This window comes from Myxine glutinosa, chromosome 8, assembly GCF_964187855.1.
Source record: "Myxine glutinosa chromosome 8, kmMyxGlut1.1, whole genome shotgun sequence".
NCBI lineage: Eukaryota > Metazoa > Chordata > Myxini > Myxiniformes > Myxinidae > Myxine > Myxine glutinosa.
In genome coordinates, this window is record NC_136268.1 from 161,565,236 (window position 1) to 161,853,593 (window position 288,358).

General features: G+C 45.4%; 2 protein-coding genes across 5 annotated transcripts; both read left to right on the forward strand.

Moving 5' to 3' along the window:
* The first annotated feature begins 15,924 nt into the window (after window positions 1-15,924).
* LOC137433060 (uncharacterized) lies at window positions 15,925-229,938 on the forward strand. 4 transcript variants are annotated; one of them, XM_078783908.1, is made up of 12 exons: window positions 15,951-16,065; window positions 55,147-56,694; window positions 59,200-59,342; window positions 123,799-123,916; window positions 133,065-133,148; window positions 133,257-133,308; window positions 142,378-142,609; window positions 150,415-150,480; window positions 200,473-200,556; window positions 201,152-201,235; window positions 202,714-202,783; window positions 225,113-225,348. In XM_078783908.1, the coding sequence occupies exons 2-12, from the start codon at window positions 55,221-55,223 to the stop codon at window positions 225,208-225,210; spliced, it is 2,505 nt and encodes an 834-aa protein (XP_078640034.1). In that variant the 5' UTR covers window positions 15,951-16,065; window positions 55,147-55,220; the 3' UTR covers window positions 225,211-225,348. The 4 variants fall into 4 exon arrangements, with proteins under 4 accessions (XP_067981590.2, XP_067981587.2, XP_078640034.1 ...); XM_068125489.2 differs by lacking the exon at window positions 202,714-202,783 and having other exon boundaries at window positions 15,925-16,176; window positions 142,402-142,609; window positions 225,113-229,938; XM_068125486.2 differs by lacking the exon at window positions 202,714-202,783 and having other exon boundaries at window positions 15,927-16,176; window positions 225,113-229,938.
* Window positions 30,131-32,083, forward strand: LOC137433229 (uncharacterized). Its single transcript, XM_068125676.2, has one exon. The coding sequence runs from the start codon at window positions 30,131-30,133 to the stop codon at window positions 32,081-32,083; it is 1,953 nt and encodes a 650-aa protein (XP_067981777.2).
* Window positions 229,939-288,358: the final 58,420 nt, after the last annotated feature.

Consider the following 288,358-nt stretch of genomic DNA (forward strand, 5'->3'; position numbering starts at 1 on the left):
TCAGTTCTTATACGTTTATTTGTCGTTCTTATTTGTTCGTTCGTTCTTCCTTCACGTTGTTCATGATCACGCGATCACGTGGTTAGAAATGTTTAATCTCTCCCCTGAACAACTGTTTTCTGTCATATATTATAACACCTTTTTCTTCTTCTCCTACAAAAGGATGCTTTCGTCTTGCTCACCAAATCTATTCATTCCAAAAAAAATAAATAATACCATGTCTTACAGTTCCTCTTTTCTACCGTTCACTCCTTCATTCCTCTTTTCTCCCGCCTCTGGAACAAACTCCCTCACTCTCTTCAATCCCACTCCACGCTGCAGGTCTTTAAAACAGCTGTTCACCACCATCTCTTATCTTCCCCCATCCAAAACCTTGATCTTTTCTACCCCCGCTAATTTCGGTCCCCTTAGGCTATGAGCCAGATACCCCAAATTGACCGGTCGGTACCATACAGATGGAGTAAGGCTCATTGTGATTTTTAGCAAGATATATGTCCCTAGATATGAAAAAAAAGTGATAGCAGTGTATAACTCTCGGCCATCTCTGTGTTATCACCCGAAATATTATTATACGCCCGCTTTGCTTCGCCAAAAAATGTGATATTTGCTAAAATTGGAATAAATATGTTTTTAAGGACCACAGAGTGCCGAGATCGAGATCGAGATCGTATTTGTTCGAGAGATCATGATAAACCTAGAGTGTGGAGCAAGTTTGCATGCATTGTGAAATATAATGTAGCTGATGTTACAAACCTACTTTAGGATACCAGCTAATACCAAAAATTACACTGAGATACTAAAAGTAGTAGACGAATAAACCTAAAATGTTCAAAAGCTATGTTTCGTTCCACAATATCAAAATTAGGGGGTATGGTTGAACATATTTTGAACTTTGCCAAAATATGTGCCCCAAACAACCACCATATTACAAAGTAATGATATATTCCAATGCAGTGGTTCCTTGCGAAGATTTTGAGGGGTCAAATGTTACTCTGGGAGTTTTCATTTTTGAAATATTGACAAAAATGTACAATGTGAATTCTGAACTCGAAGCGATTTCGACCACTTTTTCACTAAATTTAACATATTTTTTGTCATTATATCAATATTTTGATAAATATCTCCCACAAATGTTCTATATTTCTATTACTATATTAGTTGGCATCCAGTATGCAAATTATTGGCACTCTGTGGTCCTTAAAAACATATTTATTCCAATTTTATCAAATATCACATTTTTTGGCGAAGCGAAGCAGGCGTATAATAATATTTCGGGTGATAACACAGAGATGGCCGAGAGTTATACACTGCTATCACTTTTTTTTCATATCTAGGGACATATATCTTGCTAAAAATCACAATGAGCCTTACTCCATCTATATGGTACCGACCAACCCCCTTGGCTCACAGCCTACCTTGTGTTTTATACCTCTCCCCCCCCCCCCCCCCTTCCCACGCCTCCTCCCCCGAAGCCCTCTCCCTCCCACACTTCTCCCTGCTCTCAAATGTTGTGTTTGTGTGCTTCCCCTTCTCTCCCCATCTTGTCTTCCGCTCCCTCTTTTTATATATTTTGTTTGTCTGGTTGATTTGTTTGTGAAATAAATGTTAGCTCTTTCACGAGCCTCTATTCAGTATACAAAAAAAAAAAAAAATCAAAAAAAAATCAAAAAAACACATTCTTGGCATTCTTTCTACAATGGAAATCAAATATTGTTGGGGAAGTTCTTCCCAACACTGTTGCAGAAGTTCCCACAAATGTGTTGCACTTGTAGGTTGTTTTGCTTTCACCCTTCTGTCCAGTTCATCCCAAACCAGCTCGATGGGGTTTAAGTCTGGAGACTGTGCTGGCCATTCCATGACTTGAAGCCTACCGTCTTGTTCTTTTCTTCGAAGGTAGTTTTGACATGGCCTGGAGGAGTGTTTAGGGTCATTATCTTGATGTAGGATGAACCCCTGACCAACTAGGCGTATACCAGAGGGTATTGCATGGCGCTGCAAAATGCTGTGGTAGCCGTTTTCGTTCAGGGTGCCAGTCACTCTGTGCAAGTCACCGACTCTGGATCCAGCAAAAGAGCCCTCGACCATCACGCTTCCTCCTCCATGCTTGACAGTTGGTGTCACACACTGAGGAACCATCCTTTCACCGACTCGACGGCGTACAAAAACCCTGCGTGATGAACCAAAGATTTCAAATTTTGATTCATCGGTCCATAAGACCTTCTTCCAGTCTTCAGTAGTCCACTGGCGGTGCTTCATGGTCCAGGCAAGCCTCTTTTTCTCATTTTGCCATCTTAGCAATGGCTTTCTTACTGCCACTAGACCTGTCAAACCTGCAGCTCGAAGTCTTCTCTTCACAGTTGAAACTGAGACTTGCTTACTTCGACCAGTGTTAAGCTGTGCTTGAAGCTGTTGTCCTGTGAGCCGTCTATCACGCAAGCTGTTGACTCTCAGAAACTTGTCTTCTGATTCTGTTGTGGCTTTGGGTCTGCCAGACCTCTTCCTGTCAGAGTTTCCTCCAGTTTCCAATGTACTACTTCCTGCAGTGCAATATTCTCCAAATAATGCTTCAGAGGGTGTAATAACAGTCTGTTCCAATACTGCTTTTATACAGACAGGGGGTTTGTAATCAAGTAATCAGCAGAGGTTGGGACACCTGTAGGAATTGTTTGCATAAACTTTCAAGGCTTAATTTACTTACATTGCTGCAGAACAGCTGTAAGTTGTTAACCCATTACTTGTTCCCTGAAGAAGGCCTTTTTTACAATATAACTGTGCAATTTACATTATTTTCCCGTTTTAGCTAACCTAAACTTTTTTTTAACCTCGAGCAGTTTATGCTTACCTTTGTACCATTTCAGGTTATTCACTGTACTTGAATTGCTTAAATTTCAATAAAAACTGGAAAAATTGAGGTGTTCTTAAACTTTTGACCGGTAGTGTACATGATACATACATACATGATACATACATACATGACACATACATACATGATACATGCATACACTATACATACATACATACATGATACATACATACATACATGATATATACATACATACATGATACATACATACATGACATACATACATGACACATACATACATACATGATACATACTGTTGCGGATCCGGGGGTCGGCGCTCCCCTTACCAAGGGGGGGGGGGGGGTTAATCCCCTCGTCTTTCAAACTCGCCGATCCCCCAGCCCTGGAAATTATAACGCTCCTCTGCGGTCGAGATTGGCCAGGGTGATTGGTCAAGATGGATTCCCAAATACCTGCGTGCCAATCTCTCCGCAAAGCAGGGAGATAATTTCCGCTCGAAACACGGACAGGTGGAAATTGCCGAGCGGTTTCGCAATCCGCGATTCGAGCCGTTAGCAAAAAGACTAACCCGATTCTGAGCGGTTCTGAAATCGTGCCACCGGTACTCAATTGAGGAAAAGACGAAAGCGATCGAATGAGAGGAAATCAGAGGGTAAGGAAGAACAAATATGGTTTATTAATTACACTAATAAAAGAGGAAACGAAAGAAGGGCATGTACAAGAAGAAGAGCAAAAGGACACAGGGCAATCCTTAACTATACAATCTTACTTAACCCTACAATCTTCGAGATCTCGCGAGATCACGGTGAGGTCACGTCTTTTCGAAGCTGTTCCATGCGCTCACGCTTTCGAAGCTGTGATATTTCTCAATTGTGTTTTTGTCGAGACTGTATCTATCTTTCTGTACCTATAGCGTATCTTTTTGGAAAATTTTCGGTGCTAATTTTTCGTACATGTATACACAATCGTCGGTTAATGCATATCGAGTATTCTGCGGCCTAGTACTCGTAGGCTTCGGCTACCGTACCGTCTCCGACCTTGTGGTTTTGTTTTTCTCTCAACGATTCGTCGAATGCGCTGAAATTATTTTCGTTCACTGTTTCGTCCCAGTCGTTCACCCCATACCTCCTTGTTTAATATCTCTACTCACAAAAAAAAAAAAAAAAACCCAAAAAATTTTTTCCTTCCCAGGTCTTATTCGTTTATTTGTTGTTCTTTTTGTTCGTTCGTTCTTCGTTCGCGATCACGCGATCACGTGGTTAGAAATGTATAATCTCTCCCCTGAACAACTATTTTCTCTCACATATTATAACACCCTTTTCTTCTTTTCCTACAAAAGGATGCTTTCGTCTTGCTCACCAAATCTATTCATTCCAAAAAATATATATAATACCATCTCTTACAGTTCCTCCTTTCTACATTCCCTAAACTATCCAGAACTCCACCCCTCCTCCAGTGTCCTCAAACGTATTTTTGACTCGAAGGTCTCAAACTCATTTTGCAAAAAATGTTCATTTCCCATGAATCGTACACTTTTCAAAATCCAATCTCACCCCTCCCCTCCAAATCCTCCCCATCACCCATCCCTTTCAAATCTCCCCCCTTGCCCCTTCCCTCCCCTCCCTCCTAAACACCCCCCACACCCCTCCCCTCCGAGACTCTCCCTCGCTCCTCCCCTCCTAGACTCCCCTCTCACCCCTCCACCTCAAAGCATCCTCCCTGCTTCTTCCCCCTTCCAACTTTCACCTTCATCTCCCCAAACCTTCTGCCTCGCTCTTCCCCCTCCTCAAATAACACCTCACTGTGCCTCACCCAATCTCCATCAAACCTTTTGTCCGCCTCATTCTTCCCTTTCTCCAAGCTATTCTGAAATCTCTGAAATCTCTGACACACCTTCAACAGCTCTCCCTACCTCTTCCTCCTCTTCCACATCTTACCCTACCCCTCCCCCCCCTGTTCTGGACCCGATGCTCCCCCTTCCTCTTCATTAACGGTATGGACCTCAAACATCCGGGGCCTTCGCTCAAACTTGACTGACCTCTCCATACAGGTTGCTTCTGACAAACCAGATGTGATCTGCTTAACAGAAACTTTCCTCCTTCATGATGTCTCTGATGCCTTGGTATCTCTCCCAGGTTACTCCCTCCTCCGGTATGATAGACCTGAGCCTCGTCCTGGAGGTGGGGTTGCTATCTTTATAAAAAACTCTTCCTCACTCGCCCTCCACTGCCTTCTCTCCACCTCACCCCCAGGAATACCTTTGGCTATGGCTTCCCCTTCGCTCCCACCTTTTGTTCATATGTGTGTTGTACCGTCCACCAAACAGCGATGACTCCATCTACATCTCACTGTCTGATAATATGGACCAACTTCTATCGACCCATCCCAACTCTCTCTTCCTCATATGTGGTGATTTAAATTGTCACCATGCCAGTTGGCTGGGTGTGGGTACCTCTCTCACCAGCCATGGCTCTTCAGCAAAGGACTTCTGCGACTCACTGGGACTGACACAATCTGTCAATTTCCCGACCCGGATCTCAGTCAACGGAGCATCTTCTCTTCTGGATTTGGTTATGACAAACTTCCCTGAAAATGTCTGCTGCTCTTCTTCTGCTCCAATCGGCTCATCTGATCATGTGCTTGTCAAAGTGGACATCTCTCTGACCATTCTCAAAGAGCCTCCTCAGCGTCGACGAGTCTGGCATTTCACTCAGGCCAACTGGCACGGTCTTCAAGCAGCCATCAATCATCTGGACTGGTCTCCCATCTCTACCGCCTCTGACATCAACTCATCCTGGGAATTCTTTCAAAGTAAATTGCTCTCTCTCATGCACAGATTTATCCCATCTCGTCTTCAGTTGTCATACCCTTCCTCCCGTCCATGGTACACGGAATCTTGTGGTGAGGCTGTTGCCCTGAAACAACTTGCTTTCGTCTCCTGGAAAGCAAATCCAACAGAAGGAAATCTCATTTCCTTTCACAAAGCCCGAAACAAGTATGTGTCCACCCTCAGGAGAGCCAGGAAACAATATCTCACCGTTCTCAAGACCGAACTCTCTTATCTGTCTCCCTCTTCCAAATCCTGGTGGCATCTGGTCAAATCTGTTTCTGGTGTTTGTTCCTCCTCCATCCCCTCCCTCACCTCAAACGGCTTAACGGCCGACTCCGCACGTGAAAAAGCTGAATGCCTCAACTCTGTGTTTGCCTCTAAATCTTGTGTCCCAAACCTATCCCTCTCTGTACCCACCGTACCCAGTCGTACCCAGCTGCTCCTGGACTCTGTGTCCTTTCCTCCTGACAAGGTGGAAAAGTTTCTGTCAACCCTCGACTCTGATTCTGCAACTGGTCCTGACGGCATCAGCCCACGGGTCCTAAAATCATGTTCTTCTGCTCTTTCACTCCCTCTTTCTGTTCTCTTCACCCTCTCTTTTGCTCAAGGTCATCTGCCATCTGCTTGGAAATCAGCCAACATCACCGCTTTGCACAAAAAAGGTGCAAAAACAGATCCCAGCAACTACAGACCAATCAGCCTTCTCCCAATTATCAGCAAAGTCATGGAATCCATCATTGCTTCAGATATGAAATCTTTCCTCTTCTCCAATGGCTTGATCTCTGATCATCAATTTGGTTTCAGACCTGGTCACTCTACTCTGGACATGCTGCTTCTGCTTTCTCAACAATGGATGGAGGTCCTCAACGCCAAACAGGAAATTAGAGCTGTCTCCCTTGACATTTCACGTGCCTTCGATACGGTCTGGCACCCTGCTCTGCTCACCAAACTCTCCTCCTTCGGTATCCATGGACATCTCCACGCATGGCTGGCGGACCTCCTCTCTGGTCGTAGTCAACGTGTGGCCCTGAATGGGTTTCTCTCATCTCCTCTTCCTGTTCAGGCTGGAGTTCCCCAAGGTAGTGTTCTGGGCCCTGTGCTTTTTCTGGTCTTCATCAATGATCTCTCTGACTCTCTTGAAAATCCTCTCTATCTCTTTGCTGACGACTCTACTCTCTGTCGCTCCATTCCTCATCCCTCAGATCGGCAGTCTGCAGCCTCCTCACTCTCTGCAGACCTGGACAAAATCACAGACTGGGCAAACAAATGGAACATGTCTTTCAATCCTGATAAATCTCACACTCTTACGATGTCTCTCCGAAAAGACCGACTGGAAAACCCTCCCATCCACTTTCTGAATTATCCTCTCCAAGAAGTTCTGTCACTCAAGCTTTTGGATCTCACTATTTGCCATGATCTTTCCTGGGAAAACCACATTTCAAATCTGGCCTCCAAAGCCAGTCGCCGACTGGGCATCCTCCGTCGTGCGAAGTCCTTCCTTGGCACACCTGAGCTCCTCGCCACATACAAGGCTTTCATCCGCAGCTCTATGGAATACTGCTCTCCCCTCTGGTCTGGTGCTCCTGCCTCACACCTAGCCCGTCTTCACGCTGTTGAAACCAAAGCGTTCAGAATCATTGGAATCTCCCGCGATGAAGCTAACTCCAAGGGCCTTTCACTCACTCACCGCAGGCAGGTTGGTGGTCTTTCCGTCTTCTACCGACTCCTCTCTGGCCTTGCCCCCCCAGCCCTCTCTGGGCTCTGTCCCCCAAATATTCCTACAGGTCGCACAAGATCTGCCTGCAACCCTCTTATGGTTAAACTGCCAAAATCAAGACTTTCTGCTCACCTTCTCTCCTTCATTCCTCTTTTCTCCCGCCTCTGGAACAAACTCCCTCACTCTCTTCAATCCCACTGCACCCTCCAGGTCTTTAAAACAGCTGTTCACCACCATCTCTTATCCTCCCCCATCCAAAACCTTGATCTTTTCTACCCCCGCTAATTTCGGTCCCCTTGTGTTTTATACCTCTCCCCCCCGCCCTCCCTCTCCCACGCCTCCTGCCCCCAAGCCCTCTCCCTCCCACACTTCTCCCTGCTCTCAAATGTTGTGGTTGTGTGCTTCCCCTTCTCTCCCCATCTTGTCTTCCGCTCCCTCTTTTTGTGTTTTGTTTGTCTGGTTGATTTGTTTGTGAAAGAAATGTTAGCTCTTTCACGAGCCTCGATTCAGTATACAAAAAAAAACCAAAAAAAAAAAACCCCAGGACAAACAGGCAGACTTACACGGGAGGGTAGTGGTAGGAGGAGAAGGTTCAGGCAGATGGCAGGGGAGGAAGGTCCGGGCAGATGGTTCAGGCGTTGAGGTCCGGCTCCAGGTGTCAACTCGTACCGTGGCGAGAACCCGGGCAGCAGCGAGCGCGTACCGTTGGCGTGCGCTCGGACCTTATATATGGTGGGGGGGGGGGGGGGGGGGGTGGTAGTCCTTCGCAAGGCCGTATGCGCAGTTCAATACCATCGATCGCGCCTTGCGCAGTCCTCCCAGTAACGTGACAATCACTCGCGCTCTTCCCCCGCAGTCCGTTATGATGCAATCTGCTCGCTCGCCCAACCTCTGCGCAGTCCGTGATGATGCAATCGATGGGCCCCTCTCTCTCTTCTGTGTAAAGGCGCCGCGCTTGTGCTTATATAGTGCACTTCAAAATCAAGCTGCATGCTTTTAGGACACACCCATCGCTGAGCTCGCCTCGGCCCTGGTTGGTCGCGAGGGCTCACCGACCCAGCCCTTAACAGGGCGACGCCTCGCTCCGATAACTCCTCCCCCTTTTTCTCCGCTCTGACCGCATGGTTAATGGCGTTTGGAGCGAGCGCTGCGGTAGCGAAGGCTCGATGCAGCGAACGCTGCTGGCAAAGGCGCGCAATACAATTTGGAGGGAGGCTAAGCCGCAAAATGACCGGGATTTGAAAAGGGGCCGAGGTTATTTGATTAATGCAACGCAGAGTCAAACTATTGGAAACATAGCCTTACCTGAAAGACATACTAATGAAATAACTGAAGAAGTTCCTATGGTGTCCTACGTGTTGCAATATGGACTAACTAGGGTGCGACCTTTGACCTTTTGAAAATGGGGATATTTACAGGGAGTTATTTACAAGGGATTATTATTTATAAGTGACGGTTCTAAAAACCGTAACAATACATACATGATACATACATACATACATGATACATACATGCTACATACATACATACATGATACATACATACATACATGATACATACATACATACATGATACATACATACATACATACATGATGCATACATACATACATGATACATACATACATGATATATACATACTGTTACGGGGTCAACCTCGAGTGGAGCCCCGGCAGAAAGATGTATGGTCCTTGGGTGAAAATAAGTCAATCAATAACGAGTCCACACCAAGGGTTACGAACAAACCCCAATATATTCCCAAATCCCGCACAGGAATCACAATGCGTTTACAGCACTTCCATACAATCCTTATCTATAGTATAGGTGGCGCCACCTTAACCCACAACAGTGTTGGCAACACTCACGGCCCTTGCCCCCAATGTCTCTGCACGCCTCCCAGGTGACGTCGAGTCGATCCAGCGATCGGGGAATCTAGGTCCGATTCCAATCCGGGGCTGGGAGTGAGGATACTCGACAACCTCAGCGAGGATACCCGACTTCGCAGGTTCCGCAGTAATCCGGCGCTCTCCGGACGCGCGGACTTCGGTTCACAGAAGCACGGTTCCCTTGTCCTTCACGTTCGGCGGCTCGGTCTCGAGCTGCAGTCTCAACTCTCAACCGTCTCCTTCCAATCTCTTTCGCGCGCCAGGCCTAAGGTGCGATCCGTACACGCCCTCGTAGGCGTCGAGGCGAACAGCGCCGGGCGCTTGGTTCCTTCCAGGACCACACGGCACCTTGACACGTAACCGGCAATCAATCACCCCGCGCAGGTAACTCCTCTCGCCAGACGGGCTTTTCCAACTCCGTTCCAAAGTAGGTAACGATCGCCTCCGCTCGCGTCGGAGCTCTCAAGGCTTAAGATGGCCGCCCTTTCTTCTCCTCCTCCTCTTCTTCATGATCCCGTTTCCGGTCTCGTTTTTCCCAGAAGGGCTCCTGACCCTTTAATCACAACAACCTTTAATAGAATATACATTAATAAGAAATGACCTGAATTGTAACCCCCTTAAACCCGGAATTCGTAACACTCCCCCCCTTCAAGAAAGAAAGTTTGAACCCAGCGAAAACTTTCTTTGCAGGCCAACTTTGATAAACAAACCAGATAACTCACACCCCCAAATCATCAGTTCCCCCCGGGCACAATTATCACTTAAAAATAAAGCAACAAAATTTCACAAAACCCCCAGAGATTCCAAAGGTAATTCACTCTGGACCAAGCGTCAACAACTTCTAGTTTCTCTTGAATGACGGTGAAGAGGTGGTGACCAAAGCCCCAAAGTTAAACCTCTCGATAGCACTTTTTCAGGAGGCCCAGCTGAGTATTCACTACATGGACGCCTTAAGGAATGTGGAGTTCACGGTTAGTCCGGGGAGGAAAGTTCATTACATGGACGCCTTTAAGAACGTGGAGTTCACGGTTAGTCCGTGCAGGAAAGTTCACTACCTGGACGCCTTTAAGAACGTGGCGTTCACGGTTAGTCCGTGTAGGAGCCCAGGCTCGGCGGCTCCACCGTATATAGTGCTTCAACTTCTCCGGACTCCTAACAGTTACGGTGGGACCCCTTGTCCCAGCCGTTACCTGACTGGCGGTCTCCTTCTCGGCCAGTGCTCTGACAATCATTCTTTCGGGAGGTGCCGTAACTCTGGGAGCCTCCATAGTAATATCGGCTGCTGCCAACACCAAAACTACCGCCAAGTTGTCCTCTTCTGTAGACCTCTCGACGCCGACGAAATGCCTTCCCTACTGTTATGGTCCGACCCTCCAAATCCTTACCATTCCAATTCTTCTCTGCCTCTCTGGCGTCTTTTGTGCTTGCAAACGTGACAAAGCCGAACCCTCTTGACCGTTGCGTTTCCCTGTCTTTTACCAACCGCACTTCCACTAGCGGCCCATATCTGTTGAAGACAGAGGTCAGAACTGCTTCCTTTGTTTTGAAGTTCAGTCCCCCTACAAATAACTTGGTACGTTTGTCGCCATCCCGAGCTGGTGTGGTGTTATTTTCCCTGCTGGGCTCTTTACCAACCCCCGGGTTACCATAAACTTGACCCCCGGCCCAATCATTCCCGATAACCACAGATACTCCCTCTACAGGAAGCGTGGCTTGTAAACCGACGGTGACCGGTCCTGACACCAAATCGGATTCCAAATGGATGACATGAAGTGGCGCACTAACACAGCCACCGATCCCTTGCAACCGAACACTATCACCAGTTGCTGTACTCTTTGACAATGGCAAAATGCCTTCAAGCATTAAGGATTGATGGGCTCCTGTGTCCCTCAATACCCTAACAGGTCTTGGGTTAGTCAAGTCTCCCTCTAGTGAGACAAACCCCTCATAAATAAATGGTTGGTAACTCTTCTGTGGGCGATTTCTTACGTTTGCCATCGCATTCGGAGTTGTGCTAGTCGGACTCCGCTCTGGGTTGTCCCTTTTCATGAGGTAACAACTGGACATCAAGTGTCCAGGTTTTTTGCAAAAGGCGCAAGTAGGCCCGGAGGAAAAACTCGTGGTCTGCCTCGGGCCCCCCGGGAAATAAGTTTGTCTTGGGCCCGTAGCCCCCTGATTTCGAACAGTTGGGGTATCAGAGTTGTCCCCATAATCCTCTCGAGGCCGCCGCCATGTATTGTCGTTCTCCGCACCGGGTGTTCCATAACTCCCCTGCTGAAGTCTAGGCGAGGAGTTAGGTTTGTGGACCCCTATCCGGTGTGTTAAGGCATAATCATCTGCCATGGTGGCTGCGTCCCACAACTTTGGTACTTTCTTTTCCTGCAGGTACACTTTGATGTCCTCGTGGACACACTGTTGAAATTCCTCCACCAGGATCAAGTCACGCAATGTTTCGAAGTCTTTCCCGACTCCTTTTGACTCACACCACCGATCAAACATGTTTTCTTTCACTCTGGCAAACTCCACATGGGTCTCACTCTCCCTCTTCCTGGCATTCCTGAATTTTTGCCGGTAAGCTTCAGGAACCAACTCATAGGCTTTGAGAATGTGCTTCTTCAATACCTCATAATCTGCACATTGGTCCATTGGTAGCGCCGAATAAATATCTTGAGCTTTACCCACCAGCACACTTTGCACTTGTATGGTCCAGGCCTCCTCCGGCCAGTTTAACTGTCGAGCCACTTTCTCAAAGTGTGGAAAAAATTTAGCGACTTCCTTTTCACTGAAGGGTGGAACCAGCCTCACATGTCTGCCCACATCCCAGGTGTTCTGGCTAGGTGTCGGCCCAGTCAGCAAGGGTGGTACCTCTCCCCGTTCTCTCATTAAATCCAGCTCCTTGAATTTAATTTCTTGCTGAAGCGCCAGATCACGTTCCTTCAACTCCCTTTCGGCTTTTCTCTCCTCTGCTTCGAGTTCCCTGGCAGCTCTCCTCTCCTCTGCTTTTCTCCCTTCTAACCTTTCCTGGAGTTCTCGTTCCACTCTCCTTTCGTCTGCTTGTTTCTCTTCTCTCCTCTCTTCTGCTTTCCTTTCTTCTTCTGCTCTTTCCTTTTCTGCTTTCCTTTCTTCTTCTGCTAACCTTTCCTGGAGTTCTCGTTCCCCTCTCCTTTCCTCTGCTTGTTTCTCTTCTCTCCTCTCTTCTGCTTTCCTTTCCTCTTCTGCTCTTTCCTTTTCTGCTTTCCTTTCTTCTTCTTTGATCCATTCCTGGCTCCGTAATTGCAACTCCAGTTTCCGGAGCTCAACATCTTCTGGTTCTTCGGGTAGCCACTCCCAGGCTAACTCGTCCCATGTTCCTAATCCCACCATAGACTGTATCACCGTGGTCTGCAACTCTGCCTTCCTCAAATTAGTTCGGACCTCCAAGTTAAAATGTTTGGCCAATTTCAAGAGGTCCGATTTTAGTAATGCTCGGAACTGTGCCTCACTAGGGGTTACCGCAAAGTTCTGTGCCACAAACGCCATGGTGACTACTGGTAACACCTATTAACCTTCACCCCAGAAATTTCCAACAAAGAAAAGCAACAGTATTACTATTATTGCTATTGTTTTTTGTTTTTTTGTTGTTGTTGTTGTTTTGTCGGCCGAGCAAAACAATTTTGGGAACGTTGGAAAAGTTCCCACTCTTGCGAATTCTTTCCCGGACTAAAATTTAGAAAATTTTATAGATCCCGGATGTAGACCCAATTCCGCAAATTGTAATTTGGACGAGCCCCCAATTCTGTTACGGGGTCAACCTCGAGGGGAGCCCCGGCAGAAAGATGTATGGTCCTTGGGTGAAAATAAGTCAATCAATAACGAGTCCACACCAAGGGTTACGAACAAACCCCAATATATTCCCAAATCCCGCAAAGGAATCACAATGCGTTTACAGCACTTCCATACAATCCTTATCTATAGTATAGGTGGCGCCACCTTAACCCACAACAGTGTTGGCAACACTCACGGCCCTTGCCCCCAATGTCTCTGCACGCCTCCCAGGTGACGTCGAGTCGATCCAGCGATCGGGGAATCTAGGTCCGATTCAAATCCGGGGCTGGGAGTGAGGATACTCGACAACCTCAGCGAGGATAGCCGACTTCGCAGGTTCCGCAGTAATCCGGCGCTCTCCTGACGCGCGGACTTCGGTTCACAGAAGCACGGTTCCCTTGTCCTTCACGTTCGGCGGCTCGGTCTCGAGCTGCAGTCTCAACTCTCAACCGTCTCCTTCCAATCTCTTTCGCGCGCCAGGCCCAAGGTGCGACCCGTACACGCCCTCGTAGGCGTCGAGGCGAACAGCGCCGGGCGCTTGGTTCCTTCCAGGACCACACGGCACCTTGACACGTAACCGGCAATCAATCACCCCGCGCAGGTAACTCCTCTCGCCAGACGGGCTTTTCCAACTCCGTTCCAAAGTAGGTAACGATCGCCTCCGCTCGCGTCGGAGCTCTCGAAGCTTAAGATGGCCGCCCTTTCTTCTCCTCCTCCTCTTCTTCACGATCCTGTTTCCGGTCTCGTTTTTCCCAGAAGGGCTCCTGACCCTTTAATCACAACAACCTTTAATAGAATATACATTAATAAGAAATGACCTGAATTGTAACCCCCATAAACCCGGAATTCGTAACAATGTGTATATATGATACATACATACATGACACATACATACATGATACATACATACATGATATATACATACATACATGATACATGCATACATGATACATACATACATACATACATGATGCATACATACATACATGATACATACATACATGATACATACATACATGATACATACATACATGATACATACATACATGATACATACATACACTTGCTCCATTATATATAGATTGAAGTTTAGAGTTGACACTGCATGTGGTATGTAACGTGTTCTAACAACTCCAGTTTTCGTACTCATACTCGAACCTCATGGTATTATTTGCTTTCAATCCACATCGGTGAACCTATAATTGCCACCTTGGATGAGCCAAAACCCTTTTCCGGGGTCTTGAGCTCAAGGACTAAACAAACGGTTTGATTGTTTTTCGAGTGACCTAAATTCCTCATCCTGTACTGTATTTAAAACAACTCAACCCACGTGACATGAAACATTACGTCATCACCCCGTTTCTCCGAAACGAATCGTGCTGATCCAGGGTGTGGTTGTGAACACAAGGGTTCCACCTCATTCAACGTCACAATTCAACATCGTCACAACAACCCCTAAACTAAACAGACCCCAATGTTCGTACATTATGGCGGTGCACACTGCTCTTAACCCTTTCGCATGCAAATAACTTGAAAACAGGTAAATATATGTATTGAAAGGGGAAATCCAACATTAAAAACACAGGTGCAGCATTAAAGCAAAATAAACGTTTTATTTATTTCATGTGGGGATTGCAAAACTGATTGTGTAGACCACAGAAGAGAGTGCTGCATATACATGACGTCACAGTTCATCAAATTCATTAAGATCACTGTTACTGCTGCATCTAGATGACGTCACAGTTCGTCAAATTCATTAAGATCACTGTTACTGCTCCATCTAAATGACGTCACAATTTCTCAAATTCATTAAGATCACTGTTACTGCTGCATCTGGATGACGTCACAATTTATCCAATTCATCAAGATCACTGTTACTGCTGCATCTAGCTAGATGACGTCATAGTTTCTCAAAATGATTAAAATCACTGTTTCTGCTGCATCTAGATGACGTCACAGTTCCTGAAATTCATTAAGATCACTGTTACTGCTGCATCTAGATGACGTCACAGTTCCTCAAATTCATTAAGATCACTGTTTCTGCTGCATCTAGATGACGTCACAGTTCCTCAAATTCATTAAGATCACTGTTACTGCTGCATCTAGATGACGTCACAGTTCCTCAAATAGACTAAAATTCCCGGAACTTTGTAATATATTGTTACTGTACAAATACTGTATCCCATATTTCCCGAACCTTCCGTATTCATGGCCGAGGCCAAGAGGGAAAGAAAGGTCTCAAGTCTTTCACGACCCGGCTGGCCATGGTCTCTCTACCAACATGTATCAGCAGATACGAACAGTGGAAATGGTTAAATGTAAGTTCGATATGTACCTCAAAGCAATGGACATAGATAGGTACATGGATATTGGTAGACCTGGAAGGTACCTGAGGTATGATTGTAGTATAATATATATATATATACACCTGTCCCCGTGTCTGTGTCAGGATTGTGACGTCGATAGGAGGGTCTCGTGAAAAGGTAAATATGTGTTCTGTGTTCATTGATCACCATACACCTGTGTTCGCCCCATTTCCACACCACAAAATAATTAATAATGATAATTGTTTATTCATTTTTTAATGTATGTACAGTATTTTATTTACATACACACCCAGGTGACGTCATTACCCCTCCCTCCCACCCTCCTCGCCACCACTTCCGAATCCCCATCGAATACACGTTGATCAACTCATCGATTACATTCATGTGATCATGACGTCATGACATACAGCCTTTGTGGGCCACGTGACATTGGGTTTCCTTAATTGTGTCGAGACACAAAGCACAGGTAGCCTCCGTCGCCAGGTAGCGGTTTTCCACGATGTGGTCACCGCCTCCTGTCCGGCGCCACCTGCTGTTGCATGCGAGGAGGTACGACTACAAGTGAGGGCGACTGTGTCGGTGTGTCAGAAGTGATTCCACCATTAATACCTGTCTGCGTACCGAAGCTTGTGTACCTACGACGTGTCATGGCGGAGACGTGTCGGGAATCCATTCCAGGTGATATGTCGTCCTTCATTTACCGATTGCGCTCAGCGAACCTTCCTTTACCTTGATCCTTGCTGCAGGTGCTGGGAGTTGTTCACCCAGACAACCGCGGGCAAGGTACCGGTACGTACACCAGTCGTTCACCTTGTGAACTCGTCGGCTCGGTTCGCTTGGTCGGACCGCGCTCGTGTGTCCGCATCCGGGTCCGAGTCCGCGCTCGTGTGTCCGCATCCGGGTCCGAGTCCGCGCTCGTGTGTCCGCATCCGGGTCCGAGTCCGAGTCCACGCTCGTTTGTCCGCGTCCGAGTCCGCGCTCGTGTGTCCGCATCCGCATCCGGGTCCGAGTCCGAGTCCACGCTCGTTTGTCCGCATCCGGGTCCGAAACCGTGCTCCTGCTGTCGCACATTAGTATCGTGGTAGTATTACAGTACGCTGTACAGTACGTTAGTACTACATCTACATCTACATCACGGTAGTATTACAGTACGCTGTACAGTACGTTAGTACTACATCTACATCTACATCACGGTAGTATTACAGTACGCTGTACAGTACGTTAGTACTACATCTACATCTACATCACGGTAGTATTACAGTACGCTGTACAGTACGTTAGTTCTACATCACGGTAGTATTACCGTACGCTGTACAGTACGTTAGTACTACATCTACATCTACATCACGGTAGTATAACAGTACGCTGTACAGTACGTTAGTACTACATCAGTCATCACGGTAGTATTACAGTACGCTGTACAGTACGTTAGTACTACATCTACATCTACATCACGGTAGTATAACAGTACGCTGTACAGTACGTTAGTACTACATCTACATCTACATCACGGTAGTATAACTACGCTGTACAGTACGTTAGTACTACACCTACATCACGGTAGTATTACAGTACGCTGTACAGTACGTTAGTACTACACCTACATCACGGTAGTATTACAGTACGCTGTACAGTACGTTAGTACTACACCTACATCACGGTAGTATTACAGTACGCTGTACAGTACGTTAGTTCTACATCTACATCACGGTAGTATAACAGTACGCTGTAAAGTACGTTAGTACTACATCTACATCAGTCATCACGGTAGTATTACAGTACGCTGTACAGTACGTTAGTACTACACCTACATCACGGTAGTATTACAGTACGCTGTACAGTACGTTAGTACTACACTTACATCACGGTAGTATTACAGTACGCTGTACAGTACGTTAGTACTACATCTACATCACGGTAGTATTACAGTACGCTGTACAGTACGTTAGTACTACATCTACATCAGTCATCACGGTAGTATAACAGTACGCTGTACAGTACGTTAGTACTACATCTACAACAGTCATCACGGTAGTATAACAGTACGCTGTACAGTACGTTAGTACTACACCTACATCACGGTAGTATTACAGTACGCTGTACAGTACGTTAGTACTACATCTACATCTACATCACGGAAGTATAACAGTACGCTGTACAGTACGTTAGTACTACACCTACATCACGGTAGTATAACAGTACGCTGTACAGTACGTTAGTACTACATCTACATCACGGTAGTATAACAGTACGCTGTACAGTACGTTAGTACTACATCTACATCAGTCATCACGGTAGTATTACAGTACGCTGTACAGTACGTTAGTACTACATCTACATCACGGTAGTATAACAGTACGCTGTACAGTACGTTAGTACTACATCTACATCAGTCATCACGGTAGTATAACAGTACGCTGTACAGTACGTTAGTACTACATCTACATCTACATCACGGTAGTATAACAGTACGCTGTACAGTACGTTAGTACTACATCTACATCTACATCACGGTAGTATAACAGTACGCTGTACAGTACGTTAGTACTACATCTACATCAGTCATCACGGTAGTATTACAGTATGCTGTACAGTACGTTAGTACTACATCTACATCACGGTAGTATAACAGTACGCTGTACAGTACGTTAGTACTACATCTACATCAGTCATCACGGTAGTATTACAGTACGCTGTACAGTACGTTAGTACTACATCTACATCACGGTAGTATAACAGTACGCTGTACAGTACGTTAGTACTACATCTACATCAGTCATCACGGTAGTATAACAGTACGCTGTACAGTACGTTAGTACTACATCTACATCTACATCACGGTAGTATAACAGTACGCTGTACAGTACGTTAGTACTACATCTACATCTACATCACGGTAGTATAACAGTACGCTGTACAGTACGTTAGTACTACATCTACATCAGTCATCACGGTAGTATTACAGTACGCTGTACAGTACGTTAGTACTACATCTACACCGACATCACGGTAGTATTACAGTACGCTGTACAGTACGTTAGTACTACATCTACACCTACATCACGGTAGTATTACAGTACGCTGTACAGTACGTTAGTACTATATCTACATCAGTCATCACGGTAGTATTACAGTACGCTGTACAGTACGTATACGTTAGTACTACACCTACATCACGGTAGTATTACAGTACGCTGTACAGTACGTTAGTACTACATCTACATCACGGTAGTATAACAGTACGCTGTACAGTACGTCAGTACGTTCTACATCACGGTAGTACTGCAGTACCGGTACGGACAATGTTACCCAGCAGGTGAATGTGTTACACCTGTGGGCGATCACAAACGAGCACTCTGTTTATTATTACAATAATAATATTAATAATAATAATAAGAATTATTATTATTGTTATAATTATTGTACAAAGATGTTTATACTTTATGAATGTGTGGACTGACTGAGTTTCTAGTTCATATTAAATATCTCTCACCAAGTATACCAGTGAATGTGCGTACCTTTGTGCACACCTTTTAAATCAATGGATCCCGCCCGCCCGGGTCGCGTTTCGCTTACCTGTCTGGATTCATTGAATGTTTTAAACCTCAGTGTCCCCATTTCCATGATGATGTCATCGGAATTCCTCCATAGTTGAGGGAACATTCTCATCCAGTGCATATATATATATGGTTTATTGGTTTATTAATTTATATTGGATACTATGTCGAGGCTCGTATAAGAGCTAATATATAAAAATATACACACACACACACACACACACACACACACACACACACACACACACACACACACACACACACACACACACACACACACACACACACATATATATATATATATATATATATATATATACACACACACATACACACGTATACAGACTTGGCATTTAATATGGAATATATTTTTTTTCTTGACTTGGGTTTACTTTCTGAACTCGGTATATCAATCTGGTGAGTTTCTTTTACGCTTTGGTGATTTCTTTGTTAAAAGAACCATGTCACTGATTGTCTGTCCCAGCAAGAAGTCAATAACAGGATTATATCACAGGTGGCGTGACAAAATGTACGGACAGGTACATTTGACGATTGGCTTCACAATCGGGTATATAAGGGTTGTTGCGTTCTGTATTAGTGGAAAACAACTGCTGCACGTCTACAAAAGTTATTGCCGCTTCCCCTGGAGATGGTCCGTCAACTCGACAATGCTGTTTGTCATTTAGTGGTGGCTTTACGAAATTCCGGCATGAAACAGCGTGCTATTGCTCGGCAGTATGGCATCACTCAAGGTCAGGTGTCAAAGATCCTGAAACGAAATGCTCAGAGGGGTGTCCCTACTCCAATACCGAGGTCAGGACGTCCCCGCAGAACCACAAGGAGGGATGATCGCCAGCTGCACCGGTTAGTCCGCAATGGCCGTACCAAGTCAGCTAATCGGCTTCGGGCTGAGTGGCAGCAACTGACAATTGTGCCTGTATCCAGAAGGCTAGTCAACCAACGACTGGTTCAAGCAGGCTATCGTGCCAGGCGTCCCCTGAGAAAGCCACGTCTGACCAGACAACACCGCCAGCGTCGATTGCAGTGGGCCAGAGAGCACCGTCAATGGCAGCCAGGACACTGGAATCACGTGATCTTCAGTGACGAGTCTAGGTTTTTTCGCGCAGACAAGTGCATGAAGCCTACAACGAAGATTGTATAGTGCCAAGAGTCCATGCTGGAGGTGGTGGGGTGACCGTTTCGGCTGCTTTTCATGCAGGGGGCACAACTGACCTGGTTGTTCTGAATGGAAACCTGAACCAGTTCAAGCACAGGGCCATTCTGAAAGAAACATTGCTTCCATTTGTTCGTGCAGCCTATCGAGGAAACTTTGTCTTCCAAGATGACAATGCACGGCCTCATCATGCTCGCATGATCCAACACTTTCTTGCTGACCGTGGTGTAGAGCATATGGAGTGGCCTGCCATGTCCCCGGATATGAATCCGATAGAGAACTTGTGGGCAGAATTAACGCGTCAAATCGACAACTTGGACCAGCAGCCTGCCTCTGTGCGTGAATTGCAGCAGGCTATTGTAACTGCATGGCAAGCGATTCCTGTCCAAACTTTGGCAAATCTCGTGAACAGCATGCCTCAATGTGTACGTGCTCTCCTGAATGCTCGTGGGGGTTACACGAAGTACTGAACTAATTTTACTGTCCGTAATCCCAGTCGCAATTTAACTTTTGTTTTTGTTAAAAAAAATTTTTGGCTAATGTGCAAAATAAAGAGATACTTCTGGAAAACGCACATAGGTTTAACACAGTACTGTCCGTGAATTGAGTTCCATATCAGTTTACATCACTTTCAAGGATCAATTTACTTGCTTCGAAATGTCAAATGTGGTTTTTGTTTCTTTTAAAGGTCACATTAACAAAATCTAGAGTAATTTCAACATAATTCCAATGAACTTTTGGTTCTAAGTCATCTTGAAAAGTAAGTTCACCCCCACAAAAAAATATTTCACATTAAATGCCAAGTCTGTATATACATACACACACATGCCAAGTCTGTATATACACACACATATATATACACACACACACACATACATATACATACATATACGTATATACAGTCATATGAAAAAGTAAGTACACCCCATGTAAAGTTTTGACTTTTTCAACATATTTCAACATACAGCTATTTGATCTTAATTTCAACAATATTGATACATGAAGGTGATATAATACAACAAATATCATGAAACATTTACATTTTGTAGTCCATTGTATAATTTAAATAAACATAAATGCAAATTTCACATATGGAAAAAGTAAGTACACCCTTGGCTCTAATAGGTGGTATTGCCCCCTTTGGCAGAAACAACCTCAAGTAGGCGTTTCTTATAACTGTCTACCAGTCTCTGACATCGACTGGGAGAATTTTTTTCCCACTCCTCCATGCAGAATTCTTTCAGCTGTGCGATGTTTAAGGGGTTTCTTGCATGCACAGCTCGTTTCAAATCCCCCCACAACATCTCGATGGGATTTAGATCCGGGCTTTGACTTGGCCATTCCAGAACCCTCCATTACTTTCTTTTCAGCCATTCCTTGGTGGATTTACTGGTATGTTTAGGGTCATTGTCAGGTTGCAAGGTCCACCTTCGGTTGAGCTTCAACTTTCTGACAGATGGCCTCACATTATCCTGAAGCACCCTCTGGTACAATGAAGAATTCATCGTGGATTCTATGATGGTAAGCTGCCCAGGCCCTGATGCAGCAAAGCTGCCCCAGACCATAATATTTCCACCACCATGCTTTACAATTGGTGTCAGGTTCTTGTGGTCAAATGCTGTCTTTGGTTTTCACCAAACATGTCGTCTGGTTCTGTGGCCAAACAGCTCTACCTTTGACTCATCTGTCCAGAGCACATTGTTCCAGAAGTGCTGGTCTTTGCCTAGGTGTTCATTGGCAAACTTTAGTCTTGCCCTGATGTTCTTTCTGGACAGCAAACGTTTCCTCCTGGCACACCTCCCATGTAGATCAAATTCGTGCAGCCCCTTTCTAATGGTACTCGTGCACTTTGACATCAACAGTGGCAAGAGCTACCTGTAGGTCCCGTGATGACATTCTGGGGTTCTTCGAGACTTCTTTCAGCATCTTGCGGTCTGGTCTCGGGCTGAACTTGCTGGGGCGGCCTGGCCTGAACAAGTTGGCAGTTGTTTGGAATCTTCTCCACTTGTAGATGATCTTCCGTACAGTCGAATGATTGATTTCAAATTGTTTGGAGATCTTTTTAAATCCCTTCCCAGACTCGCAGGCATCTATAACCTTCTTTCTGAAGGCCTCAGAGAGCTCTTTTGATCTAGGCATGGTGACGCCGCACACTTCAACAACAAAGAGCAAACCAAACTAAATGTCTGAGGTTTAAATAAGCCAGGTTCCTCCAAGATCCTCTCCAACGATGTTCTAATCATTTGCACCTGAGCTGGTGCACCTGATTCTAATTTTAGGTATTTGAAGTTGTGATAAATGTCGGGGTGTACTTACTTTTTCCACATGCGAAATTTGCATTTATGTTTATTTAAATTATACAATGGACTACAAAATGTAAATGTTTCATGATATTTGTTATATTATATCACCTTTATCTATCAATATTGTTGAAATTAAGATCAAATAGCTGTATGTTGAAATATGTTGAAAAAGTCAACTTTACATGGGGTGTACTTACTTTTTCACGTGGCTGTACATACACATATACATATACATATACATATACACTTATACATACACACTTATACATACACACTTACATATACAATATACATATACACATATACACACATATACACACATACATATTGTCTTAAAACTTGTCTTCTGATTCTGTTGTGGCTTTGGCTCTGCCAGACCTCTTCCTGTCAGTTTCCTCCAGTTTCCAATATACTACTTCCTGCAGTGCCCCCCCCCCACACACACACACACACACACACACACACACACACACACACACACACACACACACACACACACACACACACACACACACACACACACACACACATATATATATAATATATACACATACACAACATATAACAAAGGGAGCAGGAGACACGAGGGTTGAGAGAGGGAAGCACAACAACAGCAGAGATCAGGAGATCTGTAGAATACAGAGGACTGGGGCATGGTGCACAGGATAAACAAGATGGACACAACATGGACTTTCAGGAAAGAAAGGAGGTGGGTTTTGGGTGGATTAACGGCGGAAGTAAAGACCATGGTTTTGGATCAGGGTCTCCTTTCGCAGGATTTTGATTTATAAGTCAGATTATGAAAGGTTGTGGTAAATTGGAATAGTGCACACGAGATTGTCCACGTGTCGCTCAGTATCCTCTTGGAGGGACCTATGAGGGGAGGTACTCGGTTAATGGTCCACGTGTCACTCAGTATCCCCTTGGAGGGACCTATGAGGGGAGGTACTCGGTTAATGGTCCACGTTTCACTCAGTATCCCCTTGGAGGGACCCATGAGGGGGTGTGGGGTGCTCGGTTAATGGTCCACGTGTCACTCAGTATCCCCTTGGAGGGACCCATGAGGGGGTGTGGGGTACTCGGTTAATGATCCACGTGTCACTCAGTATCCCCATAGAGCAGTGGTTCCCAACCTTTTTGTACTCGTGACCCCTTTCTCAAAACCCCGAAACTCAGGCTCACTGCTCACCTTCACTCTTTCATTCCCCTTTTCTCCTGCCTCTGGAACAAACTCCCCCACTCTCTTCAATCCCACTCTTCCCTCCAGGTCTTTAAAACAGCTGCTCACCACCATCTCTTATCTTCCCCCATTCAAAACCTTGATCTTTTCTACCCCCACTAATTCACCCCAGATCCACTTTTTTGAAATTCCAACTTCTTTTCTGGAAGTCCTTGCAGTGTCCATATGTTTTATACCTCTCCCAACTCCCCCAAGCCCTCTCCCTCCCACAGTTCTCTTCATGTCCCTGCTCTCAAATGTTGTGTTTGTGTCCTTCCCCCTCTCTCCCCATCTTGTCTACCGCTCCCCTTATTATATGTTTTATGTGCCGGTTTGACTTTTTGTGTGATTAATGTTAGCTCTTTCACGAGCCTCGATCTTGTATACAAAAAAAATAAAAAATAAAAATAAACACTGTTAATTGTATGAGTATTATTGGTAAAATTAATCCACTGTTAATTGTATGAGTTAAATTCAGGATTGCAAAGCAGATAGCGAAAGAGAGGTGTGATGTGATGGGGGTGAGTTGCTTGAAGGATGAAGTGGGACAAATCGTTGTGGACCCAGATGGAATTAAAGGAAGATGGAAAAGATATATGGAAATGCTGTTGAAAACAGAGAATGAATGGGACGGCAACATAGAGAGTAACCCAGTTTTAGGACCGGCAGAGAAGATAACTGAGAAGGAAGTTGAGGAAGCGATAAAAGCAATGAAGAGTAGAAAAGCGGGAGGGCTGACGGGAGTTGTGGGAGATATGTTGAAGGCAGCGGGAAGTTGGGGTGTGAAGAGAATGACAGAGATCTGTAATATGGTGGTGAAAGAAGGCCGCATTCCAGTGGATTGGGAACTGAGTACCCTCGTCCCTCTATGCAAGGGGAAAGGTGACCCTCTGGACTGTGGCTCGTATCGAGCGATGAATTTATTGGAGCATGGAATGAAGGTATTGGAAAGGGTGTTGGAGAGGAGGATAAAGAAGAAGGTGAAGTTCGACGAAATTCCTTTTCGATCTATGCCAGGAAGAGGAACGACAGACGCGCTTTTTATTGTAAGGCAGTTGCAGGAGAAGTACATGGAGAAGAGGAAGTAGTTGTTTCTTGGGTTTGTTGATTTGGCGAAAGCATTCAATAGGGTTCCACGCGAAGTAGTGACATGGGCATTGAGGAAGTTAGGAGTGGAGGAATGGTTGATTAGAGTAGTGATGGCAATGTTCGAGAGAGAGTGCACACTGCACATCTCTATGGACAGGAACAGTGGTGCGTTTGAGGTGAAGGTGGGAGTGCATCAGGGGTCAGTACCAAATCCACGACTATTTGTAGCTGTGATGGAGGTGCTGGCTCAGAATATAAAGAAGGGTTTACCGTGGGAGTTGTTGTATGCAGATGATCTGGTGTTGATTGCGGAAAGTATGGATGGACTGAAGGAGAAGATGAACAAGTAGAAGGAATGTTTGGAGGCAAAATGTCTGAAGCTGAATATCGGAAAGACGAAGGTGATGGCAAGTGGTAAAGCATGTGGTGAGGTGGAAAGAACTGGGAAGTGGCCGTGTGCTGTGTGCAGGAAGGGTGTCGGAGTGAATTCCATTCAATGTACAATGTGCGCTAAGTGGGTTCATCAAAAATGTAGTGGTCTGAGAGGGTCATTAACCAGTGTGGCAGCTACATTCAAGTGTAAGGTGTGCACAGAGGGAGCTGCAGATGGAGGAAATGTTGAGTTGGATCTTGGAGACCGAGTGAAGCTGGAACGTGTGAAAACATTTTGCTACCTCGGAGACATGCTGCATGGAGAAGGTGGATCAGACTCGGCAACGGTTGCTCGAGTGAGATGTGCATGGAAGAAGTTTCGGGAACTGAGTTGCATGCTGATGAGGAGGAGAGTGTCGCTGAAGCTGAAGGGAAAGGTGTATGCTGCATGTGTGAGAAGTGTTATGATTTATGGGAGCGAGACATGGGTAATGAACGTAGAGCAGCAACGAAGGCGGGAAAGGGTGGAAATGCGAATGGTTCGGTGGATGTGTTGAGTGTCGTTGAGAGAGAGGAAGACAAATGATGAATTGCGAAAGATGATGGGAATGGAGCCTGTGATTGATGCTGTGAATAGAAACAGGTTGAGATGGTTTGGTCAAGTGTTGAAGGATGAAAGTGACTGGTTGAGAAGAGTGATGGAAATTAATGTAGAAGGAAGTAGAGGATGGGGAAGACCAAGAAATACTTGGCTAAAGATGGTGGAAGAAGAAATGTGGTCAAGGGGGTTAATGAGGGGAGATGCCGAAAATAGGGTAAAATGGAGAAGATTGTCATCGGGACCGCAAGGCTAACCCCCGCTCTAGCAGGGAAAATAAATACACCGTTAAATGTATGTATGAGTATTATTGGTAAAATAAATACACTGTTAAATGTATGTATGAGTATTATTGGTAAAATAAATACACTGTTAAATGTATGTATGAGTATTATTGGTAAAATAAATACACTGTTAAATGTATGTTTGAGTATTATTGGTAAAATAAATACACCGTTAAATGTATGTTTGAGTATTATTGGTAAAATAAATACACTGTTAAATGTATGTTTGAGTATTATTGGTAAAATAAATACACCGTTAAATGTATGTATGAGTATTATTGGTAAAATAAATACACCGTTAAATGTATGTTTGAGTATTATTGGTAAAATAAATACACTGTTAAATGTATGTATGAGTATTATTGGTAAAATAAATACACCGTTAAATGTATGTTTGAGTATTATTGGTAAAATAAATACACTGTTAAATGTATGTTTGAGTATTATTGGTAAAATAAATACACCGTTAAATGTATGTATGAGTATTATTGGTAAAATAAATACACCGTTAAATGTATGTATGAGTATTATTGGTAAAATAAATACACTGTTAAATGTATGTTTGAGTATTATTGGTAAAATAAATACACCGTTAAATGTATGTATGAGTATTATTGGTAAAATAAATACACCGTTAAATGTATGTATGAGTATTATTGGTAAAATAAATACACCGTTAAATGTATGTATGAGTATTATTGGTAAAATAAATACACCGTTAAATGTATGTTTGAGTATTATTGGTAAAATAAATACACTGTTAAATGTATGTTTGAGTATTATTGGTAAAATAAATACACCGTTAAATGTATGTATGAGTATTATTGGTAAAATAAATACACCGTTAAATGTATGTATGAGTATTATTGGTAAAATAAATACACCGTTAAATGTATGTTTGAGTATTATTGGTAAAATAAATACACTGTTAAATGTATGTTTGAGTATTATTGGTAAAATAAATACACCGTTAAATGTATGTTTGAGTATTATTGGTAAAATAAATACACTGTTAAATGTATGTATGAGTATTATTGGTGTGTAGCCTAATGTTACAGAAAGATGTGACATGATCCACTTACCTTCAATGAAGTAAAGTGCTGAAAGTGTCCACCACCATGTTGGAGACACAAATGCATTCTTTGCAGCATTCTCTCTGACACAGTGTAGCATTTCATGGAGAAAATTGCTGTTTGTGTGACTAATTATTGATTTTAATTCACTAAAAGTGTCTGGATTTGTAGCATACACTATATCCTTCAAATATCCCCACAAAAATAAATTTGGCGGCGACGTAAATTCTGGGGATCGAGGTGGCCATAAAGACTTGGACACTACGCGGTCACCAAAGAGTAGCCCAAGTGTGTTCATGATGTATTGTGAAGTGTGACTCGCAGCATCATCCTTGGTTGATTCCATCTTCTGTAACATTTGGCTTCATTTACAAATATATATCTGGTTCCTAACAGATATAGTTTTTAGTGTATGGCAATTATTTAGGGTTCTTCAATTTAAAAAAAAAAATCGCTCCATTGCATGAACACACTTGTAGAGAGAAAAGGCTTCTACCTCATTTTAGACTTGGGTGTTACTGGGGATTTATTGCCAGAATTTGCTGCTTTATTTAGGTTGGCAATTTGTCATGCCACACCAACTATAGACCGTGCAGGTCTCAACCTGACATTTACTTTACGTTGCTGATATTGGTCATGTATACACGGTGTGGACATCCAACCAGAGAGGTAACAGCAATGTTAACAGGTAGAGATATCCTCTTCTTTTTTTTACCTCTTCACTCAATCCTCCTCCATACCTACCCCCACAACCCCCACTCCAAACCCCGGAAAGGCCTCTCTGCCATTCTGTGCCTTTTCCAGGATCTGTGATCTTTTTATTTCCATTCAATTTCTGCTTTTGTTTTTTTCCTGCTGGTGTGTGTATATATATATATATATATAAAATATATACATTATACACACACACACACACAGTCACGTGAACAAGTAAGTACACCCCATGTAAAGTTTTGAGTTTTTCAACATATTTGAACATACACCTGTTTGATCTTCATTTCAACAATATTGATAAATAAAGGTGATATAATATTACAAATATCATGAAACATTTACATTTTGTAGTCCATTGTAAAATTTAAATAAACATAAATGCAAATTTCGCATGTTAGTGGGGCAACTTAGCATAACAATTGTGCATTTTGTGAGGAAAGCACCAAATTTGGCACACTAGTAGACTATCTTATTATGAACAGATTTGGATATTGGGCCATCTCAAATTCAGCCCCTGGTGGCTGTGGCAGCCATTTTCCAAAATGACACCTTCAGCTTGTTCCGACGAATTGCATCATCAATTGGCTTGGTCCTTTCCACCAGGCATTCTCTGGTGAAAGCCTGGAACTGCTCTTGGCCAATCTTCTTCACATTCCTGATGGTCTCAACTGCAGCAGGACCTGCAATTTCCTTTGTGTCAAGGACAACCAGATCCATGCTCTCTTCCTCAAAGGGGTTGCCAAGCTCTTCTATGACGCTGACAATGGCGCGGACATCCTTGGCGAAAGAGGTCTGCACACTTGGTGTCTGGTCGTGATGACGTGTGTCCTCTCGCCTCCACCAGTGTTGATGGCCATCTTGGAACTCTTCTATGGCCCTGGAAACTTCTGGCCCGGCAATCATCCAACGCCGCAGGGCACTTGGGTTGTCAGTGAGGCCGACTGCTCCACCATCTCCTTTGATGCAGGCGTTATTCTGTTCATGCGCCTGGTCAATTAGGATCGAAGAGAACACCTTCTTCGTCTTCTGTACAGTGAAGTTGCCAGCCCTGAATTCTCTGGCTACATCTTGGTGCTTCATTGGGAGTGCCACCATGTCCCTCAGGTGAACAGGGACCCACCTGGCATAGTGTGTGTGGTGTAAGGCATGGAACCATGGGACCAGTTCCGTCAGGGCATCAAGGTACATCGTGAATGAAGCCTGCCGCAGAGAACGCACGTAGACCAGTACCAACATCTCTAGTTCCAGCACAGTTGCCCAGTACTGAAAGTTGGGAATGTCTTCTCCTCTCTGGTGACACCAGTCTTCGAACTCAGGCAGGTCTTCTGCATCATCAGCATATGTCATACAGTGGCGTTCATACGCACGGTGTTGCAGGATGTGCATTGCCGCTGCAGTGATTTGATGAGCTCTTCTTGTGCGGGTGACGTGGGCAGCTCGCAGGAAGGAGTCGGCCGTCCCTGGCGTTGCAATCTCAGCTTGCAAATCTGCAAAATCTGCAAATCTTGCAAAAATCAAATCTCTGAATCTGAGATGGCCCAATATCCAGATCTTTTCATAATATGATAGTCTACTAGTGTGCCAAATTTGGTGCTTTCCTCACAAAATGCACAATTGTTATGCTATATTTAGCTTAGCTGCCGGACTATGTGGAAAAAGTAAGTACACCCCTACATTTATCACTACTTGAAATACCTAAAATTACATTCAGGTGCACCAGCTCAGGTGCAAATGATTAGAACATCATTAGAAAGGATCTTCGAGGAACCTGTCTTATTTAAACCTCAGACATTTAGTTTGGTTTGCTCTTTGTTGTTGAAGTGGGCGGCATCACCATGCCTCGATCAAAAGAGCTATCTGGGGCCTTCAGAAAGAAGGTTATAGATGCCTATGAGTCTGGGAAGGGATTTAAAAAGATCTCTAAACAATTTGAAATCAATCATTGGACTGTCCGGAAGATCATCTCCAAGTGTCTACAAGAAATCTACATCGACAGCATCTACAAGTTTTTTTTTGAGCGGAATCGCTTTAAGTGACGGAATTGAATTAACGCGAGAAATCCGTTGTTTTCATTTCGTATATTTCAAGCGCGTTCTTTGAAATAAGTTAAAAAATCAAGTGAACATTTGCCGAAGGTGTTTATCAGTTACCGTTCAATCACAGGTACGTTCTGTTCAGGTTGCTGCAGTCGCCTCGGCCCCGGCGATCCATGTGGGAGAGAACACGTCCATCTTGATCTTGAGCGCGAATTTAACGGTAATTTCGGATTCGGGAATCTTCTTCCAATTGATGATGGAGGAATTCGGGAATCTTCTTCCAATTGATGATGGAGGAATTCGGGAATCTTCTTCCAATTGATGATGGAGGAATTCGGGAATCTTCTTCCAATTGACGAGAAACAAATGGAAACGTTTTCTTGTGACAAATGTTCCTCATTTGTGGACAGAGAAGTGTTCATTCAGAAGCCCTACAAGTGGTCACAATGCTGCAAGGCCTTTGCTGCTTCATCAAATTCATTGGAACATCAAAGAGTACATTCCGATGAGAAGCCCAACAAGTGTTCCGTTTGCTCCAAGGCCTTTGCTTCTTCATCAAATTTACATCGTCACAAAAAATTACATTCCGATGAGAAGCCATACAATTGTTCCGAATGCTCCAAGGCCTTTGCTTCTTCATCATATTTACATCGTCACCAAAAATTACATACCGGTGAGAAGCCCTACAAGTGTTCACAATGCGCCAAGGCCTTTGCTTCTTCATCACATTTACATCGTCACCAAAAATTACATACCGGTGAGAAGCCCTACAATTGTTCCGTATGCTTCAAGACATTTGCTTCTTCATCACATTTGCATCGTCACCAAAAATTACATACCGGTGAGAAGCCCTACAATTGTTCTGTATGCTCCAAGACATTTGCTTCTTCATCACATTTGCATCGTCACCAAAAATTACATACCGGTGAGAAGCCCTACAATTGTTCTGTATGCTCCAAGGCCTTTGCTTCTTCGTCACATTTACATCGTCACCAAAAATCACATTCCGGTGAGAAGCCCGACAAGTGTTCCGTATGCTCCAAGGCCTTTGCTTCTTCATCATATTTATTGCAACATCAAAGAATGCATTCCGGTGAGAAGCCCTACAAGTGTTCCTTATGCTTCAAGGCCTTTGCTTCTTCATCACACTTACATCGCCACCAAAAATCACATACTGGTGAGAAGCCCTACAAGTGTTCCTTATGCTTCAAGGCCTTTGCTTCTTCATCACATTTACATCTTCACCAAAAATCACATACCGGTGAGAAGCCCTACATTTGTTCCGTATGCTCCAAGGCCTTTGCTTCTTCATCATATTTACATCGTCACCAAAAATCACATACCGGTGAGAAGCCCGACGAGTGTTCACAATGCGCCAAGGCCTTTGCTTCTTCATCAAATTTACATCGTCACCAAAAATTACATACCGGTGAGAAGCCCTACAATTGTTCTGTATGCTCCAAGGCCTTTGCTTCTTCGTCACATTTACATCGTCACCAAAAATCACATTCCGGTGAGAAGCCCGACAAGTGTTCCGTATGCTCCAAGGCCTTTGCTTCTTCATCATATTTATTGCAACATCAAAGAATGCATTCCGGTGAGAAGCCCTACAAGTGTTCCTTATGCTTCAAGGCCTTTGCTTCTTCATCACACTTACATCGCCACCAAAAATCACATACTGGTGAGAAGCCCTACAAGTGTTCCTTATGCTTCAAGGCCTTTGCTTCTTCATCACATTTACATCTTCACCAAAAATCACATACCGGTGAGAAGCCCTACATTTGTTCCGTATGCTCCAAGGCCTTTGCTTCTTCATCATATTTACATCGTCACCAAAAATCACATACCGGTGAGAAGCCCGACGAGTGTTCACAATGCGCCAAGGCCTTTGCTTCTTCATCAAATTTACATCGTCACCAAAAATCACATACCGGTGAGAAGCCCTACAATTGTTCGGTATGCTCCAAGGCCTTTGTTTCTTCATCAAATTTATTGCAACATCAAATAATACATACCGGTGAGAAGCCCTACAAGTGTTCCGTGTGCTCCAAGGCCTTTGCTTCATCATCAAGTTTACATCGTCACCAAAAATCACATGTGAATAATCAGCAAAGAGAACCTTCACAGAATAAGACTAATTCTGAAGTCATTCCTCTCTTCAATGAACAAAATCAAAGCTTTGACCCACTTCCAGTTCTGGTATTCCAGTATAGCTGTGGAATTATAAACAGGTCACAATTAGAGATCAACAACTTTCAGACGAATCAGATCATTTAATCTTCTAATGACCTGGAGCTGAGAGGAGCACGGAATCACCCTCCACTGCAAAGCGTATTCTGCACATGAAGCATGGGGGACTAATGAACCAATTGAAATGAACAAAGTCACGTGAACAAAGAACCACAATCACACACACACTCAAACACACAGTCACACACACACTCAAACACACAATCACACGCACACTCAAACACAATCACACACACTCAAACACACACACAATCACACATGCACAATCACAAACACTCAAACACACACACACAATCACACACACACTCAAACACACACACACAATCACACACACACTCAAACACACACACAATCACACATGCAATCACAAACACAATCACACGCACACACACAATCACACACACACACACGCGATCACACGCCCACAATCACACGCCACGATCACACTCCCTCCCACACATCTCCCTGCTCTTAAATGTTGTGTGCCCTCAAGTGTTTGTGTGCTTCCCCTTCTCTTGTCTTCCGCTCCCTCTTTTTATATATTTTGTTTGTCTGGTTGATTTGTTTGTGAAGTAAATGTCAGCTCTTTCACGAGCCTCGATTCAGTATACAAAAAAAAAAAAAAAAAAATGGAGAAGATTCCAAACAACTGCCAACTTGTTCAGGCCAGGCCGCCCGAGCAAAGTTCAGCCCGAGAGCAGACCGCAAGATGCTGAAAGAAGTCTCTAAGAACCCCAGAATGTCATGGGACCCACAGGTAGCTCTTGCCACTGTTGATGTCAAAGTGCACGAATCTACCATTAGAAAGAGGCTGCACAAATTTGATCTACATGGGAGGTGTGCCAGGAGGAAACCTTTGCTGTCCAGAAAGAACATCAGGGCAAGACTAAAGTTTGTCAATGAACACCTTGGCAAAGACCAGCACTTCTGGAACAATGTGCACTGGTCAGATGAGTCAAAGGTAGAGCTATTTGGCCACAGTACCAGAAGACATGTTTGGTGAAAACCAAAGACAGCATTTGACCACAAGAACCTGATACCAACTGTAAAGCATGGTGGTGGAAATATGGTTTGGGGCAGCTTTGCTGCATCAGGGCCTGGGCAGCTCACCATCATAGAATCCACTATGAATTCTTCATTGTCCCAGAGGGTGCTTGAGGATAATGTAAGGCCATCTGTCAGAAAGTTGAAGCTCAACCGAAGGTGGACCTTGCAACATGACAATGACCCTAAACATACCAGTAAGTCCACCAAGGAATGGCTGAAAAGAAAGAAATGGAGGGTTCTGGAATGGCCAAGTCAAAGCCCGGATCTAAATCCCATCGAGATGTTGTGGGGGGATTTGAAACGAGCTGTGTATGCAAGTGTGAAAACATTTTGCTACCTCGGAGACATGCTGAATGGAGAAGGTGGATCAGACTCGGCAACGGTTGCTCGAGTGAGATGTGCATGGAAGACGTTTCGGGACCTGAGTGGCGTGCTGATGATGAGGGGAGTGTCGTTGAAGCTGAAGGGAAAGGTGTATGCTGCATGTGTGAGAAGTGTTATGATTTATGGGAGCGAGACATGGGTAATGAACGTAGAGCAGCAACAAAGGCTGGAAAGGGTGGAAATGTGAATGGTTCGACGGATGTGCGGAGTATCGTTGAGAGAGAGGAAGACAAATGATGAATTGCGAAAGATGATGGGAATAGAGCCTGTGATTGATGCTGTGAAGAGGAACAGGTTGAGATGGTTTGGTCATGTGTTGAGGAAGGATGAAAGTGACTGGTTGAGAAGAGTGATGGAAATGAATGTGGAAGGAAGTAGAGGACGGGGAAGACCGAGAAAGACTTGGCTAAAGATGGTGGAAGAAGAAATGTGGGCAAGGGGGTTAACAAGGAGAGATGCAGAAAATAGGGCAAAATGGAGAAGATTGTCATGGGGACCGCAAGGCTAACCCCTGCTCTCGTAGGGAAAATGGCCTTAAAATGCATGTTGTTGTTGTTGTTGTTGTTGTGTATGCAAGAAAGCCCTCAAACATCGCACAGCTGAAAGAATTCTGCATGGAGGAGTGGGCAAAAATATCTCCCAGTCGATGTCAGAGACTGGTAGACAGTTATAAGAAACGCCTACTTGAGGTTGTTTCTGCCAAAGGGGGCAATACCACCTATTGGAGCAAGGGTGTACTTACTTTTTCCACATGTGAAATTTGCATTTATGTTTATTTAAATTATACAATGGACTACAAAATGTAAATGTTTCATGATATTTGTTATATGATATCACCTTTATCTATCAATATTGTTGAAATGAAGATCAAATAGCTGTATGTTGAAATATGTTGAAAAAGTCAAAACTTTACATGGGGTGTACTTACTTTTTCACGTGACTGTATATATATTGTTGGTCGCTTGTCCAACACAAGGAAAAGGGTGAAGAGATCACAAATATTTTTTGTCGTGAGCTTTGCATTGTCTCTCATGTTATTGATTGACTGTCAGTGGCCTCCTGGTTTGGGTTTTGTTTGACCCTAACATTAGAGAAAGGCCTACCTAAACTAGGTCAGGGTTTTCGAGTAAATTTACGATTGAGACTATTCTTTCGATCCTTCTTTCCCTAATTTTTCTTAATGTTATCATCTATTAGTTCACGCTTTATCCTATTGTGGGATGTTTTATTAGCAATTAGCTTTTCCTTACTTTTGATTTGTGTTTCCCACAGATTGCTGAATACAAGCCCATGTCTTTTTTCCATCTATATTATTTGACTTGTACAATCATTGCATGGATTGTAGGCTGTTCTTTTATTTTGTGGAAGGAAACGTTTTATTACCGTGGAAGTGTAATGAGATTTGTTTGACCTTGGACTTGGACTTGGGTCCAAGTTGTAGCAGATCCAGTGAGATATGTTCCATTTAAGGATTTGACCCCAAACAATGTTGTGCTCGCTTTGTGGTGTTTTTGTTTGTAAGACCAAACTTGCGAATCGAGAAAAGTATGTTCCACCTTTGCCCCAAGTTATTTCGCCATCAGACATTGTTGCCAGGTCAAAAATATATATAGCAAGGCTGTTTTATTTTTGTGTACTGAAGCTGATGCGGGCTGGCAGGATAGCCGACTCGCCTCTAGCCCATCTATCCTGGGCTTTGAAATCCGACTCGGCTCTAAACTGTCATCCTGGTCTTTTACAGACGAGGTGTGTGCCGTCCCTCAGATGGATGTTGAACTGGCGTCGCATTAGTTGGTGGACGTTGAAGATCCAGAATGTGTCCTTCGAAGAGTAGGCGAGCTATCGCAAGCACCATGAACAAATTCCAAATTCTTAATCTGATTTCCTGAGTTGGAGTGGTGACCTGTCTAGGATTGCAACTAGTAAGTGCTTCAGGAGCACCAACGCTCTACATAGGGCATCGTACATGAAGAAGCTGATGCAGAGAAGGTTCTTGAGAATGTTTTTGAAAACTCTTGATTGTACATCTCAGCTATTTAAACCTGTGCCCTCCTTTTTGCTGATGATGATTTTCGGCCATACCTGCCTTACCTTTGGGAGATGTAGTCACCTATTTGTCCAATTTGTCTTTGCTGCTGTGACTTTGCAATATTCCAGATTGTGTTGTCTTTTTGGTGTCGTGTTTTTAGTCAAGACGCAGCATTGTAAAGCTCGTTTGGAAGAATTTCAAGATCTTCTATTATTCTGATGATGTTTATTGTTTTTATTGCCACGAACCTGGTCATATCGGACGGTTTATTCTGTAATCTTGTTCAAGTGTTGTATTCCCCCTCATTTAGGAGCTTCTCTCTCAATGCCTCCCACCTCTGAACATATGAGGCAACAGCAGCAAGTTATGAATGTTTTGTAGCAGAGGATTGGCATTGGGCCGAGTAAATGGATTAAGCACAAAAACAACCGGTTGTAGTTGTGGTGATCCAAATTTGAAAATGAAGGCCTCACCCATTAGTGCAGCTTACATGTTACTTCCATGTTTGTGTGGCATAGCCCCTAGGGCCTAGGGCAATGCTGTCCTGAAAAGTGTTGGTCTGTCCAATGTATGTCTGTCCCTCACAAACGTCCACCAATCAGAGCTGAGGATCTGGTCACATGATGGGGGATAGCATTTTGCAACCATTACAGTTGCATATTTTACTAAAAGGAAATATAATAACCCTTTGTGGAACGTTTTGGGGTCCCAGCGGGTGTTGTAAGGTAGGGAGGAGGTTTCAGAAATTCCTCAATACAATTATGATTTTGAAATGTGATCGACACGGACCTTGCTCCCGAATCCAGAAGTGAACAGATGACGACGGTTCGCTGGTTTGATAATATCTCAACGCAATCGTGATTTAACATTATATTTTGATTTATTAATAATTTAATATTAATTTGTGATTGGAATGATGAATGACGCTGTTTGGAATGAAAATGTAGAGATATTGAGTTTAAAGCAGAATGAGGAAATGACGTAAGGGTTTCCATCCGTGACATCCGCGGATTCCCCATTTGCAGTTTCACCATTGACTGGATTTAGCAACATTGAGTCTGGGTACATTTTTTGTCCAAGTCATTCACGAACCTGCTGTCGATGCCTGACGTTCGACTGACGGAGGCACAGGAATGTGGAATTTATTGAACAATATTTAATACATAATTTGCTAACTGGTAACAGGTATCCCCAACCGGGTCATACGATCCTCTTCAAATGAAGTATCGAACCAGGCCGGTTACGCCATTGTTAGACTAGGTATTGTTTTATTTGATGTTTGTGCTTTTTGATTTGCATCTGGTGCGGAGGTTTAAGAGAAGGGGTGGGTATTGGGGATTGGTAGACTTTAGTTTGGCTGTACCCCCATACCTTCAAGGTTACAGTAATGATGAAAGGGTGTAACCTCGTCCATTACTGTAGTTTAGTGTGAAATATAATGCTTGCACTGATCTGGTATTTAAAATGCCGATGAGTGATATTTACCAAGTTTTAACATTCTTGTGATGGTAATCCCAAATCAAACAAGGGTTTGTTTTGAAATTCCTTCACACAAAGATTCATTAAAGTAAAAGAAGAACTTTCTGCGCGCTTCGAGTGCTCATTTGTTTAGATCATCACGTGCACCGAGTTGAATGTATTGTTCGTGTCTTTCATTTTCAAAACTAGTAGATTACCGCAAGTCTCCCCAAAATTGCCATTTGACAGATCAGAGACCCCGATTTTAATGAATTTTACACATTCGTTCTTTATCGAGCACAATCTCCTGTGTTCATGCTTTCTTCCATAAAATATCACGATTGTAAATGTTTTCCGATCGTCACTCAGACCAGGTTAGCGGAACTTGACCTCACGCTTTCCTAAACCATGACTGCCTCTGAACAATTCCGATAACCAATCAAACTGGGCTTTGTTAAACTTCTGAGTAATTTACTTATTTATTTGTTATACAGCTTCACTTGATCTTGATGTTGAGTCGGTATCTTGTATAATGTATATGCCTCATTAACATCATGTAACTACTTGAATTGTAGTCTGTGTATAGCAATTCTTGCTTTTTAATTTGAAGTGCAATCTACAATGTCGTCTACGGAAATAAGAAGAGAGGAAAAAAAAAAAAAAAAAAAAAAAGAAGAAAGGAAAAAAAAAAACTTTTTTTTTCGAAAAAAAACAAAAAAACTTTTTTTTACAAACAAAAACAAAAACCGAGCAGTCTGATTTGTAAATGTTTGATTTTTAACAACAATCCTTCCCATTCATAATACGGTGCTGTTGACTTGTGTGAAAGGAGCACTCGGTTTGATGAATTTTATTACAAAGAACCACTTCTGATGGACTACTGTGGTGATGAACAAATGTTAACTTGGTGTAATTAATGAACAGGTCATGTTGAATTTCTGTTTTAAAATTCATGAAAATGCATTGATCCGTTGTGGAGAAAGCGAGTACAACTTTATGTCCATCTTGCTGGGTACCATTATTGGGAAATGGGAACCCAAATGTGTACAGATTAGAACCAAACTATATGTGAATGGACATTCCTATTTTGTATACAAAGTTGAGGCTCGTGGGAGACTGGGGTGACGATGTAAAAAGGCAGCGCAGCGACTGCACGGCCACAGGTTGATTTAACAAGCAAAGGAATGAGCTAATAACACCAGGAATGGAGGAAAGAGAATGAGGGGCGACGTGGTGGAGAGTGTGGGGATGGATGGTTGAGAGTGTGGGGATGGATGGTTGAGAGTGTGGGGATGGATGGATGGTTGAGAGTGTGGGGATGGATGGATGGTTGAGAGTGTGGGGATGGATGGTTGAGAGTGTGGGGATGGATGGTTGAGAGTGTGGGGATGGATGGTTGAGAGTGTGGGGATGGATGGATGGATGGTTGAGAGTGTGGGGATGGATGGATGGATGGATGGTTGAGAGTGTGGGGATGGATGATTGAGAGTGTGGGGATGGATGGATGGTTGAGAGTGTGGGGATGGATGATTGAGAGTGTGGGGATGGATGGATGGTTGAGAGTGTGGGGATGGATGATTGAGAGTGTGGGGATGGTGGAGAGTGGGAGAGGGGTGAGGACAGAGGTTGTGGAGAGGGAGAGGAGTGGTAGAGAGTGTGGGGGGGGTGGATATATGGTGAGGGGGTTGTGGAGAGAGGGAGCAGCATGGACAGAGATAGAGATGGGAAAGACAGGAAACTGAAAGTAAGAAGGTTGAGGTTTTTAGGTTAACTGGAGGTAGAAGGGATTGCAAATAAAGATGGATGCGGAATGGCGAAAGATGATCATGAAACGTTTGGTTGAAGAGTTGGAGGGAAGAGTGCAATCGAATGAGTCTTTGGATATAATCAAGAAGCAATTTGGAATGGAAGAGAGGGTGATGGATGCCATGGCAGTTTTTCATTCTCTCTCATTCCATACACACCATGCACTTCGACTTGGGGGGGGGGGGGGGGAGTGAGTGGGGGGGGGGGGGGGAGTGAGTGGGGGGGGGGGGGCGGGGCGGGGCAGCTAAGAATCACAGTATAACTCATCTCTAAATGGCCGAGTCCGTGATGCATATCAACTGTACAACTGAAATACATGATCGATTCTAATGCAATATCAACCGGCATATGGCTGTCGTGTGCACTCATGGGCTTGGCATGAATATGTTGGGGGCAGCAAAGGTATATTGTACAGAAAATTGAAGAGGTGGAGGTGGGAATTTGGGTAAGTATTGGGGGGGGGGGAGGGGGAGGGGGAGGGGGGGAAGCGTGGTTGGGTAGAGAGTGACGAGGGAATTGAAGAGGTGGAGGTGGGAATTTGGGTAAGTATTGGGGGGGGGAGGGGGAGGGGGAGGGGGGGAAGCGTGGTTGGGTAGAGAGTGACGAGGGAATTGAAGAGGTGGAGGTGGGAATTTGGGTAAGTATTGGGGGGGGGGAGGGGGAGGGGGAGGGGGGGAAGCGTGGTTGGGTAGAGAGTGACGAGGGAATTGAAGAGGTGGAGGTGGGAATTTGGGTAAGTATTGGGGGGGGGGGGAGGGGGAGGGGGGGAAGCGTGGTTGGGTAGAGAGTGACATGAGGGAATTGAAGAGGTGGAGGTGGGAATTTGGATAAGTATTGGGGGGGGAGGGGGAGGGGGGGGAAGCGTGGTTGGGTAGAGAGTGACATGAGGGAATTGAAGAGGTGGAGGTGGGAATTTGGGTAAGTATTGGGGGGGGGGGGGGGAGGGGGAGGGGGGGCGAGCGTGGTTGGGTAGAGAGTGACATGAGGGAAGGGGAATGATGATGTGTGTATAATATGGAAGGCAAATGGTAATAACAAGAAATACGTCGTTCATTGCATGATACTTGGTGAGATCCCGGAAATAAGTTGTTGACCTTTGGCCTATGTTGACCTTTTGGCCAAAGTTGACCTCAAATAATTGGTGGTTGAATTCAGTGATCTGATATGCAAATCCTTTTTCAAATTTCAAGTCAATAGGTTGAAAATTGAGGATTTAAACAATTTGACAATGTTGGTGACTTTTGACCTATGTTGACCTTTTGACCTCAAAATCAACAGTCTTCTTCCTTGATCTTCTTCTTCCTTAAGGTTTAAAATTGTGACCTGTAGGCAATTGACACACAAACAGACAATAATGCACAAGACCAACTAAGGCGGTCTCGGGGAGGGGTTGACCCCAGAGTGGGTATTTGCTTTCTTCTCAGAAACTACGCACGCAATTCTGGTGAAACTTGACCACAACCTTCAACACCCGTGATAGACCAATGTTTGTTCACGCCATTAAAAAACAGGACCCGGAACGGGGTGTATGGGGGAGGGGGGAGGTGTTTGCCTCGCGAAGTAGGGATTTGCTCTTTCATCTGAAACGACATACATGAGTTCAATGAAACTTGACCACAACCTTCATCACCCATGATAGACCAAAGTTTGTTCAAGGCGTTATAAAATTGGGGATTCAGGAGGTATATGGGGTGGGGTGAGGGGGCTGGTGTGGGGGGAGTTGACCCTCAAAATAAGTATTTTTTGTTTGTTTGTTTGTGTAAAGTCTTATGAGTCATATTAGTATGATTCTACATGATGCCCCGTCTCCTAGCAACCATTGAAATTGGTTTAAAATACCTTTAGTCGGTGTAGTATGCTGCTGTATTCTACCAGGTGAGCACCTTGGGGTATTACCCGTATTTTTACATGTGCAATATGTAGATATCTTAGTTACGTTAATGTGTTATGGTTTGGTAAATATGATCATATACATAGGGCCTACTTGTATGGCCAGTCCTTGAAAAAATTCCTTTAACATTTTGAACATGAGGTCGATGACTGTAAATTTCCATTTTCCGTTTAAACCCTCGTTTTTCCACATGAGATAAAGCAGAACGACCGATATATGAACTGCAATGCACGTTCACAATCCCAACCCAACACCACATGTGAATGAACGGCTTTCACTTGGTCGACATTGAGAGAGATTTAAACGGAGCCCTTGATTAATGTGCCAAACACACTGTTCATGGAAGCTCACTGATAATAATAATAACTGAAAAATAAATTCTCAAAATTCTCAATAATTGTAATAACAAATCCTCAAACGTATTTTTGACTCGAAGGTCTCAAACTCATTTTGCAAAAAATGTTCGTTTCCCATGAATCGTAAACTTTTCAAAATCCAATCTCACCCCTCCCCTCCAAATCCTCCCCATCACCCATCCCTTTCAAATCTCCCCCCTTGCCCCTTCCCTCCCCTCCCTCCTAAACTCCCCCCACACCCCTCCCCTCCGAGACTCTCCCTCGCTCCTCCCCTCCTACACTCCCCTCTCACCCCTCCTCCTCAAAGCATCCTCCCTGCTTCTTCCCCCTTCCAACTTTCACCTTCATCTCCCCCAACCTTCTGCCTCGCTCTTCCCCCTCCTCAAATAACACCTCACTGTGCCTCACCCAATCTCCATCAAACCTTTTGTCCACCCCATTCTTCCCTTTCTCCAAGCTATTCTGAAATCTCTGAAATCTCTGACACACCTTCAACAGCTCTCCCTACCTCTTCCTCCTCTTCCACATCTTACCCTACCCCTCCCCCCCCCTGTTCTGGACCCGATGCTCCCCCTTCCTCTTCATTAACGGTATGGACCTCAAACAAACGGGGCCTTCGCTCAAACTTGACTGACCTCTCCATACAGGTTGCTTCTGACAAACCAGATGTGATCTGCTTAACAGAAACTTTCCTCCTTCATGATGTCTCTGATGCCTTGGTATCTCTCCCAGGTTACTCCCTCCTCCGGTATGATAGACCTGAGCCTCGTCCTGGAGGTGGGGTTGCTATCTTTATAAAAAACTCTTCCTCACTCGCCCTCCACTGCCCTCTCTCCACCTCACCCCCAGGAATACCTTTGGCAACGGCTTCCCCTTCGCTCCCACCTTTTGTTCATATGTGTGTTGTACCGTCCACCAAACAGCGATGACTCCATCTACATCTCACTGTCTGATAATATGGACCAACTTCTATCTACCCATCCCAACTCTCTCTTCCTCATATGTGGTGATTTCAATTGTCACCATGCCAGTTGGCTGGGTATGGGTACCTCTCTCACCAGCCATGGCTCTTCAGCAAAGGACTTCTGCGACTCACTGGGACTGACACAATCTGTCAATTTCCCGACCCGGATCTCAGTCAACGGAGCATCTTCTCTTCTGGATTTGGTTATGACAAACTTCCCTGAAAATGTCTGCTGCTCTTCTTCTGCTCCAATCGGCTCATCTGATCATGTGCTTGTCAAAGTGGACATCTCTCTGACCATTCTCAGAGAGCCTCCTCAGCGTCGACGAGTCTGGCATTTCACTCAGGCCAACTGGCACGGTCTTCAAGCAGCCATCAATCATCTGGACTGGTCTCCCATCTCTACCGCCTCTGACATCAACTCATCCTGGGAATTCTTTCAAAGTAAATTGCTCTCTCTCATGCACAGATTTATCCCATCTCGTCTTCAGTTGTCATACTCGTCCTCCCGTCCATGGTACACGGAATCTTGTGGTGAGGCTGTTGCCCTGAAACAACTTGCTTTCGTCTCCTGGAAAGCAAATCCAACGGAAGGAAATCTCATTTCCTTTCACAAAGCCCGAAACAAGTGTGTGTCCACCCTCAGGAGAGCCAGGAAACAATATCTCACCGTTCTCAAGACCGAACGCTCTTATCTGTCTCCCTCTTCCAAATCCTGGTGGCGTCTGGTCAAATCTGTTTCTGGTGTTTGTTCCCCCTCCATCCCCTCCCTCACCTCAAACGGCTTAACGGCTGACTCCGCACGTGAAAAAGCTGAATGCCTCAACTCTGTGTTTGTTTGTTTGTTTGTCTCTAAATCTTGTTTCCCAAACCCATCCCTCTCTGTACCCACCATACCCAGTCGTACCCAGCTGCTCCTGGACTCTGTGTCCTTTCCTCCTGACAAGGTGGAAAAGTTTCTGTCAACCCTCGACTCTGATTCTGCAACTGGTCCTGACGGCATCAGCCCACGGGTCCTAAAATCATGTTCTTCTGCTCTTTCACTCCCTCTTTCTGTTCTCTTCACCCTCTCTTTTGCTCAAGGTCATCTGCCATCTGCTTGGAAATCAGCCAACATCACCGCTTTGCACACAAAAGGTGCAAAAACAGATCCCAGCAACTACAGACCAATCAGCCTTCTCCCAATTATCAGCAAAGTCATGGAATCCATCATTGCTTCAGATATGAAATCTTTCCTCTTCTCCAATGGCTTGATCTCTGATCATCAATTTGGTTTCAGACCTGGTCATTCTACTCTGGACATGCTGCTTCTGCTTTCTCAACAATGGATGGAGGTCCTCAACGCCAAACAGGAAATTAGAGCTGTCTCCCTTGACATTTCACGTGCCTTCGATACGGTCTGGCACCCTGCTCTGCTCACCAAACGCTCCTCCTTTGGTATCCATGGAAATCTCCACGCATGGCTGGCGGACTTCCTCTCTGGTCGTAGCCAACGTGTGGCCCTGAATGGGTTTCTCTCATCTCCTCTTCCTGTTCAGGCTGGAGTTCCCCAAGGTAGTGTTCTGGGCCCTGCGCTTTTTCTGGTCTTCATCAATGATCTCTCTGACTCTCTTGAAAATCCTCTCTATCTCTTTGCTGACGACTCCACTCTCTGTCGCTCCATTCCTCATCCCTCATATCGGCAGTCTGCAGCCTCCTCACTCTCTGCAGACCTGGACAAAATCACAGACTGGGCAAACAAATGGAACATGTCTTTCAATCCTGATAAATCTCACACTCTTACGATGTCTCTCCGAAAAGACCGACTGGAAAACCCTCCCATCCACTTTCTGAATAATCCTCTCCAAGAAGTTCTGTCACTCAAGCTTTTGGGTCTCACTATTTGCCATGATCTTTCCTGGGAAAACCACATTTCAAATCTGGCCTCCAAAGCCAGTCGCCGACGGGGCATCCTCCGTCGTGCGAAGTCCTTCCTTGGCACACCTGAGCTCCTCACCACATACAAGGCTTTCATCCGCAGCTCTATGGAATACTGCTCTCCCCTCTGGTCTGGTGCTCCTGCCTCACACCTAGCCCGTCTTCACGCTGTTGAAACCAAAGCGTTCAGAATCATTGGAATCTCCCGCGATGAAGCTAACTCCAAGGGCCTTTCACTCACTCACCGCAGGCAGGTTGGTGGTCTTTCCGTCTTCTACCGACTCCTCTCTGGCCTTGCCCCCCCAGCCCTCTCTGGGCTCTGTCCCCCAAATATTCCTACAGGGCGCACAAGATCTGCCTGCAACCCTCTTATGGTTAAACTGCCAAAATCAAGACTTTCTGCTCACCTTCGCTCCTTCATTCCTCTTTTCTCCCGCCTCTGGATCAAACTCCCTCACTCTCTTCAATCCCACTGCACCCTCCAGGTCTTTAAAACAGCTGTTCACCACTATCTCTTATCCTCCCCCATCCAAAACCTTGATCTTTTCTACCCCCGCTAATTTCGGTCCCCTTGTGTTTTATACCTCTCCCCCCCGCCCTCCCCCTCCCACGCCTCCTGCCCCCAAGCCTTCTCCCTCCCACACTTCTCCCTGCTCTCAAATGTTGTGGTTGTGTGCTTCCCCTTCTCTCCCCATCTTGTCTTCCGCTCCCTCTTTTTGTGTGTTTTGTTTGTCTGGTTGATTTGTTTGTGAAATATATGTTAGCTCTTTCACGAGCCTCGATTCAGTATACAATAAAAAAAAATAAAAAAAATTGTACACCGCTCCTTTCCTATTCCATCTCCAGGCGCTGCATGACGTCATCGCCGGGCACCGAAGGGAGCCCGGCGATGACGTGCACTGAAAGGGTGTATTCAGTTTTCAATCTGGTTTCTTGTTTTACACCGCTCCTTTCCGATGCCATCTCCAGGCACTGCATAACATCGCCAGGCACCGAAGGGAGCCCGGCGATGACGTGCACTGAAAGGGTGTATTCAGTTTTCACTCCAGTTGTTTTCTTTCTTGCTTTTTCTTCTTTTTCTGTCCGGTCAATATCTCTGCCATCCTTTGAGCTAGGAAGCTGAAATTTGGGCACGATAGTGAGCAATACTTTGGCAAAAAAACAGTATTTGATATATTTTTTATAAATCAATTAATTGATGAGTTACTAAATTATTATAGATTTATTTGGTACTTATTTTCTTTCTCATCTGGGCAATATGTCAGGCACCTTTTGAGCTAGGAAGCTGATATTCGGACACGACAATGACCAACTGTCTCAGCCAACTTCTCTTCCCCCTCTTGTCTCCCGCTCCCTTTATTATGTTTCATGTGTGTTTCTGTTTGTTTATGCTTTGTGTTTTATGTGTTGGCTCTTACAGGAGCCTCGACTTTGTTAACAAAAAAACCTGATTTGGCTATAAAGGACATTTAAAATTAATTGATTAATCAATTAATCGATTGATCAATTTTTTTGGATTCTTTAATTACTTTTCAAAGAGTTACAGCTCCGGATGAAACACTGGTGTTTTCGGTATGCTATTAGCCAATTGATTAAGAAATGAGTTGACGATTATCGTTTATTTATTTTAATTACACAATCAATCAATTATTGTACACCTCTCCCTCCCAATAACATCTCCATGGGCTGCGCGGCAGCATTACCTGGTGCTGAAGGCACCCCCCGGCAATGCCGTGCATTTGAAGATGTTATTACCCTGGGCTTGCAAAGAGAAAAGCAGGGTTAGGCGATCGGTTGCGTACGTGTGGCGTACGTGTGGAGTTTGTGTGTGCATGCATGTCTGCATTTTTTAAAATTCATTATCTTGGCAACTGTTGGTCCGATTGACACAAACATTTTATTATAGGAGTGCCTAAAAAAAAAAAAAAAACCTACCGTTTAGAGGCCATTTTCCCCCGCGAAGCGGGGGTTGGCCTTTTTCGGGGACTGTGGTTGTTGTTGTTTTTTCTGGTCCCCTTTTTGAAGCAATGTTTTACGGCCGGATGCCCTTCCTGCCGCCAACCCTTTTTGTCGCCTTTTTACGACAAGCAGGGAATTACCAGTGAACTGGTACTCAATTAGCCGACCTCGGAAGGATGACAGGCTGAGTCAACCCCCCTGGCGTTAATTCAGCGATCGACCGGGATTCGAACCCAGGATCCTAGGATCCTAAGCTGGCACCCTAGCCGCTAGCCCAACACCAGGCTCAACACCAGCCTCCGCCTGTATAATTTTAATTCATAATTATGATGTCATAGGTCTCGTGATATGGACGCCATCTTGGAAAAACGTTACACCTCTGTATCTCTGAAACTGCTCAATGGAAAAAAAGAAGAAATATGGCTCATTTTCAAGTAATATCCATGGGGAATAAGATATGTTAATGATGATGTCATCGGTGCCTTCATTATGACATCATAATTTGACAAGTAGAATGCTTGATCTGATCAGTATGAAATTTATTTTTCTCTGCAGCTTAGTCTGATGGACACGAAATTTTCACCGTAGAAGCGCCTCCTCCTGTAGAATATTTTAATGATAATTATGATGTCATAGGTCATGTGGTACAGCACCATCTTGGAAAAATCAAAAAGCGTTGCACCTCTGTATCTCCGAAACTGTTCCATGGAAAAAATTGAAACATGGTGCATTGTTAAGTACTCCCCATGGGAAATGAGATGTGTTAATGATGTCATCGGTGCCTTCGTTTTGACATAATTCGACAAATATAATGCTTGATCCGATCAGTATGAATTTATTTTTCTCTGCAACTGTTGGTCTGATTGACACCAAATTTTCCCCTTGGAAGAGCCTCTTCCTGCAGAATATTTTAATGATAATTAGCATGTCATAGGTCATGTGGTACAGCACCATCTTGGAAAAACTGAAAAACGTTGCACCTCTATATCTCCAAAACCGCTCCATGGAAAAAATTGAAACGTGGCTCATTTTAAAGAACTCCACATGGGGAATAAGTGTTGTTAACGATGACGTCATTGGTTCCATAATTATGATGCCATAATTCGACAGGGACAATGCTTGGTGTGAGCTTGAAATTTCTTGAGCGTGGTCTACGCAACAATTATATTGGAGAATATAAATTTATGATGTCATCGCTCACGTGGTCTGGTAGACATATTGGATGAAAAAAAAAAAAAAACCCTTCAAAAACAGAAGAGTTGGCTGTGCAGGGTAAGTATCCTATGAATACCATCTGGTATTTATTTGGCATGGGGGTGGTATACTTTGAATGTATCTGTACTTGTTATTACCTGTCAAATTTCTGGCAGCCCTCGGATATTTTCGCCATTGGTGTAGCATGAAACCATCTCGGTTTGTATGAAACCATCTCGGATTACAAAAAAACCTGATTTGGCTATAAAGAACATTTCAAATTAATTGATTAATCAATTAATCGATTAATTATTTATTGGTTAATCAATTAATCAATTTTTTTGATTATTTAATTACTTTTCAAAGAGTTACAGCTCAGGATGAAACACTGGTGTTTTAGGTATGCTATTAGCCAATTGATTAAGAAATGAGTTGACGATTATCATTTATTTATTTTATTTACACAATCAATCAATTATTGTACACCTCTCCCTCCCAATAACATCTCCATGGGCTGCGCGGCAGCATTACCTGGCGCTGAAGGCCCCCCCCCCCCCCCCGGCGATGCCGTGCATTTGAAGATACGTTATTCCCCTGTGCGTTATTACCCTGTAGTACCCTGTGCGTTATTACGTTATTACCCACCAAATTTTCCCCCTGGAAGCACCTCTTCCTGCAGAATATTTTAATGACAATTAGCATGTCATGGGTCATGTGGTACAGCACCATCTTGGAAAAAGTGAAAAACGTTGCACCTCTACATCTCAAAAACTGCTGCATGGAAAAAATTGAAATCTAATGCCCCAAATGAAAGGACGACTTGCTCGATGATGCAACACCCTACTACCCATGATGTAGGTTGGAATTGGAAAATCTTATTTGGCAATCAACCGAGAGTGAGGCTACCAGAGGCGAAGGAATGTTACCTATGAGTGAACTTAGGTGAAAATCTGATATACCTTTGCTTTTATAAATTGACCTGACATGTTTTGTATATATAAATATCTATAAAGCCCAGTTGTCTTTTTGCTCCACCAAATAACAGCGAAACTGAGTTGAGTAAAAGGATGAAAATTATACAGATGCTGTGATAAATAACTACCTCTGTCGGTTTGAATGTTTGAAAGAGAATAGACGTCTGGATCAATTTTTGAATTAAATTTCAATTCCGATTTATATATATATATATAAACGCGAGTTGCCTGTGTGTCCGCGTTTTATTCAGAGATGGCTGGATGGATCTTCATCAAACTTTCAGAGGTTCATCAGTGAGTGCCTGGGAGTGTTTTAGGCCCAAAAAAAAAAATTGAAAAAAAAAAGTTCGTTTTTTTGGAGTAAAAATTTTTTTTTTTTTTAAATCGCTCGATAGTGCCGAAGCCTTTTTAAATGAATGACAGTTATATACAAGTAGACATTCACATCAATAAATACAAAACAATTTCCAGACATTTCCAGACATTTCAATACAAATAAATCAAACAATTCCGGAAGTGGAAAGGTTTTTGATGACAGATGGAAAAGGTGGAAAAAAAGATGACAAGGTGGAAAAGTTTCTGTCAACCCTCGACTCTGATTCTGCAACTGGTCCTGACGGCATCAGCCCACGGGTCCTAAAATCATGTGCTTCCGCTCTTTCACTCCCTCTTTCTGTTCTCTTCACCCTCTCTTTTGCTCAAGGTCATCTGCCATCTGCTTGGAAATCAGCCAACATCACCGCTTTGCACAAAAAGGTGCAAAAACAGATCCCAGCAACTACAGACCAATCAGCCTTCTCCCCAATTATCAGCAAAGTCATGGAATCCGTCATGGAATCCGTCATTGCTTCAGATATGAAATCTTTCCTCTTCTCCAATGGCTTGATCTCTGATCATCAATTTGGTTTCAGACCTGGTCACTCTACTCTGGACATGCTGCTTCTGCTTTTTCAACAATGGATGGAGGTCCTTAACGCCAAACAGGAAATTCGAGCAGTCTCCCTTGACATATCACGTGCCTTCGATACGGTCTGGCACCCCGCTCTGCTCACCAAACTCTCCTCTTTTGGTATCAATGGAAATCTCCACGCATGGCTGGCGGACTTCCTCTCTAGTCGTAGTCAACGTGTGGCCCTGAATGGGTTTCTCTCATCTCCTCTTCCTGTTCAGGCTGGAGTTCCACAAGGCAGTGTTCTGGGCCCTGTGCTTTTTCTGGTCTTCATCAATGATCTCTCTGACTCTCTTGAAAATCCTCTGTATCTCTTTGCTGATGACTCTACTCTCTGTCGCTCCATTCTTCATCCCTCAGATCGGCAGTCTGCTGCCTCCTCACTCTCTGCAGACCTGGACAAAATCACAGACTGGGCAAACAAGTGGAACATGTCTTTCAATCCTGACAAATCTCACACTCTTACGATGTCTCTCCGAAAAGACCGACTGGACAACCCTCCCATCCACTTTCTGAATAATCCTCTCCAAGAAGTTCTGTCACTCAAGCTTTTGGGTCTCACTATCTGCCATGATCTTTCCTGGGAAAACCACATTTCAAATCTGGCCTCCAAAGCCAGTCGCCGACTGGGCATCCTCCGTCGTGCAAAGTCCTTCCTTGGCACACCTGAGCTCCTCACCACATACAAGGCTTTCATCCGCAGCTCAATGGAATACTGCTCTCCCCTCTGGGCTGGTGCTCCTGCCTCACACCTAGCTCGTCTTCACGCTGTTGAAACCAAAGCATTCAGAATCATTGGAATCTCCCGCGATGAAGCTAACTCCAAGGGCCTCTCACTCACTCACCGCAGGCAGGTTGGTGGTCTTTCCGTCTTCTACCGACTCCTCTCTGGCCTTGCCCCCCCAGCTCTCTCTGGGCTCTGTCCCGCAAATATTCCTACAGGTCGCACAAGATCTGCCTGCAACCCTCTTATGGTCAAACTGCCAAAATCAAGACTCTCTGCTCACCTTCACTCCTTCATTCCTCGCTTCTCCCGCCTCTGGAACAAACTCCCTCACTCTCTTCAATCCCACTCCACCCTCCAGGTCTTTAAAACTGCTGTTCACCACCATCTCTTATCTTCCCCCATCCAAAACCTTGATCTTTTCTACCCCCGCTAATTTCACCCCAATTCCACTTTTTTGAAATACCAACTTCTGTCCTGGAAGTCCTTGGTGTCCTTGTGTTTTATACTTCTCCCTCCACCCCCCCCCCCCACCCCTTCCCACGCCTCCTCCCCCCAAGCCCTCCCTTCCACACATCTCCCTGCTCTCAAATGTTATGTTTGTGTGCTTCCCCTTCTGTCCCCATCTTGTTTTCCGCTCCCTCTTTTTGTGTGTTTTGTTTGTCTGGTTGATTTGTTTGTGAAGTAAATGTTAGCTCTTTCACGAGCCTCGATTCAGTATACAAAAAACAAACAAAAAAAATCTCTTTGCTGACGACTCTACTCTCTGTCGCTCCATTCCTCATCCCTCAGATCGGCAGTCTGCAGCCTCCTCACTCTCTGCAGACCTGGACAAAATCACAGACTGGGCAAACAAATGGAACATGTCTTTCAATCCTGATAAATCTCACACTCTTACGATGTCTCTCCGAAAAGACCGACTGGAAAACCCTCCCATCCACTTTCTGAATAATCCTCTCCAAGAAGTTCTGTCACTCAAGCTTTTGGGTCTCACTATTTGCCATGATCTTTCCTGGTAAAACCACATTTCAAATCTGGCCTCCAAAGCCAGTCGCCGACTGGGCATCCTCCGTCGTGCGAAGTCCTTCCTTGGCACACCTGAGCTCCTCACCACATACAAGGCTTTCATCCGCAGCTCTATGGAATACTGCTCTCCCCTCTGGTCTGGTGCTCCTGCCTCACACCTAGCCCGTCTTCACGCTGTTGAAACCAAAGCGTTCAGAATCATTGGAATCTCCCGCGATGAAGCTAACTCCAAGGGCCTTTCACTCACTCACCGCAGGCAGGTTGGTGGTCTTTCCGTCTTCTACCGACTCCTCTCTGGCCTTGCCCCCCCAGCCCTCTCTGGGCTCTGTCCCCCAAATATTCCTACAGGTCGCACAAGATCTGCCTGCAACCCTCTTATGGTTAAACTGCCAAAATCAAGACTTTCTGCTCACCTTCACTCCTTCATTCCTCTTTTCTCCCGCCTCTGGAACAAACTCCTTCACTCTCTTCAATCCCACTCCACCCTCCAGGTCTTTAAAACAGCTGTTCACCACCATCTCTTATCCTCCCCCATCCAAAACCTTGATCTTTTCTACCCCCGCAAATTTCGGTCCCCTTGTGTTTTATACCTCTCCCCCCCCCCCCTCCCCTTCCCACGCCTCCTGCCTCCAAGCCCTCTCCCTCCCAAACTTCTCCCTGCTCTCAAATGTTGTGGTTGTGTGCTTCCCCTTCTCTCCCCATCTTGTCTTCCGCTCCCTCTTTTTGTATATTTTGTTTGTCTGGTTGATTTGTTTGTGAAATAAATGTTAGCTCTTTCACGAGCCTCGATTCAGTATACAAAAAAAAAAAGTGTACGAATTTGGTAGTATGGCTTCTTCTTCTTCCTGATCGGCATCACACTTAACTCAGAAACGTGAGCCACATTCACTCAGAAACATGAGCCACTCCCCTTCCTCTCCTTGCTGCTTGTTTTCTTGCTTTCTTGTTGTACACCGCTCTTTTCCTATGCCATCTCCAGACATTGCAAAACGTTATTGCCGGGCACCGAAGGGGGCTCGGCAGTGACGCAGGCTGAAAGGGAGTACTCAGTTTTCACTCTGGTTGTTGTACACCGCACCTTTATGCCATCTCCAGGCATTGCAAAACATCATTGCTGGGCACCAAAGGGGGCTCAGCAGTGACGCACGCTGAAAGGGAGTACTCAGTTTTCACTCTGGTTGTTGTACACCGCTCCTTTCCTCTGCCATCTCAAGGCATTGCAAAACGTCATTGCCGGGCACCGAAGGGGGCTCGGCAGTGACGCACGCTGAAAGGGAGTACTCGGTTTTCACTCTGGTTGTTTGTTTTCTTGTTTTCTTGTCCAGACGATATCTCAGCCATCCTTTGAGCTAGGAAGCTGAAATTTCGGCACAGTAGTGAGCAAGTCCTTTGTCAAAAACTATTTTTTGTTTTTTGAATAATCAATTAATTGAGGAGTTATTTAATTATTAGCGATTAATTAAGTACTTATTTAATTAATCAAATTTCCTTTCTCTTCTGACCATTAACTCAGGCACCTTTTGAGTTAGGAAGCTGATATTTGGACATGCCAATGACCAGGTGATTTGGCTGCAAAGGCTATTTTTGATTTAATAATTAATCAATTAATCAATTAATTGATTGATTATTTCATTATTCGATTAATGACTAAATTTTTTTTTTTTTAAGTTACAGATTCTGATGAAATGGTGGTGGTTTATGTGTTCTCTGACCGAATTGATTCATAATTTATTTTTAAAATGATTATTATTTATTTATTTTCATTATTAATCATTTATTTATTTTCTTTCTCATTTGGCCAATATCTCAGGCACCTTTTGAGCTCGGAAGCTAATATTTGGACATGAGTGACCAAGTGATGTGGCTATCAAGGATATTTTTGATTTATTGATTAATCAATTAATCAATTAATCGATTAATTATTTAATTATTCGATTAATTACAAAAATTTTTTTTTTTTTTAAAGTTACAGATTCTGATGAATGTGGTGGTTTATGGTGGTGGTGGTTTATGGTGGTGATGGTGGTGGTTTATGTGTTCTGTGACCGAATTGATTAATAATTTAATTTTTTAATGATTATTATTTATTTATTTTCATTATTGATCATTTATTTATTTTCTTTCTCATTTGGCCAATATCTCAGGCACCCTTTGAGCTGGGAAGCTAATATTTGGACATGACAGTGACCAAGTGATGTGGCTATCAAGGATATTTTTGATTTATTGATTAATCATTTAATCGATTAATTATTTATTGATTAATCGATTAATTATTTATTGATTAATCAATTAACTATTCATTTTTTATTAATGTCTTATTTAATTAAATTTCTAAAAGATACATCTTCGGATGAAGCACTAGTGGTTTAGTTATGCTATTAGCCAATTGATTAAGAAAATATTTTGCGATAATGTTTTATTAATTTTAATTATACAATTAATCAATTAGTGTACACATCTCCCTCCCAATGCAGCCTCAATGAGCTGCACTGCGGTATTGCCGGGCGCCGGAGGCACCCAGGCAATGCCGCGCTGTAGGATATTTAATTATTTGGCATGGGGGCGGTGTACTTTGAATGTATCTGTACTTGTTTTCTTGTTTGTCCGGGCGATATCTCAACCATCCTTTGAGCTCGGAGGCTGAAATTTCGGCACAATAGTGAGCAAGTACTTTGTCAATAACGCCATTTTTTGTTTTTTGATTAATCAATTAATTGATGAGTTATTTAATTATCAGCGAATAATTAAGTACTTATACATTTACTTTCTCTTCTGACCATTATCTCAGGCATCTTTTGAGTTAGGAAGCTGATATTTGGGCATGCCAATGACCAAGTGATTTGGCTGCAAAGGCTATTTTTGATTTATTGATTAATCAATTAATAAATTAATCGATTAATTATTTAATTATTTGATTAATGACTAATATATATATTTTTTATTAGTTACAGATTCGGATGAAATGGTGGTGGTTTTTTGTTCTATTAGCGAATTGATTAAAAAAAAAATTTTTTAAATTATTTTCTTTATTAATTCTTTATTTATTTTCTTTCTCATCTGGGCAATATCTCAGGCACCTTTTGAGCGAGGAAGCTGATATTTGGACAGGACAATGACCAAGTGATTTGGCTGTAAAAGGTATTTTTTATTTATTGATTAATTAATTAATCGATTAATTATTTAATTATTCAATGAATGACTTAATTAATTTAAAAAATTTAAGTTACAGATTCTGATGAAATGGTGGTGGTTTATGTATTCTATGAGCCAATTGATTAACTATTTAATTTTTTTATGATTTTTATTTATTTCTTTTCATTATAATCATTTATTTATTTTCTTTCTCATCTGGGCAATATCTCAGGCACCTTTTGAGCTAGGAAGCTAATATTTGTACATGACAGTGACCAGGTGATGTGGCTATAAAGGATCTTTTTGATTTATTGATTAATTATTTAATCGATTAATAATTTATTGATTAATCAATTAATTATTTAATTTTTATTAATGAATTATTTAATTAAATTTCTAAAAGATACATCTTCGGATGAAGCACAAATGGTTTAGTTATGCTATTAGCCAATTGATTGAGAAAATATTTTATGATAATCTTTTATTGATTTTAATTGTGAAATTAATCAATTATTGTACACCTCTCCCTCCCAATGCACTCTCTAAGAGCTGCACCGCGGTATTGCCGGGCACCGGAGGCGACCCGGCAATGCCGCGCTGTAGGATATTTAATTATTTGGCATGGGGGCGGTGTACTTTGAATGTATCTTTACTTGTTTGTTTGTTTGTTTACGTTTGTTTGTTTACCTGTTTGTTTACCTGTTTGTTTGTCTGTTTATCTGTTTCTTTGTCTGTTTACCTTTTTGTTTGTCTATCTGTCTGTTTGTCCTCACAGAACGTGAGCATGCTTTTCTTTGCAACCGTTGGTCCGGTTGCCAAGAAATGTTCACCATCCAATAGAGTTTTATAATGATTATGACGTCATAGGTCACGTGGTATGGGTGCCATCTTGGAAAAATCAAAAACTTTGCACATCTATATTCACAAAACCGACGTATGGAATAAGTTGAAACGTGGCTTATTGTTAAGTACTCCCAATGAAGAATAACATATATTTGTGATGATGTCATCAGTGCCTTCATTATTGTGATATTAGACAAGTAGAATGCTTGATTCGATCAGTTTGAAGTTTCTTGAGCGTGATATACACAAAAATTGTATGGGAGAATTAAATCATCGGCCACGTGTTTGGCAGCCATATTGGATTGAACACAAATCTGTCAATAAACCACGCAAACACAGCATCTATTAAATACCACACAAAAAACGCCACACAAACACATCCTGGCGAGGGTCTGCACTCTCTAATTTTTTTTAATTGTTTTGTGTCTGCAATGCAGGAAGCATACATGTTTGAGGAAAACACAAGACGAACATGCTCTCTGCTCTGTGGACTCTGGAAATTTGAGTTGCCATGGGTGACAAAGACAAGGCGACCCATAAGGCCTCAATTGCATCTCACCTGCCCACGTTATCTTACATTGGCTCCAATCAACGGGATCCATTCTGCGCAGACCCCGAAGGCCTCAGTCCTCCTGCACAATGTCTGATTCGTCCTTCTCACCCTGTTTCAGCCCCTTGTATTGAGGAAAAGCAAACGGGGACCAAGAAACGTGGAATATTTCGTGCTTTTTCTTTTACATTGCATCGACGGCGTTATAGCTTCGGACAATGGAGCCGTGATTCTGGAAATCACAATGAACGTCGGTCTTTGCACGATTCTTCGGAGTCCAGTAAGGGCTTCCCATCTAACGGTACACATTCCTATGACGGTAATAAGACCTGGAATAGTAAGACCCCTCAGAAGCAGCACAGAATAGTCAGTGGGTCTACAAGGGGTTCCTCCTTAAAACGAGACTCTCTTCTTGCTTTAGGACCATTTTGGGGTTGCTTGCAGCAGTCACGATCAGAAGATAATAATGATGATGATGTTCTGAAAAGTCTTCCGAATTTCAAAGTCACTGAGACACAAATTGCCCACAATGTCAGTGATGGGAGCTGTGAGACCTCGAGTTGCAATGTATCAAGCGAAGGTAGACTAGGTCCCGTGACCAAAATTTTAAATTGCAAAGCTTCAATGGAGAACGTTTGTGAGGTATGGAGCCTAAAAAGCAGGAGTAGTGGAGACTATGAGAACGTCATCGCAGTTCCACAAACACATCATCAGGATGAAAATGAACTACTCATACAGAATGATGGCGCCAACGTAGTAGAGGACCTCGATACTATGGCGGGCACAGCTTCCAAAACCAATCGGCTGCATTTGGTGGCTAACAGCAATGAATCGAACCAACCGTGCAAGCACAAGGTTGCAGACATTGTTGAACATGCAGCAGTGCAAGAGATGTTCAGTGTTGAGGATGTTGACACTGTGACTGAGACCCCTGAAGTTGATTTGGAGACGGTCAGTTTTTCAGATATTGAAAAAGACATTGGTTTCCCAAGCTTGGCACTACAACAAAGCGACTGTGACATGCAGGGCTCCGTCGATGCACTACCTTCAATACCCGAGAGTCCAGGATCCTCCCGTAGCACTGACAGCGCATTGATGGAAGATTTTGTGCATGGAGAAAATGGAAAACCAGAAGGTGGGGCTGAGAGAGACACTCTCGTTTGGAACGCCATCGTTTTGCCTCAAGGACAACAGAAATACACAAAGTTAACATCTGTTCCCTCTTCTCTGGTAAAGCTTGAGTCCTGCCCTGATGAGGTTTTGCTTGATGCCGATGAAAGTAGTTGGGCCACGTGTCATCTGGAAGTGAGTGACGATAAGGACATGGCCGCTACCGTCGAGTTGCCCACATCCGAGAGTGGAATGGATTGCTCTGAACAAATTGGTGGCACTGGGACAAAAGTTGTCGCAAAATGGCTGCAGTTTGGGAATGCAGGTTTGTTTTACTGAGTTGCATTTTATTTTACTTGTTTTGTTTTTAAATACACATTGCCTTCACAAAGTGTTCATACCCTTGATTTTTTTTCACATTTTGTTGTGTAACAGCCTAAATTTAAAATGGATTAAAAAGATATATATTTTTTTGTCACTAACAAAATACCTCATAATGTCAGTGGAATTTCCCTTTTTTAGAATTTCTTACAGAGCACTTGCAAATGAAATACAGAAATATCTAATTTATATAAGTATTCAGCCCCCTGAGTCAATACTTCGTAGAAGTGCCTTTGGAAGCGATTACAGCTCCAAGTCTTCCTGGGTTTGTCTGTATCAGCTTTGCACATCTGGAATTAGGGAGTTTCTCTCATTCTTCCTTGCAGATTTGCTCAAGCTCTGTCGAATTTAAAAGGGAGCATCAGTGAACAGCAATCTTCAAGTCTTTCCACAGATTCTCAATGGGATTCAAGTCTGGGCTTTGTCTGGGCCACTCAAGGACTTTCACATTCTTGTTCAGAAGCCATTCCAGTGTTGCTTTGGCTGAATGCTTGGGGTCATCGTCCTGTTGGAACATAAAATCTTCACCGCAGTCCAGGTTATTTTGCACTCTGAAGCAGGTTCTTCTCAAATATATGTCTGTATTTGGCTCCGTACATCAATCCTTATATACTTACGAGTCTCCCAATCCTCGTCACTGAAAAGCATCTCCATAGTATGATGCTTCACAGTAGGGATGGTGTTAGATGCGTTCTGCTCGTTTTCTGCCAGACATAGCGCTTTGCATTCAGGCCAAAGAGCTCAATTTTCATCTCATCAGGCAACGGAATATTTGGCCTGATGGTCTGAGTTTTTCACTTGCCTTTTTGTAAGCTCCAGGCGTCCTTTCATGTGCCTTTTCTCAGGAGTGACTTGCATCTTGCCACTCTCCAATAAAGCCTAGATTTGTGAAGTTCTGCAGAGACTGTTGTCCTTCCAGCAAGTTCTCCCATCTCAGCCAAGGAACTCTGTAGTTCTGTCAGTGTGGCCATTGGGTTGTTGGTCGCCTCCCTGATCAAAGTCCTTCTTGCCTGGTTGCTCAGTTTGGTCGGACGGCCAGCTCTAGGAAGAGTCTCGGTAGTTCGATATTCTTTCCATTTCCTAACGATGGAGCTCACTTTTCTCTTGGAAACTTTCAACAATATAAATTGTTTTATCCCCTTCCCCAGATCTATGCCTCCTCACAATTCTATATCTGAGTTATACGGACAGTTCCTTGGACTTCCTGGTAGAGTTTCTGCTCTGACATTCACTGTCAACTGTGAGACCTTATATGGACAGGTGTTTCTTTCTAAATCATGTAAAATCAGTTTAATTGTGCGGACTCCAATTTGAAGTTGTAGAGATGTCTGAAGGATGATCAAAGGAAATTAGATGCACCTGAGCTCAATTTGGAATGTCATAGCAAAGGGGATGAATACTTATTGACTCGAGACATTTCTGCTTTTCATTTTTAATTACTTTGCAAAAAATTGTCAAAAAAAAATCGACTTTGACATTATGGGGTATTATGTGCAGATCAATAACAAAACAAATCTCAATTTAATCCATCTTAAGTTCAGGTGTGTGTGTGTGTGTGTGTGTGTGTGTGTGTGTGTGTGTGTGTGTGTGTGTGTGTGTGTGTGTGTGTGTGTGTGTGTGTGTGTGTGTGTGTGTGTGTGTGTGTGTGTGTGTGTGTAATGGAATATTCTTTTTGTGGAAAAATTTTCAACATCTGAGATTGATTGTTATTCTGATTGCAAATTGCATAAAAAATTGTTGTTTCGTGGTTGATATGGATTGGTAGTTCTTGTGGCTTATTTTTAAATACTCAAAATGAAAAGTTGTTTTATTTTGAGCTGATTTTACTGAAAACAACGTTTTTATCCTCTTTCTGAAGTCTTCTTGCTTGGTGAGCTTGTCTGCGTTATTGATGTAACGCTTGATGGGTTATGGTGCCATATCGTTCCCACTGGCTTTTCATCCCAGAGACCGTGGACTCGAGTCCAACACACTATTCAGGAGTTGATCTGGAATGTTCTGTAAATGAACATAATCCCAGGAGAATGGCCATGGCAAATGAACAATCCATAAATGCTCGGCCATATTACTAATGGCAGCCAGGAAGTGGGTATTCTGCCCGCCCTGCTTTCTCTTGTCAATATTTAATGCCAGTGCACGCTTCTGGTTGATTTTTCATGTCCAGAAGCCAATGGTGCACGAGGTTGAAACCACTACTGATGAGGGCAGCTCTGCCGACATCCTCAGAACAGATGACAAAAGACAGCTTAAAAGGAGTGGTGTGTTGCATCACATGATGTGTCATGTGACCATTTAAATTTAAGTTGAGCACACTTTGTAGAGCAAGATGTTCATTGTCTACCTAGATGTTGTGTTATTCGCCAGGTAGATGACATCTGAGAGTACAACAAGGTGCAAGGTTCATACGTCTTGCTTTTTGTTGATTAACATTGTATGATTATTTCCCTAGATTCAGGAGAACAGGAAGGACGTGATCAAAAGCAGGTGAACGCGAACATTCAGGCTTATTCGGATGAAGTGAAGCAGAAAGAGGAGGATGTGAAGAGGATTCGAGCAGCAAGCGTCGCTTCATCTTCTGGGGTGAACAGCATGGTATGTGTCGGATTTCGTTTCCACTCGCAGTCCGTTGTTTTAGGGTATGTCGAACAGTTTTGGGGGTGGTTATGTCAAATATTCAATATGATGTGCACCTGGACTTTAACTCTCGTAAAAATAAATTGGTAATTCAATTTGTCATGATTGATCAAAACAAGGCCATTTGTGGGATTGGGGGTGGAGAGGGGGTGGGGGAGAAAAAAAAACAAAAAAAACCCCCACCTTTAGAGGCCATTTTTTCCCCGCGAGCGGGGGTTGGCCTTTTTCGGGAACTGTGGTTGTTGTTGTTTTTCGGTCCCCTATTTGAAGCAATGTTTTACGGCCGGATGCCCTTCCTGACGCCAACCCTTTTTGCCGCCTTTAACGACAAGCAGGGAATTACCAGTGAACTGGTACTCAATTACCCGAACTCGGAAGGATGACAGGCTGAGTCAACCCCCCTGGCGTTAATTCAGCGATTGACCGGGATTCGAACCCAGGATCCTAGGATCCCAAGCCGGCAACCTAACCGCTAGCCCAACACCAGGGACCAGGGGTGGGGGAGATAATTACTCAATAATTCAAATACCCAATAATCCTGAGATATGTTGAATTAACAATAGAATTTATACTTGCACAGATTGTGTATGCAGGCCTCGCAGGACAGCCGGCTAGCCTGGGTTTACACACTCTCACCTCTAAAGCTCTCTAGCCTGGGTTAGAATCCCAACTCAGCTATAAACTGTCATCCCGGTGTTTCACAGGCACGGCCATTCATCGATATGTGTGCAGCAGGGATGTTAAACTAGGCATACCGTCTACTGGTTTGTGGAGGTTAAAGATCCCACGGTGTCCTTTGTGAAGAGTAGGCGAGCTATCCTGGGCACCATGAACAAACTACCAACTCCTGCCCCAACTACTGCTGGGAGAGGGATGGCAAACCTCCCAGCATGACCCCAGGCCGAGAAACTGCTTCTGAGGAACCAACACACTCTATCAGACTTACATCATCAGCCATTGTGTGTGCAAGGGCAGGTAATTGAGAAAAGGAAAATATGGGGTAAGTAGGAGGGCAAGGGCGATTGTTATTTTGGGGAAGGTATTGTATGGCAAAGGAGTTTAGGAGGAGATCATGGAGAGCCAGACAGACAGCGAGACAGACAGACAGACAGACAGACAGAGATATAGAGACAGAGACACGTTGTGTATCAGAACTTGCAGCACAGCTTTGTTTATGCATTAAACTAAAATACCCCATTCCATATGTGAGTACGTACTATGTCGAATTGAAAAGGGCTTGGCAGATCTCCACCAAAATTTGCATACATTGTGGGGAAACGTGCAGGCCAGTCATGGGAACGATTTAAATTGACCCCTTTGAGAGTAGGGGAGGGTCTGATCAATAATATCGACGGATTATGTGAAGCACATTCATCCCGAGTCACAAAAATGACAAATTACCATAATGCGGCGTTGAAATAAATGTCATGTTAAATGACAATATTTTACAACAAATCTAAACACTGCGTATCAGGAATTAACACAGAGCTAGAGGAGAAATGTTACCTGGCTTGGATTAATTGCTGCGTGAAAGAAAAAGATGAACGCGATTGTCCAATGAGATCTCGCACGACGATCATGTGACAGACGCGAACAGCACTAGGTAGGGAGCATACCTCTGCCAGGTTGAACAGTTTACGTTTTGTATCCCACTGATAAACCGAAGTTTAGTTATAAAACGTCCACAACCTTTTGAGATATCATGCTGTATATCGTTTTCACCCCTCAGCCCAAATTGGGCTAAGGGGTATTGTCGTCACAGGCGTCGTCCGGGCATCCGTCAACTTTTGGTTTCCGTCAATTTCAAGCAGAACGGCTTGTCCGATTAAATCCATTTTTGCAGTGTGTGTTGGGGTTGAGTAGAGGACGGTTCCTTTCGAAAATGGACGCGCTGCGGTTTTCAATATGGCCGCCACGGCAGCCATCCGGGCGTCCGTCAACTTTTGGTTTCCGTCAATTTCGAGCAGAACGGCTTGTCTGATTAAATCCATTTTTGCAGTGTTTGTTGGGGTTGAGTAGAGGAAGGTTCCTTTCGAAAATGGACGCGCTGCGGTTTTCAATATGGCCGCCACGGCAGCCATCCGGGCGTCCGTCAACTTTTGGTTTCCATCAATTTCGAGCAGAACGGCTTGTCTGATTAAATCCATTTTTGCAGTGTTTGTTGGGGTTGAGCAGAGGAAGGTTACGTTTTTAAAATGGGCGTGCTGCGATTTTCAATATGGCCGCCACGGCAGCCATCCGGGCGTCCGTCAACTTTTGGTTTCCGTCAATTTCGAGCAGAACGGCTTGTCTGATTAAATCCATTTTTGCAGTGTGTGTTGGGGTTGAGTAGAGGAAGGTCCCTTTCGAAAATGGGCGCGCTGCGATTTTCAATATGGCCGCCACGGCAGCCATCCTGGCGTCCGTCAACTTTTGGTTTCCGTCAATTTCGAGCAGAACGGCTTGTCCGATTAAATCCATTTTTGCAGTGTGTGTTGGGGTTGAGTAGAGGACGGTTCCTTTCGAAAATGGACGCGCTGCGGTTTTCAATATGGCCGCCACGGCAGCCATCCGGGCGTCCGTCAACTTTTGGTTTCCATCAATTTCGAGCAGAACGGCTTGTCCGATTAAATCCATTTTTGCAGTGTGTGTTGGGGTTGAGTAGAGGAAGGTTCTTTTCGAAAATGGACGCGCTGCGGTTTTCAATATGGCCGCCACGGCAGCCAACCGGGCGTCCGTCAACTTTTGGTTTCCATCAATTTCGAGCAGAACGGCTTGTCTGATTAAATCCATTTTTGCAGTGTTTGTTGGGGTTGAGTAGAGGAAGGTTCCTTTTGAAAATGGGCGCGCTGCGATTTTCAATATGGCCGCCACGGCAGCCATCCGGGCATCCGTCAACTTTGGTTTCCGTCAATTTCGAGCAGAACGGCTTGTCTGATTAAATCCATTTTTGCAGTGTGTGTTGGGGTTGAGTAGAGGGAATTTCCTGGGCGTGCTGCGATTTTCAATATGGCCGCCACGGCAGCCATCTTGAAATTGGTTTCTGTCAATTTCGAGCAGAATGGCGAAAACCTACAAAACACACCAACAGTTCTACTTGGAGACTTCAACATCGACAATTCACATCAATCACCACAAAGTCGCCAGCTCTTCACATTTCTCAAACAGCATAACTTTAACCATCTCATCACAAGTTATACAACAGACTACCAGACTACTATTGACCACATTTATTCAAATATTCCGGCTCCCAAAATACACACAGATGTTCATGAAACATATTATTCCTATCACAAAGCAATTTCTTGTTGTCTACACGATTAAACAAACGTATTGCCATGATACCTGTAAGTTTCTCTCATCCAGACACTATAGACGCAGACTACACAGAGAAGAATCAGTTGCATGAATTCAGTGTGGAGTTGGAGATGAAATTATAATTCCATTGAGTTATACGATGAACCCAAAACGTGAGTGAAGAGACAAATGTTCTGAACCCCAGGAGTCTGGTCAGAGACTTGTACAATGTAGCCAAGATGTTAGTGAACAGACAAACATTTGGCCACGATGCATGCTGCAATAGAAATATTCAATGGTTCATTGACATTAATTCAAAGTTAAAGGTATCCTTTTCTATGGTCTTCTTTGGCTGCTCCCTATGAATTTATAACCCACTCCTTTATTCAATCATGCTGTTATAGTGTTATATGCTCCCACATGCAGCTGCCATATCGTTTTGAATCGTTCTGTTCAATAATTATATCCACACATCGCCACTATCATGAAATTTCTTTTCTGCAAAATCCTACTCGGTATACAACTTCGCTTCAAATAACAAATGATCGTCAATGCTTCCTTTCACCATGCATGGGCGGAGGGGTTAGGCCCGCTTTGCGGTGCTATTTATTAAACCTATCACCCGATGGTGAATAATCAATTATATAATTATATAATTATCGTATCTGGATCCGTATTCGGATCTTCACCAAAATCGAACCAATTCTTCCTTGTCACACAAGGCTAACCCCCGCTCTTGCAGGGAAAATGGCCTTTTAAAATGCCTGTTGTGTTGTTGTCCTTCCTTGTCACACACTCAACCTGCCCACCAGCTTTCATCTAAATCCGTCAATAACTTTTTGAGATATCCGGCACGCTGACAAATTGACAGCGGTGAAAGCAACCTCTGTCCATTCCAGATGGCGGAAGAGGTAGGGGCAGATGGGGGTGAGGGGGGTTCACGTTCACCCAATGAACCCCCTCTGGATCCGCCCCTCCACCATCTCACAATATCCCACTCCTTGTTAACCCACCATCTCACAATATCCCACTCCTTGTTAATCCACCATCTCACAATATCCCACTCCTTGTTAACCCACCATCTCACAATATCCCACTCCTTGTTAATCCACCATCTCACAATATCCCACTCCTTGTTAACCCACCATCTCACAATATCCCACTCCTTGTTAATCCACCATCTCACAATATCCCACTCCTTGTTAATCCACCATCTCACAATATCCCACTCCTTGTTAACCTAACATTTTACAATATCCCACTCCTTGTTAACCCACCATTTCTCAATATCCCACTCCTAGTTAACCTAACATTTTACAATATCCCACTCCTTGTTAACCCACCATCTCACAATATCCCACTCCTTGTTAATCCACCATCTCACAATATCCCACTCCTTGTTAACCCACCATCTCACAATATCCCACTCCTTGTTAACCCACCATTTTACAGTATCCCACACCTTGTTAACCCACCATTTCTCAATATCCCACTCCTTGTTAACCCACCATCTCACAATATCCCACTCCTTGTTAACCCACCATTTTACAGTATCCCACACCTTGTTAACCCACCATTTCTCAATATCCCACTCCTTGTTAACCCACCATCTCACAATATCCCACTCCTTGTTAACCCACCATTTCTCAATATACCACTCCTTGTTAACCTAACATTTTACAATATCCCACCCCTTGTTAACCCACCATTTCACAATATCGCACTCGTTAACCCACCATTTCACAATATCCCACTCCTTGTTAACGCACCATTTTATAATATCCCACTTCTTGTTAACCCACCATTTCTCAATATCCCACTCCTTGTTAACCCATCATTTTACAATATCCCACTCCTTGTTAACCCACCATTTTACAATATCGCACTCTTTGTTAACCCACCATTTTACAATATCCCACTCCTTGTTAACCCACCATTTTACAATATCCCACTCCTTGTTAACCCACCATTTTACAATATACCAATCCTTGTTAACCCACCATTTTACAATATCCCACTCCTTGTTAACCCACCATTTTACAATATCCCACTCCTTGTTAACCCACCATTTTACAATATCCCACTCCTTGTTAACCCACCATTTTACAATATCCCACTCCTTGTTAACCCACCATCTCACAATAACCCACTCCTTGTTAACCTACCATTTTACAGTATCCCACTCCTTGCTAACCTTCCATTTTACAGTATCCCACTCGTTGTTAACCTACCATTTTACAATATCCCACTCCTTGTTAACCCACCATTTTACAATATCCCACTCCTTGTTAACCCACCATCTCACAAGAACCCACTCCTTGTTAACCTACCATTTTACCATATCCCACTCCTTGTTAACCTACCATTTTACAGTATCCCACTCCTTGTTAACCTACAATTTTACAGTATCCCACTCGTTAACCTACCATTTTACAGTATCCCACTCCTTGTTGACACACCATTTTATAATATCCCACTCGTTAACCTACCATTTTACAATATCCCCCTCGTTAACCCACCATCTCACAATAACCCACTCCTTGTTAACCTACCATTTTACAGTATCCCACTCCTTGTTAACATACCATTTTACAGTATCCCACTCCTTGTTAACCTACCATTTTACAGTATTCCACTCCTTGTTAACCTACCATTTTACAGTATCCCACTCCTTGTTAACCCACCATTTTATAATATCCCACTCCTTGTTAACCCACCATCTCATAATAACCAACTCCTTGTTAACCTACCATTTTACAATATCCCACTCCTTGTTAACCCACCATCTCACAATAACCCACTCCTTGTTAACCTACCATTTTACAGTATCTCACTCCTTGTTAACCCACCATTTTACAATATCCCACTCCTTGTTAACCCACCATCTCACAATAACCCACTCCTTGTTAACCTACCATTTTACAGTATCCCACTCCTTGTTAACCCACCATTTTATAATATCGCACTCCTTGTTAACCCACCATCTCACAATAACCCACTCCTTGTTAACCTACCATTTTACAGTATCCCACTCCTTGTTAACCCACCATTTTATAATATTGCACTCCTTGTTAACCCACCATCTCACAATAACCCACTCCTTGTTAACCTACCATTCAGTATCCCACTCCTTGTTAACCCACCATTTTATAATATGCCACTCCTTGTTAACCCACCATCTCACAATAACCCACTCCTTGTTAACCTACCATTTTACAGTATCCCACTCCTTGTTAACCTACCATTTTACAGTATCCCACTCCTTGTTAACCTACCATTTTACAGTATCCCACTCCTTGTTAACCCACCATCTCATAATAACCAACTCCTTGCTAACCTACCATTTTACAGTATCCCACTCCTTGTTAACCTACCATTTTACAGTATCCCACTCCTTGTTAACCTACCATTTTACAGTATCCCACTCCTTGTTAACCTACCATTTTACAGTATCCCACTGCTTGTTAACCCACCATCTCATAATAACCCACTCCTTGTTAACCTACCATTTTACAATATCCCACTCCTAGTTAACCCACCATCTCACAATAACCCACTCCTTGTTAACCTACCATTTTACAGTATCCCAATCCTTGTTAACCTACCATTTTACAGTATCCCACTCGTTGTTAACCTACCATTTTACAATATCCCACTCCTTGTTAACCCACCATTTTACAATATCCCACTCCTAGTTAACCCACCATCTCACAATAACCCACTCCTTGTTAACCTACCATTTTACAGTATCCCACTCCTTGTTAACCTACCATTTTACAGTATCCCACTCGTTGTTAACCTACCATTTTACAATATCCCACTCCTTGTTAACCCACCATTTTACAATATCCCACTCCTTGTTAACCCACCATCTCACAATAACCCACTCCTTGTTAACCTACCATTTTACAGTATCCCACTCCTTGTTAACCCACCATCTCATAATAACCCACTCCTTGTTAACCTACCATTTTACAGTATCCCACTCCTTGTTAACCTACCAAAATGCATGTTTATTGTTCAGCTCACTCTCTTGTTTCTCTTTTATTCTGCTTGTAGAACCGTCTCCTTGATTCAGTACAATCTCACTCTTTGTCTCCTGGGCTTCAAGATGGCGATTACAGTGCAACACAATCTCATGTTGTCTTCTTCCCTCCCGATGATACTTTCTCCATCACACCCACCCCTTTCACTTGCAGGTTTATATCTTTCTCCCACATCTCCCCCATCACCCACCTGCTTATTGTTTTCCTTTCTCTCTCCACAATCCGTGCAGTTCCCTTTTATCAATCGTCGGTTCTCTCCATACAACAACAACAACATGCATTTTAAAGGCCATTTTCCCTGCTAGAGCGGGGGTTAGCCTTGCGGTCCCCATGACAATCTTCTCCATTTTGCCCTATTTTCTGCATCTCTCCTTGTTAACCCCCTTGCCCGCATTTCTTCTTCCACCATCTTTAGCCAAGTCTTTCTCGGTCTTCCCCGTCCTCCACTTCCTTCTACATTCATTTCCATCACTCTTCTCAACCAGTCACTTTCATCCTTCCTCAACACATGACCAAACCATCTCAACCTGTTCCTCTTCACAGCATCAATCACAGGCTCTATTCCCATCATCTTTCGCAATTCATCATTTGTCTTCCTCTCTCTCAACGATACTCCGCACATCCGTCGAACCATTCGCATTTCCACCCTTTCCAACCTTCGTTGCTGCTCTACGTTCATTACCCATGTCTCACTCCCATAAATCATAACACTTCTCACACATGCAGCATACACCTTTCCCTTCAGCTTCAACGACACTCCCCTCATCATCAGCACGCCACTCAATTCCCGAAACTTCTTCCATGCACATCTCACTCGAGCAACCGTTGCCGAGTCCGATCCACCTTCTCCATTCAGCATGTCTCCGAGGTAGCAAAATGTTTTCACACCTTCCAGCTTCACGCCGTCTCCAAGATCCAACTCAACATTTCCTCCATCTGCAGCTCCCTCTGTGCACACCTTACATTTGAATGTAGCTGCCACACTGGTTAATGACCCTCTCAGACCACTACATTTTTGATGAACCCACTCAGCGCACATTGTACACTGAATGGAGTTCACTCCGACACCCTTCCTACACACAGCACAGGGCCACTTCCCAGTTCTTTCCACCTCACCACATGCTTTACCACTTGCCATCACCTTCGTCTTTCCGATATTCACCTTCAGACCTTTTGTCTCCATACATTCCTTCCACGTGTTCATTTTTTCCTTCAGTCCATCCATACTTTCCGCAATCAACACCAGATCATCTGCATACAACAACTCCCACGGTAAACCCTCCTTTACGTTCTGAGCCAGCACCTCCATCACAGCTACAAATAGTAGTGGACTTAGTACCGACCCCTGATGCACTCCCACCTTCACCTCAAACTCACCACTGTTCCCGTCCTTCGTCCTTACAGCTGTGCGCGCTCTTTTGTACATTGCCATCACTACTCTGATCAACCATTCCTCCACTCCTAACTTCCTCAATGCCCATGTCAATACTTTGCGTGGAACCCGATCGAATGCTTTCTCCAGATCAACAAACCCAAGAAACAACTTCTTCCTCTTCTCCATGTACTTCTCCTGCAACTGCCTCACAATGAAAAGTGCGTCTGTCGTTCCTCTTCCTGGCATAAATCCAAACTGCATTTCGTCGATCTTCACTTTCTTCCTTATCCTCCTCTCCAACCCCCTTTCCAATACCTTCATTCCATGCTCCAATAACTTTATCGCTCGGTACGAGCCACACTCCAGAGGGTCACCTTTCCCCTTGTATAGAGGGACGAGGGTACTCAGTTCCCAAGCCACTGGAATGCGGCCTTCTTTCACCACCAGATTACAGATCTCTGTCATTCTCTTCACACCCCAACTTCCTGCTGCCTTCAACATATCTCCCACAACTCCCGTCGGCCCTGCCGCTTTTCTACCCTTCATTGCTTTTATCGCTTCCTCAACTTCCTTCTCAGTTATCTTCTTTGCCGGTCCTAAAACTGGGTTACTCTCTATGTTGCCATCCCATTCATTCTCTGTATTCAACAGCATTTCCATATATCTTTTCCATCTTCCTTTAATTCCATCTGGGTCGACAACGATTTGTCCCACTTCATCCTTCAAGCAGCTCACCCCCATCACATCACACCTCTCTTTCGCTATCTGCTTTGCAATCCTGAATACTGCTTTCTGACCCTCTTCCGAATCCAAGCGTTCTCCGAACATTTTCCTACATGCCTCCTGCGCCTTTGCTACCTCTTTCTTTGCAGCCTTCCTGGCTGCCTTATAACTTTCATGCTCTGCTGTTTCTGCTCCCGTACCCTTCGCCTTCTGCCACTCCTTGAACTTCTTCCTCTTCTCGTCAATCCTCTTTCCAACTTCATCATCCCACCACCATGTTTCCGAGTGCCTCGGTGGTCCTTTTGTCCATCCACATACCTCACCAACGGCTCCCAACAGACTAGCTTTCATTGACATCCAACCACTTTCAAGCTCAACCACATCATCCTCGACCCTACTCAGCCTCTCTTTTAATGCCTCCCTTACTGTCACCTCTTTCAACCTCCACACCTTCATTCTCGGTTGGTACTTCACACGCCGAGCTCTCCTCGCACCTTTCACCCTTATGTCGCAGACAACCAAGTGGTGCTGTGAAACAGCCTCCTCCCCCGGGATCACCTTTGTGTCTTGGAGGTGCCCCCTATCTCGCCTACGCACCATCAGGTAGTCAACGGTTGTCGTCGACCCACCTGATGTGTATGTAACAAGCTTATTATCCTCTTTCTGGAACTGAGTATTACAAATCAACAAATCAGCTCCATCAGCTCTCCATGAGCTGCGATTTTGTATCTGGAGAAAAAGAAAACAAGGTCCAGTTTGCCTTGCCACTCAGTTAAGGCCTTGTCCCTGTTACGCCATGCGCGCAAAGCATAACGCGGGTTCATCAATTGCTTCTGTCTGTCTGTCTGTCTGTCTGTCTGCAGACGTCAGTATCTATGATCGAGGAACAACTTCATTTCAATTGCATGTTATATTTTGAACACTGTAGAAATTAAACCGGAACGTGAACCTGTAGTTTAACAGTACTTTGGATCGAGATTTGGCAAATCGTACAGGATGTCATTCCGATCACGCACGCGCACAGAGGAGCAAGGTAATTGTTTGTCTGTCTACCTGTCTGGCAGTGAAACAAAATTGAAAATCATTCCAAACAGGAAGTTTACTGTTTTTAGAGACTGCGTAAAGGACACAAACAACAGGCACGAATAACTAAACGTGTCAAATAAGTTGGTGTAAAATGCGGTGCCTGAACGGTGGTGAACGTCCGGTTATTGTTTTTTTGTTTTTTAAATACAGCTTTAAAACATTTTATTTCAATTGAATTATATATTTTAACACTGTAGAACACAAGGTGTCTTGTTTGTTGGCACTTCGAAAAAAACCTCCAGTTTTGCAGTGCTTGGAAAAAATTTGTCATTTTCCGCCATCTTGACCAATCGAATTTGCCGCTCGTGTCCTCAGCGTTGGGGAATATCGAGAATGAGACAAAATGGCGGCCCGCAGTAGATATCGATCGTGCTCAGAAATGCAAAGCTCCAGTTGAAAAGACCCTTCCCATGTCCTGTTTCTCCAGATTGTGCGGAGTGTCGTATTCTATGAACTCTCGAGTTTACTTTTGGAACCAATTGTATGCAAGTTCTAGATTATTCCTTTTATCAACACAATTCAAACTATTAATCTAAATTTGGTGTTGAATTGGCCTTGCGAATGCAATAATATGAAAGAACTCGCTAGAATCCAGTTTGTTAATCATTTTGCGAGTTGAAGCGTCGGACAATATTGCATTTCCCGTTCCCAATGGTTTTACCATTCAATAATCATCTAAATCTTGTTGAAGGTATTCAGGCCTTGTGTATGCTGCAGGCCAGACCTCATTGCATGATCAATACAGGTCGTTTAATTTACACAACACTGAAAGGTGATCGACTCCATGGATTTCTACATTCCCGGCTTTCTCGTGGAATGCTTCTGGTAACGATTTGAAGTGAAGTTGGAGACAATAAGCAGAAAGAATAAATAGTACTTACTACCTCACTTGATGTTCCTTTTGAATGCAGTAAAACTGAAAAACAAACCGTGTGTGAAAATGTGCCCATATCTAGATACAGTCGGACAGGTAGAATGGTGCAAAGGTGGCACGCTTACCTTTGAGGTGTCCAGCTTGGGTTCAGTTCTGCACTGTGATATAAACCTGGAATGTTACTTCACAGGAAGGTGTTGCCTAAATGGTTGTGCCGTCCCTGAGGTGGTCGTTAATCTGGGGTTCTACCTGCCCTGACTTCTGCTGGGAAGGCGAACATAAACTACCCAGGGTAATCCTTGGGCTTATTTGGCAGCTGTGAACCTGTCGTAATGCAGGTATAGAGGGATTGAGAGATTGACATTATAACAGCCAACATACACACAGCACCAACGGATCACTGAAACTAGTCCCGGATCAAGCGTTCTACTTGTCGGTTTATGACGTCATAATCAAGGCACCTGTTGCATCATCATTAATATATGTTATTCCCCATGGGGAGTACTTTACAATGAGGCACCTTTCAATTTTTTTCCTGGAGCGTGTTCGGGGATGTATAGGTGCCAAGTTTTTCGGTTTTTCCAAGATGGCGCCTGTACACGTGACCTCTGACGTCATAATTATCATTATCAGATTCTACAGGAGGAGGCGCTCATATGGTGAAAATTTTGTGTCACTCGGACCAATAGTTGCAGAGAAAATGAATTTTAAGGGGAATAAACCCGCAACATGCCGGCGGAAGACATACATGCAGACACCGGACGGACAAACAAACGCTTTTCCAGATGGAATTGCCATGTGGGTTACGCTGCAAAAAAAAAAAAAAAAATCTTTTGTAAATATGGAAAAGTATATGAAATATTTTACAGTGATATTATCTACCCTGAGGAAATGATATAGTAAGTGTCATAATGCTGGTCAAAACATTTTCAGGTAAACCAAGATGACTGACAATATTAATGTGTGTTGTAGAACAAACATGTATCATGATGTTCCTTGTGAAGAAGACGAGAGAGTGACAATGAGAGGGGCAAGAATAACATGGCATGGCACAGTGAGAGGGTGCAGCACGGCATGGCACAGTGTGAGGGTGCAGCACGGCATGGCACAGTGTGAGGGTGGGGCACGGCATGGCACAGTGTGAGGGTGCAGCACGGCATGGCACAGTGTGAGGGTGGGGCACGGCATGGCACAGTGTGAGGGTGCAGCACGGCATGGCACAGTGTGAGGGTGGGGCACGGCATGGCACAGTGTGAGGGTGCAGCACGGCATGGTACAGTGTGAGGGTGGGGCATGGCATGGCACAGTGTGAGGGTGGGGCATGGCATGGCACAGTGTGAGGGTGGGGCACGGCATGGCACAGTGTGAGGGTGCAGCATGGCATGGCACAGTGTGAGGGGCAAGAATAACATGGCATGGCACAGTGTGAGGGTGCGGCATGGCATGGCACAGTGTGAGGGTGCGGCATGGCGTGGCACAGTGCGAGGGTGGGGCATGGCATGGCACAGTGTGAGGGTGGGGCACGGCATGGCACATTGTGAGGGTGCAGCACGGCATGGCACAGTGTGAGGGTGCAGCATGGCATGGCACAGTGTGAGGAGCAAGAATAACATGGCATGGCACAGTGTGAGGGTGCGGCACGGCACAACACGGCATGGCATAGTAGGAGAGTGGGGAAACTTGTGGCCTAGTGGGTGGGCGGGCCAAGGAGTGGCATAGCCCCACTTTGGTGAAAGAAGAGACGTTGGGAGATGTTCTGAGATCTGAGCTGTACCCGACTCTTTACAGAGCAGTTTATTGGAATTGTTTGTTCGGTGCTTTACAATTGCTTTCCCAGAAGTCGATCAGGGCAGTCATTTCGAGTTTTTCAGTGTTGGTGATAGATCCCGTACTCTTTGCAAAGGACACTGCGGATGATTTTTATTTACATGCGTCAATGAATACCGGCAGATGGAATACCCAGTTTAACACCCATCGGAGGGATGGCACACACATCAATTCCTCAACCTGTCTGCGGAACACCAGGATGACAGTTTATAGCTAGGTCAGCACTCGAGCCCAGGTTTAGACAGCTCAGAGGTGAGGGCACGTAACTTTAGGCTATCGTGCCAACCTGGGGAGATGCTAGGCAGGGAAAAATGTGGTATATTAGGTGGGAGTGGGGAGTGAAGGGGTCGGTTACACACATATATACACACGCACACACACATACACATACACACATACACACATACACACAAACACGCATGCGCACACAGACGCGCACGAACGCACAGACACACCCACACAGGCCCGCCCACACAGGCCGGCACACACACGCCTATTACAATAAAGGAACTTTCCTTACACACCTTGACGTTTTAGCCAGCGTATGCCGACGTATGAAAAATGTGGCTACGTTAAGAGCACGCTGAAGCACGCTGGCATACGTCGTAGTACGCCGAGCTCGTCGACAAATTTTGTGCATACACAAAATTTGTCGACGTATGCCAGCGTATGACTCACACCAGCACTCAATTTTGATACGTCGGCATACGCTGGCTAAATCGTCAAGGTGTGACAGGGGCTTTAGCAGTTGTGAATACTTATTGGAAATCTAATGACACCGCTCCCTATTGGCCACACTTGGCTACACGAATGCCAACAATATATGAGGTGCACACAGCAAAAGGACTCACGTGAACACCATTAAAGTCCTATAGAAACTGCAATCAAAGCTAATCTTATCTTGTACAACCTGTAATCTTATCTTCAGATAATCTCACCTTGTATTCCATCTTTGCATCTCCTTCTCTTAAATATAAACATCTTGGTACAACTGTGATATAAGGCTCAGACTTGTGGACCTTTTTGAATCCTTTCTTCATCACATTCACAAACCAACCAATTGTTTTCGAATTTTTGACATTACCGTTCATTATTTAGGGCTGTTTGCTGTTCCCACCTGAGCATGCAGTTCATACTGATAGGGTTTCTGGTTCAAATCCCATTGGTGATGATGATCTGTTTATTCTTCAGTGATGTGCTTTCGATTACTGGAAATGTACATTGATGGTCTCCTAGTCTCCTTCATCGTTGTCCTGCATGTGATTTTACTCACTAAAAATTGCATCCCTCATCCACACCATGCAAATGTTGTGCACACACCACGCCTGGGACCACACGTCACTCACTTGAATTGTCCTACACGATCTTGAGTCTGATTTAATACATGCAATGCCTTCAGAAAGTATTCACACCCCTTGACTTTTTTCACATTGGTTGTGTTACAGCCTGATTTTAAAATGGATTGAATTGAGATTTTTTTTTATCACTGATCTCCACATTATACCCCATAATTTCAAAGTGGAATGTTTATTTCAGAATTTCTTACAAATTAATTAAAAACTGAAAAATTGAAATGTCGAGTCAATAAATATTCAACCCCTTTACTGTGACACTCAAAATTGATCTCAGGTACATCCAATTTATTTTGATCATCCTTGAGATGTCTCTACAACTTCAATGGAGTTCATCTGTGGCCAACTCAATTGATTGGACATTATTTAAAAAGAAACACCTTTATATATCAGGTCCCACAGTTGACAGTGCATGTAGGAGCAGAAACTCTATCATGAAGTACAAGGAAATGTCTGTATAACTCCCAATATAGAATTGTGAGGAGGCAAAGATCTGGGCAAGGGTGTAGAATAGTTTTTAGGGTGTAGACTGTTGAAAGTTCCCAAAAGTAGAGTGAGCTCCATCATTAGGAAATGGAAAGAATATGGAACTTCCTCAACGCCGCCTAGAGCTGAACGTCCGACCAAACTGAGCAACCGGGCAAGAAGGACCTTGGTCAGCGAGGTGACCAAGAACCCAATGACCGCTCTGACAGAACTACAGCGTTCCTTGGCTGAGATTGAAGAACCTGCTGGAAGAACAACAGTCTCTACAACACTTCACAAATCTAGGCTTTTTGAGAATGTTGCCAGACGGAAGCCACTCCTGAGAAAAAAAAGCCACATGGCAGCATGCCTGGAGTTTGCAAAAAGGCACGTGAAAGCCTCTGAGAGCATGAGGCCAAAAAAATTAAGTGGCCTGATGAGACGAAAATTTAACTCTTTGGCCTGAATGCAAAGCGTTCCGTCTGAAAGAAACCGAGCACAGCTCATCACCCATCAAACACCGTCCCTACCGTGAAGCATTGTGGTGGCAGCATCATGCTATGGGGATGATTTTCAGTGGCAGGGACTGGGAGACTTGTACGGATAGAGGGTACAATGAATGGAGCCTAATACAGGCCAATCCTTGAGGAGAACCTCTTTCAGAGTGGAAAAGAACTTGGACTGTGGTGAAGATTTACGTTCCAACAGGACAATGACCCCAAGCATGCAGCCAAAGCAACACTGGAATGGCTTCAGGACAAGAACGTGAAGAGTGACCCAGACAAAGTCCAGACTTGAATCCCATTGAGAATGTGTGGAAAGACTTAAAGATTGCTGTTCACCAACGCTCCCAATCCAACTTGAGAGAGTGTGAGTAAATCTGCAAGGAAGAATGGGAGAAACTCCCCAAATCCAGATATGCAAAGCTGATATAGACACACCCAAGAAGACTCGAAGCTGTAATCGCTGCCAAAGGTGCTTCTACGAAGTATTGATTCAGGGGGTTGAATACTTATATAAATTAGATATTTCTGCATTTCATTTTTTTATATTGTTTTGTAAAAAATTCTTAAAATAAAAAATTCCACTTTGACATTACGGGTTACGTATAGATCACTGACAAAAAATAAATCTAAATTTAATCCTTTTTATATTCAGGCTGAAACAACAAAATATGAAAAAGTCAAGGAGTGTGAATATTTTCTGAAGGCACTGTACTTCATGGGATATCCTATAGATTGGGGCCTGTTCGTGGTCACCAAGTGTTCCCAGGCTCTTAAAACTGGAAGTGTCCCTGGTCAAAGAATGGGGCAACACCCCACAGGGAGAATCGGATTCCCTGATTTGGTGGATGACGAGATGTGTACAAGCTTGTATTGGTGTGAATGATATCGGAGTCACATAGTTTGATGATTTTTAAATTCGCTTTGTTTGAGGAGTGTGTGTGCAAGCTCCTTCATGAGCTAAAGACCACCGTCATGGTGATTGACTTTTATAATTTACTCGTGGGTCCTATAAACATGGTGATCATGCATTTTGTTTCGTTGCAAAGCTGCACGAGGTGCGTTGCCTCATCAGTATGTGTGCCATGGTCTCTCTTTGCTTACCAAGCACCATTTATCCCCTTGCGTTTCTGGTTTCCTGCATAATCTTGGTCGGAAATGAGCGGGTACCTCACGGTAGGTTGGCACCATTGGTTTGCTAACCCTAACCCTCATGTAGATTATCCTTTCGTAATCACCACTGGTGATGTTTGTTCTATTCCATGGAAGTGAAGTTGTCAATGCTGTGCTTCAACATTTAATTTGGGCCATCTTCCTGGTATTTCTATATGCAAGTCTGCACAGCCTGAGATGAATCGGGAGATCCCAATGAGAAGTAAATTGAGGGCATTGGATGTGCAATCGGAAGAGGGCATTGTGAGGGCAGGGCAGTGAACGAATGTTTGCCCTGATGAGCACAAGGGGGCACCATGGTCACGCAGGAACTTGCTTGTGCCCATCGGTTGAAGTGATGTTTGTTCAGTTACAGCAGGGGGCAGAATTTATCTTTGTTGGACTGAGATGCCCAAAGTGAAATGTGTGAGGTTATTGAGGGCAGAATTTATTTACTGGGCATTGATGAAGTTATTCGTTGGTTGTCTCTTGAATATCGTTCAGGGTGAGAACAGCACCCGGTACCTCAGCGCATACCACCCTCGGCCAGGCTGAACAGTTTGTTTTGTGTCCCAATGATAGGCCGGATCTGGATTCGGACATGAACCAAAATTGAATCGATTCGTCCTCGTCACACACGCACACACGCACGCACACACACGCACACACACGCACACACACACACACAACGGTCCACCAAGTTTCGTCCAAATCCATCCATCATTTTTGAGATATCGTGCTACGTATCATTTTTGGGCCCATCTTTCAATCGTGAAGAATGGCTGAAAAAATTACAAATTCTCAGATCCGGATCCGGATCGTCATCAAAATCTAATCAATTCATCCTTGTCACGGAGCTAATCTGTCCACCAACTTTCTCCAAATCCATCCATAACATTTTGGGTTTATCCTGCTCACAGACAATACAGGGGCGAAAACAAACGTCGGCCTACTTTTGGTGGCAGAGGTCATTAGGGGATAGAGCCGGGCCGGATCAAGTTTGCAATGTTTGGTTCCAGAAGTTTCCAATCCAAGCTGACCACAGGTGATGATGTATTTTTCTTTGTAAGCATTCCTAAACTAAACTGCTGCTTACCAACCTGTGTAGCAACAACCACACGAATCTTCCTTACTACATTTTTATCAGGTACCACCAAATTTGAAGAGGAGGAGGTAATAGGTGAGCTTGATTTGAAGTGACACCATGTGGACCGAGATGAAATGGACAAATCAAAATGCCCACAAGCTTACAAATCAAATCTTATGGAATATGAACAACGACTCATCTACCATTTTCATGATCGACAGAATGGCCTGCGGTAGTGAAGGAATAAAGTAATGGATGAATGTCTCAAAGCTAAGAAGCAAGCAGAGATTGAATGCCTCTCCTTATTCTGAAGCACTTCCCAACCCAACGGGCCCTCACTATACTACACTTTAGTCATACTTTAGTCATAGTGTAGTCATAGTGGATCACTTTTTGAGGGAAGATTACGGTCTGATGATCAGATTTTAGAATTAAATCCAGGAACACATTCATCCAAACCTTTGTGAAAATTTTAATTTTTCCAATTAGACCAAAAATTAAACCTGGGCGGTGTATAAGTCGACAGAATGCTGCTCCGCACGTTCCCTATTTAAAAAAAACAAAAAACAATTGCAGTTAAGAAATATGCTGCGATATATTTGCTGTGAAGACGTCATGATGATTTTGGAATTTCACAATACTCAATACAGTATTTAATACGCTAATACTACCTTTCTGTCTTCCCCCTCCCTCACCCCCCCGAAACACGGAAATGATCGTCGGAGACGATGGATTGTTGTAAACGTTGCTTCTAATGAATCCACACCGACGGGAAATTTATAATTATTAAGTAAAGGTTACTTCAAATTTATCCGAATCGACGGGAAATTTATAATACTGCCTCAAGTTTGTGAACGACACCGAAGACGTTTGTGGTGGTTGGACGTGGACCACGTGGCTCATCGGTCTGTGTATCCAAAAGAATGACGGAAACAACTGTATGACTATGAAGAATGAAAAGGTGTGTAACGATCGCGTCATAGGGCGTTGTAACAGTATGGAGCTCAGGATCCAGGGAGGCCTCTGGTATAAAGTGTATTTGGAATCTATCCGAGCGATATAACTACCATGATCGGATAAATAACTACCATGATCGATGGAGGCCTAATTGTCCCCCGTCGCACCGTGGAGCGAAAGGGGGACTATGGTTTATTGGTTTTCCCCTCCGTCCGTGTGTGCGTGCGGGCGTGCCTGCGTGCGTAAGCGAATGACCGCATTCGAATTTGGTGTGCGGTGCAACCAACGTCAAAATACAAGATGGCCGCCGTCATGTATGTCTGACGCCATGTGCCATGTATGTCTGAACCTTGTGAGCGGAATATCTTGAAAAATAAACGAAGTACCAACTTCTAATTTGGTGTGTGGGTGTATCTGAAAATTGGGTCGCCACGTCAAAATCCAAGATGGCCGCCACCATATATATATGCCTGAACCTTGTGAGCGAAATATCTTGAAAAATAAACGAACTACTAACTTATAATCTGGTGTGTGGGTGTATCTCCGCATAAGGAAGAACGCTATTGAAAATTGGGTCGTCACATCGAAATCTAAGATGGCCGCCACCATATATATGTCTGAACCTCGTGAGCGGAATATTTTGAAAAATAAGCGAAGTACCAACTTCTAATCTCGTGTGTGGGTGTATCTCCGCATAAGGAAGAACGCTATTGAAAATTGGGTCGCCATGTCAAAATCCAAGATGGCCGCCACCATTTATATATATATATGCCTTGAACCTTGTGAGCGGAATATTTTTGAAAAATAAGCAAAGTACCAACTTCTAATCTGGTGTGTGGGTGTATCTCGGCATAAGGAATAAAGCTATTGAAAATTGGGTCGCCACGTCAAAATCCAAGATGGCCGCCTTGCGTATTCCACTTTGTCAACTCGCGACACTTCACCGAAGGGGGACCTAGGCGTAACGCTTGTTTATAATTATAATAATCAGTGAACATGTTTTTGCTTAAAACGCTACACAGGTTTGGAGTAATATGGTACTCATGGGGTGGATTGTTTTATGATGGTACACTTGTGGGGTGGATTGTTTAATGATGGTACACTCATGTGGTGGATTGTTTAATGATGGTACACTCGTGGGGTGGATTGTTTAATGATGGTACACTCATGGGGTGGATTGTTCAATGATGGTACACTCGTGGGGTGGATTGTTTAATGATGGTACACTCGTGGGGTGGATTGTTTAATGATGGTGCACTCGTGGGGTGGAGTATTTAATGATGGTACACTCGTGGGGTGGATTGTTTAATGATGGTACACTCACGGGGTGGATTGTTCAATGATGGTACACTCGTGGGGTGGATTGTTTAATGATGGTACACTCGTGGGGTGGATTGTTTATAATGATGGTACACTTGTGGGGCTGGGCTTGCAATGGCAAGAATCTGTGATCGTTGGGGTGCATCTTACGTGAAATTCCGTGCCGGCTATGAAACCAGATTTGCTCTTTTCTTTCTTTCTTCCTTCGCTTTCGACTTTATTTTTATTATTTTGTTAAAAAAAAGAAAGTTCTCCTTATCGACCTTCTCCCTCCCACCGGAGCTCGACATGGTTGAAGAGAGAAAGAACCTCTGTGAGAAAAATAATAGGAGGAAGAAGAGTGCATCTGGTCGGTGGAGAAAGGCGAAAACGAAAGCAGGACGCGCGGTCCAAGTTTTGACGAGAAACTCGGTCTGTGTGAGCTTTTTGAGGATTTGATTAATCTCTCTGATAGGCCATGGGGCATAGGGCTAAAATGTGCTCAATTTGACAATTTCGTGCAACAACGCAGGGGATTACTTAAAATTGCTATAGATGGGTTGGGGATGTGCTCCTGAACAAGAAACACCATGTCCCCAGACACCAGGGGTGCTCATTAATTTTTAACGCGCACTTGATGAAAATGCAAGTAAATATATATTCATCAACTATACGTTACTGCATTTTCTTTTATTTCTGGATAGTTTGAGGAGTAAAATGAAAAACATTGATTGTGATATTGTTTCTAGACCTCCTTTTCACTAAAATACACCAATAAACATGATATTTTTGTATCTAGATAGTCATAGCGATAAGTTGAAAATGAATCCAATCTGAAAATATGGTCCGCCGCAGCTGAAACACATGTTGTGCCGCAAATAAATCATTTTTATTTTACTTTTTTAAAATTAACTTCTCACTTCTACCTTCTATGATCAGTTCATCTTCTTTGATTTGAAGAATGGCAATGAGTGGCAGTTGACGGCTGACTCCTTTTACTTTTTAGAAGATTCATTTTCAACTTATTTATTTAAAACAGTACAACATGTATACATTACGCATGTCATGGAAAGTGCTTGCATGATTAACAGTGTTTAAGAGTACTGTTACTTTTGCTTCGTTTCCATGTTCAATACATAATGTATACATGCCAGGATAAGGCAGACAGACATAAATAATTGAGACAATCAAATTTGTTTATGATATCCATTACATTATAATTTACATCATTGTTCAATTTACAGCTTTCAAGTTTGAGAAATTTGTACTACTAGGGCATGCCCGTACGTGGGTGCCCGTTCCTTGCCAAAAAAAAAAAAAAACGCTACCCGTACGCTCTACCCCGCCCGTACGCCCGTACGCCCGTAAACAAAAAAAACAACGCTCTTCGCTTCCGCCCTTCGCTCTGGGAGAAATAATGCGCATAAGAAATCGAGAAATTATTATTTTCTCCGGAAGAAATCGAATTACGAACCGTAATGGCGCACGCGCTCGGCTCGGCTCGCAACAACGCGTTCTGTGATTGGCTGCCGGAAGTGAAGTCTTCACTGTCCGGAAGGTCGCAAATCGCAGTTACGATGAATCGCAAATTAGTTTTATTTAGTTTTAAAACATAGTTTAACGGCAACATAGTTTTCCAACATGAAATAAATGAATACGCTCTCAAATGTGCCGTCCGAGGCAGAGTCTGTTCGCCACGTTCGGCACACGTGATAGCTCGCTGCTCTCTGATTGGTTGAATCGTTTTTTGGACATAGCTCGGTAACTACTTGTCCGATTAATTTCAAACCTTGAAAAGGCACATCCTCGGGTCCCCAGCAATATACCTGGCAAGTTTCAAGTATATCGGACCCGTGGTTGTCGAGAAACAGCGGTCACAGACAAACAAACAAACACACACACAGACACACACACACACACACACACACACAGAGATTACTGGAATTATAGATAGATTAACTATATTCACAGGTATAAGGTCGAAATCATGAACACAGGACTTTCATTTAAAAAATGATTGTACTTAAGAATAAATTAATTTTAAACATGTCAACCACACATAGATGACACAGTGAAAAAATCACTGATCATCCAGGATTCGAACCTGGGAACCTGCGCTTTACTAGTGCGACGCCCTAACCAACTGAGCTATACGATCAGATGGAGAAGAACGGATGATTTTAAATCAATAGGTCTTCAGTTCTAGTCCCGTTCTTCTAACATCCTCTCATCTGAGAAGCGTATTGATTTAAAATCATCCGATCTTCTCCATCTGATCGTATATTTCAGTTCAACTTCAACTTCAGGTTAGAGCATCTTACTAGTAAAGCGGAGGTTCCCAGGTTCGATCCTGTATGATCAGTGATTTTTTCACTGATTGTCATTGATGTTGTGTGGTTGACATGTTTAAAATTAATTTATTCTTAATTTATTCTTATGATATTAACCCACACGTTTAAGCTTCGTTTCTATATGATTGTACTTGATATCATATTTTTGATGCATTTGACATTTCATTATTTACGACTTATCTATGAAATGAAACTTCCATTTGTTTTACTTAGTTCTAACAGTTAAGTTTACATTTCTTTCCCATAACCCTATTTCCAAAGAGTGTCCATGAATGGTTTGTAAAAAGACAAGTCAAATAACAGTATTAACACCCAGATAAGATGTGGTTTATCAGTATTGGGTTGATATGAGCAATGTCATTCAATTAACGAAAAGTACCTTGTAAATTGTAATGTATGAAATAAAACGTACTTTCAGTGAAAATGTTATTGCCGCTAATGCCTACAATAAAATATATTTCAGATAAAATATGATTTCTCATGTAGTATTATTTCAAGTTGACAAAATGTGTTTTAAAGGTAATATATAGTGGCAACTCTTTAACATGAAGTTGTTTGGATCTTATGATTTAGTTCATGTTTAAAGGAATTATCAGGTTATATTATAATGTAGAAAATAAGTTTGGAATGAAAAAAAAAAAAAACACTTCCGTGTTATCATGAATTTCGTGTTAACAGAGTTTGTGTTACGGAGTTGCCACTGTATTATACAGTGTTTTATACATATGCTTTATCTATCAAACACAATGGCACATTACATTTTTCTATAGATACATGTACCACAAGAGTCAGTCTGATTGAATGTGAATTGTATGAGAAGAAAATACAACATTTATCATAAAAATGAAGATTGATAAATTCATATGACCTCAAAAAAAGGAACTTCACCTCAATATTCTTCTTCATCAGAACCAGCTCCTTCCTCTGGCTCAGCAACTGGTTCATCGGATACAATTTCACCATTCTCGCATCCAGTGCATCTACAGAGTTCTGTACATTGCATACCAAGCTCACTGCAGCATGTTACGTCAGCCACTGACTGCACGTCATCTTTGAGTGCACGCTTACATTTTCCCTTCTTGCAGCTACAGTGTACTAGCTCCAGGATGTCATCAGGAGCAGGTGGAAGACTACACCAGTCCACTTCCAGAGAAGGTGTTCCATCAATCTCTTCAACTTTCCATCCTGATTCACTGGGAGCTGGAATTTCTGGCAGCTGTTCTAGGCAACGACGAAATATACCAGCTTGGTAATTAGCACGCATGATGTGTTTGATGAGAGAATCTCTGTTTGGTGGAAGGGATTCTCCAGCATGGACACCAAGTCGAAACTTATCATATCTGGCCTCGTTGACGGTTTCTGCTTTCTCCTGCCCATATACATGGCAAGCAAATCGCTCCAGTCTAGCAATTAGGTCATCTGATGGAGTGAATGACACCCCAAGCTCTTGAAAGGTTTCTTTGTACTTGTCATACTTAATCATTAGCTTGTAAGGTGTGACTTTCCCTTTTCCTCTGAAGGCGCTAACTGAGTCGCAACCAGTAAACGGGTGAAATCCCACAAGCGCAGATGTTACATCAGTTCCCAGCTGGCTCTGTAGAGATGTCATATCAAGAGTTCGTACCTTATCTTTGACACCGGTGTGAAACAGTAGAGGCACAGTAAACTGATGAGCACAACCTAAACTAATTATGAAGACATCAGTGTCCTGGCATTTGATGACAATTGCTGGTGAATGCGTTCTATGCGCTGTGTCAGTTTCTTGTAGCCTTTTCTGTGCATAATCGGCATGCAAGAGGATTCTGGTGTCCGCTTCCTCATGACTGCAACGAAGCTCTGGAATTACTTCTGAGACTACCATGCCATTCTCAATCCCGAGGGCATGACATAGCTCTCCATGTGCGATGTACACCTTCACATTTCTGTAAGAGTCAGGAGGGCACTGTTGCCAAACATGTAGAAGATACTCCACGAATGCTTCCTTGTTCTCACTGGCACTGAGGAACTTCTTCCATTGGATTGGTCGCTTCTGGTTGGTGTTGTCCACCTGAATCCGTATAATCTGAACTCCTGTAGCAGCACGCCGCTTTCTTTCTGCATTCTTGATGCTCATTCTTGGGTAAGTGTCAGTGACAAAATGAATCTCTTTGGAATTCTGACGTACTGCTAGCTTCACCACTTTATAATAATAATAATAATAATTCATTTATTTTGTATAGCGCTTTTCCAGAAGCCCAAAGGCGCTTTGACAGAGTGGAAAACATAATGCATAACAATACATGAAAACAACAATTGCAAAAAGACAAGAATCAAGAAAACAAACAGCAGCGATATACGGCATATATATAAGACAAGAATCAAAAAGACAAGACAAGAATCAATAGGGAAATATTTAAAGCAAAAGGAGGGAGAAGGAGAAGAGATAGTCAGGGGTTAAATGCTGTGGGTTGAATGTTGAATGCAGCGTTGAACAGGTGGGTCTTTAGTGATGTTTTGAATGTGGTGAGTGAGGAGGAGTCTCTGATGGTGTGAGGTAGTGAGTTCCAGAGGGTGGGAGCAGCGATGGAGAAGGCCCTGTCCCCCCAGGATCTGAATTTGGTCCGGATGGAGGGGGTCAGGAGGTTGGTACCAGCAGAGCGGAGGTTGCGGGTGGGAGTGTGTCTGGAGAGGAGGTCAGCCAGGTAGGATGGGGCCAGGTTATGGAGGGCTTTGTATGTCAAGAGGAGGATTTTGTACTGGATTCTCTGGGGGATGGGGAGCCAGTGAAGCTTGTAAAGGACGGGGGTGATGTGGTCACGGGTCCGGGAATGAGTGAGTAGACGGGCAGCGGAGTTCTGAATGTATTGGAGTTTATTGGTGATTTTTGAGGGTGAACCATAGAGGAGGCTATTGCAGTAGTCCAGACGGGAGGTGATGAAGGCGTGGATGAGGGTTTCTGCAGCCGTGGAGGAGAGGGATGAGCGGAGACGGGCAATGTTTTTCAGGTGAAAGAAGGCTGACTTTGTGATCTGTTTAGTGTATTTGTCGAAGGAAAGGGTTTGGTCAAAGATGACGCCAAGATTCCGGATGTGAGGGGAGGTGGATACTGGGATACCGTCGATGTTGAGGGCAAAGTTATGGGTGGATTTTGTGAGCGTTTTTGGGCCAATGATGATTATTTCAGATCAATATCAAACAAATCTTTTGCTAACAGATGAAAGGTAGCTGGTGCAGATGAACGCAATGCCTGTAGCATAGCCATACCATCTATGATCCAAACACTTTCTTGTGGAATGCTGTCCACAATCACTGTTGGCTCAGATCGGTTTCGATCGGCAAAATTTGGACGAAAATTGAACAGGTTTTCCTGTCACTGCCGAAGCAATGGGCGTCGCCATCTTGGTTTGTCAGCTACCGAACGGAGCTTAGTATGAGCTGCGTGATTGGCCAATTACGGCACCTGACGTATCTGGAGCGCTCATTCGCTGAATTTATCACGTGAACAACCTTGTCCGCGAATTTTAAACCTGATTTTTTTATCGAAATTCTTTCTTTATTTGTATTTTAATGTGCAGGTATATTTATTGGGGACATTATTATATCGAATGGAACAAATATTTTGCTGATTTTCATGAATAAATCAAGTAATCCCCATTCCTGTTGCACGAAAAAGTGGATTTTAATGGTATGCCCCATGGCCTATGAGGGCCTGTGGGAGTTGTTAGTAAACCATCAGAAAACCATTTGGATGGTAACTTCGCTCGGTCACTTTTGACTGCTCATACGACGTGACCCGCCCATGGGGAACGTATTGGCCCCCCGAGCACATCGATTAGGATCTCTGGAGCAATAGACAGTACCCTGAGCCCTTAACGCAGGGGCCAGGTCGTAACGAATAGAATTAGAATCGGCCGTCTTTTTCCCACTATTTTCACTTCAAAAATTCGACAGGAAGTTGAGGAACCTCACGAGCAAACGTCACCAGAAAACCTCACCAGGAAACCTCACCAGGAAACCTCACCAGGAAACCTCACCAGGAAACTTCACCAGGAAACCTCACCAGGAAACCTCACCACAAAACCTAACCACAAAACCTAACCACAAAACCTAACCACAAAACCTAACCACAAAACCTAGCCACAAAACCTAGCCACAAAACCTAGCCACAAAACCTAGCCACAAAACCTAGCCACAAAACCTAGCCACAAAACCAAGCCACAAAACCTAGCCACAAAACCTAGCCACAAAACCTCGCCACAAAACCTCGCCACAAAACCTCGCCACAAAACCTCGCCACAAAACCTCGCCACAAAACCTCGCCACAAAACCTCGCCACAAAACCTCGCCACAAAACCTCGCCACAAAACCTCGCCACAAAACCTCGCCACAAAACCTCGCCACAAAACCTCGCCACAAAACCTCGCCACAAAACCTCGCCACAAAACCTCACCACAAAACCTCGCCACAAAACCTCGCCACAAAACCTCGCCACAAAACCTCGCCACAAAACCTCGCCACAAAACCGCCACAAAACCTCGCCACAAAACCTCGCCACAAAACCTCGCCACAAAACCTCGCCACAAAACCTCACCACAAAACCTCGCCACAAAACCTCGCCACAAAACCTCGCCACAAAACCTCGCCACAAAACCTCGCCACAAAACCTCCCCACAAAACCTCGCCACAAAACCTCGCCACAAAACCTCGCCACAAAACCTCGCCCCAAAACCTTGCCACAAAACCTCGCCACAAAACCTTGCCACTAAACCATTAGACAACGTCATCAAAAAACCTCACCAGAAAACCTAACCAGTAAACCTCATCAGAAAACCTCACCAGAAAACCTAACCAGTAAACCATCAGAAAACCTCATCAGAAAACCTAACCAGTAAACCATCAGAAAACCTCATCAGAAAACCATCAGAAAACCTCATCAGAAAACCTCATCAGAAAACCTCATCAGAAAACCATCAGAAAACCTCATCAGAAAACCTCATCAGAAAACCTCACCAGTAAACAATCAGAAAACATCATCAGAAAACCTAACCAGTAAACCATCAGAAAACCTCATCAGAAAACCTAACCAGTAAACAATCAGAAAACCTCACTAGTAAACAATCAGAAAACATCATCAGAAAACCTAACCAGTAAACCATCAGAAAACCTAACCAGAAAACCTAACCAGTAAACAATCAGAAAACCTCATCAGAAAACCTAACCAGTAAACCATCAGAAAACCTCACCAGAAAACCTAACCAGTAAACCATCAGAAAACCTAACCAGTAAACCATCAGAAAACCTCACCACAAAACCTAACCAGTAAACCATCAGAAAACCTCACCAGAAAACCTAACCAGTAAACCATCAGAAAACCTCATCAGAAAACCTAACCAGTAAACCATCAGAAAACCTCACCACAAAACCTAACCAGTAAACCATCAGAAAACCTCACCACAAAACCTAACCAGTAAACCATCAGAAAACCTCATCAGAAAACTTAACCAGTAAACCATCAGAAAACCTCACCACAAAACCTAACCAGTAAACCATCAGAAAACCTCACCAGAAAACCTAACCAGTAAACCTCACCAGAAAACCTAACCAGAAAACCTAACCAGAAAACCTAACCAGAAAACCTAACCAGAAAACCTAACCAGAAAACCTAACCAGTAAACCTAACCAGTAAACCATCAGAAAACCTCATCAGAAAACCTAACCATTAAACCAACAGAAAACCTCACCACAAAACCATCAGAAAACCTCACCACAAAACCTAACCAGTAAACCATCAGAAAACCTCATCAGAAAACCTAACCAGTAAACCATCAGAAAACCTCACCACAAAACCTAACCAGTAAACCATCAGAAAACCTCATCAGAAAACCTAACCAGTAAACCATCAGAAGACCTCACCACAAAACCTAACCAGTAAACCATCAGAAAACCTCATCAGAAAACCTAACCAGTAAACCATCAGAAAACCTCATCAGAAAACCTAACCAGTAAACCATCAGAAAACCTCATCAGAAAACCTAACCAGTAAACCATCAGAAAACCTCACCACAAAACCTCACCAGTAAACCATCAGAAAACCTCACCAGAAAACCTAACCAGTAAACCATCAGAAAACCTCATCAGAAAACCTAACCAGTAAACCATCAGAAAACCTCACCACAAAACCTAACCAGTAAACCATCAGAAAACCTCACCACAAAACCTAACCAGTAAACCATCAGAAAACCTCATCAGAAAACTTAACCAGTAAACCATCAGAAAACCTCACCACAAAACCTAACCAGTAAACCATCAGAAAACCTCACCAGAAAACCTAACCAGTAAACCTCACCAGAAAACCTAACCAGAAAACCTAACCAGAAAACCTAACCAGAAAACCTAACCAGAAAACCTAACCAGAAAACCTAACCAGAAAACCTAACCAGAAAACCTAACCAGAAAACCTAACCAGAAAACCTAACCAGAAAACCTAACCAGAAAACCTAACCAGAAAACCTAACCAGAAAACCTAACCAGAAAACCTAACCAGAAAACCTAACCAGAAAACCTAACCAGAAAACCTAACCAGAAAACCTAACCAGAAAACCTAACCAGAAAACCTAACCAGAAAACCTAACCAGTAAACCTAACCAGTAAACCATCAGAAAACCTCATCAGAAAACCTAACCAGTAAACCAACAGAAAACCTCACCACAAAACCATCAGAAAACCTCACCACAAAACCTAACCAGTAAACCATCAGAAAACCTCACCACAAAACCTAACCAGTAAACCATCAGAAAACCTCATCAGAAAACCTAACCAGTAAACCATCAGAAGACCTCACCACAAAACCTAACCAGTAAACCATCAGAAAACCTAACCAGTAAACCATCAGAAAACCTCATCAGAAAACCTCATCAGAAAACCTCATCAGAAAACCTCACCAGTAAACAATCAGAAAACATCATCAGAAAACCTAACCAGTAAACCATCAGAAAACCTCATCAGAAAACCTAACCAGTAAACAATCAGAAAACCTCACTAGTAAACAATCAGAAAACATCATCAGAAAACCTAACCAGTAAACCATCAGAAAACATCATCAGAAAACCTAACCAGTAAACAATCAGAAAACCTCATCAGAAAACCTAATCAGAAAACCTCACCAGAAAACCTAACCAGTAAACCATCAGAAAACATCATCAGAAAACCTAACCAGTAAACCATCAGAAAACCTCATCAGAAAACCTAACCAGTAAACCATCAGAAAACATCATCAGAAAACCTAACCAGTAAACCATCAGAAAACCTCATCAGAAAACCTAACCAGTAAACCATCAGAAAACCTCATCAGAAAACCTAACCAGTAAACCATCAGAAAACCTCACCAGAAAACCTAACCAGTAAACCATCAGAAAACCTCATCAGAAAACCTAACCAGTAAACCATCAGAAAACCTCACCACAAAACCTAACCAGTAAACCATCAGAAAACCTCATCAGAAAACCTAACCAGTAAACCATCAGAAAACCTCACCACAAAACCTAACCAGTAAACCATCAGAAAACCTCACCAGAAAACCTAACCAGTAAACCATCAGAAAACCTCATCAGAAAACCTAACCAGTAAACCATCAGAAAACCTCACCACAAAACCTAACCAGTAAACCATCAGAAAACCTCACCACAAAACCTAACCAGTAAACCATCAGAAAACCTCACCACAAAACCTAACCAGTAAACCATCAGAAAACCTCACCAGAAAACCTAACCAGAAAACCTAACCAGAAAACCTAACCAGAAAACCTAACCAGAAAACCTAACCAGAAAACCTAACCAGAAAACCTAACCAGAAAACCTAACCAGTAAACCATCAGAAAACCTCATCAGAAAACCTAACCAGTAAACCAACAGAAAACCTCACCACAAAACCTAACCAGTAAACCATCAGAAAACCTAACCAGTAAACCATCAGAAAACCTCACCACAAAACCTAACCAGTAAACCATCAGAAAACCTAACCAGTAAACCATCAGAAAACCTCACCAGAAAACCTAACCAGTAAACCATCAGAAAACCTCACCACAAAACCTAACCAGTAAACCATCAGAAAACCTCATCAGAAAACCTAACCAGTAAACCATCAGAAAACCTCACCACAAAACCTAACCAGTAAACCATCAGAAAACCTCACCAGAAAACCTAACCAGTAAACCATCAGAAAACCTCATCAGAAAACCTAACCAGTAAACCAACAGAAAACCTCACCACAAAACCTAACCAGTAAACCATCAGAAAACCTCACCACAAAACCTAACCAGTAAACCATCAGAAAACCTAACCAGTAAACCATCAGAAAACCTCACCAGAAAACCTAACCAGTAAACCATCAGAAAACCTCACCACAAAACCTAACCAGTAAACCATCAGAAAACCTCATCAGAAAACCTAACCAGTAATCCATCAGAAAACCTCACCACAAAACCAAACCAGTAAACCATCAGAAAACCTAACCAGTAAACCATCAGAAAACCTCACCAGAAAACCTAACCAGTAAACCATCAGAAAACCTAACCAGTAAACCATCAGAAAACCTCACCACAAAACCTAACCAGTAAACCATCAGAAAACCTAACCAGTAAACCATCAGAAAACCTCACCACAAAACCTAACCAGTAAACCATCAGAAAACCTCACCACAAAACCTAACCAGTAAACCAACAGAAAACCTCACCACAAAACCTAACCAGTAAACCATCAGAAAACCTAACCAGTAAACCATCAGAAAACCTCACCACAAAACCTAACCAGTAAACCATCAGAAAACCTAACCAGTAAACCATCAGAAAACCTCACCACAAAACCTAACCAGTAAACCATCAGAAAACCTCACCAGAAAACCTAACCAGTAAACCATCAGAAAACCTCACCACAAAACCTAACCAGTAATCCATCAGAAAACCTCACCACAAAACCTAACCAGTAAACCATCAGAAAACCTCATCAGAAAACCTAACCAGTAAACCATCAGAAAACCTCATCAGAAAACCACCACAAAACCAAACCAGTAAACCATCAGAAAACCTAACCAGTAAACCATCAGAAAACCTCACCAGAAAACCTAACCAGTAAACCATCAGAAAACCTAACCAGTAAACCATCAGAAAACCTCACCACAAAACCTAACCAGTAAACCATCAGAAAACCTAACCAGTAAACCATCAGAAAACCTCACCACAAAACCTAACCAGTAAACCAACAGAAAACCTCACCACAAAACCTAACCAGTAAACCATCAGAAAACCTAACCAGTAAACCATCAGAAAACCTCACCACAAAACCTAACCAGTAAACCATCAGAAAACCTAACCAGTAAACCATCAGAAAACCTCACCACAAAACCTAACCAGTAAACCATCAGAAAACCTCACCAGAAAACCTAACCAGTAAACCATCAGAAAACCTCACCACAAAACCTAACCAGTAATCCATCAGAAAACCTCACCACAAAACCTAACCAGTAAACCATCAGAAAACCTCATCAGAAAACCTAACCAGTAAACCATCAGAAAACCTCACCACAAAACCTAACCAGTAAACCATCAGAAAACCTCACCAGAAAACCTAACCAGTAAACCATCAGAAAACCTCATCAGAAAACCATCAGAAAACCTAACCAGTAAACCATCAGAAAACCTCACCAGAAAACCTAACCAGTAAACCATCAGAAAACCTCACCACAAAACCTAACCAGTAAACCATCAGAAAACCTCATCAGAAAACCTAACCAGTAATCCATCAGAAAACCTAACCAGTAAACCATCAGAAAACCTCACCAGAAAACCTAACCAGTAAACCATCAGAAAACCTAACCAGTAAACCATCAGAAAACCTCACCACAAAACCTAACCAGTAAACCATCAGAAAACCTAACCAGTAAACCAACAGAAAACCTCACCACAAAACCTAACCAGTAAACCATCAGAAAACCTCACCACAAAACCTAACCAGTAAACCATCAGAAAACCTAACCAGTAAACCATCAGAAAACCTCACCAGAAAACCTAACCAGTAAACCATCAGAAAACCTCACCACAAAACCTAACCAGTAAACCATCAGAAAACCTCATCAGACAACCTAACCAGTAATCCATCAGAAAACCTAACCAGTAAACCATCAGAAAACCTCACCACAAAACCTAACCAGTAAACCATCAGAAAACCTAACCAGTAAACCATCAGAAAACCTCACCACAAAACCTAACCAGTAAACCATCAGAAAACCTCACCACAAAACCTAACCAGTAAACCAACAGAAAACCTCACCACAAAACCTAACCAGTAAACCATCAGAAAACCTAACCAGTAAACCATCAGAAAACCTCACCACAAAACCTAACCAGTAAACCATCAGAAAACCTCACCACAAAACCTAACCAGTAAACCATCAGAAAACCTCACCACAAAACCTAACCAGTAAACCATCAGAAAACCTAACCAGTAAACCATCAGAAAACCTCACCACAAAACCTAACCAGTAATCCATCAGAAAACCTCACCACAAAACCTAACCAGTAAACCATCAGAAAACCTCACCACAAAACCTAACCAGTAAACCAACAGAAAACCTCACCACAAAACCTAACCAGTAAACCATCAGAAAACCTAACCAGTAAACCATCAGAAAACCTCACCACAAAACCTAACCAGTAATCCATCAGAAAACCTCACCACAAAACCTAACCAGTAAACCATCAGAAAACCTCATCAGAAAACCTAACCAGTAAACCAACAGAAAACCTCACCACAAAACCTAACCAGTAAACCATCAGAAAACCTCACCACAAAACCTAACCAGTAAACCATCAGAAAACCTCATCAGAAAACCATCAGAAAACCTAACCAGTAAACCATCAGAAAACCTCATCAGAAAACCATCAGAAAACCTAACCAGTAAACCATCAGAAAACCTCACCACAAAACCTAACCAGTAAACCATCAGAAAACCTCATCAGAAAACCTAACCAGTAATCCATCAGAAAACCTAACCAGTAAACCATCAGAAAACCTCACCAGAAAACCTAACCAGTAAACCATCAGAAAACCTAACCAGTAAACCATCAGAAAACCTCACCACAAAACCTAACCAGTAAACCATCAGAAAACCTAACCAGTAAACCATCAGAAAACCTCACCACAAAACCTAACCAGTAAACCAACAGAAAACCTCACCACAAAACCTAACCAGTAAACCATCAGAAAACCTAACCAGTAAACCATCAGAAAACCTCACCACAAAACCTAACCAGTAAACCATCAGAAAACCTAACCAGTAAACCATCAGAAAACCTCACCAGAAAACCTAACCAGTAAACCATCAGAAAACCTCACCACAAAACCTCACCAGTAAGCCATCAGAAAACCTCACCAGAAAACCTAACCAGTAAACCATCAGAAAACCTCACCACAAAACCTAACCAGTAAACCATCAGAAAACCTCACCACAAAACCTAACCAGTAATCCATCAGAAAACCTCACCACAAAACCTAACCAGTAAACCATCAGAAAACCTCACCAGAAAACCTAACCAGTAAACCATCAGAAAACCTCATCAGAAAACCTAACCAGTAAACCAACAGAAAACCTAACCAGTAAACCATCAGAAAACCTAACCAGTAAACCATCAGAAAACCTCACCACAAAACCTAACCAGTAAACCATCAGAAAACCTCACCACAAAACTTAACCAGTAAACCATCAGAAAACCTAACCAGTAAACCATCAGAAAACCTCACCAGAAAACCTAACCAGTAAACCATCAGAAAACCATCAGAAAACCTAACCAGTAAACCATCAGAAAACCATCAGAAAACCTAACCAGTAAACCGTCAGAAAACCTCACCAGAAAACCTAACCAGTAAACCATCAGAAAACGTCACCACAAAACCTAACCAGTAAACCATCAGAAAACCTCACCACAAAACCTAACCAGTAAACCATCAGAAAACCTCACCAGAAAACCTAACCAGAAAACCTAACCAGAAAACCTAACCAGAAAACCTAACCAGAAAACCTAACCAGTAAACCATCAGAAAACCTCATCAGAAAACCTAACCAGTAAACCAACAGAAAACCTCACCACAAAACCTAACCAGTAAACCATCAGAAAACCTCACCACAAAACCTAACCAGTAAACCATCAGAAAACCTCATGAGAAAACCTAACCAGTAAACCATCAGAAAACCTCACCACAAAACCTAACCAGTAAACCATCAGAAAACCTCACCACAAAACCTAACCAGTAAACCATCAGAAAACCTCACCACAAAACCTAACCAGTAAACCATCAGAAAACCTCACCACAAAACCTAACCAGTAAACCATCAGAAAACCTCACCACAAAACCTAACCAGTAAACCATCAGAAAACCTCACCACAAAACCTAACCAGTAAACCATCAGAAAACCTAACCAGTAAACCATCAGAAAACCTCACCACAAAACCTAACCAGTAAACCATCAGAAAACCTCACCACAAAACCTAACCAGTAAACCGTCAGAAAACCTCACCACAAAACCTAACTAGTAAACCATCAGAAAACCTCAACTACAAAACCTCACGAGAAATTCTAACCACAAAACCTCACCAGAAAAGCAGTCATTAAGTAATGATTATAAGGTGTTTGTCCGAGTAATTCGGGGAATCTCGCGACAGATCTATGAAGAAAAAAAACCCTGTTATTATTCTCTTTTAACGATTTGTATAAAGCGAGGCAGGCGACACCGGGCAATGAGGAACTTCTGAGCCGGCTATGCGACGTCCTGGCACTCCATCGCAACACGCAAATGGCACAGTGAGCACAGCACCGGGTGTGGTGCGCGATCCGTGCAGACACTGTTATGATTATCCCTTTGCATAGTTGTTAACATGGAGAGAAGAAAATGCAGGGGAGTTGAAGGGACCCGCGATGTGAGGTAGAGGGGGGGGGAGCTGAGGTGACTGGGGGGGGGGGGGGGGGGCTGGGAGGTGTGGGGAGGGGGGCGGATGGTGTGTGATGGTCTGGAGAGGAGGTACTGAGGGTCCCTGGAGGGGCGGATGGGGGAGTGTGGGGGTCTGGGAGCAGAGGAATGGTCGAGGAGGTGGCGGGTTGGGGCAGAGCTGTAGATAGAGTTTGGCCAACTATACAAGAGGCGCCATGTTGTTACCCAAGGTCAAGTGCACGCACGCGTGCGTTCAAGCATGCATGCAACTTACTGCTATTAGGGACGGGTTCTTTTTATGTTCCTGAGTTTCATACATTGTTTAGTCAGTTGCGAATGAGTGGAAGTTGGGATGGATGAGTGGAAGTTGGGATGGATGAGTGGAAGGAGGGATGGATGAGTGTAAAGAGGGATGGATGAGTGTAAAGAGGGATGGATGAGTGGAAGGAGAGATGGATGAGTGGAAGGAGGGATGGATGAGTGGAAGGAGGGATGGATGAGTGGAAGGAGGGATGGATGAGTGGAAGGAGGGATGGATGAGTGGAAGGAGGGATGGATGAGTGGAAGGAGGGATGGATGAGTGGAAGGAGGGATGGATGAGTGGAAGGAGGGATGGATGAGTGGAAGGAGGGATGGATGAGTGGAAGGAGGGATGGATGAGTGGAAGGAGGGATGGATGAGTGGAAGGAGGGATGGATGAGTGGAAGGAGGGATGGATGAGTGGAAGGAGGGATGGATGAGTGGAAGGAGGGATGGATGAGTGGAAGGAGGGATGGATCAGTGGAAGGATGGATGAGTGGAAGGATGGATGGATGAGTGGAAGGAAGGATGGATGAGTGGAAGTTGGGATGGATGAGTGGAACTTTGGATGGATGAGTGAAAGTAAGGATGGATGAGTGTGTTTACACTTAGTGTGTTTGTGTGTGTGCATGTGCGTGTATATTGTTTCGTTTGTGGGGGGTAGGTAAAAATATCCCATAGGGAAGGTATCATTGTATAATTGTAGCATGGACCGTGGATGCGTATGAGAAATCTCAGTGTACTTAAGTGGGGAAACTTTAGCTTAAGATTGTTTGTGTCTTCACACGAGGGGTGAAGCAATGCTAATTAGTGTAGGGATTGAGGCTAATTTCCCCTCTAATTTTTCCTTTACGTTTTGCTGACAAGGCCGGCCATGAAAACCTCCATTAAACAACAACAATGGCCCACAGAACCCAAGCAGAGCCGATCGGACTAAGCCCCGCCCAAAGGATCTAGTAAGGAAAAAGGCCACGTTTCCATAGCAGTGTGATGGGGAGGTGGGGAAAGAGCTGGCAGGCCATGCCCCTGTAGGTTATAATTCGCCGAGAGAAGCATGGGGTGAGTTGGAAAGAGCTTCAACTTTGGATGGTGGGAGGTCAGCTAGAAGCTTCTGGAGAAGAGAAGAGCACATCTCTCTTGGTCTTGGTGAAGAAGTTTGGCCATTTTGTTGTGCTTTTGAGGAGAGCATTTTTCTGCGTCGATCGTTAAGGAGCTTCGATTATTATTGTTGGCGCAAGGTAACTGGAGGCGACGCTGTACCTCCCGAACAGTGGTGGAGAACACTGAGAGGGCCATCTTGGCTGCTTGCTTCATGGCTTGGTGCTCTCGTGTTGACGGCCGGTGCCATATTGGGCGCTCAGGCGTGGGAAGCGTTGTACTTGGCCACCACTGCCATCCTCACCAAAAGATCTCGTTGGACGAGCTAAGTGCACAATAAAAAGGGATTTTATTTTATTATCTTTCCCCTGTGTTGTATTCGTAACTGTGTGGCAGTACCTCAAAATAAAATTGTTTTACATCAGCACTAATTTTCATTTTTTGGTTTATTTTCATTAAATTCATGTTTGTTTAATTTATTGTCGTGTTTCTTTGTCGTGGGTTCGGGAATAAACCGGTGACCCAGATGATAAGAATAAGGTAAAAACAAGACCCAGATGACCCAAAAGTCCTTGATGGTCCAAAAGATCCAAAAGTTCCCAAGCACCCAAAAAGTAATTGATGATCCAAAAGCCATCTGGGCCTGTCACAGAATCAGAATTGAGGTTTGCCAGAAACCTCACGACCTTGTCAAGTGGGAAAGACCTGGTCTGAAACCAAATTGATGATCTGAGATCAGACCGGCTTTAATTGCCTACTCTTCATGAAGGACGCCATGGGGTATTCAATGTTCACCAAGTAATGCTGTCCAGGTGCAGTTAGGTATGAGAGGGTAGGTGTATGGCGTGAGAGGTTGTGTACACAAGATTTGGAAGGAAACACAGAATTGAGGCATTTGGCCTTCTCGCGAACGGTGTCAGCTATCTGTGGTGTCATTTGAAGTGAGGGAAGGAATGAAGGGGGCTGGGGGAATACTCCCGAAACCGACTTGACAAGGCCCCCATCAGGTCTTTAAAGAAAGTGGCAAGTGTGAAAGTTCAGCCTTGAGGCCAGATATTATTTCCTGGCTCTCCTGAGAGGATACGCACTTGTTGTGGGCTTTGTGGAATGATCTGAGGTTGCCTTCAGTGGGATTTGCCTTCCAGGAAGAGAAGGCATATGTTTGAAGGCAACTACCTCACCACATTATTCTCTGGATCAGGGGTGAGAGCAGAGGTATTATGACTGCAGACGAGATGGTATAAACTTGTACATAAGGGAAGTAAATATTGTATGGAGGGATTCCCAGGCAGTATTTATATAAGGAGAGGTGGAAATGAAGGACCACTCCTGCCATTCCCTTCCCAGCAGTGAGGCAGGGCAGGAATTTGTAATTTGTTCTGAGTACCGGCATTAATTTCCTACTCTTCATGAAGGACGCCATGGGGTCTTTAATGTTCACCAACTAATGCTGGCAGATGGATCCTCCAGCTTAATGTTCTTCCTATGGACGGTACACACATTTGGGATGCCCGGTTTAATGTCCTGAGGAAGGATGGCACATACATTGATGCCTTGCTCTGCCTGTGAAATACCAGGATGTCGGTTTATAGTTAGGCCAAGATTCCAACCCGAGCTAGGTGACTTATTGAGTTTGCATACCTCGAGGTCTCGTCCGTCCTGCCAATCCCTCACTTGATCACGTGTACCTTTATCATTGAAGCAGTTTCAACATTCAAAAAAAACTTCCAACACTGGAATGTTATCTACCATATAAACACAATGTCAATTTGTATGTTTGTACAGATGTCTGTCCCCCTCATAAAGGTAGGTTTTAAAGACCAATCTTTTAACACAAATGTGTGTTCACTACAGTCAATTTTGGAGGATAAAACAAACTCGAAAAACATTTTCCATAAAAGTGTAATCATGCCTCTTCTATTGGAAAATGTAGACGGTGGCTTACAAACCGAGCCTCAAGGGCGGTGTACAGAAGCGTTTTTAAAAAATAACAATAAATACAAGGCACGGGAGGTGAAATTCGCTGCATGTGAATGTGCAACATCTGCAGAGTAAAACGAGCGTTCATTTACATCCGTATGATGTTAAATAAATAAAGATATAAGCACACATGTCTAGGCCGAGGCTTTCGACTTTGGCACGCTCACGAGGCTGCACTGTCAAATAAACTGTCCAACCCGTCTTTTTTGACGGGATTTTATACTAGTATTTAATGTTTCTTAGCATATAATTTAGGTGAAGGTTCATGCAGGTATCGTGATGGGAGGATGTACTTCCTTTGTATTGCATGTAGTTTGGTGAACGCTGATGCGTACTGTAATCCGAGGTGTCTAATTTCTCACAAGTAAAGTTAATCACATGAGCCAATCGGGATCTTTGAGATGCCATTTATTGTCGCAAAACGCTAATCACAAGGGGAATTTGAATTATATTTTTTAATTTTATATTCTTTCAACGCAGGAGATAAAATATCATTACATCGTCGCATCATGGCAAGGCATGTATGTTGACTTTCTACCATGAACTCTGTACACTGATTATCAGGAGAGTGTTGAATAGATTTTCTCAGCAGATGATGCAAATCCGACATCTGGCATAGAATTCATCTTGGAGACGTGCTTCGCTCATTTCGCATCGTATTTGAGAATTGCGCCACATACCTCCGGAGACTTGACTTCCATCAGCGGCTGGTCAGGATGCTGTGTTGTTTCTTTGTGTAAATCTTTGGTAATTTGCCTGTTGTTTGATTTTACGGAATATTGTGGCTTGGTCAAATGATCACAGTGGGACGAGATATTAAGAAGCACCTGTCGGGTAAGGCTGTTTTATATTACCAACAAACTGTCACATCGACCAATGAATCATTGCAATATTACTCTCACTGGGTAATACAATGGAGGCTGTTTTGCTCGGATTCATTTTGTGCAATATCGGGCCGACCGGTTTTGCAATTATGGGCAGGTCATGTGATTATGGTCCTTAGAAATATTGCAGCATGTGTCGACCCAGATGTTCCCCTATTGGCGAGAGTGTGCACAGGAGAGAAACAGCATACCATGGCAATTACACCATGGCCAAAACTCAAGGTCGAGGTCAACACTCGAATGTATTTCGGACCGCAAGCTGATTATGTAACTCGCACAGTGATAGACCTATGAGATTCATACATTTTGAAAAGGTAAAATTGCATTTTGAGCATACAATAAGCCATCTAAAACGGGGCAACATGCTCCAAGTTAAAAAGTTTGGGAGGCCTATTTTGCTGCATGTTTGTCAAATTACTTAATAAATGTTCTATGAAACAATGTGCAAATAAGGAACCAGCAGTGTTAAATCTGAAGTTGGTCGTTGGGTGTTCGTCCTTCAGAATTGTCCAACAGATCTCGCTAACTGACATATAGATGGGGGAAGGGAGGGAGGGGGTGGGGGAAGGTACACTACGGATGGAACATTTGTGGAACCTCGTCATTCTTGGGTTAAGCTGAAAAATGTTTCGGCAAAAATGTAAACTATTTCCAACAAACATTTTTTTTTGGCAATGCATGCTTTAAGATGCTCGTCGTCTGGCCCCACAGTTTTGGAAAACACTGCACATGGACATTGAGGTCTGAGTAGCTCGCATGTTTATGGGCACGACACTGGATACAAATGGTTCATCATGGCTTTGTCAGACATTTACCGGAATGGTGTTAGGATGTTTGACTCACCATCATGATGAAGGTCCCAAAAAAAGGTAATTGTGAATGGACAAAAGTAGTCTTGCTGGTGAACGCAAGCGTCCATCTGCATTTACGCCTACAAATGTCAGTTTCTCCTTGATTCCCATTCCAGTTAGCATACCTCTATCAACGTCCTGTTTATTTCATCCATTGTTATTCCCACACTTTAAACAAATTGGAGGATATTGTAATCGGCTCCGTCTGTCCGTCTCACGCTTTCTCCTAAACCGTTGTACAGAAATTCACCAAACTTGGTAGTTATGATGACCACATGGCAATAAGGTGTGAGAGCAGTGCCATTTTTGGTTGAACACGATGAAGAGGAAGATGAAGAGGTCTTGGAAAGAATTGTGTCTGAAATCAATGATATGAATACATCGGATCAGGATGCTGATGATAACTGCACTGAAGATAATGAAGAAGTTGAAGGCACTCTTTCAAATGTTGAAATGCTGCCTCGTCTTGCCCATTTGCAGTTTCACCATTGACTGCATTTAGCAACATTCAGACTGGGTACGTATTTTGTCCAAGTCCTTCACGAACCTGCTGTCAATGACGTTCGACTGAAGGTGGCACTCCATTCGGAGTGTGGAATTTATTGGGAATTTTTTTTTTAATACTTACATTATTTTCAGACTGTTAACGGGTATCCCCACCCAGGTCATACTATCCTCTTCAACTAAAGTATCCAACATGCCCGGCTGCGCCGCTCTTAGACTACGGTCTTCTTTTATGTGCAGAAGCTGAGGTTAATTGAAGCTCTAATGATATCAAGTATAACTGATCCTTGTTTGATTATAATTGTTTGATGATCAACTTGACATATATGGGACCTCATAACCTGCAGATTGTTAATGTGAGCACTCTTTTCCACCGAGCTCATTTGAAAAATAATCTATTTTTATGAAATGTCACGTAAATAATTAATTGGCGGAGAGACTGCTGCCAACAAGAGTGAGTTTTTTTTCGAGTGCGAGGATGGGATTGTGTGGCTCCGCAGGGTATAACATTGGCATATGCTTGTAATTTTATTATTCATGGACCCTTTTGGGATGTACAGCAGTACGAGCTGTCAGTATGCTGGCTGTCTGTTGAAAGCGCACCGTCCAAAAAGTGAAGAGTTTTGATGGCGAGACGTGCCGAATGTAAGATGCCTGCCATACGCCCCCACAGTTCCCAATAAATACTCCACAACGGCATTGGAATTTAAAGTATCTCGGTCGTGTGGGAGTTTATAGCATATTTATGGGCACGGGAATATCTACAAATGGTTAGTCACAGCCTTTCCAGTCACCATAAGGCCATCGGAAGATGTTTGACGCACCAGTATTTGGAAGATTTCAATAAAAGAAGGTAATTGCGAATGGCCCCACAAACCTCCATTGTTAACATGCTGATATAAAAGGAATTTGTCACATTAAGCATGCTTGATGCTTTGTATCGAGTTTAATTGGCTATTTTTAATCCATCCATGTGATACCATAAACTGCAGGCCCCAATTCTAAATTCTGCCCCTGCTTAGGTAGCGGCACACAACTGCGTGTATTCCTTGTTAAAGAGGCTGCTTTATTATTGTCTAGTGTTTTGTTATGGAAGAAGGTACACCACAACTATAACTACAAGGGGTGTGTGTGTGTGTGTGTGTGTGTGTGTGTGTGTGTGTGTGTGTGTGTGTGTGTGTGTGCGTGCGTGTGCGTGCGCGCCCCAGTGCATCATGGCCCTATCTTTCTCCGATGGCTGAACGGATCTTCATCAAACATTTGGAGGTTCATCAGCGAGTGCTGGGAAGTGTTTTAGGCAAAAAACATTTTTTAGAATAAAAAAAGTTAAATTTTTGAGAATTTGTTTTTTTATCTCTCTGTAGTGCCTTAGCCTCTGTTGCCATGTGAAGGGTAATATTAAATGATCCCTGACCCCATTCCTTAGTGGGTGGAGGGAAGTGTTTTCGGCCTCCACTGAATTGTAGGAAAAAAAAATCGGAAAATTTTATTTCCTTAAAATCCCAACAGAACTGGGAAATATCGGTTACCCCTGCCTTTCTTTTGTCAGATATATTATATCACATATGAGGCTGTTGACACACACACACACACACACACACACACACACACACACACACACACACACACTGCTATAAATAGGTGATTATGGCATTGAAGTAACTTTCACCTTCTTTACCATAACTCTTTGTGTTAGTCAAAGTTCATTTTTAAGAATAAACTACAGGGGATATTTTATTCTGATATTGGTAATGTTGTTAACCACCGTTTAGAGGCCATTTTTCCCCGCAAAGCGGGGGTTGGCCTTTTCGGGGACCGTGGTTGTTGTTGTTTTTTGGTTCCCTTTTTGAAGCAATGTTTTACGGCCGGATGCCCTTCCTGCCGCCAACCCTGTTTGTCACCTTTTTACGATAAACATGTTGTTACGATACGATACGATTACGTTACGATTATGTTACATACGATAAAAATGTTGTTAATGGCACTTAAATGTGTTAACATCTTTGTTTATCCTCTTTGTAAACCAAGATTTATGCAATGAATTTCTTTTCTGCTCAAGTATCTGCTCATGGAAGAGCAAAAAGAGGGCAAAAGGTACACTGACGGTGTAGCACTTTTTACGACAGAAAGCTGATTTGGTCTATAATTAAAATCAAACAAAAATGAAATAAAGAATCGAAAGATATTTCATCTGATCACTATTCATATTAATTTAAAAAAACACCATAATGCACCACTCTGCTGTGAACATCACTTCAGACAGGAGGGCTGCAGCCTCTCTTTTCTTCAGACCTTGAAAAAATCACGAGCTGGTCAAACACTTGGAAAATGTCTTTCAATCCTGACAAATCTCACACTCTCGCAATCTCTCTCCGAAAAGACCGTCTGGACAACCCTCCCATCTACTTTCTCAACAATCCTCTTGAGGAAGTTCAGCATTCAATCCTGGGTCTCACTATCAGGAACGATCTTTCTTGGGCAAACCACATTTCAAAATTGGCTTCCAAAGCCAGTCAGGCATCCTCCATCGTACAAAGTTATTCTTTGGTACACATGCACTCCTATATACATACAAGACCTTCATCCGCAGCTTGATGGACTACTGCTCTCCCCTCTGGGCTGACTCTCCTGCTCTCTCATCTTGCTCAGCTGGTGGCCATGTAAAAAAAAAAAGGCCTTCAAGATTATTGGAATCTCCCATGCTGAAGCTGCGTCATGTGTCTATCACTTCACCCTCACAGACAGGTGGTGGTCTCTTTGTCCTCTCCCACCTCCTTTTTGGTCCTGCACCCTCTGCTCTTTGCATGCTTTGATAGAAATATATGGGACCGAATTGACAGATTTCCCTCCACCCCCCAGGTTTCTGCAGGGCTCACACGATCCACCGACCCTTCACTCACCGTTCACTCCCTTCTGGTGAAACTACCTAAATTCAGGATCACTGCCCACCTCCACTCATTTGTTCCTCTTTTTTTACCACCTCTTGAATCAACTGCCACATCCTCTTCAATCTCACTCTTCCCTCCAGGTCTTCAAGACAGCTGTTGACCAACATCTCAGATCGTCTTGTCACCAATCCAAAACCATGATCTTTTCTGCACTCGTTAACCCCTCCCAAATCCCTCCTCGTTCCAATTTTCCAGTTTTTCCTCCAGAGTTTCCTTGTGTCCATCTTCTACACCCCATACATGCGTGTTTCACATTCTGTTTTTGTCTGTTAATTCCTGATCTGTTCAGTGTACTAGCTCTTTCACGAGCCTTGATGAAATGCACACAAAAAAGTAAAAATGGTATTTTAGTGAATTTGCCAATTTCTATGAAAGCGTCGGTGTTGTCCTCATAATTGGCCAAGTCACACACGGCGTTTTCTGTGCTTACACGCCATTCGTGGACAAGACCTGGCTGTCTCTACAGAAATCACTGCGTTTTTCTTTCTGAAATGTCATTTGTTAACTTGTGGTATACACTTTTTTTTTTCGACCAGAACGCAAAGTCAGATCTTGCATCTCACAATGCTCAGATTTTGAAGATGACTTTTGCTTCGCTTTAAAATGTAAACGAACAAAACAAATTCTGTTGACCTTGCTCAAAATACTTAAATATCTGCAGTGACGAGATAAACAAGTGAGAAATCCTGAATACCACAAGAGCCGACGTAAATAATATCTGTCAACAATCGTGACTTATAGTTAGATTATGCTTTTCATTTGCTCAAACAATTTCTGTTTATGGTTGATGAGCTTCGAGGAAATCCTCCCACTGACTTACTTTAATCCAGAGTATCAATGTGGAAGAAGACGTAACCTTCAACAAGTCTTTTGAACGCAGCTTGCACTTGACCCGTCACTAAAATCCTGGAGCCTAAACAAGACTTTGAGCAAATGTCGGCTTGGAAGCTGCTGCTGATATTCTAAATTGCATTTAAAAATTTGTTTCTGTGCCTGCGTTACCTCATCAAAAGGAACACCTGATTGAGTCGACACCACAAGAGGAAGCCAATATGTAGTGATTGACCATTGTGCCATCCTGTGTTTTATATTGCATTGCACGATTGAATTGTGTCTTCATCAGGGGATAGACTACAGGCCTTTTGAATTTGATCTCTCTTTTTGCGTTTCTCATGTTGAATTTATAAAGGAAAAGAAGAAATACCTGGGGCATGTTATAGTTTATGACCTGAATAACATGAAGGTTACACAATATGTTTTTATATCTCGACTGTGCAGCACGAGATCAGAACCATTTTACTTTGTGGTTTTGTGCTTATCCAGAGAATAATAATTAATTTGATGCAGTATACAAGCAGAAACACCAACTTCAGTTTCATAATTGTTTAGTGTTCATTCCACATATTAGTCTTGCCCGAAGGGGTTGCGAGACTATTGCAATGCCCCGATCTGTCTGTCTGTGTCTATATTTTCACTTTAAAAATGTTTCTCTCTGCAACCGCTTGTCCATTCGATGTGAAGCTTTAAACATAGGAGGGGCTCCCCATGGAGAATATTTTATTACTAACTCTGACGTCGTAGGTCACATGGTGTGGCAGCTGTATTGCTTTAAAGGAAAAAAATTGGACATAATTATATCCGAAACTACTGAAACAAAAACAAATTGAAACTTGGCATATGTCATGAAGTCCCCATGGGGTATATAGGGTGATAATGATGACACCATCTGTGAAGTGGTATTCCAACCTCAATTGGTCGAATTGAAATATTTAAATCCCCAAAAATCCGAAACTTGGTGGAGAACGTGGAAAAGTTTCTGACAACTCTCGACTCTGACTCTGCAACTGGGCCGGACGGCATCAGCTCACGTGTCCTAAACCCCTGCTCTGCTGCTCTTGCACTTCCTCTCTCTCTGCCCTTTTCACCCTGCCATTTACCCTATGTCATTGTCCACCTGCTTGAAAATCAGCCAAAATCACCGCATTACATGAAAAAGTGCAACAATCGATCCCCTTAACTACACACCAATTAGCTTACTTCCAATCATCAGCAAGGTCATTGAATTGCAGTTGATATGAAATGCTTCCTTTTCTACAACAGCCTCATCTCAGATCATCAATTCGGATTCAGACCTGGTCTCTCTACCTTGGACATGCTGCTTCTACTCTCCCAACAATGGATGGAGGACCTCAATATCAGATATGAGGTCAGGGCCGTCTCTGGACATATCTCGAGTTTTTGATAATCTGGCATTCCGCCTTACTCTCCAAACTCTCTGCCTATGGAATCCAAAGCCAACTTCACTCTTGGATTACTGACTTCCTCTACTCTCGTAGCCAATGTGTGGCTCTCAACGGAACCCTTTCTTCTCCCCTCCTGTCAAGACTGGAGTACCTCAAGGAAGTGTTCTTGGCTCCATCTTATTCCTAATCTTCATCAATGATCTCTCAGACTCTCTGGAAAATCCTCATCATCTCTTTGCTGATGACTCTACTCTCCGCTGTGTCATCCCTCATCGTTTTGACAGACAGGCTGCAGCCTCTTCCTTCTCCTCAGACCTTGACAAAATCATTCTCTCTCTCTCTCTCTCTCTCTCTCTCTCTCTCTCTCTCTCTCTCTCTGTCTCTGTCTCTGTCTCTGTCTCTCTGTCACTCTGTCACTCTGTCACTCACTCACATCCTACCAACTACTTCTCAACAACCCTCTCAAAGAGGTTTGGTCACTCAAACTCTTGGATTTCAAAGTTGGCTTCCAAAGCCAGATGCAACCTGGGCATCCTCCGTTGGGCAAAGTCCTTCCTCGGTACACCTGAGCTCCTACATCCTCAGTTTGATGAAGTATTGCTCTCCCCTCTGAGCTGGCTCTCATTCCTCACATCTTGCTCAGCTTGACGCCGTGAAAACCAAGGCGGTCAAGATCATTGGAATCTCTCGCGATGAAGCCTAGTGTATGGGCTTATCACTTCACTATCGCCGATATGTCGGTGGTCTCTCTGTCTTCTTCCGCCTCATTTTTGGTCTTGCACCCTCTGCCCTCGCCATGCTCTGTCCTCCCCAGGTATCTGCAGGACGCACACGATCCACCAGCAACTTCCTCCTCATGGAACTGCCAAAATCAGGACTCTCTGCTCACCTTCACTCTTTTATTCCTCTTTTTTCCCACCTCTGGAACAAACTCCCACACTCTTCAATCCCACTATTCCCTTCAGGTTTTCAAAACGGCTGTTCACCATCATCTCTTATCTTCCCTGATCCAAAACCTTGATCTTTTCTGCCTGCCTATATAGTCAGGTTCACTATGTCAATAAATTATATTTCGTTCAAAATCATGGTAGATTAGCAAACCTATACATTTTTGGAAAGGTTATAGCATAAGGAAACTAAAAATCAATGTTTACATTTGGAGAGATACCTGTATGGCGGCCATTTTGGATTTTCAAAATGGCCACTGTAAAATACATATTTTGTTCTATTTCTGCCTCTAATTACCCTAAAAACTTTTTAAAATATACTAAACCTATATTTTCAGGGACAAGGAATCCAATGAAAGTATCAAATTAGTGCTATGGGGAATGGTAAGACACGAATCAAAGGTTTTGAATTGCAAAATACTGTCTTTATATTCGCGATAAGTTGCATAATCAAATACATGTTATCATTTTGTACAGGCAGTTAATAACATCAAAATGTGTCACAATAATTCATATCACCAAACATACACAGGCAGTCAGCAAAATCATATATACACATGCAGTCAGTATAACTTCACATCTACACAGGCAGTCAATGACAAAATATACACAGGCAGTCAATGGCATCAAACATACACTATTACAGAATATGCCATTTAGAGTTCGTCATCACTGTCCTGTGTGTCGTATCCGACAATATAGTCCGCATCGTTTTCACAGTCCGTTCCACACAAGCAAAGGTCGGTCAAATTGATTGGCAAATCGAATTGGTCGAATGGTCGATCGAATCGAATTCGATGAATCGAATCGAATCGATCAAATTGGTCGAATGGTCGAATGGTCGATCGAAGCGATTGGTCGAATGGTCGAATTGGTCGAATGGAATTGGTCGATTAGTCGAATTGGTCGAATCGAATTGGTCGGAATTGGCAAATGTAAACATTGATTTTTCTGATTTTCCATGTAATAACGTTTCCAAAAATGTATAGGTTTGCTAATCTACCATGATTTTGAACGAAAAAACATAGTGAACCAGACTAATAGTGGGGCAACTTTGCATAACAATTGTGCATTTTGTGAGGAAAGCACCAAATTTGGCACACTAGTAGACTATCATATTATGAAAAGATCTGGATATTGGGCCATCTCAGATTCAGAGATTTGATTTTTGCAAGATTTCGATTCGATTGGGATCCAAGAGAACACCTTCTTCGTCTTCTGTACAGTGAAGCTGCCAGCCCTGAATTCTCTGGCTACACCTGGGTGCTTCATTGGGAGTGCAAACATGTCCCTCACGTGAACAGGGACCCACCTGGCATAGTGTGTGTGGTCTAAGGCATGGAACCATGGGACCAGTTCCGTCAGGGCATCAAGGTACATCGTGAATGAAGCCAGCCGCAGAGAACGCACGTAGACCAGTACCAACATCTCTAGTTCCAGCACAGTTGCCCAGTACTGAAAGTTGGGAATGTCTTCTCCTCTCTGGTGACACAAGTCTTCGAACTCAGGCAGGTCTTCTGCATCATCAGCATATGTCATACAGTGGCGTTCATACGCACGGTGTTGCAGGATGTGCAGTGATTTGATGAGCTCTTCTTGTGCAGGTGACGTCGTGGGCAGCTCGCAGGAAGGAGTCGGCCGTCCCTGGCGTTGCAATCTCAGCTTGCAAATCTGCAAAATCTGCAAATCTTGCAAAAATCAAATCTCTGAATCTGAGATGGCCCAATATCCAGATCTTTTCATAATATGATAGTCTACGAGTGTGCCAAATTTGGTGCTTTCCTCACAAAATGCACAATTGTTATAATAATAATAATAATAATTCATTTATTTTGTGTAGCGCTTTTCCAGAAGCCCAAAGGCGCTTTGACAGAGTGGAAAACATAATGCATAACAACACATGAAAACAACAATCGCAAAAAGACAAGAATCAATAGGGAAATATTTAAAGCAAAAGGAGGGAGAAGGAGAAGAGATAGTCAGGGGTTAAATGCTGTGGGTTGAATGTTGAATGCAGTGTTGAACAGGTGGGTCTTTAGTGATGTTTTGAATGTGGTGAGTGAGGAGGAGTCTCTGATGGTGTGAGGTAGTGAGTTCCAGAGGGTGGGAGCAGCGATGGAGAAGGCCCTGTCCCCCCAGGATCTGAATTTGGTCCGGATGGAGGGGGTCAGGAGGTTGGTACCAGCAGAGCGGAGGTTGCGGGTGGGAGTGTGTCTGGAGAGAAGGTCAGCCAGGTAGGATGGGGCCAGGTTATGGAGGGCTTTGTATGTCAAGAGGAGGATTTTGTACTGGATTCTCTGGGGGATGGGGAGCCAGTGAAGCTTGTAAAGGACGGGGGTGATGTGGTCACGGGTCCGGGAATGGGTGAGTCGACGGGCAGCGGAGTTCTGAATGTATTGGAGTTTATTGGTGATTTTTGAGGGTGAACCATAGAGGAGGCTATTGCAGTAGTCCAGACGGGAGGTGATGAAGGCGTGGATGAGGGTTTCTGCAGCCGTGGAGGAGAGGGATGAGCGGAGACGGGCAATGTTTTTCAGGTGAAAGAAGGCTGACTTTGTGATCTGTTTAGTGTATTTGTCGAAGGAAAGGGTTTGGTCAAAGATGACGCCAAGATTCCGGATGTGAGGGGAGGTGGATACTGGGATACCGTCGATGTTGAGGGCAAAGTTATGGGTGGATTTTGTGAGCGTTTTTGGGCCAATGATGATTATTTCAGATTTATCACAGTTAAGCTTGAGGAAGTTGATTTGAAGCCAGGATTTTATTTCAGTGATGCAGTTTGTCAGGATAGAGTGGGTGTCGGTGGAGACGGACTTGGTGGAGATGAAAAGCTGGATGTCATCGGCGAAGCAGTGGAATTGGAGACCATGACGGCAGATTAAGTGACCGAGGGGGGACAGGTAAAGGATGAAGAGGAGGGGGCCAAGAACTGAACCTTGGGGGACACCTTGGGGGAGGGGAGCAGTGGGGGATTTGCAGTTATTGATGGAGATGAACTGGCGTCTGTCAGAGAGGTATGATTTAATCCAAGAGAGGGCAGTGCCGGTAACGTTAAAGGTGGATTCAAGTCGGGTGAGAAGGATGGTGTGATCGATGGTGTCAAAGGCAGCGCTGAGGTCGAGGAGGACGAGAATGTTGAGGTTGCCAGCATCAGAGGAGAGGAGAAGGTCGTTGGTGATTTTGAGGAGAGCAGTTTCAGTACTGTGGTTGGAGCGGAATCCGGATTGGAATGTTTCATACAGGTTATTGGCAGAGAGATGATGTTTGAGTTGAGTGGCTACAGCGCGTTCCAAAACTTTTGACAGAAAGGGTAGGTTGGAGATGGGTCTGAAGTTGTTTAGGGTGTCAGGGTTTAGACCAGGTTTTTTTAGAATGGGGGTAACAGCAGCAATTTTGAGGGAAGGTGGGACGATGCCTGTAGACAGGGAGGAGTTTATTGTTGCAATGATAAGTGGAGAGAGAGCAGGGAGGGAGGCCTTGACAAAGCTGGAGGGGATGGGGTCAAGAGTGCAGGTGGCAGTTTTCATTCCTATGAGGAGTTCAGAGAGGTCAGTAGGGGCGATTGGGGAGAACCGAGATAGGGGATGGCAGGACAAGGGGGGGCAGGTGGTTGGAGGGGGAGCGGGTGCGGCGGTGGTCAAGCTGTTGTAGACGTTGTCAATTTTGCGTTGGAAGAAAGAGAGGAAGGAGATGCAGTTGTCTACTGTGAATGACTGGGTGGTGGTGTTCAGGGGGCGGAGGAGTTTATTTATTGTCGAGAAGAGTGCTTTTGGGTTTCCGGAGCCAGAGTGGATAATTTGAGAGTAGTAGGCGGAGCGGGTATCTTTGTAGTGTTGTAGGTGGTCCTTGTAGGCTTGGGAGTGAACTGTGAGACCCGTTTTATTGCGGAGTCTTTCAAGTTGGCGAGCACGAGTTTTCATCAGGCGGAATTCAGCGGTAAACCAGGGAGCAGAATGGGTGAAAGAAACTGTTTTGGTTTTTACAGGCGCAAGCTGGTCAAGGCAGGAGGAGAGAGTGTGGTTGTAGTAGTCAGTGAGGTCGGAAGGGGTGTGGAGGTCAATGAAGGGAGAAGTGGACATTTTTTCAGAGAGGGTGGATGAGAATGAGGTCGGTGAAAGAGCGTTTAGCTTACGGAAGTTGATAGTGCGATAATGCCTTGGTGTTGGGGTGGGGATGTTGATGGTCAGAGTGATGGCTAAGTGGTCAGAGAGGGTGAGGTCGGAGCCAGAGAGATGGTGCAAATTTAATCCAGTGGAGCAGACAAGGTCCAAAATGTGACCACGGATATGGGTAAGAAAGTCGACATGTTGAGTGAGGTTAAAGCAGGTGAGTAAATCAGTGAAGTCAGTGGTTATTGTGGAGTCAGTGGAGTCCATGTGGATATTGAAATCACCAAGGAGGAGGATTGAGGGGGAGAGGGAACATAGCTGTGTCAGAAAGTAGGAGAAGTCAGACAGGAATGATGGGTGTGGTTTGGGAGGGCGGTAGACGACAGCCATGACTGACTGCGTGCGACCAGAGAGTTTAAAAGCCAGGTGTTCAAATGATGGAGCAGATGAGATGGAGATGAGGTTGGTCTTGATGTCTTGACGGTGGATAACGGCAATTCCACCACCTCGGCCCTCCGAGCGTGGTTTATTGACGTAGGAATATCCATTGGGCGTGGTGAGGTTGAGAGTGTAGTAGTCCAGAGGTTGTTGCCAGGTTTTGGTGAGACAGAGAAAGTCCAGTTTGTTATCCAGGATGTATTCGTTCAGGATGAGGCATTTGTTGTTGAGGGACCGGGTGTTGAACAGGGCGAGCTTGATGTTGTTTTGAACAGCAGGGATGAATTCAGGTGATTTAGCCAGGGTTCGTAGGCAGGAGGTGCGATCGTGTGCGTTGCTGTGACCAGGTGCGCTGAGCCGACCAGAGGACGGGGATGGAGTGACCTGATTGCAAATAAACAAACTTACGACCGGAGCCACGGTGAATGTACCTGGGTCGTCGGAGGAGTCCATTTGATTTGATGGCAGAGATGCATGATGGGGTGGAGCGGGTATTGAGCAGAAGGAGCCTTGCGGCGGAGTACCGCAGAGCCATGCCAGGCAGGAGCGGAGAGACGACGAGGCCAAGGTTGAGGAGGTGAAACAATGGTCCCAACCCACGAGAGCGGGCCCGAGGAAACGAAGGAGCCAGGTAGGTGAAGCCAGGAGCCGAGCCGGGACCAAGCAGAGGGCAGGCAGGAGCAAAGAGACGATCACGAGGCCAAGGTTGATCACGGCAAAGCGGCAAATGCAGCGGCAATCGACCGCCGCCGCTACAAATCTAGATCACGGCGGGAAACCGCCACCAAACCGCTGCGATGGTCACAACCCACGAGAGTGCGCCCGAGGAAACATCGAGCAGGCGAAGGAGCTGGGCAGGCGAAGCAGGGAGCAGAGCCGGGGCTATGCAGAGGGCAGACTCAATGGCCAAAAAATCCGCACGACCACCAAAAAAGAAAGCAACTGACAGTGGCCCGGTCGAAGAAGCGGCGAGCATGTGACGCCTGCGTCCTCTTCATACCGGACCGGAAGTTATGCTCTATTTAGCTTAGCTGCTGGACTACTATAGAAAGTCTGCACCCCCGTTCAATCAAAATTTTCACCTTTTGTTACCTTATAGCCTGGCAGAAAATTGCATTACATCAGACTTTTTTCACCTTTATTTACACATCATTAACCCACAACTTACAAGTAAAAAAACAAATGCTACTAATTTCAGAAAATTAATCAAAGAAACAAAACTAGAACATGTTGGTTGGATATGTATCCACCCCCCTGAGTGAATACTTGGTGGAAGCACCTTTGACAGCAATTAAATAAAGCTGTGAGTCTGTTGGGATATGTCTCTACCAACTCATCACACCTTGATTGGGCAATATTTGTTCATTCTTCTGTACAAACCTGTTCAAGCTCAGTCAAGTTGTGTGGGGAGTGTTGATGGACAGCAATCTTCAAGTCATTCCACAGATTTTCGATTGGATTTAGCTCAGGGCCCAGACTGAGCCACTCAAGGACATTTATCTTTTTGTTCCTTAGCCACTCCAGTGTAGCTTTGGCTGTGTGCTTCAGGTCATTGTCATGCTGAAAGGTGAACTTCTGTCCCAATTTCATCTTTCTTGCAGAGGGCAGCAGATTTTCCTCTGGGATGTTTCTGTATTTTGCTCCATTCATTTTCCCTTCTATCCTGCCAAGTGCCCCATTCCCTGCTGATGAGAAATATCCCCATAACATGATGCTACCACCAACATGCTTCACAGTAGGGATGGTGCTCTTTGGGTGATGTGCTGTGTTAGGTTTGCGTCAAACGTAACATTTTGCATTTTGGCCAAAAAGTTCCATCAAACCAAAACCTTTTGCCACATGGCTTCAGAATTTCTGGAGTGTTCTTTTTGTGTTCATTACCTCAAACGGGACTCAAGGTGGGTATGTTTTTGAATAATGGCTTCCTTCCCGGCTGACCGGGCCGCCGTGGTGTTCGCATTACAGCCCGACCGAATATCGTCGCTTCGTGGCTGCTTTCCGCCACTGAAATCCAGCGCGGCTTGGGCGATTCTGCCCCTGTTTGGAGAACACCCAGCGAGGCCTTCATCGGGGCCAAGCGAGCAAGGGCGTGTCGGGACCTGGTTCGTGCCATTGACCGAGTGGTTCGCACCAACCAGAGCTGTTTTCGGATGACGTGCTGATGTCCTTGGACTTCGCGCCAGGCTCTGGGCCGACCGGGCGGACGTGCATCGAAGTCCTTTCCAAAGGTGTGGTGCTGACCGGGCCGCCGTGGTGCTGACCAGGCAAACGTGGCGTGGTGCTGACGGAGCCCCCGCAGCCGTGATGCCCCCACCCCCAGAATTTCCATGTTTTAAACGTTTCCCAGTGTATACCCTGGATTAGAATAGGTACACAGTATCCCTGCGTGTCGTAAGAGACGACTCAGAGGGTTGGCGTCAGGAAGGGCATCCGGCCATAAAAACATTGCCTCAAAAAGAGAACCATGACAATTACAACTACATATGGGCAGGGTACAGCCCGAAGTGGAGATCGGTTTCTGAGGTTTGGGACATGGAATGTAGGGACAATGACAGGGAGATCAGGAGAAGTGGTGGAAGTATTGGTCAGAAGAAGACTGGACATATGTTGTGTGCAAGAGACGAGATGGAAGGGAAGTGGTGTGAGAATGGTGAAGGGTAGGCAGGGACAGAAATACAAGTTTGTGTGGCAAGGGTGCCTGGAGGGCGTGAATGGTGTTGGTCTCCTGTTTTCTGAGGAGTTTGTAGACAGTGTGGTGAGTGTGACCAGAGTGAGTGATAGGTTGATGATGGTGAAAATGATGATTTTTTTTTGTATACAAGACCGAGGCTCGTGAAAGAGCTAACGTTAATCACACAAAAAGACAAACCGACACACAAAACACAAAAAAACAAGGGGAGCGGCAGACAAGATGGGGAGAGAGGGGGAAGGACACAAAAGAGAGGGGGAAGAGGGGGAAGGACACAAACACAACATTTGAGAGCAGGGACATCGGGAGGACTTGGGGGGAGGTGGGAGAGGATTAAAACATAAGAACACTGCAAGGACTCTGGGGTGAATTACCGGGGGTAGAAAAGATCAAGGTTTTCGATGGGGGAAGATAAGAGATGGTGGTGAACAGCTGTTTTAAAGACCTGGAGGGAGGAGTGGGATTGAAGGGAGTGGGGGAGTTTGTTCCAGAGGCGGGAGAAAAGGGGAATGAAAGAGTGAAGGTGAGCAGAGAGCCTAGACTTTGGCAGTTTAACCATAAGAGGGTTGCAGGAAGATCTTGTGCGACCTGAAGGAATATTGGGGGTACAGAGCACAGAGAGAGCTGGGGGAGCAAGGCCGGAGAGGAGTCGGTAGAAGACAGAAAGACCACCAACCTGCCTGCGGTGAGTGAGTGAAAGGCCCTCGGCGTTGACTACATCGCAGGAGATTCCAATGATTATGAAAGCTTTGGCCTCAACAGCGTGAAGCCGAGCAAGGTGTGAGGCAGGAGCACCAGCCCAGAGGGGGGAACAGTATTCCATTGAGCTGCGGATGAAAGCCTTGTATGTGGTGAGGAGCTCAGGTGTGCCAAGGAAGGACTTCGCACGACGGAGGATGCCCAGTCGGCGACTGGCTTTGGAGGCCAGCTTGGAAATGTGGTTTTCCCAAGAAAGATCATGGCAGATAGTGAGACCCAAAAGCTTGAGCGACAGAACTTCTTGGAGAGGATTGTTGAGAAAGTAGATGGGAGGGTTGTCCAGTCGGTCCTTTTGGAGAGACATTGTAAGAGTGTGAGATTTGTCAGGATTGAAAGACATGTTCCACTTGTTTGACCAGTCTGTGATTTTGTCCAGGTCTGCAGAGAGTGAGGAGGCTGCAGACTGCCGATCTGAGGGATGAGGAATGGAGCGACAGAGAGTAGAGTCGTCAGCAAAGAGATAGAGAGGATTTTCAAGAGAGTCGGAGAGATCATTGATGAAGACCAGAAAAAGCACAGGGCCCAGAACACTACCTTGGGGAACTCCAGCCTGAACAGGAAGAGGAGATGAGAGAAACCCATTCAGGGCCACACGTTGACTACGACCAGAGAGGAAGTCCGCCAGCCATGCGTGGAGATTTCCATGGATACCAAAGGAGGAGAGTTTGGAGAGCAGAGCAGGGTGCCAGACCGTATCGAAGGCACGTGAAATGTCAAGGGAGACAGCTCTAATTTCCTGTTTGGTGTTGAGGACCTCCATCCATTGTTGAGAAAGCAGAAGCAGCATGTCCAGAGTAGAGTGACCAGGTCTGAAACCAAATTGATGATCAGAGATCAAGCCATTGGAGAAGAGGAAAGATTTAATATCTGAAGCAATGATGGATTCCATGACTTTGCTGATAATTGGGAGAAGGCTGATTGGTCTGTAGTTGCTGGGATCTGTTTTTGCACCTTTTTTGTGCAAAGCGGTGATGTTGGCTGATTTCCAAGCAGATGGCAGATGACCTTGAGCAAAAGAGAGGGTGAAGAGAACAGAAAGAGGGAGTGAAAGAGCAGAAGAACATGATTTTAGGACCCGTGGGCTGATGCCGTCAGGACCAGTTGCAGAATCAGAGTCGAGGGTTGACAGAAACTTTTCCACCTTGTCAGGAGGAAAGGACACAGAGTCCAGGAGCAGCTGGGTACGACTGGGTACGGTGGGTACAGAGAGGGATGGGTTTGGGACACAAGATTTAGAGGCAAACACAGAGTTGAGGCATTCAGCTTTTTCACGTGCGGAGTCAGCCGTTAAGCGGTTTGAGGTGAGGGAGGGGATGGAGGGGGAACAAACACCAGAAACAGATTTGACCAGACGCCACCAGGATTTGGAAGAGGGAGACAGATAAGAGAGTTCGGTCTTGAGAATGGTGAGATATTGTTTCCTGGCTCTCCTGAGGGTGGACACACACTTGTTTCGGGCTTTGTGAAAGGAAATGAGATTTCCTTCCGTTGGATTTGCTTTCCAGGAGACGAAAGCAAGTTGTTTCAGGGCAACAGCCTCACCACAAGATTCCGTGTACCATGGACGGGAGGAAGGGTATGACAACTGAAGACAAGATAGTATAAATCTGTGCATGAGAGAGAGCAATTTACTTTGAAAGAATTCCCAGGATGAGTTGATGTCAGAGGCGGTAGAGATGGGAGACCAGTCCAGATGATTGATGGCTGCTTGAAGACCGTGCCAGTTGGCCTGAGTGAAATGCCAGACTCGTCGACGCTGAGGAGGCTCTCTGAGAATGGTCAGAGAGATGTCCACTTTGAGAAGCACATGATCAGATGAGCCGATTGGAGCAGAAGAAGAGCAGCAGACATTTTCAGGGAAGTTTGTCATAACCAAATCCAGAAGAGAAGATGCTCCGTTGACTGAGATCCGGGTCGTGAAATTGACAGATTGTGTCAGTCCCAGTGAGTCGCAGAAGTCCTTTGCTGAAGAGCCATGGCTGGTGAGAGAGGTACCCACACCCAGCCAACTGGCATGGTGACAATTGAAATCACCACATATGAGGAAGAGAGAGTTGGGATGGGTAGATAGAAGTTGGTCCATATTATCAGACAGTGAGATGTAGATGGAGTCATCGCTGATTGGTGGACGGTACAACACACATATGAACAAAAGGTGGGAGCGAAGGGGAAGCCGTAGCCAAAGGTATTCCTGGGGGTGAGGTGGAGAGAGGGCAGTGGAGGGCGAGTGAGGAAGAGAGTTTTTTATAAAGATAGCAACCCCACCTCCAGGATGAGGATCAGGTCTATTATATCGGAGGAGGGAGTGACCTGGGAGAGATACCAAGGCATCAGAGACATCATGAAGGAGGAAAGTTTCTGTTAAGCAGATCACATCTGGTTTGTCAGAGGCAACCTGTATGGAGAGGTCAGTCAAGTTTGAGCGAAGGCCCCGGATGTTTGAGGTCCATACCGTTAATGAAGAGGAAGGGGGAGCATCGGGTCCAGAACAGGGGGGGGGAGGGGTAGGGTAAGATGTGGAAGAGGAGGAAGAGGTAGGGAGAGCTGTTGAAGGTGTGTCAGAGATTTCAGAATAGCTTGGAGAAAGGGAAGAATGGGGCGGACAAAAGGTTTGATGGAGATTGGGTGAGGCACAGTGAGGTGTTATTTGAGGAGGGGGAAGAGCAAGGCAGAAGGTTTGGGGAGATGAAGGTGAAAGTTGGAAGGAGGAAGAAGCAGGGAGGATGCTTTGAGGAGGAGGGGTGAGAGGGGAGTCTAGGAGGGGAGGGGTGTGGGGGGTTTAGGAGGGAGGGGAGGGAAGGGGCAAGGGGGGAGATTTGAAAGGGATGGGTGATGGGGAGAATTTGGAGGGGAGGGGTGAGATTGGATTTTGAAAAGTGTACGATTCATGGGAAACGAACATTTTTTGCAAAATGAGTTTGAGACCTTCGAGTCAAAAATACGTTTGAGGACACTGGAGGAGGGATGGAGTTCTGGATAGTTTAGGGAATGTAGAAAGGAGGAACTGTAAGAGATGGTATTATATATATTTTTTGGAATGAATAGATTTGGTGAGCAAGACGCAAGCATCCTTTTGTAGGAAAAGAAGAAAAGGGTGTTATAATATATGAGAGAAAATAGTTGTTCAGGGGAGAGATTATACATTTCTAACCGCGTCATCGCGAACGAAGAACGAACGAACAAAAAGAACAACAAATAAACGAATAAGACCTGGGAAGGAAAAAAAATTTTGGGTTTTTTTTTTTTTTTTTTGTGAGTACAGATATTAAACAAGGAGGTACGGGGTGAACGACTGGTACGAAACAGAGAACGAAAATAATTTCAGCGCATTCGACGAATCGCTGAGAGGAAAACAAACCACAAGGTCGGAGACGGTACGGTAGTCTAAGCCTACGAGTACTAGGCCGCAGAATACTCGATACCATTAACCGACGATTGTGTATACATGTACGAAAAATTAGCACCGAAAATTTTCCAAAAGATACGCTATAGGTACATACACCGAAAGATAGATACAGTCTCGACAAAAACACAATTGAGAAATATCACTTAGCTTCGAAAGCGTGAGCGCATGGAGCAGCTTCGAAAAAACGTGATCTCGCGAGACTCTCGCGAGATTGGAAAGCTCTTGGTGAACGTCATCTCGGGATATGCTCCGCAGGTTGGTCGGAGCGATGAAGAGAAGGACAAGTTCTGGTGTGCGATAGAGAAGCTGATGGAAAACGTGAAAGATGAGGAAGGTGTTGTGGTAGGAGGAGACCTAAATGGACATGTGGGAAGGAGTATGGATGGTTTTGAGGGAGTTCGTGGGGGTTACGGATATGGTGCAAGAAATGGAGAAGGTGAAAGGATTTTGGAGTTTGCTGATGGAGCTGATTTGTTGATTTGTAATACTCAGTTCCAGAAAGAGTATAATAAGCTTGTTACATACACGTCAGGTGGGTCGACGACAACCGTTGACTACCTGATGGTGCGTAGGCGAGATAGGGGGCACCTCCGGGACACAAAAGTGATCCCGGGGGAGGACGCTGTTTCACAGCACCACTTAGTTGTCTGCGACATAAGGGTGAAAGGTGCGAGGAGAGCTCGGCGGGTGAAGTACCAACCGAAAATGAAGGTGTGGAGGTTGAAAGAGGTGACAGTAAGGGAGGCATTAAAAGAGAGGCTGAGTAGGGTAGAGGATGATGTGGTTGAGCTTGAAAGTGGTTCGATGTCAATGAAAGCTCGTCTGTTGGGAGCCGTTGGTGAGGTATGTGGATGGACAAAAGGACCACCGAGGCACTCGGAAACATGGTGGTGGGATGATGAAGTTGGAAAGAGGATTGACGAGAAGAGGAAGAAGTTCAAGGAGTGGCAGAAGGTGAAGGGTACGGGAGCAGAAACAGCAGAGCATGAAAGTTATAAGGCAGCCAAGAAGGCTGCAAAGAAAGAGGTAGCAAAGGCGCAGGAGGCATGTATGAAAATGTTCGGAGAATGCTTGGATTCGGAAGAGGGCCAAAGAGCGGTATCCAGGATTGCAAAGCAGATAGCGATAGAGAGGTGTGATGTGATGGGGGTGAGTTGCTTGAAGGATGAAGTGGGACAAATCGTTGTGGACCCAGATGGAATTAAAGGAAGATGGAAAAGACATGGAAATGCTGTTGAATACAGAGAATGAATGGGATGGCAACATAGAGAGTAACCCAGTTTTAGGACCGGCAGAGAAGATAACTGAGAAGGAAGTTGAGGAAGCGATAAAAGCAATGAAGAGTAGAAAAGTTTGTAGAAGAGTAGAGGAGGAAGAAGTTGTTTCTTGGGTTTGTTTATCTGGAGAAAGCATTTGATAGGGTTCCACGCAAAGTATTGACATGGGCATTGAGGAAGTTAGGAGTGGAGGAATGGTTGATCAGAGATGTGATGACAATGTACAAAAGAGCGCGCACAGCTGTAAGGACGGGAACAGTGGTGAGTTTGAGGTGAAGGTGGGAGTGCATCAGGGGTCGGTACTAAGTCCACTACTATTTGTAGCTGTGATGGAGGTGCTGGCTCAGAACGTAAAGGAGGGTTTACCGTGGGAGTTGTTGTATGCAGATGATCTGGTGTTGATTGCAGAAAGTATGGATGGACTGAAGGAAAAGATGAACAAGTGGAAGGAATGTATGGAGACAAAAGGTCTGAAGGTGAATATCGGAAAGACGAAGGTGATGGCAAGTGGTAAAGCATGTGGTGAGGTGGAAAGAACTGGGAAGTGGCCCTGGGCTGTGTGCAGGAAGGGTGTCGGAGTGAACTCAATTCAATGTACAATGTGCGCTGAGTGGGTTCATCAAAAATGTAGTGGTCTGAGAGTGTCATTAACCAGTGTGGCAGCTACATTCAAATGTAAGGTGTGCACAGAGGGAGCTGCAGATGGAAGAAATGTTGAGTTGGATCTTGGAGACGGCATGAAGCTGGAAAGTGTGAAAACATTTTGCTACCTCGGAGACATACTGAATGGAGAAGGTGGATCAGACTCGGCAACGGTTGCTAGAGTGAGATGTGCATGGAAGAAGTTTCGGGAACTGAGTGGCGTGCTGATGAGGAGGGGAGTGTCGTTGAAGCTGAAGGGAAAGGTGTATGCTGCATGTGTGAGAAGTGTTATGATTTATGGGAGCGAGACATGGGTAATGAACGTAGAGCAGCAACGAAGGGTGGAAATGCGAATGGTTCGGTGGATGTGCGGAGTATCATTGAGAGAGAGAGAGGAAGACAAATGATGAATTGCGAAAAATGATGGGAATAGAGCCTGTGATTGATGCTGTGAAGAGGAACAGGTTGAGATGGTTTGGTCATGTGTTGGGGAAGGATGAAAGTGACTGGTTGAGAAGAGTGATTTTAATGAATGTAGAAGGATGTCGAGGACGGGGAAGACCAAGAAAGACTTGGCTAGAGATGGTGGAAGAAGAAATGCGGGCAAGGGGGTTAACAAGGAGAGATGCAGAAAATAGGGCAAAATGGAGAAGATTGTCATGGGGACCGCAGGGCTAACCCCCGCTCTCACAGGGAAAATGGCCTTAAAATGCATGTGGTTGTTGTTGTTGTTGTTCTTGCCACCCTACCGTACAGGCCAGACTTGTGGATTGCTTGGGATATTGTTGTCACAAGCACACAGTGACCAGTCTTTGCCATACAGGTCTGTAGCTCTTTCAAAGTTGCCATTGGCTTCTTGGCCTGATCGGTCTCTGATCGGTCTCCTCCTTGCTTGGTCATCCAGTTTGGAGGGATGGCCTGATCAGGGCAGGGTCTTGGTGGTACCATACACCTTCCACTTCCTAATGATCATCTTGACTGTACTCCAAGGGATATTCAAGGCCTTTGAAATATTTTTATACCCATCCCCTGATCCATGCCTTTCCACAACTTTATCCTGGAGGTCTTTTGAAAGTTCCTTGGTGCTCATGGTTGAGTCTTTGCTGTGAAATGCACAAAGCAGCAGAGGAACCTCCAGGAACAGCTGATTTTATTTTGAAAATAATCAGAATCGCTACAATTTAACATGGGTGGAGGCAAATTAACTTTGTGTGTGATTTTGAAGGTGATTGGTTACACCTGAGCTCATTTACAATTGCTATTATAAGGGTTTTGTATTTGCTGACACCTGAGCTCATACACTTATCCATCCAAGATATCCAGTTTTGTATTTTTAATTAATTTTCTGAAATTTGTAGAATTTGTTTTTCACTTGGAAGTTGTGGGATACAATGTGTAAATATGGGTGGAAAAGTCTGATTTAATGCATTTTACTTCCAGGCTATAAGGTGACAAAAGGTGAAAATTTTGAAAGGGGGTGTAGACCTTCTCTAGACACTGTATATGCCACACTTGTAAGGTCGCACCTCCAATACCGCCTTCCGGTATGGAAACCGTTTCTTCAGCGGGACAGAAAGATATTTGAGCGCGTTCTGTGAAGTGCTACAAGGATGGTAATAAGTCGAGCACTGTTCTCGTATGAGGTTCACTTATCGAACCTCCACCTCTTCACACTCTGTTGAAGACAAATTAGAGGAGGTTTGCTCACTCTGTATGATGGATCCTGTACAGGGAACTCCAAGTTTCATTTGAAGAACCGCCATGTCTCAGTCGGGATGACCGCTTTCGTGGTCACTTCTGGAAACTGACCAAGCCTGCGGCCTGCTGCAGGAGATCAGTCTTCTATACTCAACTGGTTAACATGTCGAATGGGCTTGATGAAGAAGCCGTTCATTCAATGTCTCGATATATAAAAAAATAGTTTCGATGGGCTGCTGTTTCAACAATGATAGGACTACATAGGGTGTTGTCCTCCTGTCCTACTAACATACCTGACTTTCCCAACCTGACCAGTTTCCATGTCGGAGTTCTCTGTTGTAAATGTTCACTATTGTTGAATAATTACTTTTATATAAAACGGTTATTTTAGCCGCGTCGCAGACGCTGCTAATAGAGTGCCCTCTGCTGTTGTTGTTGTTCTTCTTCTTCTTGTTCTTGTTCTTGCAGAGAAGACAAAACCTCAAAGCTCCACCCATTCTGGGAACCATAGCTCCACCCATTTTGGGAGAGGCTTCATATAAACAAATATCCACCATTTTATTAACTCTCATAGCTTTGAGGCCTGTTTTGTAGGCCTGTGGTGTCTTCCTCTCTCACACAGTTTTATTTCAAATCAAATTCGATATATCATTTCATTTTTCACAGTCGCTAACATAGTTTTAGACTCGGTTGAAAAAAAACGGGAAGAAAATCCGATGAAAGTTGCCCTTTATAGAACGAAATGAATTCTCAAAGGCCTGTAACTTCAAGTCCATTGAGATATATTTTGTTTAAATCGCGGCATGGTCAGTCATACACCGCCCGAAATAACAGATGGGAAAATGCCGAGATATATTAAAAATTCGTCCATTTGATGACAATCGTCACGATGAAATATTTAATTTATACCTCGTCACAATAATGTGGAGAGAGGAGCATAGCTTCATTCACGTGTCGCTACACACGAGAAATTGCCGAGATATATTTTTTTACAATCACGGCATGGTCAGTCATACACCGCCTGAAATAACAGACGGGAAAATGCCGAGATATATTAAAAATTCGTCGCCACACACGGGAAATTGCCGAGATATATTTTCACTTTGCACAAAAATAACATCAAGTAATCGAATCAAAAGGAATGTCCTGTGCCTATAACATCGACGTTATAGGCACAGCTGCATCTAGGCATTGTGTAACATCGACGCGGCTTTTGTTTTAATTAAAACTTTTTGTACTTGTTTTGTTTTGTGATGTGTGTCTACAGTTGTGGAGGAATAAAATGCAACTGGTTTTATTTCTTTGACTGTAAGATAGAACAAGCCAATCTTTGTTGTCTCACCACTCTATCTCCCCCATTGACGAGTTGAATGTTTTTGGTGGTGAGATGGGCATTAGCCACTAATATCCTGATCATTTCGCTCAGTAGTTTTTCAATGAAATGCATATTTACCTTCTCATCAAAGGAAAAAGTACAAACCCTGGAATTTCCAAATGAAGAACATGCAATGGAAGCATTGGTGTAGATTTTCCAAGACCATGCTTTTTAAATGGATTTGAAAGTGAATGACTATCTGGTTAGCTCACCTGGAACGAAGTTCAAGGGAGCTTATGCGATGGCGCGTCATCCGTCTGTCTATCCGACAGTCCGTAAACACTTGCACCTTCTCCGAAACCGCTGGAGGGATTGCGACCAAACTTGGCACAAATTATATTTGTTGTTGTGACTAAAGTTTGTTCACGGCATTAAATAAAATCGGGGTCAAAGTGGGTCCAGGTTTGTCCCCCCCAAAATAGGAATTTTATTTTTCATTGAAACTACACACACAATTTCGATGAAACCTGACCACAACCTTCATCCCCCATGATTTACCGAAGTTTGTTCACGGCACTAAGAGAATCGAAGTCTAAGGGGGTCAATGGGGGTGAGGGGGGGGGGGGGGCGTGGGTGTGGGGGGGTCAAAGGTGGTCCAGGTTCACCCCCAAAATAGGTATTTGCTTTCTTCTCTGAAACTACACACACAATTTCGATGAAACTTCACCACAACCTTCATCACCTTTGATGCACCAATGTTTGGTCAAGGCATTAGAAAAATTGGGATCTGAGGAGGTATATGGGGAGGGGGTAGGGGAGGGTGCCTCCCAAAATAGTTTTTTTTAATTTGTTTGTTTAAAGTCTTATGGTTATGTTAGTATGATTCTACATGCTTCCCTGTCTTCGAGCAACCATTGAAATTGGTTTAAAATACCTTTAGTCAGTTCAGTATACTGCTTATTCTACCAGGTGAATTTTTTTCTTCTTCTTCTTCAGGATTTCTTGTTGCGCATGGGTTCCCTTGAGTTGGATGAGGATGATCTTATGCTTACCGTTGATATGTCAGAAGCCTGCAAGCCTTCTTCCACCCACGTTTTGAAAGGTGCACAATCAGGTGAGGATAATCACGGCTGGTATTTGTTTCTACCAACACTAATGTTACGATGATGCGACGGTGCTCTTCAAACTCTGTTAAAGCAACGACATTATCACGTGTATATTAATGACTCGTGTTGCTGTACGTGTTGCTATACTAACATATAGTGCCAAAAAACAAAGGACACCTTTCCTGATTTGATGTGCCATGACACAAAGCATCGACAGGTACCGAGGACTCCTGTGCCTCAGTCGTTCCATTGTGAACAGACCAAGCTCTTTGAAATCACTTGTGGAGGGAGTATGGGGGAAATAACCAAGATCTTATTGAAATGGTTTGCCTTGTGGCAAAAATTATTCGATGCAAAAACAGTCTATTTCACACGTGGAGTTAAATGTTGCTTTTCGGTGAAAGCAGTTATGCAAAATTATTACCGCAGTAAGCATAAATTTTGCCGTTCGTCAATATTCCTGCCTTGCTTGTCTCCCGCCTAATTTGCTTTGCTCATTGAGGCAAATAATACAATCGCAATCCCCAGAGTTTTCTTTTTTAAAGTTTTATTCCTGATAGAAAATGCCTGTAATTTATCACATTTTCCTCCCAGTGCCAAATTGAGGACCATCCGGTTATGCAGTCACTGCATTTTCCCCACGCTGTGCACACTATTTATGCTGGTGCGTATGGATGGCTCTTTCCTTCACGTTTGTCCGACGATCTGACCCTTCACCTTCTGGGGTTTTACTATAATTCCAGCTTCCAAAATCCCTTTGACGACTCTTAACTCTTCTAACTACATAGGTATGATTAGCCAGAGGGATTTCCTGAATACCTGCAGTTTTTGGTGTCGGATAAGAAGCAGTGAATTATGCCTGTGAGAGCTAAAGTTTAGCATTTACTGGAAGAATTCCCCATTTCACCTTAAATTGGATTTCAGATTGCAGCACTGATTGAGGAAATGAAGTGGACTTTTCTCTTGGGTTGTACCTTTTAATAGGATGGCTCATTTGGATCATTTGGTGTCTCCTGAAGCATGATTGTAAAACTGAGCAATCTTCATATCAATGGTTCAATGGTTGAGTATCAACTTCATATCAATGGTTGAGTACCAGTTCACTGGTAATTCCCTGTGTGTCGCAAGAGGCGACTAACAGGGTTGGTGGCAGGAAGGGCATCCGGCCATAAAACATTGCTTCAAAAAGGGGACCAAGTGCCCGAAAAAGGCCAACCCCTGCTCTGCGGTGAAAAATGGCCTCTAAAGGTGGTTCTTTCTTCTTCTTCGTTCTTCATATCAATGGTTGTGGGTTTAGGAGGCGAACCCAAACCTCTTAAACAAATGGTTATTTTGAGGGCATTATGAAGAACCGTATATATTATTGGGTAAAATGCCAGGTACATAGAAAAGGTCCCTTTATGTAAGGGGATGTGCCATGTGGCAAAGCATAGAAAAGAAGGGACATTCCATAACTTGTAGAAAATGCCAAACAATAGTAAACAAGGGGCATTCAAAAAAATATTGTGTGTGTGCTGGACTACCCTTGTGTTCTGAGGAGGAATCAAGTAATGCTCTAGAAAAGTTCATACAAAGGGGCGCCAATTTGATTTATTCAGCTGCATGAAGAAGTAAATGTATTTTATTTGCCAGATGTCGGGTGCCGCTTTATATGAACTTTTCTAGAGCATTACTTGATTCCTCCTCAGAACACAAGGGTAGTCCAGCATGCACACAAGATTTTTTGAATGCCCCTTATTTTGTATTGTTAAGCATTTTCTACAAGCTATGGAATGTTCCTCCTTTTCTAAACTTTGCCACATGGCACATACCCTTAGAAAGGGGCCTTTTCTATGCCCCTGGCATTTTACCCAATAATTTATATATAATATAACAGTAGAAGCTGAGAAACGAATTTACAGTCCCGATGTTAAAGTTGCATACAGAGAAACCATCCCATATAGAGGGAGGGGGACTTTGCACCTCCCTTTGATTGTTCAAGACGATATAAAAGACTTCAAAAAGTAAGAAGTAAAAAATGATTCAACCCAGCTGGGACACCAACCTACACTTCCCAGCTTGGGCGCCTGATGCCTTTTTTTTTTGTATCCAAGATTGAGTCACGTGAAAGAGTTAACATTATTCACACAAAAAGTCAAACCGACACAAACCGACACATAAAACACAAAATAAGGGGAGTGGTAGACAAGATGGGGAGAGAGGTGGAAGGACACAAACACAACATTTGAGAGCAGGGACATCGAGGGGAACTGTGGGAGGGAGAGGGCTTGGGGGGGATGTGGGAGAGGTATAAAACATATGGACACTGCAAGGACTTCCAGGAAAGAAGTTGGAATTTCGAAAAAAGTGTATCTGGGGTGAATTAGCAGGGGTAGAAAAGATCAAGGTTTTGGATGGGGAAAGATAAGAGATGGTGGTGAACAGCTGTTTTAAAGACCTGGAGGGAGGAGTGGGATTGAAGGGAGTGGGGTAGTTTGTTCCAGAAGCGGGAGAAAAGGGGAATGAAGGAGTGAAGGTGAGCAGAGAGCCTAGATTTTGGCAGTTTAACCATAAGAGGGTTGCTGGCAGATCTTGTGCGACCTGCAGGAATATTTGGGGGACAGAGCACAGAGAGAGCTGGGGGAGCAAGGCCGGAGAGGAGTCGGTAGAAGACAGAAAGGCCACCAACCTGCCTGCGGTGAGTGAGTGAGAGGCCCTTGGAGTTAGCTTCATCGCGGGAGATTCCAATGATTCTGAATGCTTTGGTTTCAACAGCGTGAAGGCGAGCTAGGTGTGAGGCAGGAGCACCAGCCTAGAGGGGAGAGCAGTATTCCATTGAGCTGCGGATGAAAGCCTTGTATGTGGTGAGGAGCTCAGGTGTGCCAAGGAAGGACTTCGCACGACAGAGGATGCCCAGTCGGCGACTGGCTTTGGAGGCCAGATTTGAAATGTGGTTTTCCCAGGAAAGATCATGGCAGATAGTGAGACCCAAAAGCTTGAGCGACAGAACTTCTTGGAGAGGATTATTCAGAAAGTGGATGGGAGGGTTGTCCAGTCGGTCTTTTCGGAGAGACATCGTAAGAGTGTGAGATTTGTCAGGATTGAAAGACATGTTCCACTTGTTTGCCCAGTCTGTGATTTTGTCAAGGTCTGCAGAGAGTGAGGAGGCTGCAGACTGCCGATCTGAGGGATGAAGAATGGAGCGACAGAGAGTAGAGTCGTCAGCAAAGAGATAGAGAGGATTTTCAAGAGAGTCAGAGAGATCATTGATGAAGACCAGAAAAAGCACAGGGCCCAGAACACTGCCTTGGGGAACTCCAGCCTGAACAGGAAGAGGAGATGAGAGAAACCCATTCAGGGCCACACGTTGACTACGACTAGAGAGGAAGTCCGCCAGCCATGTGTGGAGATTTCCATGGATACCAAAAGAGGAGAGTTTGGTGAGCAGCGCGGGGTGCCAGAGTGAAAACTGAGTACTCCCTTTCAGCGCGCGTCATTGCCAGGCCCCCTTCGGTGCTCGGCAATGACGTCATGCAGCACCTGGAGATGGCATAGGAAAGGAGCGGTGTACAATAATTTAGATTATTTTTGCTGCTTGTTCTGAATCTCATTATTACCCCATGTGTATGAAGAAAAATTCAGGGTTAAGCGATCAGTTCACATTGTTTGTGTGTTTATCTATAAACGTGAGTTTGTGATCGAGGAACAACTTGCTTTCAATTGAATGTTATATTTTGAACACAAATCCAAAAACAAACCTGTAGTTTCGTTGTACTTTGGCTCTGAATTATACCCGATCTGAATTTGAGTCTGAATTTGACCTCTGAATTTGCACAGAGAGGAGTGAGATAATGTTTAGTCTCCCTGGCAGTCAAACAAAATTGAAAATCATTCCAAACAGGAAACTTATTATTTTTAAGGACATTATAAAAGACACAAACAGGCACGAATAACTAACGTAATGTATTAAATAAGGTGGTGGAAAATACTCTGCTTCAACGGCGGTAAACTTCCGGAAAACCTTTTTTTCTTTAACTCTTCAACTCTTAAAATATTTATTTTATTTCAATTGAATTATATACTTGGATACCGTAGAATACAAATCGACTTTTTGGTACTAACAACCTGTTTAGCAGAACTTGGACAAAAGATTCCAGAATTTTGCATCATTTCAACCAATCAAATTTGCTGCTTGCAGACCCCGCCCATGTTCCATTTTTAACTCAACTGGACTACCGTCCAGTTGAGTTCATCACATACTGAACTCTCTGTCGTCTGTCGTCCGTTAACTTTTCGACATTAACACTCCAGCGTCCACAAATATCAACCGATTCTGATCAATCTTGACATACATCATCCTTACGCCAAAGACCAGGTTGGTATTACATTTCAGCCCGTTCCGTTGAAAAATGGCGGACTTAGGCTACCATTTTGTTTTTGGTCATGAAAACGCCATTAACCATCCAGCGTCCACAAATATTAACAGATTTTGATCAAACTTAAAATGTTTAACCCTGACCACACAAGGTAGGTTGCTATTGCATTCCAACCCGATCCGTCACAAAATGGCCGCCATAGGCCGGCATACAAGGTTGTTGTCCCCCGTCGCACCACGGAGCGAAAGGGGGACTATGGTTTTCCCCTCCGTCCGTGTGTCCGTCCGTCCGTGTGTGTGTGTGTGTGTGTGCGTGCGTAAGCGGACCGAATTCTAATTTGGTGTGTGGGTGCAACCCACGTCAAAATCCAAGATGGCCACCGCCATGTATGTCTGAACCTTGTGAGCGGAATATCTTGAAAAATAAGCGAAGTACCAACTTCTAATCTGGTGTGTGGGTGCATCTAGGCATAAGGAAGAACGCTATTGAAAATTGGGTCGCCACGTCAAAATTCAAGATGGCAGCCGCCATGTATGTCTGAACCTTGTGAGCGGAATATCTTGAAAAATAAGCGAGGTACCAACTTCTAATTTGGTGTGTGATGTGTATATCGGCATGAGGAAGAACGCTATTGAAAATTGGGTCACCACGTCAAAATCCAAGATTGAAAGTTGAACAGTACTTGCATAATATTGAGTCACTAAATTGTGAAAACAACTATTGTTGAGATCAAAAGGTCAAAGGTCAACTGAAGGTCAAACTTCTAACATCATCAATATTCATCTGAAAAATCATCACTTTTCATCCGATTAACCTGACGATTAAAGAGCATTTGCCTCATACATTACAGAATTGGAAATCCAACTATTTTGGGGTCAAAACATCAAATGCCAACTCAAGATCAAACTTCTAAAATAAATTTTCGTATAAAAAATCGTCATCTGATTAACTTAAATTAAACAGCAATTGCATAGTGTATCCCTGAATTGGGAAAGGAACTATTTTGACGTCAAAAGTTCAAAGGTAAACTCAAGGTCAAACCTAAAATCAATTTTAATCTGAAAAATTGTCAATTTTCATCCACTTGTTTTGAAAATTAAACAATCATTGCATAGTGCCTCACTGAATTGGGAAACCAACGATTTTAAGGTCAAGGGTCAATTCAAGGTTAAACTTCTAAAATCGATTTTTATCTGAAAAAGCATCGCTTTTCATCTGATTAACTTGAAGATTAAACAGCAATTACATAGTGCATCACTGATTTCGGAACCCAACTATTTTTGAGCTCAAAAGGTCAAAGGTCAACTCAAGGTCAAATTTCTAATATAAATTTTCATCTGAAAAATCAATTTCAACCCGATTGACCCGAGCTTTGATTAAGATCGTCAATTTCAATCTTGATGAAATGGACAATTTGATGGATCAATGGCAACCTTTTTTGGGGGGCGGGGGGTGGGGGGCGAGAGGATTTTGTATGTATCGTGCTCTGCATTACGTCAGTAGTAGGGAAGTGGGGGTTCTAAAACACACCCAATTTTACATTGAACTGAATGGGGAAAAAGGGTAAAACTATTTGACCAACACCCCATAATCCTTTAAAAAATCCATAAATTTCTCCCCTCCCCAACTAAGCTATTAACAAAGGTTAAATCCTCAATAAACCCCCAAACCCTTTGTTGGTTCTAAAACACTCATAACCCTCCTATTTCTCCCATATTTTTTAGCCGCGTCGCAGACGCTGCTCATAGAGTGCCCTCTGCTGTTGTTGTTGTTCTTCTTCTTCTTCTTGTTCTTGCAGAGAAGACAAAACCTCAAAGCTCCACCCATTCTGGGAACCATAGCTCCACCCATTCTGGGAGAGCCTTCATATAAACAAATATCCACCATTTTATTAACTCGCATAGCTTTGAGGCCTGTTTTGTAGGCCCGTGGTGTCTTCCTCTCTCACACAGTTTTATTTCAAATCAAATTCGATATATCATTTCATTTTTCACAGTCGTTAACATAGTTTTAGACTCGGTTGAAAAAAAACGGGAAGAAAATCCGATGAAAGTTGCCCTTTATAGAACGAAATGAATTCTCAAAGGCCTGTAACTTCAAGTCCATTGAGATATATTTTTTTTAAATCGCGGCATGGTCAGTCATACACCGCCCGAAATAAGAGACGGGAAAATGCCGAGATATATATATTTTGTTTAAATCGCGGCATGGTCAGTCATACACCGCCCGAAATAACAGACGGGAAAATGCCGAGATATATTAAAAATTCGTCCATTTGATGACAATCGTCACGATGAAATATTTAATTTATACGTCGTCACAATAATGTGGAGAGAGGAGCATAGCTTCGTTCACGTGTCGCCACACACGGGAAATTGCCGAGATATATATTTTTTAAATCGCGGCATGGTCAGTCATACACCGCCTGAAATAACAGATGGGAAAATGCCGAGATATATTAAAAATTCGTCGCCACACACGGGAAATTGCCGAGATATATTTTCACTTTGCACAAAAATAACATCAAGTAATCGAATCAATAGGAATGTCCTGTGCCTATAACATCGACGTTATAGGCACAGCTGCATCTAGGCATTGTGTAACATCGACGCGGCTTTTATTTTAATTAAAACTTTTTGTACTTGTTTTGAACTCATATCGTGAGCCAATGAATATCTGAATATGTTTTATTTTAAGGAATAAATTCATTTTCTTACGGCAATCATCACCATCAAGTATATTGATAAATTGTATGTTTGAACTTGGTTCTTGGTTTAAATATCTTTGTTGAGCAGAGATGAAATGATAAACCTCTTAATGCTGTCTGAGCACCTCCTGAGCCAAATATCATTTTGAGATTGCAGTAAATTATTTTTCCTTTGATTTCTTGATGACCATCAACATTTTCTGTCCATTCAAGGATGTTTATTTTCTTTCTATCCTCTAACTTATTTGTATTTAACCCTTTGAGTTCGGATGACGTCCAGTGCCGCAACCCACGAAAAAGTTTTGTGTACGGATGACGTTACTACACGTCATCGACTATACCTATAAATAGATCGTCAGTACGTGGTTGCATTCCCGTAATGCCAAATTAATCCCGGACCGGGGGTATTTTTATCCAGAAAAAATCCCGTACTCTCAAAGGGTTAAATTGATCTGCTTATTTGTTTTATCTACTTTTGTTTTAGTTATTTATTCAATAAGACTTATTTGATATTCCTCACATTCATGATGTTTTCCATTTTTATACCAAGGCTGTCATCTTCTCCACTCATTCGTTTGGTTATTGCTTGGTTCGATCATCTATATACCAGTAAAAAAAGGCAGCGGCATGACTTGTTAAGATCGGTGTGCTTCTTTGGTTGAATTTAATATTCCTCACTGCAAGCCTCCTAACTGGTGATGAGTGTGGCAGACGATACTTGTTGCTAACAGATCGTGCAGCAATTGCTGGAGTTAGACTCGATCTGTGCCTTGCTTCCTCGTCAAGTTAGGGGGTGCGATTTGTGTTTATTGGCGGCTTAGTTTGGTCACAAATAAACGACCAGCAGTATGTTGTCCTGATGCGCCCATAATAAGAGCGAAATCTAGATCGACATCTCTGCCTTTGTCTATTTGTGACCATAGAGCTTTCATCTCAGTCTGCAAAGACTTGAGTACCAGGCGGATCCCTCCTAGTTTGGAGGTGATGTTGGTATAATTTATGCACATGACGTCGGTGTGCTTCGTTGTTTAAAAATACACACATACACACACACATACACACACACACACACACACACACACACACACACACACACACACACACACACACACACACACACACACACACACACACACACACACACACACACACACACACACACACACACATACACACACACACACACGTGTGTGTGTGTGTGTATATAATCACACACACAAGCGTAATACTTTGTATAAAATTTTGAATTGCAAATTAGATGCTCATCCAAGTTGAACACACAACCCAAAAAGTATGGGGGGTGTACACATGCATAAAACATTTTGTTATACATTCACACGCATTCGCATACGCATCCACATAGGCATCCACATAGGCACCCGCATCCACACTAACGCACTAACATATATATGCATGCACATGTATACCCACATGCGCCCACAATCACTCACATACACACTCGCACACTAACATATGCACACACAAGTAAAGACACACACGACACACATGCAGACACAGACACAGACGGACAGGCACAGACAACATATACACTCACACAACATACGCACACACACACACCACACCTGACGGATCCACAATATTTACTCAAGTATAGTGATTTTTTCCTCCTCTTTGTTACTTTCACGACATACATTTCCCCCTTTTTAAATCGGCCGATCGTTTTCTCCGAAGTTCTCTGTTAAGCCGCGTGTTGTTCCCTGCGATCTTTTCATCCCAAATGCTGGAGACGGTTGTCTCTTTGTCCCACCGGTACCGCAAGTTGCCAGCCTTGACTGCTTCCCCCACCGCACGACGACGACATGTCTAATTGCTCCTGTTGCTTCAGGCTGGCTAGTCAGGCCTGCAGATATAGCAGCCAGGATAATGAGGCCCTCGTCGGGCCCCGCTTGCTCGATCCAACCTCTCCCGCTCATTTGCAAGGAGGTCACGCACTGGCCTTGGCCCTGCTCATACCCAACGCATTTGTGGTTTGGTATAGTACCTTTCTCTTCCAGTAATGGATAGAGAAAGATTAATCATGCTCACAGCCACCCATTGGTGTCATTGTGCGGATTTTGTTTATCTCTTTCAAAGGGTTCGCTGAGGCGGAATACTGTGGCGCGTCATCTGAGGACCGAAAGGAAGAAACGACGGTTTGCTTTGTTCCGGCAGCAACAGGTACGCAAGCCGGATGACGCCATTCGGGAGAAATTGCTTTCTTCATTTGTATTTGTAATGGATCGTGTGCACGCATCCGTGTGTGGTGAATTTTCTATTTAACCGCAGGCATCTTAAATGAAGAAAAGCAAGCAAGTCCACGACGGATAAGCACGTGCAGGTCAGAGCTTCCAACAAACACGCGATTTGCCCAGGGTCAGTGGCCAGATGGCCACCATGTTGATGACTAATTTGGTGGCGTGATCATGTGTAACGGCGGCGAGTACATGGGCTCAGGAGGACGGATGGTGGGCGGTGGTTGGGCGGGACGGCGACGTGGTGGCGCCTTCTTGCTAATGCCGTAAATCTTCCGTGCAAAATCATTTGTGAAAATAATTGTGACGAGGAGCAAAAAGAGCATTTCCTAAAATTTCTCGATCATGATGACCATTTCACAGTGAGTCGGACGCTCACTAATGTCCCATAATTATTGGGAACCTGAGCAGGTTGGTTGAGATTCCGGTTTCTTCAGTCTATCCAGTGACGAGTTGTTGTCTCTACAAAGAGAACAGCATTTTAACAAAAATGGAATATTATCCTTCTCCCACCGTATCTCCACCAACGACTTGAAGAATAAATATGTGGATGAAAGCTCATGATAATGTCTCTCCATTTTGTAATCCAAATAGTATGCTGATGTGGAGCTATGCTCGCACGATAAAGCCGGACAAAATGGACGACACCAGGAACGAAGTTTCACTGAGCTATTTATTCTAGCTCAACTCGAAAGAACTCAAAAGCACTGAATAGCTCGTTAACACGGGCGGCAATTTATATCAAAAGTTCACCACACAAAAGCCATGCCTCTCAGGTGGGGCGTGGTATGCAAATAAGTCAGCCACGCCTCTCAACGGGGCGTGGTATGCAAATCGAGAGTCCGCCCGGGCAAGGCAAGTCCGGGCGAGTCCGGGCAAGTAACCGCCCGCCGGTTACGTCATCGGCCGGTGCAAGGTGATTGTGTCATGCTTCCGGTAACCGCTACATGCGCCCCCCCCCAGAATTAACTTGCATCGGGAGAGTCAGTTTGAGGGGGGTCTTGATGACCCGGCCGAAATGACCCCTGGCGATTCGTGTGGGGGTGGTAGGTGGCGTGGCGGTGGATGGTCGGGCGGGGGGCTTGGTTGACGGGGGACGGCCCCGTCGTGGAGGAAGGGCCAACCGTGGAGGTTGGTCGAGGTCCAAATGGGCCGGCTTGAGGCGGTCCACGGAGATGCGGTCCGGTTTGCCGCCGATGTCAATAATGAACGACTTGTCGTCCCTCTTCAGGACCCGGAAAGGTCCATCATACGGCGGCCGGAGCGGTTCCCGGTGTGCGTCGTTCCGGATAAAAACGTACTCCGCAGTGCGAAGTGCTGGGGGGACGTGGGGTTGGGGGCAGCCATGGTGGGACGTGGGCACGGGGGCAAATCTCCTAGAGGACCGAGCGTTGGCGAGCCGCGGACCAGGGGCCGGTGGCGTCGGGGATGAACTCGCCCGGCACGCGCAGTGGCTGGCCGTAGACCAGCTCGGTGGTGGAAGCCTGGAGGTCCTCTTTAGGGGCCGTTCGGAGGCCCAATAGGACCCACGGGAGCCTGTCGGCCCAACCGTCGTCCTGGAGGCTGGCCCTGAGAGCGGCCTTCATTGAGCGGTGGAACCGCTCGCACAAGCCGTTGGCTTGGGGGTGGTAGGCCGTGGTGCGGTGTATCTTGACCCCCAAGGCCTGGGCGACCGCGCCCCAAAGCTCGGAGGTGAATTGCGGGCCTCTGTCGGAGATGTCCGAGGGGGCGCCGAAACGGGCAATCCAGGTGCCAATGAAGGCCTGCGCCACGTCGGCGGATGTTGTTGATGCCAGCGGGACGGCCTCCGGCCACCTGGTGGTCCTGTCCACCATCGTGAAGAGGTGGGTGAAGCCCCGCGAGGAGGGAAGGGGTTCCACCAGGTCCACATTGACGTGGTCAAAGCGCCGCACGGGCACGTCGAATGGTGCCAACGGGGCCTGGGTGTGCCGGTGGACCTTCGCGCGCTGGCAGGCGACACAGGCGTTGGCCCAGTCGCGGACGTCCTTACGGAGCCCGTGTCAGACGAACTTTGCTGCCACGAGCTTCTGCGACGCTTTCCGGCCCGGGTGGGAAAGGCCGTGGAGGGCGTCAAAAATGTTCCGCTGCCATCCGGTGGGCACGATGGGGCGAGGTTGGCCCAGGGAAACGTCACACAGGAGAACTGTGCCTGTGTCCTCGAAGGGGACGTCGGCCAACCGCAGGCCTGTGTCTGCTGTCTGGAGGGCTTGCACCGTGGGGTCGGCGGTTTGGTCGGCCGCCATGCGGGCGAAGTCCACACTGAGGTGGACGGCGTTCGCACCGGACCGGGAGAGGCAATCGGCCACAGCGTTGTCCTTGCCCACGACGTGCCGGATGTCCGTCGTAAATTCGGACACGGCGGAGAGGTGGCGCTACTGGCGGGCCGACCACGGCTCTGCAACCTTGGCCATGGCAAAGACCAGGGGTTTGTGGTCCACAAACGCAGTGAACGAGCGGCCCTCTAAAAGATGGCGGAAGTGGCGAACGGCCAGGTAAAGGCCGAGGAGCTCGCGGTCGAAAGCGCTATACTTGCGCTCGTTAGGGCAAAGCTGCCGGCTGAAGAAGGCCAGCGGTTGCCAAGCCCCGTTCACCCACTGTTGATGCGCGGCGCTCACCGCGTTGTCGGATGCGTCCGTGTTGAGGGCGATGGGTGCGTTGAGCGCCGGGTGCGCCAGCATGGTCGCGTTGGCGAGGGCCAGCTCAGCGCCCGTGAACGCCTCGTCCATCTCTTTGTTCCAGGCGACGTCGTGCTTGGCCGGCTTGCCCCGGTGGGCTTCGTACAGGGGGCGCATGAGTTGGGCGGCGCGAGGCACGAACCGGTGGTAGAAATTTACCATCCCCAAAAATTCCTGTAGGGCCTTAATGGAGCGGGGGCGCGGGAAACTTGTGACTGCCTCCACCTTGGTAGGCAGCGGGACGGCCCCGCGCTTCGTGATGCGGTGCCCCCGGAAGTCGACGGCCGTTACGCCAAACTGGCATTTCGCCGGGTTGATGATGAGGCCGTGCTGGTCGAGGCGCTCAAAAAGCGTGCGTAGGTGGATGAGGTGCTCCGCCCGGGAAGTGCTGGCGACGAGAATGTTGTCCAAGTAGACGAAAAGGAAGGTCAGGTCACGCAGCACGCTGTGCATCAGCCGCTGGAAGGCCTGGGCCGCGTTCTTAAGGCCGAACGGCATGCGAAGGAACTCGAAGAGGCCAAAAGGTGTAATTACCGCCGTCTTCGTCACGTCGGCCGGCCGGACGGGTACCTGGTGGTAGCCCCGAATGAGGTCGACCTTGGAAAAGATCACCCGCCCCGCCAAACGGGCGGAAAAGTCCTGTATGTGTGGTATCGGGTACCGGTCGGGGGTGGTGGCATCGTTGAGGAGGCGGTAATCGCCGCATGGTCGCCATCCGCCACCCGGTTTGGGCACGATGTGCAGGGGCGAGGCCCACGTGCTATTCGAGCGCCGCACAATGCCCAATCGCTCCAGCGCGTCGAATTCCGCCTTCGCCACGGCGAGTTTGTTCGGGTCGAGGCGACAAACCCTGGCGTAGACCGGTGGACCTGTGGTCGGGATGTGGTGTTCGACGCCGTGTTTGACGGCGATGGCCGAAAACGTCGGCTGCGTGATGGCGGGAAACTCGGCGAGCAGGCGGGTGAAATCGTCCGTGGCCGGGAGCGTGCAGGCTAGCTTGGTTGGTGCGGAGCCGCTCAATGAGCAAGCGAGCGAGCTGAAGGTCTCCGCGTGGATGAGCCGACGCCGTTTGACGTCCACCAAAAGCTCATGCGTGCACAGAAAATCTGCACCCAGCAAGGCCATGGGCACGTTCGCCGTGATGAAGTCCCACCTGAAGCGCTGGCCCCCGAAGCAGAATGCGACGCTGCGCGAACCGAAGGTGCGGATGGAGGAGCCGTTTGCGGCGACCAAGGCGGGGCCGCAGAGCGCGGCCTGTTTGTCCTGCACCGAGGCGGGTATCATGCTCAGCCGAGCGCCGGTGTCGCACAAAAACCGCCGCCCGGACGCTGTGTCCGTAATAAACAGAAGGCTACCTGAATGGCCGACGCTCATGGCAGGCAGCGAGCGCCGGCCTGGTCGTTTCCCGACCTGCCGAAAGTGCACGGTGGGTGGCACGTTCTGGCCTTCTGCCCGAACCTGGCGTGGTAGTAGCACATGGTCCGCTCTGGTGGAGGCTCTGGCGGTCGCGTCGGGTTCGGTCGACGGGGCGTCGCGGCGGCCGCTGCCGCCAGTGGCGCTAACTCGGCCGGTGGTGGCGCCGGTCGTGGCGCGGGCGTTGCCTCGGTCGGCCCAGTGTTCTAGGCGGCCGCTCCGACGTGTCGCCTGGCCGAGAAAAATTTATCGGCCTCCTTGGCCAGGGCGCGAGGGTCCGTGATGGGCGAAATTAGCCAAAGCTAATCGTACCTGCCCGGGTAGCTGCCGGAGGAACAGCTCGCGGAAGAGGAAATCTGGGCTGTGGTCACCGAGTAGAGCAAGCATGTGGTCCACGCGTTCGGATGGACGGGCCTCACCCAGCTCCGGGAGGTCGAGCAGTTGTCGCGCGCTTTCGGTCTCCGCGAGTCCAAACGCACCGAGGAGTAGGCCTTTGAGCGCGCAGTATTTGTCGGCGTTCGGCGGGTTCTGTAGGAATCTCAGGACCCGGGCAGCAGTGGAGGCGTTGAGCGCAGAGACCACATGGTGGTAGCGCGTCGTGTCCTCCGTAATGTTCCGCAGGGCGAATTGAGAAGCCGCTTGGGCGAACCAGACGGCTGCCTGCGATTCCCAAAAGCCAGGGAGCTTCAAAGCTACAGATGACTCCATCGCCATGTTCTTGAAAAGGGGTCAACAATTGTGGAGCTATGCTCGCACGATAAAGCCGGACAAAACGGACGACACCAGGAACGAAGTTTCACTGAGCTATTTATTCTAGCTCAACTCGAAAGAACTCAAAAGCACTGAATAGCCCGTTAACACGGGCGGCAATTTATGTCAAAAGTTCACCACACAAAAGCCACGCCTCTCAGGCAGGGCGTGGTGTGGTATGCAAATAAGTCAGCCACGCCTCTCAACGGGGCGTGGTATGCAAATTGAGAGTCCGCCCGGGCAAGGCAAGTCCGGGCGAGTCCGGGCAAGTAACCGCCCGCCGGTTACGTCATCGGCCGGTTCAAGGTGATTGTGTCATGCTTCCGGTAACCGCTACACTGACATTTTTACCTGCAACACACATCGCAGGTCTACAAGACCTTTGTGTTACTCGTGTTGTTCGGGTTCTTGTTGTGGGTCGTTTTTTGAAATGTGCACCCATTCGTCAGACACCTGTTGGACCAAACCCACGTTTGTTGCTTCACTCTGCCCACCATTGCACTGGAATAAATTATATGTCCACCATCTTTTTTTCCTGGTGGGACTAACACAGACCTGTAGGCCTCTGCTGATTATGTGCTGCCCAGCTTTGTTTAGTTTTCCATTGGCTTTGTTTGCGTCGAGTGTTTAAATAATTAGTAACGTTTAATCAAGCCCGTACGTTTCTCCCTAAAAAAAATAGCGTTATGTAATTTCTGAACGGTGCCATATGCACGTTAAATGTACGTTTCCCAATCGGCCATTACCGGATTTTTAAAGCCAATTCTCTCGCGCTTTATGGCAAAGTCCCGTACCTCGAATGACCATGTACAGGTTTTTATGAACAAAAAATTTACTACCAGAGAGAGATGGGTGGGAGGGGAGGAGAGGGATAGGGGAGGAGAGGGATAGGGGAGGGAGAGGAATAGGGGAGGGAGAGGAATAGGGGAGGGAGAGGGATAGGGGGAGGGAAAGGGTGAGGGTGAGGGAAAGGGTGAGGGTGAGAGGGATAGGGTGAGGGAGAGTGTGAGGGTAAGAGGGATAGGGTGAGGGAGAGTGTGAGTGTGAGAGGGATAGGGTGAGGGACAGTGTGAGTGTGAGGATGAGAGGGATAAGATGAGAGGGTGAGGGATAGGGTGAGGGAGAGTGTGAGAGGCAGAGGGAGAGTGGGAGAGGGAGAGGGAGAGTGTGAGAAAGAGGGAGAGGGTGAGGGATAGGGAGAGGGTGGGGGAGAGGGAGGAGGTATCGCATGGGGGAGAGGGGTAGGGAGAGGGATAGGGTAGAGGGATAGGCAGAGGGAGTGGGAGAGGGAGGGGGAGAGGGAGAGGGAGAGGGTGAGAGAAAGGGAGAGGGTATAGGGAGGGAGGGGGGATAGGGAGAGAGAGGGAGAGAGGGAGAGCAGAGGGAGAGCGGAGAGAGGGAGAGCGGAGAGAGGGAGAGAGGGAGAGCGGAGAGAGGGAGAGCGGAGAGAGGGAGAGTGGAGAGGGAGGGGAGTGGGAGAGCGGATAGGATGCAGGAGAGGGTATCGGGATCGGGATAGGGAGAGGGAGAGGGAGAGACGACAGACAACAAAACCTCAGTAACAGATATATAATAAATCCCCTGTTCAGAATCACAATTAATGTTATCTATCTTATCTTATTCATTCACATGGGAACATGGGACAGACACGGCTCTATGTAATCCTATTCATTCACATGGGAACATGGGACAGACACGGCTCTACCTAATCTTATTCATTCACATGGGAACACGGGATTGACACGGCTCGACCTAATCTTATTCATTCACCCTCCCTCCTTATTCAATAAATATCCACCTCCCCTCACATCCGGAATCTTGGCATCATCTTTGACCAAACCCTCTCCTTCGACAAATACACTAAACAGGTCACAAAGACAGCCCTCTTTCACCTGAAAAACATCGCCCGTCTCCGTCCATCCCTCTCCTCCACGGCTGCAGAAACCCTCATCCACGCCTTCATCACCTCCCGTCTTGACTACTGCAACAGCCTCCTCTTTGGTTCGCCCTCAATAATCACCAATAAACTCCAATACATTCAGAACTCCGCTGCCCATCTACTCACCCATTCCCGGACCTGGGACCACATCACCCCCGTCCTTTACAAGCTTCACTGGCTCCCCATCCCCCAGAGAATCCAGTACAAAATCCTCCTCTTGACCTACAAAGCCCTCCATAACCTGGCCCCATCCTACCTGACTGACCTCCTCTCCAGACACACTCCCACCCGCAACCTCCGCTCTGCTGGTACCAACCTCCTGACCCCCCCCCCCCCCCTCATGCGGACCAAATTCATATCCTGGCGGGACAGGGCCTTCTCCATCGCTGCTCCCACCCTCTGGAACTCACTACCTCACACCATCAGAGACTCCTCCTCACTCGCCACATTCAAAACATCACTCAAGACCCACCTGTTCAACACTGCATTCAACATTTAACCAACAGCATTTAACCCCTGACTATCTCTTCTCCTTCTCCTTCCTTTTGGTTTGATTATTTACCTGTTGATTTTTGTCTTTTTGCACTTGTTTTTTGTACTCTGTCAAAGCGCCTTTGGGCTTCTTGAAAAGCGCTATATAAAATAAATTTTTTATTATTATTATTATTATTATTCACATGGGAACATGGGACAGACACTTTTCTATCTAATCATATTCATTCACATCGGAACATGGGACAGACACTGCTCCATCTAATCTTATTCATTCACATGGGACAGACACGGCTCCATCTAATCTTATTCATTCACATGGGACAGACACGGCTCCATCTAATCTTATTCATTCACATGGGACAGACACGGCTCCATCTAATCTTATTCATTCACATGGGACAGACACGGCTCCATCTAATCTTATTCATTCACATGGGAACGTGGGACAGACACGGCACAAGGTTAATGAGACTGCTCATGTTGTTTTTCATTGCCTGAAATAACACCAACCTGAAAGACAAGAAACCCGGGGAGTGTTCAGTTACGAAGCGTTTGCCAAGCCAGCTGATCCTTACCAACGGTTTTGAATGGAGTGCTTGCTCGAATGATTAAGCCACTTGGCGAGAGCGCTCTACCAGAAACATGTTAACTGAACATTTGGTAACCCCCGACGTTCTTGAGACCCGAGCCTAGTTCTACTGACATGTATATACCCCACAGAGGATAACAACATGACTCCTCCTGCCGCTCCCGTTCAGAGTGGGTGTACTAGTTACCTGAAACCGGACCCAGATGTCCATCAGACTTATATTTGATTTTGAACCAAACAATCAAGACCTTCGGAGATTAATTGTATAAAGCCTTCATCAGCAAAGATGAGGGAGTTGAGTGGACAGAGGAGGTGAAAATATATATTTTATGTTGCAGGTTGTGACCACAATGCAGTCATCCTTGTTATTGGATGAAAGTGAATATTCCATTATATTTTTGCAAGGATAACTACATATGTTCAGGTTTTTTGCAATATTATTGGGTGCATTGAATATTGACAACAGGAGTAAAGGTCCTATCTGTGTTATGACTTGATCACTACCTTGAAGAAACAGAGCCGCAGTGCCCCGAGGAGTAGGTATATATAATATAATCGGAAGAGATTAAATAAGTTACGGACGTAGTTTCAGGACGATCTTCTATTTTCGACGAGCCTTCGGCCAAATTGGCCTTCTTGTCAGTCTTCTCCCCTGAGCTGTTCAAATGTCAAACGAGCTATGAACTGTGTCACCCTGGTATTTGCATGCAGGGCAAAGCGTCAATGTGTGCTGTCCACCGGAAGGATGTTAAGCTGGAGGACCCGTCTACCAGCACTTGTCTTTGGTGGATGTTAAATATCCCATTGTGTTCATTTCAAAGAGTGGGGGAGTTATTGCTGGTACCCTGAACCGATTACAAATTCCTTCCACCTTCAGTCAAACATCAGTCTTGGTCAGCTGGTACATGAAAAAAAAAAAATCTTCAGCAACAAACGTGTACCATGCCAAACACCCAAGGAGGAGGTGGGATTAGCTGCATTCGTTAACCAAGCAGTCGTAGTTGTTGAGAGACAAATAGAGAAAACGAGTGATGAGGCCCATTTACATCTCGGCAGCCACGTGAACAAACAGACCATGTGATCCCAATGCATAATGCAAAAGAAAGAAAATGCTTTGTTTTTATTAATTTATTAATTTTTTTTATTTTAATCTAATGGAAACACTTTATTTTACAGACAAAATCACAAATATGATTATGAAAGGTTTTTGCTTTGATTGATAGTAATTCATGAAAACAGAACACATGATGTGCCATTTATGTGTCGACTCCAGGGTACAAACAGGTGCTGTTCTCAGGAATTCAAATATTTGTGAAACGGGACGGCGGACTGGAGGAATCAGCCCTGCTGTGTCTCGTCGGACTAGCCCTCGAAACTTTTGTGATGTCGCCTGGGCCTCGGAGGAGGTTCTTGGGAGCTCTGAGCCAACGTTGCTTCGGCAAGCTAGTGCTGAATGCACTGGTTTGAAAACCCTGCTGCTGCGGCTTCGAAGGCTTCTTCAGGAGGTAAAAGCATGACGTATTTTGAAAAGATCTGGCTTGATGATTCATCCTGTAAACCCGGGTTGCAGGATTTTATATTTTCATTCCACTTTTATAGCAGGCTTAGCGGTTAGGGTGCCGGCTTGGGATCCTTGGATCCTGGGTTCGAATCCCGGTCAATCGCTGAATTAACGCCACGGGGGTTGACTCAACCTGTCATCCTTCTGAGGTCGGCAAATTGAGTACCACTTCACTGGTAATTCCCCGCGTGTCGCAAGAGGTGACGAACAGGGTTGGTGGCAGGAAGGGCATACGGCCATAAAACGTTGGTTCAAAAAGGGGACCATGGTGCCCCAAAAAGGCCAACCCAGCTGCTCTGCGGGAGAAAAATGTCATCTCAAGGTGGTTCATTCCACTTTTATACCAACTGAAATTCGGATTAACCAAATGCCTGCTTCCTTTCATGTCTCCTCTGATATACTTAAACGTACTTGTGTAAAGGATGAAAAGATGCACCTCCAATTGCAGATTAGTATGCATTTCCAAAGTAGTTCCTCAATTGGTATTGTGCCGCATTAGGCATATTGGTTCACGAGTTATCAAGTGACCACTATATTCGTCATGTGTGTGCGTCTGTCTGTGTATGTGTCTGTCTGTCCGCAGCATAACTACCCGATGATACCATCCGATCTTGATGAAACTTTGGTGGGAGGTTGATAATCATGATCTAGTTGTGTCCTGCGTAGAGTGGGCGTAATGCGCTCATTGTGGGCGGAGCCACGCCCGAAAAAGATGCCTTTTTAGGGGGTAATAGAGTTCAAGCTACATCTTCTCCGAGGGAGTTGGTGGAATCTGACAGGGGCTTCGATATTTGGTTAGGCCAATGTCATGTGTCCAGCCCCACGGAGCTCGATTTTTCATTTTCGCCCCAAGGTCAAGGTCACAAGGTCACGAAATTTAGAAAAGTCAATTTTTGATGGTTTTATTACATTGTTCGCTTCCTGATAGGGTGAAATGTCGTACATGATCTTGTATTATCACATCCATCACTTTTTTGAGTGATGAGTTTGACTTCTCCCAAATCCACTTTTTTGAGGTGACTTTTGACTTCTTTCCTGGAAGTCCTTGGTGTCCTTGCGTTTTATACCTATCCTGCCTCCCCCCAGGCCCTCTCCCTCCAAAAACATCTCCCGGTGTCCCTGCTCTCAAATGTTGTGTTTGTGTGCTTCCTCCCCTTCTCTCCCCATCTTGTCGACCGCTCCCCTTTTTATATACTTATCCTGTATCTCCCGATACCTATCCTGCCTCCCCCCAGGCCCTCTCCCTCCAAAAACATCTCCCGGTGTCCCTGCTCTCAAATGTTGTGTTTGTGTGCTTCCTCCCCTTCTCTCCCCATCTTGTCGACCGCTCCCCTTTTTATATACTTATCCTGTATCTCCCGATACCTATCCTGCCTCCCCCCAGGCCCTCTCCCTCCAAAAACATCTCCCGATGTCCCTGCTCTCAAATGTTGTGTTTGTGTGCTTCCTCCCCTTCTCTCCCCATCTTGTCGACTGCTCCCCTTTTTATATACTTTGTTTGTTTGCTTGTTTGTTTGATTTGTTTGTTTGATCAATGTTAGCTCTTTCACGAGCCTCGACTCTGTATACAAAAAAAAATAAAAAATCATGAAATACAAGTTTTCGAACAAATTTCAGAATCTTCGACCTTTGACCTTTCAAGGTCACAAAGGCTAAATTTTCAAAGTTGTCGGAATCAAACCGAATTTTGGGTATTGTGTAGCTAACTAACCTCATAACTGATTATACATTATTTTCTATCTCATTTCAAGGTCAGTAACCTTTGTTTTGACATTTCCAGGTCACAAAGGTCAAATTTTCAAAGTTGTCAGAATCGAACCGAATTTTTGGTATTGTGTAGCTAACTAGTCTCATAATAGATAATACATTCCTATTTATATATGATCCACCACGCAATAACCCGGGTTGCCCCATGATTTTTAATCATTTTACATAATTAATCTATTTTTTTTCTATGCTTTTTTCTATAATATAATTAATTTAACTCAAAAAAGAGAACCATGACAATTACAACTACATATAGGCAGGGTACAGCCCAAAGTGGAGATCGGTTTCTGAGGTTTGGGACATGGAATGTAGGGACAATGACAGGGAGATCAGGAGAAGTGGTGGAAGTATTGGTCAGAAGAAGAGTTGACATATGTTGTGTGCAAGAGACGAGATGAAAGGGAAGTGGTGTGAGAATGGTGAAGGGTAGGCAGGGACAGAAATACAAGTTTATGTGGCAAGGGTGCTTGGAGGGCGTGAATGGTGTTGGTGTCCTGTTTTCTGAGGAGTTTGTAGACAGTGTGGTGAGTGTGACGAGAGTGAGTGATAGGTTGATGATGGTGAAAATGATGATTGGAAAGCTCTTGGTGAACGTCATCTCGGGATATGCTCCGCAGGTTGGTCGAAGCGATGAAGAGAAGGACAAGTTCTGGTGTGCGATAGAGAAGCTGATGGAAAACGTGAAAGATGAGGAAGTTGTTGTGGTAGGAGGAGACCTAAATGGACATGTGGGAAGGAGTATGGATGGTTTTGACGGAGTTCATGGGGGTTACGGATATGGTGTGAGAAATGGAGAAGGTGAAAGGATTTTGGAGTTTGCTGATGGAGCTGATTTGTTGATTTGTAATACTCAGTTCCAGAAAGAGGATAATAAGCTTGTTACATACACGTCAGGTGGGTCGACGACAACCGTTGACTACCTGATGGTGCGTAGGCGAGATAGGGGGCACCTCCGGGACACAAAGGTGATCCCGGGGGAGGAGGCTGTTTCACAGCACCACTTGGTTGTCTGCGACGTAAGGGTGAAAGGTGCGAGGAGAGCTCCGGGTGAAGTACCAACCGAGAATGAAGGTGTGGAGGTTGAAAGAGGTGACAGTAAGGGAGGCATTAAAAGAGAGGCTGAGTAGGGTCGAGGATGATGTGGTTGAGCTTGAAAGTGGCTGGACGTCAATGAAAGCTAGTCTGTTGGGAGCCGTTGGTGAGGTATGTGGATGGACAAAAGGACCACCGAGGCACTCGGAAACATGGTGGTGGGATGATGAAGTTGGAAAGAGGATTGACGAGAAGAGGAAGATGTTCAAGGAGTGGCAGAAGGCGAAGGGTATGGGAGCAGAAACAGCAGAGCATGAAAGTTATAAGGCAGCCAGGAAGGCTGCAAAGAAAGAGGTAGCAAAGGCGCAGGAGGCATGTAGGAAAATGTTCGGAGAACGCTTGGATTCGGAAGAGGGTCAGAAATCAGTATTCAGGATTGCAAAGCAGATAGCGAAAGAGAGGTGTGATGTGATGGGGTTGAGTTGCTTGAAGGATGAAGTGGGACAAATCGTTGTCGAGCCAGATGGAATTAAAGGAAGATGGAAAAGATATATGGAAATGCTGTTGAATACAGAGAATGAATGGGATGGCAACATCGAGAGTAACCCAGTTTTAGGACCGGCAGAGAAGATAACTGAGAAGGAAGTTGAGGAAGCGATAAAAGCAATGAAGGGTAGAAAAGCGGGAGGGCCGACGGGAGTTGTGGGAGATATGTTGAAGGCAGCAGGAAGTTGGGGTGTGAAGAGAATGACAGAGATCTGTAATCTGGTGGTGAAAGAAGGCCGCATTCCAGTGGATTGGGGACTGAGTACCCTCGTCCCTCTATACAAGGGGAAAGGTGACCCTCTGGAGTGTGGCTCGTACCGAGCGATAAAGTTATTGGAGCATGGAATGAAGGTATTGGAAAGGGTGTTGGAGAGGAGGATAAGGAAGAAAGTGAAGATCGACGAAATGCAGTTTGGATTTATGCCAGGAAGAGGAACGACAGACGCGCTTTTCATTGTGAGGCAGTTGCAGGAGAAGTACATTGAGAAGAGGAAGAAGTTGTTTCTTGGGTTTGTTGATCTGGAGAAAGCATTCGATAGGGTTCCACGCAAAGTATTGACATGGGCATTGAGGAAGTTAGGAGTGGAGGAATGGTTGATCAGAGTCGTGATGGCAATGTACAAAAGAGCGCGCACAGCTGTAAGGACGAAGGACGGGAACAGTGGTGAGTTTGAGGTGAAGGTGGGAGTGCATCAGGAGTCGGTACTAAGTCCACTACTATTTATAGCTGTGATGGAGGTGCTGGCTCAGAACGTAAAGGAGGGTTTACCGTGGGAGTTGTTGTATGCAGATGATCTGGTGTTGATTGCGGAAAGTATGGATGGACTGAAGGAAAAGATGAACAAGTGGAAGGAATGTATGGAGACAAAAAAAGGTCTGAAGGTGAATATCGGAAAGACGAAGGTGATGGCAAGTGGTAAAGCATGTGGTGAGGTGGAAAGAACTGGGAAGTGGCCCTGTGCTGTGTGTAGGAAGGTTGTCGGAGTGAACTCCATTCAATGTACAATGTGCGCTGAGTGGGTTCATCAAAAATGTAGTGGTCTGAGAGGGTCATTAACCAGTGTGGCAGCTACATTCAGGGAGCTGCAGATGGAGGAAATGTTGAGTTGGATCTTGGAGATGGCGTGAAGCTGGAAGGTGTGAAAACATTTTGCTACCTCGGAGACATGCTGAATGGAGAAGGTGGATCAGACTCGGCAACGGTTGCTAGAGTGAGATGTGCATGGAAGAAGTTTCGGGAACTGAGTGGCGTGCTGATGATGAGGGGTGTCGTTGAAGCTGAAGGGAAAGGTGTATGCTGCATGTGTGAGAAGTGTTATGATTTATGGGAGCGAGACATGGGTAATGAACGTAGAGCAGCAACGAAGGTTGGAAAGGGTGGAAATGCGGATGGTTCGACGGATGTGCGGAGTATCGTTGAGAGAGAGGAAGACAAATGATGAATTGCGAAAGATGATGGGAATAGAGCCTGTGATTGATGCTGTGAAGAGGAACAGGTTGAGATGGTTTGGTCATGTGTTGAGGAAGGATGAAAGTGACTGGTTGAGAAGAGTGATGGAAATGAATGTAGAAGGAAGTAGAGGATGGGGAAGACCGAGAAAGACTTGGCTAAAGATGGTGGAAGAAGAAATGCGGGCAATGGGGGTTAACGAGGGGAGATGCAGAAAATAGGGCAAAATGGAGAAGATTGTCATGGGGACCGCAAGGCTAACCCCCGCTCTAGTAGGGAAAATGGCCTTTAAAATGCATGTTGTTGTTGTTGTATAATTAATCTATTTTAGGGGGAGTGTAACCTGGGTTCGTGTGATCGGAAAATCCTTTGTGTCGCAAAGGATTTTCCTATCATGCGAACCCGTGTTACACTCCCCCTAAAATAGATTAATTAATTTTGTAAAATGATTAAAAATCATGGGCAACCCGGGTTACCGCGTGGTGGATCATATTTTCAATATCGGTTTTGACTTTTTGAGGTCACAAAGGACGGCCATTTCGAAGTAGTCCGTCCTTTGTCATTGAATACCGCTCGCTCGTGGACCACCGTCTCCTGACTTTTTACTCATATTTTCACCCGTATAAGGGTCACAGTGGAAGGCGTGCCTTTTACAAACAAAGTGAAGGAGAGGGAGAAAGCTGAAGTAGGAGAGGGAAGATTGATAAGACAAAATAAAGTAAAATAGAAAGAGTAAAACAGGGAGAGGGAAATAATTGAAAGGTTGAAAGAGATGGGAAAAGACTAACCAAACGAAAAGCTCTCCATGGGGAGCTCATGTACCGATCCTGAATATCAGGCTTTGCTCTTTACATTTATGATTGTGATGCTGAAATGGAGAAAATCATGGAGACTGTAATGAGAACGAATGTATGTTGGGAATATTGAACTGTTGAGCAACCGGCTTGGAGAGGTCTGTGCTGTTGGTTCGTACATCGAGCAAGTTTTCACGGAAGTGATCGCCCGGTTTCACCAACGTACATGTTGCAGAGGATGCACATGATTCAGTATGTCACATTCGTGAAGGTACAGTCAAAGTGGTCCATGTCTTTAATGCTGCTTTTGGGTCTTGATGACGTATTATGATCAGTTTTATACCTAGTTTGCGACACAATCTTTCACAACAGACTGGCAGAGGTTGGAGGTGGGGATTCCGAGAGGTTGTGCCATCTTTGTATTTGTTTTGGTTATGGAGTTGTTGGAGTGTGCTGTGAGTGGATATGGGACTGAGGTATAGAACTGTACCATGGTAACAGCTTGCCAGCAATGTTTGCATTCATAGATGATCTGATAGTTGTCCAATGTTCAGCTCGTGCAGTAGGGAAGATGTTTGAGCGGTTGGAAAAGTTGAAGCTGTTGGCAAGGATCAGATTCAAGGCGAGGAAGTCTAAGAGTGTTATGGTAAGATGAGGGGTTCTTAGCCGAGTCATCGATAACTTCAGTTCTCTACCAGCTCCAGTTCTAAGCTGAGTCATTGACAACTTAACTTCAGTGTCCGTGTGGCAGCTCTCATCGAGAGGCTCAATGCTTGGATTGCACACTTCATCAACTACTAATGATATCACTATTGCTTCTTACCTCCGCCACCGAAGGTGGATGGACGTTATGTTTTTACCACTGTATGTTTGTCTGTCTGTTTGTTTTTCTGTTTGTTTTTCTGTTTGTGAACAGGATATCTCAAAGTTGCGAACGAATTCTGATGAAACTTGGTGTATAGTTTGGGCTTGTGACAAGGAAGAATTGATCCAATTTTAGTGAAGATTCGAATCTGGATCAGATAAAAATTTTTAAATAATTCTTCACCATTGAGTGATGGGGCTAAAACCGATATATAGCAGGGTATCTCAAAGTTGTAGATGGATTCATATGAAACTTGGTGTGTGTGTGTGTGTGTGTGTGTGTGTGTGTGTGTGTCTGTATGTGTGTGTGTCTGTGTGTGTGTGTGTGTGTGTGTGTGTGTGTGTGTGTGTGTGTGTGTGTGTGTGTGTGTGTGTGTGTGTGTGTGTGTGTGTGTGTGTGTGTGTGTGTGTGTGTGTGTGTGTGTGTGAGTGAGTCAGACATGCTTGTTGTACCTCCGAAGTACTACTTGGGAGTGAGGGTGATATTATGAAAGTTCGGCTGGGAAACTGATCTAAGCATGTTTTGGGCCTACTGCTTGATAGAAGATCACCGAAGTTCTCTCCATACCTTTTCACTCTTATTTTTATTTAATTATTTAACTATTTTCACTTCATGTATACTTATCAACTATTGCGGAAGTATTGAAGAATTGTGCGTACTAGTACATATTTTGAACTCTTTGCATGAGAATTTTCATTCTAACTCAAGCTGCCTAGTTGTAGTAATGGTAGCTCAATGTGCATACGTCATGTAGCTATGAAAACTAAGTGAAGCATGAGTGAAATAGTTTGTTATGATAGGCAGGCAGGTGCATCATGATTTTTGTTATTGTGAATTTTTTGACATCAGAGGAAATTTGGATCGATTTTACACATGTTTAGACATTTTTCAGTAATTCCCTGGGATACAAGTAATGTGATGAGTTGATCATTCAATAGGGCATGAACGTTGCTGGGCCAAACAGCCGTCCATCGCCCCCACCCCTCCCCCTCCCATCGGTGGGGCGCCCTGCAATTACCTGGGTCACCCCATGTTTCAGACCGTCCCTGCATTTGATGACATAGGGCAGAACAGTGATTACTCAGAGAAGGAATTTGAATGTGGAATGACATTTCTCCAAGTGTTAAAAAGACAGCCTGGTTAACGTATAGATATAATTTTTTTATATCTGATTGATAATGTTACTGCGATCATACCTGGCTAATTAGATATACCGTACAAATATTTGGTAAAGAATGTGATAATGTGCACTGCACCTTGACCAGGTTAACCACTACTTGATTCATTTCTTGCAGGAGGCTGACGCAAACCTATCGTTTCCAACACTACCCAACAGCGACGGGGCAGCAACCATTAACCAGGTGTGTTTTGACAACCTCCATTACAAATTAGCCCTTTTTAAAGGTTACATTGAAAATAGCCAAATTATCTTATAATGCGGAATTTGCAGAGCCTTGCTTTGCAATCCTATTATCCTGAGCCTTTGTATATGTTGGACAAAGCTTTCAAACCTACCTGCATTCTTGGGGTGTCGTGGTCTACAGTGAGAGATTATCCTTTCTGTGGGGCAGCACTCCATTACATTTTTAATTGTTTATGGCTTTTGAGAGTAGTAGTAATACAAAAATGCGGATTGTGGCTCACACAAGAACTTGAAACTAAGCCACGTTGTTTCCAAGCAATGGCGAAATTTCATTTTGGTTTGACTTATCGGTGTTACCATCTGAGCATGTGGCTCATTGTTGGTAAACCCACATTCAAATCCCACAGGTCACGTGTTTGTCCACTGTTTGTTTGTAATATCCTAGTTATCCATGTAAAAGTATACCGAATGATATGTACTCATGTTTTTCTCTTGAATATAATTTATATGGAAGCTCCTGGTGTGTACCCCGGTTTTGAATAGGTACACCGTATCCCTGCACATCATAAGAGGCGACTAAGGGTTGGCGCCAGGAAGGGCATCCGGCCATATAAACATTGCCTCAAACAGGGAACCATGATTGTCATGGGGCCCGCAAGGCTAACCCCTGCTCCGGCGGGGAAAATGGCCTTAAAACGATCATTCATTCATTCATTCTCCTGCATAAGCCTGAGATCACTGAACAAAACACTAAAAATAAAAATTGTTTCATTTTCAGCTCTGTTAAAGCATTAGCAGTTCCAAATGAACATCTCGTGTTTGTTGGAGTTGGCAGGCGGTTGGTGAAGGTACTCCAATCAATGTTCAATTATAAAGGATTTTAATAATTAAAGTCTAATTTTCAGCCCATATACTCTAGTATTTATCATGATAACGAAATCCAAATAGTGCTGAGGGTGGATCTTCAAATTGTGCATAAAATGGTTTTGTGTTCATTCCCATTGACATATCAGGAATAGACCTTCGACAATTTTGCCACCCATCGTATCACAAAACGAACACAGGTTAATTTTGTCATTTTCGGTATTCTTTACCCATAATCGATCACTTCATTTTCCGAGTTCTGATGCATAAGCGAGCACTGTGAAATATTTTTTCAGAATTGATAATTTTAATAATTAATTAAATAAAGGAAGTTTGACACAGGAGGAGGCCATTAGGCCCATCAATTCCTGCGCTATTATTACCAATCTATGGTTGTTTGTCTGTGCTCAATCCTTTTTTAAATGCTGAGCATCAAGCAAGGAGGCAGCACATCACATTTTTAAAGTCTTGGGTATGACCTGGCCGGGGTTCGAACCACCGCCCTCCCAGGCTCAGATGCTCTATCCATTAAACCACAGAGGCTGGTCCATTCAGCCACCATTAATCATTAAAGTGTGTCGTTTTGCTATTAGTAATGGCCTTATTGACTCCAAATTTACCCAACAAGAAACTCTAAGATTTAGGGATATTTGCCAGTAATTTCTACAAAAAGTTTCTATTTGATTTCATTATTCCAGTGAAGACCGTTCCATGGGAACCGCAAGGCTAACCCCCGCTCTAGCAGGGAAAATGGCCTTAAAATGCATGTTGTATTCCAGTGAAGACATCAACTTTGAAGTAATCGTCCTATTTGTGGATTTTGCTTATTATAATCATATATGAATCACAGATATTATCAATCACATCCACTTTTTAATCTAGTGAAGTCAGAGCACAATTACTGAAGGGAATTCTGATTATCCAAATGAAGTTAACAGGGCTGTCAGGATAGCCTAAAGTTATGCACGCTCCCTTCTGAGTTGTCAAGCCTGGGTTTGAATCCCGATCGATCGCAAGTTTCCATTGACAATAGTGCAGCTTCCTCGACTGATGTGATGCAGCACATCACAGCACATTCAATATTTAGGGCCCCTGACCTTTGGAAGTGGTACAGGGCAGAGTTGAGGATGGAATCCAAACTGATTAACAGAGAGCGAGCTGTTCGAAAAGATCATTGTCCTGTAGTAATGTAAATCTTTGCCGCAGTGTAAGGTCTTTTGCATTCTGAAGCAGGTTCTTCTCAAGGATTTGCCTGTATTTGGCTCCATTCATTGTTGCTTCTATCCTTACAAGTCTCCCAGTCCCTGCTGCTAAAAAGCAGTTTTTGTTTCATTGGACCACAGAATATTTTGCCTCATGCTCTGAGGCTTTCACTTGCCGTTTTGCAAACTCAATATTTTGTCATGTGCCTTTTCTCAGGAGTTAGTGTCTTAGTGAAGTGTCTTACATCTGGCCACTCTCCCATTAAAGCCTAGATTTGTGAAGTGCTGCAGAGACTGTTGTCCTTCCAGCAGGTTCTCCCATCTCAGCCAAGTATCTTTGTAGTTCTGTCAGAGTGGTCATTGGGTTGTTGTCACCTCCCTGACCAAGGTCTTTTTGCCCGGTTCAGTTTGGTCGGATGGCTAGATCGAGGAAGAAGTCTGGGTAGTTCCATATTCTTTCCATTTCCTAATGATGGAGTTCACTTTGCTCTTGGAAACCTTCAACACGAGAAATAGTTTTTTCCCCTTCCCCAGACCTGTGCCTCATCACGATTATATCTCGGAGTTCTACACAGTTCCTTGGACTTAAAGTTCGAATTTCTCCTCTGACATTCACTGTCAACTGTGGGACTTTATATAGAAAGGTGTGTTTCTTTCTAAATCATGTCCTATTAGTTGAATTGGTCGCAGGTGGACCCAAGTCAAGTTGTCAGACATTTCAAGGATGATCAAAGGAAATTGGATGCACGAGAGCTCAATTTGGTATGTCATAGCCAGGGGGTTGAATTCTTGTTGACTCAAGATATTTCAGCTTTTTTATTTTAACTAATTTGTAAAAATGTCCAAAAAAAAGAATTCCACTTTGACATTAACAGGGTATTATGTGTAGATCAGTGACAAAAAATCTAAATTTAATCTGTTTTAAATTCAGTCTGTAACAAAACAAAATGTGAAAGAAGTCGAGGGGTGGTACTATATCAGTGGTTTAACTTAAAAGTTAAGCTCCCCCACTTACCCAGGGAGTTTTAAGGTGCAACTCACTTGGTCAACCAACAAGGCAAACATGAAGACCAAGGAGCTTTCCAAAGAAGTCAGACATGAAGTGGTGGAGAAGCACTGTTCAGGAGAGGGTTATAAGAAGATTTCAAAGTCGCCCATTTTCCCTTTGAGTACGGTGAAATTGATCATTAAGAAGTGGAAGACATATCATACCACCAATACCCTACCCAAATCAGGTCGCCCATCAAAACTTAGCAGCCGGGCAAGAAGCTAACTGGTTTGGGATGTCACTGTAAATCCAACAATGACTTGGGAACATCTGTAAGGCTTTATGTTTGAGATGGGGGTCAATGTTCATCAATCAACAATATCCCATTCCTTTCACAAAGCTGCCCTTTATGGACAGGTGGCACGGATTGAGAGATTGAGAGATCTGTCTGGTGAGAACGGACACCTCAGATTTTTGATGTCCACAAAGTTGGAGATAGGGAGGGAGGTGTTAAGATGGTGAAGTATTGGGGGGGGGGGGGGGGGGGAGCTTTGTGCAGGCAATAGGAGGCTTTGGGAGGGTGGGGTGATTGTGGTGTATTCCTATACTGATTCCAAACTTTGACAGATGGGGATAAAGATCATGGGATGGGAGATTAGAATGATTGTTAAACACATGGTGAAACGTTGCGCTGTGTGAGAGGGGTGAGGGGGGAGGAGAGTGGAGGTTGGTGGTTCAGGTGTAGAGCAGACAAACACCTCAGAAAATAATAATTTTAAGAACAGGAAGAAGGGACCTGTGACATGGTGGAGAAGAAGAGCACGTGTAGCATTTATGAAGGAGATACAAGGGTTTAAATGCATTGTTAAAAATTTTTTTTTGAGAAGAAACGTTTCTATTTAATTTCAATTCAGTTTGGATAATAGAGGATGGGGGGTGGGGGAGGAGAACCAGAAGCAGAATCAGAAGGAAATTCAAGTGGAAATGAGAGGAGTTAAAGAGTGAAAATATAAAGTTTTTTGTTTGTTTGTTTTGATTTTTAGAAGGGAGGGAAGGAAATAGAATAGTGTTGAGGAAGTAGAAACAAGATAAGGGAATATACCCAGGATAATAGCAAGATGCACTTTCTATTCAAGGGAAGGCCTTTCAGGTCTTGAACAATATGAAACAAACAAAACAAGTTGAAATAATGCATGGGATACAATACAAACACCGACTCGAAGATGCAACAAAAACATGAAGAATCCATTTCGGAGAACTCGCTTTATGAGGTGGAGAATGAGGAGCTCAGATTTTACCAAATGTGTAAAGAAACCCCCGATCCATAAGTTATTCACCAGAATGTCATTTTTAATAATTGAGCAGTTTTGCAACTGTGATTTATAATATTTTACGAGCCCAGCTTCGCGGCTGTTAGACTTTCGGTCTTGTTTTTTGTTCATGGAGGGGATTTGCAGATTGCAGTTTGTTGTCTGAATCGGAAACTTCTTACTTTTTAAAAGCTAATTAAACATTTAAACTAATTTCTGAGTCAGTTTTTAGCGAGTTTATTTTAATTTGTTAAATTTTTTGCTTTAGGACTGTAGGTCAATGGAATTTCCCCATTGTGAAGTGACTACCTGGCATGGTCCCCAGGTTATCCGCGATGATAATCCGCGATGATAAAAAAACCGCGATGATAATCAACTAATGGCCTAAGTTGGGACGTCCCCACACGACAGATCTCAACCACAGACGAGGGAATATGAATACGAAAATAACACGTCTCGTCGTGTACAGTGTAAACGCGGAGCTCGGCCTTATCTGCCGTGTCGTCTTCCGTGTAACACGGCCCCGCTCAGCCGCCACCAGGCCTCGCTCCAACCTCCGATCCACTCGCCGCCCACGAGGTCCGTGCACCAGCACCACGCGTCCAACGCAGGCCAGCGAGCTCCACACAAGGTCGACCCTCAACTCGAGCACGAACACAGAACGACGAAGAACGGCAAAAATGGGGAGGGAGCGCAAGTCCACTGCACGCCAAGTGCCGCTTCGAGCCACGTTCAAGCCAACGAAGCAACTCTCACAATTCTCTCCCTGTCCGAACCCCACTGCTGGCCAACTCCTCTGCTTGCCAACTCACTCACTCCACTGCATCTCAAGACTCACTGCCAAGTCTCTCTCCGTCCTTCCAACTCGCTTCTCTCTCTCGAACCAACTGCGTATCCTCTCTCCCTCGAACCCACTGCCAAAATGGCGCTCGGCGCTCGCTAATATCTGCTGGCTGGTGACGTCAGCCTTGGCGCGCTGCCAACCAATCAGTCCCTTCCACCGAACCTCCCAGCTTCGCTCAGGCCCACGCCCTCCTCGCCTCCCAACCTCGCTCCCTACTCCGACACTCCGTGGTCATAGCGCGTGCTATTCAAGGTGGATAGGCCCGCCGGAGGTGTAGGTGGTGGCGGCCATTATCGGCGGTGTCCCGGCCTGGTTTCTTTGCTTGCCCGTCTTCCAAAGTCATGTCAGGGAAGGCATTTAGTGTTGCACGAAAGGTCCTAACTATGGTGTCTAAGTGGTTGTGGTGCCAAAAGGGACAAAGGTTTGGCTAACCAGATGAGGACACACAGGGGTGCTACTCTTTAATCCCCAACTCTACTCAACACACGAACCTCCTGGTAGGTTCACAAGTATACTCCTTACCCGACAAAACGCCTCCACATGAAACGTATTACAAGGTCAGATTCCTTACCGCGACAGACGAAGCATGTTACCTACTCAGATCTATCTGCTCTACATATCACTACCACATCGACATAACAATATTTATGGGGTAGGTGGAACTGGGGGGAAGGGACGAGAGAGATACGCATGCTGGAAACAGTCTTGATGGCTCCTCCGGCTGTTAATGATGTGGGATCATGGAAATCACATTGTATTTATCATTTTTGCACATTCTCACTGTCTTTTAACATGTCTGTCTATATTATGCATGCAATTTGTTTTGCAACTGCGAGTAAATCTGAAACACGGCAATAGTTTGAGACAATATATCGTACCGCCTCTCCTGTTTCAGCCTCTCCAATGTGTAATTTTTTTGTCCACTGTGATGAAATTTGTAATTTTGAGCAGGGATGTCAGAGCAGTAAAATGACAAGGGGACAAAATGTATTTGAGGGCATAAAAAACGATGAAATGAATAAAGATTAAAAAAAAATTAACTAAATAATACAAACATACCTTTCCATTTATTGATTTAGGGTGGAAGATAATTATCTGAGTGGAAGAGAGCAAGTTACAAATTTTAGAAGAAATCGAGGGTGCAAATTGAAGTAAAATGCAGAATATATATATATATATATATATATATATATATATATATATATATATATATACATACATATATACATACATACATACATACATACATACATACATACATACATACATACATACATACATACATACGGCGCTGTGAGACCACGGTCACTGCGGCAGCGATTTGGGTGAACCCTTCCATTAGGACTTCCGCTTCCGGTCCGGTCTGGAGAGGACGCTGGCGTTACTTGTTCGCCGCTTCTCCGACTGGGCCATTGTACATAGTTTGCTTTTCTGGTGGTCGTGGCGGATTTTTGACCGTTGGGTCTGCCCTCTGCTCGGTCCCGGCTCTGCTCCTGGCTTCGCCTGCCCGGCTCCTCCACTGTTTCCTCAGGCCCGCTCCCGTTGTTTGCGGCGGTGGCTGTTTGCCGCTGTGGTCTTGATTAGCGGCTGCAGTCGTTTGCCGCTGCGTTTGCCGCTTTGCCTCCTCGACCTTGGCCTCGTACTCGTCCCTTCGCTCCTGCCTGGCATGGCTCTGAGGTACTCCGCCGCAAGGCTTCTTCTGCTCAATACCCGCTCCACCCCATCATGCATCTCTGCCATCAAATCAAATGGACTCCTCTGACGACCCAGGTACATTCACCGTGGCTCCGGTCGTAAGTTTGTTTATTTGCAATCAGGTCACTCCATCCCCATCCTCTGGTCGGCTCAGCGCACTCTCACTCTTCGTCCCAGCGCACCTGGTCACAGCAACGCACACGATCGCACCTCCTGCCTACGAACCCTGGCTAAATCACCTGAATTCATCCCTGCTGTTCAAAACAACATCAAGCTCACCCTGTTCAACACCCGGTCCCTCAACAACAAATGCCTCATCCTGAACGAATACATCCTGGATAACAAACTGGACTTTCTCTGTCTCACCGAAACCTGGCAACAACCTCTGGACTACTATACACTTAACCTCACCACACCCAATGGATATTCCTACGTCAATAAACCACGCTCGGAGGGCCGAGGTGGTGGAATTGCCGTTATCCACCGTCAAGACATCAAGACCAACCTCATCTCCATCTCATCTGCTCCATCATTTGAACACCTGGCTTTAAAACTCTCTGGTCGCACGCAGTCAGTCATGGCTGTCGTCTACCGCCCTCCCAAACCACACCCATCATTCCTGTCTGACTTCTCCTACTTTCTGACCCAGCTATGTTCCCTCTCCCCCTCAATCCTCCTCCTTGGTGATTTCAATATCCACATGGACTCCACTGACTCCACAATAACCACTGACTTCACTGATTTACTCACCTGCTTTAACCTCACTCAACATGTCGACTTTCCTACCCATATCCGTGGTCACATTTTGGACCTTGTCTGCTCCACTGGATTAAATTTGCACCATCTCTATGGCTCCGACCTCACCCTCTCTGACCACTTAGCCATCACTCTGACCATCAACATCCCCGCCCCAACACCAAGGCATTATCGCACAATCAACTTCCGTAAGCTAAACGCTCTTTCACCTACCTCATTCTCATCCACCCTCTCTGAAAAAATGTCCACTTCTCCCTTCATTGACCTCCACACCCCTTCTGACCTCACTGACTACTACAACCACACTCTCTCCTCCTGCCTTGACCAGCTTGCGCCTGTAAAAACCAAAACAGTTTCTTTCACCCATTCTGCTCCCTGGTTTACTCCTGAACTCCGCCTGATGAAAACTCGTGCTCGCCAACTTGAAAGACTCCGCAATAAAACGGGTCTCACAGTTCACTCCCAAGCCTACAAGGACCACCTACAACACTACAAAGATGCCCTCTCCCGCGCCCGCTCTGCCTACTACTCTCAAATTATCCACTCTGGCTCCGGAAACCCAAAAGCACTCTTCTCGACAATAAACAAACTCCTCCGCCCCCTGAACACCACCACCCAGTCATTCACAGTAGACAACTGCATCTCCTTCCTCTCTTTCTTCCAACGCAAAATTGACAACATCTACAACAGCTTGACCACCGCCGCACCCGCTCCCCCTCCAACCACCTGCCCCCCCTTGTCCTGCCATCCCCTGTCTCGGTTCTCCCCAATCTCCCCTACTGACCTCTCTGAACTCCTCATAGGAATGAAAACTGCCACCTGCACTCTTGACCCCATCCCCTCCAGCTTTGTCAAAGCCTCCCTCCCTGCTCTCTCTCCACTTATCATTGCAACAATAAACTCCTCCCTGTCTACAGGCATCGTCCCACCTTCCCTCAAAATTGCTGCTGTTACCCCCATTCTAAAAAAACCTGGTCTAAACCCTGACACCCTAAACAACTTCAGACCCATCTCCAACCTACCCTTTCTGTCAAAAGTTTTGGAACGCGCTGTAGCCACTCAACTCAAACATCATCTCTCTGCCAATAACCTGTATGAAACATTCCAATCCGGATTCCGGTCCAACCACAGTACTGAAACTGCTCTCCTCAAAATCACCAACGACCTTCTCCTCTCCTCTGACGCTGGCAACCTCAACATTCTCGTCCTCCTCTACCTCAGCGCAGCCTTTGACACCATCGTTCACACTATCCTCCTCACCCGACTTGAATCCACCTTTAACGTTACCGGCACTGCCCTCTCTTGGATTAAATCATACCTCTATGACAGACTCCAGTTCATCTCCATCAATAACTGCAAATCCCCCACTGCTCCCCTCCCCCAAGGTGTCCCCCAAGGTTCAGTTCTTGGCCCCCTCCTCTTCATCCTTTACCTGTCCCCGCTCGGTCACTTAATCCGCCGTCATGGTCTCCAATTCCACTGCTTCGCCGATGACATCCAGCTTTTCATCTCCACCAAGTTCGTCTCCACCGACACCCACTCTATCCTGACAAACTGCATCACTGAAATAAAATCCTGGCTTCAAATCAACTTCCTCAAGCTTAACTGTGATAAATCTGAAATAATCATCATTGGCCCAAAAACGCTCACAAAATCCACCCATAACTTTGCCCTCAACATCGACGGTATCCCAGTATCCACCTCCCCTCACATCCGGAATCTTGGCGTCATCTTTGACCAAACCCTTTCCTTCGACAAATACACTAAACAGATCACAAAGTCAGCCTTCTTTCACCTGAAAAACATTGCCCGTCTCCGCTCATCCCTCTCCTCCACGGCTGCAGAAACCCTCATCCACGCCTTCATCACCTCCCGTCTGGACTACTGCAATAGCCTCCTCTATGGTTCACCCTCAAAAATCACCAATAAACTCCAATACATTCAGAACTCCGCTGCCCGTCTACTCACCCATTCCCGGACCCGTGACCACATCACCCCCGTCCTTTACAAGCTTCACTGGCTCCCCATCCCCCAGAGAATCCAGTACAAAATCTTCCTCTTGACATACAAAGCCCTCCATAACCTGGCCCCATCCTACCTGGCTGACCTCCTCTCCAGACACACTCCCACCCGCAACCTCCGCTCTGCTGGTACAAACCTCCTGACCCCCTCCATCCGGACCAAATTCAGATCCTGGGGGGACAGGGCCTTCTCCATCGCTGCTCCCACCCTCTGGAACTCACTACCTCACACCATCAGAGACTCCTCCTCACTCACCACATTCAAAACATCACTAAAGACCCACCTGTTCAACACTGCATTCAACATTCAACCCACAGCATTTAACCCCTGACTATCTCTTCTCCTTCTCCCTCCTTTTGCTTTAAATATTTCCCTATTGATTCTTGTCTTTTTTGCAATTGTTGTTTTCATGTATTGTTATGCATTATGTTTGCCACTCTGTCAAAGCGCCTTTGGGCTTCTGGAAAAGCGCTATACAAAATAAATGAATTATTATTATTATTATTATACATACATATACATATTTTTTTTTTCACGTGAAAAAGTAAGTACACCCCATGTAAAGTTTTGACGTTTTCAACATATTTCAACATACAGCGATTTGATCTTCATTTCAACAATATTGATAGAAAAAGGTGATATAATATAACAAATATCTTGAAACATTTACATTTTGTCATCCATTGTATAATAATTTAAATAAACATAAATGCAAATTTCGCATGTGGAAAAAGTAAGTACACCCCGACATTTATCACTACTTCAAATACCTAAAATTAGAATCAGGTGCACCAGCTCAGGTGCAAACGATTAGAACATCGTCAGAGAAGATCTTGGAGGAACCTGTCTTATTTAAACCTCAGACATTTCGTTTAGTTTGCTCTTTATTGTTGAAGTGTGCGGCGTCACCATGCCTAGATCAAAAGAGCTCTCTGAGGCCTTCAGAAAGAAGGTTATAGACGCCTACGAGTCTGGGAAGGGATTTAAAAAGATCTCCAAACAATTTGAAATCAATAATTCGACTGCCCTGAAGATCATCTCCAAGTGGAGAAGATTCCAACCAACTGCCAACTTGTTCAGGCCAGGCCGCCCCAGCATGTTCAGCCCGAGAGCAGACCGCAAGATGCTGAAAGAAGTCTCTAAGAACCACAGAATGTCATCACGGGACCTACAGGTAGCTCTTGCCACTGTTGATGTCAAAGTGCACGAGTCTACCATCAGAAAGAAGCTGCACAAATTTGATCTCCATGGGAGGTGTGCCTGGAGGAAACCTTTGCTGTCCAGAAAGAACATCAGGGCAAGACAAAAGTTTGCCAATGAACACCTCGGCAAAGACCAGCACTTCTGGAACAATGTGCCCTGGGCAGATGAGTCAAAGGTAGAGCGATTTGGCCAGAGTACCGGAAGACATGTTTGGCGAAAACCAAAGACAGCATTTGACCACAAGAACCTGATACCAACTGTAAAGCATGGTGGTGGAAATATTATGGTTTGGGGCAGCTTTGCTGCATCAGGGCCTGGGCAGCTCACCATCATAGAATCCACGATGAATTCTTCATTGTACCAGAGGGTGCTTGAGGATAATGTGAGGCCATCTGTCGGAGAGTTGAAGCTCAACCGAAGGTGGACCTTGCAACATCACAATGACCCTAAACATACCAGTAAATCCACCAAGGAATGGCTGAAAAGAAAGAAATGGAGGGTTCTGGAATGGCCAAGTCAAAGCCCGGATCTAAATCCCATCGAGATGTTGTGGTGGATTTGAAACGAGCTGTGCATGCAAGAAACCCCTCAAACATCGCACAGCTGAAATAATTCTGCATGGAGGAGTGGGCAAAAATTTCTCCCAGTCAATGTCAGAGACTGGTAGACAGTTATAAGAAACGCCTCCTTGAGGTTGTTTCTGCCAAAGGGGGCAATACCACCTATTAGAGCCAAGGGTGTACTTACTTTTTCCACATGAGAAATTTGCATTTATGTTTATTTAAATTATACAATGGACTACAAAATGTAAATGTTTCATGATATTTGTTATATTATATCACCTTTATCTATCAATATTGTTGAAACTAGGGCATGCCCGTACTATATATATATCTAAAATTATATCCCCCCCCCTCTATTTACATGAAATGGTTTGGTCCATGAAATGTTTTGGTCCATTCGCAACGCCAAAGCGAACGGCGAACGCTTTACATGAAATGGTTTGGTTCATGAAATGTTTTGGTCCATTCGCAACGCCAAAGCGAACGGCGAACGGCTTGCGAGTACAGTGACAATCCCCCCCCCCCCCTCTATTTACATTTAGTTTTAAAACATAGTTTAACGCCAACATATGGCATGCCCGTACCCGTACTATCCGTAATGGCGCACGCTCTCACAGGAACTCCGGAAGGTCGCAAATCGCATCGCAAAGCGAAAGAATCGCAAATTAGTTTTAAAACATCGTTTAACGCCAACATAGCGCCAACATAGTTTGCCGACGGGAAATAAATGAATACGCTCTCAAATGTGCCATCCGAGGCAGAGTGTGTTCGCCACGTTCGGCACACGTGATAGCTCGCTGCTCTCTGATTGGTTGAATCGTTTTTTGGACATAGCTCGGTAACTACTTCTGCGATTAATTTCAAACCTTGAAAAGGCACATCCTCGGGTCCCCAGCAATATACCTGGCAAGTTTCAAGTATATCGGACCGGTAGTTGTCGAGAAACAGCGGTCACAGACATACAAACATACAAACATACAAACGTACAAACAAACATACACACAGAGATTACTGGAATTATAGATAGATGAAGATCAACTAGCTGTATGTTGAAATATGTTGAAAAAGTCAAAACTTTACATGGGGTGTAAAGTATATAACGTGACTTTTTCACGTGACTGTATATATACACAAAGAATTAAGTTAAGCACCCCTACACAACGAATTAAGGTAAGCACCCCCTAATATATATTCTTTGTGTATATGTATACATTGGCATATATTCTAAGGTATGTGAGATCAAATAATGATTGGTATGACATTAGCAATTATCCATTGATGAAATGCAGATACACAGGGTCTATGAGACGTAGGGTTGAGTCAGTGATCCGATCACGTGGGTCCTACACACGTTATTGACGCAAAGATCGCTAGAGGTCTTCTCAGAACAATGACTGTACGTTAGAAAACATAAACGTCATCCACACTGTCCGTGATGGACCTATAGCTCCATACTTAAATTGAGGTGCAAATATGCCTAAAATTCCCAAAAAATTTCACCTTAAATTATTCAGAATAAAATATTGAAAACGGCATGATTGTTATGTTTTTATGTGACCATAATATCACTTCTCCAGAAAATATAGCAATATCATGGGTATATTACACTGTTTTGACGACAACAAACTTGTAATGTGCGAGGTTGTAAAAAAACGGGGGGGGTGCTTAACTTAATTCTTTGTGTATAATAATTGAGATCTTAGGGTCCTGAGTTCAAGCCCCTGTCATGCCATGGAATTAACACTTGGTGAGTGGACTCAGCCTGTCATCTTTCAGAGGGTGGCAAAATGAGTACCAGCTTACTGGGAAGAATGAACCATTTGAGTATTCTGTGTCAGAGTAGTGACCCATCCAGGATTGTTCCCAATAGCCTAGGAAACTGATCTGGCAGCCCTATGCATATTAATATGGAAAAGGAATGGTCTTTTTCTTCAATGCTATTTGTCTGTCTGCCCCACCCTGAATCACGGAAATGCTCCTCAGAGAGAATAAAAAGATTCGTCAAAAGTTGCTTCAAATGAATCCAAACATACGGGAAAATTATTTAAAAAAAAATTTAATTGGACCAATATAATTGAACTTGGGCAGTGTATGAGGCAATAGGCTGCTACTTTGATCGCTCCTGAACTTGATATATATATATATATATATATATATATATATATATATATATTTATGTGCTGTAAAGAAATATGATTTTGGAATTTCACAATTTTGATACAGTATATTTGATAGGCAAATGCTGTCTGTCCTCCCCCACCATCCTCCCACCTCCCCACACACACACACCTTCCTCCCCCCCCCCCCATGAAACACAGAAATGCTCCACGGAGACAATAGATTACGTAAAGGTTGCTTCAAATTAATGCAAACCTCCGGGAAATTTATAATACTGCCTCAATTTAGCTCTTTCAACCAACACAAAAATAAAAGGCTTCCTTTTTTTTTTTTCTATTTTTTTTTTTTTAACCATGGGCTTCCAACTGGTAAGAATTAAACAGAAGTACTCCAATCACTGTTGCACACCAAAAGGGCCCTACAAGTGATCATGCACACATGTGGTAAGATTCTTTTAATTTAACATGATACTGAGAATTAACAATCATATCAATTGGTGGTAGTGTACTGCAAAGCACTATCACTATCCTACTTAACTATACTGCTGTTGTGGGTTTGTCAGGTAGCGTCATTCACTGCCAGGATGCATGCGGTGTATTTTCGCAGAGAAAATTTAATAAATACAGAACAAATTGGAATCTGCAAATGCTTTTGAGGAAATTTTTTGATCTTCTTCCAAAAGGCTCCGAAAGACTTGTGAGCACAAATTTATTGGCAATCCAAGAAACGATGCATTTTAGTAATCTCTTACACTCTCCGTTAGTTCAGCAATGTCAGATCTTTTTGAGCGCCTTCCAGAATTTGTGTGCAAGTTTCCTGACAGAGGAAGTTCAACGCAGGAAGAGGCATTTCGGCCCATCAAGCCTGCACTATGGTTGTAGACCTATGGTTGGTTAGCCGTGTTCTATAATCCTTTTTAAATGCTGAGCATCAAGCAAGGAATTCGAAATACACCATGTTTTGAAGTCTTTAGTATGACTTGGCCTGGACTTGAACCAGCGGAACTAGACTCAGATCAGACTCTCTAACCATTACACCACCAAGTCTCGTTAACTCGTCAATCGTTCCGTGAATCTAATGCAATAGAGCAGCAACGAAGGCTGGAAAGGGTGGAAATGCGAATGGTTCGATGGATGTGCGGAGTATCGTTGAGAGAGAGGAAGACAAATGATGAATTGCGAAAGATGATGGGAATATTGCCTGTGATTGATGCTGTGAAGAGGAACAGGTTGAGATGGTTTGGTCATGTGTTGAGGAAGGATGAAAGTGACTGGTTGAGAAGAGTGATGGGAATTAATGTAGAAGGAAGTAGAGAACGGGGAAGACCAAGAAAGACTTGGCTAAAGATGGTGGAAGAAGAAATGCGGGCAAGGGGGTTAACAAGGGGAGATGCAGAAAATAGGGAAAAATGGAGAAGATTGTCATGGGGACCGCAAGGCTAACCCCCGCTCTAGCAGGGAAAATGGCCTTAAAATGCCTGTTGTTGCTGTTGTTGTTGTTGTTGTTGTTGGTGTTGTATCTAATGCATTGTATAGTTTTGAAGTTGTTTTTGTAACCTGTGATCTAATTGATTGTAGACGTTTTGAAAACTTTATGGTGATGTTGTACCCCTCCCGATGCAGGTGGATAAATACACATATGTATTTAGAATGCATTCCCTTGCAGTTCAACCTCCGATTTTATATGAGTTTTGAGTCTTATTCAATACTAGTAAAAGGCCCGTCAAGATGACTGGTTGGAACAGTTTTTCGATGGTGCAGCCTCGTGCGTGTGTCAGTCTGAAGCCTCGGCCTAGTGTCAGGTGTGATTATATCTTCTTTATTTATTAGACATTATACGGATGTAAATGAGCAATCGTTTTACTCTGCGTGCTTTGCACATCACGTGTGTCAAATTTCACCTGTCTGCACCTTGCATTTATTGTTACTAGGGCGTGCCCGTACGTGCGTGCCCGTACGTGCTTGCCCGTACGTGCTTGCAAAAGGAAAAAAGTTTTGAAACCACGTGCCAGAATTACGATTATTCGCAATTTAGTTTTAATGGCCAATTATTCAATTATCGCAAACATATTTTATCTTTTCGCAAGGGAAAACAAAGAAAAGAGAAGAGAACAACAACAACAACAACAACAAAAAAAAAAATTTGGACACCACGTGTCAGAAACGACCACAGAATACGGAGCAAGAAAATATAGGCGAATGTGAGAGACCATAACTTGGGAAGCACAAATTCTCAATATTAAATTATTAACCTATCATCTTTAATAGAACTATAATAGACCAATTAAACTAACGGTTGTTTTTATTTTCTTGTTTTTGGCAAAGTTAACATCCAGAGAGGCTGTGTATAGGCCAATCCCCCCCCTCTATTTACATGAAATGGTTTGGTCCATTCGCAAAGCCAAAGCGAACGGCTTGCGAGTACGGTGACCATACCTTGGGAACCACTTGTCCGATTAATTTCAAACCTTGAAAAGGCACATCCTCGGGTCCCCAGCAATATACCTGGCAAGTTTCAAGTATATCGGACTGGTAGTTGTCGAGAAACAGCGGTCGCATACAGACAGACACACACACACACACACACACACACACACACACACACACACACACACACACACACACACACAGAGATTGCTGGAATTATATAGAGATTAAAAAAAAAAAACCCCTTCTGTACACCGCACTTAAGGCTCGGTTTGCAAGACACCTTCTACAATTCCAACAGAAGAGGCATAATTTCTCTTTTATGGAAAATGTTTTTAGAGTTTGTTTTATCCTCAAAAATAGATCGTAGTGAACACACCGTGTTAAAAGATTTCCTTTTAAAACCTGCACTTATGAAGGGGGACAGACATCTGTACAAACACACAAACTGACATTGTGTTTACATGGTGGATAGCACAAAAATAAATACCAATCTGTTATGAATCTACGTTATGCTCGATAATATTAGCATTGGTCAGGGCGGTGTACATTCCATTTGACTGCTTCAATGCTCAGTGGTCTTCTTCTTTGTAGTTGTGCAGGAAGATTTGCTCATTGTACTTTTTGAGGATTATACAGTGTGTTTGTTCCCCAAGCGTGAAGGTCTGTACTATGGTTCATTGTTCCTTTCTTTTCCTTCCACAGTTTACTGATGTGTGCTGGCAAATCATTATCATGAATATAAATCTATATTGTGAATACATATCTGACAGTACTCTGATGAAGAGTGCAGACATCATTATTTCTTTGGCTCAGGCTGTTATTGGGATGAAGCGAAGCTGCCGATGCAATGAGAACGAATTTTCACAAACCGGAAAGAGGGTGAACTGGCATGAGCTCTTCCTCATAATCAAGACAGCTTGCTTGCTTTTCCTTCTTTCCCACGGCGGTTAACATACAACTCTCAAAATGTGGTTAAGAAAAATAACTATAAGAATTTTTTTTTTCCCCATCAACGTAGACTGACTCTCTTCTTTGTAAAGACTGAATGTGCCATTGATGACGTAGTGCCTCATTTTCCTCCAACTGCTTCATCATTTCAGTGGGCTGGCACGATGGCCTAGAGGTGTATACACTCCCAATGCACTCTCTGTCCTGCGTTTAATTCCCAACCCAGCTATATAAACTGCCATGCTGACTGACCAGTGTTTGGAATGCCTTGTGATGCGGATGGATGTTGCACTGTGCGTTTTGTCTGGCTGTATTGGACATTAAATTGGTTTTGACTCGATTGTGTCACAAAGGATTTTCCTATCACGCGAACCCGGGTTACACTCTCCCTAAAATAGATTAATTAACTATGTAAAATGATTAAAAATCACGGGGCAACCCGGGTTACCACGTGGTGGATCATATATACATATATATATATATATATATATATATATATATATATATATATATATATATATATATATATATATATATATATATATATATACATACATACATATACAGTGGAACCTTGACTTACGAGTTTAATTCGTTCTGTGACCGAGCTCGTAACTCAATTTGCTCGTTTCTCAAATTAAATTTCCCCATTAAAATGCATTGAAATGCTATTAATCCGTTCCAGCCCGCCAAAAACCACACCAATTTTTTTTTAAATATACAGTATATATAAAAAATATCTCGCGCTTTATATTTCACCTGTATGCAGCATGCTTTTTTTTTTTTTTTTTTTTTTTTTTTTCCGGTACTTCCGGTCCCTCGAGCGACGGGGCTTGCTTTGATCTCTCCACGGCATCAAAGTTTGAGTGTTTTCCCGTTCGTTTCTTTGTCAAATTTCCGCTGCGTATTTTGTTGTGTATGTGTTATTGTGTGTTTCTATTTGGTTTTGGTTTTGTAGTTGTTGCAAATTTGTGTGTAATTAGTCGTTTCTTTGTCCGCGCCTCGTGCGGCCTGGTGTCTCGTGCGGCCTCCTCGTCTCGACTTGTGCCCCGCCCCCTATATTCTCGTTTGTTCTTTCACCTCTGCTCCTGCTTTCTCAAATCCACGTTCTCACTTAGAGACTTTTCCCAGATTGTTTTCATGGTTTTGTTTAAATATTTATTTAAATATGTTTAAACCGCAGCGGTGATCCCCCCCCTCCCCCCCCCCCCCCCCCAGGATTTCCATGTTTTAAACGTTTCCCAGTGTGTACCCTGGATAAGAATAGGTACGCCGTATCCCTGCGTGTCGTAGGAGGCGACTAAGAGGGTTGGCGTCAGGAAGGGCATCCGGCCATAAAAAACATTGCCTCAAAAAGAGAACCATGACAATTACAACTACATGTGGGCAGGGTACAGCCCGAAGTGGAGATCGGTTTCTGAGGTTTGGGACATGGAATGTAGGGACAATGACAGGGAGATCAGGAGAAGTGGTGGAAGTATTGGTCAGAAGAAGAGTGGACATATGTTGTGTGCAAGAGGCGAGATGGAAGGGAAGTGGTGTGAGAATGGTGAAGGGTAGGCAGGGACAGAAATACAAGTTTGTGTGGCAAGGGTGCCTGGAGGGCGTGAATGGTGTTGGTGTCCTGTTTTCTGAGGAGTTTGTAGACAGTGTGGTGAGTGTGCCTAGAGTGAGTGATAGGTTGATGATGGTGAAAATGATGATTGGAAAGCTCTTGGTGAACGTCATCTCGGGATATGCTCCGCAGGTTGGTCGGAGCGATGAAGAGAAGGACAAGTTCTGGTGTGCGATAGAGCAGCTGATGGAAAACGTGAAAGATGAGGAAGTTGTTGTGGTAGGAGGAGACCTAAATGGACATGTGGGAAGGAGTATGGATGGTTTTGACGGAGTTCATGGGGGTTACGGATATGGTGTGAGAAATGGAGAAGGTGAAAGGATTTTGGAGTTTGCTGATGGAGCTGATTTGTTGATTTGTAATACTCAGTTCCAGAAAGAGGATAATAAGCTTGTTACATACACGTCAGGTGGATCGACGACAACCGTTGACTACCTGATGGTGCGTAGGCGAGATAGGGGGCACCTCCGAGACACAAAAGTAATCCCGGGGGAGGAGGCTGTTTCACAGCACCACTTGGTTGTCTGCGACGTAAGGGTGAAAGGTGCGAGGAGAGCTCGGCGGGTGAAGTACCAACCGAGAATGAAGGTGTGGAGGTTGAAAGAGGTGACAGTAAGGGAGGCATTAAAAGAGAGGCTGAGTAGGGTCGAGGATGATGTGGTTGAGCTTGAAAGTGGTTGGATGTCAATGAAAGCTAGTCTGTTGGGAGCCGTTGGTGAGGTATGTGGATGGACAAAAGGACCACCGAGGCACTCGGAAACATGGTGGTGGGATGATGAAGTTGGAAAGAGGATTGACGAGAAGAGGAAGAAGTTCAAGGAGTGGCAGAAGGCGAAGGGTACGGGCGCAGAAACAGCAGAGCATGAAAGTTATAAGGCAGCCAGGAAGGCTGCAAAGAAAGAGGTAGCAAAGGCGCAGGAGGCATGTAGGAAAATGTTCGGAGAACGCTTGGATTCGGAAGAGGGTCAGAGAGCGGTATTCAGGATTGCAAAGCAGATAGCGAAAGAGAGGTGTGATGTGATGGGGGTGAGCTGCTTGAAGGATGAAGTGGGACAAATCGTTGTCGACCCAGATGGAATTAAAGGAAGATGGAAAAGATATATGGAAATGCTGTTGAATACTGAGAATGAATGGGATGGCAACATAGAGAGTAATCCAGTTTTAGGACCGGCAGAGAAGATAACTGAGAAGGAAGTTGAGGAAGCGATAAAAGCAATGAAGGGTAGAAAAGCGGGAGGGCCGACGGGAGTTGTGGGAGATATGTTGAAGGCAGCAGGAAGTTGGGGTGTGAAGAGAATGACAGAGATCTGTAATCTGGTGGTGAAAGAAGGCCGCATTCCAGTGGATTGGGAACTGAGTACCCTCGTCCCTCTATACAAGGGGAAAGGTGACCCTCTGGAGTGTGGCTCGTACCGAGCGATAAAGTTATTGGAGCATGGAATGAAGGTATTGGAAAGGGTGTTGGAGAGGAGGATAAGGAAGAAAGTGAAGATCGACGAAATGCAGTTTGGATTTATGCCAGGAAGAGGAACGACAGACGCGCTTTTCATTGTGAGGCAGTTGCAGGAGAAGTACATGGAGAAGAGGAAGAAGTTGTTTCTTGGGTTTGTTGATCTGGAGAAAGCATTCGATCGGGTTCCACGCAAAGTATTGACATGGGCATTGAGGAAGTTAGGAGTGGAGGAATGGTTGATCAGAGTAGTGATGGCAATGTACAACAGAGCGCGCACAGCTGTAAGGACGAAGGACGGGAACAGTGGTGAGTTTGAGGTGAAGGTGGGAGTGCATCAGGGGTCGGTACTAAGTCCACTACTATTTGTAGCTGTGATGGAGGTGCTGGCTCAGAACGTAAAGGAGGGTTTACCGTGGGAGTTGTTGTATGCAGATGATCTGGTGTTGATTGCGGAAAGTATGGATGGACTGAAGGAAAAGATGAACACGTGGAAGGAATGTATGGAGACAAAAGGTCTGAAGGTGAATATCGGAAAGACGAAGGTGATGGCAAGTGGTAAAGCATGTGGTGAGGTGGAAAGAACTGGGAAGTGGCCCTGTGCTGTGTGTAGGAAGGGTGTCGGAGTGAACTCCATTCAGTGTACAATGTGCGCTGAGTGGGTTCATCAAAAATGTAGTGGTCTGAGAGGGTCATTAACCAGTGTGGCAGCTACATTCAAATGTAAGGTGTGCACAGAGGGAGCTGCAGATGGAGGAAATGTTGAGTTGGATCTTGGAGACGGTGTGAAGCTGGAAGGTGTGAAAACATTTTGCTACCTCGGAGACATGCTGAATGGAGAAGGTGGATCAGACTCGGCAACGGTTGCTCGAGTGAGATGTGCATGGAAGAAGTTTCGGGAATTGAGTGGCGTGCTGATGATGAGGGGAGTGTCGTTGAAGCTGAAGGGAAAGGTGTATGCTGCATGTGTGAGAAGTGTTATGATTTATGGGAGCGAGACATGGGTAATGAACGTAGAGCAGCAACGAAGGTTGGAAAGGGTGGAAATGCGAATGGTTCGACGGATGTGCGGAGTATCGTTGAGAGAGAGGAAGACAAATGATGAATTGCGAAAGATGATGGGAATAGAGCCTGTGATTGATGCTGTGAAGAGGAACAGGTTGAGATGGTTTGGTCATGTGTTGAGGAAGGATGAAAGTGACTGGTTGAGAAGAGTGATGGAAATGAATGTAGAAGGAAGTAGAAGACGGGGAAGACCGAGAAAGACTTGGCTAAAGATGGTGGAAGAAGAAATGCGGGCAAGGGGGTTAACAAGGAGAGATGCAGAAAACAGGGCAAAATGGAGAAGATTGTCATGGGGACCGCAAGGCTAACCCCCGCTCTAGCAGGGAAAATGGCCTTTAAAATGCATGTTGTTGTTGTTGTATGCAGCATACAAGTTGGCAGGATGGCCTGGACTGGAAGTACGCACACTTGACTCTAAACTGTCCAGCCTGGGTTTGAATCCCGACCCAGCTATAACCTGTCATGTCGTTGTTTCACAGGCAGGGTGATTCATCAATGTGTGTACCGCTAAACTGGGCGCCCCGTTTGCGTCCCATTAGTTGTTGGATGTTGAGGATCTCACCGTGTCTTCCACAAAGAGAAGGCGAGCTATCGCCGGCACTCTGAACAAGTTGTGGCCTGGCATGCTCTTCTCCTCTGCCGTTATATACGTCCCCCTCGGCATCTTTTTCCAGAAGAGCCCTGTCTCGTCACAGTTGGAGATTTGCTGGGGGATGTATCGTTCGGCTTCTATCAGTTCGGCAAAAGTTATAATAAAATCTTCAGCTGCCTTCACATCCGCCTCACCAAGTCGACAACACGCACACCTCGCTCATGTTTTTCGACGATTGCGTGTTTTATATCCAAGCACATCATCCTCTTCTTCTTCTCAGTACTGCCCTTGGCACTCAATTTCTTAGGACCCATGGTTAAAACTAAGAAAATTTTCCAAAATAACCAAAATGCGAAAACAAAACAGCAGCGATATACGGCAGAGATGCTTGCACGGCAAGATAACCACGTGACCAGAACCCACCTGGTGGCGTAAGCTCCAAAATAACCAAAATGCGAAAACAAAACAGCAGCGATATACGGCAGAGATGCTTGCACGACAAGATAACCACGTGACCAGAACCCACCTGGTGGCGTAAGCTCCAAAATAACCAAAATGCGAAAACAAAACAGCAGCGATATACGGCAGAGATGCTTGCACGGCAAGATAACCACGTGACCGGAACCCACTTGGTGGCGTAAGCTCCAAAATAACCAAAATGCGAAAACAAAACAGCAGCGATATACGGCAGAGATGCTTGCACGGCAAGATAACCACGTGACCAGAACCCACCTGGTGGCGTAAGCTCCAAAATAACCAAAATGCGAAAACAAAACAGCAGCGATATACGGCAGAGATGCTTGCACGGCAAGATAACCACGTGACCGGAACCCACTTGGTGGCGGGTGGCGTAAGCTCGTAACTCAGATCTCGGCTCGCATCTCAAAGCAATAAACCGCCCGAGCGATGGCTCGTATCTCGGAAAACTCGTAAGTTGGTGCACTCGTAAGTCAAGGTTCCACTGTATGTATATATATATATATATATATATATATATATATATACATATATATATATATATATATATATATATATATATATATATATATATATATATATATATATATATATATATATATATACAGTCATCCCTCGCTATATCGCGGTTCACTTTTCGCGGATTCGGTACATCGCGGTTTTTTCTCGCTAGTATATGTAAAATTATATCGCTGATTTTTCGCTATATCGCAGGATTTTGCGGTATAAATGTATTTTTATATACTATTATTTTAAATATTTTTGTGGTAAAATAAGCATTTTCTAGCCTAAAAAATTAAAAAACGTAAAGAAATAAGAAAAATACAGTATTTAAAACATATTACAAGAAATAAAATACTGTACATAGTGTACAGTAGAAGGGTAGACAAAGAGTCGTGCGTATGGAAAACGCCAGTACATTCATCATCGTCATCACCTTCATCGTCATCAGTACTGCACAGCTAATTCATCATCATCTTCATCACGCAAGTTGTAGTATTGAAGAGCCGGGGCGCTTGCTTGATACGGACGAAATGACGGGCAAGACACAAACTCGTCCAAGAAGATATTTATTCTCAAAACCAACTCGGGAACACTGAAAAGCCCATTTATCGGGCTGCATTATAAAGCACAACCAGAAACCGAAAGCCACGCCTCTCAAGCGTGGCGTGCTTCGGTGAATCGGTGGTCACGTGATCAACAGGTGTAGCTGATTATACCCGCAAAGCGCGGCACGCTTTAGCGGTCACGTGACCAGCCACTCTCGCGCCGGGAATCCCCGCCGGTGACGTCACCGGCTGGAGCAAGGAGATTCTGATGCTGGTCTTGCTTGGGGAACCCATGGGTAGCTACAGTATCTTCAATGGTGAGTACCCCGCTGTCAGAACTCCGCTGCCCGTCTACTCACTCATTCCCGGACCCGTGACCACATCACCCCCGTCCTTTACAAGCTTCACTGGCTCCCCATCCCCCAGAGAATCCAGTACAAAATCCTCCTCTTGACATACAAAGCCCTCCATAACCTGGCCCCATCCTACCTGGCTGACCTCCTCTCCAGACACACTCCCACCCGCAACCTCCGCTCTGCTGGTACCAACCTCCTGACCCCCTCCATCCGGACCAAATTCAGATCCTGGGGGGACAGGGCCTTCTCCATCGCTGCTCCCACCCTCTGGAACTCACTACCTCACACCATCAGAGACTCCTCCTCACTCACCACATTCAAAACATCACTAAAGACCCACCTGTTCAACGCTGCATTCAACATTCAACCCACAGCATTTAACCCCTGACTATCTCTTCTCCTTCTCCCTCCTTTTGCTTTAAATATTTCCCTATTGATTCTTGTCTTGTCTTTTTGATTCTTGTCTTATATATATGCCGTATATCGCTGCTGTTTGTTTTCTTGATTCTTGTCTTTTTGCAATTGTTGTTTTCATGTATTGTTATGCATTATGTTTTCCACTCTGTCAAAGCGCCTTTGGGCTTCTGGAAAAGCGCTATACAAAATAAATGAATTATTATTATTATTATTATTATTATTACCCATTAGAATTTTATATGTTGTTAAAATTACGTATGTTTAAGAGTGTAAAAAGTGTTTAAGAGTATAGGAAGTGTTTATAAGTGTATGGGAAAGGTTAATAAGAGTGTGGGGAGTTCATAATGCTTTAAAATATATATTAAAAAATAAAAAAAATATGGTCGCTACTTCGCGGATTTTCGTTTATCGCGGGGGGTTCTGGAACGTAACCCCCGCGATAAACGAGGGTTCACTGTATATATATATATATATATATAAGTATGTATATATAAATAAATATGTATATGTGTATATATATATATAAATATATATATATATATATATATACAGTGAAGCCTTGACTTACGAGTTTAATTCGTTCTGTGACCGAGCTCGTAACTCAATTTGCTCGTTTCTCAAATTAAATTTCCCCATTAAAATGCATTGAAATGCTATTAATCCGTTCCAGCCCGCCAAAAACCACACCAATTTTTTTTTAAATATACAGTATATATAAAAATATCTCGCGCTTTATATTTCACCTGTATGCAGCATACAAGTTGGCAGGATGGCCTGGACTGGAGGTACGCACACTTGACTCTAAACTGTCCAGCCTGGGTTTGAATCCCGACCCAGCTATAACCTGTCATGGGTGAATCACAGGCAGGGTGATTCATCAATGTGTGTACCGCTAAACTGGGCGCCCCGTTTGCGTCCCATTAGTTGTTGGATGTTAAGGATCTCACCGTGTTTTCCACAAAGAGAAGGTGAGCTATCGCCGGCACTCTGAACAAGTTGTGGCCTGGCATGCTCTTCTCCTCTGCCGTTATATACGTCCTCCTCGGCATCTTTTTCCAGAAGAGCCCTGTCTCGTCACAGTTGAAGATTTGCTGGGGGATGTATCGTTCGGCTTCTATCAGTTCGGCAAAAGTTATAATAAAATCTTCAGCTGCCTTCACATCCGCCTCACCAAGTCGACAACACGCACACCTCGCTCATGTTTTTCGACGATTGCGTGTTTTATATCCAAGCACATCATCCTCTTCTTCTCAGTTATAATAAAATCTTCAGCTGCCTTCACATCCGCCTCACCAAGTCGACAACACGCACACCTCGCTCATGTTTTTCGACGATTGCGTGTTTTATATCCAAGCACATCATCCTCTCTTCCCTTGGCACTCAATTTCTTAGGACCCATGGTTAAAACTAAGAAATTTTCCAAAATAACCAAAATGCGAAAACAAAGCAGCAGCGATATACGGCAGAGATACTTGCACGGCAAGATAACCACGTGACCGGAACCCACCTGGTGGCGGGTAGCGTAAGCTCGTAACTCAGATCTCGGCTCGCATCTCAAAGCAATAAACCGCCCGAGCGACAGCTCGTATCTCGGAAAACTCGTAAGTTGGTGCACTCGTAAGTCAAGGTTCCACTGTATATATATATATATATATATATTTATTTATATACAAGCAGAAGGACCCGGCATTGCCGAGGGGAGGGGGGAAGGGGACGGGAGGGTGGGAAAAGGGGAGGGGTGGGGGGGAAGGGGAAGGGGGTGGGGAGGGGGTCTGGCGGCGAGGATGGAACATCACCTGATCGCTCTGAGCGAATCAGCGAGCTGCTCTGGCACAGGCTGAGATTTGGTGTGTAATGTTCCTCGCTGAAATGCGCTAAGTTAAATATGAATAAAAAATATGGATCTCGTCATCGGAGGTCATTTTTAGGTAGGCCGTGTCCTTCCCGGGCCCAGTGGCCATGTCAATGCCAAAAATCAAGTACCGTACGTGAGCGAGTGGCGGCGGCGAGGATGTATATATACATACACACCCGGCAACAGTATATATTAACTTTTCTACATATCATTTTGAATTTTATATGCAGTATATTTTACTTTTGTATGCATTTTTGTTTCCATAACGAGTGACATGTTTTTCTGTTCAAATATTCTGGGGTGAGACTTGCTAATTGTTTTCACAGATGAATACACATTATCCATAGCTAATTGCACTGGAACAGGTACAAACTCCAGGACCACTTTCTCTCGACATTGCTGGATGTTTGCCTTCCTGTAACATAGACCAGCAACTCCAGTCTTTTTGTATTGTGCCTTTGGTGCAAAAATGATACCAATGGGTCAAGGGAAATGAAATCTCAAGCGTGCTCGTTTTGAATGAGTTTATTAATCCTTTGCTTTCCCTCTACTGTCAGAAGAATGAAAAGCAAATGTAATGGAGCCTTATGGCATTATAACGCATTGCTTTGTAATATTGATTCGCTGGATTGATGGCCTTCAGCACCACTTGATTTTGCTCATTTGCTTTGGGATGGTTGATGGTGTTTTGGGTTGTGTGATGTCTTCAGAAGAACAACTGAATGTTAATTAATTTTTTTTGAAAAGCAGATAAGGATGATAACAGTCTTTCATCACCTATTGACGCGTGCCTACATTTCACGTCATTCTCATTCCAAGTATGTATTTTGTAATGCTAAGATCCCAAGATCAAATCCCATTTTATGTTTGATTTATTTCTTCCTCTTATTAGTCCCCTACCGGTGTACACTGGAGGGGACTATAGGTTTGCACGCCGTTCCTCCGTCTGTCAGTCCGTCACGCAAAGAACAGTTTTCCGGACTTTTTTTCTAAACTCACTTTCCTAATGCTAATGATTTCAAACTTGGTACATGGTTTCCTCATGATCATTTACAGATCAAGTTCGAACTTCACGACGTTTCGATCATTTTTGACAAAGTTATGGCACTTTGTTTATTCTCGAGTTCTCCTCAAGCCGCACCGCGCGCCCTCAGCCTCGTCTCGCGAACGTCAAAAGCGTGACACAGCGCGCGCTTTCGGGAGGGGCGGAGCCAAGCCGAGCAACATATATATACTTATCGATCATTGATCGTGAACCGGAAAATATAATAAATTACTGATATTTAGCGACTCGAAAGGTTCTTTATCAACGACTTATTTTCTCGTGCTTCTGCTGACCTGTCTGCAAGGTGTATAAATCGAAGTCCCGAGTGCGAATCACAGGTGAGCCCGTCCTGAGGTAATTAGCGATTGGGAACGATTCAGAACCTGTGGGTAAATAACCCTTGGTAATTTCCCCAACAGTTTTCCGGACGACAGACTGCCGGTAGGGGACATGTATTGGGAGGAACCACCTTTAGAAGGTAGGGGACATGTATTGGGAGGAACCACCTTTAGAAGGTAGGGGACATGTATTAGGAGGAACCACCTTTAGAAGGTAGGGGACATGTATTGCAGCGCAATACTCAGAATGCTTGTTTTTCTTGTTCTCATTCTCTTCCCTTTAGAAGAGGTGAGGTTCAGTGGTATCATTCTTCTGCTCTGCATTGCCCATGACACTCCTCCATTTCCCTCAGTCTTCAGCCAAATCATGACTCGCTCATCACTCTCACCTCATCACCTTCCTCATACAGTCCTCCAATCTCAGCAATGGCCTACCTCTTTTCTTCGTATTTTGCTCCCTCAACCTATCCACTCTCTTTTCCATTCTCTCTTCCCCCATCCGCATCACGTGACCAGCTCACTTTAGCCGGATTTTTACCAATCTCCCCGTCAAGCTCGTTTGCACACCAATCTCCTCGATTCAGTTTATCCATCTGCCTTCTATCCACCCTCTTTACTCCTGCAATCCTCCTGACCCAGTTGTTCTCACACACCTGCAGCCTTTGCTGTTGTCTCTCCGTTAGTGCGACTGTCTCGAGTCCGTAAAGGTAGAATGGCGTTACACAAGACAACAGAACTTTCGCTTTCTGTTTGCCATCAATCCCTACACACTCAGTACTCCCCCCCCCCCCCCTCTCTGTCACTGGCCTCCCGGCACCCTCCTTAATCGGCGCTGCCCCCCCCCCCATGTCCTTGTTATCATCATCCCTGTCATCAACCAATATATAGATTATCTTCTTCACATCATCCTCTTCCAACTTGTCATCACCTCTTCCATATCATTCCTCACCTTATCCACAGCTCTCCTTGCTGCTTTCTTATTTTGCCATACAGGTGCAGCAACCCCACATCCGGCTGCCTCCCCCTGTATTTGATGTTCTCCATCCTTGATCATCTCTATCCACTTCCAAACCTCCTTCCTTTCACCAACTACCTTCACTACTTCCTTTGTCCACCATACCTGGTTTCTTTCTCTTGAGGATGCACCTTTTCCTGATGTTCTTCCACAAAAATTATTAAATTCCCCTAAACGCCTCTCTGTACGTCTTGCACTCCTCCTCCAAACCTTCCACTTCTTCGCTAAGTTTCCCACACCTGACCCTCATCGTTATCCCTGCACTACCCCCACCTTATCATACTCCGACCCCTGCTCTTCACCCCCTTCCTTTTCGGCATGTATATAACAAACACCACAGGCTTGGGACGGGTGTTGACATGCTCTCCCACCACCACCTTCTGATGCTTGATCCTCAACAACTGTTGCTTCCTCACGACAAACCAATCCAACTCTGTTCTTTGCTGTCCACTGTAATTTGTTTATTATCTACCAGTGTCCTTTTCCTGCACTTGCTCCATTGTACAAGCTCCTCCGTGATCCTTGGATGGTGTAAATAAGAAATGCTGTTCATGATTCTGCTCTGTTCAGTTTTCATACAGCAGGGGGAGTGTGTTGACCACGTTAGGATATAGGCCGTTTCAAGGAGAGACGTGTTGTAAAAACCAGATCGACAACATTGTCCCAATAGTAGGTTTAATTCAGTTTTGATCTCTAGCAACACCTGTAAGAAATCAACAAGCATTGTATCAGTATACCGTAATCATAGAAGTAACAATGGATTAGCAATTAGTGTAAGCAAGCCGGGAACATCTAGCAATACGCACCATTCGAGTATGCACTACCACACAGAATAAATGTCACAGGAATGTGTCGGAGCGATGTCCGTCCGAGTTCTTATGGAAGCCTCTCAGTGGTCCGAAACAGCACAGCACCTGGGTTCAATTTAGACACAATTTCATTACAAGACGCACATCTCGCAGTTGACCCATTTGGTTATTTCATATGACATGCTGCCCTCTTGGTGTCAAAACGGGCACATTGTGGATGGTTTGTTTCATTGTTGCTGACATTAATGTTTGGAGGAAAGAGTTCATCGTCAAGGCTTCAAAATGAATTCCATTTTTGAGTGTGACAAGTTTTCTTTGTGGGTGTGATGTCGGTGATGGTGCCGTCTATGAGAGGGGCAGTAAGCTGGATGTCGTGTCGAGTTACCATGTGCTGGTGGACGGTGAAGATGCCATGGTGTTTTGGGAGAGAGGAAGCCGTCCTCTGCCGGTATCTCGGCCAAATTCAAGAATCCTCCCCGAAGCTACAATGTCAACCTGTGTAGAGTTGGTTCGTAGCCATGGGAACGGCTTCACCAGAACCTGTGCTCTGGAAATGCTAAATGTATTTTACATATACAAGGAATTTTGATGCAGTCGGAGACTACTCGGCCCATTGTGCTTGGGCCATATGAACACCATATATTACATTAACTCCGTTAGTTTTTAAACTTTATTTCACTGTGTGGGTGTGGGGAGGAGAAGGGGGGGATCACCTGTGGCAGGTACTGGGGAAATCACCAGGGTGGTGTGCATCAGTGTGCGTGTGTGCATTCTATATTACATGTAACATATCATCCCTCTATGTGGAGTACGACCGTACGCAATGATCCACACACAAACAAAATGGAGGTTGGGGTGGTGGGAGGTTGCAATACGGGGAGTAGTGAGCAAACCCCAATAACACATTCATATTTTAACAAGACCCTCACAATCACGACACAGGTATACAATCAAACCCATCCCGAACAGTCCTGCCAATGTACATGTTCCTACCTCAACTACCCCTCTCTCTCCATTGTTTCTAGACAGCTATGTCATTGCAGTTTAAACATGTCTAAACCGATGGTGATGGATCGGATCCTCCTTTGAAATGTATTTCATCCAAATGGCTCCTTATTTTTAATTATTTATTTATTTCACAATGTTGGCCCGTCCTATTTTTCCTTTTTTGGAGCATAGGTCGAGGCTCATGGAAAAGCAAATCGACTGAACGTAGAACGTTTACAAAGGAAAATGTTAAAGTTAAACAAACCTGGGGAAGCATCAGACATTGCAGATTGTTATATTATTCCTTAACCAATAAAGAAGAATATCGTTAAGAATATCATGAAGCTTACCGAGATTCTTTAACACGATACACATTAGGAAACGCACCAAAAAGCTTTGGCGCAGGTGGAGGCCATATTTGCATTGGACCAATAAAAGTTCCGGTCACCCACCGATCCCAACATCCAAGTCGTGCCAATATCCCTGTACCCCTGGCTATCTCCACTCTGAGTATCTATCTCATTCAAATTTGAATTTATCGACTGTTTATGCCTCCACATGGCCCGATCGACGTCATAATGTCGAAGTCACATGAACATGAACTCTCTGTTGATATTGGACTTACACGTCTGTTAACATGTGCTTTGTAATTGCCATAAAACAGATGGCATTCCGATGACCTTTTTGTAGGCCTCAGCCATATCGCTGATGAAGACGAAAAGCAGAGCGGAGGATGCGGGTGGTGGGAAGGTGATTATTTTACAAAAGATGGTCGATATGGTTCGGAGTGCCACAACAAAGGAAGCGAGCAAGATTTCCTTATTTTACCAAAACACAGCAACTCTTAAGAAGAGTACGATTATGCAAGTCTGCTTTCTGGGCCGACTTTGCCATTTTCCTCATTTGAAAATCCCATTTTGTCTATATGGGAAAGATTAAACAAAGCCTAATCGACAAAGCTAAACACATGCACTTTATTCTGAAGATCAAATACATCAGTAAAAGCCATGCGAGGATTCTCAAGCCCAATGATATTCGTTCTTCCTCTTCCTCTTCCTCAGGACAAAGTGCATGGTCATTCAAAGTACAACCGATGTTTTACATCCCAAGGCCTGATCGCAAGACGATAACCACAAACTGGACAGCCAGCTCGTATTCTGTTACGGGGCCGTCATTTAACGACTTTTCTTTACTTGTTTATTAGAAAGACGGTTTTTGAGACTTTTTTTTTTTTTTTTTTTTGCTTTAAAGCTATTTAGGTGTTTGAGGTTCAGATTTGCGAAGTTTATTGTAAAGATGAAGTGTCATCAAAGATCCATTGGACCCAACTGGCAATGATGCGAGACCTGAACAAGTGCAAGCAGGAATGCTGTCCAAAATGACGTATCACATCCAGCTCCCAAAGGTTTCCATTGAAACCACATTATTGGAGCATGCTGTAAGAGTTGGGTAACTTTGCAATCCCTCACCCGAATATATCACTCCCCGAAGGACCACGAGAAGGATCCTAATAGCTGGGTCAACGATAACCTAATAGGCAATGCCAACAATGACCTGGGAACCTTAAAGTTCTGGGAATGGGTGTGCTTGGGGCATTGGACGGAGCACACAGTTCAGAGAGGTTGGTATGATGAAGAAGTTGCCATTTGAGGGCACAGGGAGAGATGGTGCATGGGAGATGGAATTTTAATGAGCATGAGTGCAACAGAGCAGAGGGAGAGAGGGGGAGAGAGAGATGGGGGGAGAGAGATGGGGAGATAGATAGATGGGGAGAGAGAGGGAGAGAGAGAGAGGTGGAGAGAGGGAGGGGGAGAGAGGGAGGGGGAGAGAGGGAGGGGGAGAGAGGGAGGGGGAGAGAGGGAGGGGGAGAGAGGGAGGGGGAGAGAGGGAGGGAGAGAGAGGGAGGGAGGGAGAGAGAGGGAGAGACCGAGACGGACGCACACACATACATACATACACACATACATACATACATACATACATACATACACACACACACACACATACATACATACTGTTATGTTGGGTGGGGTACTGGGGTAGTGATATGTAGAGCCAGATAGATCTGTGTAGGTAACGTGCTTCGTCTGTCGCGGTAAGGAATCTACCTTGTAATTTTCATGTGTAGGCGTTTTGTCGGTTAAGAGTATACCTGTGAGCATACTAGGATGTTCGAGTGATAAGTAGAGTAGGGATTAAAGAGTAGCGCCCCTGTGTGTCTCACCTAGTCAGCCAAACCTTTGTCCCTTATGGAAATGCACACCTGTAGACACCATCGATAGATCTTCTTATAGTGTGGTATGAGGTGTCATGAAAAACAGCTCCCATGCGATTTGCGTGCTAAAATTGATTTTTTTGCTTTGTTGGATTGATTTTAGAGACGGTCTTAGCACGCCGGTCCCTCGAGCGACGGGGCTTGCTTTGATCTCTCCACGGCATCAAAGTTTGAGTGTTTTCCCGTTCGTTTCTTTGTCAAATTTCCGCTGCGTATTTTGTTGTGTATGTGTTATTGTGTGTTTCTATTTGGTTTTGGTTTTGTAGTTGTTGCAAATTTGTGTGTAATTAGTCGTTTCTTTGTCCGCGCCTCGTGCGGTCTGGTGTCTCGTGCGGCCTCCTCGTCTCGACTTGTGCCCCGGGCCGCCCCCTATATTCTCGTTTGTTCTTTCACCTCTGCTCCTGCTTTCTCAAATCCACGTTCTCACTTAGAGACTTTTCCCAGATTGTTTTCATGGTTTTGTTTAAATATTTATTTAAATATGTTTAAACCGCAGCGGTGATCCCCCCCCCCCTGCCCCCCCCCCCAGGATTTCCATGTTTTAAACGTTTCCCAGTGTGTACCCTGGATAAGAATAGGTACGCCGTATCCCTACGTGTCGTAGGAGGCGACTAAGAGGGTTGGCGTCAGGAAGGGCATCCGGCCATAAAAAAAAAACATTGCCTCAAAAAGAGAACCATGACAATTACAACTACATGTGGGCAGGGTACAGCCCGAAGTGGAGATCGGTTTCTGAGGTTTGGGACATGGAATGTAGGGACAATGACAGGGAGATCAGGAGAAGTGGTGGAAGTATTGGTCAGAAGAAGAGTGGACATATGTTGTGTGCAAGAGGCGAGATGGAAGGGGGAAGTGGTGTGAGAATGGTGAAGGGTAGGCAGGGACAGAAATACAAGTTTGTGTGGCAAGGGTGCCTGGAGGGCGTGAATGGTGTTGGTGTCCTGTTTTCTGAGGAGTTTGTAGACAGTGTGGTGAGTGTGATTAGAGTGAGTAATAGGTTGATGATGGTGAAAATGATGATTGGAAAGCTCTTGGTGAACGTCATCTCGGGATATGCTCCACAGGTTGGTCGGAGCGATGAAGAGGAGGACAAGTTCTGGTGTGCGATAGAGAAGCTGATGGAAAACGTGAAAGATGAGGAAGTTGATGTGGTAGGAGGCGACCTAAATGGACATGTGGGAAGGAGTATGGATGGTTTTGACGGAGTTCATGGGGGTTACGGATATGGTGTGAGAAATGGAGAAGGTGAAAGGATTTTGGAGTTTGCTGATGGAGCTGATTTGTTGATTTGTAATACTCAGTTCCAGAAAGAGGATAATAAGCTTGTTACATACAAGTCAGGTGGGTCGACGACAACCGTTGACTACCTGATGGTGCGTAGGCGAGATAGGGGGCACCTCCGAGACACAAAGGTAATCCCGGGGGAGGAGGCTGTTTCACAGCACCACTTGGTTGTCTGCGACGTAAGGGTGAAAGGTGCGAGGAGAGCTCGGCGGGTGAAGTACCAACCGAGAATGAAGGTGTGGAGGTTGAAAGAGGTGACAGTAAGGGAGGCATTAAAAGAGAGGCTGAGTAGGGTCGAGGATGATGTGGTTGAGCTTGAAAGTGGTTGGATGTCAATGAAACCTAGTCTGTTGGGAGCCGTTGGTGAGGTATGTGGATGGACAAAAGGACCACCGAGGCACTCGGAAACATGGTGGTGGGATGATGAAGTTGGAAAGAGGATTGACGAGAAGAGGAAGAAGTTCAAGGAGTGGCAGAAGGCGAAGGGTACGGGAGCAGAAACAGCAGAGCATGAAAGTTATAAGGCAGCCAGGAAGGCTGCAAAGAAAGAGGTAGCAAAGGCGCAGGAGGCATGTAGGAAAATGTTCGGAGAACGCTTGGATTCGGAAGAGGGTCAGAGAGCGGTATTCAGGATTGCAAAGCAGATAGCGAAAGAGAGGTGTGATGTGATGGGGGTGAGCTGCTTGAAGGATGAAGTGGGACAAATCGTTGTCGACCCAGATGGAATTAAAGGAAGATGGAAAAGATATATGGAAATGCTGTTGAATACAGAGAATGAATGGGATGGCAACAAAGAGAGTAATCCAGTTTTAGGACCGGCAGAGAAGATAACTGAGAAGGAAGTTGAGGAAGCGATAAAAGCGATGAAGGGTAGAAAAGCGGGAGGGCCGACGGGAGTTGTGGGAGATATGTTGAAGGCAGCAGGAAGTTGGGGTGTGAAGAGAATGACAGAGATCTGTAATCTGGTGGTGAAAGAAGGCCGCATTCCAGTGGATTGGGAACTGAGTACCCTCGTCCCTCTATACAAGGGGAAAGGTGACCCGCTGGAGTGTGGCTCGTACCGAGCGATAAAGTTATTGGAGCATGGAATGAAGGTATTGGAAAGGGTGTTGGAGAGGAGGATAAGGAAGAAAGTGAAGATCGACGAAATGCAGTTTGGATTTATGCCAGGAAGAGGAACGACAGACGCGCTTTTCATTGTGAGGCAGTTGCAGGAGAAGTACATGGAGAAGAGGAAGAAGTTGTTTCTTGGGTTTGTTGATCTGGAGAAAGCATTCGATCGGGTTCCACGCAAAGTATTGACATGGGCATTGAGGAAGTTAGGAGTGGAGGAATGGTTGATCAGAGTAGTGATGGCAATGTACAAAAGAGCGCGCACAGCTGTAAGGACGAAGGACGGGAACAGTGGTGAGTTTGAGGTGAAGGTGGGAGTGCATCAGGGGTCGGTACTAAGTCCACTACTATTTGTAGCTGTGATGGAGGTGCTGGCTCAGAACGTAAAGGAGGGTTTACCGTGGGAGTTGTTGTATGCAGATGATCTGGTGTTGATTGTGGAAAGTATGGATGGACTGAAGGAAAAGATGAACAAGTGGAAGGAATGTATGGACACAAAAGGTCTGAAGGTGAATATCGGAAAGACGAAGGTGATGGCAAGTGGTAAAGCATGTGGTGAGGTGGAAAGAACTGGGAAGTGGCCGTGTGGTGTGTGCAGGAAGGGTGTCTGAGTGAACTCCATTCAATGTACAATGTGCGCTGAGTGGGTTCATCAAAAATGTAGTGGTCTGAGAGGGTCATTAACCAGTGTGGCAGCTACATTCAAGTGTAAGGTGTGCACAGAGGGAGCTGCAGATGGAGGAAATGTTGAGTTGGATCTTGGAGACCGAGTGAAGCTGGAAGGTGTGAAAACATTTTGCAACCTAGGAGACATGCTGAATGGAGAAGGTGGATCAGACTCGGCAACGGCTGCTGGAGTGAGATGTGCATGGAAGAAGTTTCGGGAACTGAGTGGCATGCTGACGAGGAGGGGAGTGTCATTGAAGCTGAAGGGAAAGGTGTGTACTGCATGTGTGAGATGTGTTATGATTTATGGGAGCGAGACATGGGTAATGAACGTAGAGCAGCAACGAAGGCTGGAAAGGGTGGAAATGCGAATGGTTCGGTGGATGTGTGGAGTATCGTTGAGAGAGAGGAAGACAAATGATGAATTGCAAAAGATGATGGGAATAGAGCCTGTGATGGATGCTCTGAAGAGAAACAGGTTGAGATGGTTTGGTCATGTGTTGAGGAAGGATGAAAGTGCCTGGTTGAGAAGAGTGATGGAAATGAATGTGGAAGGAAGTAGAGGACGGGGAAGACCGAGAAAGACTTGGCTAAAGATGGTGGAAGAAGAAATGTGGGGAAGGGGGTTAAACAAGGAGAGATGCAGAAAATAGGGCAAAATGGAGAAGATTGTCATGGGGACCGCAAGGCTAACCCCCGCTCTAGCAGGGAAAATGGCCTTAAAATGCCTGTTGTTGTTTTTTGTTACAGTAGACTGTGCTGGTCAGGTAACCATTAAGGTCAAAATGGCATCAATAATGCACGAATGGGCACCATTTGTGGCACAGTTCATCAGACTTACAGGCTTCACTTGTTAATGACATCATCATCATCAGGACTAAGGCACATCTCCCTGAGGATGTCTTTAAGTTTTGCTCTCTCAAGCTTTAGCCTGATTGGTTAACCTATAATGAAGTTTCATTAATGGGTTGCATTATCTTTTTGTATCAATATCAGTTTATTTGCATTCTTTTCTGGAACTCATGCCACCAAAAAGCAGTATTGTAGTGCCAATCAGTATTTTAGTGGTATTAAAGAGTACTTTAATGTATTTTATATGGTGAAAGGTCGACGTGTGTTTCCGTGCATGTGTCTGTCGCCGCTCAGTTCCATAAACAGGAAGTGCTAGGAACTCAACACCTCTGTCTCATCCACAGGTATTTCTCATATTCCTCTATTTCATAGAGTCAGATTTGCATCGACGAACAGAACAATGAAAACTATGATTAAAAGACCATTTGAATCGCAGATTTTGCCTTACCTGCGGCAGGTTAAAAGTACCCGGCAGGTTAAAAGTACCCGCTCTCACAGAAGTCCATCACTGAAAACACACTCACAGTGCATGTGTGAAACGCCTCATAAGCATTCATGTGTCATTGTGAAAGTCCCACATTTAACACATTTTCCATAATTACCAAATCCATTGACTCTTTGAGGGAAATGGGAAAACTGAGCAGTTTAACACGAGGCATAGACTTTATGTTCTTTTCTGAAATGCCTTTTTATGTCCCCGCCGACAAAGTCGTTTCGGGTGGTCCGTCCGTCCGTCCTTCCGTCCGGGCTAAACCTCGTTTTTCTCAGCAACCATATGTCTGATTGAGACGAAACTTTCAGGGTAGGAGTGACACCCATGCAGAATGTTTTTATGATTATTGTGACGTCATACGTCACGTGGCATGGCAGCCATCTTGGATTAAAAGCAAATAATTAAAAAATTATTTCTTGGAAACTGCTGAATGGAAAAATTAGAAACTTGGCACATTGTCAAGTACTTCCAATGGCATCATAGGTGAAGTGGTATATCAGCCAAAAATGTTTTCATCAAATTCCTTATCCTAAAAATTTGAAATTGCATGCACATGATCTATGACCCATTTGTATTGAAATATTTAATTTATGACATCATAGGTCACATGGTTTGGCAGCCATATTAGATTGAAGGAAAATATTAAATAATTATATCTCTGAAACCGCTCACCCTATCGATGCGAAATTTTACAAATATCATATGACAGCACTGTTGCATATAGTTTGAAAATGATGATGTCATAGGTAATGTGGTTTGGCAGCCATCTTGGATAGAAAAACAAACCTTATCCGATCAACACGAAACTTCACAAACGTGATCCCCTACCCATACATATGCAGAGTGACGGCATCTACCCATTGTGGGACTATGCGGAGGCATATTGGCGACACAGTCGCATTGTTCTAGTTTATTATATGAAGATGGTAAACAAAAAAAAAAATGTAAACATTAGAAAAGAGCTCAAGCAATGTACTTCAGCATGAAGAACATTTGTACATTTTGAGAACAATCCTAGTCGTACAAACAAAAATTACCATTTATGTCTTGGCTTTAATGTAAAGGTCCATCCATGGTCAACCAGGTTCACTGACTGTTTCTGTCTCATGTTATCATCAAGGTGGGATCACCTTAAAATGTGGAGCTCATATGGCAAATGTATTCCATTGGGCACCAAATAACATGAAGTGTTTGCCTCATTTGCATCACCCAACTTGTCCTCACTTAACGTCATATCCGATTGGCTTGTTGAGAGAAAGGTGAACCGGCCAAGTTCACAAATTCCCAGTGAGACTTTCCACAAATTATCGAAGACATGTGACCCACCCCCGACTGATTGACGAGGGTAATTATGCAACCACCTCAATTTTAAGTATCAGTATTTCGAGGGCGTCATCACTGAGACAAGGTATACGTTTAAAATGTGTAATTTAAAGGTAAGAAATAACCAAGAGGAGTTTGCATTTGCACGTCATTTGACTGGATGCAGGTATGTATACATTGATTGGTTATTTGTCCTCTCGGTGGGATTTATTCAATGTTTATTTATTTACTTATTGTTTATTACAATTTATTCAATGTGGCACACAATCGCAATGCTTTCCTCGTCATGAAATGCATTCGGACGCGTTCGGTTTTCACCATATATAATTCTGCCCAGTCGAAGGTGAGGATAACATTGAACAAAACCGGTATATGCTGAGTGTGCAGACTTGCACCGACATGACCACTTAATTCCGTGTGCAAGCTGTGCTCCTACCGGCTCAGTAAGTGCGAGTCTCGTCCTGAGCCGTTGCTATTTACATAAAGTATAAACGAAAAGGTGATAGACCGTTTAAAGTAAGGCACTGCCATTGTAGATAGCGGCCTGGTTTGCCGAAGCGAAAGTCAAATATTGTTCGTCTCGCAGATCGAGTTGCCGAGGAATCGGGAAAAAAAATTTGAGGCTTCACTTTTCGGCGAAAGCCAATAAAGGACAATACCCTCATACCTTCGCTTGGGCCCTCGTAGCATTATGTTATTTTTTTTTTCTTTTTCAAATTACAGCACTGACATTTCATTCCAGTAAGTTATTTCCTTGCTGCCAAGCCATATTGTGTAAAATATTGCTGTCAGCACAAGAACAAGCTATCATGTTATTTTTGCTGAAGAGAGATGTCTTTCAGCCAGCCGGAGATAATTAACCCATTCCTCCTTCTCTTATAAGGAGTCCTTTCCTGTCCTGCAGGGCACGTCGATTGTCGTGGAAAGACCATGAAGGATTAACCGGTTATTAACTATTTGACTTCTTGATTTTGCAAGGACATTAAATCACAATTGTTTCCTCCAATATTTCGTAAAATAATAGCTCATGGTGAATGAAATCTGTTGCCTCTGCTTTAATAATGCGTTATCAATGGTCCCCACTTACCTGTGGGTTTTTGGGATTTCCTTAACTCCATGTACTAATACCCTGAAAAGCCATTTCATTGAGCATCTTGAATATTTATGAATTAATATTTATGTATTTTCTAATTGAATCCGTATCTCTGTTGTTCATAAATCCTTACGTGTATATTTGGGTACAGTATATCATTTGTGATGTTGATTCAGACTCGACGTTCACTCGTAAACCACAAGGTTAGAGTACAGATTGAATTGTTCAGATTAAGATTATACAGACAAATGTGTTGCTTGTGTTAACATGATGCAGACACTCCTGGCAAAGGTGTGATAAAAATCTGAGCATTGCTTTTATCCGAAAATTCTCAGAAAACATTCTCCTACCCCTTTGTAATTTTAACTATTTGATCATGTTGCTGTAGAAGACTTGCACATTCCTCTATTATTATAAGTGAAGAACTGTCAACCATTTCAATCACCTTCCTTACTCACATCTCTTTCTCTTTTGTTTCGTACTTATTTATTTTTGCCCTGCGCTCGTGAAGCGAAAGGAAGGGTTAAGCGCAGGATCGGTTGCGTGCGTACGTGCGTGTCTGCATTTTAAAAATTCATTTTCTCGTCAACCGTTGGTCCGATTAACACGGAATTTTCACCGTAACAGCGACTCTGCCTGTGGATTTTTTCATTTATAAATATGACATCAGTCATGTGGTACGGACACCGTCTTGGAAAATAATTTGCACCTCTCTACCTCCGAAACCGCTCAATGGGAAAAATTGTAACATGGCTCATTTTCAAGTACTCCCCATGGGGAATAAGTGGTGTTAACGATGACGTCATTGGTGCCTTAATCATGATGCCTTTATTCGACAGGGACAACACTTAGTCTGATCAGTTTTGAAATTTCCTGAGCGTGATCTACACAACAATTAGAGAATGTAAATGTGGAAGGCGACATGAAAACAACTGATCTTGCTTCAACAGTTTATTGAGCCTTGCAGGTGGAGATGGATGAAAAACCATCGGTGACAGCTACACAGACATGGTAGAGATAACGGACTCGTCCAATGTCCACGACTCATCGGCCATCGACCGCATGGCTTGCATAAAGATGGCGGAACCCGTGACGATGAGGATCATGGGAGATTATAAGTTTTTGCTCTAAATGCATTATAAGTGTGTTACTTATAACAGGCATCTCAAAAGGATCATCCGAATATTCTCAAGTAACAACTTAAAAAAAAAAAACGGAAAACATTTGTTCAACCAATCAACTCCGTGCACCGATAATTCACGGAAGTAAAGAAGTTGACCGCACTGTACAGAAATCCTGACCTTGATATGGAGATGCTAGTGTTGGTGTTTGACCGTTTGACGAGGTTGAAGTATCAAAGGCAAAGAACGTCAGCGACGTGGAGACATAGGTGCTGATGGTCCCTCTCACATGATCATGGGAAACAGACAAGTTCCCAACTACAGGCAGTTTCTCAAGTCAGAACAGAGCCCTCATTCACTTTTTGAGAAAGTACATGGAGGAAAAAGCCCCAGAGAGAATTCCTCAAGAAAGGAAACTTGTCATTGCTGGAGGTCATCCCAATCGAGAAGTTGTGAGAGAGATAACTGATCACGGAACCAGAGATTTGGAGGAGCTTTTCTCAACCCATGATTAGGCAGATACCAGGATGATCTTGCGTGCCACTCATTCGTCATCCTTTCCCCGTACCATTGTCAGATGGGATGAGATGGATCTCCTCGTTATTTTGCTGTACTACCAAAGTAGAGGTGAATTAAGCAATGACGTGACGTATACATGCACTCTGGTCACTCAGGAAAGTTTGTCACCCAGGAGCAGTTCATTCCAGTATCAAAAATTGCTGAGGCAATTGGGAAGCAGCAGTGTTCTGTCCTACCAGCTGCACATGCCCTTACAGGCTGTGACTCAACCAGTGGTTTCTTCAAACTCAGGAAACGCATTACCTACACCATCATCCAAAAACACCAGGATACTCTGATGGGATTGGCAGAATTTCACTGTCCAGAAAAGGAGGCTGGGTTTGCTGCTGCTCGAGAGTTCTTCCTCCTGATGTATGGGACAAGTATCAAAGGTAAATCATGTGATACCCTGGATGAACTGCGCTTTAGGATGGCAACCTCCACTGACAAACCCATGTCATCCCTTCCACCCACTGATGATGCCTTCATGCAACATGCTCTGAGAGCCAAGTCCCAGACTATGATCTGGTGCAGTAGTCATATTGCAAAGCCCAGGACAAGGGATCCCACTGAAAATGGTTGGGTCAAGTATGATGAAGGCTTGCAGTGTGTGAGAAGTCTGAAGGAGTCAGCCCCAAGGAAACTACGTTACTTGACCCACCTATACTGTAAGGATACAGACTGTAAAGATACTGTCAGGATGCAGTTGGTAGAAAATGTCCTTGTGTCTTGGCTGGCCTGAAATGCATAGAAATATGCAACTGCAACAACTGCCTAAACACTGTCACTATATTGCAAGATGATGAGGATGAGGATGAAGACTAAAATGTTTTGGTAATCGAGCTCGCCACTTTCAGGGTATGATGCCACCTCCCCACAGCCTGCTCTGAAAACGCCCACAAAGACCCCAATAGACCCAGAACAACTACATAATCGGTGAAATGCATCATCAAAGTACATTAAACACAGAAATGCAAGCCAAAGTTGTGTAATGAGACAATCGATTTTTAAAAAAGTCAAAACGATATGAAATGTGTGCAATCCACGCTGTTTTGTGATTCTGTAAAGAAAAGGTTAAAGTCATGGAAATTGTTACAACTTTATTCCAAGTCTGATTTTTCGAGAAAGTAGACAACAGCGACATCATTTGAAGTCAACAGCCATGTGGTTATTCCCTTTAACAGCTAATCAGGAAGGAAACTCCAACAAAGAAATCTGAAAAAAGGGCCAAAATGTAATTTTTTGGGGATGGCCGACCCCTTGAAAATAAATGCAACCCCCAAAACAGACACAGAATACTTCTACATAGTATTTTCAACAGGAAAACAGCAGTATATGTGGTTTAATTGTGATTTCTCCTCACGAGAATCAAACAATTTGAAGGTTCATGGAGGTACTATTTCCGGGTGGGTTAAGGGCAGAAAAGAGATTAAAGGAACATGTCGTGCAGCTATTTTGCAAAGTACAACATCATTCTGGAAACTAGAGAGCCTAAGCTTCAATTTGATACCACTTTCAACTTGTTATACCTCTGGTAGGGGTATGTGCGTTTTCAGAGCACTTTTCTGCTCCCTGCCACTGGTCTATTAATAGTTCATCTTACCACAAATGTAAAGACACAGGCTCCTCATTCACTCTGGGAAGCAAGATAATCAAGGGTGATAGACAGATAAAGTGAAGTATGTGGGGTATTGTGTTGACCGCGGCCCCACCTATATGTGAGCCAAATGGCTCACGTGCAATGAACAAGGTGTATGGTGTGGGTCATTGAGAGGTGCAGGAGGGAGGTGCAGTTTGTGCGGGTGCGTGTAATGCCAGCTCTGAAAATAACTTGTGGACTCGGTTGATACTCCACAACAGTGCGAGTCAATGATGTGTACGCGCCAGAAGATGCATGTGTGGAAGACATTTAAGAAGAGATGTCAGTTCTGAGGAGATTTGGTCAGCTGAGGTGGTGATAACCATGCATGGAAACCCTTGGCTCTGTATCTCGTTCTGCCTGGTACTTCTGTGTCACGTTCTGTAAGCACCCATCTTGGTTCACCTTGAACTCTTAAGTGACACTCAGAACTGACACTCTGGAATGATGCTCTGGAATGATGCTCGGAACTGACGCTCTGGAATGATGCTCGGAACTGACGCTCTGGAATGATGCTCAGAACTGACACTCTGAAATGATGCTCGGAACTGACATTCTGGAATGATGCTCGGAACTGACGCTCTGGAATGATGCTCGGAACTGACGCTCTGGAATGATGCTCGGAACTGACGCTCTGGAATGATGCTCGGAACTGACGCTCTGGAATGATGCTCGGAACTGACGCTCTGGAATGATGCTCGGAACTGACGCTCTGGAATGATGCTCGGAACTGACGCTCTGGAATGATGCTCGGAACTGACGCTCTGGAATGATGCTCGGAAATGACGCTCTGGCATAATGCTCGGAACTGACACTCGATTTTTTTTTTTTTTTTTTTTGTAGACTGAATCGAGGCTCGTGAAAGAGCTAACATTTATTTCACAAACAAATCAACCAGACAAACAAAATATATAACAAGAGGGAGCGGAAGACAAGATGGGGAGAGAAGGGGAAGCACACAAACACAACATTTGAGAGCAGGGAGATGTGTGGGAGGGAGAGGGCTTGGGGGGAGGAGGCGTGGGAAGGGGGGGGGGGGTATTTCAAAAAAGTGGATTTGGGGTGAAATTAGCGGGGGTAGAATAGATTACGGTTTTGGATGGGGGAAGATAAGAGATGGTGGTGAACAGCTGTTTTAAAGACCTGGAGGGTGGAGTGGGATTGAAGAGAGTGAGGGAGTTTGTTCCAGAGGCGGGAGAAAAGAGGAATGAAGGAGTGAAGGTGAGCAGAGAGTCTTGATTTTGGCAGTTTAACCATAAGAGGGTTGCAGGCAGATCCTGTGTGACCTGTGGGAATATTTGGGGGACAGAGCCCAGAGAGAGCTGGGGGGGGGGGGGGGGGGCAAGGCCAGAGAGGAGTCGGTAGAAGACGGAAAGACCACCAACCTGCCTGTGGTGAGTGAGTGAAAGGCCCTTGGAGTTAGCTTCATCGCGGGAGATTCTAATTCTGAACGCTTTGGTTTCAACAGCATGAAGACGAGCTAGGTGTGAGGCAGGAGCACCAGCCCAGAGGGGAGAGCAGTATTCCATTGAGTTGCGGATGAAAGCCTTGTATGTGGTGAGGAGCTCAGGTGTGCCAAGGATGGACTTCGCACGACAGAGGATGCCCAGTCGGCGACTGGCTTTGGAGGCCAGATTTGAAATGTGGTTTTCCCAGGAAAGATCATGGCAGATAGTGAGACCCAAAAGCTTGAGTGACAGAACTTCTTGGAGAGGATTATTCAGAAAGTGGGTGGGAGCGTTGTCCAGTCGGTCTTTTCGGAGAGACATCGTAAGAGTGTGAGATTTGTCAGGATTGAAAGACATGTTCCACTTGTTTGCCTAGTCTGTGATTTTGTCCAGGTCTGCAGAGAGTGAGGAGGCTGCAGACTGCCGATCTGAGGGATGAGGAATGGAGCGACAGAGAGTAGAGTCATCAGCAAAGAGATAGAGAGGATTTTCAAGAGAGTCAGAGAGATCATTGATGAAGACCAGAAAAAGCACAGGGCCCAGAACACTGCCTTGGGGAACTCCAGCCTGAACAGGAAGAGGAGATGAGAGAAACCCATTCAGGGCCACACATTGACTACGACTAGAGAGGAAGTCCGCCAGCCATGCATGGAGATTTCCATGGATACCAAAGGAGGAGAGTTTGGTGAGCAGAGTGGGGTGCCAGACCGTATCGAAGGCACGTGATATGTCAAGGGAGACAGCTCTAATTTCCTGTTTGGCATTGAGGACTTCCATCCATCGTTGAAAAAGCAGAAGCAGCATGTCCAGAGTAGAGTGACCAGGTCTGAAACCAAATTGATGATCAGAGATCAAGCCATTGGAGAAGAGGAAAGATTTCATATCTGAAGCAATGATGGATTCCATGACTTTGCTGATAATTGTGAGAAGGCTGATTGGTCTGTAGTTGCTAGGATCTGTTTTTGCACCTTTTTGTGCAAAGCGGTGATGTTGGCTGATTTCCAAGCAGATGGCAGATGACCTTGAGCAAAAGAGAGGGTGAAGAGAACAGAGAGAGGGAGTGAAAGAGTGGAAGAACAGGATTTTAGGACCCGTGGGCTGATGCCGTCAGGTCCAGTTGCACAATCAGAGTCGAGGGTTGACAGAAACTTTTCCACCTTGTCAGGAGGAAAGGACACACGAGTCCAGGAGCAGCTGGGTACGACTGGGTATGGTGGGTACAGAGAGGGATGGGCTTGGGACACAAGATTTAGAGGCAAACACAGAGTTGAGGCATTCAGCTTTTTCACGTGCGGAGTCAGCCGTGTAGCCGTTTGAGGTGAGGGGGAGGGGATGGAGGGGGAACAAACACCAGAAACAGATTTGACCAGACGCCACCAGGATTTGGAAGAGAGAGAGAGATAGATAAGAGAGTTCGGTCTTGAGAACGGAGAGATATTGTTTCCTGGCTCTCCTGAGGGTGGACACACACTTGTTTCGGGCTTTGTGAAAGGAAATGAGATTTCCTTCCGTTGGATTTGCTTTCCAGTCGACGAAAGCTAGTTGTTTCTGGGCAACAGCCTCACCACAAGATTCCGTGTACCATGGACGGGAGGAAGGGTATGACAACTGAAGACGAGATGGGATAAATCTGTGCATGAGAGAGAGCAGTCCTTGAGAAGAGGGCTCTCTCGACTCTCATCTCTTGTTGAGAACTTCTCCTTAGAACTTGATCCTCCCAGGACTGGAAGTGGAACTTTTGCTCAGAACTCTCAACTCTTGCTCAGAGCTAATTGGTTACGAAGTGCGATACCAAGGATCTTGTCGCTTTTTATTCTGTCACCAATCACGTACGCTTTTTGGCATCCAGCCTTGCCGATTGGCAGGTGGGCTGTGATCCTGCTATTGTGAATCGTTCTTGTGATGCAATGGGCGGGACAAATGGTTTGCTCGGCACCGTGGTTAAGATAGGGTGAGCGGAAGAGCCGTAGAGTGCGTCCAAGGCCCTTGAGAACCCCCACCTGCTGACATTGGAACCTCGCTAGAGTGATTGAAGTGCTGGAGTGTCGCTGAGACAGTTGAAGCGCTGGTGAAATGGATTTATGTTAGACAAGTGTTGTGAGAATGTGGTTTGAGCGTGAAGGAAAGGATGGAGTTTGAGAATGGGTGTTTTTTATAATGATGTTCCAGTACGTTATGAATGAGGTGCCTGTGTCTGTACATTTGAGAATGAGGTTCGAGTACAGAGTTTGAGAATAGGGAAGAAGACAATGGGATATGTCTAACTACATTCACAACACATCTTTCGCTTCCACTGGTATGAGGAGAGGTAATCTAACTCAACAAAATATCACAGATATCTAAACTCCTGGGTTCCTTTGTGTTGGATGTAACTCCCAGGGGTCTTCCAAAACTGCCACAATATACTGATTATACGTAATTATACATGGCGTATTTATTACACATATTATGCAACACACACACACACACACACACACACACACACACACACACACACACACACACACACACACACACACACACACACACACACACACACTAACGGAGGTGGATACTTTGAGACTCGGTAGATCTCCGTTCCATGTCCTGAGGCTGACTTATTGCAGTTTCGCCAAGTGTAACATACACAAACCTTCCTTCTTTTTTTGCTAATTTTAATATCTTTCAGTTCCTCTGCTTTTACCACTAATTTATGCTTCCCATAAAATACCATATTAAGGGAATGCTAGAGTGAAGGGGAATGCAATGGAAAATGCTTTCAAATATATCGGCAAGATGGGGAGTAGGTATAATCTCATTGTAAATTTACTCGACTTATATTTATATCATAATGTTTGACTTTTAGTATCACTCATGGGACAATATGACATGCCTTCGGTGAATTACATTCACAATGAACAATGGGGATTAAAGAATGCAGCAAGATCAATTCAAAAGGATGAATAAATATAATAAAAACTGCATTTCATTAAATACACTTGTGGACATTGGCCATGAAAAAGTTTGGATTATTCTCCAACGATGTTTATACTTTCGGGTAAATTCATCACAATATCAGTGGTGACAGTTACGTGTTTATTATTGTAAATTAACACCCTTTATGAACGTGCGTGAAACATCTTATGTAAATGAGCACACATTGGGTGGCACACCTCTGGGGCACACACCCGATGCGCATCTCGTAAAATGCCCTGTGGAAGCTCACATGGCAGAGCACTGGTACCGTTCACCAGAGGACCTGGGTTCGATTCCTGGTCTGGGCGCATAATCTTCGCACATACAACAACAACAACATGCATTTTAAGGCCATTTTCCCTGCTAGAGCGGGGGTTAGCCTTGCGGTCCCCATGACAATCTTCTCCATTTTGCCCTATTTTCTGCATCTCCCCTTGTTAACCCCCTTGCCCGCATTTCTTCTTCCACCATCTTTAGCCAAGTCTTTCTCGGTCTTCCCCGTCCTCTACTTCCTTCTACATTCATTTCCATCACTCTTCTCACCCAGTCACTTTCATCCTTCCTCAACACATGACCAAACCATCTCAACCTGTTTCTCTTCACAGCATCAATCACAGGCTCGATTCCCATCATCTTTCGCAATTCATCATTTGTCTTCCTCTCTCTCAACGATACTCCACACATCCACCGAACCATTCGCATTTCCACCCTTTCCAGCCTTCATTGCTGCTCTACGTTCATTACCCATGTCTTGCTCCCATAAATCATAACACTTCTCACACATGCAGCATACACCTTTCCCTTCAGCTTCAACGAGACTTCCCTCCTCGTCGGCACGCCACTCAGTTCCCGAAACTTCTGCCATGCACATCTCACTCCAGCAACCGTTGCCGAGTCTGATCCACCTTCTCCATTCAGCATGTCTCCGAGGTAGCAAAATGTTTTCACACCTTCCAGCTTCACACCGTCTCCAAGATCCAACTCAACATTACCTCCATCTGCAGCTCCCTCTGTGCACACCTTACATTTGAATGTAGCTGCCACACTGGTAAATGACCCTCTCCGACCACTACATTTTTGATGAACCCACTCAGCGCACATTGTACATTGAATGGAGTTCACTCCGCCACCCTTCCTGCACACAGCACAGGGCCACTTCCCAGTTCTTTCCACCTCACCACATGCTTTACCACTTGCCATCACTTTCGTTTTTCCGAAATTCACCTTCAGACCTTTTGTCTCCATACATTCCTTCCACTTGTTCATCTTTTCCTTCAGTCCATCCATACTTTCTGCAATCAACACCAGATCATCTGCATACAACAACTCCCACGGTAAACCCTCCTTTACGTTGTGAGCCAGCACCTCCATCACAGCTACAAATCGTAGTGGACTTAGTACCGACCCCTTATGCACTCCCACCTTTATATACCTATTAATATTAACTTTATAATCCCACCATATACCTATTAATTATTACAATCCTTTTTGCTGTGTGTGTGTGTGTTTCTATGTGTGTGTGTGTGTGTGTGTGTGTGTGTGTGTGTGTGTGTGTGTGTGTGTGTGTGTGTGTGTGTGTGTGTGTGTGTGTGTGTGTGTGTGTGTGTGTGTGTGTGTGTATGTATGTGTATGTGACAGTGTCTGTGTGTGTATGTGACAGTGTCTCTGTCAGTCAGAAAGGCCTGCCGAGATAGTAGATTACATTTGTATGCTGGTTTCACCTAGCGGATCCCTTATGACAAATCACTTGAACCTTTCCATTTGACAGTACATCTTAGGGGTGGCGAACTCGGCTTTGAGCTCTGGTGTCTGTGGAATATTCCCAACCCGACCATTAACTTATACTCTGGTAGTTCGCAGACAATGCATTGCATCAATGAGTGCACCATCATACAGATTGATGTTAATCTGCGTGTCCTGTCACATATAAATTTCAAGTGTATGTTGAAGATCCCACTGTATTTAAAGAGTAGGCCATTGTGTAAGGGGCATTCAACCGGATAAACGATGAGTGAGATGCAAACTATAGTACCAGATGCACCCAACATATTTCTGTTTTTAATTTTTAACTACACAAGTGGTAACACACTTCGAACAGCCATTAGTGAGTGTGATTTATGTACAATGGGGCTGATTTGCAGATGTAGCACAAATGGGACAAAGAGACAGACATTGTGTGGATAAAGGATAAAGGGTGACAGAGAATGTAAGGATGCAAACGATTCAGGTAGATGATTATTTGGGTTTACAAACACTTATGGTGACACTCATTAGGATATAACTATCACATAATTAACCCCTCAGTCATTTTCATATTATTTTATTTCTATATACCTGTATACAACTTCATCGTAATTTTATTTTTGGTGTGTCGGGTTGTGATGCTTTTCAGACGATTAATTATTTTAAAGATTAATAATTTTAATTTTTTTATTTTCAGACGATGCAAATTGAGTACCAGCTCACTGGGCAAATTGAGTACCAGCTCACTGGGCAAATTGAGTACCAGTTCACTGGGCAAATTCAGTACCAGCTCACTGGGCAAATTGAGTACCAGCTCACTGGGCAAATTGAGTACCAGCTCACTGGGTAAATTGAGTACCAGTTCACTGGGCAAATTGAGTACCAGTTCACTGGGCAAATTGAGTACCAGTTCACTGGGCAAATTGAGTACCAGTTCACTGGGCAAATTGAGTACCAGCTCACTGGGTAAATTGAGTACCAGTTCACTGGGCAAATTGAGTACCAGTTCACTGGGCAAATTGAGTACCAGTTCACTGGGTAAATTGAGTACCAGTTCACTGGGCAAATTGAGTACCAGTTCACTGGTAATTCCGTGTATGTCGCAAAAGGCGACTAACAGGGTTGGCGGCAGGAAGGGCATCCGGCCGTAAAACGTTGCTTCAAAAAGGGGACCACGGTGCCTGGAAAAGGTCAACCCCTGCTCTGCGGGGGAAAATGGCCTCTAAAGGTGGTTCATATTGGTGCATGACCTTTTGTGAACCTTTCCCGTTATCTCTTTGCTACACCATGTATCTTTGTATTTTTTTTATACTTTAAGAATAAAAAATCCAAAATTGAAAGCCTAAATTGTTATTGAAAATGAAGTGTTTTTACAACATCTGAAAGCCACCTACCTACCTACCTACCTGTCATAGGCTCTCCTACTGGGGGAGATATCGAGGTTGAACGAGCGAGTCCGTGAGCAAGACAAAATCATCTGCAAAATGCAGCAACAACTTGTAAGAATTAGTTTGTATTACTTTTCTCATGGCTGTGGTAACTCTAAATACCGATCACTGGTCCTAGCTGATTGCACCAGGGATTGCGTCGTACTGTCTTTTGTGCATCGTTGGCATCATCACTTGGTGTGCCATTCGGGCAATGTATAGCCATGCCATTTTGCCAGGCGGTGAGCATTTTGTTGTGTTTTTAGCCAAGATAGATTACTAGCTACAAGACACACCATGTGCAATTTTCACTCTGGAACTGCTCTCTGAAATGGAAGAAACTGTTTGGTTTCCAACTGAGGTAATATGCCAGTGTGAGGTGCATCTGTAATGATCCTGACATTGTCTCCTATTATACACAATGGTCAAACGTGCATAATGTCTCCAAAATGTCATTCACAGTGAAAAGCAACCTGGAATATGATTTTTGGATTCTTCTACCGGAAGATCCTTCCATTCTCGGGGGGGAGTAATGCACTGGAATAATGCTGATGTGTTTCTGTCAGACTGTCACTGCCATTGAGTTGACATTTAAACCATGGAAGTCGTTGAATCTTGTGCGTGTGATTGTGCTCAGCGTGTGTGTAAATCCCGTTTGCTTTACTAGGATGAGAGAGGACTGCAGGGTACCTTTCCGGGCTGTAATGGCAGAGTGGAAAGAGCTTGCCAAACGGATGACGCCACCTCGTCGGTAAGCTCGAGTTTTGTGTGAAGATCTTGCAGTAGAGTCTGTTGATTGCAGACACCCAATGTGGGCTCTGATTAAGCTTCATATACCACTTTCTGTCACTTTATACCTTTTGTAAGAATTCTTCTTCTTTGTATAAAATACGTCACACTATCCTCTTCTTCTTTAATGGCCACAATTATTGCCACTTGTGGTGTTGGCCGGGGAGAATCTTGGCGCAAGTCTTTCACATGGTGCAGCTGGACCCGGCCTGACATTCGAAGAATTAGTTAGGGAAAGAATTAGGAATTCCTGGTGCCGGCGTTACCATGCCTACTCTTCGTGAAGGACCCCGTGGGATCTTCAGCATCTACCAACTAATGCCGGCAGACAGTACGCCCACTTAACTGCCATCCAAGAGTCGGCACATGCATCCATGAATCATCCAGCCTGTGAAACACAGGGAAGACAGTTTATCGCTGAGGTACAAATTCAAACCCAGGCAAGACAGCTTAGAGACGAGTGTGCATACCTCCAGGCTTAGCTATCCCGTCAGCCACATAGGTCACAATAAGAAAAATAGTATTTAACTTTATTATATTCAAGAAGAGAAATGGACCTCTCATCACTTGTTTTTAAGAGTTGAGAAGAAGTCGTGCAAAAAGAGGATATGTTTGTCAGCATTAAACAAGAACAATATGATGGGTTGCCAATCAGCCTGTAGTACCACAGCTGATTGTCAGGCAAGGTGTAGCATGTTCATGGGGATATGAGAGTACACTTCTGGGAATAATTTGTCCTGTTGTTACAAGGCATCACAACTCTGGCCTGCAATGAAGCACGAAATGACGCGCAAACAAGACGGCTGTTTCCCTGACAGCTCTCACTGCTGTAGTGTGCTGTTTCAGCTTCTCATTACAACTTCTAACACAACCCGGAGAAACACGCTCGAACTGGCAGTAATTAGGATCTCAGGCATATACAAGTTAAGAAGAAAAGAAAAAAAGCATGAAGTAACAGGCAGATTTAAATTCATATTTCATTCCTATGGAATCCACTGAATTATTGTTTTACTATTGGTGATGCATTGCTTCGTTGAGGCCTAATGATGGGTAGTGCTGTAATTCTGCAGTACTGTATAATGGTAGTAATTGATAAAACAGGTATTTTACGGAAGTCTGTGTGTAACTGTTTCTCTCACTCTAATCCATTGGCTTTCACTCTTCCCCCACTCCTCCCCTGTCTTCACTAACGCTATCCATTGATTTCATTCCCTATTTTTCTGCTCTCCCTCTCTGTCTCTCCCTGCATGATTCTTCTTCATTATTTTTGTCATCTCCCTCTCCTCCTCTTTCCCCTTCCCTATTCCTCGTTTACACCCCTTTTATTTAACCTATTCTATTCCTTTTTCTCCTTTGACCACTCCCATTCTCTTTTCTTCTACTCCTCTTCCCGCTACACTTCATTCTTCCTGTTTATTTTTTCTCCTCTCATACCACAAGAAACCTCCACCTCTCCGCAGGTCCCTTTTGCCAGTGCGGACAGTCCGTGCTATGCGCACGGACAAAGCCAGTGAGTGTCTGCGACTGTCTGGCCTTGCCACAATGTTGTTGCTTGTCCTTTCTACTCCTGGCTTCATTGATGGCATTGATTTGCATGTTTTTGCTTGTTTGTGGCCATGCCATATTGTGCCATCTACACGGAACCAATCATAATGGTTGTGTTGACCCTACCCCCATTATATTTGCTTTAAACTCTTCATGAAACCACCTTTGCTGAACATATGTTCTCCTCGGTGTTCCTTATCTCCAGGTAAGCTATTTGTTGGAGAGTTACAGCAGAATCGTTTGTTAGTGCCTTGCATGTTTGCATGCATGCATTCACTCCTGCACAGGTGCCCAATTTGTCCAGCATGCCGGTCAATGTGATTCAGTAATTCGTTCCTCTTTTTAAATTTTTACACGTTTTTAATCTCTTGATCTCTAACATACATGAAAATACAACGAGGAAGCTATAATTGGATTTTAACCTCTCCCACGAAGCGAAGTTGCAATTTAACATTATAGAAAGTCATTTATCCTCGACATGGAAGAAAACAGACTTCAATTTGGTAATTTTGTTTTGTGGGCCTATTTGTGCTCACGTAATTAAATCATGGCCACATTGCCCATCTCGCGTGTTGCAGATCGTTTTTGTTCTTGAGCTTCCTGAAGGTGCTCTGGTGATTTTGGTGGAATTGAGCAAATTAAGTAATTTGGAACTATGGCTTGTAAAAGAGCAATGCTTATTGTGATTGCCTGTTGCCCCTGGTGACACAGAAAAGTTTGTTTTTCTGCCATCAAATTGTTTGTAACCTTGTCTTTAGTATTCCATCTGACTATTCTTTACAGATTTTATCGCATCTCACAATGTGATGATGTTGACGTGAGGATGCTTCTTTTTAAATAATTAGAAGCTTAGGATGGTGGACATTTGTGGCTTTTCAGGGTGACATTCACCTTTGGGAGTAACAACTCGTATTTCCGAAACCTTTCTTTGAAAGACATTTTTACAGTCAACTCATAAATATGTATGATTAATGAACGCACACACACTTAACGAAGATTGTTGGGAGAATATATAGGTATGCAGTTATTTATCCACAAACATTTAATTTCTAAGCAGGTGTAATTGTCACGAACACTTTGTCGTTAATTTAAATAGCTGCAGTCATAGCTAAAAAATATTAGCACCCTTGCACTATTTTCGACAGACTCGCTTTTTATTGTAAGGCAGTTGCAGGAGAAGTACATGGAGAAGAGGAAGAAGTTGTTTCTTGGGTTTGTTGATCTGGAGGAAGCATTCGATAGGGTTCCACGCGAAGTAGTGACATGGGCATTGAGGAAGTTAGGAGTGGAGGAATGGTTGATCAGAGTAGTGATGGCAATGTACGAAAGAGCGCACAGCTGTAAGGACGAAGGATGGAAACAGTAGTGAGTTTGAGGTGAAGGTGGGAGTGCATCAGGGGTCGGTACTAAGTCCACTACGATTTGTAGCTGTGATGGAGGTGCTGGCTCAGAACGTAAAGGAGGATTTACCGTGGGAGTTGTTGTATGCAGATGATCTGGTGTCGATTGCAGAAAGTATGGATGGACTGAAGGAGAAGATGAACAAGTGGAAGGAATGTATGGAGACAAAAGGTCTGAAGGTGAATAACGGAAAGACAAAGGTGATGGCAAGTGGTAAAGCATGTGGTGAGGTGGAAATAACTGGGAAGTGTCCGTGTGCTGTGTGCAGGAAGGGTGTCGGAGTGAACTCCATTCAATGTACAATGTGCGCTGAGTGGGTTCATCAAAAATGTAGTGGTTTGAGAGGGTCATGAACCAGTGTGGCAGCTACATTCAAGTGTAAGGTGTGCACAGAGGGAGCTGCAGATGGAGGAAATGTTGAGTTGGATCTTGGAGACGGTGTGAAAACATTTTGTTACCTCGGAGACATGCTGAATGGAGAAGGTGGATCAGACTCGGCAACGGTTGCTAGAGTGAGATGTGCATGGAAGAAGTTTCAGGAACTGAGTGGCATGCTGACGAGGAGGGGTGTCGTTGAAGCTGAAGGGAAAGGTGTATGCTGCATGTGTGAGAAGTGCTATGATTTATGGGAGCGAGACATGGGTAATGAACGTAGAGCAGCAACGAGGGAGGTGCGCATGCGCAAGATTGGAGGTCACGTTTTTCGAAGCTGTTCCATGCGCTCACGCTTTCGAAGCTAAGTAATTATTTCACAATTGTGTTTTTGTCGAGACTGTATCTATCTTTCGGTGTGTGTACCTATAGCGTGTCTTTAGGAAGATTTTCGGTGTTAATTTTTCATACATGTACACACAATCGTCGGTTAATTCGTGTCGCGTATTCTGAGGCCTAGTACGAGTAGGCTGAGGCTACCGTCTCCGACCTTGTGGTTTTCTTTTCTCTCAGCGGTTCATTGAATGCGCGGCAATTACTTTCGTTCTCTGTTTCGTCCCAGTCGTTCACCCCATACTTCCTTGTTTAATATCTCAAAAAAAAAAAAAAACACCAAAAAAATATTTCCTTCTCAGTTCCTATTCGTTTATTTGTTGTTCTTATTTGTTCGTTCGTTCTTCGTTCACGTTGTACGCGATCACGTGGTTAGAAATGTTTAATCTTTCCCCTGTAGAACTGTATTCTGTCATATATTATAACACCTTTTTCTTCTTCTCCTATAAAAGGATGCTTTTGTCTTGCTCACCAAATCTATTCATTCCAAAAAAAAATTCCATCTCTAACATTTCCTCTTTTCTACATTCCCGAAACTCTCCAGCCCTCCACCCCTCCTTCAGCGTCCTCAAACATATTTTTGACTCGAAGGTCTCAAACTCATTTGGCAAAAAATGTTCGTTTCCCATGAATCGTACACTTTTCAAAATCCAATCGCACCCCTCCCCTCCAAATCTTCCCCATCCCCCCTTCCCTCCAAAACTTCCCCATCCCCCCTCCCCTCCAAAACTTCCCCATCACCCCACCCCTCCAAATCTACCCCCTTATCCCACCCCTCCAAATCTTCCCCATCACCCTTCTCTTTCAAATATTCCCCCTTGCCCCTCCCCTCCAAATCTTCCCCATCACCCATCCCTTTCAAATCTTCCCCCTTGCCCCTCCCCTCCAAATCTTCCCCATCACCCCTTCTCTCCAAAACTTCCCCATCACCCCTCCCCTCCAAAACTTCCCCATCACCCCTCCCCTCCAAATCTACCCCCTTACCCCTCCCCTCCAAATCTTCCCCATCTCCCATCCCTTTCAAATCTCCCCCCTTCCCCTCCCCTCCGAGACTCTTCCTCGCTCCTCCCCTCCGAGACTCCCCTCTCACCCCTCCTCCTCAAAGCGTCCTCCCTGCTTCTTCCCCCTTCCAACTTTCACCTTCATCTCCCCCAACCTTCTGCCTCGCTCTGCCCCTCCTCAAATAACACCTCACTGTGCCTCACCCAATCTCCATCAAACCTTTTGTCCGCCCCATTCTTCCCTTTCTCCAAGCAATTCTGAAATCTCTGACACCTTCAACAGCTCTCCCGACCTCTTCCTCCTCTTCCACATCTTACCCTCCCCGTCCCGTCCCCCCTGTTCTGTATCCGATGCTCCCCCTTCCTCTTCATTAACGGTATGGACCTCAAACATCCGGGGCCTTCGCTCAAACTTGACTGATCTCTCCATGCAGGTTGCTTCTGACAAACCAGATGTGAACTGCTTAACAGAAACTTTCCTCCTTCATAATGTCTCTGATTGCTTGGTATCTCTCCCAGGTTACTCCCTCCTCCGGTATGACAGACCTGAGCCTCGTCCTGGAGGTGGGGTTGCTATCTTTATAAAAAAAACTCTCTTCCTCACTCGCCCTCCACTGCCCTCTCTCCACCTCACCCCCAGGAATACCTTTGGCTACGGCTTCCCCTTCGCTCCCACCTTTTGTTCATATGTGTCTTGTACCGTCCACCAAACAGTGATGACTCCATCTACATCTCGCTGTCTGATAATATGGACCAACTTCTATCTACCCATCCCAACTCTCTCTTCCTCATGTGTGGTGATTTCAATTGTCACCATGCCAGTTGGCTGGGTGTGGGTACCCCTCTCACCAGCCATGGCTCTTCAGCAAAGGACTTCTGCGACTCACTGGGACTGACACAATCTGTCAATTTCCCGACCCTGATCTCAGTCAACGGAGCATCTTCTCTTCTGGACTTGGTTATGACTAACTTCCCTGAAAATGTCTGCTGCTCTTCTTCTGCTCCAATCGGCTCATCTGATCATGTGCTTGTTAAAGTGGACATCTCTCTGACCATTCTCAGAGAGCCTCCTCAGCGTCGACGAGTCTGGCATTTCACTCAGGCCAACTGGCACGGTCTTCAAGCAGCCATCAATCATCTGGACTGGTCCCCCATCTCTACCGCCTCTGACATCAACTCATCCTGGGAATTCTTCCAACGTAAATTGCTCTCTCTCGTGCACAGATTTATCCCATCTCGTCTTTTTTTTTTTTTTTTTTTTTTTTTGTATACAAGATCGAGGCTCGTGAAAGAGCGAACATTAATCACACAGAAAGACAAACAGACACACAAAACAAATAACATCGGGAGCGGTAGACAAGATGGGGAGAGAGGGGGAAGGACACAAACACAACATTTGAGAGCAGGGACCGAGAGACATGGAGACATCGAGAGAACTGTGGGAGGGAGAGGGCTTTGGGGGGAAGGCATGGGAAGGGGGGGGGGGGGGGTGGGAGAGGTATAAAACATATGGACACTGCCAAGACTTCCAGGAAAGAAGTTGGAATTTCAAACAAGGTGGATCTGGGGTGAATTAGTGGGGGTAGAAAAGATCAAGGTTTTGGATGGGGGAAGATAAGAGATGGTGCTGTTTTGAAGACCTGGAGGGAGGAGTGTGATTGAAGTGAGTGTGGGAGTTTGTTCCAGAGGCGGGAGAAAAGAGGAATGAAAGAGTGAAGGTGAGCAGAGAGCCGAGATTTCGGCAGTTTAACCATCAGAGGGTGGCTGGCAGATCTTGTGCGACCTGTAGGAATATTTGGGGGACAGAGCACAGAGAGAGCTGGGGGAGCAAGGCCGGAGAGGAGTCGGTAGAAGACAGAAAGACCACCTACCTGCCTGCGGTGAGTGAGTGAAAGGCCCTCAGAGATAGCTTCATCGCGGGAGATTCCAATGATTCTGAAAGCTTTGGATTCAACAGCGTGAAGCCGAGCCAGGTGTGAGGCAGGAGCACCAGCCCATAGGGGAGAACAGTATTCCATTGAGCTGCGGATGAAAGCCTTGTATGTGGTGAGGAGCTCAGGTGTGCCTAGGAAGGACTTCGCACGACGGAGGATGCCCAGTCGGCGACTGGCTTTGGAGGCCAGCTTGGAAATGTGGTTTTCCCAAGAAAGATCATGGCAGATGGTGAGACCCAAAAGCTTGAGCGACAGAACTTCTTGGAGAGGATTGTTGAGAAAGTAGATGGGAGGGTTGTCCAGTCGATCTTTTCGGAGAGACATAGTAAGAGTGTGAGATTTGTCAGGATTGAAAGACATGTTCCACATGTTTGACCAGTCTGTGATTTTGTCCAGGTCTTCAGAGAGTGAGGAGGCTGCAGACTGCCGATCTGAGGGAAGACGAATGGAGCGGCAGAGAGTGGAGTCATCAGCAAAGAGATACAGAGGATTTTCCAGAGAGTCGGAGAGATCATTGATAAAGACCAGAAAAAGCACAGGGCCCAGCACACTGCCTTGGGGAACTCCAGCCTGAACGGGAAGGGGAGATGAGAGAAATCCATTCAGGGCCACACGTTGACTACGACCAGAGAGGAAGTCCGCAAGCCATGCATGGAGATTTCCATGGATACCATAGGAGGAGAGTTTGGTGAGCAGAGCTGGGTGCCAGACCGTATCGAAGGCACGTGATATGTCAAGGGAGACAGCTCTGATTTCCTGTTTGGCATTGAGGACCTCCATCCATTGTTGAGACAGCAGAAGCAGCATGTCCAGAGTAGAGTGACCTGGTCTGAAACCAAATTGATGATCAGAGATCAAGCCATTGGAGAAGAGGAAAGATTTCATATCCGAAGCAATGATGGATTCCATGACTTTGCTGATAATTGGGAGCAGGCTGATTGGTCTGTAGTTGCAAGGATCCGTTTTTGCACCTTTTTTGTGTAAAGCGGTAATGTTTGCTGATTTCCAGGATGCTGGCAGATGACCTTGAGCAAAAGATAGGGTGAAAAGAACAGAGAGAGGGTGAGATAGAGCGGCAGAGCAGGATTTTAGGACCCGTGGGCTGATGCCATCTGGTCCAGTTGCAGAATCAGAGTCGAGGTTTGACAAAAACTCCTCCACCTTGTCAGGAGAGAAGGTCACAGAGTCCAGGAGCAGTTTGGTTCGACTGGGAAAGGTGGGGAACAGAGAGAGATGGGTTTGGGACTAAGGATTTTGAGGCAAACACAGAGTTGAGGCATTCGGCTTTGTCACGTGCGATGTCAACTGTGTGGCCATTTGAGGTAAGGGAGGGGATGGAGGGGGAACAAACACCAGAAACGGATTTGACCAGACGCCACCAGGATTTGGAGGAAGGAGACAGGTTTGAGAGTTCATTCTTGAGTGAGGAGAGATAGTGCTTCCTGGCACTCCTGAGGGTAGACACACACTTGTTCCGAGCTTGGTGGAAGGAACTGAGATTTCCTTCAGTTGGATTAGCCTTCCAAGAGGCAAAGGCAAGTTGTTTCAGGGCAACTGCCTCACCACAAGATTCAGTGTACCATGGACGGGAGGAAGGGTAAGACACCTGAAGGCGAGATGGGATAAATCTGTGCATGAGAGAGATCAGTTTGCTTTGGAAGAATTCCCAGGAAGAATTGATGTCAGAGGCAGTGGAGATGGGAGACCAATCCAGACGATTGATGGCTGCTTGAAGACCGTCCCAGTCGGCCTGAGTGAAATGACAGACTCGTCGACGCTGAGGAGGCTCTCTGAGAATGGCCAGAGAGATATCCACTTTGACAAGCACATGATCAGAAGAACCGATTGGAGCAGAAGAAGAGCAGCAGACATTAGCAGGGAAGTTGGTCATAACCAAGTCTAGAAGAGAAGATACTCCATTGGCTGAGATCCGGGTCGGGAAATTGACAGATTGTGTCAATCCCAGTGAGTCACAGAAGTCCTTTGCTGAGGTGCCATGACTGGTGAGAGAGGAACCCACACCCAATCAGGTGGCATGATGACAATTGAAGTCACCACATATGAGGAAGAGAGAGTTGGGATGAGTGGATAGAAGTTGGTCCATGTTGTCAGACAGTGAAATGTAGAAATGAAATGTCTTCAGTTGTCATACCCTTCCTCCCGTCCATGGTACATGGAATCTTGTGGTGAGGCTGTTGCCCAGAAACAACTTGCTTTTGTCTCCTGAAAAGCAAATCCAACGGAAGGAAATCTCATTTCCTTTCACAAAGCCCGAAACAAGTATGTGTCCACCCTCAGGAGAGCCAGGAAACAATATCTCTCCGTTCTCAAGACCGAACTCTCTTGTCTGTCTCCCTCTTCCAAATCCTGGTGGCGTCTGGTCAAATGTGTTTCTGGTGTTTGTTCCCCCTCCATCCCCTCCCTCACCTCAAACGGCTACACGGCTGACTCCGCACGTGAAAAAGCTGAATGCCTCAACTCTGTGTTTGCCTCTAAATCTTGTGTTCCAACCACATCCCTATCTGTACTCACCGTACCCAGTCGTACCCAGCTGCTCCTGGACTCTGTGTCCTTTCCTTCTGACAAGGTGGAAAAGTTTCTGTCAACCCTCGACTCTGATTCTGCAACTGGTCCTGACGGCATCAGCCCAAGGGTCCTAAAATCATGTTCTTCCGCTCTTTCACTCCCTCTCTCTGTTCTCTTCACCCTCTCTTTTGCTCAAGGTCATCTGCCATCTGCTTGGAAATCAGCCAACATCACCGCTTTGCACAAAAAAGGTGCAAAAACAGATCCTAGCAATGACAGACCAATCAGCCTTCTCCCAATTATCAGCAAAGTCATGGAATCCATCATTTCTTCAGACATGAAATCTTTCCTCATCTCCAATGGCTTGATCTCTGACCATCAATTTGGTTTCAGACCTGGTCACTCCACTTTGGACATGCTGCTTCTGCTTTCTCAACAATGGATGGAGGTCCTCAACGCCAAACAGGAAATTAGAGCTGTCTCCCTTGACATTTCATGTGCCTTCGATACGGTCTGGCACCCCGCTCTGCTCACCAAACTCTCCTCCTTTGGTATTTATGGAAATCTCCACGCATGGCTGGTGGACTTCCTCTCTAGTCGTAGTCAACGTGTTGCCCTGAATGGGTTTCTCTCATCTCCTCTTCCTGTTCAGGCTGGAGTTCCCCAAGGCAGTGTTCTGGCCCTGTGCTTTTTCTGGTCTTCATCAATGATCTCTCTGACTCTTGAAATTCCTCTCTATCTCTTTGCTGACGACTCTACTCTCTGTCGCTCCATTCCTCATCCCTCAGATCGGCAGTCTGTAGCCAGCCTCCTCACTCTCTGCAGACCTGGACAAAATCACAGACTGGGCAAACAAGTGGAACAAGTCTTTCAATCCTGAGAAATCTCACACTCTTACGATGTCTCTCCGAAAAGACCGACTGGACAACCCTCCCATCCACTTTCTGAATAATCCTCTCCAAGAAGTTCTGTCACTCAAGCTTTTGGGTCTCACTATCTGCCATGATCTTTCCTGGGAAAACCACATTTCAAATCTGACCTCCAAAGCCAGTCGCCGACTGGGCATCCTCCGTCGTGCGAAGTCCTTCCTTGGCACACCTGAGCTCCTCACCACATACAAGGCTTTCATCCGCAGCTCTATGGAATACTGTTCTCCCCTCTGGTCTGGTGCTCCTGCCTCACACCTAGCTCGTCTTCACGCTGTTGAAACCAAAGCGTTCAGAATCATTGGAATCTCCCGCGATGAAGCTAACTCTGAGAGCCTTTCACTCACTCACCGCAGGCAGGTAGGTGGTCTTTCTGTCTTCTACCGACTCCTCTCCGGCCTTGCTCCCCCAGCTCTCTCTCTGTGCATTGTCCCCCAAATATTCCTACAGGTCGCACAAGATCTGCTAGCAACCCTCTGATTGTTAAACTGCCGAAATCTTGGCTCTCTGCTCACCTTCACTCCTTCATTCCTCTTTTCTCCCGCCTCTGGAACAAACTCCCACACTCCCTTCAATCCCACTCCTCCCTCCAGGTCTTTAAAACAGCTGTTCACCACCATCTCTCATCTTCCCCCATCCCCCATTTGGTTCACCACCATCTTCCCCCATTTGAAACTGTATTTATCGTTCGCTGTGTGAACTTATAGTGTCCCCCTTGGAAGTTTCTCGGTGTTTATCTTTCATAAATTAATCGTTTGTTTACCGCGTCGCGAGCAAGGCCTTGCAGCCTCAGGCTTTCCCCGTCGAAGGTTGTTCCTTCCTTCACTGTTTTGCTTGCTTTTTTGATTTCCCCTTCTCCACCAAGCTTCACCAAACATCTACTATTTGTCTAACGTTGTAACCCCCACACCCCCCCCCCCCCAAAAACAAACAAAAAAACAAACAAAAAAAACTTTTATTTCCCTTTCTCCTCGTGTGCTTTTGCCTCTGCCCACGTGCGCTGTCTCGCCCCGCCCCCATTTTCCCCTTGCCTTCCACCGTTTGCCCTGTTCAAGTGACTCATGGTCGTCGCTCTAGGCTTCCTCTCCCCATTGGTATTTTTGTGAATATAAGATTGTTCTTCACAGTTCTGTTTTAATATGTTTCAACTATCCCCTTCAGTGTTTTATTTTCAGTGGTTTATTACAACACGCTGTTTTTCTTCTTATTTAAAAGGCTCCTTTCAATTTCCTCTTCAACTCATTCCATTTCAAAAAAATATTCAATCTCTTATGATTCCAAATCACTCCATGCTCTAAATTCTCATTCATTCCATCCCTCCTCCATCGTTCTTAAACGAATCGCTAACTTGAAAATCACAACAAACCCAATTTGTTATATATTGTTACAGATACGACTTTGATGGTATGGTGGGCCGAGCGGGATGGCCGCCGTATCCGTACAAGTTACCCCGATTGCACCCGGGGTTGACTAATCGCGCTATGCTGGCTCAATAAGAAAAAGAAGACACCCGGCTGGATTACAATCACACAATACGACACCAGGGATACGGTTCTCAAAGGTTGTTATTACAATTGCGGAAGGTTTAGATTACAGGGACAAGAGGGAAACATAGGAAGGTGGGCACTTAAACACACTTATATTATCCCCGGACAGACGACAGGTAAACGCGGGACAAGGCTCACTCACACGGGGTTTGATGGCCAGGAAAGCGGGTAGCGATCGCTCCAGGTGCACCTGTGCTCAGGGCAGGATCACGTACGGTGGTGTCCAGAGATGCGTGAAGGTATCACAGCGCTTGTGGGTCGCGACTTTGGTCTCAAGCTGGGGAGGTCGCTCAGCGCTCGGGAGGGTGGCGTCTTTTCCTTCCAAGCTCGGGGCGCATCTCACGTCACGTCCGGCGCGGGGCCGCGTATATCCGGCGGGGAGTCACGCCCTCGCTCGTTAGCTCCGCCCCATATGGCATCGGCCCATGGCTTCTCATTGGGTGCGGGGGTTACCGGCTCCGCCCTTGACGAGGGGCCGACAGGGAGCCCCCTTCTGGGTAACCCCGTCGAGCACATGTTCAATGGCGGCCAACCGAGCCGGAGTGAGGACGCAAAGCCGCTGTTGTTGTGGTTGTTGTTGGAGCTTGAGATGATGGGAAGAGATGCGGGGAGGTATGGGAAGGTCCTAAACTCCTACTGGTGCCATATCATCACATTCTGGTGCAACGAAGAGTCATAATTAATGGAAACAAGTCCTTAACTGACATAGATTAAGAATAACTAGCAAGATGTCCTATAATTGTCTACGTGTGGTGCGGGGGACCTGGGCACGACATTTAATGGGGGGATGAAGGGGAAGATCGGCTCTAATGGGTGTTGTTTACAGACAATGGGACTAGGGAATGGGGTAAGGGAGAGTTGGGGAGTATCGGAGAAAATAGGGGAATATTTACAAGCGGATATGGAGGCCAAATTCCATATTCGCAACATTGCACCCTTCTCTACCCTCGGGGCGTCCCGACCCGATAAATTTTTACCTACTTTAGTGTGGCACGCAATGTAGTTCCCTCTACTATTAACTCTACCCTGAGTGCGACAGTTTTACAGATATTCACAAATGAGTAAATATGTCCCCCTGCGACGTTGCACCCTTCTCCTCACAGAAACACACCCACAGGATAACCGAATCCGGAAAGAATCCTCAAACTAAACATACAGCCGGTAGGGAGCATTATTTACAAGACTACGCTGCTATTTACACTACGATCCAGGACCTGTTTTTGGAGGAACACATGCAGATGTTATGCATAGAGAGAGCGCGCTTGCCAACATCGATACACCAACCCACGAGTGCTCTGTGGCCGACGGCCTTTAATAACGTGCAGAGCACCCTTTCCCAGCATCAAAAGCACCACCCCACCACACAGTCAGCACCATCCGGTGCAGTCACCATTGTTCATTGGTATAAAAATAAATTCGACAACCCCTAACCCTGCAGGTGTCTCTTGCTCTTCTTGTGGTGCACTTGGTGTTAATTATTAGTGGTTCACCTGTATGGCATAGGTGCCCCGTTGACCCATAGGTCCATCCCCGGGTGGTGCTTGGCCGCAAACGAACTGCGGTCCATCGTGGGTGGCCACAAACATTGCGGTCCATATGGTGTATCGATCCCGGCAGCAAGCAGCGAAAGTGCAGGCCCACAACTGCGTCGCCAGCACCTCTCTCTCCTCTCTCTCTACCCCAAAGCCAGATCCTCGGAGGTGGGAGACAAAAACAAGACAAGTGAGCAAGGTGGTAAGGGCGCAAAAGTGCACGCAATGCAAGGTGATGCACACTGGGGGCACATGGGAACCAGGTGAGACAGGTACGTTCCTACCGTACGCCCCCCCCCACCAGGTAACCTACATGGCCCCTCCCTTACCCCTTACTGTATCAACAAAACACAACACTACCCATAAACATCTACTTTACAAATCCACAAACATCCCTACTGTCTTCCCCGTTCCTCCCATATACCAAATTCGTCTTCTCTCCCTCCTAACCAATCAAATTTGCCATTTTCAACTCTCATCAAAATTTGCCATTTTCAACTCAACATCAAAATTTGCCATCACCAATTCATCATCAGTCCCTCCTAGGGAGGGAGAGATGGAATCACCCCAATGTCTCATCCACGTCGTGATGCGTCTCACAAATCCAACAGCAATTCTCATTTCTGCAACACAAACAAAGAAAACACAGGTGTGGAGTCATCATCATCACCACAGGTAAGTGGCTGCGTATGGTGCGACAGGTTCATCAATCCTAACTATTTCCTAAATGACTTTAACAACTTTACACTACCCGGGGTCTTTCTCCGGCCAAACCATTGGCCCTCTTACACTATGGGTTCTAAAAACCAATTCCCATTGGCCAGACTGTGGTGCTCTTCAATTTGGGGTCTCACTCCCCCGATTCATCTCCCGGTGCCCTCGTACAATTTCTGGGCTGCGACGTGTACCTCTCCCAGTGGGTCTACCCACCTGCACACCTCCACCACTGCAGTTGCCTCCGAGCTTACCTGCTCCTCACCCTAACCTAACTACCTGGGGAAGGCCCTCTGGCTCTCTCCCCACTCCGTGCCCTCTCTGGCACTGGGCTGCCCGATCCACACCCGGGATCCTCAGGCACCCACTCACAACTACCGGCTCCCAGAGCCCACCTGCGGCCTCACCTGGCCGACATCCTCACAGTGGTGGAGTGCCCAACCAACTACACACACTAACAGGCTACACGCCCAGCCATTTCCACAACACTAATGCACCCATTCACAACACCATTCTGCAACCGCACCACAAATGCCAATATCCAACCACAATTTACCTGTACCCTCTACCTAACACTTACACTACCCGCCCCGGGTACTCGTGAAAGGGGTCCACTCTTCCCCCATCCACACCTTCGCACCATGCACACCACTCCGTACCACTCACTCCAACTCTCTCCACACACCTGTACCTGCACACCTGTGCTCTCACACCTGGTGCCACCTGCACCCTTCTCTCCCCAAGCGCATTCGCGCTGATCCACACACTCACTACTCATACACTGCTCCACACACCTGTCCAGTTGCACCCCTGTGCAATCACACCTGTTCAATTCTCACAAACACGGCATCATCTCAGCTAACTACTCCCTTCTGAAACTTGCGCTTCCCAGTCGTCCCTTTAAACTATTGCGCTCCCACGTCATTATCATCCATACTAATCTACCTGCGTCCCCACTACAGGTATCAGTCACTAACTAAACTTAACGTCACCTAAGGTCAATCCTCGCTAGATCCCTACACACCATATCCTAACCCACCCGGGCTAGTTTTCACTGCCATACACCCCATAATCTATTGCTCCTTTGCCCCCCATATGGGAAAGATGGTGGATTTGCCATCCCACCACATCGGGGGTCTCTCACTACCAATTTTGCACATCAAATTTCAACAAATCAAAAATTTGGCCAATCACTACCCATCATCTGCCAATCACTACTGCCAATCCCTTGCCAATCATCAAATTTTGTTTTTCTCCAATTTTGGGGCCAAAACACTAACCTCATCACCCAGTCTACTCACTAATACCTCTCGGTGCGCCAATTCCCGTCCAAAGCCCGGCTTCGTAAAGCCAAACAATGAATGCTGGTTGTTTTGTGCCAGTGGCTGGATGCATCCCGCATTCGGTGCAGGGAAGGAGGTTTACCCGGGCCGAGATCCCACGCACCATCTCGGCACGGAGCCATCCCATGGCTCGATCTCGGCCTGCCGGAATGCCTCACCAAAAAGTGGTCGCCATGACGACCCTTTCTATCGGGCTGCCAGCTCCGCCTAGTGGAGCCTGGATGCGGCCGTTCAAAGCGAGGCCCGGCACGCACCGAGGGCCTGCTTCGGCTAAAAGTCGCTCTAACCTCTAACCCGTGTAACGTCGATGCTTCACCTGGACGCTTACACCCCGCAGCCCGTTCCTTGCTCACACATCCAGCCGTGCCCATGCTCCTCGTACCGTTCCTTACACACCCAGGCACACCCATTCCACTCACAGCCTTGGTCACACACCTGACCACCGAACACTTTGGCACACATTCGTTGTTCGCACACCTCACCAATACACCTCTTCGCGCCCCCTCCTCGGTCACCTCCTCTGTGACAATCACAGGTGTGCTCTCATTCGCACACCCAACCACGTGCCTCACCACCAACTCCAGCGTGCATTCCCACTCACGCTCTACCATTCCAGGTGTGCATCCTTCCATCCCAGGTGTACATCCTCGCTCACCTGTCACAACTAACTCACGCTCCATGTCACTCTCACTACTTTCACCTCCACTCGTGACAACGCACTCACCCTTACTCTTGACAGCACACTCTTTCCCCATGCACCTGTCCGTCACACACCTTTCTCGCGCACACTCTCCCGTTACACCCTCTGTAACACTCACCACAGGTGGACACTCTTCCTTACTTCTGACAGCGCACTCTTTCCTCATGCATCTGTCCGTCACACACCTTTCTCGCGCACACTCTCCCGTTACACCCTCTGTAACACTCACCACAGGTGGACACTCTTCCTTACTTCTGACAGCGCACTCTTTCCTCATGCACCTGTCGGTCACACACCTTTCTCGCGCACACTCTCCCGTTACACCCTCTGTAACACTCACCACAGGTGGACACTCTTCCTTACTTCTGACAGCGCACTCTTTCCCCATGCACCTGTCCGTCACACACCTTCCTCGCGCACACTCTCCCGTCACACCCTCTGTAACACTCACCACACCACGCTTCCATGTGCTCCCTCGCACACGCGCTACGACCGACTCACTCTCGCCAGCACCCTCACTCCTTGGCACGCACTTTTTCCTCACACACCCCAGAGTCGGACTTCCTCGCACACCTCCTTTTTCGCACACCAGACCTGTCGCACACTTCACCAGTGGCCTCTCACGAACACCCGGGTCCATCTCGACCCCCAAGCTTATTAAATCCCCTGGCGCATCATACGCACGACCATATTGGTCACCACTTACACCGGGTCCTCTTCCTCTTCGCTTCTCCTCCATCACCTGCGAATCCCTCATCCAGTTAATGAGCACATCATCACGATCCAAACACAGACTTTGGACCAATTCTTTTATCTCCTCTTTTATCTCTTTCTTATCCCCTCTCCGTCGCTTCTTAATTTCGCTCACCCCTTCTTCCACTTCTTCTAATTTCTGCTTCACCTCTTTTATTCCCCGGTACGTCTCCTCAAGCTCGTCCTCCAAGGCTACCTTGACCGTTTCCATGTGCGTCCTCACCTGCCGGTCCTTCGTCTCCATTACCTCTATCACCTCGTCCAACCTCGTTGTCAGTCCCTCACGTACCATCTGACATTCCCTCTTCGTCGCTACCAAGTCATTTTTTAGGTCATTTTGTGTCGCTTTTAACCCTCCTATTACCGCAGTGTTCCTTTGTACCTGCTCCACTAACTCCATCTGTCCCACCGTCAGCTGCTCCACCTCCTGCGTCAGGTCCTCTATGCCCCCTTGTAACTTTACAGTCCCCTTTCTCACCTCCTTCTCCATGTGCTCCTTACAGTGCCTCACCTCCTCGCGCACTCCTCCGACCTCCTCACTCACACCTCTTCTGATCTCCTCTCCCATCACTTGCATCTCCTGCCCAGATGCCACCCTAATCTGCTCCATTTCCTCCCTGTGAGCATCCAGTTTGGTTTCTACCCCCATTCTGACCCCCTCTATCTGCTGCTCCATTTGTTTAACTTCCCTTTCCGCTTGGTCCCTCATGTCCCTCAATTTGCCTTCCATACTGTTTTCTAACCCCTCTAACCCTTTTTGCATCCCTTCCATTTGATTCTCTTGAGCGGCCATTCTGTTTTCTACCCCCGTTAACCCCTCCTGTATTTCCCCTAATCTATCGTCTAATTTCCCAAATTTCATGTCTAATCCCTTAAAATTATTGTCTAATCCCTTAAAATTATTGTCTAATCCCTTAAAATTATTGTCTAATCCCTCACTGGTACCCCTCGCTTCGTCCCTCATTACCCCCATTTGCTCACTCTGAGCCCTCGCTTCGTCCCTCATTACCCCCAATTGCTCACTCCGAGCCCTCGCTTCGTCCCTCATTACCCCCATTTGGCCCTCTAATCGCCCACTATCAACCCTCATTTGGCCCTCCATCCTATCCATTTTTGCATTCAGTTGGGTCAAGAATAATCTGAGGTCAAACCCGGTTTGCCCAGCGTCCCCAGCCGCCACCGCAGGCTCGCCCTCCGCGGCGCCGCTATTTTGGGACCCTTCAACCACGTGAGCGAGCGCGCCATTTTGCGCGCCCGCTACTTCGTGCGTGACGGCGCTATTTTGCGAACCTGCCGCCCTCACTGCTTCGCTCTCCTCATGTCCCTCAATTTGGTCCTGGACCGACCCTGCTTCACTCTCCCCTACCGGACCCCAGCCGTCTTGATCCGCCATAGCGCGACTTGCAAAACTCGGTTTTTATTTTTTTTATTTTCGTAAAACAAATTGAAATTTCGCCGTTATAATTTCGCGCGGGAAACGCGCTCCGAATCGATTTTCCCTCCCAAAATTTGGGCCTAACTAATTTAGTCCCGGGTTCGAATCCCACTCCTGACACCAATTGTTACAGATACGACTTTGATGGTATGGTGGGCCGAGCGGGATGGCCGCCGTATCCGTACAAGTTACCCCGATTGCACCCGGGGTTGACTAATCGCGCTATGCTGGCTCAATAAGAAAAAGAAGACACCCGGCTGGATTACAATCACACAATACGACACCAGGGATACGGTTCTCAAAGGTTGTTATTACAATTGCGGAAGGTTTAGATTACAGGGACAAGAGGGAAACATAGGAAGGTGGGCACTTAAACACACTTATATTATCCCCGGACAGACGACAGGTAAACGCGGGACAAGGCTCACTCACACGGGGTTTGATGGCCAGGAAAGCGGGTAGCGATCGCTCCAGGTGCACCTGTGCTCAGGGCAGGATCACGTACGGTGGTGTCCAGAGATGCGTGAAGGTATCACAGCGCTTGTGGGTCGCGACTTTGGTCTCAAGCTGGGGAGGTCGCTCAGCGCTCGGGAGGGTGGCGTCTTTTCCTTCCAAGCTCGGGGCGCATCTCACGTCACGTCCGGCGCGGGGCCGCGTATATCCGGCGGGGAGTCACGCCCTCGCTCGTTAGCTCCGCCCCATATGGCATCGGCCCATGGCTTCTCATTGGGTGCGGGGGTTACCGGCTCCGCCCTTGACGAGGGGCCGACAGGGAGCCCCCTTCTGGGTAACCCCGTCGAGCACATGTTCAATGGCGGCCAACCGAGCCGGAGTGAGGACGCAAAGCCGCTGTTGTTGTGGTTGTTGTTGGAGCTTGAGATGATGGGAAGAGATGCGGGGAGGTATGGGAAGGTCCTAAACTCCTACTGGTGCCATATCATCACATTCTGGTGCAACGAAGAGTCATAATTAATGGAAACAAGTCCTTAACTGACATAGATTAAGAATAACTAGCAAGATGTCCTATAATTGTCTACGTGTGGTGCGGGGGACCTGGGCACGACATTTAATGGGGGGATGAAGGGGAAGATCGGCTCTAATGGGTGTTGTTTACAGACAATGGGACTAGGGAATGGGGTAAGGGAGAGTTGGGGAGTATCGGAGAAAATAGGGGAATATTTACAAGCGGATATGGAGGCCAAATTCCATATTCGCAACAATATGTTCATCTTTCATTAATCATCCACTTTCTAAACTCCCCCCTTGCCCCTCCCCTTCAAATCTCCCCCCCAACCATCCCTCCAAAATTCTCCCTCCTCCCACCTCCTTCTCAAAGCTGCCTCCTCCCCACTTCCTCTCCCTCCTATGTCATACCTCCACCTCCCCCAACCTTCTACTTTCCTCTGCCCCCCCTCAAACAAACTCTCACTGTGCCTCATTCCATCACCATCAAACCTTTCGTCCTCCTCATCCTTCCCTTTCTTGTAACTCTTCTGTAATCTCTGACACACTATCAACTGCTCTTCCTACATCCCCCTCTCACCCTTCATCTGACCCTACCCCTCCCCTCCCCTGTCCTGCACCCGATGCTCCCCCTCTCTCCTCACTAATGGTGTGGACCTCAAACATCCGGGGCCTTCGCTCAAACCTGATTGATCTCTCCATTCAGGTTGCTTCTGAAAATCCAGACTTGATCTGCTTAACAGAAACTTTCCTCCTTCAAGATGTCTCTGATTCCTTAATATCTCTTCCTGGTTACTCCCTCCTCCGGTACGATAGACCTGATCCTCGTCCTGGTGGTGGGGTGGCTATCTTTATCAAAAACTCTCTTCCTCACTCTCCCTGCACTGCCCTCTCTCCACCCCACCCACAGGAGTACCTCTGGCTACGGCTTCCTCTCCGCTCCCACCTTTTGTTCATATGTGTTCTGTACCGTCCTCCAAACAGTGATGACTCCATTTACATTTCTCTGTCGGACAACATGGACCAACTTCTATCAACTCATCCAAACTCTCTCTTCCTCATATGTGGCGACTTCAACTGTCATGCCAGCTGGCTGGGTGTGGGTTCATCTCTCACCAGCCATGGCACCTCAGCAAAGGACTTCTGCGACTCATTGGGACTGACACAATCTGTCAATTTCCCGACCCGGATCTCAGTCAATGGAGTATCTTCTCTTCTGGACTTGGTTATGACAAACTTCCCTGCAAATGTCTGCTGCTCTTCTTCTGCTCCAATCGGTTCTTCTGATCATGTGCTTGTTAAAGTGGACATCTCACTGGCCATTCTCAGAGAGCCTCCTCAGCGCCGACGAGTCTGGCATTTCACTCAGGCAGACTGGCACGGTCTGCAAGCAGCCATCAATCAACTGGACTGGTCTCCCATCTCTAATGCCTCTGACATCAATTCTTCCTGGGAATTCTTCCAAAGCAAACTGCTCTCTCTCATGCACAGATTTATCCCATCTCGTCTTCAGTTGTCTTACCCTTCCTCCCGTCCATGGTACACTGAATCTTGTGGTGAGGCAGTTGCCCTGAAACAACTTGCCTTTGCGTCTTGGAAGGCAAATCCAACTGAAGGCAATCTCAGTTCCTTCCACCAAGCTCGAAACAAGTGTGTTTCTACCCTCAGGAGTGCCAGGAAGCACTATCTCTCCACACTCAAGATTGAACTCTCAAACCTGTCTCCTTCCTCCAAATCCTGGTGGCGTCTGGTCAAATCCGTTTCTGGTGTTTGTTCCCCCTCCATGCCCTCCCTTACCTCAAATGGCTACACAGTTGACACCGCACGTGACAAAGCCGAATGCCTCAACTCTGTGTTTGCCTCAAAATCTTGTGTCCCCAACCCATCTCTCTCTGTTCCCACCTTTCCCAGTCGAACCCAACTGCTCCTGGACTCTGTGTCCTTCTCTCCTGACAAGGTGGAGAAGTTTTTATCAAACCTCGACTCTGATTCTGCAACTGGACCAGATGGCATCAGCCCTCGGGTCCTAAAATCCTGCTCTGCCGCTCTATCTCACCATCTCTCTGTTCTTTTCACCCTCTCTTTTGCTCAAGGTCATCTGCTAGCATCTTGGAAATCAGCAAACATTACCGCTTTCCACAAAAAAGGTGCAAAAACAGATCCTTGCAACTACAGACCAATCAGCCTGCTCCCAATTATCAGCAAAGTCATGGAATCCATCATTGCTTCAGATATCAAATCCTTCCTCTTCTCCAATGGCTTGATCTCTGATCATCAATTTGGATTCAGACCAGGTCATTCTACTCTGGACATGTTGCTTCTGCTGTCTCAACAATGGATGGAGGTCCTCAATGCCAAACAGTAAATCAGAGCTGTCTCACTTGACATATCACGTGCCTTCGATACGGTCTGGCACCCAGCTCTGCTCACCAAACTCACCTCCTATGGTATTCAGGGAAATCTCCACTCATGGCTTGCGGATTTCCTCTCTGGTCGTAGGCAACGTGTGGCCCTGAATGGATTTCTCTCATCCTGTTCTGGCTGGAGTTCCCCAAGGTAGTGTTCTGGGCCCTGTGCTATTTCTGGTCTTCATCAATGACCTCTCCGACTCTCTGGAAAATCCTCTCTATCTCTTTGCTGATGACTCCACTACCTGCCGCTCCATTCCTCATCCCTCAGATCGGCAGTCTGCAGCCTCCTCACTCTCTGCAGACCTGGACAAAATCACAGACTGGTCAAACAAGTGGAACATGTCTTTCAATCCTGACAAATCTCACACTCTTACAATGTCTCTCCGAAAGGACCGACTGGACAACCCTCCCATCTACTTTCTCAACAATCCTCTCCAAGAAGTTCTGTCGCTCAAGCTTTTGGGTCTCACTATCTGCCATGATCTTTCTTGGGAAAACCACATTTCCAAGCTGGCCTCCAAAGCCAGTCGCCGACTGGGCATTCTCCGTCGTGCGAAGTCCTTCCTTGGCACACCTGAGCTCCTCACCGCGTACAAGGCTTTCATCCGCAGCTCAATGGAATACTGTTCCCCCCTCTGGGCTGGTGCTCCTGCCTCACACCTTGCTCGGCTTCACGCTGTTGAGGCCAAAGCCCTCAGAATCATTGGAATCTCCTGCGATGTAGTCAACTCCAAGGGCCTTTCACTCACTCACCGCAGGCAGGTTGGTGGTCTTTCTGTCTTCTACCGACTCCTCCGGCCTTGCTCCCCCAGCTCTCTCTTTGCTCTGTCCCCCCAATATTCCTTCAGGTCGCACAAGATCTGCCTGCAACCCTCTTATGGTTAAACTGCCAAAGTCTAGGCTCTCTGCTCACCTTCACTCTTTCATTCCCCTTTTCTCCCGCCTCTGGAACAAACTCCCCCACTCCCTTCAATCCCACTCCTCCCTCCAGGTCTTTAAAACAGCTGTTCACCACCATCTCTTATCTTCCCCCATCGAAAACCTTGATCTTTTCTACCCCCGGTAATTCACCCCAGAGTCCTTGCAGTGTTCATATGTTTTATTCCTCTCCCACCTCCCCCCAAGTCCTGCCGATGTCCCTGCTCTCAAATGTTGTGTTTGTGTCCTTCCACCTCTCTCCCCATCTTGTCTGCCGCTCCCCTTGTTTTTTGTGTTTTGTGTGTCGGTTTGTCTTTTTGTGTGATTAATGTTAGCTCTTTCACGAGCCTCGATCTTGTATACAAAAAAAAAAAAAAAAAAAAATCCAAAACCTTGATCTTTTCTACCCCTGCTAATTCACCCCAGATCCACCTTGTTTGAAATTCCAACTTCTTTCCTGGAAGTCCTGGCAGTGTCCATATGTTTTATACCTCTCCCACACCCCCTTCCCATGCCTCCCACGCCCCCCCCCCCAAAGCCCTCTCCCTTCCACAGATCTCTCGATGTCCCTGCTCTCAAATGTTGTGTTTGTGTCCTTCCCCCTCTCTCCCCATCTTGTCTACTGCTCCCCATGCTATATGTTTTATGTGTCGGTTTGTCTTTCTGTGCGATTAATGTTCGCTCTTTCACGAGCCTCGATCTTGTATACAAAAAAAAAAAAAAAAAACACCCTTCAAAAACAGAAGAGGTGGCTCGCACCATGTTGACTGTAATGAGGTGAGGTGAGGTGAGGCCTCGCCTTGAGTATTTTGTTCAGTTTTGGTCACCACATCTGAGGATGGACAAAGCTGTCTTCGAGAGGGTTCAGCACGGAGTGACTACATTGATTGTGGGATGAGCAAGGCTAATGTATGAGGAGGAAATGAAGGAGAAATGGCAGGACATTGAAAAGGAGGCGACTGCGAGGGAATCTGATGGAGATGTTTAAGATAATGAAGGGTGGAGACAACATAAATGCAGAGTTTTACCTCCACTCATTTATACACCTTTCCTTCCCCTTGTGTAACTGCCTGCCCGAGTCTGTCAAATCCTACTCTTCCCTTCAGGACTCCTGAGATGGCGATATATCCCCACTAGTCTTACGTATCGGTGAATTCCTTTTTATCTCTCTTCCGTCCTCTTTGCTTGTTTATTGGCCTGCTTGTTTGTGTCTGACTGTTTCCCCATCTCCCAAACTTTGCTATTTACCCTTCCATCATCTATTGCTCTTCCATCAGCCTAGATTTTGATGCAAAAGTTTCATTTTTGTGCCTTTATTTTAAGAATTTCCTTCCCTTCAAGAAGGTAGCATCACTGTAGGATTAGGAATGGTCACAATGAAATTGGGCCATTTATCATAAAAATCTTGTATTGTTTTTCTTGCAGATTTACCCATTCCAGGACCATCGATGGCATTCCAGCCTGGAATGCAGAGGGCTGGGCTTGGCCTGTACGGCCACATCGCCATCCGCGGCCCTCAGTGATGAACAATCCAGGACAAATCAACGAGACAACAATTATTCAGGAAATTTTGTTCTTCCTTCCCCACCACACACTCCAGCTTCTTCTTCATGTAATAATGCACATCGTGAAAGTGCAAATGTGCATGTTTGTGACTATAAGAGGTTAAATAGGGAATGCTCTGGAATGCTTGGTGCAGAAGGTAGTGAGAAAAGGTTCGCACGACATGGTTCTCCAGGAATTCGGGACGTGCCTGCAGTATCCTCGCACGGATTGGCTGCAGCTCCCAATGATACGATACTTCACAGCCACAGGAGGGCTGACAGTATCCTGTACTTGAAACGCGACATTTTTGAATGCTGCTCAATTACCAACAATGCCATGGGGCCACTGCCAGCATCCAGGCCAACCAATGAAAATCTGCAGCCTCCTGTAAGCGACACTCGGTTGAGGCCGTAACCCATGACCTTAAATCAAATGTGGAATGGAATTCCTCTCCTCATCGACGTCCTTTGCAATCATCTTGTGATTTGACGAGTGTCACTGATGATATGACAGTTGTTATTCAAGTGTGAGGTCCCCTCACCTTTTAAAGACTGCTTTTCTGCAGTACTTGGTACCCTAATGAAAAGCATGGTGGGGTACGAGTCAACTTTTACCATACGAGTATATTGTGTAAAATATTTTTGGAACTCCGTGTGTCGATGATAGCTTGGAGTAGCAACTGAAAGGTATTTGCTCAAACACCTGAAAGATCAGTTTTCCATTGAGTGAAGGTTTTTTAGGCTCGTGTTTCCACAGCAGAGAACCATGGTGTCACCGTATCGCATATATCTGACGTCAGCTCAAGGGGGTCATATAGAGGGGAAAAAAGAGATTCCTCGCTTTAATTTCCTCATCCGTTAACAGTCGCCATTAAACTTAAGGTTGAATTTGAACCTTTTGACCGATGGTAAGAGATATGGTGAGATCCCTCATCCTATGCATGGTCTGCTTTCATGGTCTTCATGCTCTGCGGGGACAAATGCCCTCTAAATGTGGTCTCTCTCATTGAACCTGTGTTCAAATTTCGTAAACAAGTTAATTTAGTGCCCCTTTGTGTTTGTGCCATGTCTTAAGGTAATGTAAGGAACACAATTTTAAACAAGACAAAGCATTGAACAACAAAACCTCACCTAGGTATTCGTCTCGGTGACCTCATACACCCAGGTGCTATGTCGAAGTCGGCCACCGGGGGCGATGTTTGAAAGTTTATCTACATGCGGACTCGCGCGCACACACACACACACACACTGACATAATGATTCCAAATGGCTATCCCTTCCCTTTGGGAGTGGGCGAGGATAACGATGAGGCCCACTTGCACTTCATTACACAACAAATAGTTCGGATTCAACAACACATTTGGCGTGTCAGTTTTCACAAGCTAAATAATATCGTTAAAATCGATCTGATTGATTGTACATCCTGAGAGGTTAAATTGACTTACGGATTACAGTTGTTTCCATCTGGTAAATATATATATATATATATCCTGTGTTCATAGCTGTATATGTAACCTGTATACAGTAGATATACTGTCTCCCATAAGTTTTAATAACAAGTAATTCAAATTCAAGATGCCATTTGGTACGTATGTTTACCTTGCATTTTTATATTTGCTTCAAAGTTAATTCCGGCCAATTTCTCCAACAAATGCAAATTATTCCTTATTTGGGACGGTTTTTAAATTCCATATGCAAACAACAAATAAAACGCACAGTTGCACTTCATGATGCAGATAAATGTGACCTCAACCTCTGGACGCAAGGCAGGTTCAAGGTGACCCTTTGTGGATGACCGAAGGTGTCTAGTGCTCTTGTATTCATTTGCCAAACAGGATGAGGATCATCTTTGGATGTAATCGCATATTCTCATTGCATTGTCCGCTGATAGAGATTGCTTACTCAGGAGTGTTAACTCTTCTTTATGGTGCTTGCGTCGATGGATCAGTCGTAAGAATCTGGCGTTTATCCAAGGTACCGCCATATTGTGGCCAAATGATCAGGAACAGCCGAGGAACTTGAATATCCACAAGTGAACATGAACCAGGTGGTACAAGTGTCACCTTTTAAAATAATCACAATGACGGTTGTCCTTAAGTGATTTTTGGCTGTTATTCTTTTATTCTATTAATATTATGTTATTCTTTAAGTGATTTTTGGCGTGTGACACACCTTGGTTGGTTGGATGTGAATTCGTGTTTGGGATTAGCTGTGCCATAAAAAGGGGTGATTTGTCCTCCAAGTTACCCAAAACAAACAAAGGTGTTCAAATCTTATGGAACACGATATGACATTTGATTTCGGATTCCTCCATGCGGGCATCAATGACGATGAACAATGTTGGTTTTTGGTGTAATTTGATTTTTGTAAATGCATCTATTACCCCATTTTGAATGTTTATTTACCTGGATGAAGTCTTGTACATAGATGGATTATTCGGATTATTTACCGGAGTAAATGATTTATTTTATTTTTTCCGCTTCCTCAAAACCTTTCGGCAGATCTTGAGTAGCGTGAGTTGGTTTGCGAGGCCCGGGGCATTCATTCACTTTATCGATCATAAAGACATGATGCCCTCTAAAGAACGTTCACAAGGCCAATGGGCATTATAAAAGCGAAGCACCTACACCTTGTATACCATGTTATGATTATTCATCCGTGATTGATCACAGAACCATCTACATATCACATCCGCTCAATGGTGGACTTTTCTTTTCACTTCATGCATACTTGGTTCCTGCCAGGCCACTTATTTTTCCCCCTATTTTATTTTTGTCTCATCAATCATCCCACCTCATCTGTCATCCATTTCTTCCTTCTCCTTTTTTGATGTGATGGAGCTGCAGTCCAAACAAAAACCACATGGTAGATGGCAACCGAAGTATCGGAAAAGACCAGGCCACTGGTACTCACAATTCAAGGTAGCGTTGTGTGGTTTGTTCGGGGTGATGGAAATATCTCACCTTTTCTTTATCAAAAGACATCGTTAAATCTTTAACGTCAACCATCTGATGTTAACAGACTTGTCGTCCGGTTTATCCGAGGGATAACGCACGCATCGATGCCTCTCCATGCATGCAAAGCACAAATCCACCAGTTTATAGTCAAGCCAACCCCAGACACGACAGGTAAAAGGGAAGTGTGCTTGCTGTGTCTGCATCATACTGCCGTGCAGGTATTCTTAACCCCAGACAAGGCAGGTAAAAGGGAAGTGTGCTTGCTCTCTCCGCAGCATACTGCAGTGCAGGTATTCCTAACCCCAGACAAGACAGGTAAAAGGGAATTGTGCTTGCTCTTTCCACAGCATACTGCAGTGCAGGTATTCTTAACCCCAGACAAGACAGGTAAAAGGGAAGTGTGCTTGCTCTCTCCGCAGCACACTGCAGTGCAGGTATTCTTAACCCCAGACAAGACAGGTAAAAGGGAAGTGTGCTTGCTCTCTCCGCAGCACACTGCAGTGCAGGTATTCTTAACCCCAGACAAGACAGGTAAAAGGGAAATGTGCTTGCTCTCTCCACAGCATACTGCTGTGCAGGTATTCTTAATCCCAGACAAGACAGGTAAAAGAGAAGTGTGCTTGCTCTCTCCGCAGCACACTGCAGTGCAGGTATTCTTAACCCCCAGACAACACAGGTAAAAGGGAAGTGTGCTTGCTCTCTCCACAGCATACTGCAGTGCAGGTATTCTTAACCCCAGACAACACAGGTAAAAGGGAAGTGTGCTTGCCCTCTCTGCAGCATACTGCAGTGCAGGTATTCTTAACCCCAGACAACACAGGTAAAAGGGAAGTGTGCTTGCTCTCTCCGCAGCATACTGCAGCGCAGATATTCTTAACCCCAGACAAGACAGGTAAAATGTAAATGTATACAGGTGTTGTTAGTCGGTAGTGAAAGGGGCCAATGATGCATCTTCAGTTTGCACACCACGTCGTTTCATCACGGACGTTTATTGGATTCCGATGAAAACGTTATAAATTTGTACCTGTGTGACCTACGAGTCTGCCATCTTATTTGGCTTCTTTGGTGCCGCGGAAGTTTGTAGCTGAACCTTTCTGACCTTATGTAGCCAACACACCACATTGGACAAGTAATGTGGCCATTGCCCTGTGAACAGTACATTACAAACTTTCACCTGGAACATCAAATGATACAAAATACGGATTCTCGATCAGTCTGAACAACAATTAGTTTATTGGCAATCTTTGTAACCAGGTACTCTGGCCTCTAAAGGCCTCTAAAGGCCTTTAGCCTCTAAAGCTTAAAATGCCTAAATGCTTAAAGCTTAAAGCTAAAGCTCTAAAGCTTTAGCCTAAAAAATGGCCTCTAAAGGTGGTTTTTTGTAACCAGGTACGTACCCACAATTGTCACGTACCTTTGCTGCAGGTACTTTTGACTTTGTTTTTGAATTGAATTGTGTCTTTATACTTGTAAAGGTGTTTAATTGGTTTCTTCGGCCATCGATATTTAGGACCGTTTCTTACTTTGCGTTTCGCGCCTTATTTATTGGGATCGGGAAGGGGTCGATTGATTGCATGGTTTTTGATGACTCTCGGATTCGATGATGTTGTTCAATTCTCAATCATTTCTGGTGTGTAGATGCTGGAGCTAAATTGGATGTAAGTTGTTGCGGTTTGTGAAGTTCTCCCTAACATGTTCTGGGGACATTTCTAATAATAACAATAATAAAAGAACTTTCAAACTTGTTGAACACATTCTACTGATTATGTTGATTACACTGCTAAGCTATGATTACACTGATTATGTTGATTACACTGATAACCTATGATTATGCTGATTACCTATGATTACACTGATTACCGATGATTATGCTGATTACATATGATTATGCTGATTACACGGATAACACTGATTAAGCCAATTACCTATGATTACACTGATTATGCCAATTGCCTATGATTACACTGATTATGCTGATTACACGGATAACACTGATTAAGCCAATTACCTATGATTACACTGATTAAGCCAATTACCTATGATTACACTGATTATGTTGATTACACTGCTAAGCTATGATTACACTGATTATGTTGATTACACTGATAACCTATGATTATGCTGATTACCTATGATTACACTGATTACCGATGATTATGCTGATTACATATGATTATGCTGATTACACGGATAACACTGATTAAGCCAATTACCTATGATTACACTGATTATGCCAATTGCCTATGATTACACTGATTATGATAATTGCATTTGATTACATTGATTATGCTAATTACCTATGATTACACTGATTACGCTAATTCCCTATGATTACGCTAATTACCTATGATTACGCTAATTACCTATGATTACACTGAATATGCCAATTGCCTATGATTACGCTAATTACCTATGATTACACTGAATATGCCAATTGCCTATGATTACGCTGATTGCCCTGATTATGCTAATTGCCTATGATTACGCTAATTACCTATGATTACTCTGATTATCATTGAAGATTTCTCAACGTTTTACCATCAAATATGAATCGTTCTTGTTCAGTTCAAACCTTCAATGTGATCATTTTATTTGTCATCTTGTTCACGGTTTCCGATTTGTTCGTTAATCAAACGAACACTTCAATTACATGAAGGTGTCTGTGTGTCCCATTTGTGTCCGTTATTAAAATGCCAGAGTAATGTCCGCACCGCAAACCTCCAGTGATTTGACAGATCTTGTGGTTCCGACTTCAATATCGGAGGAGCGGCGACTAATCAGGCATTTGTCGCTGGGGGAGGACATAAAGGAATTGGACAATTGGACACAATGAAAATGACCAGGTACACCTTTTGCACCGAAATGGTTGCTAACGATCGGACAAGAGAAACAGTGTAATCCATTTAGAGGAGGCCGAGCACACAAGTTGCTCTTTGGTGACGATAATTGAACACATTTTGATCATAAAATCACAATAGCATGGAATGTGTGTTTTATGTGCTTGTTAAAGGTGATAAGCAGCATCAGGTGCTTTCCTCGTGCTATTTAGGCCTCGAACACAAGGATCGCCTGTTTCTACGTTTTGGGGAGCGAGACATGTTCTGTGTCATGGACATGGCGAAAAAAAATGCTTTCATTTTTTGTACACAAAGTTGAGGCTCGTGGAGGAGTTACAACATAGAATGGATCAGGACGTAAATAACAAATGGAACACGAGAAAGGGATGGACAACACACCAACAGCAGGGTTGAGGGACAACACGCCAACAGCAGGGTTGAGGGACAACACGCCAACAGCAGGGTTGAGGGACAACACACCAACAGCAGGGTTGAGGGACAACACGCCAACAGCAGGGTTGAGGGACAACACACCAACAGCAGGGTTGAGGGACAACACGCCAACAGCAGAGTTGAGGGACAAACACACCAACAGCAGGGTTGAGGGACAAACACACCAACAGCAGGGTTGAGGGACAAACACACCAACAGCAGGGTTGAGGGACAACACACCAACAGCTGGGTTGAGCAACAAACACACCAACAGCAGGGTTGAGGGACAACACACCAACAGCAGGGTTGAGGGACAAACACACCAACAGCAGGGTTAAGGAACAAACACACCAACAGCAGGGTTGAGGGACAACTCACCAACAGCAGGGTTGAGGGACAAACACACCAACAGCAGGGTTGAGGAACAAACACACCAACAGCAGGGTTGAGGGACAACTCACCAACAGCAGGGTTGAGGGGCAAACACACCAACAGCAGGGTTGAGGGACAAACACACCAACAGCAGGGTTGAGGGACAATCACACCAACAGCAGGGTTGAGGGACAAACACACCAACAGCAGGGTTGAGGGACAACACACCAACAGCAGGGTTGAGGGACAAACACCCCAACAGCAGGGTTGAGGGACAAACACACCAACAGCAGGGTTGAGGGACAAACACACCAACAGCAGGGTTGAGGGACAACTCACCAACAGCAGGGTTGAGGGACAAACACACCAACAGCAGGGTTGAGGGACAAACACACCAACAGCAGGGTTGAGGGACAAACACACCAACAGCAGGGTTGAGGGACAAACACACCAACAGCAGGGTTGAGGGACAAACACACCAACAGCAGGGTTGAGGGACAAACACACCAACAGCAGGGTTGAGGGACAAACACACCAACAGCTGGGTTGAGCGACAAACACACCAACAGCTGGGTTGAGCAACAAACACACCAACAGCAGGGTTGAGGGACAACACACCAACAGCAGGGTTGAGGGACAAACACACCAACAGCAGGGTTGAGGAACAAACACACCAACAGCAGGGTTGAGGGACAACTCACCAACAGCAGGGTTGAGGGGCAAACACACCAACAGCAGGGTTGAGGGACAAACACACCAACAGCAGGGTTGAGGGACAAACACACCAACAGCAGGGTTGAGGGACAAACACACCAACAGCAGGGTTGAGGGACAAACACGCCAACAGCAGAGTTGAGGGACAAACACACCAACAGCAAAGGTTGAGGGACAAACACACCAACAGCAGGATTGAGGGACAATCACACCAACAGCAGGGTTGAGGGACAAACACATCAACAGCAGGGTTGACGGACAAACACATCAAAAACACCAACAGCAGAGTTGACGCCGTAAGGACAAACGCCAACAGCAGTGTTGAGGGACAAAATAGAGGAACTTGAAGAAATGGGATGTGTGAAGAATGAGGGGTCGGGGACGACCCAGGAAAGTAAACAAATTAACCATTGTGTTAACCATAATTAATGAGTTAACCATTCTGTGTTGAACATGATTAACAAGTTAACCATTCTTTGGTAACCATAGTTCATTATCAAGTTAACCAGTCTGTGGTAACCATAATTCATCAACAATTTAACCATTCTGTAGAAACCATAATTCATTAACAAGTTAACCATTCGATGTTAACCATAATTGATTAACAGGTTAACCATGCGGTAGTAACCATAATTCATTAACTAGTTAACTATTCGGTGTTAACCATAATTAACTAGTTAACCATTCTGTTAACCATAATTAACTATTTAACCATTCCACATTAGGCATAATTCATGAACAAGTTAACCATTCTGTAGTTACCATAATGAACTAGTTAACTATTCTGTGTTAACCATAATTATTTATCAGGTTAACCTTTCGGTGTTAACCATAATTCATTAACAAGTTAACCATAATTCATTATCACTAACATTCTGTGTTAACCATAATTCATTAACAAGTTAACTATTCTGTGTTAACCATAATTAATTATCAGGTTAACCTTTCGGTGTTAACCACAATTCATTAACAAGTTAACTATTCTGTGTTAACCATAATTCATTAACAAGTTAACTATTCTGTGTTAACCATAATTAATTATCAGGTTAACCTTTTGGTGTTAACCATAATTCATTAACAAGTTAACTATTCTGTGTTAACCATAATTAATTATCAGGTTAACCTTTCGGTGTTAACCATAATTCATTAACAAGTTAACTATTCTGTGTTAACCATAATTAATTATCAGGTTAACCTTTTGGTGTTAACCATAATTCATTAACAAGTTAACTATTCTGTGTTAACCATAATTAATTATCAGGTTAACCTTTCGGTGTTAACCATAATTCATTAACAAGTTAACTATTCTGTGTTAACCATAATTAATTATCAGGTTAACCTTTCGGTGTTAACCATAATTCATTAACAAGTTAAGCATTGTGTGCAATGCTGGCCATTTGGGGTCAAGTTTTCCATTCTGATGCCCTCTCCGATGTTTAATGCCAAAGTATTTTCGTTTTTCCAACATTTTGCAACTTTAAGTCTATTTAAAGTCACTCATTCTCAGAAGGCTTTCCGAAGCACTTATCCAGGGCTTGCTGGGTCTGATAAAGCGCTGCCAATTTTCTCTATGACTTTGGACAGGCAACGGCAAGCAAACGACATCAGCATGTTTTTTTCTGCGCTTTGCTAATGCGCCTTCCATCTGCATTCTTCATCTTGCCTCGAATGCTTCGCTACTTCTGGCATTGAATCGGACCCTTAATTTAACAGCCGTGTTTAGGAAAATGACGGATACACATTTGACGTTAATTGCACCGGGCTTAATTCCTAAGCTCCAAAGTGAAATGTCCTTATCTGCCTTTTCCTACTTGGAACGCAGTAGTCATGAAGTCCTTCCTTGCTTTGTTCATATAAATGGATGATAGCCTATTATATTGGTTTATCACAATATCAGAAATAAAACTTTCCATACCAAACATACGAATATTATACATTGGTAAACTTCATTCCACGCACAAAAACCAGGTGTAATTGAACATTCATTGTGCAGGTACATGCATTTGAATTTACTTCCATTTTATTCTGTTGTACTCATCATATATCTATATAATTTATTTTTTTTGAGCTGTACAACTACCATGTGTGATTTGTATAACTACCATGTGTGATTTGTATAACTACCATGTGTGATTTGTATAACTACCATGTGTGATTTGTATAACTACCATGTGTGATTTGTATAACTACCATGTGTGATTTGTATAACTACCATGTGTGATTTGTATAACTACCATGTGTGATCTGTATAACTACCATGTGTGATTTGTATAACTACCATGTGTGATTTGTATAACTACCATGTGTGATTTGTATAACTACCATGTGTGATTTGTATAACTACCATGTGTGATTTGTATAACTACCATGTGTGATTTGTATAACTACCATGTGTGATTTGTATAACTACCATGTGTGATTTGTACAACTACCATGTGTGATTTGTATAACTACCATGTGTGATTTGTATAACTACCATGTGTGATTTGTATAACTACCATGTGTGATTTGTATAACTACCATGTGTGATTTGTATAACTACCATGTGTGATTTGTATAACTACCATGTGTGATCTGTATAACTACCATGTGTGATTTGTATAACTACCATGTGTGATTTGTATAACTACCATGTGTGATTTGTATAACTACCATGTGTGATTTGTATAACTACCATGTGTGATTTGTATAACTACCATGTGTGATTTGTATAACTACCATGTGTGATTTGTACAACTACCATGTGTGATTTGTATAACTACCATGTGTGATTTGTACAACTACCATGTGTGATTTGTATAACTACCATGTGTGATTTGTATAACTACCATGTGTGATTTGTATAACTACCATGTGTGATTTGTATAACTACCATGTGTGATCTGTATAACTACCATGTGTGATTTGTATAACTACCATGTGTGATTTGTATAACTACCATGTGTGATTTGTATAACTACCATGTGTGATTTGTATAACTACCATGTGTGATTTGTATAACTACCATGTGTGATTTGTACAACTACCATGTGTGATTTGTATAACTACCATGTGTGATTTGTATAACTACCATGTGTGATTTGTATAACTACCATGTGTGATTTGTATAACTACCATGTGTGATTTGTATAACTACCATGTGTGATTTGTATAACTACCATGTGTGATTTGTATAACTACCATGTGTGATTTGTATAACTACCATGTGTGATTTGTATAACTACCATGTGTGATTTGTATAACTACCATGTGTGATTTGTATAACTACCATGTGTGATTTGTATAACTACCATGTGTGATTTGTATAACTACCATGTGTGATTTGTACATCTACCATGTGAGATTTATATAACTACCATGTGTGATTTGTATAACTACCATGTGTGATTTGTACATCTACCATGTGTGATTTGTACATCTACCATGTGTGATTTGTATAACTACCATGTGTGATTTGTACATCTACCATGTGTGATTTGTATAACTACCATGTGTGATTTGTATAACTACCATGTGTGATTTGTACATCTACCATGTGTGATTTGTACATCTACCATGTGTGATTTGTACATCTACCATGTGTGATTTGTATAACTACCATGTGTGATTTGTACATCTACCATGTGTGATTTGTATAACTACCATGTGTGATTTGTATAACTACCATGTGTGATTTGTATAACTACCATGTGTGATTTGTATAACTACCATGTGTGATCTGTATAACTACCATGTGTGATTTGTATAACTACCATGTGTGATCTGTACATCTACCATGTGTGATCTGTATAACTACCATGTGTGATCTGTATAACTACCATGTGTGATTTGTATAACTACCATGTGTGATCTGTACATCTACCATGTGTGATCTTTATAACTACCATGTGTGATCTGTATAACTACCATGTGTGATTTGTATAACTACCATGTGTGATCTGTACATCTACCATGTGTGATCTGTATAACTACCATGTGTGATTTGTATAACTACCATGTGTGATTTGTATAACTACCATGTGTGATATGTATAACTACCATGTGTGATTTGTATAACTACCATGTGTGATATGTACATCTACCATGTGTGATCTGTACATCTACCATGTGTGATCTGTATAACTACCATGTGTGATCTGTACATCTACCATGTGTGATCTGTATAACTACCATGTGTGAGCTGTACAACTACCATGTGTGATCTGTACAACTACCATGTGTGATCTGTACATCTACCATGTGTGATCTGTATAACTACCATGTGTGATCTATACAACTACCATGTGATCTATACAACTACCATCTCAATTCTGATTGGAACATTGACGTTCTAATTACGACGAGGCCTCCTCATACCTCATGGCCATATTCATCAAAAGATGGCGTTGCATAGTACACCTCTCATGTACCTGTAGAGTAGAAAGGTAAACAAGACATTGGACCTGTTACCTTGGTTGCCAAAAGACCAAACATGAATCCGATTGAGCACCCATGGGATTTTGTGGATCATCTTCTGGAGCAACTCGTCCATGTCCGACAGGTGCAATGGGATGAAATGATCCTCTCCCAGGGAAGAATCTGGACGAGACTGTTATATAAAATCTTCTTCATTTCGAGGGTTCGTGCTGCCCAAAGATACCTGAGAGAAGAACTGAAACACGTACATAATGTCACTAAATTGCTTCGTATTATTTATTTTCTGCACCAAACTGCCACATAACAGGTTGTCATACCTATTTGACAGAATGACAGGTGTCTCTAAGACGAATCACAAAGAAAAAGCAAAACAAACATCTTGGTGTAAATAGTTTCAAATCCACTTTCATGCAAAATGTGGATTAGTTACCCTGGTAGTTACCTTGTGCACGCAAAGCGAAAAGCGAGATTAAGCAGTTGGTCCATGTCCACCTGTCTGTCCACAAATGTCAGTTTATGATGGAGAAACACCTTATTTGAATGGAATGTTATATTTTGAACACGAATCGGAACATAAACCTGATGGTTTTTTTATTTTTTTTATACAACATCGAGGCTCATGTAAGAGCTAACATCAATTACAAAAAACAACGATGGACACACAAAACATACAATAAAGGGAGTGGGAGACGAGATGGGGAAAGAGAGGGAAGCACACAAGTACACCAGCAGAGAACAGGGACATCGGGAAATCTGTGGGAGGGAGAGGGCTTGGGGGGAGGGGCATGGGCAGGGGGGGGGGGTGTGGGAGAGGTAAAAGAAAACACGTGGACACTGCTGGAACTTCCAGGAAAGAAAGAAAGCGGTATTTCATAAAAAGTGGATCTGGGGTGAATTAACGGGGGTTTAGGAGTGGAGGGGGGAGTTTAGGAGGGGAGGGGCATGGGGGGAGTTTAGGAGGGGTGAGGGGGAGTTTAGGAGGGGAGGGGTGAGGAGGAAGTTTAGGAGGGGAGGGGTGAGGAGGAAGTTTAGGAGGGGAGGGGTGAGGGGAGTTTAGGAGGGGTGAGGAGGGAAGGGACAAGGGGAGAGATTTGAAAGGAATTGGTGACGAGTTAGTTAGTGGACGTTGAAGATCTGAGCGTTCACTTCGTGAAGAGTAGGCGAGTTATCGCCGGCACCATTAACAAATTCCTGCAATAACTAGGTATTTCATGCAACGTTAGGCCTGGCCAGTCGGTTCGTGAAAGACTTGGTCTAAGCTTACCCCGGGCAACCCCACAATAACAACTTAGAGTTGGATGTTGTTTTTGTTCATGGATGCAATTACCAATAGACAGGTATGATATGGTGGCTCAGGTAGTTTGATCACCTGAGGATCTCGTGTGGGTTTGCTTCTCGATTCAACTCTAAACTATCGACACCATGAGGTCGTTTTGTTGGCACAATGTGTGCTGTCCCGGAAGCTTGCTGTCCTGTCTTTAGCATTAGCAGGTGGAGTTTCGAATCCCATGGTGTATTTTCCACGAAGAGTGGTGTACTTTATACTGTATCCCATGGTGTATTTCCACGAAGAGTGGTGTACTTTATACTGTATCCCATGGTGTATTTCCACGAAGAGTGGTGTACTTTATACTGTATCCCATGGTGTATTTCCACGAAGAGTGGTGTACTTTATACTGCATCCCATGGTGTACTTTATACTGCATCCCATTGTGTATTTCCACGAAGAGTGGTGTACTTTATACTGTATCCCATGGTGTATTTCCACGAAGAGTGGTGTACTTTATACTGCATCCCATGGTGTACTTTATACTGCATCCCATGGTGTATTTCCACGAAGAGTGGTGTACTTTATACTGCATCCCATGGTGTATTTCCACGAAGAGTGGTGTACTTTATACTGTATCCCATGGTGTATTTCCACGAAGAGTGGTGTACTTTATACTGTATCCCATGGTGTATTTCCACGAAGAGTGGTGTACTTTATACTGCATCCCATGGTGTACTTTATACTGTATCCCATGGTGTATTTCCACGAAGAGTGGTGTACTTTATACTGTATCCCATGGTGTATTTCCACGAAGAGTGGTGTACTTTATACTGCATCCCATGGTGTATTTCCACGAAGAGTGGTGTACTTTATACTGTATCCCATGGTGTATTTCCACGAAGAGTGGTGTACTTTATACTGTATCCCATGGTGTATTTCCACTAAGAGTGGTGTACTTTATACTGTATCCCATGGTGTACTTTATACTGTATGCCATGGTGTATTTCCACGAAGAGTGGTGTACTTTATACTGTATCCCATGGTGTACTTTATACTGTATGCCATGGTGTATTTCCACGAAGAGTGGTGTACTTTATACTGTATCCCATGGTGTACTTTATACTGTATGCCATGGTGTATTTCCACGAAGAGTGGTGTACTTTATACTGTATCGGCAAAATCCATCAGCGCGACATTTCCATTCGCAAAAAGCATGATATTGAAGGAGCTGGGGCTCCCACGTCGATCGGAAGAATGGACGCGACAAAAAGCTGGAATTCATCCGAGTTGCTTTAATCAAACCAAACACTCAGGCACTCTGAAAAGCCCGTTTATCGGGCAGCAATATATATACATATTATCCCGGAGCGTTTGCCCAGGAAAGGCGAGAGGGGGCGTGGCCCAGCGTCCCGACCGAGGCCTGGCAACTTGAGCGCGGGCCTGCCCGGGCGTCCTGGACGAGCCCGGCATGGTGATCGCTCCGCGTCCTTGATAGGTGCAAGGCGATTGTGAAAACCCAGCGGTAGCCGCAACACACGTCCCCCCAGAATCGACTTGCACCGGCAGGGTCAATTTGAGGGGGGTCCTGATGACCCGGCCGAAGCGACCCCTGGCGGGTCGTGGGAGGGGGTCCGGTGTGGTGGTGGGCGGTCGAGTGGGGGGCACCGTGGACGGGGGGGCGGCCTCGCCGCGGCGGAAGGGCCACCCGTGGTGGGTGGTCGACGTCCACGTGCGCCGTCTTGAGGCGGTCCACCGCAATCCGGTCCGACCTGCCGCCGATGTCGATGACGAACGACTTGTCGTCCCGTCGCAGCACCCGGAAGGGCCCGTCGTACGGCGGCCGGAGTGGCCCCCGATGTGCGTCGTGACGCACAAAAACATACTCCGCTGTGCGAAGTGCTGGGGGGACGTAGGACTGGGGGTCACCGTGGTGGGATGTTGGCACGGGGGCAAACCGTCGGGCGGCCTCCTGGAGGTCCGAGCGCTGGTGAGCTGCGGACCAGGGACTGGTAGCGTCGGGCATGAATTCGCCCGGGACGCGTAGCGCCTGGCCATAGACAAGCTCGGCGGTGGATGCCTGGAGGTCCTCCTTGGGGGCCGTGCGGAGGCCCAAAAGGACCCACGGCAGCCGGTCGGCCCAACCGCCGTCTTGAAGGCCGGCCATGAGCGCGGCCTTCATGGAGCGGTGGAATCGCTCGCACAACCCGTTTGCTTGGGGGTGGTAGGCCGTAGTACGGTGGAGCTTGACCCCCAGATTGCGGGCGACCGCGCCCCACAGCTCGGAGGTGAACTGTGGTCCGCGGTCTGACGAGATGTCCGCCGGTGCGCCGAAGCGGGCGACCCAGGTGGCGATGAAAGCCTGCGCCACGTCGGCGGTGGTGGTGGAGACGAGGGGAACGGCCTCCGGCCACCTGGTGGTCCTGTCCACCATGGTGAGCAGGTGTGTGAACCCCCGTGACGGGGGGAGGGGGCCCACCAGATCCACGTTGACGTGGTCGAAACGTCGTTCGGGCACGGTGAAAGGTGCCAGCGGGGCCTGGGTGTGTCGGTGGACCTTGGCCCGTTGGCAGGCCGTGCAGGTGCTGGTCCAATCGCGGACGTCCCGACGAAGGCCGTGCCAGACGAATCGCGCCGACAACAGCTTCTGGGAAGCTTTCCGGCCCGGGTGGGAAAGGCCGTGGAGGGAGGCGAAGATGCGGCGTTGCCAGGTGACGGGCACGATGGGGCGAGGCTGGCCTTGGGAGACGTCGCAGAGCAGGACAGTGTCCGCGAAGGGGATATCGGCCAGGCGGAGGCCCGTGTCCGCCGCCCGGAGGGCTTGCACTGTGGTGTCGGTGGTTTGGTCCGCCGCCATAAGCGCAAAGTCCACGCCCAGGTGGACCGCGTTCGCGCTGGCCGGGGAAAGACAGTCGGCCACGGCGTTGTTTTTGCCGGCGACGTGCCGGATGTCCGTGGTAAACTCCGACACGGCGGAGAGGTGGCGCTGTTGGCGGGCCGACCACGGCTCCGTGACCTTGGCCATGGCGTAAACCAACGGCTTGTGGTCGATGAACGCCGTGAAAGGTCGGCCCTCTAGGAGGTGGCGGAAATGGCGGACGGCCAGGTGTAGACCGAGGAGCTCCCGGTCAAACGTGCTGTATTTGAGCTCGTTCGGCCGGAGCTGCCGGCTGAAAAAAGCGAGTGGCTGCCAAACCCCGTTCACCCATTGCTCATGTACGGTGCCCACCGCGTAGTCGGAGGCATCCGTGGTGAGGGCGACGGGAGCGTTGAGCACCGGGTGAGCGAGCAGTGTTGCGTCGGCGAGGGCCCGCTTTGAGCTTTGGAAGGCCGCATCCATTGCTGCGGACCAGGCGATGTCGTGCTTGGCCGGCTTGCCCCGGAGGGCTTCGTAGAGGGGCCGCATGAGTTGAGCAGCGCGGGGCACGAAGCGGTGATAAAAATTCACCATTCCCAGGAATTCCTGCAGGGCCTTTATGGTGCGGGGACGCGGGAACGTGGTGATGGCCTCGACCTTGGTTGGCAGCGGCACGGCCCCGTTCTTGGTGATGTGGTGGCCCAAAAAATCAACGGCCGTCGTGCCGAAGTGGCATTTGGCCGGGTTGACGATGAGGCCGTGCTCGCTGAGGCGCCCGAACAATGTTCGGAGGTGGAGGAGGTGCTCGGCCCGGGACGTGCTGGCGACGAGGATGTCGTCCAGGTAAACGAAAAGGAACGGCAGGTCACGCAGCACGCCGTCCATCAAGCGCTGGAACGCCTGAGCCGCGTTCTTGAGACCAAACGGCATCCGCAAGAATTCGAATAAGTCGAACGGCGTGATGACTGCCGTTTTAGGGACGTCGGCCGCCCTGACAGGTACCTGGTGATATCCCCGTATGAGATCAATTTTCGAAAAAATGACCCGTCCCGCCAGACGGGCGGAGAAGTCTTGGATATGCGGGATCGGGTACCTGTCGGGGGTGGTAGCGTCATTGAGACGGCGGTAGTCGCCACACGGGCGCCATCCACCCCCCGGCTTTGGCACGATGTGCAGTGGCGAAGCCCACGCGCTATCGGAGCGCCGCACGATGCCGAGGTGCTCCAACGCGTCGAATTCGGCCTTCGCCACGGCGAGCTTGGCTGGGTCGAGGCGGCGGGCCCTGGCGTAGACCGGCGGGCCCGTGGTTGGTATGTGGTGCTCGATCCCATGCCGTACTGCGACGGCCGAAAACGTCGGCCGCGTGAGGGCCGGGAACTCCGTGAGCAGGCGAGCAAACTCGTTCGCCGCCGGGACGGCGCATGCCAGCTCGGTCGGCGCGGAGCTGCTCAATGTGCATACCAGGGAGCTGAAGGTTTCGGCGTTGATTAAACGACGCCGTTGGACGTCCACCAGCAGTCCGTGTGCGCAGAGGAAGTCGGCGCCTAGCAGAGCCATGGGCACGTTTGCGGTTACAAACGTCCAAGCAAAGCGTTGGCCGCTGAAGCAGAGGGTGACGTTGCGCGGGCCGAAGGTGCGGATGGTCGATCCGTTGGCCGCAACCAAGGAGGGGCCGCAAACCGCGGATTGCCTGTCCTGGTCAGAGGCGGGTATGACGCTCAGTTGGGTGCCGGTGTCGCACAGGAAGCGCCGTCCGGACGCTTTATCCGTGATGAACAGTAAGTTGCCCGTGTGGCCGGCGCTCATGGCTGGTAATGAACGCCGGCCCGGCCGTTTCCCGGCCTGCCGAAGGTGCACGGGGGTCGGCATGTCCGGGCCTTCTGTCCGAACCTGGCATGATAGTAACACCACGCTTGGTCAGGTGGAGGCCCCGGTCGTCGTGCTGGAGGTGGTCGGCTCGGTGTAGCGGCCGCCAATTGCGTCGGCAGTTCGGTCGTCGACCGTGCCGGGTGCTCGGGCGCCATGGGTGTTGCGTCGGACGGCGGTGGGTCCCATGTCGCCGCTGCGATGCGCTGTCCTGCGGCGGAGATCTTGTCGGCTTCTCTGGCAAGGGCCCGGGGATCTGTGATCGTCGTGCTTGCCAGGGCGAGGCGTACCGGGTTAGGCAGCTGACGGAGGAACAGCTCCCGGAACAGGAATGCCGGAGAGTGCTCGCCGAGCAGTGAAAGCATGTAGTCCATTCGCTCGGAAGGGCGCGTGTCGCCGAGCTCGGGCAGGTCGAGCAGGTGCCGTGCGCGTTCCACCGATGGGAGGGCGAAAGCGTCGAGGAGAAGCTTCTTAATCGCGCCGTATTTGTCAGCGGCTGGCGGGCTCTCGAGGAGGCTCAGGGCGCGGGCCGCGGTGGCCGAACCGAGCGCTGCTACCACATGGTGGAAGCGGGTGTCGTCGGCCGTGATGCCTCGCGGGGCGAACAGGGAATCCGCCTGTGCGAACCAAACCGCCGCGTGAGCCTCCCAGAAGGTAGGCAGTTTAAGGGCGACTGCCTTGTCCATGTCGGTAGGTCACCAATGAAGGAGCTGGGGCTCCCACGTCGATCGGAAGAATGGACGCGACAAAAAGCTGAAATTCATCCGAGTTGCTTTAATCAAACCAAACACTCAGGCATTCTGAAAAGCCCGTTTATCGGGCAGCAATATATATACATATTATCCCGGAGCGTTTGCCCAGGAAAGGCGAGAGGGGGCGTGGCCCAGCGTCCTGGCTGCGGCCTGGCAAGTTGAGGGCGAGCCTGCCCGGGCATGCCCGGGCGTCCCGACCGAGGCCTGGCAAGTTGAGCGCGGGCCTGCCCGGGCGTCCTGGACGAGCCCGGCATGGTGATCGCTCCGCGTCCTTGATAGGTGCAAGGCGATTGTGAAAACCCAGCGGTAGCCGCTACAATATGAATATAATAATAATTGTTATATGATGAAGAATCCATGAGGTTCATTTGTACTGTAAGTTCCAGGGAGCATTGCATCAGCACAACAGGTGCACCTCGGTGATGATGCAACCAGCGGGCAGATTCGTCAATGAATGCCAATGCGATGTGCACCTTCCAAATGATGACCGGTTACCATTGTTATGATTACTATGATTATAACAATGACTATCGGCCACTTTCACAACTCATTCCACCACCACACAATCCTAAAAGATTTTATTTATTTTTTAACATTCGTGATCTGAGACCCATGAAGATGTGCACGTATGATGTCATACGTGGAACTTTCACTCTGACGAACATTAACCCAAAAAAAGAAGTTTTATTTTGACAGATTAAAAAAACTTATACATCTACTTTGGCTCGTTGTTCGGGTTAGTAAGTAAGTTAGTAAGTAAGTTAGTTAGTAAGTAAGTAAGTAAGTTAGTACGTAAGTTAGTAAGTTAGTAAGTAAGTTAGTAAGTAAGTTGTACATCAATTACATGGAGATGGAAGTAGTTTATTGTGCATTCCAAGACTGTTTCTAGATGAGGGAGAATACATATTATGATGTGGAATTTTAACTTGGAGTTTAAGCATCCCGAACCATCGGTCCAGATGGGAATACTGAACAGGGTCCTGGTTTTGTTTAATCGGTTATTTTATTGGAATTACGAACACTTTTTGAATGTTTATAGCTTTTTTCCATGTTTTCCAGTATTCCAGCATCGATGAGGAATGAAACTTTCTTTTTTGCAGCAAAAGCATCACAACTGTTTGGAATTTGATTTGATGTGTTGTTTTTTTTTCTTTGGAATCTTGGTGCTGCAGATTCCAATTTGGAGATGGACCATTGACCTTTCTGGTTAATGGAGGTTTGCCTCGCTTTCAGTAAGCTGCCAAGGTATCTCAAGGCTGCACCACGTGGTGCAAATCGTTATCTCAAAAGGCATCGGATGACATGATGCACTCCTCCCTACTTCTTCCGTTATTCGATTTTTGAATGGCTTCGAGAGCTTCTGTGGGAAAACTCAGCCAAGTGCTCCCGAAGGACAATGGAATTCTTTTTAACTCCGGTTAATTGGATCTTTGGCATGCTTCGAGGAAGGTGCGCATGAGAAGGTAATCCGATCAAGACATCGACTGCACATGTAACTCACATCTATTCGACATCTGCTTGGAAACTACAAAAAGTTCATTCTTGAGCATCAATCAATCAATCAATCAAGAAATGTTTTTATTTCTTCCAATGTATCGCGACAATAATCCAAATAACACACGGTTTACATAAAATAAACATGCACACTTTTTTTTTACACCTTTTTATAAATATCAACATCTTTTTAATAAGAACCACACCTTTTAACTAAAACCGCACCTTTTATCTAGAACCACACCTTTTAACTAAGAACCACACCTTTTAACTAAAACCACACCTTTTAACTAAGAACCACACCTTTTAACTAGAACCACACCTTTTAACTAGAACCACACCTTTTAACTAAGAACCACACCTTTTAACTAGAACCACACCTTTTAACTAAGAACCACCCCTTTTAACTAGAACCACACCTTTTAACTAAAACCGCACCTTTTAACTAGAACCACACCTTTTAACTAAGAACCACACCTTTTTAACTAGAACCACACCTTTTAACTAAGAACCACACCTTTTATCTAGAACCACACCTTTTAACTAAAACCGCACCTTTTATCTAGAACCACACCTTTTAACTAAGAACCACACCTTTTAACTAAGAACCACACCTTTTAACTAAAACCGCACCTTTTAACTAAAACCACACCTTTTAACTAAGAACCACACCTTTTAACTAAAACCGCACCTTTTAACTAAAACCACACCTTTTAACTAAGAACCACACCTTTTAACTAGAACCACACCTTTTAACTAGAACCATACCTTTTAACAAAGAAGCATACCTCTTTACTAATAACCACACCTTTTAACTAAGAACCACACCTTTTAACTAAGAACCACACCTTTTATCTAGAACCACACCTTTTAACTAAGAACCACACCTTTTAACTAAAACCGCACCTTTTATCTAGAACCACACCTTTTAACTAAGAACCACACCTTTTAACTAAAACCGCACCTTTTAACTAAAACCACACCTTTTACCTAAAACCGCACCTTTTAACTAAGAACCACACCTTTTAACTAAAACCGCACCTTTTAACTAAAACCACACATTTTAACTAAGAACAGCACCTTTTAACTAAAACCACACCTTTTAACTAAAACCACACCTTTTAACTAAGAACCACACCTTTTAACTAAAACCGCACCTTTTAACTAAAACCACACCTTTTAACTAAGAACCACACCTTTTAACTAAGAACCACACCTTTTAACTAAGAACCACACCTTTTAACTAAAACCGCCCCTTTTACTAAAACTACACCTTTTAACAAAGAACCACACCTCTTTACTAATAACCACACCTTTTAACAAATAACCACACCTTTTAACAAATAACCACACCTTTTAACAAATAACCACACCTTTTAACAAATAACCACACCTTTTAACAAATAACCACACCTTTTAACAAATAACCACACCTTTTTACTAAGACCCACACTAAATTGTAATTTATTTCGAAGTATGAATTGTGAAAATTCTTCATTTTGATCTGCAAGATGGAGGTTTTAAAAAGCAGCAAACTCATTTCCACTTCCCAAATAATGGCACAATTGAAGCTCCCAGAGCATCTGGAGTTTGTTTGGAAGTTATAGTCTGCCATTCAAATGTTGTCTCCCTGCAAGGTGGCTTACCCATGCAAATGGAAGATGGTATTGCAATTTAAGGAGACTTATTACAGCAATTATTACTGAAGCTGAACCAAAAGTTGATAATAAAGGGTTGTAAAGGTTTTTTGCTACAAAGAGGAATCCTGGCTTGCTGAGAATAGGTCAAAATGATCGTTTTTGTGTCTGTACTGGGCCTTGTCCTGTATCCAATTAATAGCTGAATTAGTCAGTCTTTGGCCTCATTTGACTTATTTCTTTGTTGTAAACAGTCTTTGTTGTAAGCAATTGATGACGACATGAAGCTCCATTTTGCCTTCTTTCTCCCTTGTGGAAAGTAAATTGTGGGTGAGGTGTTTTTAATTTCGTGGTGGTGAGGTGTTTTTAATTTCGTGGTGGTGAGGTGTTTTTATTTACATGGTGGTGAGGTGTTTTTAATTTCGTGGTGGTGAGGTGTTTTTAATTAAATGGTGGTGAGGTGTTTTTAATTAAATGGTGGTGAGGTGTTTTTATTTACATGGTGGTGAGGTGTTTTGAATTTCGTGGTGGTGAGGTGTTTTTAATTAAATGGTGGTGAGGTGTTTTTAATTAAATGGTGGTGAAGTGTTTTTAATTAAATGGTGGTGAGGTGTTTTTATTACGTGGTGGTGAGGTGTTTTTATTACTTGGCGGTGAGGTGTTTTGAATTACGTGGTGGTGAGGTGTTATGAATTACGTGGTGGTGAGGTGTTTTTATTTATGTGGTGGTGAGGTGTTTTTATTTACATGGTGGTGAGGTGTTTTTAATTACTTGGTGGTGAGGTGTTTTTAATTAAATGGTGGTGAGGTGTTTTTAATTTCGTGGTGGTGAGGTGTTTTTAATTAAATGGTGGTGAGGTGTTTTTAATTAAATGGTGGTGAGCTGTTTTTAATTAAATGGTGGTGAGGTGTTTTTAATTAAATGGTGGTGAGGTGTTTTTAATTTCGTGGTGGTGAGGTGTTTTTAATTAAATGGTGGTGAGGTGTTTTTAATTAAATGGTGGTGAGGTGTTTTTAATTAAATGGTGGTGAAGTGTTTTTAATTAAATGGTGGTGAGGTGTTTTTAATTGAACGGTGGTGAGGTGTTTTTAATTAAATGGTGGTGAGGTGTTTTTATTTACATGGTGGTGAGGTGTTTTTAATTAAATGGTGGTGAGGTGTTTTTAATTAAATGGTGGTGAGGTGTTTTTATTTACATGGTGGTGAGGTGTTTTTAATTAAATGGTGGTGAAGTGTTTTTAATTAAATGGTGGTGAAGTGTTTTTAATTAAATGGTGGTGAGGTGTTTTTAATTGAACGGTGGTGAGGTGTTTTTAATTAAATGGTGGTGAGGTGTTTTTATTTACATGGTGGTGAGGTGTTTTTAATTAAATGGTGGTGAAGTGTTTTTAATTAAATGGTGGTGAGGTGTTTTTATTACTTGGTGGTGAGGTGTTGTGTTTTTATTTACATGGTGGTGAGGTGTTTTTATTTACATGGTGGTGAGGTGTTTTTAATTAAATGGTGGTGAGGTGTTTTTAATTTAGTGGTGGTGAGGTGTTTTTAATTAAATGGTGGTGAGGTGTTTTTAATTAAATGGTGGTGAGGTGTTTTTAATTAAATGGTGATGAGGTGTTTTTAATTTCGTGGTGGTGAGGTGTTTTTAATTAAATGGTGGTGAGGTGTTTTTAATTAAATGGTGGTGAGGTGTTTTTAATTAAATGGTGGTGAAGTGTTTTTAATTAAATGGTGGTGAGGTGTTTTTAATTAAATGGTGGTGAGGTGTTTTTAATTAAATGGTGGTGAGGTGTTTTTATTTACATGGTGGTGAGGTGTTTTTAATTAAATGGTGGTGAGGTGTTTTTAATTAAATTGTGGTGAGGTGTTTTTATTTACATGGTGGTGAGGTGTTTTTAATTAAATGGTGGTGAAGTGTTTTTAATTAAATGGTGGTGAGGTGTTTTTATTACTTGGTGGTGAGGTATTTTGAATTACGTGGTGGTGAGGTGTTTTGAATTACGTGGTGGTGAGGTGTTTTGAATTACGTGGTGGTGAGGTGTTTTGAATTACATGGTGGTGAGGTGTTTTGAATTACTTGGTGGTGAGGTGTTTTGAATTAATTGGTGGTGAGGTGTTTTGAATTACTTGGTGGTGAGGTGTTTTGAATTACGTGGTGGTGAGGTGTTTTGAATTACGTGGTGGTGAGGTGTTTTGAATTACGTGGCGGTGAGGTGTTTTGAATTACGTGGCGGTGAGGTGTTTTGAATTACGTGGCGGTGAGATGTTTTGAATTACTTGGCGGTGAGGTGTTTTGAATTACGTGGTGGTGAGGTGTTTTGAATTACGTGGTGGTGAGGTGTTTTGAATTACGTGGCGGTGAGGTGTTTTGAAATACGTGGTGGTGAGGTGTTTTGAATTACGTGGCGGTGAGGTGTTTTGAATTACGTGGCGGTGAGGTGTTTTGAATTACTTGGCGGTGAGGTGTTTTGAATTACTTGGCGGTGAGGTGTTTTGAATTACGTGGTGGTGAGGTGTTTTGAATTACGTGGTGGTGAGGTGTTTTGAATTACTTGGCGGTGAGGTGTTTTGAATTACGTGGTGGTGAGGTGTTTTTAATTATGTGGTGGTGAGGTGTTTTGAATTACGTGGTGGTGAGGTGTTTTTAATTATGTGGTGGTGAGGTGTTTTGAATTACGTGGTGGTGAGATGTTTTGAATTACGTGGTGGTGAGGTGTTTTTAATTATGTGGTGGTGAGGTGTTTTGAATTACGTGGTGGTGAGGTGTTTTTAATTATGTGGTGGTGAGGTGTTTTGAATTACGTGGTGGTGAGGTGTTTTTAATTATGTGGTGGTGAGATGTTTTGAATTACGTGGTGGTGAGGTGTTTTTAATTACTTGGTGGTGAGGTGTTTTGAATTACGTGGTGGTGAGGTGTTTTGAATTACTTGGTGGTGAGGTGTTTTGAATTACTTGGTGGTGAGGTGTTTTTAATTATGTGGTGGTGAGGTGTTTTGAATTACGTGGTGGTGAGGTGTTTTTAATTATGTGGTGGTGAGGTGTTTTGAATTACGTGGTGGTGAGGTGTTTTGAATTACGTGGTGGTGAGGTGTTTTGAATTACTTGGTGGTGAGGTGTTTTGAATTACTTGGTGGTGAGGTGTTTTGAATTACTTGGTGGTGAGGTGTTTTGAATTACTTGGTGGTGAGGTGTTTTGAATTACGTGGTGGTGAGGTGTTTTGAATTACGTGGTGGTGAGGTGTTTTTAATTATGTGGTGGTGAGATGTTTTGAATTACGTGGTGGTGAGGTGTTTTTAATTACTTGGTGGTGAGGTGTTTTGAATTACGTGGTGGTGAGGTGTTTTGAATTACTTGGTGGTGAGATGTTTTTAATTATGTGGTGGTGAGGTGTTTTGAATTACGTGGTGGTGAGGTGTTTTGAATTACGTGGTGGTGAGGTGTTTTTAATTATGTGGTGGTGAGATGTTTTGAATTACGTGGTGGTGAGGTGTTTTTAATTACTTGGTGGTGAGGTGTTTTGAATTACGTGGTGGTGAGGTGTTTTGAATTACTTGGTGGTGAGATGTTTTGAATTACTTGGTGGTGAGGTGTTTTTAATTATGTGGTGGTGAGGTGTTTTGAATTACGTGGTGGTGAGGTGTTTTTAATTATGTGGTGGTGAGGTGTTTTGAATTACGTGGTGGTGAGATGTTTTGAATTACGTGGTGGTGAGGTGTTTTTAATTATGTGGTGGTGAGGTTTTGAATTACGTGGTGGTGAGGTGTTTTTAATTATGTGGTGGTGAGGTGTTTTGAATTACGTGGTGGTGAGGTGTTTTTAATTATGTGGTGGTGAGATGTTTTGAATTACGTGGTGGTGAGGTGTTTTTAATTACTTGGTGGTGAGGTGTTTTGAATTACGTGGTGGTGAGGTGTTTTGAATTACTTGGTGGTGAGGTGTTTTGAATTACGTGGTGGTGAGGTGTTTTGAATTATGTGGTGGTGAGGTGTTTTGAATTACTTGGTGGTGAGGTGTTTTTAATTACTTGGTGGTGAGGTGTTTTGAATTATGTGGTGGTGAGGTGTTTTGAATTACTTGGTGGTGAGGTGTTTTTAATTACGTGGTGGTGAGGTGTTTTGAATTACTTGGTGGTGAGGTGTTTTGAATTACTTGGTGGTGAGGTGTTTTGAATTACGTGGTGGTGAGGCTTGCGCAGGTAGTATGTGTTGAAGAACAGGTTTGTGTACATAAACAAAGCCATGAACACTTGTAAATATTTTAATAACTGGGAAAATACTCATTCGGTCACAGCAGAAACACATCACATATATAAAACTCACACAGCACAGGACCCGGGTCGAAATGAGCATTCTTACTCAATTGAGCGAACTTAGCTCAATTTATATCATTCCGAACAATAGTAGAATATTTGATTGGGTCTTCACAGTTGGAGGGAGGAGATTTTGATTAGGAAGTGGGGAGGGGATTGATCGGGGGCCGAGAACGTTTGATACCCTTTATCTTCTCAGCGGGTAACTTGATGACAGAGAAGTTCTCTTCTTGGTTTCACAAGCCTTATCCCTAACTTAGTATTTACACAAGACTGCACATGAAAGTCACGTACGTATAACTTTCCATCACAAGGCAACTTTTGAGTCCACCACAGTCTGAATTATATTCTTAAATTCCGAAGCTTGGTTAAATATATATATATACAGTCACGTGAAAAAGTAAGTACACCCCACGTAAAGTTTTGACTTTTTCAACATATTTCAACATGCAGCTATTTGATGTTCATTTCAACAATATTGATATGTGAAGGTGATATAATATAACAAATACCATGAAACATTTACATTTTGTAGTCCATTGTATAATTTAAATAAACATAAATGCAAATTTCGCATGTGGAAAAAGTAAGTACATCCTTGGCTCTAATAGGTGGTATTGCCCCCTTTGGCAGAAACAACCCCAAGTAGGCGTTTCTTATAACTGTCTACCAGTCTCTGACATTGACTGGGAGAAATTTTTGCCCACTCCTCCATGCAGAATTCTTTCAGCTGTGCGATGTTTGAGGGATTTCTTGCATGCACAGCTCCTTTCAAATCCCCCCACAACATCTCGATGGGATTTAGATCCGGGCTTTGACTTGACCATTCCAGAACTCTCCATTTCTTTCTTTTCAGCCATTCCTTGGTGGATTTACTGGTATGTTTAGGGTCATTGTCATGTTGCAAGGTCCACCTTCGGTTGAGCTTCAACTTTCCGACAGATGGCCTCACATTATCCTCAAGCACCCTCTGGTACAATGAAGAATTCATAGTGGATTCTATGATGGTGAGCTGCCCAGGCCCTGATGCAGCAAAGCTGCCCCAAACCCTAGTATTTCCACCACCATGCTTTACAGTTGGTATCAGGTTCTTGTGGTCAAATACTGTCTTTGGTTTTCGCCAAACATGTCTTCTGGTACTGTGGCCAAATTGCTCTACGTTTGACTCATCTGTCCAGAGCACATTGCTCCAGAAGTGCTGGTCTTTGCCTAGGTGTTCATTGGCAAACTTTAGTCCTACCCTGATGTTCTTTCTGGACAGCAAAGGTTTCCTCCTGGCACACCTCCCATGTAGATCAAATTTGTGCAGCCTCTTTCTAATGGTAGACTCGTGCACTTTGACGTCAACAGTGGCAAGAGCTACCTGTAGGTCCCGTGATGACATTCTGGGGTTCTTAGAGACTTCTTTCAGCATCTTGCGGTCTGGTCTCGGGCTGAACTTGCTGGGGCGGCCTGGCCTGAACAAGTTGGCAGTTGTTTGGAATCTTCTCCACTTGTAGATGATCTTCCGCACAGTCGAATGATTGATTTCAAATTGTTTGGAGATCTTTTTAAATCCCTTCCCAGACTCGTAGGCATCTATAACCTTCTTTCCGAAGGCCTCAGAGAGCTATTTTGATATAGGCATGGTGACGCCGCACACTTCAACAACAAAGAGCAAACCAAACTAAATGTCTGAGGTTTAAATAAGACAGGTTTCTCCAAGATCCTCTCTAACGATGTTCTAATCATTTGCACCTGATTCTAATTTTAGGTATTTGAAGTAATGATAAATGTAGGGGTGTACTTACTTTTTCCATATGCGAAATTTGCATTTATGTTTATTTAAATTATACAATGGACTACAAAATGTAAATGTTTCATGATATTTGTTATACTATATCACCTTTATCTATCAATATTGTTGAAAAGAAGATCAAATAGCTGTATGTTGAAATATGTTGAAAAAGTCAAAACTTTACATGGGGTGTACTTACTTTTTCAAGTGACTGTATATATATATATACACGCATCCTTAATAATATAATATATCCTTTCCTACAAGATCATTATGAACTATAGCATAGTATTATTAAGATTCATCATAGTATTTCTATCTCATTGTCATTACAATACATTTTATTAATTAAGAGGATCAGGGACAAGTTTGAATTTGAATGCCTGCGATAACTCACCTCCTCCTGGCTTGTGGAGGTCTTTATAATTCTACATATGTGTATATATATATATATTGTTACGGATCTCAACGTCGGCCCCTTTTCCCCTTACCAAGGGGGGATTAATCCCCTTGTCCGCGACTGACCGACATGAGTCCTGGGGGTCCCAACGTTCCTTCCGGTCGGGAGCAGCCAGGGTGTTTGGTCTACGAAAAGTCCCAAGGACCTGAGTGCCACTCCTGACCACGAAGCAGGGGAGGGACTCCCGCTCGAACCACGGTTTTAGATGGTCTAGTTGCCAAGCGGTTTTTAGCAACCCGAAGTTTGAGTCATTAGCATTCACTAACCCGATTCTGAAATGTTGGCCAAAATCACGCCACAGGTACTCAATCGAGAAATCACTAAAACGAAACGGATGTGAAGGAAAGAAGGCAAAGGTAGGAAGAACAGAGATTTATTACTAATATTTACAAGACCAAAGAAACCAAGGAAGAAGGAAAAATACGGAAATAATGACAGAAGCAGAGGAAGACAGTGCAATACTAGCTTATCTATTCAGGCTTACTTATTCCCAGGGACAACACAAAGGACAGACGACAGTCAGACTTACACGGGGAATGAAGCAGAAATGAATGGCAGGAGGTGGATGGCTGGACGGACGAGAAGGTGGGATCACAGGGCGGGAAGAATGCGGGTCCGGTTGGTGTGACGGCGCGGCTCGAGGTGAGCAGCCGCCGACCCTCCTCAATCGTGTTCGCACGGTGGCATTGCTTCACGGCCGCGGTCGAAACTGCCGTCAAAGCTCAAAGCTGCGGTGGTCAAAGCTGCGGTGGATTCAAAGCTGCGGTGGATTCAAAGCTGCGGTGGACTCAAAGCTCATCGGAGGTCTCTCGCTTATCTCAGGTCCCTCGCTCATCTGACTCATCTGCCGCATCTGACTCCGCAGTCCTTCCCCACCCCCTTTTATGAGGCGCGTGGCGATCAAGCCGCCGGCCTGTTGGAAACGCCCATCGGTGAGCTCGCCTCAGCCTTGATTGGTCGCGAGGGCTCACCGATCCCGCCCCTTGAGGAGGCGTTGGCAAAGCCACGCCTTGTTCCTGGTGCTTGGCTGACTCCTCCCACCTTCTGCTCCGAGATGACCTCGTGTTCAATGGAGTCTTGGGGGGTGATGGTGATGCCAATAACCGCACCCAAAGGGCAGCAAACGCTGCCGGCAATTGCGTTTTATGGGTGGCAATTGAAAGGGGATTCTATCTTATCTGATTCGGTGCAATGCAGTGTCAATTAATGGGAAACAGAGCCTTAAGCTAATACACATAATAAAGAAATAACTATTTAGAAGGGTATATGATTTTCTATGTGCATGCGATGGACTAACTAAAAGGACGACCTTTGACCTTTACACAACAGAGGTATTTACAAGGATCATTACATTTACACAGGGTGATATTTACAAACAGGATTCTCAAATCCGCAACACTGCACTCTCATCCTCCAGGCACGTCCCGGGCCTATAAAACTTTAACTTAGTGTGGCACGTAGGTGTAATTACCTCTACAATTAACCTGACCCTGAGTGCGACAGTTTTAAAACACAAATAAGTATGTCCCTCTGCTGCATTGCACCCTACCTAACAGATACACGCCCACAGGATAACCGAATTGCGGAATGGTTCTCAAACTAAACATGTACTGTGGGGAGCATTATTTACAAGTGATGCTGATTGTATTTACACTGCAACCCAGGACCTGTGATTTTTCTTTGGGGGGGGGGGGGGGGGAGAGACAGCCTGCGCTGCATTGATGCACCAGCACCAATAAAGAGCACCATAAAGCACCAAAACGCACTGGAGTGCACAGTCACCATAGTTATAAATAAAAAACAAAACCCTGTTGGTGGTCTTCCTCTTCGGCTCCCTCTGCTGGCCGTTGTTCTTCCAGATGTTGTCAACTTCATGTTCTTCTTGTTTTGCTGCCTATTTGGTGGATATAAAAATGCACAAAACGTGTCCGTATTTTATTTATGGCCCACAGGGGCCGACTATGAGTGGTTCACCTGTGGGCTTGGTGCTACCTCACCGGGTCCGCAAGCAAGATCTTGGGCCATAGTGGCCGGTCCCAGCAGAGGGGTCCATGAGGGGTGCTCAGCCACAGACATGTGGTCCATAAGTGGTGCGTGGATGTAGGCAGCTGGTTGCGAGGATTCGGGCACACCGACGCGCCCCCCCCCTCCCCCCCCGCACGCTTCCCTCAGTGCCCAGAGAGCACGATCCTCGGGTTTGGGAAGGAAGACAGAGAAGACAGGTGATTGAGGGGTAAGGCGCAAGGGTACACATCAACGAAGGTAATGCAAGGTGAGGTGCGCCTGGAGACTGAGCGGAGAAAAGCCCGTCCCTACCGTACGTCACCCCCCCTGTTACCTACTCTACCCTTGCCCTTACCCCATATGTGCACAAAAAATCTACACCCTTACCAATTCGTCACTACTGTCTCGTCTTCCCCATATTTCCCCTAATACCAAATTCGTCATCACAATCCCTCTAACCAAATTTGCCATTAATTCAAATTTCTCATCAATTCCTCATAAGGAGGAAGAGATGGAACATCAGCACAATGTCACACCCACGTCACGATGCGTCTCACAACCCAAAACATTTGCACAGAAAAATAAAAACAACAAACCATGGCACGGTGTGGAGTCCTGTCACCCCAGGTGAGTGGATGTAGATGGTGCGAGGAGATTCTTAATCCTAACTATCCTCTAAATGACTTGAACACACTTTACACTACCCGGGGTCTTTCCCTGCCAATCCATTGGCCATCTTACTCTATGCAGTTTTAAGAACCAAATTCCCATTGACCAAACTGTGGTGCTTCATCAATTTGGGGTCTCACTCCCCCGGTTCAACTCCCTGTGCCTTTGCACAATTTCAGGACTGAGTCGTGTGGCTCTCCCAGCAGGTCTACTCACCTGCACACCTCCGCCACTGTAGTTGCCTCCGAGATTACCTGCTCCTTACCCCAACCTATCTACCTGGGGAAGGCCCTCTGGCGCTCTCCCCTCTCGGTGCCCTCTCTGGCACTGGGCTACCCGGGTCCGTCCTCCGGATCCTCAGGCCCCACTGAACAACTCTACTGGCTCCCAGAGCCAACCTGTGGCCTCACCTGGCCGACATCCTCACAGTGGCGCAGTGCCCATTCAACTACACACACTAACAGGCCACACGCCCAGCCATTTCCACGTCACTAATGCACCCATCCAAACGCCATTCTTCCACATGCACCACAGATGCCAATATCCAACCACAATTTACCTATACCCTCTACCTAACTCTTAAACTACCCTCCCCGGGTATTCGTGATAGGGGTCCATCCTGCCCATACACTCCCTTCGCACCAACCACTCCACTTCACATTTTCCACCATACTCACTCCACACCATCCATTCCATACTCCATTTACTCCAGACCATTTATTCAACCATTCTCCATACACCTGTTCACTCACTTGCACACCTGTGCTCACACACCTGGTGCTTCCTGCACCCTCCTTCCTCCCAGGCTTCTTCATTCAATACAATGCACTCACCCACACTCACAATACTCTGCTCAATACTCTTCTACACACACACAGAGCATCATCTGATCTAACTACTCCCTTCTGAAACTCGCGCTTCCCAGTCGCCCCTTATACTATTGCGCTCCCTCGTCGTTATAATCCAACTAATCTATTCTACGTCCCCTCTACAGGTATCATGTCGCTACTTAATTCTCATGTCACCTATGGTCATGTCTAAGTCCCTATACATTTATCCAAACCCTCCCTCGGCGAGCTTGCACTGCCCAAAACCCCATAACTAGTGCTCATGTGCCCGGGTGTGAGGGATGGCAGAGTTGCCATCCCACCACATCGGGCATCTCCCACTATCACCCCCCAGTCCTCTTGCACTATGAGCCCCCGTCATGTGAGGTACTGGGTCCTGCCTCGGCATCTAGAGCCGAGGCGATCCATGAGGGCGCCTGCTTGCCGGCATAAGGTCTTATCCGGTCGGCATGGACGATCCGAGGGAGGGCTCGTGGCCCCATTTTGATCTTTACGACCACGTCACAGACTTGCGACAGGACGACTCCCGGGCCTTGCCAGGGGGAGGTGAGTTTGGGGCACCTACCCTTCCGCCTCCGGGGATTGAAGAACCAAATCTTCATCCCCGGAGCGTACTGACTCCCCTGGCTCCGGTGGTCGTACCTGCGCTTCATCTTGGCCCCCACCAGATGGAGCTGGCGGCGGGCGAAGGCATGGACCCTCTCCATGCCTTCCTCCAGGTGACGTGCGTAACCCTCCCTCGGCAGTGTATCGGTGGTGTCTGGCACGGGACTGCATAGCAAGTCGGCGGGAGCCCGCAACACCCGCCCATACATAAGCCACGCTGGACTGCATGCGGTAGCCCCGTGCTGGCTGGTTCGGTAGGCCATTAACAAGTACGGGAGATGTTCGTCCCAGTCATCCTGACGGGTGGTGGTGAACAGTGCCAGTTGTTGTATTAATGTTCTGTTAAATCTTTCCACCATCCCGTCAGATTGTGGCCGCAAGGGCGTGGTCCTGGTTTTCCTAATTGACAGGAGTCTGCACACATCTTTTAGTAATTGGCTTTCAAAATTTCGTCCCTGATCGGTGTGCAGCTCCTGTGGAATCCCATGCCGACATACAAATCCTTCCACGAAGGCCTGCGCTACAACTCCGGCTTCTTGGTTGGGGAGGGCGTAGGCCTCCGGCCACTTGGTGAAATAGTCCATTACAACGAGGATGTACTTATTACCTTGGTGGGTGCGGGGCAGCGGTCCTAGAATATCCATAGCGACCCGCTCAAGGGGGGCCCCCACCTGGTGTAATTGAAGGGGGGCCCTCATCCTCTGTGCTGGTCCCTTTTTGGCAGAACAGGCGTTGCATCTCCGACACCAGTCCTGTCTGTCGCGCCCCATATTTACCCAATAGAACCTCCGGCGGACCCGAGATGTTGTCTTTGTCCTGCCCAAATGGCCGCCGGAGCGGGTACCATGCACCTGTTGTAATATGACGTTCTTAAATTTGTCAGGGACTATCACCAGCCAGGAAGTTCTCTCAGAGGGAACCTCCACCCACTTGCGATACAAGATGTTGTCCTTCAATTCCAGGGTCTGCCACTGAGCCCAATATGCCTTCGTTTGTGCCCCGATGGGGGTGACCTCTTCCCCCTTAGGTCTTTGCCCCAATCTGACCCATTTGTACACCGGTCCCAGGATGGGATCCTCCTGCTGGGCCGTGCTCCACGCCAAAGTTCCGAATTCTTCATCTGCGGTTAGTGGCAAAATTGGCCCTCTCACCCGGGTTGCCCGGACGATGAGGATCGGGCAGAATCGCCCAATTGCTCCCTCTCCTCGTGTCTCGCACAAAATTTACAGTTTTCCCCCAGATAAGGACGCCGAGAGAGTGCGTCGGCATTACCATGGGCCTTCCTGGCCCTATTGGTCACATTGAAATTGTACTGCTGCAACTTTTCCAACTACCTTGCAATTTTGGTCTCCGGTTCCTTGAACCGAAGGAGCCATTGCAAGGAAGAATGGTCAGTTCGAACCAAAAATTTCCGCCCGTACAGGTACGGGTGGAAATGGTTCATGGCAGCCAGCATAGCCAATAGTTCCTTGCAGGTTACGCAATAATTTCGCTCGGGCCTACTTAAGGCCCGACTATAATAAGCAATCACTCTCTCCACGCCCTCCTGTGTCTGAGACAAAACTGCGCCCAATCCTTCCTGGCTTGCATCCGTGTCCAGGGTAAATGTCCCGTCACTAGTGGGGTAAGCCAGAAGGGGTGCGGATGTCAAACACCCCTTCAATGCTAGGAAGGCCTCTTGGCACTCCCTTGTCCAATTAAATCTCAATCTCAATTAAGTCTCCTGGGGCTTGCGTTTTCGCTGAGCAAGCTGAGCTTTAACAAGCTCGCTTTGCTGTTCAATTCCAAATCTATTAATTAGGGCCGCGCGGAGAGCTGGCAGGGTGAGAGCACCCAGTGGTAAAGCTGTCAGCACCTCCGCCGCTGCGCAGTGCCCCCACAAGGTGTACTCCACCTTCGTCTGGATTCCAACCGTTGCCTCTACACACGTATTCGAACTGCGCCAGGTACGCCCTCAGATCACTCTTGCCGTCATACGGCGCGAGTGGGACCTTGTGGCGCCCGAAGGCCGGACCCCATGCGTCACTCCTTGCGGGGTCAGCGCGGGGCCGAACCGTTCGGGCCCCCACAGTACACTATTCCCGGGGGGCTCCCATGCATCCTCCGTCCCTCTAAACACTACCCCTGTCGGTGTCGATGCCTGGGTCGCCCCTCCGCAACCCGCTACCCACTCCATACCCACACACCCTTGCTCACCAATACCCCTCGCACTCCCCATAGTCGGACCTCCTTGCACACCTCCTCCTTCCACACACTCTGCACCTGTCGCACACCTCATCAGCGGCCTCCCATGAACGCCCGGGTCCAAACCAACACCCAAGCCCACTGAATCTCCCCTCACACCATATACATTTCCGAGTATATCGCCACTCACTTCAGCACCTCGTCTTCGCTCCTCCTCCGCCACCTGCAAACTTTTTATTTGGTCAGTAAGCACATCATCACGATTTGAGCACAGACCTTGTACATAATACACCACTTCCTCCTTTATCTCCCTCTTAGTTTCCCTCCGTCTCTTCTTAATTTCACTCACCCCCTCTTCCACTTCCTCTAATTTTTGTCTCACTTCCTTTATTTCCCAGTGCGCCCCCTCAATTTCTTCCTCTAATGCCACCTTGGTCGTCTCTATGTGCGTTCTTACTTCCCGTTCCTTCGTCCCCATCGTCTCTACCACCTCCTCCAACTTCTTCGTCAGTCCCTCATGTACCGTCTGACACTCCTTCTTTATGACTGCTACGTCCTTCTTTATTTCCTTCTGGGTCGCCTTCAACCCCTCGATCACGGCCGTATTCTTTTTCACCTGTTCCTTCAACTCCCTTTGTCCCACTGTCAGCTGCCCCACCCCCTGCGTCAACTCCTCTATGCCACCTTGTAACTTTACCGTCCCCTTTCTCACCTCCCTTTCCATGCACTCTTCACATTGCTTTACCTCATTGCATACTCCACCGACCTCTTCGCTCACACCTCGTCTGATCTCCTCCCCCATCTCTTCCATCTCTTTCCCAGACGCCACCCTCATTTGCTCCAGCTCCCCCTTGTGGGCATCCAATTTGGCTTCCGACCCTGTTTTTACCCCCTCTATCTGCTCCCCCATTTGTTTAATTTCCCGGCCAGATTGCTCCCCCATGTCCCTCAATTTGCCTTCCATATTCTTTTCTAACCCCTTTAACCCATTCTTCACCCCTTCCATTTGATTCTACTGGGTGGCCATTATGTTTTCTACCCCCGTTAACCCCTCCTTCATTTCCCCAAGTTGAGTACCCACGTCCTCCAGTTGGCCCCCAATTTACCTTCTAGCCCTTCCAACCTGTTGTCTAACCCCTCAAATTTATTGTCTAACCCCTCAAATTTATTGTTTAAACCCTCGAATTTGGCTTCTAGCCCCCCGATTTGATTTCCCAATCCTCCAATTTGGTTTCCCATCTGCTGCCCCATTCCCCTGAAATGATCGTCTGTCTTTACCATAAAGGCTATCATTTGCTTCATAAACAGGTCCAAATTCATTGGTGGCGCGGGCTCGGCCACTTGCGCGGCGCAATTTGGTGCTGCTGCAACCTTGTGCGCGAGGCCGCTATCTTGTGTGCCTGCAACCCCCGCTACTGAATGCGTATTGCTTTCCTCCTCTCTCCCTCCCAGTTCCTCCCTGGGATCCTGGGCTGCTTCTAAACCCTCTTCTAGCTCCCCTACCGGCATTCGGTCGCCTTGATCATCCATGGCACGATTTAAATTTAGATGTTACTACAATTTCGGCCGCTCGTAATTTCGAGTGCGTTAAGCGCACTTCGGGGCCGAATCTCACTCCCCGACACCAATTGTTACGGATCTCAACGTCGGCCTTTTCCCCTTACCAAGGGGGGCGTTAGCCCCTTGTCTGTTACTGACCGATGTGAGTCCTGGAAATCCCAACGCTCCTTCCGGTCGGGAGCAGCCAGGGTAATTGGTTAACGAAAAGTCCCAAGGACCTGAGTGCCACTCCTGACCGTGAAGCAGGGAAGAGACTCCCGCTCGAACCACGGTTTTAGATAGACTAGTTGCCGAGCGGTTTTTAGCAACCCGGAGTTCAAGCCATTTATCATATCAAGGACTAACCCGATCCTGAGCGTTGGCCAAATCGTGCCACGTATATCAATAGGTAAAAGACAAAGACGATCGGACGAGCATGAAGAAGGAGGCAAAGGTAGGAAGAACAAATATTTATTATTATTTACACAAGACTAAAGGAAGAAAAGAAGAACGAAGTAATGTAATTTACAGGGAAATGGAAGGAGCAGAAGGACACAGAGCAATTCCTTAAACAAGCTTAACTTATACCCTGGACAACACAAAGGACAGACGACAGGCAGACTCACACGAATGGGGAATGAAGGTAGGAACGAATGGCTGGAAGGAGAGGAGGTGGGACCACAGGGCTGGATGAGGTTCAGGTCCGTGCAAACAGCAGGGCTGGAGGTGAGCGGCCGCCGACTCCACCGCAATCTGGTTCACACGGCGGCGTTGCTTCGCAGCAGCGCGTCAAAGCTCTCCACAGAACTCTTTCCACAGAACTCTTTAGAACTGCTTGGTTCATGCTCCCTCACTCATCTGGCTCCCTCAATCATCTGGCTCCCTCAATCATCTGGCTCCCTCAATCATCTGGTGGTGGGGGCTTATGCAACGGGTTTTATAGGCCACACCCTCAAATCTTCGCGAACCTCTTGATCGTTCTCCCTCCACCCTCTCAAGCCAAACCCACTCATTCTTGGGTTGGTTGATCGGGGCTGGCTGACTCCTCCTCCTGATGACGATGGGCGGGCCACACCCTTCTTCCCCAAGTTAGAGCACATGGCAATGGCGGCGAATGCAGTTGGTAATGCAGGCAATGCAATTGAAAGGGGATTCTACCTTATTTCATTTGGTGCAACGCAAATGAACTAGTGGAAAACAGAGCCTTATACTGAACACAGAATAAAGAAATAACTATTGAGGGAAGCCTGATGCGTTTGCTACGTGATGCGATGGACTAACTAAGGTGCGATCAATTAACAGCCAATTAAGGGGAAATGTACACAGGGAATTTACTACTAAATTTACAAAGTGAAGGTTCTAAAAAACCGTAACAATATTATTACCCTCGCCAGTGGAGAGGGTATTGCATTTGAATCCGTTTGTTTGTCTGTTTGTTTGTCTGTCTGTTTGTCCGCACAGAATAAATATGATTTTCTCTGCAACCCTTGGTCTGATTGACAGGAAATTTTCACCATAGGTGCAACTCCACCTGTAGAATTTTTTGATGATAATTATGACGTCATCAGTCATGTGGTAGGCCGAAAGATTTTCACATCTTGGAAAAACCGAAAAACTTTGCATCTCCATATCTCCGAAAGCGCTGAATAGAAAAAATTGAGACATAGCTAATTGTAAAGAACTCTCCATGGGGAATAAAATATGTTCATGATGATGTCATAGGTGCCTCCATTATGACGTCGTAATTGGACAATTACAAAACTTCATCCGGTCAAGATGAAATTTCTTGAGCATAATCTAGGAATAAATTCGTTTAGGAAAAAAATAATGATGACGTCATCGGTCACGTGGTTCGGCCGCCATATTTGTTTTAACACTAAAGCCTTAAAAACCACTGAAAATACATCCTGGCGAGGGTTTGCAATCTCTGATTGCTCTTTTTATTGTTGCTGGGTTGCAAATTACCACGGCGGAATAATAAAATTAATGTTCCCTATTTTTTTTGCCTTCACACGATGGTAACAAATAAAACATTGTTTGTTATTAAGTATAACCATGACATCGCTGGATGCGTTACCTGCACGTGTTATTCTGTCCCTGCGCTCACAAAACCTTAGCTGGACCTGCACGGACAACATCTCCGCCCTGTCCCGGTTCAGGCCACGAGCACATGTGATACAAGTAGATTAAATCGACGTTTAACAACATACAGGCAATCGCTCTGTTCGATCAGATGGGAAAACTTCTTTCCTTTCCCATCAATGTCCAGCATTCCAACAAAGTCCGAGGCATTGCAATGAGTTACTGGCTCGCCTTTTGTTTTCAAGGTGAAAGGATTGAGTTTCCAAACATAATCTGTCATGGATGCCCTGGGCAATTGGTCCAAGTGACTTTACTGAGTAACCAAAACATTTAATGTTGTTTATGATGCACTTGAATGTGTTTATTGCATGTGGAGAGGGAGGGGGAAGGGAGGGGGGTGGAGAGGGCGCTTAAGTTTCCTTTCTGTGTTTTTTTTTTTGTGTAATGTAAGAATGCTTTTTGTATTATGTAAGAATATTTTTTTCTGTAAAAGATTTTTTTCTGTAATGTAAGCATGTTTTTTGTGTAATGTCAGAATGTTTTTTGTGTCATGGAACAATGTTTTTTGGGATATTGTAAGAATGTTTTTGTGTCATGTAAGATTGTTTTTTTGTATAATGCAAGAATGTTTTTGTATAATGTAAGAATTTTTTTTGTATAATGTAAGATTGTTTTTTGTGTAATGCAAGATTGTTTTTTGTGTAATGTAAGAATGTTTTTTGTATCATGTAAGTGTTTTTTGTGTAATGTAAGTATGTTTTTTGTGTAATCTCAGAATGTTTTTTTGTCATGTAAGAATGTTTTTTGTCATGTAAGAATGTTTTTTGTGTCATGTAAGAATGTTTTTGTATAATGTAAGGATTTTTTTTGTGTTATGTAAGAATGTTTTTTGTATAATGTAAGAATTTTTTTGTATAATGTAAGAATGTTTTTTGTGTAATGCAAGTGTTTTTTGTGTAATGTAAGAATGTTTTTTGTATCATGTAAAAGTTTTTTGTGTAATGTAAGAATGTTTTTTGTGTCATGTAAGAATGTTTTTTGTGTAATGCAAGTGTTTTTTGTGTAATGTAAGAATGTTTTTTGTATCATGTAAAAGTTTTTTGTGTAATGTAAGAATGTTTTTTGTGTAATGTAAGAACGTTTTTTGTGTAATGTAAGAATGTTTTTTGTATCATGTAAAAGTTTTTTGTGTAATGTAAGCATGTTTTTTGTGTAATGTAAGCATGTTTTTTGTGTAATGTAAGTGTTTTTTGTGTAATGTAAGAATGTTTTTTGTATAATGTAAGAATGTTTTTTGTATCATGTAAAAGTTTTTTGTATAATGTAAGAATGTTTTTTGTGTAATATAAGTGTTTTTTGTGTAATGTAAGAACGTTTTTTGTGTAACGTAAGAATTTTTTTGTATAATGTAAGAAAGTTTTTTTGTGTAATGTAAGCATGTTTTTTGTCATGTAAGAATGTTTTTTGTATAATGTAAAAATGTTTTTTGTATAATGTAAGGATGTTTTTTGTGTAATGTAAGATTGTTTTTTGTGGATGTTTTTTGTGTAATGTAAGTATGTTTTTTGTGTCATGTAAGAATGTTTTTTGTGTAATGTAAGATTGTTTTTTGTATAATGTAAGAATGTTTTTTGTGTAATGTAAGATTGTTTTTTGTATAATGTAAGAATGTTTTTTGTGTAATGTAAATGTTTTTTGTGTAATGTATGAATGTTTTTTTGTGTCATGTAAGAATGTTTTTTGTCATGCAAGAACGTTTTTTTGTATAATGTAAGAAATTTTTTTGTATGTTGTAAGAATGCTTTTTGTCATGTAAGAATGTTTTTTGTGTCATGTAAGAATGTTTTTGTGTAATGTAAGAATTTTTTGGTATAATGTAAGAATGTTTTTTGTATAAAGTAAGAATGTTTTTTGTATAATGTAAGATTGTTTTTTGTGTAATGTAAGAAAGTTTTTTGTATAATGTAAGAAAGTTTTTTGTATAATGTAAGAAAGTTTTTTGTATAATGTAAGGATGTTTTGTGTGTAATGTAAGAATGTTTTGTGTGTAATGTAAGAATGTTTTGTGTGTAATGTAAGAATGTTTTTTGTATAAAGTAAGAATGTTTTTTGTATAATGTAAGATTGTTTTTTGTGTAATGTAAGAAAGTTTTTTGTATAATGTAAGAAAGTTTTTTGTATAATGTAAGAAAGTTTTTTGTATAATGTAAGGATGTTTTGTGTGTAATGTAAGAATGTTTTGTGTGTAATGTAAGAATGTTTTGTGTGTAATGCAAGAATTGTTTTTTTTCTGTAATGTTGGAATGCTTTTTGTGTAATGTAAGAATGTTTTGTGTGTAATGTAAAAATGTTGTGTGTAATGTAAGAATGTTTTTTGTGTCACGTAAGAATTTTTTGTGTGTAATGTAAGAATGTTTTGTGTGTAATGTAAAAATGTTGTGTGTAATGTAAGAATGTTTTTTGTGTCACGTAAGAATTTTTTGTGTGTAATGTAAGAATGTTTTGTGTGTAATGTAAAAATGTTGTGTGTAATGTAAGAATGTTTTTTGTGTCACGTAAGAATTTTTTGTGTGTAATGTAAGAATGTTTTGTGTGTAATGTAAAAATGTTGTGTGTAATGTAAGAATGTTTTTTGTGTCACGTAAGAATGTTTTGTGTGTAATGTAAGATTGTTTTGTGTGTAATGCAAGAATGTTTTTTTTCTGTAATGTTGGAATGCTTTTTGTGTAATGTAAGAATGTTTTGTGTGTAATGTAAGAATGTTTTTTGTTTAATGTGAGATTGTTTTTTGTGTAATGTAAGAATGTTTTTTGTTTAATGTGAGATTGTTTTTTGTGTAATGTAAGAATGTTCTTTGTGTAATCCACAAATGTTGGTTTATGATTGAGGAACAACTTGATTTCATTTGAATGTTTTATTTTGAACATGAATTGGAAAACAATCCTGTAGTTTTGCAGTACTTTGGGTCTGAATTTGACCCGATCACACATGTACATAATGAGAATGATAATGGTGTGATCCTTTCTTTCTTTTTTTTGCTCTGTAGAAAATTCACTGTTTTAAGTACATTATAAAGGACACAAACAACAAGCATGAATAACTAATGTCACATGTTATTTAGGGTGGTGTAATGGACACTGCACCAACGGCGCTAAAATTCCGGATTTTTTTTTTACAACATTCGCAATCGTATTTTATTTCAAATGAATTATATAATTGAACAGTAGAACACAAATCGCCCTTTATCGATTTTAAAAACCTCCAGTTTGGTAGCGCTTGAACATTTTAAATAAGTTGGCATACAAGACACATTAACGACGATGCCAAACTTCCGGATTTTTTTATACGACCTTTAAGATCATAATTTTATTTCAGTTGAATTATATTCTTAAACACTGCATGCGGTAAGGTGTTCTATGAACTCTTTCATTAAGACGTGTAGTTAAAAGGCAAAATTGCCCCATAAAAGGTATTCGATGGTCTCTCCAGATGTGGTGTGGGTGTGAAATTTATTGGGTGGTGCTTATCCCTTGTGCTTCCAATTGCATGGATTCCAATTTGTTTACAGGATGCAATATTTCGTCACAAGTTATTAGACGGGCGATGAAGTCACCTGGGTCTGCGTTAAATAGTTTGAGAAGCTCACGATATGATACCAACCATTGCAGTGGATCACAACTGCTGATGATGTTTCCAGGATTAAGATGGGTCCACCTGGCATGGGATGCTGGAAGAGGTTTTGCTTTTTTTTTTGACATTCATGGATCCCTGGAATGAAATGCAGGTGTACAACGTTGCACATAGTTTGCATGAAAGTTTCACGAGCTTCATTTATACTTTCGCGTCTATGCTACTTGTGTGATATAGATCAGGATTGATTAGTTTGTGAGTACCCATACTCTTATGATCATAAATGGTCTCATAATTGTTACACATTTTATTTCAAAATGTTGAGATAAATCGGAAAATGTGAATGTTTACTTTTATTCGGGCAAATTCAATTGTAGGTGCTCTATTTCCAGACTTTCAAAAAATTGCAAATGAAAAAACTGGATAACGTGATGTGATTTTTACTCCATTAGGTTAGACTGGCACAATTGACACCAAAATTATGACAACAGTGTATCGTATTTATCGGATAAATTGTATAGACAGGCATGAATAACAAGAATCCTGTTTGAACACACTACAGATTGCATACATTCCAATTATCTCTCGTCTTTAGCATGACTTCTGCATTGGATGTTATGCAATGTCAACATGTTTCACTGCCTGAAGTACTGGACATATGAAGGCAAATAGGAGTAAAAAAATCTTTGACAAGTACATCTGTTCAGTCTCAACTGCCCGGTATCGTCCCTTTTATCAAGTATATTTTGACACTTCATCTACTATTTGTTGGATAAATAACGTCATCAAACTATAGTTAGAGACATGAATAATTATAACAGGCAATAAGATGTGCGCAAACATCCATGATCAGTCCATCTCTTATCATGATCATCCATGATCCGTCCCTCTCTTATCATTATCATCCATGATCATCCATGCTCAGTCCCTCACTTATCATGATCATCCATGATCCGTCCCTCTCTTATCATTATCATCCATGATCAGTCCCTCACTTATCATGATCATCCATGATCAGTCCCTGTCTTATCATGATCAGTCCCTGTCTTATCATAATCAGTCACTGTCTTATCATGATCAGTCCCTCTATCATCATCATCCATGATCCATGATCAGTCTCTCTCATCATTATCATCCACAATCAGTCCCTCTCTTATCATGATCATCCATCATCGGTCTCTCTCATCATGATCATCCATCATCAGTCTCTCATCATTTTCATCCATGATCAGGCCCCCTCTTATCATTATCATCCATGATCAGTCCCTCTCATCATGATCAGTCCCTCTCTTATCATGATCAGTCCCTCTCTTATCATTATCATTCATGATCCATGATCAGTCCCTCTCTTATCATTATCATCCATGATCAGTTCCTCTCTGATCATTATCATCCATGATCATCCATGATCAGTCCCTCACTTATCATGATCATCCATGATCCGTCCCTCTCTTATCATTATCATCCATGATCATCCATGATCAGTCCCTCACTTATCATGATCATCCATGATCAGTCCCTGTCTTATCATGATCAGTCCCTCTATCATCATCATCCATGATCCATGATCAGTCTCTCTCATCATTATCATCCACAATCAGTCCCTCTCTTATCATGATCATCCATCATCGGTCTCTCTCATCATGATCATCCATCATCAGTCTCTCATCATTTTCATCCATGATCAGGCCCCCTCTTATCATTATCATCCATGATCAGTCCCTCTCATCATGATCAGTCCCTCTCTTATCATGATCAGTCCCTCTCTTATCATTATCATTCATGATCCATGATCAGTCCCTCTCTTATCATTATCATCCATGATCAGTTCCTCTCTGATCATTATCATCCATGATCCATGATCAGTCCCTCTCTGATCATTATCATCCATGATCCATGATCAGTCCCTCTCTTATCATTATCATCCATGATCCATGATCAGTCCCTCTCATCATTATCATCCATGATCCATGATCAGTCCCTCTCTGATCATTATCATCCATGATCCATGATCAGTTCCTCTCTTATCATTATGATCCATGATCAGTCCCTCTCATCATTATCATCCATGATCCATGATCAGTCCCTCTCTGATCATTATCATCCATGATCCATGATCAGTCCCTCTCTGATCATTATCATCCATGATCCATGATCAGTCCCTCTCTGATCATTATCATCCATGATCCATGATCAGTCCCTCTCTGATCATTATCATCCATGATCCATGATCAGTTCCTCTCTAACTGGACAGTTTATCTCTCACCTTATATTGTAAACATTTGGATTGCCAGTGCAGCATAATTTCATAATGTGTATGACTAACTCTTGCAAGTATTCCTGAAAATGTATTGGAACTTATTCATCATCATCTTCCGAGGCATTGGTATCAGTAAACTGAGCAAGGTATCTTACTAGACTGCACTTCTCTTTGCTTCCAGTGCAGTGTTGTGGAAGAAAATTAATTGCGTATGTAATTTGTGTAATGAAATGGATTTTCTTGAGCCTCCACCTGTTGTGGCAGACACGTAAGTTTTAATTGCTTACTTAAGCTTCATAAATACATATATTAATGCATGTTGTGATTGGCTTTAATTGTGTTCTATAGAACTTACGAGCCTAGCAACTATTTACTCAGAGCTTTTCATTGACGGGTCATAAATTAGGCTAAAGGCAAACGGTTGTTCGGGTCGACCTGCCTGCTCGGATCAGTGCATAAGTCAACCTGCCTGCTCGGATCAGTGCATAAGTCAACCTGCCTGCTCGGATCAGTGCATAAGTCAACCTGCCTGCTCGGATCAGTGCATAAGTCCACCTGCCTGCTCGGATCAGTGCATAAGTCGACCTGCCTGCTCGGATCAGTGCATAAGTCGACCTGCCTGCTCGGATCAGTTCATAAGTCGACCTGCCTGCTCGGATCAGTGCATAAGTCGACCTGCCTGCTCGGATCAGTGCATAAGTCGACCTGCCTGCTCGGATCAGTGCATAAGTCGACCTGCCTGCTCGGATCAGTGCATAAGTCGACCTGCCTGCTCGGATCAGTGCATAAGTCGACCTGCCTGCTCGGATCAGTGCATAAGTCGACCTGCCTGCTCGGATCAGTGCATAAGTCGACCTGCCTGCTCGGATCAGTGCATAAGTCGACCTGCCTGCTCGGATCAGTGCATAAGTCGACCTGCCTGCTCGGATCAGTTCATAAGTCAACCTGCCTGCTCGGATCAGTGCATAAGTTTGGGAAAGTTTCCCGCCGTTTGTAACTTGAAAACTTTCTTATCTTGGAGAAGTGGAGGCCAAATCCGTGTTGCATGACGTGCCCCACACCTGGGGAGCCGATAATTAAAATTACAAAGCATACTTTGTTTTCCAAAAGGACTGTCTATGAGTTTGTAAAACTTTAACTGTATACTCCAAAGGTTTAAACTATAGAATAAAACACTTTTATTAGTAGTAAATTTGTACAAATATATAGTGTGGTTCTGAAGTTACATTAAAAGTGTTAACATTTGTATGAGATTAAGCAGTCGTCCTCCCACTGGAGAAGAGATAGTCGCCTAGCTACGGGCCTGGGGAATCAAATGAATTGCACACTTTCTTTCAAGCCAACACAACTGTGGGTTATGGGAATGTTCTGTGACAAAATGGGAAATGTATTATGTTACAACTGTGTGCTTCACAATAACTGAGAATTGTACTTTCTGTAATCCACAATCTCTCCCAAGATGAAAGGAATGGACAAAATCAGATTGCCTTCATCGCGCTTGAATCTCTTGCAATCTTGTTCCCCCATCCCCGATCTAAGTCTCCCCCCCCCCCCCCCACCCCCCCTCTCTCTCCTCCCCTCAGCCCAGCGCCATTCTCTTTTTCTTCACAAGTATAAGAAAGGCTGTGCAGCACAAATGCTTCATGATTTTGCTTAGGAATTCGTGTGTGTGTGTGTGTGTGTGTGTGTGTGTGTGTGTGTGTGTGTGTGTGTGTGTGTGTGTGTGTGTGTGTGTGTGTGTGTGTGTGTGTGTGTGTGTTCGTTCGTTCGTTCGTTCGTTCGTTCGTTCGTTCGTGTTCTTTTTGGATTTGGAAAACCACTTGGCCACAGTGGCCAAGTGGTTTTCGGTATTCCTTTGATGTATATCTTCCTTGTAACAGAAGCAGAGTCCTCCATGTTTCATTAAAAATCAGTCGATTGTCTTCTGAACAAGTTTGGACATTAATTTTTGAGTCTGTCTATCATTCAAGGCTAAATTAATTAGTTCCACATCAGCAGCATCCCCTCCATATCAGGGTACTGAAGGAGCCCGGGCTCCAGCATGAGACGGACAAAATGACGGGCAGGACACAAACTCGTCCGAGAAGATATTTATTCTCAAAACCAACTCGGGAACACTGAAAAGCCCGTTTATCGGGCTGCATTATAAAGCACAACCAGAAACCGAAACAGAAAGCCACGCCTCTCAAGCGAGGCGTGCTTCGGTGGTCACGTGATCAACAGGTGTAGCTGATTATACCCGCACGCGCGGCACGCTTTGGTGGTCACGTGACCAGCCACTCTGGCACCGTGGTTCCCCGCCGTTGACGTCACCGGCTGGAGCAAGGAGATTCTGATGCTGGTCTTGCTTGTGGGACCCATGGGTCGCTACACACGCCCCCCCAGAATGGACTTGGTCCAGGGAGGTCAACCTGAGGGGGGGTCCGGATGACCCGACCGAAACGACCCCTGGCCAGTCGCGGGGGGGGGGGGGGGGGGGAGGGTTTGGTGGTGGGTGGTCGGACGGGGGGTGTAGTGGACGGGGGGCGGCCGCGCCGCGGTGGTAGAGCCAGCCGTGGCGGCTGGCCGACGTCCATGTGGGCCGGTTTGAGGCGGTCCAGCGAGATCTGGTCCACCCGGCCGCCGATGCTGACGATGAAGGACTTGTTGTCCCGGCGTAGGACCCGGAAGGGTCCGTCGTAAGGTGGCCGGAGCAGCCCCCGGTGCGCGTCGTGGCGCACAAAGACGTACTCCGCCGTGCGGAGTGCTGGGGGGACGTAGGAGTGGGGGTCGCCGTGGCGGGATGTTGGCACAGGGGCGAAACGTTGGGCGGCCTCCTGGAAGTCCGTGCGGTGGCGCGCGGCGGACCAGGGGCTGGTGGCGTCGGGCACGAACTAGCCCGGGACGCGGAGAGTCTGGCCGTACACCAGCTCGGCGGTGGACATCTGGAGGTCCTCCTTGGGGGCCGTGCAGAGGCCTAAAAGGACCCACGGGAGCCGGTCGGCCCACCCGTCGTCCTGGAGGCCGGCCATGAGTGCGGCCTTCATGGAGCGGTGAAACCGCTCACACAACCCATTGGCTTGGGGGTGGTAGGCCATGGTGCGGTGCAGAGTGACTCCCAACGAGCGGGCGACCACGCCCCAAAGTTCGGACGTGAACTGTGGGCCGCGGTCGGACGAGATGTCCGCCGGTGCGCCGAAGCGTGCGACCCAGGTGGCAATGAACGCCTGCGCCACGTCGGCGGTGGTGGTGGAGGTGAGGGGCACGGCCTCCGGCCACCTGGTGGTCCTGTCCACCATGGTGAGCAGGTGGGTGAACCCCCGCGATGGGGGCAGGAGACCCACCAGGTCCACGTGGACGTGGTCGAAACGCCGCTCGGGCACGGTGAAAGGAGCCAACGGAGCCAGGGTGTGACGGTGGACCTTGGCCCGCTGGCAGGCTGTGCAAGCGTTGGCCCAGTCGCGGACGTCCCGTCGCAACCCGTGCCAGACGGAGCGTGCCGACACCAGCTTCTGGGACGCCTTCCGGCCTGGGTGCGAGAGGTCATGGAGGGAAGCGAAAATGCGGCGCCGCCAGGAGACCGGCACGACGGGGCGCGGTCGGCCTAGGGAGACGTCGCAAAGCAGGACCGTGCCCGCGAAGGGGACGTCAGCCAAGTGGAGGCCCGTGTCTGCCACCCTGAGCGCCTGCACCGTGCCGTCGGTGGCCTGGTCCGTCGCCATCAGGGCGAAATCCACGCCGAGGTGGACGGCGTTGGCGCCGGCCCGAGAAAGGCAGTCGGCCACGGTGTTGTCTTTCCCGGCGACGTGCCGGATGTCCGTGGTGTATTCCGACACGGCGGAGAGGTGGCGCTGCTGGCGGGCCGACCACGGCTCCGTGACCTTGGCCATTGCGAAAATCAATGGCTTGTGGTCGACAAAGGCCGTGAATGGGCGGCCCTCCAGGAGGTGGCGAAAATGGCGGACGGCCAGGTACAGCCCGTGGAGCTCGCGGTTGAACGTGCTGTACTTCAGCTTGTTGGGCAGGAGTTGCCGGCTGAAGAACGCGAGCGGCTGCCAGGCCCCGTTCATCCATTGTTCATGGACCGCGCCCACGGCATAGTCGGAGGCGTCCGTGGTGAGGGCGATGGGGGCATGGGGTACCGGGTGGGCCAGCAGCGTGGCGTTGGCGAGGGCCCGTTTCGCGCCGGCAAAAGCTGCGTCCATGTCCGTGGACCAGACGACATCGTGCTTCGCCGGCTGGCCGCGAAGGAGGGCGTATAAGGGTCGCATGAGTTGCGCCGCTCGGGGCACGAAGCGGTGATAGAAGTTCACCATCCAGAGGAACTTCTGCAGCGCCTTGACGGAGCGGGGGCGCGGGAAAGCGGCGATGGCCTCGACTTTGGCCGGCAGCGGCACAGCGCCGTTCCGGGTGATGCGGTGGCCCAAAAAGTCGATCGTCGCCGCACCAAAGTGACATTTGGCCGGGTTGACAATCAAGCCGTGCTCGCTGAGGCGGCCGAAGAGCGTCCGGAGATGGAGGAGGTGCTCGGCTCTGGACGTGCTGGCGACGAGGATGTCGTCCAGGTAGGTGAAGAGGAACGGCAGGTCGCGCAGCACGCCGTCCATCAGGCGCTGGAACGCCTGCGCCGCGTTTTTGAGGCCGAAGGGCATCCGGAGGAACTCGAAGAGGCCGAAAGGTGTGATCATGACCGTCTTCGGGATGTCGGCCGGGTGGACGGGCACCTGGTGGTACCCCCGAATCAGGTCCACTTTAGAAAAAATGGTCCGCCCCGCCAACCGGGCGGAAAAATCCTGGATGTGCGGGACGGGGTACCTGTCGGGGGTAGTGGCGTCATTGAGGCGGCGGTAGTCGCCGCATGGCCGCCATCCGCCCCCCGGCTTCAGGACAATGTGCAACAGCGAGGCCCAGGCACTGCCGGAGCGCCGCACGATGCCGAGGCGCTCCAGCGCCATGAACTCGGCCTTGGCGACGGCGAGTTTGGCGTGGTCGAGACGGCGAGCCCGGGCGTACACCGGCGGGCACGTAGTGGGGATGTGATGCTCGATGCCGTGCCGCACCGCGATGGCCGAAAACATCGGCCGCGTGAGGGCCGGGAACTCTGCGAGGAGACGTGCGAAGTCGTCCGCCAATGGGAGGGCGCAGGAAAACTCGGTGGGTGCGGCCCGGCTCAAGGCGCACGCCAGGGAGCTGAAAGTCTCGGCGTTGACGAGATGCCGGCGTTTTACGTCGACCAGCAGCCCGTGGGCGCACAGGAAATCGGCCCCGAGCAAAGCCATGGGGACGTCCGCCGTCACGAACTCCCAGTGAAAGAGCTGGCTGCCGAAGCCGAGGGCGACTGTGCGTGGGCCGAAGGTGCGGATGGCGGAGCTGTTGGCCGTGACCAGTGGGGGGCCGCAAACGGCGGCCCGCCTGTCCTCCGCCGAAGCGGGAATGACGCTCAGCTGGGCGCCGGTGTCGCAGAGGAAGCGCCGCCCCGACGCTCGGTCCGCGATGAACAGCAGGTTTCCGGAACGGCCGGCGTTCATTGCTGGGAGGGAACGCCGGCTCGCCCGTTTCCCGACTTGCCGAACGTGCACGGGGGTCGGCAGGATCGGGCCTGCCGCCCGAACCTGGCATGGAAATAGCACCAGGCAGGGTCCGGCGGGGGCTCCGGTCGACGCGTCAGGACCGGGCGACGCGGCGTCGCCGCTGCCAGTCGTGCCGACCCGGCGGTCTCCGGGAAGGAAACTGCGTCGCGGGCGTCGGGCGGGTGGGCGGGAAGGCTTCCGGCCGCCACCCCGACAAGCTGGCTCGCCGCTCCGGTGAGCTGGCTTGCCGAAGCGATCTTGTCGGCCTCCTTGGCGAGGTCGCGGGGGTTTACGCTGGTCGTACCTGCCAGGGCGACCCGTACCGGGGCCGGGAGCTGGCGAAGAAAGAGCTCCTGAAACAGGAAATCCGAGGGGTGCTCGCCGAGCAACGCGAGCATGTAGTCTAGTCCATGCGCTCGGACGGGCGCGTATCGCCGAGCTCAGGTAGGTCGAGCAGGCGTCGTGCGTGCTCAGCCGGGGAGAGGGCGAACGCGCCAAGCAAAAGTGCCTTGATGGCGTCGTACTTGCCGTCAGCAGGCGGGTTCTGGAGGAAGCTCAGGCAGCGGGTGGCGGTCGCGGAGCCGAGCGCGGCGACCACGTAATGGTAGCGGGTGGCGTCCTCCGTGATGCCACGCAGGGCGAACTGGGAGTCCGCCTGCGCGAACCAGACGGCGGCATGTGCTTCCCAGAAGGTGGGCAGCTTGAGGGACACTGCGGTGTCCATCGCGTGTTGCAAATTCGGGGTCACCAGTGAAGGAGCCCGGCCGGGCTCCAGCATGAGACGGACAAAATGACGGGCAGGACACAAACTCGTCCGAGAAGATATTTATTCTCAAAACCAACTCGGGAACACTGAAAAGCCCGTTTATCGGGCTGCATTATAAAGCACAACCAGAAACCGAAACCGAAACCGAAAGCCACGCCTCTCAAGCGAGGCGTGCTTCGGTGGTCACGTGATCAACAGGTGTAGCTGATTATACCCGCACACGCGGCACGCTTTGGTGGTCACGTGACCAGCCACTCTGGCGCCGTGGTTCCCTGCCGGTGACGTCACCGGCTGGAGCAAGGAGATTCTGATGCTGGTCTTGCTTGGGGGACCCATGGGTCGCTACAGTACTTCTTTTTTTTGCACAGAAACGGTTTCTGTTGCATCCCCTGGTGGACTTGCATGAAATAAACTTCTCAAGATGTTCAGGCCATGTAGGCTGAGTCACTGTGACTAGTAACATCTTCTCATCAGAAATATTCCATCTAAAATCTTTTAAGTTTGGAAGATTTGGTTTTGGGATGTGTGTGCTCTTGTCTATGACAGTACCTTGTGCAGATCTTGAGATGTTGAACAAATGCATCCTCTGTAGGTGGGAAGAGCTTCAACAGTGGTGATTTGTTGAGGAACTTGTGGGCCGTAAGTGCAGCAAGATCATATCCACATACTGATGATAATAATAATAATAATAATGTCCTGCTTTTCACGATTAAAATCGTCCAAGGAAACGGATTGCCGAACCAGCTTTAATTTTGAGGCGTTCAGTTCAATGGTGGAGTTAATACACGTGGGGGTGGGGGGGAATGGGGGAAAGGTGGGAAGGGGAGGAGGAGGGGAAGGGGGTGCGGAAGGGGGTGGGGAGGAGGGGGAGAGGGGGAAGAAAGGGGGGGGGGGGAGGATGCCGAGAGCTTACCTTCAAGGATCCCCCGATGTCCTCGACTCTGCAATAAATCAACTCAAACAGCACAGATTTAAAATGTACAAGAATAAACATGTTTATTAAAGAAAATGCCGGTAACAAAGAAATGCACGATACAACTAAACTCCTAAAGTGAGGGACCCTCCATACAGACTCATATACGGACAAATGAGAAAAAGAACTGAAAATAAATGTGTTGTTTTGTCGGGGACTTAGCTCAAATAGGCTGGGGTGTCTCGTCAGTAATCACCAAAGATCATCTCAGCCCTTGGCAATTAAGTGCGTTTGTTCGCGGGTTAGGCCTCACTGCACGTCCGCCCACTCCTGGCCTCGTTGCGCTTCAGCGAGCAAGCAGCGCTCGTCCACCCATCGTTCTTGCTTGGAAAGCCACAGCTCTTCCTCCTCACGACCACCAGCAAGATCTCAACACACGGCCGTTCGCGATCGGGTCCAAAGTCGGAAAAAGGCTGGAAGATGTTAGCACACAACCGTCCGCTGTGGCATCTAGAATGAGAAGAGGTGCAAGAGAGAGAAAATGTCGGCCAGAGCGTTCTTTTTTTGTCAAGGCTCTGACGTCATCTCGCCACGTCTCCGTCTCTGCTCCTATCGGTGCGTTCCAACTTACCCGTGCTTGTGCCAATCAAATCACCTGCCCAATCACCGCTCTTTGAGCGTGTCTCCATGGAGCTGCCTGTCCGTTGCGCTTATCAAGTCGGTGTAATTAGCGGTAGTGCTTCATGCCTGGCTTCCGGTGGTTTTTATTAATTAGTGTATTTAAATGCGCGATTCTGGCTAGGTGTCCAATGCGGTATCATAAGGAACAAAGGAGAAATTACAGAGGCAACGACACACAGGGGATTAATTTACCCATAATCCCTCGCTAATGAACAATCCCCACCCCTCTTGATGGGGACGAAGATACAAGCTTACACGACAGTCCGGTATACACAAATTCCCTACTTATGGTAAAGAGAGGTGGTTCTTCTTCTTCTTCATGACAGTCGGAGCACACTAATCTATACACTCTACCTGGCTCTAAGGTAATCATTGTCTACCCCCTACAAACGTGACAATCATGGAATATAAAGATAATGAGAATAATAACGGTCATGATGATAATAATGATGATGATAATAACAATGATGATGAAGAAGAAAATGGTACTGATACTGTTAATGATATATATATCTATCTATAATTCCAGTAATCTCTGTTTGTACGTTTGTCTGTGACCGCTGTTTCTCGGCAACCACGGGTCCGATATACTTTTAACTTGCCAGGTATATTGCTGGGGACCCGAGGATGTGCCTTTTCAAGGTTTCATATTAATCGGACAATAACATACCGAGCTATGTCCAAAAAACGATTCAACCAATCAGAGAGCAGCGAACTATCGCGTGTGCCGAACGTGGCGGACACACTCTGCCTCGGATGGCACATTTGAGAGCGTATTCATTTATTTCACGTTTGCAAACTATGTTGGCGCTATGTTGGCGTTAAACGATGTTTTAAAACTAATAATAGATAGACGAATTTGCGATTCATTCGCTTTCCTGCGCGTTTGTGCACGCGATGGGGATTTCTTTACCAAACTCCGGAAGCCGTTCGCTTTGGACCAAACCATTTCATGTAAATAGAGGGGGGGGATATAATTTTAGATATAGATATAGTACGGGCAATGCCCTAGTAATGATAATGATGATAATGCTAATCTATATATCTATATATAATGGAGCAAGTGTTTGTATGTATGTATGTATGCATGTATGTATGTCCACACCTCACCCATTGGTTGGACAGCTGACCTGACTCCACCCACAAATGTAACCTGAAATATTTAACCTTAAGTACCCAGAGAGGACCCAAAGACCTCCCTCCCCCCCCCCCCTAACCCCCTCAACACCCTGAGGACCCACAAGACTGAGAAGGCCCCGAGGACCCCAGAAGACCCTAAATACCCCCAATGACCCTAAATACCCCCAAAAGACACCGTGGACCCAAAAGACTAAAAAGACTGAAAAGACCCTGAAGACCCAATGGACCGCAAAGACCCAAAGGACCCCAAAGACCTAAAAGACCCTGAAAACCTAGAAGACTGAAAAGACCCAATTGACCCAAAAGACCTAAAATACCCCAAAGACCCAAAATACCCCAAAGACCCTGAAGACCTAAAAGACCCCAAAGACCGAAAATATTCCAAAAGCCCTTAACGACCCAGAAGACCAAAAATACCTTGAAGACCCCGGAGACCCAAGAGAACCAAAAGACCTCGTAGACCTTAATGTCCACAAAGACCCTTAAAGACCATGAAGACCCAAAATACTCCAAATACCCTTAAAGACCCAGAAGACCACAAAGACCCTTAAAGACCCCGAAGATTCAAGAGAACCAAAAGACCCTGAAGACCCAAAAAACCCCGAAGACCATTAATGACCACGAAGAACCAGAGGGCCCAAAAGACCCTGAATACCCAAAATATCCCAAAGACCCTTGAAGACCCAAATGACTGAAAAAAATATATAAAAAAAAAAAGACCCCAAAGACCATTAAAGACTCAAAAGGTCTAAAAGAACCAAAGGCCCAATGGACCCCAAAGACCTAAAATACCATGAAGACCCAAAATACCCCAAAGACCCTTAAAGACAATGAGGAACAAAAAGACCCCAAAGACCCGAAAGACTGAAAAGAGCCCAAATATCCAAAAGACCCAAAATATCCTTAAAGTCCCAAAAACTGCAAATAATAAAAAGACCACAAAGAATGAAAAGACCCTGAAGATGCAAAAGACCATCAATACCCAAAAGACTGAAAAGACCCTGAAGACCCAAAATACCCTTAAAAGGGAGCCCAAACAATTATTTTTTCTGAAAAACCTTTGACAATCATTAATTACCGTCTAATTTGAAGGGAATTTTTATTTATTTGCCAACCACAAAGTGCCGGAAAAAAACAGAGACTGTCGATTTTCGAGATTGCCAGTGAGTCACCTTGTGAACTCACCGTGATCCTGCCGGCGACGGTACATAGAGAACGAGTGCATTGCGAGCTCGGATTCCGGTACTGGTTGGGGATGATGATGTGGGTTGGGGGGGGGGGGCTTGTCGGGTGGTCCTGGGTATTGTTAGACCCCAAAGTGATGGTTGACAGGGGATTGTGAGGGGGGGGGGGGGAAGAGGTGGGGTCGTGGGTATTGTTAGACCCCAAAGTGACGGTTGATAGGGGATTGTGAGGGGATGGTGGAGTGAGGGGTGTGGGATGATCGTGGGTTAGCTAGGGTGATTGTTGATGGGGGAATGTGAGGGGTGGTGGAGTGGGGTGAGGAGTGTGGAGCAGTCATGGGTATTGTTAGCTCGGGTGATGATTGATGGGGTCTTGTGAGGGATGGGGGAGGGTGTATGGTTGTCATGGGTATATTGTTAGCTCGGGTGATGGTTGTGGGGGGATGGTGGAGTGGGGTAAGGGGTGTGGGGAGGTCATGGGTATTGTTAGCTAGGGTGAAGGTTGAAGGGGGATTGTGAGGGAAAGGTGGAGTGGGCAGGGTGAGGGGTGTGGGGGTGGGGGTAAGGTGGTCATGGGTATTGTTAGCTAGGGTGATTGTTGATGGGGGAATGTGAGGGGTGGTGGAGTGGGGTGAGGGGTGTGGAGCAGTCATGGGTGTTGTTAGCTAGGGTGATGGTTGATGGGGTATTGTGAGGGGATGGGGGATGGTGTAAGGTTCTTCATGGGTATATTATTAGCTAGGGTGACAGTTGTGGGGGGAAGGTGAAGTGGGCGGGGTGCGGGGTGTGGGGGAGGGGGTAAGGTGGTCATGGGTATTGTTAGCTAGGGTGAAGATTGAAGGGGGATTGTGGGGGGAAGGTGGAATGGGCAGGGGGAGGGGTGTGGGGTTGTTATAGGTATTGTTAGCTAGGGTGACAGTTGATAGGAGATTGTTAGGGGATGGAGGAGTGGGGTAAGGGGTGTGGGGTGGTCGTGGGTATTGTTAGCTTGGGTGATGGTTGATATGGAATTGTGAGGGGATGGGGCGGGGGGGGGGGGGGTGGTGGTAAGGTGGTCATGGGTATTGTTAGCTAGGGTGATGATTGAAGGGAGATTTTGGGGGAAGTGGAGTGGGGGAGGTGTGTGGTGTTGTCATAGGTATTGTTAGGGTGATGCTTGATGGGGGATTGTGAGGGGATGGTGGAGGGGAGGGGAAAGATGGGGTGTGGGTTGGTTGTGGGTATTGTTAGCTCGGGTGACGCTTGCTGCTTTATGTTTTATTCTGGAAAATTGAGATGCCTTAAAAACCAAGGACACCTAAGTTGAACAGAAATCAGCAAGGACAATATAACTAAAGGAAATCAGCAAGAAATTCAAGTCAAAGGAGTTGTCAGCAGAAAATATCTGATGGCAGAAAAATGTGTTGCACGCTTGGATCAAGATCCCCCATAGGGTCGCCCGTAGAGCAGGTACTCTGCTAGTGGCACATAATGATCATGATAATTACAAAGCATCTGAAAATGCAAAGCCCGTCTGCGTCCGTTTGTATTCAGACAACTTATTTTTCTTCTTCCGTATGCTCAAAATAACAAAAACAGTTTAAAAAAATACAAAATGAAAATTATTCATTTTATGCAGCCTTTACCTTTGACCTTTTGATCAAAAATAACAATTGGCTTGTAGCTTTTGATTTCAGTGACCCAATATGCAAATTCTTAAAATTTCAGGTTATCGGATAAATATTGATGATTTTATGTGACGCTGACCTTTGACCTTTTCACATTTTCACCACATTATTAATTTTCCTTCTCCATATTATCATAATAATGCTTTGTTGAAAATTGGATGACAAAACTCAAATGGTAAATTTAAATTTCAGGTCAATCGGTGATCTTGATGTTGCTCGCCCCTCCCCATCCTGTCAATCACGAGTTCTCCTGGGTGTGGCTATCAGCCTGCCTGGTCAATGTTTGATCGCCATGTTGTACCACTGTGCGGCCGCTTGCTGTCGGTCTTTTCGGTCAGTCATTGTGGCGGCGGGGGAATTGATTAATGTGGTGCACTAATGGATCTAGCTAATGTATGTGATGTGTTGCCATACGGGACACAGGTATGTTCACAGAGGGGACGACGTACAATGGAATTAACATAATCCCGATGCTAGTTAACAAGCCCCGCCCCTCGTGGCGGGGACACGTACCCAACTTATCCAACATCCGGTCTAGACAGGTCCTCCACTTATTTACATCGAGATGGTTCGAGCTACACACGACAACCCGAGCATGACACCTATACAGATCTACCGAAATCTATATATGCCCTACCCACCCACCGACATGACAGTACATAATGATAATGAACATGATAATGGTACATAATGATAATGAACATGATAATGGTACATAATGACAATGAACATGATAATGGTGTAGCGGTTACCGGAACCATGACACAATCACCTTACACCGGCCGATGACGTAACCGGCGGGCGGTTACTTGCCCGGACTCGCCCGGACGTGTCCGGACTTGCCTTGCCCAGGCGGACACTCGATTTGCATACCACGCCCCGTTGAGAGGCGTGGCTGACGTATTTGCATACCACGCCCCGCCTGAGAGGCGTGGCTTTTGTGTGGTGAACTTTTGATATAAATTGCCGCCCATGTTAACGGGCTATTCAGTGCTTTTGAGTTCTTTCGAGTTGAGCTAGAATAAATAGCTCAGTGAAACTTCGTTCCTGGTGTCGTCCATTTTGTCCGGCTTTATCGTGCGAGCATAGCTCCACAATTGGTGACCCCTTTTCAAGAACATGGCGATGGAGTCATCTGTAGCTTTGAAGCTCGCTGGCTTTTGGGAATCGCACGCAGCCGTCTGGTTCGCCCAAGCGGCTTCTCAATTCGCCCTGCGGAACATTACGGAGGACACGACGCGCTACCACCATGTGGTCTCCGCGCTCAACGCCTCCACTGCTGCCCGGGTCCTGAGCTTCCTACAGAACCCGGCGAACGTCGACAAATACGGCGCGCTGAAAGGCCTACTCCTTGGTGCGTTTGGACTCACGGAGACCGAACGCGCGCGACAACTGCTCGACCTCCCGGAGCTGGGTGAGGCCCGTCCATCCGAATGCATGGACCACATACTTGCTCTACTCGGTGACCACAGCCCAGATTTCCTCTTCCACGAGCTGTTCCTCCGGCAGCTACCCGGGCAGGTACGATTAGCTTTGGCTAATTCACCCATCACGGACACTGGCGCCCTGGCCAAGGAGGCCGATAAATTTTTCTCAGCCAGGCGACACGTCGGAGCGGCCGCCTGGAACCCTAGGCCGACCGAGGCAACGCCCGTGCCACCACCGGCCGAGTTAGCGCCACTGGCGGCAGCGGCCGCCGCGACGCCCCGTCGACCGAACCCGACACGACCGCCGGAGCCTCCACCAGAGCGAACCATGTGCTACTACCATGCCAGTTTCGGGCAGAAGGCCAGAACGTGCTGCCCACCGTGCACTTTCGGCAGGTCGGGAAATGACCAGGCCGGCGCTCGCTGCCTGCCATGAGTGTCGGCCATTCAGGCAGCCTTATGTTTCTTACGGACACAGCGTCCGGGCGGCGTTTTTTGTGCGACACCGGCGCTCAGCTGAGCGTGATACCCGCCTCGGTGCAGGACAAACAGGTCGCGCTTTGCGGCCCCGCCTTGGTCGCCGCAAATGGCTCCTCCATCCGCACCTTCGGTTCGCGCAGCGTCGCATTCTACTTCGGGGGCCAGCGCTTCAGGTGGGATTTCATCACGGCGAACGTGCCCATGGCCTTGCTGGGTGCAGATTTTCTGTGCGCGCATGGGCTTTTGGTGGACGTCAAACGGCGTCGTCTCATCAACGCGGAGACCTTCAGCTCGCTCATTGAGCGGCTCCGCACCAACCAAGCTGGCCTGCGCGCTCCCGGCCGCGGACGATTTCACCCGCCTGCTCGCCGAGTTTCCCGTCCTCACACAGCCGACGTTTTCGGCCGTCGCCGTCAAACACGGCGTCGAACACCACATCCCGACCACAGGTCCACCGGTCTATGCCAGGGCTCGTCGCCTCGACCCGACCAAACTCGCCGTGGCGAAGGCGGAATTCGACGTGCTGGAGCGATTGGGCATTGTGCGGCGCTCGAATAGCGCGTGGGCCTCGCCCCTGCACATCGTGCCCAAACCGGGTGGCGGATGGCGACCCTGCGGCGATTACCGCCGCCTCAACGATGCCACCACCCCCGACCGGTACCCGATACCACACATACAGGACTTTTCCGCCCATTAGGCGGGGCGGGTGATCTTTTCCAAGGTCGACCTCATTCGGGGCTACCACCAGGTACCCGTACAACTGGAAGATGTCCCAAAGACGGCCGTCATCACCCCTTTAGGCCTCTTTGAGTTCCTGCGGATGCCTTTTGGGTTGAAGAATGCGGCCCAGGCGTTCCAACTGCTCATGGACAGCGTCTTGCATGACTTACCTTTCATCTATGTCTACCTGGACGACATCCTAGTCGCGAGCGCATCACGGGAGGAGCACCTGCTCCACCTCCGCACGCTTTTCGAACGCCTGGGCCAGCATGGCCTGATCATCAAACCAGCAAAGTGCCGTTTCGGCGTCGCCGCCTTCGACTTATTGGGGCACCGCATCACCAGGCACTGGGCCGTCCCTTTACCGGCCAAGGTGGAGGCGGTCAGGTGTTTCCCGCACCCCCGCACGATCAAGGGGCTCCAGGAGTTCCTGGGCATGGTAATTTTTTACCACCGCTTCGTGCCCCACGTCGCCCAGCTCCTCCGCCCCCTGCACGAGGCCCTCCGGGGAAAGCCGGGTAAAGGTGACATCGCCTGGTCGGAGCCGATGGCCGCGGCGTTTGCGGGCGCAAAGCTGGCCTTGGCTAACGCCACCATACTGGCGCACCCGGCGCCCGATGCACCGATCACCCTCACCACCGACGCGTCGGACTACGCGGTGGGCGCGGTGCATGAGCAGTGGGTGCATGGTGCTTGGCAGCCCCTGGCGTTTTTTAGCCGGCAGCTTCACCCGCACGAACGCCGCTACAGCACCTTCGACCGCGAGCTGTTCGGGCTCCACCTGGCGGTCCGACACTTCCGCCATCTGCTTGAGGGCCGCCCGTTCACGGCTTTCGTTGATCACAAGCCACTTGTGTTCGCGATGGCCAAGGTCGCCGAGCCATGATCGGCCCGGCAGCAACGTCACCTCTCTGCCGTGTCCGAGTACACGACGGACATCCATCACGTCGCGGGTAAAGACAACCCGGTGGCGGATTGCCTTTCCCGGTCCGTCGCGCACGCGGTCCACCTCGGGATCGACTATGCCCGGATGGCGGAGGACCAGACCGCCGTCACGGGCCTCCGCGTCACCGAGGTGCCGTTCGACGTCGCGGGCGCGGCCCTCCTGTGCGACGTCTCCCTCGACCGGCCTCGCCCCATCGTGCCCGCTGGCTGGCAGCGCCCAGTTTTCGACGCCATCCACGGCCTGTCCCACCCGGGCACGAAGGCCTCCCAGAAGCTCGTCGCGGCGAAGTTCGTCTGGCATGGCCTCAGGAAGGACGCCCGCGACTGGGCCAGGACGTGCCTCGCGTGCCAGCGCGCAAAGGTCCACCGCCACACCTGGGCCCCGTTGGCCCCATTTACGGTGCCCGAGCGTCGGTTCGACCACGTCCACGTCGACATGGTGGGACCTCTGCCTCCCTCGCGGGGGTTCACCGACCTCCTCACCATGGTGGACCGCACCACCCGGTGGCCGGAGGCCGTGCCCTTGGCGGCGACGACTGCGGCTGACATCGCACACGCTTTCATCGCCACGTGGGTTGCCCGGTTTGGTGCTCCCTCGGACATCTCGTCCGATCGCGGTCCCCAGTTCACCTCGGAGCTCTGGGGCACGGTGGCGCAAGGGCTCGGCGTCAAACTGCACCGCACCACGGCCTACCACCCCCAGGCCAATGGCCTGTGCGAGCACTTTCATCGCTCCATGAAGGCCGCACTCCGGGCCAGCCTCCACGACGGCAGCTGGGCCGACAGGCTCCCCTGGGTCCTGCTGGGCCTCAGGACGGCACCCAAGGACGACCTGCGCGCGTCCTCGGCGGAGCTGGTCTTCGGACAGCCGCTGCGGGTGCCAGGCGAGTTTATCCCCGACTCCATGGCTCCTTGGTCCGCGGCGCAACAACGCTCCACCCTGCAGGAGGCCGCCAGGAGGTTCACCCCGGTGCCCACGGCACACCACGGTTGCCCGCCCTCCAACGTCGCCCCGGAGCTTCGCACGGCGGAGTACATTTTCATCCAACACGACACCCACCGGGCACCGCTGCGGCACCCGTACGACGGGCCCTTCCACGTGCTGGAGACCGGGGACAAACATTTCACCATGGACATCGGCGGTGCCCCAGATCGTTACCCCCCAGCCCTGCACGCATCGCCAGGGGGCGTTTTGGCCGGGTCATCCGGCTTCCCCGCAAGCTCACCATTCAGGTGCGCGGGAATTCTGGGGGGGCACGTGTGGCGGGCACAAGGGTTAATAATTCCGTGCACCAGTGGGTGGCGCGAGTGTCCAGGCGGGGAACTGAAATGCATGCCCTGCCTTTCGGCTGATCGGCCACGCCTGGGGGCAAGGCGTGGCCTCGGGACATATATGCGGGCTCTAAGGTCGAGCCCGCCCAGTGCTGATATGCGAGCTCTTAATAAAGGCTCTTGTTTGTATCCACGCGTTGTGGCCTAACTCTCTGGCAATCGAGTCGTGTAGGGACGGCACCACAGTATCACACATATCTTAAGGCGACAGGAGCAAGAGCTGGAGAGAAGTTCCGATTACAAACTTCAGAAATAAGCGTTTTAATGATATAGATTCCCCATGGGTAGTAGTTGACAATGAGCCAGGTCCCAATTGTTTTCCATGGAGTGGTTTCAGAGATATAGACGTGCGAGGTTTTTCCAAGATGGCGCCTTACCACGTGACATATGACGTCATAAAAATCATAATATTCTACAGGAGGAGGCGCTCCTATGGTGAAAATTGCATGTCAATCGGACCAACGGTTGCCGAGAAAATGAATTTTTTTAATGCTACACGTACGGTACACGTACGGCACACAGTACACGTACGGCACATGGTATACGTGCAGCACACGGTACACGTACGGCACACGGTACACGTACGGCACACGGTACATGTACGCACCTGAATGCTTAACCCCGCTTTTCGCTTCGCGAGCGCAGGGTAATAATCTGGCAGTATCTGTTCGGACGCCATAACACACATGGTGTAAAACAAACACACACATGATGCCATAAGCTGGTATGGTGTGAAAAGCAAAATTATTTTTGGGGTAGGCTTTGTAAAATGAACAACCTTTAGCAGATAGAGTTGGGAAGCTACTTATTATGATAAAATGGAGCAGACATGTTGCTGATTTCGAAACGATATAGTTTTGTATATTTATCTCATCTTTATAACAGATATAGCGATATTTCAATACCGGGAGCAAAATTGGTCCTAAAACAAGCAAATGTTCCTGATTGATGGTCATCTTGCATTTGACAGATTTGTGGGCTCTGTGCAAAAAATTTACAAAGCTGTGCCCATCAGAGATACTCTGCGACATACAAGAAATGAATAATGGGTAACAACCTTTTACAGCATGCCATGCCATGTTTCCCCAAAAATATGGTCTTGGCCCTCTGGGTAATTCCCGTTCCGAGGAGCTTGGACATGCCCAATTGTTTGTGCTTGATTGGGAAAAGGCTCCCTTGGGAAATAAGTTCCGTGGGTATTTTGATCGTCTGAACATAATAACTCATTATGATTAATGCCCTGATTTGGGCCTCAGTTTGTGGGTCACACACATCTGCGGACCATCTTGACTCGTGGTCATCTTCAGGGACATGCACACCATGCCAAAAGTCTGCTGCCCACTTGGTTCTTTGGAGCAGGCACCTTGTTTGGCCAAAAATTCGAAGACAACTTGATGTTAAATTTTACTAAAATCCACAACGTACAACATTAAATCTTTTTGGATTACAGTCAGAAATAACAAAGAATGTCAGATTGATGAAACGAGTGACAAATAACCAGCAATCCAGCATGCATGTAAATCAGTCATGAACAAGACAATATGTAATATGACATGAGGCTGCCAGGTCAAATAACATTGTGAACACTCTATGTAAAGTATCACAGAAATGTGGAACAAATGTAATCAAAATGTAAACAAAATGTAATGTAAATTCAATACAAAATCTCGGCTGATCAAAGGTTAAGGCAACAAAGAGTCAAAAAGCAGTGAACTGACATTGGAGCACTAGGTCAACAGGTAGATACGACAGGTAAGAGAATGAATGAACAGGCAAAAGAGGTAAGAAACACAGTACCCTGCAAGAGGTAGGTTCAGTTAAACGTGGTTAACGAGGTTAGGAAAGATTGTAGTTATTGATGGAGGTTTGTGTGAGAGGGTGATGCATTATCTGCTTGAAGCCCTGGAAGAAAAGTGGGATTGAACAGCATCAGGAAGGCAGTTCAAAAAATGGGATAAAAGAGGAAGAAAATATTAGAAGTGTGCAGTAAGGTTCGATTTTGAGAGTTAATAATAATAATAATAATAATAATTCATTTATTTTGTATAGCGCTTTTCATGAAGCCCAAAGGCGCTTTGACAGAGTGCAAAACATAATGCATAACAATACATGAAAACAACAATTGCAAAAAGACAAGAATCAATAGGGAAATATTTACAGCAAAAGGAGGGAGAAGGAGAAGTGATAGTCAGGGGTTAAATGCAGTGGGTTGAATGTTGAATGCAGTGCTGAACAGGTGGGTCTTTAGTGATGTTTTGAATGTGGTGAGTGAGGAGGAGTCTCTGATGGTGTGAGGTAGTGAGTTCCAGAGGGTGGGAGCAGCGATGGAGAAGGCCCTTAAAACCAGGTGTAAGT

Excerpts from the sequence above, each read along its gene's own strand:
- LOC137433060 (XM_068125486.2), top strand. The coding sequence starts at position 55,221 with ATGGGTGACAAAGACAAGGCGACCCATAAGGCCTCAATTGCATCTCAC. Across the intron at positions 59,343-123,798 it reads CTTCTGGGGTGAACAGCATG|GATTTCTTGTTGCGCATGGG; the intron begins GTATGTGTCGGA and ends CTTCTTCTTCAG. Across the intron at positions 133,309-142,377 it reads CGACGGATAAGCACGTGCAG|GGTACAAACAGGTGCTGTTC; the intron begins GTCAGAGCTTCC and ends TGTCGACTCCAG.
- LOC137433229 (XM_068125676.2), top strand. The coding sequence starts at position 30,131 with ATGGAGGAATTCGGGAATCTTCTTCCAATTGACGAGAAACAAATGGAA.